Raw genomic sequence first — 288358 nt, 5'->3', positions numbered from 1 at the left:
ACTTCCCTTGAGGACAACAGGGTCATATATGACCCGGGGTTTTTCCGAGTTTTCACGCAATGGAATATTTTTTTCTCTCAGAACTATTATATTTGATCATAAAGCATTAGGAAAAACTCAATTTTACATGAATTCATCTGCTGAATAAAAGTGGGGCGCGAAAGAGTTAATAACTATTTCATCTTTAAATTATTTTACAAGCTTCTTATGCTTTATAGCACAATCATTTACAATTTCTTTAAACGATATCTGTGTAAATTTTGCTTTATCATTCATAATGATGATTTAATGAAACGTTTCACAAGAATAAGACTCTTATGATTTTACCTTTAACTTCTTCAACATAATATTAAAGAACAGTATAGAGATATTTCCATTCCCCTTTAAGAGTTGCGAAAGCGAAACAATTCGCGGTTCAAGTGGAAAATGTTCAATTTGGAATGAGAAGATGATGTACCAAAGAAGCAAACACAAATTCAATATAAGGGAGTATTATATCGTATTTCAAAATTACTTAATCCGATTATAAGTATGGATACAATTGAATTGAGTTTCGAGATGGGATGCGGTGGAAATTTCTTGAAGTCAATTGTGGTTAGACAAACAGCATTATTGTACGTACATATAGTTAGTTGCTGACCAAGCATAAGCTTTTGGATGTTGTCATCCACGCAATTCACCCTTCAACCACCGGAAGACCCTCATCCACGCGCTGACCAAAAACATCACCCTCACTGTTCCCATATTTATGTAATGAAAACAACGCCAGGAGCAGACACTGAACCGCACTAAATAATATCAACCCATCCTCAGTGGCCACGAAGCATATCCACCAGAGTTCACATCTCCATCACCTCTGCAGTTTCTCCTGGAGCTCGGATGCTCAGCACCGTGTGGAATAATCTTTGCTATCACCATTCCACTGGTGGTTGCACCCAAAATGACTACAGCATCCCCGGTCTGGCGTCTGTTGGTTTTACCATCATGCAAAACATTAATTTTATCGACTTGTTTGAAATTTCGACGGACATAATAACATTGTCATTGAGTGCCTCTTTAGCCCAACTATCAAAATATTCTACGTGCAATTTGCATCAATTTGGACATTATGTGCAAACTGCAAAGAACACCCAATTTCATCCTCAATATTTATTTCGAAGTCAAAACATTGAGGATTTTTAAAAAGCTCAGCAGTATGGAAATGCAACGTCAATAAAAGGTCGAAGTGTAACAAGAGGAAATTCCAAATAAATTTTTAATTGAAAGTGTAGAATTTTAAAATTAATCAAAAAGCTGTTGAAGATGAAAGAGCATAATATTGAATTTATTTATTAACAGTAAATAGTAATAAATACTGTTTAATAAACAATAAATAAACGCTCTTACCTATTTTGCAGTTATTAATATTAAAATGAATGTACTTGCATCAAAGTCAGCGATAAATGCAGAAAGTCGCTAAATAATTCGAAAATAACTCAATTGATTGTCCTCAAAAGCATTGAAAATTCAATGAAAATTGCCATTTTACATGAATAGTGCTTAAATCAAAATTCATGAGGCTTCACAGGGAATCGACTTTAGAGCCAGCAAGAGACCACAATATTCCACAGTTAAATCTAATATAATTTTATTCATGCAGAAAGGAAGTCAATGCATTTTAAATTAATTGGATGTTACACATAGGAAATCATGTGATTATCATAAGAAAATTATTAATTTATTTATGCAAAATTTAACAGTAAAAGTAACTCTGAGTGATATAACCTCATGTAAATTTTTTCTTATCAATTTAACAAGTTTATTATTCTTTTCAAATTTAAGTATTTTTATTTGAAATACATAAATTTTGAGAACAATTTTGGAAAATCAATACTCGTTATTGTAAAAGGTTTCATGATTTGAAGATAAGTGATAAGCTCAGATAAGCTTGGTAGTTGAGATCCTTTACAGACAACCTGCGAGCGCATGCAACTTAGGGTGCTAGCAATTCAGAACTCGGAATGCGTTAAAATTCGATTGTGAGTTGAATTTTGGGGTAAAGCAGTGAAGTATCGCGTAGGGGGCAGAAAGGGTTAAAATTGGCGATATAGCGATATCGATATGGCCATTTCAAAATTAAATTTTTGGCCCTTCTAGCTCGGATCAGGGGGATTGAGAAGGCTTAAGGCGCTTAAGGTTTTTAAATCGAGAGCTCTTTAACTTAGTTATAAAACATTCTAAAGGTTGAGATAGAACCATACCATAGGGGTTGAGTTATTAAAATATAAATCAAAAAACAAATTTGTGTTCCAAAATAGAGGAAGGGAATCTGACATAATAGATTTATAGCTGCCCATCGACATTTAATCCTTTAACGACGAAACACTTTTTACGGACTGAAAATGAACAAAAAATATTAAACTGGAAAACACAATCCGTGATAAGTCTTACATCTAACCTTGAAAAGTCGAACAGAATCTGATTCGGTGTATTTTGTGCTTCTATGAACGTTAGGGACAAAAACAGCCCAAAAATTTAAGTAATTTTTCTGACAATACTAATGCATAATATTTTTCGTTTTAATGAAAAATATTATGTATGAGTATTGTAGTTTTTATTGCCAAAAGGGGTTTGCTTAAAAAAATTGGAAGTATAAAAAATTAATAAAATCAGTTATGAATTTCAGAATTTAAAAATTCGCCATTTTTTAGCTTAAATATTTACTACATAGCAAATGGCTAGAGACTTGCAAAAAATATTCTAGATACCTTCATCCTTCTACTTTACAATTATGTACAAACATAAGAAAAAAATAACTTTAGGTAGTCAGGAGAAAATATTTTCTTTATGGGACACCGGTGTTCCAATCGTCCTTAAAGGGTTAATCTTTGCCGAAAACCGTTTTTAAATATCTCCATCTTATTTTTATACGACGTATATAGACGGACGGACGGGTGGGCCACGAAAATCGATTTTCGTTCGGTCGATTTTATGAGTGCCAAAACGCGTAAACAAAAATTTTGGGTCCGATCTAACGAAGTTGAATTTCACATTATAGACTACAAAATCTGAGATTGCAAATAATCTCAACATAAACTACATTTATGGATAAAATTTTCGAAATTCTAGTATTTCTATACAATGCTTTGTTTCTCATATTAGACTGATACAAATCAAAGTGTAATTAATTTACACAAAATCACTTTTCATGTCATAAAATCGAGATTTCCGCAGAGTATTTTTCACCTTGTTTCCCTTATAAAATTATCTAAATTCAAAAAAAATATATATATGCAAAAGTTCCCCTTTTAATCAGATTTTAGGGAAAATCCCATCCAAAAGGACAAATTTGAAAGTTAAATTTTCAACCTCTGCATAAATACATTTTCATATGTGTCTTCTTATGTCTCAAGGGGTTGACTTCTTATTTTTGGGAAGATGTAAAATATGTGGAAGATCCTAAAATGAATAGAAGCAAGGATGGAATTAAATTGAGAAGCTTTTACAATTTTGGTAGACCAAAATAGCACTTGGTTTTTGATACTTTCAACATGGTTTATTTTTCAGTAATGTCGGGAACGAGAATTTCAAAGAGTGTATTTGTCTTTTATGATGACATTTTGTAACTTTCAGCATCAAAATCAAAATAAAAACAGCGTATAAGGCGAATCAACAACATATAGCATATGTTGTACTCGCTGTATCATTCCTTTTATCTCATCGAGATTAAATTTAAAGTAAGGAGCCATACTTGGGACTGGAAAAATGAAGCAAAACAGGGAATGGCAGTGTTGGAATGTCCTGGTATGGAGGAAATGCCCAGAATATTCTCTAAGATGTGTCTAAATCTCTTCCCTTCTTGCAATGGTGTATGAAGAATGTGAAATAGCTTAAACGAAATTACACATTCCCAATCCCCAACCGTTACGTTTCGCCTTACAACCATGTATGAATGGAAATTGGGCATATTTGCATATTTATCCAGTGAAAAAGTATCGCATATATGAGAATGCGATTTGCCATTTCTTCCTCAGTGTTCCATTCCAACACAAGTGATTCCCATTTATGATTTCTACATGCTTTATCAATGAGATGCGGTCTTCGAACTTGTCTTATTTTCTATCCTTAGCTTAGGACCAATTTCACGAATGTAGTATGGAATAACATAATCAGCTGATATTTTTAAAACAATTTAGACTTCAAAAAATCTCATTTTTATTAGTATTATTTATATATTATTGTACCGATATTTACTTAAATTAATTTTTGGTTAAAAAGAAAACAAAGTTTCTTAAAAATAGGCTAAGAAACGTTTCAGTTAGAGAACGATTAATTCCTTTAATTAATAGTAAAGATTAATTAATGGTACATTTAGTATAACGTATGTAGTGATTTGAAGTGAGGAGGGATACGACCTGGACCTGTAGTCCAAAAGGTTTTTACTTGAAATACAAGATACTAAAAATTAATAGAAATTTCTTTATAAACATCCAGAGGTATCTATATTTCGGTCTTATTATTTTCAATTATATTTAGCTCAGATCAGGGTACATTAACAAAAGACCACGACTCATAACAATCAAACTGCATTCGAAAATCGAATTTTTTGATTAATCATATATTCGATTAAATTGTATAAAGTTATGAAATTCGAGCGAGACCTTTCCAAATCACCACCCAGAATCAAATTCTGGCAATTAGAAACGAAACTATAACCATCTTAAAAATATTTTTGAGTCTTTGTTGCACGGATTAAAAGAATCGGAGAAAGTTAACTGTTTTTCAATCGCAAATTCTAAGAACCAGCTATATTACAATAAAATTAAAATTTGAGACCGATCCATGTCATAAGGGCTGAGTTATTGAAAACATTGAAAAGAAAATTTGGGATGTCAAGAAATTGATTAAGAGGTTATTATTAATTGATTAAGAGATGATATATCCAGGAGAACGCGTAAAATTGCTGGTTTTTATGCTGATTTTTTACTGCTCGAACTCAAAGAGAAAACAGCTATATAATCGTCTTTTTCAACTTGTCAGCTTGGAGCTTAAACGGTAAGAGATATCGACTTCCAGTCTTCGATGACCCCCAATAAAAAACAATATCTCTCGACGTTTTTTCCCGCTTCCCACCCTCCCTCTATCCCCTCCAAAACCATGTTTTTTCGTTTTTTCTCAAAATTGGCCCAAGCTTTTTCAATGATTTTCGGATATGTTTTTAGAGGTATTCCAGGCGAACATTTCGCCCAAACATACTTATGACCGAAAAATTCGCCATTTTGAATTATTGAAGGTCAAAGGTTAACATTTTGGAGGGCCCATTTTCTAACCGATTTGGTTAAATTTGGATTTTTTGGAAAGGTATTGAAATTCTGAACCCGGCTAAATTGGTCTTCATCGATAATGAACCGGTTAAGTACCGATTTTGTATAATTTTTTTACTTGACCTTAAATTTGTTCTCGAGCGGTCAAACGGTAAGAGATATCGACTTCCGGTCTTTGATGACCCCAATAAAAAAAAAACAATATCTCTAAACGTTTTCGCCTTTTTCCCCTATTCCCCTCCGCTCCCCTAAAAACCATGTTTTATCCGTCTTTCTCAAAGTTGGTCCAAGCTTTGTCAATCATTTTCGGATATGTTTTAGAGGTAGTCCAGGTGATCATTTCGCCCAAATATACCTATGACCGAGAAATTCGCCATTTTGAATTATTAAAGGTCAAAAGGTCAACATCAGTTTGGAGGGCCAATTTTTCAACCAATTTGGTCAAATTTGGATTTTTTGAACAGGTATTGAAATTTTGAACCCGACTGCATCGGTCTTCATCGGTAATGAACCTGTTAAGTACCGATTTTTGACTAATTTTACACCCTCTATAAGTAAAATTCCCTAAAAACAATGTTTTTTCGGCTTTTCTCAAAATTGGTCCAAGCTTTTTTTTTGGTGATTTTGCTGTTCAATATGAAATTTTCAGGGATTATTAGCAAAGTCATAAAAAAAAACGCTAATTTTAGGCTTTCTCTTGGATATAACCCCTTAAGGTGGGTCTGGATATGATATTGCCATCTGCTGTCGTCCATCTAATATTTAACTTTCGCCAACCTTCATTGGAAACCGCTTGTCGATATCTCATACCGTTTTCTCTCTGACGGACGGACGGACGCATGGGATAGACGTACGGCTCACGAAAAACGGGTTTTGACGAGTATAATATTCGCGATTACGACAGTCAAAATGTGTATACATATAAAGTTTGTACACGATCTGACGAGATCACATTTCACCTAGAACCACACAAACTGCTTATTTATTTATTTATTTTAATTTACCGGGCTGTTTTTTGCCATTATGTTTGCATTATGGTTTACATTGCGTATGAGAAATGTGTCCCTTAAGTCGCTTCAATCATTTGCACCAGACAGGATTTCAACTCACAACGGTGACAGTTGACTCAGGGGTCAGGGGTCACACCACTCAAGAGCCGAAAGCTCTTACCAATAGCACAACGGCGCCTCTAAAATAAAAGCCTTCATTTTCACACAAGAAAAATAAAAAAGTTGTGCATATTTCTAAATTTATGTTACCAAACGTAATTCCTTAGGGTAAAGATCTGATATGCATCTTACAATTTAGTTACGCAATATAAATTTCTCAAATAGTATATCATATTCTTGATTTTCAATACTTCCATCAAGATTAATAATCAATTTCTTACCGTATCTCCTAGGTGATGGTGATACCTTTCAATAGCACCTTTGGTTATTATTTCGGGTTCGAAAGCAGGTCGCAATATGCTACATAAGAGACAATGTTATTGATTCAGGCAAATTTTCATTAATTTCTGAAGAGGTTCAAGCAGCCTCTTTGGGACTTAAATACCACGTGTGTTACCTATTCAATATTGAGACCTTCAAGTGTTAGAAACCACCAATTATTGGATATCGTGGTTTCTCGCTTAATGGCTAAATGGCTGGATGGTATTGAATCATAAGAGATGGGGTATCCTACTCACTTGCATTCTCCAGAATATCAGTACACTCTGGATGAAGCGCAGTATGGTGCACATTGTGTATTGACTTAATATAATTTCCGAGGGCAAGAACAAAGCTTCCTGGGTACTATCTTGTGTACATTCAATGGTGTCTGTCCGTTCAATAATCACCTGATTTCTAGCCCCAACAATATCGGGTATACCTTCCTATTGAGGGATAGGAGTTGACTTGTAAAGTTTGCGATGGAGAATGTGTTGGTGAATGATTGAGATTTCATGTTTTCATTTCCATGGCATGTGGAGACATGAGTACCAAATATGAATTCTTGGGCAAAACTGGGGTTTAGTGCATATATTCCCCTCACACCATTGATGCTCATCTCACTGGACCCATCAGTATCTCCAGCATCGGATGAAATATTATATTAATAACCAGAGCTATACAATATGCATTTCACCTATAAATTACCAGCGTGGCCTATTGTATTGCAACATGCACAATAGACCCATCACAGGCATTCAATTATTATGAACGAGGAATGATATTTGAGAACTCCGTATATGCATTCAACACAAATAATAAGATGGGCCTTTTGCACAAACGACAAATTGGTCCCCAATGGATGCACAAGGACCATAAGATACTTTGGTATATGACATATGGATAAATCCTTGCATATATCTTCAAAATGGATAAACTGAGTTATAAACCAGCTAGGGAATTTGCAAATTTGATTGAGGGTGATGGATTTCAATTAAAATAATCAAATTTCAGTATAAACGAACCTATGCCGAAGTGACTCGAACTATGAGAATAGATCCCTCCTATAGCATACGCGAATATCAATGACAAACTCATACTGTTTTGTACATAAATTGTACACTGTTTCACTCTTTCACAATTCCCCATCTCACCCTATGCCAAAAACATATTCCTAGTGCATTCCATATACACATTGTGTGTGTCTACCGGGGAAATTTACATATTTCACTGCACAATATGAATACAAAATTGGGAAAATTGTTTCTCGTGTTCAGGATATTAAACGGTTCAAGCACTAGATATTGCTACAATACACAGAGAATATCAATTGGGGGTGGTGGACAGTGGTACCGAGGAGAATGGAACCAATAAGCTCTCCCGACATAATCCGCTGTATTGTATATCTATTAACAAATTATCACATTTCAATTTGTTTTATTCTTTCACCATCATCAACGGTCGTCAACCACTCAGACGTGATGTTATTCTGATTAAAACAAAGGATAATTGCATCCTGCATCTGAATATGCTTCATGAAAACATTATTAGATTTTCGAAAGCTTCTACATATACTGATTTGGATCTATCAAGGGGCAGATATTATGAGAAAAAATAAGTACAGTAGAGTCTCGCTATAGTCCATATTTGGTTTCAAATTTGACACTTGGGTCGCACTATAGTCCATGTAATTTTTTAAAATTATCAACGATTTTGAGTATTGAAATTGCTCGACGGCTTCCACTTTCTTTGCGATTGTGGTACTTGTCCTTGCTCTCTTCATTGTGGATCACAATTATCACAACTACTTAATAAAGTTTGCCAAAAATATTAAAATAATTATGCATGTCGCATACTAAAAAACATAACCTAACTTAAAATCAGTCTTTTGAAATCAACGGTCGATAAATTGTGGACTATAGAGCGATGGCTTATAGCGAGACTGTACTGTACAATACTTTTGATACTTTCTTCTTTCTATGGAACTTGGGATAGGGGAAACTCGGGCACCACCGAACGCAGGGTAGTATCGAACATTGCAATTTTTGAATTAGATAATAGACTTCAGAGAAAGAAACCTCTATGAATTCATAGCTACTATAGGGATATTTGTTTACTGAAGTCTAAGTCCGTCTAAATTAGTGTTCCGTGCTACTTCATGTTCGGTGGTGCCCGACTTTCTCCTAAAAGAAAACGTTCAATGAAGAAAAGGAATTACGTTTTTTAAGAATGTTAACTCAATATTTCGTAAAAAATGAACGCATAAATATTTTGAACAGTGTAAACAAATGATCAGTAATATTTTGATAAGAAATTAATTAATTCTTAGATATCTACTAAATATTGCCAGACTAATGACAGTAATTAAAGTTTTTGGAAAATAGTAGTATAAACAATACAATGCCAAAAATGTCAGTTAGCTATGAAAACGAGAAAAAGACAAGTGTTTTTATAAAAAGTTTATTTTATTAATAAAAGATTGTGTATAATTTTCAAGAAGAAAGGAATTATCAGAAAGATGAATGTTACAAAGAACTACAGCTACAATTCTTTTATTCAATTTACCGGATGCTGGAAACCAGATCCATTTGCAGTCACTAATATTTTTTCGGATTTGACTGCAGCTACTTAATTAATAATAATAATAATAATAATAATAATAATAATAATAATAATAATAATAATAATAATAATAATAATGCTGGCACAACATTCCATGGAGGAACTAGGCCTTCCCACCAGGGGATTTCTAGACACGCAGTATTATTTTTTCTAGTACGAGATGAGGTTGTCAGTCCCATGCCCGTGGAATCAAGTGCAGTGAAGCTCACTGGGTGCAATCCGAACGCCTTTAACGCCAGAAAAATTCCTGGTGATCTAAAGGGGATTCGAACCCGGAACACTTGCATCATAGAGCGAGTGCTCTATCACTTAAACTTAATTAATATCATCTTATATTTTTTTATTATTGCTGCTCGAACTCAAAGAGAGATCAGTTATATAATCACCTGTTTTTCAACTTGTTACTGTCCTGGAGCTTAAACGATAAGAGTTATCGACTTTCGGTTTTTGATGACCCCCAATAAAAAACGATATCTCTAGACGTTTTGTTTTCTACCAACCATCCCCTTCCAGCGCCTCCAAAACCATGTTGTTTTTTGGTTTGTTCTCGAAAACTGCTCCTGCGATTACAAGCTAGAGGTCAAACGGTAAGAGATATCGACTTCCGGTCTTCGATGACCCCATAAGTGGACATGATCTTGGACGGTTTGTTTTTCCATTTTACCCTATCCTCTTCATTCCCTAAAAACCATGTTTTCTTGGTTTTTCTCAAAATAGACCCAAGCTTTTTTAATGACTTTCGGGCATGTTTTAGAGGTAGTCCAGGCGAACATATCGTTCAAACATACCTATAACCGGAAAATTCCCCATTTTGAATTATTGTAGGTCAAGGGTCAATCACTTCTGAGAGCTCATTTTTTGGTTAAATTTGGTTTATTTGGTTAAATATGGATTTTTTAAACAGATATTGAAATTTCGAACTCAGCTGCATTGGACGTCATCGGTAATGAATCGATCAAGTACCGGTTTTTTTGGTTTTCAAATGATTTTGTGATTTATGAATCAATTTGATCTCTAGTAAACAAGTATGCACCAAAAGATTATGCGAAAAACTAATCCACGGTGAGCTCTGTTTCGTGAGTTCGACCATTCTGTAAAGCTGGGACGCTTTACCATTTGTTTTCTTTTTCATATTTTTTATTTTTTTGATTAACTCTGAAGTAAAGGAGATTGGGCAAATCCGTTTGAATTCTCGCCATGAATGAGGTACATATCAGTAAATAGCTATTTAGATGCGAAGCAGTTGTTATTCCGGGATTGAAGTTCTAACCCATCATGAGGAAACTTTTCTAGAGTATAAAAAATGTTTTCTTTACATTATCAGCAGATCGAATACCTGAAATCATTTTCTCAAATTCGACATTTTTTATACACTAGAGGCGCTGCGTTCACTTAGTCACAGATTTACAGTGAACAGACTAGGCTTTTTACCTTTTTCATATTAAATTGAATTGCATTTTATTCATGCCCAAAAATACAATGTACTTACATAGGACTATATTATAAATTATATAATATAATGTATAATATATTATTTATTATATATTATAAATTCCTTTTCGAAGAAGCAATAGAATTGTCAATGATAAATGGCAATGAAAATAATTTCAGGTCTTCAAAAGCAATATACTTCACATTATTACTAAACTTTAACTTCACTAATGCTTTCCGTGTTATCACACTTGCACATTAAAATTTTAATATGATTCACATTAATTGTTGCTAGTGAGAGTCCAAATGTGTAGTTTGAATCATTTTATATTCAAAATTTGATCTATTTGTTGATAAAAAGGTAGACTTGACCCGCAAAATTTGATATAAATTAATTTATAGCATTAATACGAAAAATTAATGCGATTTTCTCTTTAATTTTTTAATGTGAAAAATATTTATGCTTTAGGTAAATTTAAACTTATTTTTGCAGGCCAAGTCCACTTCTTTATCAATAAATAGAAAAACCCCAAATATTAAGTGACTCAAAGACACAAATAACATATTTGGACGCTCACAAGCGACAATTAATATGAATCACATTAAAATTTTAATGTGCAAGTGTGATAACGCCGTAAGGCTCTTATGAGAAATCGGCGCCATTCCGAGAGACTTCTATGATGTTAATTCAAATACCAACGAGGGGTTTAACCCCCCCGTTAACGTTAGACTCATTCTAAATTAATTTCAATAGTTTTTGCAAAGCTTTATTTCGAATTTGGTTCTAACATTGAATTTAAATTTACATAATTTATTTGGAAATTGTGTATTAAATGGACATTATTAGAGTGGTGTCATCACTCATGGATGTTATGCATTTACGAGCAGTTTACAGGAATCTTAAATTTTTGCCTAAAATGGATTTAGAAAAAAACATAAAATTAGTAAGTTTGCGTGATTAAAAATTTTGTGATATTTCAAAATCCATTTTTGGTAAAAATTTAAGATTTCTGCCAGATTACTTCACTCTACATGTTTAATCATTTATTTACATCCCGATTTTTTTATTGCTTAAACTGTTTATAAATTGCTATTTTACTGATAGTAAATTTCAATGGTGTTTGAGAAATTATGATTAAAATAAATTAAAAATTCTCTACTTGAAAGGCGGTTCAATTATTTCAGCAAAATTACATGGAATTGTTGTTTTGTGAGCCCAAAAGAAAAGGTGAGGGAAGGGTGAAACATGGTGATGGAACTCTGTATGCCAAACTGTCTGGGGATCCATCCACTCTGTTGAACCCTCCGCAAGAGCGCAATCCAGCATCATTGGCAGGAGTCAGTTCTCCGGTTTTGAGGGCGATGAGAGATAGGAATTGGGGTCGTGTTGAACAACTTTAACATTTGATGGTACCATATGGCGAACATGACCGCGTGTGGTTTATTTAAATTAATTCTTTAATATAAATTCGCACACAAGAGTCTTACATGGTACGATTAAGGACGATAGTGGATGATTGAGAGTAGAAATTAACCTAAGATGGTTCAAGCTTCAACGAAGATAAAAAATGCAATTAGGAGCACAAATTGCACCAATTACACCAAATGCGCGGCCAATGATGCGAACTTTTATGCTTCCATGCCAAATAGAGTGAATGAAATTGGGACTTAACCCTAAGCTCTATTCAACTCATCAGTGAATAAGCTAACTGCTCTAGATGGTGATAAATTTCACCCAGAGTATTTAAAAGATTTTCTTTTAATCTGAAATCCATTGACCAAAATGTTCTTTTGATAATCCTCTCATCCGGGTATATTAGCATGAAAAATCAAAGCACATATTGCAATACAAACCCTCACTATAGGCTTCTTCCACAAGGACATTCTAATGGAAAACTACTAAGCGATTATTGATAGTCTACATGACAGTGTACTCATGTATACTGAAAACTTTTATCATTAATCATTTTTGTAGTGCAAAGGCTGAAAAATCAATAAAATACAATAGAAATATTTATTAATATAAATTTCATAACTATTGAAGTGGTTATTTTGTGGATGATAATGGCTGTTATATTAGGTGAGATTCTTAACAATCTCACCTACTATAATCCTAACAAAATTTCATGTCGTCCGATCGACCTCAAACTTGGCCAAAATGTGTTTCAGCACTTCCTGATCACGAATATATATGTGGCTATTTTACGTTCCCGGCCGGCCGCTCTTTGGAGCTTAATAGCTCCTAAACTAAAAAAGATATCGACTTGCGGTTTTCGGCAAAGGTTATATATCGGGTGAAAATTGCAACATGGTGCATTTACCCCCCACCCCCCACCCCTCCTTCCGCCATTTTGAAGACCCCCCTTTTTTGTTTTCTCAATAGCTCCGCTCCTATGGCATCGAGCAGGCTCAAATTTTAGTATGTTATAGCTGGGTCTTAGAGCTTTCCATCAATACCAAACTTAAGGTCCCCCGACCCCCCTGACCCGAGCTATAAGGGTCCAAAAAAAATTTCTTAAAATGGCCATAACTCCGGTTCTAATTGTCAGAATTTAAAAAGTGAGGGCTTTTTGGAAAGCTCTCGTGAAATGCCACTTCCCCTTCTAACATCGCAAGTTCATAAAACCACCGCTAGGGGCGCTATCATTAAAAAGAAAATTTTTAAATCTTATAAGTTAAATAACTCAAAAATTCCATTGTGCATCGGGCTGAAATTTTAGTATGTTGTAGCCGTTGATTATACCTATCAAACAAAAAAAACCTTAAGTCGATCCATAACCCCTGACCCGAGCTATAAGGGGTCAAAGTTCGAACATTGACCGGCCTCTATCTCCGGTTCTAATTAACATAGCGACATAAATTTTACCTTTTTAGTTTCGTCTCAATGAGCACTTTCAGATGGAAGTTCAAAAAGTCACCACAGGTGGCGCTGTGATAGCGTCAAAATTCATCGAAATTCAAAGTCACTTTTCTCAAAAACGGCATTGTGCAAGTTAATGAAATTTTAGTATGTTGTAGTCCAGTCTAGGACGTTTCCAAAATGGTGCGTATGTGCGCTGTGGTTTCAATAGAACCGGAGATATGAGGGGTCAAAGTTCACGAAATTCAAAAAATCATATCTCCGGTTCTATGTGACCGATTTTGATGAATGAGGGCTTAAACGAAAGATCTCACCAAATGCTACAACTTTCTAGAATATTTAAACTTCGTGGGACCAACACCAGGGGCGCCACAGTCGAAAAACCAATTTCAATATCACATAACCTCAATTATCTCGACTGTCGCTGAACCGATTTTGATGATTACTTCAACATAATTGTAGACCACATTTATCTCTACATTTCGTCCATACATCATTTTTCGATAAGACTACGCTATCACTCCGATTTTGCCGTTTAAGTGTGAAAAAATTGATTTTTCCAATAATAACGCTTTGAAATCACTCAGATGCCAATTTGACTGCCTCTACTCCACCAAGACACTTAAAATAGGGTTTTGAATGGAAAGTCCCACAAAATACAACAATTCTTTGATATAGTTGAAGCTCAACAAATGACTACTTGGGGCACTATGGATGAAAAAACGAGTTAAGAAACAAAAAACCTCGCTTATCTTGGCTTTTGAGTAATCGGTGAGATCATGTTCTATGGGAAAATTATAGAGAACATTCTGGTCTACATTTCACCCATATAAGACTTTTCTGTCAGTTCATCCAAATCCTTGATATTTTGGTTTAAATACAAAATTTGTATAATTTCACGAATTTGATTCAAGATAACTGAATGGCGTCTCCCAACTTCAGCTCCAAATCGAATTTCCATGCACTCCGAGTTAGCTCACGTTAAGAATCTCACCTACATAAGCCGGTTAGGATTATCTGTCCCTTTTAATCAGTATATTAGCAAATTTGACTACTAATTCTAAGATAAACAAAGCTGAAATATTTAAATAAATATATTTTATAGTAATTTCTTTTTCTAAGCCGACTTTTCGTTCATATACGAAATTGCTCTTGAATCACTCTTTAAAAAATTTTCAACGTCAAATCTATCTCCGATTCAGAGAGCCTCATTTCTCAATCGTTTGGGAAAGTATAGATGTATAGATTTATTCCAGGGTTCGTTTGAAAGATTTGGGATTCCCTGATAAGTCTGAACTTATTCTAAACTGTTTACATCTGATAATGAACTTAAAGGATAATTATTTTTCGGCCGAAATCCTATTGTGTGTTTTTCTATTCGACTTTTAGCAAATTTTCAAACGATTCTTGGTATCTATGAATGGGTTTGAAGGGTTTATTAAATTACAAGGCCAAAAAATCTATAGAAAAAATCAGAAGACAATCCTAAGTATTTTCGAAGTTAATAGAGAGGCAAATCAAGGTCCGCTGAGCAGGTTCGGACTAACTTTCAAAATTTTGCATCACGGTTGTGGTTGCAGGTTTGCCGGTCCTCTACCGATTAATTAATTTATCACTTAGAAAACCATCCATCAACAATTATTTAAGTGCGTATTTTGGAATTAAACAAAATATATATGTATATATATATTCGAAAAAGATAAATCATTACCGCTTAAAACATATGCAGCCAGGTTAGAAATTTAAAGGTCTTTCCAGAAAATCCAAATTGAAGCAAATCCGTTGAAAATTGAGCCTGCTAAAGTAGAAGAGGATACTGGGACAGTTGTAAACAAGGGTAGTTTTAAACACTGATGTTTATGTCTATATTACTCTGACCTATGCTGATCATTTATTCAGTGGACGTGGATCCCTATAGTGTCTAAGAAAATTAATTTAAATATAATCTTGAATTTCAATCGGTTATTCAATCGGTTATGAACCGTCAATGAACCCGTACATAACCGATAATCAACTTTTATCCGAAATATCCCTAAGGTATTTTGGAAAATGTTTTGAGTGATTTATCAATCAGCTAAAATCGGTTGAAAATCAGAAAACGGTAAAAGATTGAAAAGTATTTTTGAGGTATAGCATCTATGTAATGAGTTCGAGAACTTTGCAAAGCCAGAGGCGCATTGCCACCCCTTTGGATTTTAAATTGCACTTTTAGAGATATTTTCATATTTCTATAATACGTTCTTTTGATTTTAGAAACGTTTCCGTGCTTTTTAAATGCATTTCCTAGCGTTTCTAAACTTGTTTTTGTGCTTCTCGAATGCGATTCTAAACATCTTTAATGTAATTCTGCATTTAGAGAACATTCCAATGTATCTTTGATCTTGGATCCGCTTTAGATCTAGAAATATTTCCGTGTTCTATTAATGCACTTTTGTAAGTATTGGAGACGGTTCTGTGTTTATTTGAATGCGTTTCAACGTTCCTACACTGAGAAAAAAAGAGGGTGCGAACTTTTTTTCCTCATAACTTTAACACTTTTTAGGTGTAAAAATATATCAACATTTTTTAATGTTAATTTTACACATTTGTAAAGGTAAAATTAACATGAAAGAAGGGTAACTTTAACCCATAATACACCCAAAAAGGGTAATATTTACACCGATTTTGGATCAATACTGCAGGGTAAAATTAACATTTCCGGAATGTTATTTTAACTTTTTCGGATTTCTCTCAGTGTAGGCATGTTGAGTGAATAAAAGCCAATATGTATAATAAATAATTTATTTTTGTTTACGTGACAGCAGATTATGGTGTGACCGACTAATGTGAAATTACGTTATTGTTAACTATTAATTTTCACAATATTTTATCATAATTAGGTAACAGGTTTTCAATACTCAGCAAGCAAAATTTTACATAATTCAGAATTACGTATACATCATGTATCGTTTGTGGATTTAAAATAATTGAATTAACCTCCACATTATATTCTTATCCTGAATTTAACGTAATTACCTTATGTGCCAAATATTAAATATGTTAAAGTATCACATTTACTTTAGTTTCTAAACTGAGATTTAGATCAAAATTACACGATACCAAGCAAAATCAAAGCATTTTTCTTATTGACAGGTGTTGGGGTGTTGCCTTTTGAAAACTGAAAGAATTCGAAGATCTATTTAAAAATAGAAGGAAAAGACAGGTGATTTTCTTAGTTCGTTTTCTTGCAGAATGATGTAATTTCTTGTTTGCTGTGAAGGGTCATCAGTCATCATCCTTTTTTGTTATGAAGAAACCAAAACATTGAGAATGCTAACAGTAGCAGTATCAAAAATTTGTAAATTGATTTTAAAGTTCAAAGAAGATTTATTTTAAGTTCTTGATAATTCCATAAGATGGCTTGTGTAATTTCCTATGAGAATTTAGAAATGCAATATCAATACGTTAATCTTTACTCTGTTGTAAGAAAAGATAAGGGCATCAGCCTTAAAGTATTCCTGTCTCATTACAATTTCCTTATAATCACTAATTATTTCCTTTAGCAGTTTTATTATGGTGTTACATTAGTTTTTAAAAATTTCAACGAAATCCCGAAAGCCAGAATTCCGAATTCTAAAATTTCGAGAAGGCAAAAATCCTAAATGCCAAAATCTCAAAAGTCATAATCTTAAATGGATCGCAATCCCAAATAGCGAATATTCCGAATGGATTAAAATCCCGAATAACCGAAATTCTAAATGGGGCAAAATCTCGAACGCTAAAATTCCAAAAACCCAAATCCCAAACGGCCCAAAATCCCGAAAAGTCAAAATGCCTACAGACGAAATTCCGAAATTTAAAATCCCGAAAAGCGAAAATCATTTAAAATCAAAATCCCGAAAAGACAAAATCCAGAAAGCCAAAATCCCAAAAAACGATAATCGCGAAAGACAAAGTCCCTAACGCCAAAATCCCGGATTCTTAAAAGTATCATAGGTGCTCTCACGATTACACATCTTTTTTTTGAAGATAAAGGAAAATTTTTTTGTCTTTTGAAAAATTATTTTTACACTATCCTCCGTATAATATTATCCCTTTCAGGATTTTGACCATTCAAGATTTTGGTTTTCGGGATAATAATAATTTAACTTAATAATATTAATGAATTAATTTCTTTCTTCGAAACCGTATTCATCGGACAAGGCGGCAGACAATCCCGAATCCTTAGTTGTATAAGCCAAATATAAACTCATTCGCTGGACGTGATATTTAATTTTAAAAACCACAAAACTTAAAAATCATGATAATAATTATATAAAGATCAATAAACAGGGATAGAAACAGCTAGAAAATCTTTAAAAGTACAATTTTTACTAAATTTATAATAGCTTGTACTTAGGGATAGATGGGGCAGTTCACGTGGACCGATAACCGGATGCTTTTCACGTACTAAGATAGTCCTTTTACGTATTATCCCAAACATTGTTTATGAAGTCTACCATATGTGCAACCACCTTATCGTTCCCTAAGGTCCTTATTGCTAAATTCACTTTTTTTTTTGCAATGCTTAACAACTTAAACTTAGTAAAACTAACACAAGTAGACATAAATAATAGAATCACAGAGTTGAAATAAAGTTTCTGCAAGTAATAAAAGTATATTTCGCTTATACATATTTTTTCAGTAACACCCAACTTGTCCGCAGTGCATTTAAACCCTTAGGGTTGGCCAAAGTGAATAAACACAATAAAAATTGTGCTCCTCACGTCTCTGTGGCTTGGAGTTATTGCTGAGGTTGAACATATTCGACTTGTAAGACACTAATGGGAAAGTTTTCGATTGTGTAATGGAATTTGCTGAAAGAGGACGTCAATGGCCAGAGGGGTAAGAATTTTTTCTTCTCCATGATGCTTCTGGTTTAGCCTCTTGTGTACAACACTTTCTGTATGGCTCCTATCAATTCTCATCAGAAAGACTTTTTTTTCACCATTATATTAGGTCATGTTGTGGGCATAGGATGGGATGACATTCTCTGTGTTTTATTTTCTCCAAAGACGATTTTTCTTATGAAGTCAATTATTGATTTTCTTCCTCGAACAATGATGGTGTTTGACACCCTCGCGGAAATTGTCTTTTCTTTTTATACTGAAAAGAATTTCATTATTCACGTATGTGGGGAAGTAATGCAAGGCATCAAGGTAATTTGACGATACACATTTTCAATGTTATTCATTTGTTGTTCTGAAACTTTTATTTTCGTCTTGAAAAAGTTGAATAAATTTAATTCTTTAATTCTAAATCGAAATGAGAAAAATGCCGAAACACTGATTTTTATAACTTTTTACTATGGATGCAGTTACAATTTTTGGTTTTACAACGTCTTTTAAAAGAGAATTTCAGTTAAATTGAATAACAAATTATAAAATTTTCTGTAAATTGGAAGCAGTTTCTGTAAAAAAATACTTTTTTGAAGGAAATTGTTTTTACCACTATAGTTAAAAACGTTAAAACCATTCAAATTACATTAAAAACAAATTTGGCGGAAATTACATCTATGAGCGGATACTTTATTTCGTTTTCTTGTTCCTTAAAGTTCACGGAGAAAGACAGCAAAGGGATAAAATGTGGTAATTAGAAATTATTTCTAATTTGGAATTTTAAGATTACTTTGAAGGTAGCAAAGCGTCCCAGGCTTTGCAAAATGCTCAAACTCATGACTTAGATGCTATATACCTCAAAGACCTCACAAGTACTTTCGCATCATTTATCGGTTTTCAACCGATTTGAACCGATTCATAAATAATTCAAAAGATTCTCCAAAAATCTGTTATACACAGTTTACAAAGGTGCCGATCATGCCGATCAGCCAATAATGGACTACACGACACGTGACATGTGACTGATTGACGCCAATCAGCCGATCTGCCACTTATGTCCATTCGCTGATCATATTTATTCACCCCCTGATTACATAAGTTACTCCTGTTACCGTGTAAACAGACGGAATTCCCACGGGAATTCCCATGAGATTTTCCATTCCGGATGGGAATTCCGGATGGAAATTCCCATATTGAACTGTCAAATTTTTACCATTTGCTCTATGCGCCTCTGGTGGGCTTCAAGCGCAACACAAATATGCTCCGAAGATTTGAATTTCAAATTGTGTTTTTTCCGAATATAAATAACGGAATATATATCTGGAAGATATTTTAGGTACTTTATTTTATTAAAACGGCTCTATTATATTACGTGTTGTCTTTTATACTCAATTACTAATATGACAAAGTCTTTAGAATAATTGAAACAGCTTTTGGGATACTCTCAAATAGATTTAGGATAATTTGGGGGGAAATCGAAGTACAACCAGAGTTTTCTACTACTATTGTACAGGCTGTAATTCCTCTCCACAACTTTATAAGAAAGACCAGCGATAGTAAAGAATTTTTGAAAATGTTCTTAACGTTGATGTTTTAGAAGGAAATGATAGACATATCCCCGGCAGACCAAGCACCGAAGCAAATTTAAACAGAAATAAATATAAAGATTATTTGTGACATTGTTCGAAAGAAGATGTCTGTAAAAAATTTTAAAACTCTATTTTCAATAAATTGAACGATAAAAAGAATATTCTTCTTTTATTTCAAAGTAATATTTTATAGCCGAAAATTTAATTTCTAAGGTTTCCGGCTGTAACTCCTATTAGTGAACTTCGACAGCTCTTACTATTCTTTAAGTTCCTTCTCTAAATTATTATATTCTTTACATTTTTTAATAATGGAATCTAGTGAAAAAGATATGTTTTGAATCTGCCTTTCCACTTATTAAAACCACTTCTGAAATATTATTGATGAATATTTAATTCACTCCAGAAACACTAATATTTTCAAAATTATTATATTATTATTAATCGGTTTTAAATTTGCATTCAAAAAAAATTTTTTGATCACTATAGTAGATTTTACAAGTTTTTTCATATATTACTTGCTCAAAAACACCCCAAATAAAATTTTCGGAATTTTCCGGAAGCAAAAAGCTATCTCGAGGGAGATAGCTTTTTGCCATTTTAGAAAATTGAATATTTCACCCTCCAACGGAAAATTTCCATTTGAAATTCAAAATATTTCAAGACATTCGGGCAGTTTCGTGCACTTTTGCAGAGGGCGCTTGTATAGCAAATTTACCATTTGCTCGTGGGAATTCCCGTGGGAATTCCGTCTGTTTGCACGGTTAAGAAAATGCTCTTCCAAATTGATCATTTTACAAATGGTTGTATATTGTTGAATTACCTTGACGCAAGTCAACCTTCTTTTCTCTAAATATAATAGAATCTCCGTAGTGAGGGTTGAATGTTACCTGTTCTGTCGTTTAGACCCCCTACCCTTCTGTAATGCAAAATGCTGAGATTTTTTCCAGCTATACGTGAGATACAGTGTTAAATGAGATGTGAATACACGGATTTATTCTGTATGACATTTAAATTGAGTGGAAAATATTCCAAATGAATGGTACAGGAGAAATATTCACAGTTTCTTCATGCATTAAATGATGTTTGCTATTCGTTAAAATTCCGTGCTTTGGGGTAGAAAGAAAGGGCTATAAAATTCACACCAACCATTTTTATCCAGCTACCACTGGACTTCTTCCATGGGAACTGCCAATTCCATAATGAATCTCTTCTTTGGTTGAGCATCGTGGTGGAAGAAGATGGTGTCTGAAGGGAGAAAAAATGCTTAAAAATGAGTGAAATTGCGCCATTTATTTGCTATTAAAGTTGTTGACAGGTTCATAAAGTTAGATTAATTTTTCGTTCATGGCAACGAGTTTGCTTCTTCGTCACTTTTCCCATTCCCAATTTCTCACAGACGCAAAGTAACTATATACTTCCGCAATGGGGAATATCGACAAACTCTTTTGAGACTTCTTACGCCATCGCCGCAGTTCCATCAATTTATAAACCCTTGAATATACTTTTTCTTCCAACTCTGAATAAGTTGCGGACAGACTTCTCCCAACCATAGAAATCAACCAAAGTTGGAGGATGTGGATGCTGTATAGAAAAGTTGGTATTTTCTTGACCAAATTGAATGACCTATAGAAATTCTTTATTTCCATTGTACCAGCCAAAAAGAGGATCATCAATTCAAGTGTAGTTCTTCGGCAAAATTCCCTCATGTTTGTCATAATAAATTCCCATATTTTCCATTTTTCAATGAGGACCATTATCTCGTTATGTCCATGGGCAAACAAATATGTTATGTACACAAAAGGTTCACAACTGCCGAGTGTAGTGCATCCCATTGGAAAGGCATGATTCCATCGTGATTGCTATACATCAGTACACACTTCCACTTGTTCAGAACATTCTCCCTGCAGAAGAGAGGTATTTGTGAGGAGAAACTCACGAAGAAAGCTCCTAGTCTCACTCTGTCGGTCATTTATCTTGTTGGTAAGCTCTCTTCAAGGATGGTGGAAAACTCACCAGACAAAAGACTGACTGATAATAAAGTGATGTTCCCGCTTCATTTGCATTGAAGAGCATTATTTGCCATGTCTCTCATTGGGGCTTAGAACCATCTTCTCAACACTTCTTGCAATCATCGTACAAAAATTTACAATGAATGTTTCGGCTCCAAACAGCTGAAAAGCCGAAGCTAGAGGAAGAGAATAATCCGAATCCCGTCAGATTATTCCCTTGCTCTGGTGAGAACTTCCTGGGGAATTCTTCCACTGTTTGGACTGACTCTCGGCTGTTTTCACGGCCTCTAGTAACGGCTCTTTCGAGCCACCGGGCTTTAGGCAGTAATGCCCCCTTGTGTAGGCTACCCCCGGGGGTGCCTCGAGAGAGTTTAACCAAGGTTAGAAATAAATTTCCAACCTTGCAGTCCGGCAAATGAATGCCTCTAGGGAAAAATTCCTCCAGAAATATTCTCAAAGCCTGCCCTAGGTCTTAAGGCTTCTTGAAGAGAAGCCGCTGTTTCCTGGCAGTAGGGAGCCAATTGGCCGCTGGTAATCCTTAGGCAATAGGATGCCGCTGGTCTTGGGCCAAAAGGGAGATGCGATTTCTCTGGAACAAGCACTCTCGTGCTGCTAGAAGTGAAACTCAGGAATCTCTATCGCAATCTGATTTATTTAACAAAAATTAACCCTATTTATACAAAATCATTTTTACCCCACTTAATTACTAAGGTGAACTTTGTGAACCCATAATGCGTCATTGCAAAATTGCACATTCTTTATTTTGCTGACGAAAAAATGCTGATCAAGAAGTGAATGAACGGGTGTCATTAGCACTAAGCATAATGACCTACTTTCAATAAGAATTTGACAATTTTCAATCTCTAATATCATAGAAACTACTTGTTAGAATGGTAGCAAATTGATATCAGATAGAGTTAAGGACATAGAAAATAGGATGGTAAAAGTTTAGGATCGTTTAGCATCCTAGTTTCTTCAATATTTGCCGTTAAAGTGAGGCTTGTTTTGTATACTTCGTGAAATGACTCGATTTAACCAAAACTAAAATCCGTATATTAGTTAAACTATTCGTCTCTAATTGAAATGACAGGACATTCCTAGTAGTAAAAGTATCTAAAAATAGTTTAATAGTCCTTAAATCCTTTAAGGATAAGTCATTGACTTGAAAAGTAGGGGCAACGAAAACCCTTGTAAAGTCTTGGTGAAGCCAAAACTTTCCAACTTTTGTGTTAAATAATTCGTATCCTTTTTAGGATGTGAGGTAGGAGCAAAACTAAAATCCGTATATTAGTTAAACTATTCGTCTCTAATTGAAATGACAGGACATTCCTAGTAGTAAAAGTATCTAAAAATAGTTTAATAGTCCTTAAATCCTTTAAGGATAAGTCATTGACTTGAAAAGTAGGGGCAACGAAAACCCTTGTAAAGTCTTGGTGAAGCCAAAACTTTCCAACTTTTGTGTTAAATAATTCGTATCCTTTTTAGGATGTGAGGACTTATGATGAATATCCTGGCGATTTAACTATTCAAAAGTAGTTCGATATGAATTAGAACCCATTATTATCCCTTAAAAAATTTCTTTACTATCCAATGGTACTATCCAATGTTCATCTTGAACAATGAAGGTGCGAAAATTGATGTCTACACATCGATTTTTCCACCATCACCTACATTGTACTTGGTATATCTGCAAGAGACTTTTACGTTTGAAAGTTAAAAAATCTCTGCAAAATAATAGAAGTATTAAAATTACCCAGCGAGCACAGTTAGCTGAAAAAGGCAGTATTTTCAGCATATTTTTGCTGAATCGATTAGGGGGGATCTCTTTTCGCCACACCCACTTCTTTCGCACTAAAACCTTGTTAAGGTCTGTATCGAAAACAGGTCACACGATTTTTCTAATTTTTGGAGGGTCTCCGAAAATAGGAAATCAATATCACTTACCGTTTGGTTTCTAGTTCAGTAATAAGATTACGATAAAAAAAGAAAGAAATATTTGAGGAATATCAATCAGTGTCCAGTACCATCAATCTCGATTGGGACTAATACATCCGGGTTGGTAATTTCAAGATCTTTCAAAAAAAAGATCAAAATTTGAACAAACTGATTGAGAAATAAGGCCATCAGAGTGATTGACTTTCAAAAACGAAAAATGATAAATTTTCCGGTCATATGGCTGACATTTTAACTTGAACAATTCCAAAATATATTCGAAGATAAAGAAAAGACAATCACTGGTGTCGATTCTAAAGAAATCTAAAATCGTAATTTTAAAGACTAAGGTCGGATATGAGGAAAAATTATGAAATACTACTCTAAGAAATGTGTTCTTATCGCAAAGATCACCGAAGACCGAAAACTTGATAACAAGCCTTCACATGGAAATTTGAAAAATTCAAATAGGAGAAAGTGGGGCACCTTTGAAATTGAGATTTTTCTCCTATGTTTAAGTGGAACTGAGCCATATCATAATATAATTTAGCTTCTCAATCTGTCTGTGCATTTAAATTATATCAAGAAAACGCTCAATTTTATTTAAAAATAGGTGAAAAATCCCAATTTCAAAGGTGCCCCACTTTCAAAAGTGCTTAATTTCCCCTTGACACAAATGAATTCCAGGTACTCTATAGTGATTTGTTACTGGTTTAGATCCATGCAGTTAAGTAAGTTGGTTTTTTTAGTAGGGGAAAGCTAGCGAGCTTCGGACGACTCAAGCTTTAGACAACTCAATTTTTTTGTCTATGTTCTTGATGGATTTTCTTCTTAGCTGTTTTCTGGACATTTAAGGCATTGGACTAGCTATTAAAATATAATATTATAATGATCCAAAGAATAAAGAACAGCATATGTTCTTCAAACATATTTTCTAAAGAAAGTAAAAAATAAACACATAAAAAGTAGTATACAGTATTTAACTCTTTAAGGACGATTGGAACACCGGTGTCCCATAAAGAAAATAATTTTTCCTGACTACCTAAAGTTATTTTTTTCTTATATCTGTATACATAATTGTAAAGTAGAAGGTTTGAAGGAATCTAGAATTTTTTTGCAAGTCTGTAGCTATTTGCTATGTAGTAAATATTCAAGCTTCAAAATGGCGAATTTTTAAATTATAAAATTTGTAATTGATTTTATTTATTTTTTATAAGTAGTATATATCGAGCAAGTCGGCGCATATGACGTCACGCGCTGACGTCATAATCGAGCAAGTCGGCGTGACGTCATCTGGATGATGACGTCATATTTATGATGACGTCACCCATATATGATGACGTCACATATTTTCTGACGTCACACCCTGGAGGCATGACGCAATATTTTGGGATGACGTCACACCCCCACCCTCTGGGAGGCTGACGTCACTGGGCGGAAATTTAAATTTGAATTTTCCGTTGGTATACGAGCGCCATCTATGATTTGCAATTTTGAATTTCGAATGCCCATCCGCCATTTTGGATGCCCGTCCGCCATTTTGAATGCACATCCACTATTTTGATTTCTGTCCGCCATTTTTTATTTTCTGTCCGCCATTTTGAATGCCCATCCACCATTTTGATTTCTGTCCGCCATTTTTTATTTTCTGCCCGCCATTTTTAATGCCCATCCACCATTTTTATTTTTGTCCGCCATTTTTGTTACCGACCGCTGCTCTTATTTTTCTATGCGCGCCCTCTGTTATTCCTATTTATTAACTATCTCCCTAATTTTTTTTCGCGATATGAAAATTTTTTGGTCGAGACCTGGGATTGAACCGACAGATACTTAAAGTCTTAAACGTAATGTGTACAGCCACTTAGACCACACGGCCAAGAAGCTAGCTGATGGGCTGCCGTTGAATCGTGAACCGTTGCATCGCGCACAGGCTGACGTCACCCATGCAGATACCCCATACAGGCATTTCCCCATGCATTCATGCATTTTCATACACATACACACATACATGTCCCGTGGGAATAATTGCGCGCGTCACTTGGTGGGAAAAACAGCCAGAGAGTGAAGGCTTCAGATTTCGGCGCACGGTGTCTGGATATATGAGCCTTCCTGTGAACCACATTTAAAGAATGCATTCGATAGCAAAAAATTGGCACGGGCTGTGTCATATGGAATTGCAGATTAATTGTCGTGGGATTTTTTTAATTGCTGTGGGAATTTTTCAACGGATATGGGAATTTTTTCCTGTCCCTGCGATTACTATATAAGGCTTAAGTGAGGAAGATAATTGCTAATACAAAAATGAATACCCTAGATATTGCTAAAGTGCTTCAGAAAAATAAATTTACCCGGCAAATATTTAAAGGTGTTTTCCCAATTGACCGTCTCCCCAAAAGAAAATTATCATTACCAGCCTTCATTGTGATAAACACAGCAAAGGCAAACCACCCTGGGGAACATTGGATTGCCATTTTCATACCCAAATTTGGAAGAAATATCGAACTCTTTGATTCCTATGGTCGATTATTTTCAAACAGCTTTATTAGAAGTTATTTGAAAATCAACTCTAAGAAGAAGATAATGTTATTTAATGACATGCAATTACAAGGACCGTTGTCTAGTGTATGCGGTCAATACTGTTGTGTTTTTGGCTATTTCCGATCGAGAGGAAAAACCATGGATCAATTTCTTCGGAAATTTTCGGGAGACATTAACGAAAATGATCGAAAGATTAATATCTTATTTAAAAGATATTTCGCAGATGATTAATTGTCATTTAGTTAACAAGACTCTTCAGAGAAGGTTCTACAACTCAAGATGAAAGTGCAAGAAAGTGTTGAAAATCTCTGTGTGCCAAAACTGGCGTTAAAAAAGAAGTCTAAAGGAGTTCAAGGGGGGTTGAGAAAGAAAAATGGATATGCCGACCTGAATAGTAAGTCAATGCCGAAAAAGATGAAAAGTGAAAAGCTCCGGAAGATAAAGACTAAGATCGCATCTTCAGATCCTGATACTCGTCAAGATGCCGAAACGCAAACCCTAGACCTTCTGCAGGGAAAGATTCAATGCCCAAAGAAAAATGACAGGAACATAGAACTACTCGGAGGCTACACATATTTTTTGAATGCATCAAACACAACATATGTATCAATAGGATTTTCATCGGTGGATTTTACACCATCTGTAAAAATTTGTGTTGTAAACTACTGGCTAGGAGTTGACACGATTGTGTTTAATCAGAAGTTATGGTCGATTTTTTGTACTTGTGAATCAATTTTGAATACATGGCTTTCACTGCCAGAAGACAATGATCTTGAGAAAACCGCTTATATTCAACAGATTAATTCGTTTTTCAAAGAAGGTTTAGAAATTGATTTCGTTTGTGTAGACAAAAATAAGTCATTGCTCATGACACAGAATGATTGTACAGTTTTGCTGACACTACAAGAGTTCAGAAAATTAATATCAATGGCGGAATTTATTAATGTCTCTCTCATATACAATAATTCTGTTCAATTTTATGTTAAAGAATATTTTGAGAGATATATTCAGACATGTAAAAATTTTGGGATGACAAGGTTGAGCATGTGTCAGTTTACCGCTCATCTTGAAAATAAGTTACCTGTTAACTATTTTAGACTATTCCATGAATTCTCCTTGCTGTCCGATGATTTTCTCAAAACGCAGATACAAAGACAAAATCAACCACAAGATTTCCAGAATAGCAAATAAATACCCAAAAGAAGAAGAATAAAAACCAATCTATTTGTAAATGATAAGAATTTATTTTATCCAATATATTTTAAAGAAAAAAAATATGTACTACAATGTTTTATATACAAATAAATAAATATATAAAATATAACACAAGAGTTTTATTATTTACAAATATTAAAAGCCAAATGGAACTGTATTAAACTCCTCAATGCATCGTCTCTTGCTCAAAGTGAATTGTACCCTTTTTTGTGCTGGGCCGGACAGGACTTTAAATCTTTTCTGGCGGAATATTCTGGATTTATAATCAATGGTCAATGTCTCAATATCCCCAAAGACAATTGATTTCATGGCATTGAAATCGAGATCCCTCTCTACCTCATGATTCATACTTATTCCTTTCGCTACGATCTTGTAGGAGTATGAATTTGTAGATGGGGAAAATATTTTAAGACCATAGGTCTTGGGACCACAACTGACATACTCATCAATAAAAGATCCCTCACCGTAATCTACTAACTCATCGGTGAGCTCCCCCAAAAACTTTCCGCAACTTAAAGGGTTCTCCTCGCCAGCAGGGACCATAAAGATCATGGAATCTGTGTCGCAATAAAGAAGTTTTTGTCCTAATTTAGAAAGGACTGAATACAGTTTGATACGGGCGTTCGTAGTAGTACATATACCTACTCCGAGATTCACATACTTCGATGCAGACTCGGCTTCAGCAATGTACTTCCACGAAACAAAAATTTGTTTTTCCCCGACTGGATATAAATCCATCAAGTGAATATCTTCTGATCCAATTAATGCATTTAACTCCTCGGGAGAGTTGCAGATGCTAGTCTTTGTGAAATTTTCACGCATGATGAATCTTCCCCAAAGACTATTTAGCACCAGTTTGGTGAGCAAACGCAACCCTTTGTTGACGCAGATTTTTTCCCTATCTAACTGTATGCCCTCCATCTCTAAATATTCCCGGATATAACTCTCTTTTGCCTCATCAGATTCTGTTCCTGATGGCCACCCGCTTGATTCCTGTTTGATTTTGAGGAAATTATCCACAAAATCGGCAAAGAGACCCCTTTCGTTAGTGTCCCGGTTGTACTGTACTGTCTGGTAGGACCAAACCTCAAAAGCTTTGATAATTTGATAACCATGACGAACAGCCAACCGGATTTCATCTAACGACCAGAATCCGGTGAGAGATCTTTCATCGTCACTATGTGTGCACCGATCAGTGTTAACCATTTCTGTGCATGTTCTACAGAGAGGAAATATTAAACGATCGTTGCACCTATAGGGCAGACATGGCAAATACAAGTTTCTTGGGGGCAAAACTGTGCATTTAGCCACACCATCATGGTTTAATATATCCTCTGGACTTTCGAAGGTTTTGATGATGCAAGGGTGGCCAACAAAGTATTTAGAGTATTTATTGGCCCAGGGGTAGAGTGATGTAAAGTCATAATAGTAGATTTTGTCCCCTGGACCACATTTTTGATATAGTTTAAATACCTCTGTTCGGCCCCCATACACCGCACTTCTCAAATCAAACCCTGCATCGATAATTTCTTGATTTTTATTCAATGAATCTTCCAATTCAGGATCTGATTTGAGAAGTCTTCGAAAATCACACTCCCATTCCGATACCAGATTGTAGCCCATATCTTTAATACGCTGCAAACGAGCCAAAGTTGCCTCATAACGACTTTGTATAGTGTCGGATGAATTATCTGAACATACATAGTCCCTATTCAAGAAACATGTATGTCCATGATAATAACATCCTTCGAAACTATACACAGTGTTCGTGCTGTCGTCAAATCCATCGACTATGTAATGTGAATTTTTCAATCGAACTTCATAGCGAATATCCTTTCCTGTAGTCATTTTTTGATACACGAGCCATTTCAATCCAATCTTGCTCTGGAGCTTAATATAGCTCGAGCTGTAATTATTCTTAGGTGTGATAGAAAGAGTTTTCGGCTGAAGATAATTCTTTCTATACACCTTCATTACAGCATCGGCCAGAGTAATCGCCTGCAAGAAGGGATTGATTCCGGTGGTATCTAAAAATGAGTACATAAAGTTTAAACACCCGAGTTTAAGAATTTTGACGTCTTGGTTACAGTAATGAATCAGCTCTTTCCGATTATCAAATGTCTTGTCTTTATTGGCATCGTACCACGCGCGGAATTTCTCGTATCGATTTGACGACATTGACTCTATTGCATACATTTCTTGCGGGGGATATTTCCCAACATAATTCATATTAGCCGAAGTATTGAACTTATATGGGTATTCACCCTTTTCACAATCACGGAGCCCGAAACTGGCACTAAATTTAGACAGTGCAAAAGGGATGAAACTCAGAGAATCTAAGAATACAATATCTCTGATCTTCACGTATAAAATTTTACACCCCGTGAAGATAGGGTTAATCTGTTCCTCCCTCTTACATAATTCTTCCAGAATAAATTGCCCATCATAGCTTTTGGCATTGTGAGCAATTATTGCGGAAGGAAAAGGTCTAAATTTGAGCGCATGATCTACAAATTTCTTAACACACGACCCGGCGCTATCATTTTCAAAAATTTTGACTGATGGACTGCAATTTGGGCATTCGGGATCGGACTCTGCAGATTTTGCACATAAATGGCAAACCTCATGGGCTACACACAAATTGGGAATATGATCAGAGTAACCATTTTCCCTCTCTACAAGTTCACACTCGAGATCGTAGAAAATTATGGAAAATTCTTTAGGACCAGCCTTTTTCATGGGTTGAATGTAGCAGTAGTGCGGGGAGGTTACTTTTTTGTAACAAATGTTGCATTTTGATGTAAAACACTGATGCGGATCACAAGTTTTGTATGTTTGATCGCAATCTTTACAATTTTTCACCTCCCCGCACGTACCATTTGCGGTATGAAAATTGAGGCAGATTTCCCCAAGAAATCTGCGATTGCAATTTAAGCAATCAACCATCTCAGAGGTATTGAGACATGGTGGATTATTCCCACAACATCTACATTTTTCGGGGCATACGTGAGTATTATTATTATATAGATGACCACAAAATTTGCATTCATATTTAAAATTAAAAAATCCCTTTAAGTTTTTGATGCAAAAGAAATGTTTCTCAGTCTCGGAATAAAATAAATTTATAACTCTATTAATATTATCCTCGGTTTTTTTGGTTGACAAAATTACGCTCTTGAAATCATTTAATTTATTATAAACTTTTACTCTATAACGATATTCTTCTTTTTGGACAAATTTATGAATTAATTCGAAATTGTATTTTCCTTCGTTTGAAGGTTTCATCCCGAGACTGAGAACAAATTTCTCTGCATCTTGCTTAAGAGCATTGCTATAATTTTGATACCGATAAACTGTCCTGGCCGACTCAGCACTATTAGTTAAAAGGGACTTACCCACGATGAGCGATATTGGGAGACAATTATTGAGGCAGTTCTGGAAGTTCACGGCACTCTTATTTTTGAAACGGCGAATGTCCCCCAAAACCATTCCATCAGGATTGTAGTTCCTGCCACGTCCTTCGGTAGGGTGAAATAGATATGCCCTCACTTGCAGAACCTCTGATGAGTGGAACATTGATGTACTTTGATGGATCTGAAATTTGCATAAAAATAGTTTAGTTAATATTATTATCATATATAAAATATTAAAATGCCTCTAAGACATACCTTTTCCATAACATCCAGTATTATCTCTGCAGTGAGGACATTCAGTGGCCTTTTTCCGATATAAACCGCTTTTTCCGTGGGTTCTTCTGTTACAAAAATCTGTAAAGGAAAATAAATTTTTAGAATCTCAAAACTACATACATGATGAAATTCATATACGAAAGTTTCTAAAATTATAAATGTTTACCTTCAGAATCACGGAATCCGCATCAGATAGGGATTCTTTCTGTATTTCCCTAATGAGTGCTTGAAAACCTGCTTCCAGCCAATCTCCTTCCGCATAATTTTGAGGTCTATTCAACTTGAAGTTGATGATCAGCTGTGTCAACTTAAAAAACTCGCTATATTTTTTGGATTTATCGAGTATTTTAAGCGGAGACTGCTGATCATCTTCTTCATCTGCTTCAATGGGTTCATCCCTTGCAACGGCCGCAGTGTCTGGAAATCCTCCTCCACCCGTCTGCACAACTTCTCGCTGTTCGTTTACAGGATTTTCCTCTGGAATAGCATCCTCTGATTCACTCACACACAAATCAATTATTTCACAGAGGGTAGCTACACACGAAGGGGTTGTATTAACATTTCCAGTAGAATTCGGGATGATATTATCCACTTTTCTCTTTTTCAAAGAGGGTTCAGTGGATGCCGCAACTTTTCCATCTGATATGATGTTATACAACCGATCTGCCTGCGAAGATGAGGATTGTCCATGGGCCAAGGCACTTCTGAGAAGAATTCTCTTCTCATCTTCGCCAAGCACTGCACCGTTTTTAACACAATTTTCGATGCGGCAAATTATTTCACCCAGAAGGATGTTGCCTCCTTCCTCACTGAGTAAATTGAGGAGATCAGCAATCGATTTACCTTCTAAGGCATAATTAACAATTTCCGCCACAGATCTTGTTTTCACAAGAAGCGCGGTCACTTTTTCCAAATTAAAACCGTCAAAACCACTCATCTTGAACAGATTTTGCGAACTTTGAATACGCGGGTATTACAATCAACTTGACTTGCTGGGTACTTAAAAAGTGAGGACAAATAATTTTTCCTCCTATTTATAGTGTAATTTCGCCCATGAATCGTTGACCTGACAATTTTTGCAGCATTGCAATTTTCAATTTTCCCATCATATTCCAAATCACAAGAAATGCATATGAATCATACATTGCACTCTGATCGAGAGTCATAGAAAGAGGAAAAAGAGGATCAAATTCACCTCGCGCGCGTGTGAAATGCAGCGGATCAGTTTTCGTGGAATTTTTTTTTGTCCATTCTATTTTCCTCGATGATGATCTGCATAATTGCACTTTTTGGTGGGAAAAAAATCAATCGGCGGCAAAAAATAATTTCACAATATTTCTCGTTATGGTGAAATTATTGACCTCATCGTGGACTTTAGAATTTTTTCAGCTAAGATAGGCGAAATTTAATACTCGCTGAATTTTCGTGGGAAAGAAATTATTTTAGCAAATGTGCATAGAGACCGAGGTTTCTTGTAAAGTGAATTTGTGTTAAAAATCATTAATTCATCTGATCATCAAAGAGACAACATTGGCTCCCAGACAATCTCCAGATAAATTCCAGTTACATCTTCAACTTAACTTCAATTTAAAAAAAAAATGGTAAGTTTCGCCCAATAAATTTTTCATGTCTTTTTCTTTCTATATATTGATTTTGTTTAGACTTGATTTTAATTTTTGGATTATTTCTTTACAGGATCTCAAGGCAGCATTCACGAGGGCTAATTCAACCACCCCAACAAAGTCAGCCACTACATTGGAAGTGGGAAAATATTTCCCCATAGAAAGAATGGAGAAGAAGACAACAAAGTACGGGGACCAAGTCCTCGTCACTTTCACCACGGGGCAGAAGGTATGGCTACCTAACTCCTTTTCCCGGGAGCTGCGGGACGAAATCATCTCATACGTGCGTCCCGGCGAGTGGGAGTTGAGTTTCCAAGGGATGCAGCTGGTGAGCAACCGATACACCAAAGCCCAATTTAACGTAAGGGCTGTTCCTCCTGCACATCACTGGGGTGATGAAGGCGATTTCACTCCACCTCCAGAAGAGAAAAATAATGAGAGATCGCCCTCAATCTTGTAATACAAGAGACAAATAAAAGAAAAATTTTAAACACAATTCTTTTATTTTCACCTCCTTGCCTTTTGTCTTCTGCATTATACCCTATTATACCCCTTTTCATGGTCTATCTTCTTATCAGCGTTGCAATTCCACATTTTGCATTTGATTTGTTTTTCTCACAGCGTTTATTGAGAATGAGGGAAAAAAGTGTATATATAGGAGTTGATATTAAATCTCCCCAATATTACTGATGCTTCACCCAAATTGAAATGATTAAATTCAGAGTCCCCTTTTCAATTATTTTGGCGGGCCCTTCAGGATGTGGGAAATCTACATTTTCCACAGATATTTTAAGAAATCTAAAAGAGATAACCAACACTGATTTCGAGACAATTCTTTGGTGTTTCTCTGAACATGGAAGTGTAGGAGGTCTCCCAAAAATCCCTAATCTGAAAGTATGCCAAGGTATCCCGGACAAAATTGGTGCTAATGACAAATCTCCAAAATTAGTTGTTATCGACGATTTAATGACAGATAAGAAATATGAATCGCGCATCTGTGATCTCTTTATTAAAGAATCACACCACAAAAATATATCTATAATTTTTATTTGCCAAAATATTTTTTATCAATCTCGATTTTCTCGCACAATATCCCTGAATGCGAAATACATTGTGATATTTAAAAATGTGCGAGATAAATCTCAGTTTTTTCCTTTGGCCCGTCAGTTGCATCCAGAAAATCCAAATCATCTCCTGAGTGTATATAAGGAATGCACTAAACAACCTTTCGGCTATCTCATGATAGATTTAAATCAGGAAACACCTGATATATTCAGATACCGTACAAATATTTTCAACAAGGACTTTTGCGACTGTTTTAGCACTGAAGAGGATTTAAATAGTCATGACGCGTACAAAGACAGTAAAGAAGAAGAAGAAGAAGAGCTCCAAAAACCCTTTTCAGAAATTGAGGGAAAACAAATATATTTTATACACGCTTAAAGATGCCCCGAAAGAGATGAGAAAGGCAATTATTAAGCACTGTTCACCATCCACTATTAAAGCAATACAAGAAATTATCCATAATACTTTGAATGGCAATTTGAAAGTTCCATCAAAATCTTTTGGCAGGCTAAAAAGATATAAAAATGAGATGCGAAAGATTGTCTGTCCAAAAACCTCTCAGTGCTCCAAGAGGAAAATACTAATGCAGAAAGGGGAAGGTTTTTTGCCAATTTTAATCTCTACATTGCTATCAGGTGTTATTGGTAAACTAATATCGCCATAATGAACAAGAGCAAAAAGCCACTGGAAAGATTCATTATTATTACCCCTGAATTATTTAAAGAGTTAAAACCCTTTATTAATTTTGAAAGGAGCCTTACATCTCTAGACCGAGAAATTTATAAAATTTTATCCAACAAGAAGATTAATAATGTCGATAAATGGTATAGATATCGGCAGGCGCTAATAAAACAATCTGATTTGAGACGAAAAAAGCCAGCAATTCCCACGAGAAAAAGTGAGAAGGAAAAAGAAAGATTGAAAATGCCTACTTATTCAGTAGGCACCCAAACACGATATTTAGGACCTTCAAGTTTGAACAGGACTAATGTTACTTCAACAGGGGGTGAAATGTTTATCGATGACGAGATTCAAGACATTGCACCAGAGGGAATGCTTCCTGAGAATGATGAATCTAAAATCGATTTTGATAATAATACTTCCATGGCTGGAGAAGAAGAGTATTATGGATCAACGGATCTTGTGGATGAAGATATCTTTGAAGGATTACCAAGAGATGTTCAACAGCAGGTTTTAAAGAAAATTTCCAAATACGATCCCGATCCATCTCGCAGATCAGCAATCCCCGATTCATTTACAATTACCGGACTTGATGGAGTTGTCTACAGTATTCCTACTAAGAATTTAGCTGGAGATAAGACACCATCGCCCAAACCAATTGCTGTGCCAAAATCCAGGAAGAAACACCCCGCGCCAAAATTATCCCCAAAACGCACCCGTGGCTATATAAAGAAAAATGCAAAAGATTCATCTGGGCAAACACAAATTGATTTCCCATCAAGAAAGAAGATACAATGGTCACCACTCCAGTAGATAATGAATATCTAAATCTCAATAGCAATTATCTATATGCTAGACCAGAAAATTTGTACAAAAAATTGAAGCATGATAATTTCAGTAGACGTGAAATTCAGAATTATTTGCAAGAGCAAGATGTATATTCTTTGCATTATCCAATAAATAAGAATTTTCCAAAAAATAAATATTTTGTTTCAAACATTAATGAATTGTGGGAAATTGATTTGGTGGACATGAAACTGTACAAAAAATTTAACGACAATTACACTTTCATCTTAACAGTGATTGATGTGTTTTCTAAATTTGCATATGCACGCATATTAAAGAGTAAATCTGCTGAAGAGGTTACAAAGGCTTTTTCTCACATAATTGAAAAGAGTGGAAACATCCCCGAGAAAGTTCAATCAGATCATGGAAAAGAATTCAAGAATTCTGTGTTCAAAAAATATTTGGAGGAGAAGAATATTGCACAATATTTTTCTTACAACCCCATCGTAAAATGTGCAGTAGTTGAACGTTTTAACAGAACACTAAAGCAATTAATGTTCAGATATTTTACTCATAAGAAAACGAACAGGTATATTGATGTTCTCGATAAATTAATAAATGTGTACAATAGTTCTTATCATTCCACTATAAAAATGTCTCCCGCAGATGTTTCAGAAGAAGATATTCCTACATTGAATAGATTATACAGAGAAAAGAACAAAATTTTTGTACAAAAGTATGGCAATAAGCGCCATAAATTGCAAATTGATGATCTTGTACGTATTGCAAAGCCTAAGGCTAATTTTGATAGAGGATTTCACCCCCGTTGGACCGAGGAAAAATTTTACATTGATCGTATAATTAATAAATCTCCATTTCCCATGTACATTCTCCGTGACTATAAGAATACGCCAATTTCTGGTCGCTTTTATGAACAACAATTGCAGAAAGTAAGAATCAAGAATGGACACCCTCCAATTGAGAAAATTATAAAAACCCGGGGTTTGGGGAAAAAATTACAGTACTTTGTAAAATTTAAGGGTGATAACACCCCCCATTGGATCAATCAATCTGATCTATCGAAACAGCATGGCATCGCTTGAAATGAGAGACGAGTTTTATTTAACTCTTCTCAGCAATTCCTCACAGAAATATTTTCCAAGCAATACACTTGCACATTTCCGGACCAAACTGCCGACTAAGCTTTTCCTCGGTGACGACTGGGTCGTTGGACTCGCTGAAATTGCATTCAATGTCGCTGAAACAGCTGATGAACGTACAAAGCCCAAAGTAATAAAGCCAAGAACTATATTGATTCATAATGAAAACAGGGTTAGACCCACGAAAATACCAATTTATGCAACGATCACCCCTTTTCACAGTTTACTTTTTCTTTTGAGAAATGGATTCTCATTAGAAGAGCCTCCACGTGATGAAATAATTCTTGGGGTCAGTTTAGAGGAGAAAAATTTTGATAGTCGTGTGAAAAGTGTCATAGATGAATTTACAAAATGCTCTACAATTAAACCAGATTCTGTTAAAATAATTAATACTACAAAAGATGGTGGTCCGTCAGAACATATCATGGAAATTGAATGTGAACTGCCTGATTATTCAGTAGGGCAAACATTTGGATTTTATAATTCAGAAACCCCTCTAACTACAATAACAGTTCCTGTGGGTGATGGCGAGATTAATGTACCTCTGTACAAAGACAATTACGAATCAATCGAAGAAATTATGAAAATAATATTGCAAGAAATACCTTATAAAGAAATAAACAGAGAAAAGCTTTTGGATATTTTGCATAATTCTCAATCGCCTCCTATTGAGAGAAACATCAATGAAGATGAAATTGTAACATCAACTTTTCATCCCTCTATAACACCCCAAGCAGCTCCACCAAATCATACCCGCGATTTAATGTTTGTTTATTCAGACATTATAAAGCCGCAATTAGTGAGTAATACTTTTGCAAGATGTTTGAGGACAATCCTATTGATTCAAAATAGTGAAATTTATAAATCTTTTAATTCCATACAATATTTTCCTCTCGAAAAAAACAGTTTTGATACAATAGAAATACTTATAACATCTCAGAATGGAGAAACATACAATTTTCAACCAAGTTCTACGCCGACAATGTTAGTGCTTCATTTTAAGAGGAAGCTGAGATGAGATCTTGCAAGGGTATAAATACATCTGAAATTGCAAATTTCTACACTCTATCAAACATGGCTAGCCTTTACACGTCGTATTATATGAAACAAATTGGACACGGAGAAATTGGGAATGTATATGTTCCTGATTTTTTCGGTGTACAAAGAGGAAGAGGTCTTGGGTCAATCCTTGGAGGTCTGATGAGATTTCTAAGACCATTATTTATGAATGGATTGTCAGCTCTCAAGACACAAGCTGCGAAAACTGGTGCCCAAATTCTAACTGATCTTGGTACAAAACCAATCAAACAGATTTTGTTGCAGCGTGGTACAGAGGCCCGAGATGAGTTGAAGCAGAAAATTATTAAAAAAGTACGAAATATGACTGGGGAAGGTATAAATACCAGATCCCGACAGAGAAATCCTATTCTTTCTACATCATCCTTACCTTCAGGATCTGCAGGAACAAGTAAAAAGAATAATATTCTCCACAAGATTAAATCAGCCATTTCAAAAAGGAAGCGCAAATTGAAGAAAGTGAAATCGAATAAAAATCAAAAACCGCGAAATTTAGACATTTTCTCATAATGGCAGAGTACAAAGAGTGCATGAAGAGCGAGTTGGATATTTTTCTAACACCTCCTGTACAAACATCCATTCTACGCGCCGATGAAATCTCTTATCAACCATTGGCAAGTCTCGAGAATCCTAAAGTTATAGAATTTTACTCAGTGGCGCATGGAGATTGTTACCGAGATTTGTCTTCAATCTACATCAAATTTAAAATCCAACTCCTTAAGGAGAATGGCGAAAACTTCAACGAGGAGGATGTGGAGCAGCCAGGAGTTGTAAATAACATTCTTCATTCGATGATTCGTTCTGTCTCAGTTTCTCTAAATGGGAAAACAATTTCCCAAAATGAAGGAGACTATCATTATCGAAGCTACTTTGAGACTCTTCTAACCTATGGAAAGGGAGCAAAAGATACATTTCTACGCAATTCTGGATGGATTCGAGATACTGGGGGCATGGAAGATTTAAGTTTTACCAACACTGGGTTTACCGAGAGGAAGAATTTGTTTAAAAATAGCAAAGTAGTTGAAGTTTTAGGGAAACTGCATTGTGACCTGTTTAATCAACCCACATTTCTAATTAACAATGTAGATTTGCGAGTAATTATCACTCTTGAAAAACCATCATTCTTTATCTTATGCAATGAAAGTCTGAACCCCCAATTTCGCGTTCATGAAGCAACCATGTACATGAAGCAGGTGACTCTAAATCCTAATATATTGTTTGCACACAACAAGGTTTTGGAACATAAAAATGCCCAATATCATTATAAGAAAGTTGAAATTAAAACTGTTACAGTCCCATCAGCGTCAAACTCTATAAATCTGGATAACATTATTCACGGAGTTTTGCCCCGAAGAGTAATTTTTGCTATGGTAGATAATCTAGCATACAATGGTCAAAAATCTAAAAATCCATTTAACTTCCAACATTACAACATTTCAGATTTTGTTCTTCTTGTCAATGGTACACCTTATCCTATACAACCATTGCAAATGAACTTTGCTCAAGATCAATATGCAAAAGCTTATCAAACTCTCTTCACGGGTACGGGGATTCATTATGATGATAGAGGGCATGAGATCACTTATAAAGATTTCAAGAATGGCTATTTCATTCTTGCCTACGATCTAAATCCCGATGCTCATTCGCAAGGGTGTCTTTCTTTGTTAGATCAGGGCTCAATTCGTATAGAGGCACGTTTTTCGCAAACCTTACAGAACACAATTACTTGTATTGTATATGCAGAATATGATGCAAAGCTTGAAATAGATAAGAATAGGAACATCATCTTGTCATAAAAAAATCAGGAAAATGTTATAATAAAAATTTATTTAATATAAAAATGATTTGTTTCATTTAAAAAGAGAAAATTCCCACAGCAATTAAAAAAATCCCACGACAATTAATCTGCAATTCCATATGACACAGCCCGTGCCAATTTTTTGCTATCGAATGCATTCTTTAAATGTGGTTCACAGGAAGGCTCATATATCCAGACACCGTGCGCCGAAATCTGAAGCCTTCACTCTCTGGCTGTTTTTCCCACCAAGTGACGCGCGCAATTATTCCCACGGGACATGTATGTGTGTATGTGTATGAAAATGCATGAATGCATGGGGAAATGCCTGTATGGGGTATCTGCATGGGTGACGTCAGCCTGTGCGCGATGCAACGGTTCACGATTCAACGGCAGCCCATCAGCTAGCTTCTTGGCCGTGTGGTCTAAGTGGCTGTACACATTACGTTTAAGACTTTAAGTATCTGTCGGTTCAATCCCAGGTCTCGACCAAAAAATTTTCATATCGCGAAAAAAAATTAGGGAAATAGTTAATAAATAGGAATAACAGAGGGCGCGCATAGAAAAATAAGAGCAGCGGTCGGTAACAAAAATGGCGGACAAAAATAAAAATGGTGGATGGGCATTAAAAATGGCGGGCAGAAAATAAAAAATGGCGGACAGAAATCAAAATGGTGGATGGGCATTCAAAATGGCGGACAGAAAATAAAAAATGGCGGACAGAAATCAAAATAGTGGATGGGCATTCAAAATGGCGGACGGGCATCCAAAATGGCGGATGGGCATTCGAAATTCAAAATTGCAATCATAGATGGCGCTCGTATACCAACGGAAAATTCAAATTTAAATTTCCGCCCAGTGACGTCAGCCTCCCAGGGGGTGGGGGTGTGACGTCATCTCAAAATATTGCGTCATGCCTCCAGGGTGTGACGTCAGAAAATATGTGACGTCATCATATATGGGTGACGTCATCATAAATATGACGTCATCATCCAGATGACGTCACGCCGACTTGCTCGATTATGACGTCAGCGCGTGACGTCATATGCGCCGACTTGCTCGATATATACTACTTTTATATTTTTAATTTTTTTTAAGCAAAACCGTTTTTACAATACAAACTACAATACTCAAACGTAATATTTTTCATTAAAACGAAAAATATTATTCATTGGTATTGTCAGAAAAATTACTTAAATTTTTGGGCTCTTTTTGTCCCTATCGTTCATAGAAGCACAAAATACACCGAATTAGACTCTGTTGGACTTTCCAAGGTTAAATGTAAGATTTATGATTGATTATATTTCTCAGTTTAATTTTTATTGTTGATTTTCAGTCCGTAAAAAATGTCTCGTCGTTAAATTGTTAAACTATTATTTTCTGAAATGTTCGTTTATGAATTTTGAAAATCCAGCCGTTGGGGCGTGATTTTCGGAGACATTTTTTATTATAAAACTTATTTTGTGGTAGTGACATTGACTCAGAGGTGATTCATTCAAAAAGAAGTCAAAAACCCTAATATTTCCTATTAGTAGATGAGTTGAACTCGTACTTCGACAAAGGATTGTTTGTTTCTTTTATTACGACTTATTTTACAAAAAAAAAATGCTGTGTAAAATACGGCAAAACTCTTGGCAAAACTAGTATTTTTTATATAACATTCCCCTAAAAATTCTGATTTAATTTTTTTTTCAAGAATCTATACGAGTTTAACATATCTGCTAACAGGAAATATTTTGTTTTTGACTTCTAATTAATCAACTCTATGTAATCATTACTACCACCACAAAGTAAGTTTAAAAAAAAGATCAAAATATTTAAAAAGTTAAAAAGAAAACCAATATTTGGTTTATTGTAGTCTAAATGGCCTACGTAAACCTTTAAGGAGTTGAAATAATAGAATTGATGATAAACTAAGGATAAAACATTAAATACTTAATTATACTTAATATTTCCTTACGTTCATGCAATAAGAAATTATAATTGTACAATTTTAATAGTCTACTTACTTATTTATTTACTTACTTTATTAATTTACTTACTGATTTCCACAGAGCATTACCTAACCAGTCAGTGTGTATAGATTATTTCACGAAAATACTGCAAAAAAACAGTGCCTCTGAGTGGCATAAAGCTTATTCTGGAAGTGCCATGTGTGCTAAACAGCTAAACTTTACTAATCTGTAAAACAATTTAAAAAATTCAATTAAAACAATCATTTGTTAATTTATTTTAAAGCACTTCTATATATTTCCCTTGGTATATTTTTCTTTCTGTTCAATATATGTATATAAATTATTTGGTATTTTTCATATATTAGGCTAAAACATCCACGTACGTATATTTGAGTATTACTTCATTCTTTATAGTATATAATTTTCTTCTAAAAATCTTAAAATGAATAATTCTCCTACAAAATCAACAAGTGTCTCAGATTAAGCTCAAATTAAAGGTGCTTTTACAATTAGGATACTCTATGAGGCAGTTGAATTTATGCATATTGCATTACACCTTTTTTGGACACTTTGCTTTAATTTTTTTTTTAATTTTCTTTTTTTTAACGTTTCAAACACCAAACAATCCATCGTATTTTTAACAATCTCAAGTGTTTTTTCGACTTATCCATTCCAAATTCACACAATTTTCCAGATACCACGGCAAGCAAACAATTCATTAAATTAGGATTAATTAGACACAACTTTACATTGTTACATCTCTACCGCAATAATAATCATCGTCTTATACAATTTGTTAATGTAGTTTACGAAAAACCGCGCTTCTCATTTTCTTAGACACAAAACTTAATCAATTTGCAAATCAACATTTTCTGTGTGTATAGTAAAATATTATTTCTAGTATTGAGTTTACAAAGTTTTAATAAGACATATTTCCTATTTGATATATGTATAAGTTTATATGTGTTAAACCCTGCATTTGTCTTAAATTTCACTAGAGTAATATTTCAGTTTATATTCTGCTATAAATAATGCTTTCTACATCAAAAGTATGGCAAGTGCAATCCAAAATGTAGGTGAGACAGATTGTGAGGAGATTCCTATTTAGAGAAATATTACATTGTAAATTTTATTAGATTTACTGAAATTAATAATGAATATCTTACCTTTGTTGTTAAAATCTATGGGTAAATTGTTAAATCCTTTAGATTTGTCTGTAGACTTGTGCTCCGATTTCCCGATGTCATTCAAGTTTGATGTCATTCGAGAATCTTTAAAGTAATTTACAATATATTTATGTATTTTATATTTTGCAAAAAAAATTGTTCATTTTTTTTAATATTATATAATTTTAATTAGGTAAAATTTGACTCTATAAGATAGATTTCAGTCTGGGTATTTTGCTGATTTCCCCAAGCCTTACAATTCTCAATCTAAAATTCTAAAATTCTTTTAAAATCAAATGAATCATTCTCCATAAATACTGAATCCCAGTACCCTAGACACACTTACGATTTAAGCAGAGACTAACTTTTAATCAAAATAATAATTTGACTAAATTCCCATTAGTTTCCCACTAACTAAGCTATTTCTCGACATAACCCTTACGGCGTTATCACACTTGCACATTAAAATTTTAATGTGATTCACATTAATTGTCGCTTGTGAGTATCCAAATATGTTATTTGTGTCTTTAAGTCACTTAATATTTGGGGTTTTTCTATTTATTGATAAAGAAGTGGACTCGGCCTGCAAAAATAAGTTTAAATTTACCTAAAGCATAAATACTTTTCACATTAAAAAATTAAAGAGAAAATCGCATTAATTTTTCGCATTAATGCTATAAATCAATTTATATCAAATTTTGCGGGCCAAGTTTACCTTTGTATCAACAAATAGATCAAATTTTGAATATAAAATGATTCAAATACACATATTTAACATTTGGACTCTCACCAGCGACAATTAATGTGAATCATATTAAAATTTTAATGTGCAAGTGTGATAACACAGTTAAGGAGTGGAGTATCGGTGTCCCAATAAAAAAAAAAACTATTTTTTTAACTATAGAATTTTGTTTACCTTTTAAAAGTCAGAAAAAACGGTTTTTGTTTTTTTGGGCTCCGGTGTCTCACTCGTCCTTAAAGGGTTAAGCCGAGAAACTGATTAGTCAAAAACTGATGGAAATGGAGGGTTATCATTATTTTGAGTATAATTACGTTAAACCATCTTTCGGCTTAAGTTGTAAGTGTGTCTATGGCGTAAGGGTGAGCATAACGGCCTAAATAGACCTGGACTGATCCTAGAAAATACTTAGTCTGTAGAATTCTGCTGTAAAACTTTAGCTCAAAGTGTCATACACTACGGGCTTATGCCGAAAATAGACACAGGCTGATCCTCGAGAATACTCAGTTCGAAAATTTTGGCGGTAAAGGATCAGCCCAAACTATTATACACTGAGGATTTAGGATCAAGGATTAGCGTTTTCAGCGTAAATTTCTACATATTAAATCTCCACACTTTAATTGCTGAAAGGCTTCTTAAGCGCAATATCAATGGATTTTTCGTACAGTAAGGAGCACTCTGATATTCTCTTTACTCTAATCTTAAAGAATTTTAAGATTCTTTTAAAAGATCAGTCTGATCCTCCAAATTATGGGCTGATGGTGTATCGACACCAATCCTCATTTTTCGGTCTGATCCCTAAGTCGATCCCTGTGTCTATTTTGGGCTTTAAGATAATCGATGATCTTAGCATAAATTTTCTGTACTTAATCCTTTATGGCCTCTATACATTAGGGAAATTAATGTCCATATGGAAGCAAATTCCCTACGCTTATGTAGGAAAAACTCTTCAATACGGGCATAAATTTCTCTCGTGTGTACAAGACATTACAGGCAAATTTTCCCGAAGATCAGTCTGACTTTGGGGGGGGGGATCTTATGTTATAAACTTTTCCATAAATCTTCCTTGATCAAAATTAAAATAATTAAGCCAAATGGCTAGAACTTAAATCTGAAGAATATGTAAGATAAGAGCCGCCTTTAAATCTATCCTGATTGAACTATCATCAGGATCATGACAAAAAAGCAATAACCAATTTTCTTCAAAGAATTTGTTTTATCACTAATCGTAATGTATTTATAATTTGTTATATGATTAATGTTCAAGGCACTTGAATTAGCCACGTCTTTGTGAGGATCTTCATACAGTAAGACTCCGATAGAGTCAACCTCTTAAAATTTTAAATACCGCAAAAAAATGTGCAAAAGTTCAGATTTAATGTTTAACTTTTAAAATACTTTTGTTAAGTAAGAACCAGACACAATTTTTAACAAGTAAATCAGTAAGTACAACAAGTAATAACTTAGAATATTGCAGATATAAAAGAATCTAATGCGTTGACTCTAATGGAGTCGTACTGTAACTTCTCTTCAAAGTTGTAGAATATGTTAGATTGATAAGGAAATATAAATTGACAGAAATTTTGAGGAAAACGAAATAGGGTGGAGTCATCACTTATGAACGTTATATACTTATGGACAGCTGGCAGAAATCTTCAATCTTTAACTAAAACTGATTCCGAAAAAATTATAAAATTAGCAGCTTAAGATGTAATTAAAAAATTTGTTATTTTTCGAACTAGGTAAAAATGGAAGCTTTTTGTCAGCTATCCATAATGGCTTCTATACACTAAAGAAATTTATGTCCGTCCATATTGAAGCAAATTTCCTATGCTTATGTAGGAAAAACTCTTCAATATGGGCGTAAATTTCTCTAGTGTGTACAGACCATAAGTGTATAACATCCATAAGTGATGACCCCTATCCTATAGTTACATTACGTGTCCTCGAAATTACATTTGTAAAGCCTGATTATTCAGGGTAAATCCTCATTTTTAAATCCATGGCCTCTACATTTTTAAGAAGTTTTCTTCAATAAATATTTGAAATATTGTGAAGTGTGAATGAAGAGTGAATGAAGAGTGAATTTTTCACGTTCGTGGAAAAAAAAATTGTCAATACTCCTATAATATTTGAATTTGAAGTATGAGTGACAGACGTTTCTCAGAGTGTGTAAAGGCCAACAGACCAACAGATTAGGGGAGACTGGGGCAAAAAGTCACAAATCGAAAAATTCAAAATTCAATATCTTCCAAGGCAAAAAAGATAGCGGCTCAAATTTTTTCTATTTTATTCAATGTCGTAAGTTTCTTAGAATGCGAACAAGGAATTTAGAAAATAAAAAAATATCGAAATTTTTAGTCCTATTTTTGAAATATTTTCCTTGCAGAAGATAACAATTATTACCTACTTATTTTCCAAAATTGATGCACTTGTGATTATTTTCTAAAAAAATTGGATTTTTTGAATACGAATCCGCTATATATTTTAGAATTTCACAAAAGTTCTTTTCTCCAGAAATCCCTTTATTAAAAATGGCCACTTGGGGTAAAAAGTAACAAAAGGTATAGAGCAAAAAGTAACAATAAAGCGAAGCAATTTCTGATGTCTCACGGCGAAAAGAAACGTTATTATCATGTCTCGCCGCTTGTTGTTTACATTGGTCAAACGATTTGCAGTCTTTTGTGTGTTTTTTCTAAAATAGCTTGAAAAGCGGTTTTCTCGTTTTCTCTCTTCTCTCGCAGAGAACGGTATTTTACAAAGTTGTAGATGAACAAATTTTCTATGAAAATATGTCTTCTAGGTATTTTTTCAAATTTACGGAAGCTCGTAATGAAGCGAATCAAAATATGATAATACCCCATGTCTGGTACTATTTGCCCCAGCATTTTTGAGAATAGTCACAAAATTAGCTTTTAGAAATTGGCTCGATAAACGTATTTCCATACGAAATAGAGGAAAATTACTTTCACAAAGTTTTAGAGCAGTAAATTTCCTATAAAACTGCGCTAATTAGAAATTTTTGAAACACTCGAGTAGCTTGTAAAAAAATAAAATATCCGTTTTGTGACTTTTTGCCCCAGTCTCCCCTACAGTTGAAGTTAGATAGTAAAAAGAAGATAAATAAAGAAACAGTAAGGTAAAGTACCCTGTAAAGGTTCCTCAACTCGGCTAGAGTTAACATTATAAGGTCATAGTTAAAATTTAATAGAAATTGACTATAAAACGTTTAAAAAACATGATTAAATAATTCAACTGGCCGAGTTAAAGAACCGACCGACTCGAGGGTACTTTACTTTATTTCCATTTTTGATAAATTTTCCTAGTCCAAATTAAAAGAAAGTTCTGAGCGTGAACATTATAGTGAATTGATTGACAGTTGTTATGTTTGAATTTGGAAATGATGTTAATTTGATAGAATTAAATAGAATTAAAATATTTTAAAGATTATTTGACAAAATTTTAGAAACAGAAACAAGAGAAAAACACATAAATTGACGTTGTCCATGATGACATCAACTGTCAGAACTACGTAATACATAAAAAAAACTTAACAAGCATCATGCCGTTTTAAATTAAGTTCGAAAGTCTATAAAAAAATCAATAAAATTTTATAAGTCCTTTGAAAATATATATAATTGATAATATGGGAAATCTCAAATCATTCCGAAATTTAGAATTTGTATCATTTGACTTTAAAATAAAAAAAACAACGGTTTTAACGGTTTTAACTGTCAGTGAGATAACTAAAGTTAAACGAATAATACAGTAAGTTACAGAAAAGTGAATTATGTCAATGGGTATATAAATGCAATGTGAAAAAAATTTATTACTTTTGTCCAGAATGTAGACCGAAGGATGTCCATTTGCGCTGTTATTGATGCTGCCCTTCGTATCCCATGTATCTCTACGTTGAGTCTCCGTAGTGGTTGGTCCTGGTGAGAAGGTAGTTGGTAGTTGGACTGCAATTGAATGTGCAAAGAGTCTTCTTGAGATATAAATCCCATCGATGTGGTATTTGAGGAATAGCTCCTAGACGATTTTTTGATTTTCACTATATTTTAATTACCAAACTGCAGCTGCGATTCGAGAGAATTCAGTTTCATGGCACACAACCAAATTTTATCCCATAAGAGCCCAGGAGAGAGTAATTTATATTCCGGTCGTGGCTCGGCTCTTCTCTTCTCCTATGCCATCGAAAATGAATGTGGGGGTGTTTTTCGTCTGATCACAGGGGCTTGGCAAGTGAGGCGAATGCTCAAGTTGGGCTAAATTAAGGTTATAGGGGGGTATGAGTCCGGACACAGAGAAACACAACGTACATTTTCCCGCACTATTTGTGTGCGCCATAACTGATTTATTGGCAATTTTCTTTTGAAAAATGCATCAGTCGAGACGCGATGAGATTTTAATTATGACGAAAACGTAATCCGGATGAAAAGCTGAAGCGTCTGGTACGAGAGGCAAAAAGTACCACCCCAACTTTCCCCTCTGAAGTTTTCTGGATTGGGAGAAAAAGTCCAGCCGTGTGGGTGGCAATTCAAACACCATTGCTTACCCTGAAGTATTCACAATTTTTTTTTGGGTGGCGTACATTTCAGTAAATACGGAAAATTGTGTCGATTCGTAATATTTTCTTCATTTATGCATTGAAAAATAAATATTGAATTGGATGAAATGTTGGTAAGCATCAGGTGTATTCATTTAAAAATTAAAATATACCGCATAAAAATTATTTTTTTTTAAACTATTTGTCCAAGTTATAACGCTATACTTTTCATCATGCACCATATCTTTTATTTATGTGGAAAAATTGCCTCGTACTAATTAATAATTAACATGCATATGCACAATTTTTGCCATGATGTGCTTTTGGTCCAATCAAAATGGTCTCAGAAATCATTTCAGATCAATGAGCCCGAATTGAAATTTTTGGTTTCCACATTCAAATTAAATAAAGTAAGTTGAGCATGTATCAACACTGAAGGCCGGATCGTCTCTCCAAAATACAGTGTTTATTTGAAAAATATTCCCTGCTATTTTACTAATTATCTTTAACAAAATATAAATTAAGTAATTATAAAAAATACATTTTAATAAGTACAACTTCATATTTTTTCCATAACTATTTCGTGAATCTGACATATTTTTTCAGGAAATATTTGATTTAATACTAGTTATTAAAAGGGACAGATAATCCTAACCGGCTTATGTAGGTGAGATTCTTAACGTGAGCTAACTCGGAGTGCATGCAAATTCGATTTAGAGCTGAAGTTGGGAGACGCCATTCAGTTATCTTGAATCAAATTCGTGAAATTATACAAATTTTGTATTTAAACCAAAATATCAAGGATTTGGATGAACTGGCACAAAAGTAATATATGGGTGAAATGTAGACCAGAATGTTCTCTATAATTTTGCCATAGAACATAATCTCATTGATTACTCAGAAGCCAAGATAAGCGAGGTTTTTTGTTTCTTAACTCGTTTTTTCATCCAGAGTTCCCCAAGTAATCATTTGTTGAACTTCAACTATATCAAAGAATTGTTGTATTTTGTGGGACTTTCCATTTAAAACCATATTTTAAGTGTCTTTGTGGAGTAGAGGCAGTCAAATTGGCATCTGAGTGATTTCAAAGCGTTATTATGGGAAAAATCAATTTTTTCACACTTAAACGGCAAAATCGGAGTGATAGCGTGGTCTGAGTGGAAAATGATGTATGGACGAAATGTAGAGACAAATGTGCTCTACAATTATGTCGAAGTAATCATCAAAATCGGTTTAGCGACAGTCGAGATAATTGAGGTTATGTGATATTGAAATTGGTTTTTCGACTGTGGCGCCCCTGGTGTTGGTCCCACGAAGTTCAAATATTCTAGAAAGTTGTAGCATTTGGTGAGATCTTTCGTTTAAGCCCTCATTCATCAAAATCGGTCACATAGAACCGGAGATATGATTTTTTGAATTTTGTGAACTTTGACCCCTCATATCTCCGGTTCTATTGAAACCACAGCGCACATACGCACCATTTTGGAAACGTCCTAGACTGGACTACAACATACTAAAATTTCATTAACTTGCACAATGCCGTTTTTGAGAAAATTAGTTTGAATTTCGATGAATTTTGACGCTATCACAGCGCCACCTGTGGTGACTTTTTGAACTTCCATCTGAAAGTGCTCATTGAGACGAAACTAAAAAGGTAAAATTTATGTCGCTATGTTAATTAGAACCGGAGATAGAGGCCGGTCAATGTTCGAACTTTGACCCCTTATAGCTCGGGTCAGGGGTTATGGATCGACTTAAGGTTTTTTTTGTTTGATAGGTATAATCAACGGCTACAACATACTAAAATTTCAGCCCGATTGCATAAGGAATTTTTGAGTTATTTAACTTTAAAGATTTAAAAATTTTCTTTTTAATAATAGCGCCCCTAGCGGTGGTTTTATGAACTTGCGATGTTAGAAGGGGAAGTGGCATTTCATGAGAGCTTTCCAAAAAGCCCTCATTTTTTAAATTCTGACAATTAGAACCGGAGTTATGGCCATTTTAAGAAATTTTTTTTGGACCCTTATAGCTCGGGTCAGGGGGGTCGGGGGACCTTAAGTTTGGTACTGATGGAAAGCTCTAAGGCCCAGCTATAACATACTAAAATTTGAGCCCGCTCGATGCCATAGGGGCGGAGCTATTGAGAAAACAAAAAATGGGGGTCTTCAAAATGGCGGAAGGAGGGGTGGGGGGTGGGGGGTCAATGCACCATGTTGCAATTTTCATACGATATTTAACCTTTGCCGAAAACCGCAAGTCGATATCTTTTTTAGTTTAGGAGCTATTAAGCTCCAAAGAGCGGCCGGCCGGCCGGCCGGCCGGGAACGTAACTTAGCCCCCCATATATTCGTGATCAGGAAGTGGCGAAACACATTTTGGCCAAGTTTGAGCGCGATCGGACGACATGAAATTTTGTTAGGATTATAGTAGGTGAGATTGTTAAGAATCTCACCTAATATGCCATAGTTAGGTCAGATTTTATTTTATTTTTTATTTATTTCATATACTGCTTTAGAGCTAGAGCTTTAGAAAGCAAACATTTGACGGATTTTTGACAGGTTTTTAAAGAATTCAATATTTGTATGATAGTGGCCACCGCCATCTTAGCATTGATAACGAACCTCCAGAGAAAAACGGTTGATCTTTTTTATAGGTTAAATGAGCCACTTATGCATCATAAGATGAATATACCTAAGATTTACATATGATAAAAAAGAAAGAAAAATAGAAAGCAGAATAAGACGCCAAAAAGATTCATTAATAGAATGTGGGAAATATATGAAGTGTTCGAATCCAGAGTGTGTGCGACGCTTGCATACCCTCCCCTATGTGAGACAATTTGTCAAAAATATTGTGTTACAAAAAACTATTTTGTCTTTGTTATCAAGAATTTAATGACAGCTGTCATTACAATAAATTATTTACATTTTTAAAGAGCAAATTTCGAAGTGCTTCACATAATTTCTATGTTTTTAGCCATGTTATTGACATACTTCCATCATATTCTAAAATGCTTTTCAAGGTGTCTTGTAGAAATAGGAATATTGACATTTGTCAAAAAATATAAATTGTTAAATTTATAAAAATCCAATCCTTATTTAAATTTATATTTTCTTTCACAATTTTCGCAAAATCAATAATTTAAATGATTAGTATTACAAAATATATTTGAAATCTCCAGTTTGGTTTATAGATAGATGTCAAAGAAATTTGATGCCTTGTTTGATGTCTATGAAAGGATCACTGACAATTAATTTGTATCGTCATAAAATTTTAATTTACAATGAAAATTTTATTAAATAAAAATTCACATAACACTAATAAGCCGAATGACAGCTAATATAAGATTATCAAACTATTAGGATTAGCAAAAAAGAGAAATGACAATTTTTTTAATTGTACTTAATTTGTTACATGTTCATTTCTAGAACTTACAAAGAACTTGTAAGCGAAATGCAAATGATATGACAGATCGACTGATCGGCGCCGATCAGTTATCTTGATCTGGTGATCGGCAGCCGAGTGAACTGTGTCTAGCACACATTTCGATTTTGCAACTTCAAAATAATATTTCTGTGATTTTGGAAAAAAATCAAAATAATGACAGATATTAATTTTTAGTTTGACATCTGTTAAACTTCGCTTTAAAACCTTACTTTTGAAATACCACAAAGGCAATATAAGTCAAGTGATGTTAAAATCGCATCAATATTTCTGGGAATAGAAATTCCCAGTGGTGACAACACTTTCCAATGTTTTCCAAATCATCCTCTGCTCATTCCCCCTCTTGACTCTGACTTTTGCTTGAAACACCCCGGCATTTTGTACTTTTTATGGCTCCGCTAAAATTTAGAATGTTTCATCCTCGCTACGTAAAAACAATTTATCTTCCTGAACATCGTCGTCATCTTTATGTACCACTCCACGACTCCCCCGAGTCATGCCACGAAGTGTGGAGTAATGTGCAATACGCTCCGAGAGGGAGGAAAAGTTGTGTCTGCATGCTGAATCCGTCGTCCGTTGAATGGTTGTAAAAATCATAATGCGAATGAGTTCCTATTTGCAATGGTACGAGCGAGCGGCCTTATGTACCAAGAGGGTGGTAATGCTGGGGATGAATATGCGGGAAGGGTGCAAAATGCTCAAAAGCCACACATTGCCCCAAGGGAATGATAGTCTCCCAGCCCCTCTCCTCCTTTGTACAGCAATGTGCTCTCTGTATTGTTACTATTTGCTTGTTCACTTAAGACGGAAGTACTTGGCAAAATTGCCAAGGAAGCATCATACTGATTTCAAAAGTATTACGGAAATTTCCTTATTAACTTTTTTTCTGGTTACCCTCCCCATTCATAAAAAAATGAAACGGGGGGTTATCTGGCATTCAAGTGCTCAACAATAGCCCAGTGTTTTGATGCTTGTGCTTTTTATCATAGTCAGATTTTCAAATGTTTGTAGACTATAATCATGGGGACATGTTGAGCTGTAGATATTGAAATTTAATAGCTTTTATGTCAGATATGGCTAATAGTCGTGATAGGGATAATTGTAATGGGGATAAAGGGGATGAAAATGAATTAGGGTTGTCACCTTTAAGGACGACAGTGAGACATTATTGAAGTAGGGGAGGTTTTTGATTATACATTGAGTCATAAATATTTATAATTTTTGGATTAATTCCATATAGCCAAAATTTTGAAATGGATATAAGATATTACTTCATTATAGGGGAACCTGGGGAAAAATGTCTATGACAAGCCAAAAATTCCAAAAATAAAAATATTTTATAGAGGGTGTAAGATCAAAATAACAGAGGTTTTGGAAATCGGGCATAGTAGCACAACTTCGTGGTGGTTGCCCGACACGTTCTTGCTAAGGGTGTGTTAACGTACTACAGTAGAACCCCGCTATAGGCCATCGCTCTATAGTCCACAATTTATCGATCGTTGATTTCAAAACACTGATTTTAAGTTAGGTTATGTTTTTTAGTACGCGACATGCAATGTTGTCATAATAATTTAAATTTTCTTGGCAAATTTTATTGAGTAGTTGTGGTAATTGTGAACCATAATGAAGAGAGCGAGGACAAGTACCACAATCGCAAAGAAAGTGGAAGCCGTCGAGCAATTTCAATACTAAAAGTCGTTGATAATTTTAAAAAAAATGACATGGACTATAGTGCGAACCAAGTGTCAAATCTGGGACCAAATATGGCCTATAGCGGGGCTCTCTCAGGATCAACTGACGGTCGATTCAGAGCATTATACTATCGAAAGGCATAATCACTCTCTGCTCAAAGATGCACACCCTTCATCTCTTACTCAGATAGCTAATTCGAACCCCTAGGGACAAGGCAGTATGTGTACCCAATCAGTCTCTGAGAATTCATAATAACAGCAGGAACTTTAGCTGCGGAACCGGAATTGTCTTACAAGGAGGTTCTCTTAAGATCAAAAGTTAATATCTCATACCATTTGAAATATATGCCGAAAAACGATACGTCAAAAGATAAAAATACCTACAAAATAGAGGGATAGAATAAAACGCCTGAAGATAATGTTTTTTTTTTCATTGGTGGTCACCTAATATCTATAGGTGATATCTTTCACCGTTGCAGCTTAGGAATGGTGACAAATTTTGAAAAAAATGGATTACACATATACTACTCTCTTTTTAAGTTCGAGCAGTGATATATACATTAAATATGTATAATTCACCGATATATTACCGATTGCAGTCGATACAACCGACTTGAAAATTTCAATACCTTCAAAAGATCCAAATTTTGCCAAATCGTTTGAAAAATAGGCCCTCTAGAGTGGTTTAGCTTTGATTTTCAGAAATCTAAAATTATAAATTGGTTTCAGTCAGAACAAGTGAACAAACATCTAATCCTCAGTTTTCATCTGAGACTGAAAAATTTCTAACCTCTCTCGGACTAGAATTTAGGACCTTTCGCTGTCTAAGCGATTGCTTTATCGCTGTAATACGGGTGCATCCGCTGTGACTGAGTATTCAGCCTGACTTTTATCAAAATATCAAAATACTCTTGTGGTGGAAGCGGAAGCAAATTTTGGGAAGGATCAGAACTTCTGTGTAATGCCACCGATTTTCGCAACGATCGTTTCCACTCTGACCGGTCTCACAGAGGCTTCCGATTTTTAATAAATTACCATACTTCTAGAAAATAATTCTGTTTTTGAAATAAACCAAAAATTAAAGTTTTCGGGGCCTAGTTGCGGGGAGTAGTTAGAGAATTGCCTGGAGGAGATTGCGTTTACTAATGTTTGCAAGGGATCACTCAAAACTGGAAGTTGATATCTTTTACCATTTGGTCTACAAGCTGTGGATAATTTGAAAAATCCGGATTAAAAAAACTTTTCTTTGGTTTCGAGCAGTAAAAGCTATACTACGAGAAAGCGTATCATCAGCATCTTGGAAAATTGTATGATGCTGCTGGAGCTGCCCTAATTTCCCTAAATGAAATGTACTTGACCCATTTCGTTGCTTGTTCTTCTTTTTTGAAAAATAACTTCAAAAACACATTTCTCGGTAAGATAGTGAAAAATGGTCTATGACAAAGTTTGAGATGAATAAATATCCATTCAAACTATTTAAATGTAATGTTTCTTTGATTTTCTAATGCTTAAAATACTGCGAATAACAACAAAACAAATTACCCCATTCTTAGCGATATTTGCTTCAGAATTTTTGAAAATTTCTCAAAATTGAATTTAAAAAATGGTTCGAAAAACAAAATTTCTTTAGAAATAATTAAAATGATTTTCCACAGAGTTATAGAGCGGTAAATTTCCTAAGTGAATTTTCTTATTAGAAATTTCTCAGGTTTTCTGAGAGCTCGTAAAAAAAATGAAAAGATGGTTTTGATACTTTTTGGTTCAGCTTTCCCTTTATTTTTCATGAAATTTCGTGTTCATTTTACTTAAATTTAAATTCGAAAGTACTAAGGAATAATAAGAGAAAATCCTACGAGCTTATATCCCCAAGAGGTTTATTTCTTTTACAAAAAAATTACACTCAGTAGATTTTAAAATTAAACTATCCTATTTTTATATTACAGTATAATAATGAGGGTGGTCTATTAAAAAATGCTATACGTCTTTTTTTCTAACAGATAATCTAAAAAATTCTCATTAAAATCCTTCAACGCGAGATATAAGAGGATTTATTCTTCATAGTATAATGTCCTCAATCGTGAAAACTTTAATGACAGTGATGTTGTAAAAATTGCGGCTATAAAAAAATAAATACGAGTTTTTTATTTTATTTGGTAAATTTTGATTGTCTGTTTACAACCAATACTATCCATAATTTATATTTGTGGCACTTGTGTTTGTAGTCTATGATAAAGTTTGTGGTATGAGATAATTGCCACTTTTAAAGATACTTTTAATTTGATTTGAATAACAGGAATATGAAATACCTCCTTTACACCTCGCACCCCAACTTTTGAGACAATTAAGGCAAGATTGTGAGCAGCAACAGCCAACAATACGCTAAGATGATGATGATGATGTAATCTTAACGACTTTTACTTAATTACTTTGACACTGTCGTCTTCATTAGGGATCTACCCACCCATTTAACGGCGCATACAATACAGGGGTAAGACAAAATCCTGGGTTTCCACAATAAGAACTCCTCCCCATTTCATTGTATCAATCACCCATTGAAAGAAGAAAATAATATTTTTTTTGTTGATACATATTTTTGGTGAAGTAAAAAAAAGGATGATTAATTGGAAAACAGAGGAAAGGTGGTAAAAGTCAGGAGGAAACAAGGACTTTTTGCACTTCCATGAAGCCACAAAATAATAGGGAAGCTTAATGAATCGATTTTTCATTTTCTCGACTGATTTTTCCATGAATAATTATTTCACATCTTGAGGAAAATGTGTCGCTCACGAAGAAAAATTACCCCTGAAGATGATTTTGCATAAAAAGAGACGATCCCTGACACAGAATCATAATTCAGGGGGGATGGAAGCATATACTAGTTTCTTCCTGGTTTTCTGTGTCATAGAATTTGTGCCTCTTCCTTTTAAATTTCACCCGCCCTCTCCTCAGCCGAAGAATGGGAAAGTTTTACAATTTCAAAATGTATGCTATGTATTTCCGGAGGCGAGATTGAGGCGAGAGACACTCTTCATGTAATTTTTGAGGAGAGCTTTTGGTGAATGAGAAAGTTTTAACTTACCGTATAGACGAATTGAACCATCTGTCTCACCGCGTGGATTTTTAGCGACACATTTGTATGTATTTTCATCAGCCTGACTTATATTGAAAATTGCGAGGCGCATATGGGTCTTGTAAGATGGATTACCAAGAGTTGTCTCTGATCTGTAATGAAAGAGGGAAAAATTTGATGCCCATGAATACTAAAATAACCCTGGAATGGTTTTTGTGTAAACTAGGAATAGTTTTGCACAAGATACTCACTTGAATTTTTTCGAATCGTGAATCATTTGTCCTTCTCCTAAGGTCCAATAATTCAGGGATGTTCTAGAAAAAATATACAGGAAAAAGATTCAAATTTAAAGATCTAAGGTTTTTTTTTTATTGAAAAATAAATATTTAAGCTTTGTGATCTTTAAATTTTTCTATAAAAGCTGAAGTATGAAATTTCTTAGTCGCGAATATCTTTTAAGCCTAGACTGAATATTTTTTTGCGGTGGACTAGTGATGCATACAGGATCGTCATGAGTCTTTAGTTCTATTAAAAGTTTGATTATTACTATTTTTTAAACTATAAATAGCGTAATAGAATTGAACTATAATAGAATTGTTGTCAGCTTATTTTTCAGGCGTCTACAGAATGGAAGCAATTTTAGTGAAAAATTGCTTTCAAAAAAAAAGTTTCTATACACTGATAGAGTAAATTTTCTTTAAAGAAGCATTTTTTCAATTGCTCCTAGTGTGTAGATGCCTTTATGCAGCATGTTAAAGTCAAAATTTTGCTCCAAAAAAACATATTTTGATTTTAAAAACATTGAAAAAAGCAACGATTTCAAGATTTTCTTAAAGTTTTCTTAATTTTAATCTAATATAAAAAAGGGGTGGCAAGGCGTCCCAGGCTTTGCGAAATGCTCGAACTCGTGACTTAGATGCTATACCTCAAAAGTACTTTCACATCAGTTACCGATTACCGGTACTCAAACGATTAGAATCGATTCATAAATCACTCAATAGATTCCACAAAATAGTTTAGAGTAATAAAAATTATATTCCAACAAAAATTACTTATTAGTAAATAACTGATTAGAACCGACTTATAAATTACTCAAAATATTTCCCAAAATACACCTCAGGAGTAATTTAATTGAATTTCGTATAAAAATTATTTATCGGTTATGAACGGGTGCATTACCGATTCAAAATCGATTGGAACCGGCTCACTTTTGTCGAAAATTCCAAGACCTTACCAATGAGCCAAAATATGACCCCATTCGCTTGAAAACCTTGACCTTGAAAACCCGTTATTAGGAATGATTCAACGGTATTTTCATCTAAGAACGAAATGTCCGCCTGGGTAATTTCTAAAACATATCCAAAAATGAAAAAAAAATGCACGACGCGTTTTCGAGCAATCCCAAAAAACATGGTTTTGGAAGGGAAGGGAGGGGTGGGGGGAAAATGAGGGGCATGTTGACGATCCTTGGGTCGACTTATGGGGGGGGGGTCCCCCGAAGATCCCAAGTTGCTATCTCTAACCGTTTGGCTTCTAGAGCTGGCGACAGCCGGACGGACAGACGGACAAACAGCGTGACGCCAAAAAACTCGAAACTTCAGGTTTCCAAAATTCTACCAAAATATGACTCCTTGGGGGGTAAGGAGTGAAAAAAAAAAAATATATATATATATATATACATATATAATTCAAAATCGAGGGATTATATACAATACTGCTCTCTCTGTGGAGTTCGAGCAGTAATATGAGAATTGATTTTTTTTAATTGCCCTTTCTGAGACAAGATTTACCGTCCATTTATGGAGTGCTGCAACGAGGTGTTACAGTGGTTACAGTGAATTATTTACTAGTCTGTAAATTTTGTATTTTTTTTTCAAATAAAATTTATTTTAGCACTTTAAATGTGTGTAAACATGTACGGAGAATTTCAAGAACATTGCTTGTTTCTTTGTTCTTCAATAAAATCGCGTAAAACAGTTCGATTTTAGCTTTAGGGAAATCCCCATAACCGATAATCCAATATCGAAAATTAGTGAGCTTTCGTTATGAACGTAAAAAATATTAAATTGTACATTGAATTAGATAATAAGAATAAATGTTTCTAATTGTTTGGGCTTTAAATGCTATGGATCTTTCATAAAATGAACAGAAAAAAGCTTTATTATTTTTCAAAAAAAAAAAAAAACACCACACATTCTGAAAACAGAACCGATGAAAAGATGATAGTTTGAAAAGATTATTGAAATAAATTTCGCGTACAACACAAAAAGAATATAATCTATTTAATTGAAAGAAATATGGAGAAAAATATTTTCTAAGAGTTACATAATGATTGGCATATATTCAATGTTAACAGGTTAAACAGCTCATTTTAATTATATTAAGAACTAGGTTATGGTTCTCTTGAGGACTACAAACTTTCAGATTGAGTTCGCACATTCTCGAGGAAACTTTTTTGTGTATTAAATTAAAACTATTACTTGTACTTGCAGAAACGATACTGAAAGTGATATTGACAGTTGTAAAACTCAATTTAGTTCGTTCGTGCTTAAAACCTCTGAGAAATTATTCTGGGGCTCACAATATAAGTAAATTGATGAAATTCTCTTGCATTTGGAAACTTAACAATTGCAATATACTTACGGATGTGCCTCAGTGAAGCATTCAAGAGTGATGTTGTTACCGGCTGTAGCACCAATTAATTGGTGTGGAATCCACAGCATGGGCGGAACTGTTGGTGGTACAGAAGAAAAACAATTAAAATATCAATAGAGTTCTGTGTGGCATTTTTTTGTACAAATAGTGTTGCAAAGAGGGCGATAAATTGAAATTAATAGAGAAGGGCTGAAAATGGATATCCATCTCGATGATGCATTTGAAATCCCTTTCCATCCCATTAGTGAGTCGAAATGACAAATTAAAAGCAATTTATTCACATGGCGACGGGAAAACTATTGTCGTGCAAATTGGTAAAAATACGGAAAATGTCACCATGTGGAACCATTTTATTTGATGAATCACCCACAGAACTCACACCATTCCGACTCTCCTCTTTTTTTTTGCACCCATCATTAACCATTTTGAATGAGTATTTCCTGCTGGATAATTACTAAATACTGATTTTATTTTCCAACCCCTTGATCACGCGGAATTGTTCAACAATGCTCATATCCTGTTACTATTTCCGTATGTGTTAAGGGAAAAACATACTAACCGTTGAAGCCTTTACCTGTGTTTTCGAATTTATGCATGTTTTAGTGCTTTTCTCATTCATATTCAATATCAACTACTATTTTTTTTTAATGTATAGTCGCGGGCTCAGGGCATCTAGTTTAAGGACCTTCATGTTTCCTTATTCATACAACTTTAAGAAGGCATTCGTGGTCGATTTCGAGATGTTTCAATGGTAAAATTCTGAAAATTCTAAAGCCACCTTATCCTAGATCTGCTCCAAGAAGCTAATCATGAGCTAATCATGACCATACGATCAAAGTTGTAATTTTTTAACACAAAGAATCAACTTCTCTACCACTACCTTAAGATTTCCCATCGAAAATACAAAGGAAAGGGAGGATAGGGCATCTAAATAATTCATTTTTAGAAATGGGTAAAATTCAAGCCAGCAACAATGATGATGACTACTTTATATAACTTTAGGCTCATCAGAGGTAAATAGAATCTAACTCAGGAGTGGCCAGAGACTCGAGCTCAAGACTCGGCCTGAAGGACTACTACATTTCGCTCCATGAATTCGAGCTATTGCAATGAGTAATGCTTCTGATCACACAAATCGAAGATCTGTCATCCTAAAGCTCTGTGAAGTGTAGCTCTTGGCAATAATTTGACCTTCACTGGTTTGAGCAATCTGAGGCACAGTATAAGGGGCTTGATAGACCTGAGGATTAGCCGAGAGACGGCTTAGCCTAATTATATTCGAAATAATGGTCAAACTACATTTCCATCATTTTCCACTAAGTCGTCTCTCGGCTTAAGTCGTAAGTGTGTCTAGGGCATAAATCTCGACGATCTTAATTTCGCTCTATCTTGTTTTCTTTTAGGAAGATCGGTAATGCCTGCTTCAGACCTAAGGTTTAGCCCTGTTCCCGTTGATTTCGAAATTCAAAATAGTATATTGGTTTCTCAAAATTTATTGGATCGCTTGCTAATATTGTCCAATCTTAAGTGATTTCCAAAAAATCTTGATTGATAAAATGAGCCATATGGCTAAGCCTTAGGCCTGAATCCCGTTATAAGACTTTATGCCCTATACCCCCGGGTTTACTTCGTTTTCACTTTGTTGAGCCTCTCTCAACGTTGTACAGGTAATTCTCTAAGTAAGTATCTTGTTTTGCGGTCAGCAAGCGAACTTGCTAAAACGGAATCAGTTCTTCTCTTTAATTGTGAAACAGAAATCGTCCAGTTCAAGTAGGGGAGGCTTTGAACTTTCGCATACAAAAATGATGTTCAAGTTCAGTGATTTTTTCTGACTACCATGCAAACTGTATGGATTCTCCAACTATGCCAAAAAAATGTCTTACTTATAAGGTTTATAATCCCACCAAACAAAATTCCAGGAAATCCTTAGATTTTCCTCCAGAGGAAAATGAAAATTTAATGGCGATTTATCCGATAGATGAATCAAGTTTCTATTATCGCACACGATTCACGCCATCATTGAACACCCCATTTTCACCGTAAATTTTGCACCGGACACTAAAAGTTGCACATCATTGTTTAAAGGGAACTCTAATCTACTTGATTAAACCATTTTTATATAGAATAAAACATTTTAATATCACTTTTTTGGAACTTTTCTGAGAGATGTTTTATTGACATTAAAAACCATTTTTTTGATTGGTTCTACGAGAATTTCACTCCGGAAACGGTTAAATCTGATGAATACTTTCTTAAAAAGTCCAAATATCACCAAATTTACACGAATCAATAAGTTTTTAAAGCTAAAAATTGACTAAAACTCTGCAAGCGAGAAGACCACACAAGATTCCACCATTCCTCCACGGAGCCGGATATGCACAAAAACGTTTGAATGCGCATCATTGAAGATTTCTCTGTTCCTGCAGCTGCAGGAATCGGGATTTAGCACAGATATTGAACTTCAGCAGGTGAACAAGCTAAAATTTTCACAAAACAGCTTCTCACGGACAATTTCTTTTCTTTGTCATGCAAAACAACACAATAGTGAGGTTATGTCAAAGATTGTCAAAAAACCAGTTGTAAACTGTATGAGCTTATTGCAGATGTGATTCTTTCATTGCACATTCAGTTTGTGCAAGCTTGAAAAATATTTTTATATCAAAGAAATGCAAAATTGCTTAATAATTACTCAACTGCAGCCTATTTGAGTCAAATTACTTCTTGTTTATCAACTTTACGATTTTTAAGTTTTCCTTTTTAGTGGTGGATCAAATCGGTAGATTACAATAGATGTGAATATGAGGGATCGTATCTAAAATGAAGTTTCCTGGAAAATATCTGAAAGAAGCAGTCTTCTATGTGCGATCGATGAATCTGAGTCAAGTTTGTGAATTTTGTTCCACCCACAAAAAGTGCCTGTTCAGCCTAAAAGATTTTTACATAAATCTGATTCCTAATAACCCTTCTACCCTTTGTGATAGTAGTTTTTCAGAAAAGTGATATTAATTCTGCACAATCGTATGAAATATTGCACAGCAAAATTACAGTTTTGGACCTGTTTTTATTTTTTGTTTCCTGAAACTAGGAAAAAAGGATTAGACTCTCAATTTTTTCAGGAAAGATGGGATTTAAGGTTAGCTATTACAATATATAGCCATATGTGAGATTCATAAAGGAATATGGGAGAAATATGAAGTGTCCGAAGGTAGCGTATGTGCGAACGATCAAAGCCTCCCCCTACTAGGATATTAGCACTATAAGAGCTTCCTTCTGTTTCACATGTCGATTCTCATATTGTCATTATCAGGGGGTAAATAAGTCTGCCACCACACGGTTTACTTTGTAGAGCATATGGCCCATTCGATAGTTGTTAACCCAGTCGACGGCCAAACCCACCAATCCTAATCCTTCATTCCTATGACACACCCAACACATCATCCCTAGGCGGGTGCTGAAGGTTGTTATATGGTGCTCTTCTTGCTTATGGCAATTACCACTAGTACTTCAGTGAGTGAGCATCAGTCGCCGTGGACAGTTCACTCCGAGGAAGTTGAAAGATGGGTGGCACCTTCAGTTCCCCATTTTCCCTTAATAAGTTATAGTATTAGTTCAGTAAGCCCCATCAGGGCTTACAACTTGAATAAAAATTACGTGATCAGTGCGATCTTGTAGACAGAACGGCGCAATCTGCCGATCTTCCGCTCACGGCAATACTTTTTCACCAATTCATTGGCAATACTTTTTCACCATGATCTTTGGTTTGGGGCTGGTGTATCGTAATATTTATCTGCCCACGGAGCCCATATGCCCTGATGAATAAAAAGCTTTGCCACCTAGGCCACTACGGAATTTGACTTCGCATGTACTAGGACACTGAATCTAAATTAGTTCACTACCCATAAATGCTCATAAATTCAGTGATAAAGTAAATAAACAATGTAATTTACAATCAAAGCCTATACCTCGGTATTGTTCTTAGCCCGATCTTTGGTCTTTTCCTTCTACTACGAAGATTGCTAAAAGTCGCATAACAAAAATATTGCGCCTGAGCCAAACTGTACGTTCTTTATATTCATGTGAGTTTTTCATAATTTTGACTTAACTATTTATTATTTCCTTATTATAAATATTCTTCTAGTGTCTTAGAACTAAATCATCGTTATAATTGCGAGTTTCGAAAAAATGCAACACTGATGGACTCGATAAAGAGCATAGATGGTCAAGTGTGATTCAGCCCTAAGCCCTATTGCTAACTGCAGTACAAACAGTAATTAATTTCATCCCCATCAGTACATGAGAATGCAATCTAGAATGGAATATCTGGTTCTTTTCATTTTACAAAACCACTATGGAGAGGCAAAAGTGTGAATTGAATTATGTTGCGGAGATAGAAACGAAAATAACCAGCAACACCTCGTCTCGCCGTAATTTAAGGAAAATAAAATGAAAATTTGCTCTTTGTGCTCACCAGTGGATGGCTTTCTGCTATTTTTCACTTTTCTTTGACTCCACCAAAGCATTTATATGAATCCATTTACGGTGAGATCTCGCCCTGGAAACATTCTTTGAACACTTCCGTCACGTACAACGTGCCTCCCCCAACTCAACTGCCATACTCTAACACCCGGACTTATCTTCCACCCCCAGGGGTGACATCAACTCAAAGAGTGATATTTGCGGTGGCATCGGCTGACAGATAAATAAACAGAGACAGAGACTTTTTCTTGAATTTTCCCATGAAGCAGTATTTCCAGTTTGGAGACTTTAAGCACAAAATATAGTAATAAATTGTCCTTAGTCCACATAAATATGTATGGATATTGCGAGGATTTTGCAGATCCTGTTAGAGCATTTGTCAGTCGCAATAAATATTGTGTTATTCATGATTTAAAACCCCCTAAATGCTCTCACGGGGTATTCTTTTGGTGCTCGTAAAAGACACAGACATGCTGCAAATTCAACATTCAGCCGAAAGTCTAGGCTTTTCATAGAACTTTTAAGTCCAGGATGAAACATATTTGTTTTTTTTTTCAGAACATTGTACTTCATACTCTTAAAGTTTTTGGAAGAAGTGTTTCCTAACTTTGTTAATGAAACAGAAACTATGCAAGTTCATTTACAATGTTTTTTTCCATAAAAAATGTGTTAAATTTGCATAAAAAAAGCAAAATTGCAGTCCGTTATGGCCTCTATACACTAGGAGTAATTTCTTAAAAAAATCCCTTTTTAAAGAAAAGTTCCCTTACCCTTGTAGGCAGAAACGTTACAATTCTTTAAAAAAAATCTGATCGATTTCCGTTACCACGCCTAGAGCTCAAACGGTTTAACTCTTTCGCGTCCCACTTTTATTCAGCAGATGAATTCATGTAAAATTGAGTTTTTCCTAATGCTTTATGATCAAATATAATAATTCAGAGAGAAAAAAAATTTCCATTGCGTGAAAACTCGGAAAAACCCCGGGTCATATATGACCCTATTGTCCTCAAGGGAAGTGTACATACCATTTTCAAAATCTATATCACGAGCTTTCTGAAAGTTTTTTTGCTTGAAGTTGTTAATTTGGCCAAAACCATGGCAAACTGGATTGCTTTGATGAACACTGTACTCCTGGTGTTCAAGGAATCTTCCTGGTAATCCCTTGAACAGTCACTATCACAATATTTTGAGTGCTTTTTGGCAAAAATAAACTTATCTACATATTTATTCACACACAATACAATTGCACAATATGAGACGTTTGCAGAATACTCTAAAATATTGCAAAATATGTTATAATTCATCAGATGTAAGATGAAATGTCCAGGAGCAAGATGTCCCACCTGCATTTCACGAAGAAAAACAATGTCCCAACTACATTTCGCTATAAGTTTGGGACGAAAATACTGTTACCCTTGGGGACAATAGGGTCATATATGACCCGGAAAATTCTACACGCTTTTCTGGAAAATTGAGAGTAGTTTATTATATCAAAATATGCAATATACAATCTTTGGATATTCTATTTTGTGTTTCTAAAGAACTTTTTGTTGAAAAAAATAAATTAATATAAAAAATTTTGAAAAAGAAAAGTCATTTCACAAAGTTCGAAATTAGTGATTTTTGATCTCAAATATTTTCTTTTCCGGAATATCCGGAGTCTTGAGAAAATTAGCCAAGAATTTTACATCCTTCTATTATGATGTCGTGCACAAACCCAAACCGATAGATTTCAATTAATTTAAATAGTCAAAAAATATTGTTTTTTCCCCGGGTCATATATGACCCTAATGACGCGAAAGAGTTAAGATAGAGATTTAGGACTTTCAGAGGACTTCCCATAAGCCGATACTGGGATCATTAACATGCCCGTCACCTTCCCCACCACCACGCTTTCCCATCCAAAACCGTGTTTTTTGGGATTGCTCGAAAATGTGTCGTGCGATTTTTTTCTTCGTTTTTGGATACATTTTAGGGGAAACTGGGGCACCACCAAACACGGGGTACCACCAAACACTGCAATTTTTTAATCGGATATTGGATATCAGAGGATAAGTCCGATAGGAATTTATAGGCACTATATGGATGCTTGTCCACTGAAGGAATGGTCGAGATAGTGCAAGTAGTTTAGGAATAAAAATTACTGTTTGGTGGTGCCCCGTGTTTGGTGGTGCCCCAGTTTCCCCTAGAGGTTTTTCAGACGGACATTGTGCATATACACAAAAATACCTCTTAATCATTCCTCATAACGGGTTTTCGAGATCAAAGTTTCAAGAGACTCTATAGAGATAATATTTTGCAACCAAATGGTATAATATTTGGGATAGTTAGATTAGCCTTGGAATTTCTGAGAAGTCTGAACCGGTTCCAGTAGGTTCTGAACCGGTAATAAACTGGTTCATATCCGGTAACTAATTTTTATCCGGAAATCAATTTTGAGCACTTTGTAAATCGGTTCAAATCGATTGTAAATCGGTAAACGGTAAATTCTAAATCGGTAAACGGTAAAGTGCTTTTGAGGTATAGCATTTGAGTCACGTTCCACCATTTTGTAAAGCATAGGACGCTTTGCCACCCTTTTGTTTATTAAAAAAAAAAATTAAAACTTATAATAAAACAATGGAATTTTTCTGTATATATTTCACAAGATACAATATAATTATTAGTAACAATATTATAATAAGATTGTGAATGAAATTATATGTTCTAAATTTTGGCTTACTTTCAATCATTCGAGTAATTTTTCGCAGACCATGTCATTCGTTTTCCCTGTAAAATCTCTTGCCACTGAATATATGAGATTTTTTGTGATTTTTTTTTGCATAAATTACGCTTAGTATTCATGAACTGGGGTTACACTGGCAGCAATACCCTGTTACCACACATAAAAAACTGAGACGTGCTGAATGTAATTAAGAAAAAAATGAGCATTTCCCTAAGCGATTCCACGTATATTGCGCTTGAAAATTGAATGGGACTCCTGTTAAGCATTTCGTCAGTTGGATCAGCAATTGTCGTAACTTTCTCATAACCTCATCAGCATTTCGTCTAAAAACATGAAAGTACACTTACTATACAAGAACTGCTGATGAGGTGATGAGGAAGTTACGAAAATTGATGATCCAACTGACGATTTCTGAAAATGAATCAAAAAGCTTTCTAGAATTTCTGTATTTGTAGTCCTGAAAAATAGTTTTATTTACTGTTTGATTTGGAGTGTATGAATTGGAGCTTACTACTTTTAAAATAAATAAACTGATATATTAAACGTCAAAATTTACAAAATCGAATAGAAGTAAACAATCCAATAAAGTTTAAAAGTGATTTTTATTATGATAATTTACAATTTCATTTCCCAATAAAATCGATTAATACTTTTCCAAGGTTCCAAAAACTTTCAAATAAATCTATAATTGCCCTTGTTCTTATCTAGAGTCTTTTTGATATCACACAACGAAAACCCGTTAGAAGAATTGATTAAATAATCGTCATATGCGTTTTTGATTATACCAAAAAATAATATTTTCAATGAGAAGTAAAGGGTAAAATAAGGGTAAAAGGAAAATTAAAATCAAGTTAATTTTTCAAAGGTTGACTGGTGGTAGGATTCCCCATCGATATAAGTAGTTTGTCTCATACATCTGCTAACGACTAAACATACGAATAAACAAAACTCCATGATACCATTTTTTGAGAAATTTATTGATTCGGAAAGGTGCTAAGGTTAAAAAGGAATAATTTTTTTTTTCGAGGTAAGAAGGATGTAAATATGAAAACCGGGATACGCTTGACTTTGTGTGAAATGTTACCAATAACAATCAAGTACAACAATAGCTCTAATAAGAAAATTTCTATAGAAAAATTATTATTAAAATGATCTTCTAATATAATAATTCAAATACGTCTCTATTAAGTGATAGGGTAAGTGTGCCAAATTTCGGCATAGTTGCATGCAAGCGTCAAAGTCTCAAGTTTGAAATGTAATATTTTAAATACAAATTGATTTTTCTTAACTCTTTCTTTTGTAAGAGTGTTGCTTGGAACCTTGTAAAGAGTTTACCATCTTTATTTACTCTAAAGTCATTCTTAATACATTTTAAAATGAATAAAAATATAGACATAGCTGTGGTGCCCTATTTCGGCCACCTTCATTCTCTTAGTTCCTGCCCTTCAGGAATTCTTCCAATGCCTTTTTCACGTCATCTCGTTTGTCGAAGCTACATTTTTTGTTATTCTTTTGCTTTATATAATCTCTAGAGTATGTAAAATCTAAAAGTTCATGGAAATTCGAGGAACGAAAAAGGTGGCCGGAATTTGGCACACTTACCCTATCTTATAAAAATATTGTGTCAAGCTGACCGAAATATTTATCTACAAGATTTCTTGGTAATCACTTGCTTTTATTGACTTTCCCTAAAATTTTAAAACAAATATAACATCAATTTGGAGTCTTTTCTAAGAAAAAATAAGATAGCGTTAACCTAGCCTAGATAATGAATTGATATTTACACTTGAAATAAAATTTTGGGTGCTCTCAGTTTTGTCCAGACTTTGAATCTATAAAGTTGTACTTCCCTCTTTATGAGAAAAATAAATAAAACTCAAACTGTATCAATAGTGGATCAATACTTTGTTCTAACTAGTAATTTTATAAATTAGTTTTTCACTTTCGAAATTCCTGAAATTGTTTAAATTTACTTATAGCTCAATCATTATCGTATATTACAGATCCAAGATAATTCCATGCAGAAAAACTTAACTTAGCAAAAATGAGCGGAGAAGGACCATCGAGACAGAATGACAATGACCTTTCTGGTAGATTTGGGACTCAAATGACTTTGCAAGAGCCACCGGAAGAAAATATGCAGCGAGAAATAGAACGATTGAAGACTTTTTCCAACTGGCCTGTCGATGGTGTTAGTAAACATGAATTAGCTACTTTGGGACTTTATTTCTTACGTCCTCCTGATGTAGTAAAATGTGCTTTCTGTGAAGCGCACCTCACAAATTGGACATCTAATGATGATGTTTTCATAAAGCACTTGCTAAAGAACAAAAACTGTCCATTACTGACATTCAATGCTAGTGCAAATGTTCCTCTTGATCCTCTAGCACTCGATCGGGTTCTTCTCAGTGCTTCATATGGATTTGATACAACAATTGAAGAAACTGTTGCACCTCCTTTGCCTATTCATTCTGAGTATGAACAAGATGACGCACGCTATCAGACCTACAGCAATTGGCCATCGAATAAGAAGACTCCCGATGATTTGTGCGATGCTGGTTTTTTCTACAGTGGAAACAATGATGAAGTAATATGTTTTTCATGTGGAGGCAGTGTTCAAGATTGGAAAGAGGATGACTGCATTTGGGAGATCCATGCTGCTCGATTTAATGATTGTGACTACGTAAAATTTGTCAAAGGAGAAGCCTTTGTTAAAGGAGTGAAAGAAAAATACTCCAGAGACAATGATACTACGCTTGAAGAGCCTATTCCTTTGTCATCTTCACCTACTATAGCTAGGGTTTCGAGTGAATATCAGACTAACAGCACTTCAGGTCCAAGTGTACCATCTGAAGAAGCTTCATCAATTAATAGAACGGAAAGAACTGAGGATAGAACTTGTAAAGTTTGTCTAGATAAGGAATATTCCACAGCTTTTGTACCTTGTGGTCATGTTGTTACATGCTCAGATTGTGCAAAGGCCGTAACGACTTGCCCATTATGTCGTGAACCATTTACTGCAGTTACGAATATTACCTTAACATAAAATTTGTTTTTGTTCATTGGAATAAATTTAATAAAGTATCTTTATGAAGGCTATTGATCTCACGAAAATGATGATGAGGTCATCATTTGTAGTTTTGTAGTTTTGGACCCATGACATAAAGGTTAACATGCAACTCAAGCCTGATGATCCTCCGCCACTTTAAAAAGATGTCCGCGGTTGATCTAAGAAGGGCTCTCCAATGCAAGATCCTCAATTTGATTCGGCCACCTCATCCTGTCGAGCGTCTATGTCTCCTCACAATGGCTTGCATAGCTTTTCTGGGGAATCTTTCTTCATGCTGATGACGTATGTATATGATTTCATATCATTCTCAACTAATTCTAGTGGAGTCACAGGCTAGGTTCATACGTACAGTCTAGCATTCAACACCACTCAATCGTCCGTCGCCTCAGAAAGGATTTTGTAGTCGATTGTGAGATGTTTTTAGGGAAGTTTTTTTTTTATTTAATGGGCGGAATAAAAATATATTTTTAGCAGGTATCATATCTAGCGGACTATAGTCTCAAAACGTATACATACAAAATTTGGGCATGATCTAATAATAATAATAATATAATAATCGGATAGTCAGATTTCACTTTGGACCACAGAAGCTAACATCGTAAGAAATCTCTGCTAAAATCGACAACGAAAAACAGTGGTAATTATAATAATAAATTTGAGGAAATCTGAAGTCAGTTGCAGTAATGAGTGTCAAAAAGGCATTGCGGTTGGTCTGTCATTTTTAGTCAGTGTAACCTTATAAAGAAGCAAAATGTGTTTACGTGACGAGATAATTCTCAAGTTGCTCTAAATAAAAGCAATGACTAATATGTCTAATTTTTTCGCATAAGATTGAAATCTTTCTTATCATTATATAATTTTGAAGACTTAAAAATTTCTTGGCATTTTTATTACTAAAATAAAGATATTGTAATCAAAAGAAAAAATAATAAGGCGTAGAAATTTTCAAATAGGGGATATCTTTATAATATATGGCGTGGTTATTGTATCATTGTTCGATTACAAGAACTTTCTGGAACACAAAATTCAACCAAGCTGCAGTACAATGATACCAGTTAAAGTCGTTAAACGTACAAAGCATCACAATTAAGCTCAATTAGTAAAAGGCATCACAATGAATTTTACTAATATGTATTTTTCTCAAAATGTGACATTCGTTAGCATTCAGCAAGTACAACAGACACAATATGTAGCTGGAAGTTCGCGTCAGGTCAATTTGTATAGTGAATTAGATCGTTTGAATACTTTTGCTAATTGGACTAATACAAACGTTGATCGTCAGAAACTTGCAATGTTGGGATTTTACTTCACAAAAGCTCCAGATTGTGTGACATGTGTCTTCTGTGGTTTAACAGTATGGCAATGGTTGGCAACCGATGATGAACTCACTGAGCATTTAAAACACAGTCCAAATTGTCCATTACTGAATCTACGTGCTATCAACAATGTGCCTCTTAATCCTGCAAAACTCAATAGTACTCTTCTGAACTCAAGGAGACTGAACTCAACTAGACAAGGAGCGCAAAATAGTAATCTTGCTTTGAAACATTATAATCCTCGATCTAACGACTACCCTCAACCATCGAGTTCACGATCATCTAAGAGTTCGCGTTCTTCACAATATGATCACAAGACACATCACAAGAGTTATGATGATGATTTTCTTGATTTGGAAACTTTTAAATATCTACAATTTGAAGAAAAATCGAAAAAGCACACCAAAACTGTAGAGAAAGCAAGACCAGAAAAGCCTATAAACAATTCCAGTAAGTCATACCAGAAAAGTTCATCTTCAAAAGATTCCTACAAGTCATACGATTACCCAACTGTATCCAACCCTAGACATGGATCTAGTTCCAGTACTGCATCTTCAGCAAGCAAATCGTCAAACAAAGCTTGTAAGATTTGCTACGGTAGAGACTACAACGTAGCTTTTGTACACTCAGAAAAGAGCTCTGTAGAAACAGCTCTTAATTTAGCTCTTGAAATAAGAACGGGCATTTGTGTCTTGGGTTAAAGACTATTTTACTTGAACGAAAGCATTTTTTTTAAACATGCTTTGGCTCAAGAACGTACAGTGTTTGAATTTTCAAAGATTAAAAAAAATGTCTCTGAAGGAATTTTTAGCACCGAGCAGATCTTGGAGCAAAGCATACCGAGCTTTGATTCTAGTATCAGACTTTCTCTGCTGTATCGCAACAATATTGACGTACACTCACAAATAATAAACGCAATTGAATTTCACGTTTCTTTTTATTGAAGTATCACTGTATACATTTTTAATCTATTGTATTTCACATTCCCTATTTTTTTTATTAAAATCTAAACGAAATTCATCCCTTTTTGTCTAAATCAAAACTCACATTTAGGAAAATTTTTTTCCGTCCGACTATCGATGAGCGAGATGCCCGACATGTTTACATTTTCTTTTCATCGGAACCATCTCGCAAAAATCTTTTAAATTTTTCACTATATAACATTTTTAAATAAAAAATCACTGTTGCACAACACTCCAAAGGCTCGAGCGAGCTTGTGAGCTGTACAAGAGCTGTATTTTTGCAAATCCCATACAAAGTTAGAACTGCCATTTTCTGAGTGTACCCTGTGGACATGTTGTAGCATGTAAAAGTTGTGCATCCTCCGTCAAGAAATGCCCCATTTGTCGAGAATGCATTAAGAGTGTCACGAGGCTATACTTTTCCTAATAATACGGTGAGTATTGCATTATTTATCACCTTTCAATCTTGTTGAGGGAATAAGGAAATGATAGGATATCTGTTCGACGGGTTTCAAGTTTCCGCTGCGGTATATTGCTAAATAAAACGGTACGCTTTTGCATTACCGACCAAAATTTATATAATGATTGCTTTCGGCCTTCTATCTAAAGCATGAACTTCATAACAGACTACTGACTGGTACGCGAGAACTGGAAGTGAATTGAAGAAAGAACACCCGATGAAGTTGACCAATACAGTGAAGGTGGATAATGGCTACTCATTCTAAGATTATTCTCTAATCTAATCAAGTCTATGATTACTAATGGATTGTACTGACGATGAACAGTATACAACGATACAACAGTTATTTTTTTTTTAACTTCCAGTCACAAGATCAGATGTTGTTTGCCTATCCACATTGATTTTTTCTGATGAATCTACTATCAGATCTATATTATTGAAGTATACATGAATATTTTGAGCAATTTCTGATAATATTACGAAAGATAAAGATTTGATAAAGTACAACAGAGTTGCAAGAAAGATTCAATTTAGAATTGTATTCAGTTCCATAGAAGCAATCGACACCACAAAAGCACACTTATTAGCCGTTCACCCTATAGTATGTCTTATATTACTTTCGCAATTTAAAATATAATGATAAGATTTAATAGCGCACGATACTCATAATATAATCTCAAGATAACAGTGTAAAAGTATTGATAGTTAATTCTTGTTTGTTTTTACAGTTTTCTGGATGATAATTTTTCAAACGGATAACACTCAATATTTCAAGTCTATTAAACATAATTGAAACTCGGGTATAACTGCATTCTTGTTTAAACGCTACATCAAACCGAATATGAGTGATGAATTTGGTACATCAAACCAGTCTACTATTACTCCAAGTGAACTTTCAGAAATTCTTCAAGATAATATGACCTTAGAAAATTCAGGATCATCTCAGAGATATAAGAACATGCATCGAGAGGAAGAACGCCTAATGTCTTTCACCAACTGGACTGTCGATTGCGTCGATATTAACGAACTGGCCATGTTAGGTCTCTACTTCTTAAGACCTCCAGATGTTGTCAAATGTGCTTTCTGTGATGTTGAACTGAGATATTGGATATCAAATGAAGAAGTTTTTATGAAACACTTTTTAGGCAACAACGACTGTCCACTATTGACGCTAAAAGATAATAACAATGTCGCAATTAACCCAGAAGAGCTAGATAGTGTTCTTATTAGCGCTTCTTATTGTTCCAACATGACTCTGCCAGATTATTCGGACGAACCTGAAGCTATTGGAGATGAAACAACTTCGACTTTGGAAGTTGAATGTCCAGTTAGTTGCGCGTACGTTCAATACGAAACAAATGAAGATCGTTTAGCTACTTATGACAACTGGTCATCGTCATTCAAAAAGACACCTGATGAATTGAGTGAAGCTGGATTTTTCTATTCGGGAATAAAAGATGAGGTAACGTGCTTCTCATGTGGAGGATCAATTGCGAAATGGCAGGAAGACTACGATATTTGGGAGATTCATGCTTCTCAATTTAGTAACTGTGACTATGTACAATTTGTCCAATCAGAGGAATTCATACGAAATGCTAAAAGAAAGTATGCGAAGTGGAATAACATTCCAGAAGAGGCTGATTTGGACTTGCCTTCTACATCTAGCAATACAACTCAGAATACTCTTGAGATTACTTCTCAAACACAGGAATCATCTAACAGGAGTATATATTTAGATAAATCTTGTAAAGTTTGTTATATTAGGGAATATAATACGGCTTTCGTTCCATGCGGGCATGTTCTAGTATGTATGAACTGTGCAACTAAAATGACAATTTGCTCATTATGCAATACACCCATTACATCGATTGTAGAGATTCGACTTTCATAAACTTGGTAAACTTCTAATTATCATGTACATTAACATAAATTTTTCGATTTTTAATATTTAATGTAAAAATTTCCATCATCAACCATCAACATTATTTCTAATTCATTCGGCAGTGACCATACTTAATCGCCAAATAAAGAGAGGGTGTGATATGGAGTTCGGAGGAACCTCGGTAAGTTGGTTCAAAAACCGATAGCTTGACCTTAATTTTTCGCATTGTAACCCAAGTCAATCAATTTATCGTAATTGGTATGAATTTCCAAAGAAAAAATATTGAAAATTGATGAGAATTTGCACTTATTTACAACTGAAGAAATGAAGTGCAAAATGTATGTTATCTTTAAGTTCCAGATAAGATTACAAAAGTTTTTCAATGTTTTTGATAATGTGAGAATTGTTTGAGTTTATTTCGCTTTTCAGTTTGTTTCAGTTGAATAAATACCGTCAAACGGGATTGTATGTGTTTTTATATCGACCGTCAATCACGAAACGTAATTCAACAACAATGAGTTCATTGATAACATTGTTAGACGATTGTTTAGACGTTTTACTATACAATATTCAGAGGAATCTTCAGATTTCTGAAACTGATATACTCAAAGATTTGAATCACGAGGAAAATCGTCTAAAAACTTTCACAAATTGGAATGTTTCATTCGTTGATAAGCATGAGCTTGCCATGCATGGATTTTACTATACAGAATCATCGGATGCTGTTCAATGTGTTTTCTGTGGTGTAATTATCTCTGATTGGAAGTTTGGTGACGAAGTTTATACAAGACATACAACAGATAGTTCGCAATGTCCACTTTTAAATTTACGTGCTGAAAAAAATGTTGCTCTACATCCTGAAACCTTGGATTACGTTCTGCTGACAAATTTATACGGAAATCCGGAGGTCAATCAAGAGGCAGCAGAACAACTTTGTCCGGGAATTAATACACTACCATCGTCCAACAATGCTATTCAAAACTTTGACACTGGGCCTGGTGATGTTAAAACTTCTGCAAAGCCAGACAGCTGTTCTAAAGGCCATATACGATCTGAAAAAACATGTAAGATCTGCTATGATAAGACTTATAATGCGGCGTTTTTGCCCTGTGGACATGTCTTATCTTGCTGGGAATGTGCTTCTGCGTGTACAAAATGCCCAATGTGTCGGAAGAATATAACATCAGTGGCAAAGTTATACTTTTCCTAAATGTCATGAAAATACAATAAAATCCAAAAAATCAAAATTTGTTATCCCCGTAGTTGGATTAGATAAGAAATATAATCTTTTCTTCATTATTTCTTTGCTTGACATGAAAATATTATAAATTCCTATCATCCGATAAAGAATAGTTATGCCAACCTCTAAGTAAAGGCCTCTTCAGATCTTATTATGAGCCACATAGTTTAAATTTTATAATATCATAAAGGGGACGATTTTTGGAAAAATTTTGACTTTAGCACAATAGGATTAACCTTTTGACTACTAGAGGTTCCCCCAAGATTTTCTTATATACACTTTCAAGAGTAAAAGAGAAGATGAACTGAAAAAAATCTGGTTTTACTGAGCAGTGATGTACCAACGACTTTTAGACTTAAGGTCAAAAAATTATTTTCTCTATGGGTCCATAGGTAGTAGGATGGACGAAGACCTCTCACCCTGGATCGGTCATGCTTGTGTAGAAAGGAGAAAAGAGCTTAATAGAGGCATGGTGAGGAAAGCTGAGCTCAGTCGATCGATCTACTAAGTTATAGGTCGTCAAAGTCGTGTTCATTCCTTTTCTCACTTAGGGATCGAGTGATGACGCAGAGACAAACGGTAGAACACTCATCGAGATAGCGAAGTCTTCAGTTTGAGCTTGGTTGAAGGCAGAATTTTATTTCTGTTCCTATTTTGAAGAACATTTGGCCTGACATTTCGCATTATGGAAACTAAGTATATTAACATCCGTTGATCATAAATACCAAATTCGCTAAAAATTGATTTTGTAGCCGCCCGATCAATGCATCCATTTCCTTATGTTACGACTTCTTGAGAGATGATGCTAACAGACGGTTACATGCTTTATCATCACTACTTATATTGGTTGGTAACCAAAAATTTTAAAATCAACTCCTCATCCACAATCTTAGCTTTTAAAAAGAAAAAAAACATTGAAATACCGATTTCGAAAATTAAATAAAAGACATTTTTACTCCTCGTTTCATCGGTGTAGAGGTGTTGATGCATTTCAGTTTGAATTTTAAAAATGTCAAGAGTGGTAAGATGGTGTCAGTCTTCACTCTATAGGGAATATATAATAAAGGAACGAGATGCACAATAATCTGGTTCCATTTTACCCATTTTACAGGCTTATTCAGACCTAAGGCTTAGCCATATAGCTTAACATCTCTAAGTCATTATCAGTCAAGATTTTTGTTAAAATTTTGACTTATGATTGGATCCAAAGGAAAGTGATTTATCAAATTCTAGAAAAAAAAACAATAAAATTTGTTGCTATTTAAGATTTTGAGGCCTTTTTGGACTGGGATAAACCTTCAGTCTGACGTCCGAAATTCTGTTTGAATTTTTCTAGCAGCTTTTTTAGCTAAGACACTTTTGAAGAATCGAACTTCAGCTGTAAGCACACATATTGATTTTTTTTAAGAACTCGAACCGTATAGGATAGATCTTAGGAAGAAGTGGGGCATCTTTAAATTGGGGAGAAAAAGGTCCAATTTAAAAGCTAGTCCGACTCAAATGAGCCCCACTTTCCCCTACTAAAATTGAGAGATTGTAAATTAACAAAGTACCTTTTTTAGTTCATGAACTAATTGATATTAGCACAATGAAGGGGCCAAACGATTTCATGTATTCCTCATATTTTTTATTTCTTCACTTCTTTTATAAACTAATCCTATTAGTTTCTTACTTGGTTGCATTTGAAATTTCTCAAATAATATTTGTCTGAAGAGATTATGAAAATCACTTTGATGTTAAAAAATGATCGACTGATATACATATAATTCCACTTTTCAATACTCTTAAAAAAGCGTCTGAATGTTGAAAAAAGTGATGGTGTGTTGAAAAGGCACGTTTTCCAGCAAACATATTTCTAGTGTCGCCAAAGTTCACATTCACTGAATGCATCAATACAGAGTTCTCCTTTCAGCAACACGTAATAGAGGGGTGAGTACTGTGGGTGTCTACCGGTTGATACTCGAAGTGTATATAAAACTATTTATTTTTCATCATACGCGACATCCTATCCACCTCTTTGGTGAAAGTTTACGGGAAAGCCAGCAGGAATAGTGTTTATGGAATAAATCAGTGGTTCAGCAATATAAATTCACTCTTTGCAGCATCATCATCCCTCCACTGCGTGTTTGTATATTAAATGTCACTTTCTGTGTGGTACTCCTACGAAAATCCCATTCAGAATTATGATGGAAATGACTAAGAAGGATCCTCTACATTCACTTTTGCACCAATTTCTCACAGAATTCCCGTGTTTTCTCTTGAATTTTCAAACCACTTCAATCTACCACATTTTGCCCACAAATTTACCCTAACCATGCAAACAAGATTTCACAAGTGGGTGTTTGAATGGTTTCCTCCAAATTTGTGGGTGTCCTTTCGTGGTGCAGAAAGCACAACTTCTTGTCGTGATCGTAAGTGTGGGTTGTGATTAAAATTTTCTCAACTTGTTCACTAGAGATTGTCTCAATTATGCAAAGTCACAAAAATGTAGTCATATGTAGAATGTCAAATAAAACATACAGCGGCGGCCATAAAAATAGAATCACTCCTGAAATCTTGAGTTTTTTTTATAACTCTTCTAGTATTATTAAAAAATTTTACTTAAAAATGTTAAAGTAGGGTAAGTGCTCATAATTTTACCCAGTCTGCTTATAAGTATCGATGTTCCAAGTTTAAAGTGCGATATTTTCAATACTAATTGACTTTTATTGTTACTCTCTTTTCAGAAGGGTTGTTTAGAAACTTAGCAAGCTATTTATCGTCTTATTTTTACTAAAATTAGTTTTAATACGTTTAAAAATGAATCGATATGTAGAGGTGAATTTGACTCTTATTTTGGACAACTTGGTTATTAATTTGGACAATTTGGCTGTAAATTTGGACAGCTAATCTGCCTCAACAGGATGCCCATTGTTCTTCATTTCATAAACCAATCTTACCAAGTCCTCTTCCTGTTCATGTAAGGGAAACGTAGAATGTCACAACAAGCCCGGAAACTTTCCATATCATTCATTAAATTGGGTTGACTTCGGTACTCCAAGTACGTGCGGATTCGCTCATTCCCTGCCCTTTCCGGGAGCCTTTCAAGGCATTTCTCGCTGCATCTCTTTCGTAGAGATGATGCTCCTTTGTTTCTCCAGGCCAACTTAGTCATCACAAAAGCTAAAACTTCACGAAATTTCGTGAGAAAAACACCTGTGCAAAATAAGGAGTATCACCTCACTGATAAATGTCTTAAAAAATTTCCCATTTTCACACGAAAAATCTAATTCACAAGGCAAATCTCACCACAGATCAAATGTACAAATCACCATTAACGTGAATCAACACAATATTCAATGAATATTAAATAATATCATTCAAAAGAAGCGAAGAAATATTGTTAGTACTTCACCATTTCTAAATAATGCTTAGCGCACAATAACTTTTGTTTGTAAATATGTTTTCAAAATTTCCTATGAGAGTGAGCGAGATGACTAGATCTAGATCTCACTCACTCTGATTGAAATGTCACAAACATATTTACAAAATAATAATTATTGTGCGTTGGGTATAAGACTGAAGTAAACACGAAGTTCTGTCATATTTCTCGTAAGCAATTGCTCACACTGAATTTTCAACAGAGCAATTTCAACTCAAATCTTTTTCAAAATTTAACGTATTTAGTGTTAAAATCTTCCAAAAAGAACAAATATTTAGATAGAATTCATTATTCATCAAATATTGGAATAAAAATCCATCATTTTAATCAATTTATTTTTAGTGTCTAATTTTATCCTCAAAGTGTCCAAAATAAGAAACTGGACAAAATTATGAGCCTTTCCCCTAAGTGCCTTACGTCGAAAAAGTACAGTATTGGCCGCAAAAGGTCTGTATTTTTACTCAGAATGCGTCAATAATGATGTTCTGCTGGGACAAAAAAATAGAATCACTTTCATTTTATAGTCATAAACTGAAATTCATTTCCAGTATTTCAAAATAATAAAATTTTAGTGTAATGTCAGTAATTATTTAGTGTCTTGACAATAAATTTTTCGAACTTGGATAGAGAAAACTATGAGAAATTGGAGAAAATGTAGGACTTTCTTGTTAGAGGCTCTATTAGATTTTTGAGGCTACGAAAGCATGGAATGATAGTGAATATCATAGATGATCACAGTAAATTGCGAAAATCAGTAATCCATAACACAATATATTGTTTACGTAAACATAGCACTCGAAATTTTGCTTTCTATCGGTTCCACGTTCCAATGGTATTAAGGAAACAACAACAAATCAGGATTTTCAAATTGTTCAATGTGGGTAAACGTGTGGGATTACGTTGATTTTTCGCATATTTCTAAAGGAATCTAAAGGAACCTATGGTAAACTTCCGATTTGGTTAACCACGTACGAACGTTTCGTAGTTCGAAAATGTTAAATACCCTATAGACAGACTTATGGTTCTGGCCGAAAGACGACTTGGTGGGAAACTAATGGTAATGAAGTGTAATAATTTATAATTCCGTTAAGCCGTCTTTCGGCTTAACTGTAGGTGTTTCCAGCACATAACCGGTATTATGAGGTTTGACTGTAGAAACCAATATCTCCGGTTCGGAAGAAATGAAGTGTCCTCAATTCAGTCGGTGGAATTATTTAACCATCTTTATTATTATTTATTTAATTATTTATTTAATTTTTTCTATTGTTTTAAAGTCAATTTCTATGACATTTACACTGATTTGCATTATATACAATATAATGGACCTAATAATGTTAGACCAGTTAGACGATTATAGCAAATCTAAGTAAATTCAATAAATAACTCCACTGGCTGTGTTGAGAAATTCGCCAACTACTGGGCATGAGCACTTTACCTTACCTTACATTACAAGACTTTTAGTTCCGTTGCTTTTAAAAATTAGTTACAAACCGATTTAAAGCGTTTTCTTAGTGTATCTCAAAAATTGATTATGATAGTGTTATATTTCGATATACAACAAAGCCGATTGAGTAAGTTCAAAAGATAAAAATTCCTTAATTCTGCTATCAAGAACTTCTTGGAAATCTTCGGAAAATTATTAATAATAAAGTTGATTCTACGCCCTTCCTTAAAATTGGATTCCAAATTAAATACTGAGTTGGAAACATTCCAAGGTTTCTGTTAAGAATTTCATATGTCTTAAGCTCGTTTTCCATGTTTGCACATGAACCGGATCGGTGATGAAAATTAAACCTACCATAAGCAAATTTAGACTTATCACCGTTTATTTACTTTTATCTCTTATATTCAATTGAATTCTCAGCAATCAAACTGACAAAACCACTGTTATTATTGAAGTAGTGATATTGAAATAAATTAATAGTGAAATTTATCAGAAACTTATCTAATCTTGTATTTAATATTAAACAATACGGATTTTTTTTAAATGTATTTAGTAGCAATATATTTTGTAGAATACCAGTTTTAATGCTATACCAGATTTTTTTTTATAAAACTCTCCGTGATGGTACCAAAAAAATGTTAAACCATGGTTAAATGTTAAATTCTGGCACAATTACATTTTTATTTTTTTATTTTTATATGAAATTAGAATCATTCTGCGAGAATATTTTATAGAACCACATATTTTGAATCTTTCTGAAGGTTTTCGTAAATCTTATATTAACTTGTAGATTTACTGTAAGTAAAGTAAAATTAAAAATTTCTGAAAAAGGAGTTCGAAATTCCCTCTCCAAAGTTGAAAAAATAAATTAAAAAATATTCAAAGGTACTTTTGAATTGAATAATTAGTAAATTATTACTAAATTATTAAGTCAAAACTTCATAATTTAGATCATGCAAAGTGAGGGAGCTTCGAGAAAAATATGACACTTACAGAATTTCGAAATTCGAGGCTTCAAATTTTTACTATAAATAGCTTTAACTAATTTTCTAACACTTCCAAGTTTTTAACTGATTCGAGGAATAACTAAATTAAAAAAGAATGAAATTTTCAGACCTAGTTTTTTTTACAGAGAATAGGGAAAATGCGCTACTTATGGATCACTTTATCATCGAACAACTCAATTTCTTCCACGATTATAAAGAATTTAGTACATGTCTCTTTTTAGGAAATTTGAGGCATAAAAGTGGCTATTAAAAAAAACATATACTGCCATGATGAGTAAGTTCGAAGCTTCAGTTATCCGAAGGTACCACATTTTCTTATATAACTTTTCTTAAACTTATTTTGAAAAGTTCTAACCATCAATTAGTGACTTAAGAATAATAGAAATCTGCCAAATAGAAAGTCATTGCTCATTTTTGGTTTATCTGAAAAACTTTTCATCCAAAAATTGATTTTACAAATATTACCTCTTGTGGTAAAGGTGAAAAATATCTGGACTAGTTGACAACTTGTCTCCAATTCGGCTGCTAGCCCTTTTCTAAATCAGCTAATAGACATTTATTAGCTACAACCAGTAGGGGAATTCTTTAACGATATGACATTGTCATATGACAAACTTTCGTGGTTTATTCAGGAGCAGTACAGAATTGAAGCTCAATGACCATCGAAAGGCCATTGCAAGAAGTTCTATGAAGCTCTTTGTAACTGGTATGAATAGGATTTTCGATTAGGTTCTTCTGGCTTTACTACATAAAAAATTAAGTTTGGCATATGACATTGTCATACTGTTACAGAATTCCCCTTCAGCTTTAGGAATTATGTCCTGCACAGCGCTTAATTTTTCTTGGACGTAGCAAAAATGGCTTGCGTGCAAGTATTAAGTTTCCTGCAAGACTATCTTGCAGAAAAAGCCAAAAATTACAATAGCCTCAGAATTTTTAAATCAACTTTTAGAAAATGGTTCGAAAAGCACATTTACTTTAAAAATAGTCGAGATTGTCCAAGTAAGGGAAAAGCACCAGCAATTGGCAATGTTCCTCGGATCGTCACGTTATTATCAGATTGTCGCACCAATTCAATGGAATTTTTCAAAGTTATTATCTACTTTTTACAATTTAACTCTGACAAGAATGCAGTGCATTAGTTCAGATTTAATTTTTAAAATCAATTTTCCGTGAGACATCTGATTAAATTTGTGACAATCCGAGGTACAGAATACATAGTTGCAATTACATCTATTTTTTTATTAATTTATTGTAAAAATTTCAAATTTAAATGCGGAGATATAGTTAAATGAATCACTAATATACCGATTAACAGACACAAAAATACCAAATAGTATTTTGAGGCTCATATTTTCAACTAAAGATCGAGCATGTCTCTTAACATTCCGACCCGTGATACTCTTCCCTTAGTTTATAAATAACAATTGGTATTCAGTGCTACCCCATGTTCGGTGATGCCCTACTTTCCCCTATAGTAAAGAAAATTTCAAAACACTTTACGAAAATTTCATTTTGACAAACAGTAAGTTCAAATATAACGGTTTTCATCTAATATTCATCTTTCAAAGTTATCTGTGTAACTAAATTTCCCCAAAGAGATATATTTTCTGTACAATGTGTACAAGTGAGACAGCGGGTGAGTAAAGTGGTGTTTGTGGTAGGAAGTTTTGCCAAAAGGTGACGTTTATTTGTTGAAAAGCTCACCTAAATCCTTTGAGCTTTACCGCAGCAGCAAATTCCTGCGGTTGCCAGATTTAAACTCCATTTCTCACAATTGTTCCCCATCGAGACTCAATTTCGACACCTTCAGCATTAAACTTGACATGTATTTAAATGTTGCACTTACCGATATATTGTGCAACCATTTTCAAACCCCATTTACACTTTCATATTAGAAAAGTTTCGTTTTTGAGAGCACGTCGTTTATTTGTTCGATTTTGTAAAAAATTGACAGAAAGGCGACGAAAAGAATATGGAAAAGTGAAACTTATTTACACGATGAGTTAAAAGATTAAAGGTTTTTTTTGGGATTAGTAGATGCGTTTTGAACTTCAATTGATTTTCAATTAGAAATGCATTTAAGGAACTAATTGAATGTGGTCGAGTGGGCAGAATGGACGGGTATGTGAAATGGAAAATTTGTTGGTGGATTTCCCCATTTAGAATAGAATTTCTCCCATATTTCGAACGAATAAAAGGGTTAGAGAGTTGGTCGGGGCAAGAGACTATGGGTTAGTGATTGGTGCCATTTGCATACGAAATTGGCGTAATTTAAATAAAACTTTTAGCACTTACAGTCCACACTGACTTTAATCCTCTTCGACACTGTCGGTGGCACCCCGTTCGATGCTATACAGAGGTAGGCACCCATATCCAACCGGGAAATCCGTGATATTTCCAGGGAGTCACCATCCCATTCGTGCACTGGGTGGGAGGATGAACAAATATTGGTATTGCGAAAGTCAAATTTTAAACACCAAAGCTCTTAACTCCCCCCAGCCCGTCAATTTCACCCTATTTTCATTTTCAATAGAACACAAGTACATACCATTTAAGGATTTGTTGATGGCTATTTTGGAATTGTCATCTCGTTTCCATTTCACTGTTGGCGTTGGACTGCCCGTTGCTCGACACTTCAGCGTTACATTTGATCCTTCCCGCACAATTATATCACTCGAACTGAGAGAATCATCGATATTTGGTGGTACTGATAAAAAAACAGAAATACACAAAAAATTATTATTTTTTCAACATAAATCAATCATTGAATTTAAAGTGCACTGAATAATTTGAGTGGAATTTACCAAGTTCAAGTATAGGGGCTGAAATTCACATTCAGATCGAATATTTCAATTTACAGGCTGATGTATGCTCTGCAGTTTGTGTAAAGCAATAAGCCAAATAACAGATTATGTTTGAGAGCAAATGAAATGGATAATGTTTACGTAAAGTTGTGCGACATAAATTGACCAAGTTGTTTTCATTGCAGTTCCACGATAAAACTTTTACAGTTCTGATAGATGAGTTATTGCATTGTAGTTCATCAAAATGGTTAATATAATCCTAATAAGGTAAAGCACCCTAAAATCAACCGGTGGAATTATTTATTCCACCTAACAAATTATAGGAAATATAAATAGATAGTATAAAAACCTCTACCGATCGAGTTTAAGCCACTTTACCTTATTGGAAAATCATGGTAAAACCGAAAAAATGTAATGTTTAATTTATTAAAGCTATAGGGCAATGTGGGGCAATTATAATCATATGGTATTTGTAAATACTGATTTCTATGTTTACACTGCCTAGACTTTTGTTGACCATCTAAATTAAATCTAGTAACTAATTTAAAAAATCGTATTGTTTACAACTACCTCGTGTTTACTACTGCCCCAGTTTCCCTTAATTGTTTTGTATAAAACATTGCAGTAAGAGTTCTTTGACATTCTTAAAAACTTTTACTCAAAATTATTTTTACGATCTACTCGAAAATATGTTTTCTTTCTTCTTCATGTCCTTGTCGCAAACTCATTCATATCAAAGTCCAGTTCGCGAATATTTGATTAATAAGCAAATTCCTTTATATGGCACTTGCAGTTGGTGCAAAGGAATGCCGTGAAACTAAGCATTTCCTCCGCCACTGAGTCAGTTCCAGCTTGGCTCCTGTACTAATCAGTACAATTTTAAATAAAATATTTTAATTAGAAGGGCAATTTATGTGTAAGTTATTTGAGCCCCTACATCCTTTTAGCAAAGTTAAGAAAAATTATCGAAAAAGGAGTTTTGTATTATGAACAAGATGTTCTCAAAAGAATGTGGTTACAACAGAGACGGGGCTGCATTAAATTATGTGTTTCTTGTAATACAGTAGACTCTCTCTCAATTGGGCATTTGGGGCGAAATGTCATCCGGTTTATCGATAGATTTGGGCGTCACAGCATTTGTAAATTCCACAAAAAGCGCTCAATTATAAAGGATCTCGATAAAATAGGAAGAACTACAGCGAGTTTGAACAAATTTGCTTCACAATTAAACGTGAAAATTGTCAACAAAATTTTCCGCCAGATTGAAAAAGAGCCGATTGAGTGAGAGTCTACTGTAGAAGGAATCATGAACCATAGAATCAAAATTAGGGGTGTTTTAATGGGAAAAATTCACAAAAGTGAACATAAAACTTTTATTTTGACAAGCGCTTCTTCAATAAAAATTTCCGCGAGGGGCGTGGTCAATTTTTTGATGGGCAAGACTCTTCGGGTACCACATCCATTATCCTTAAGGTCAACAGCTTTTCACTGACTGTAATGTTCAATGCACAATAAATTTTGTTGGGAAATATATTTTCAAAATTTCCTATGAGAGTGAGCGAGATGATTAGATCTAGGTTTAATTCACTCTCATTGAAAAGTCAAAAAACATATTTACAAAACAAAAGGGGTGGCAAAGCGTCTCAGGCTTTGCGAAATGCTCGAACTTTTTGACTTAGATTCTATATACCGCAGAAGTACTTTCGCATCATTTACCATTTACCGGTTTTCAACCGATTTGAATCGATTCATATATCATTCAAAAGATCCTCCAAAACTGTTTTAAAAGTATCGATTTTCGGATAAAAATTAGTTATCGGCTGTGAACCGGTTCATTACCGGTTCAGAACCTATTGGAAGCAGTTCAGTTTTATAGAAAATTCCAAGACCTTTCCAACGAGCCCAAACATGACCTCGTTCTCTTGATAAATGCGCTCTCTAGTGTCTTTTTAACCTTTGATCTTGAAAAACCGTTATTAGGAATGATTCAACGCTATTTTCGTCTAATGACGAAATGTCTGCCTGAGTAATCTCTAAAACATACGACATTTCTCATTTGACATATGACGACATTTCTCAGAAATCGTCTGAAACGTGAAAATTTGTTGACAAAAGTGGTCTCCGGTGGGTGGAAGGCGGAAATTTTGGGGGTGAAAAAATCGAGGGATTATTTATACTGCTCTCACCGTGGACGTGGAGTTCGAGCAGTAAAATTATTGTGCGTTGGGCATAATTCAACAATAAACAAACACAATCAAACGTTTAATCTCAAAACTTAGAAAATTCAACAGAGGTGAGTTCGATGTTTTTTTTTATCTCTGTGTCGTCTTTAATGTGAATTAAGGAATATCGCCAAGGGAAAAGCAACAAAAAAGAACTCTAGAATGTAACTTTTTGTACTTCTTCGGGGGTTTCCCTTTCTCTTTTACCATCTCAAACAGTGAGAAAATCTCAAAATTCAAAAATAAACATAATTTCCAATTACCCCATCTTACCCTAGTAAGTCTAATAGGTTTACAATGTCAAAGATTACGTCTTTGAGCACAAGTTTAAGAAAATATAATTTTCGAGTAAATATCTAGCGAAAAAAATAATTTTCTTTAAAAATGCCTTTTTAAAGAAAATTTTCCCTATTCTTGTATGCGGAAACGTCAGAATTTTTTTAAAAAAAGGCAAATTTTTACGAAAATTGCTTCTAGTGTGTAGACACCATAAAGGGTTATGAATGTTAGAGTTGGTTTTCATTATGTATATTAACTTCCTATTATAAATTGAATTCAAAAATTTCAAGTTTTTGTACTCATCTTCAACTCGTATCTTTTGGAATGAGGTCTATTTAATTTTTTAGAAAAAATAATTAAAAAATCAAATAATACTTTTTAGCATATTTTCTTTTTGGACAACTGGTGGTTTTTGAAGATAAAGCTTTAATCTGCAATCCACACAAACCATAGTAATTTCTTCTTTTGTAACAAGACTCACCAACGCCGATTCCTAATTTTGTCTTTTTTCGATCTTGAGAGATTGCCTAGGCGGATATTTCGACCAAATTAAAAAAAAATCGGTAAATTATTTCATAAAACGATTATGCAAGATTGAAGATTAAGGCACTAGAAAGCAAATTTATCAACCAATTGGGATTGTGTTTGAGGCTGTTGGAAAAGTTTTGGAATCTTTGATAATTGTGAAAATGTATCAATAGGATATACACTTGTTATAAACTGATAACCAAAGGAAAGATTATCTATGAAGCTTTGGTACAGGTTGGTACAGGTCTTATAAAATTCAAATAGAAAGTACTTCAATATTTCTTGGAAAAAAGCTTATAGCGCTTTTGAGATCATCTGGGATTATCATAATTGTGGTCACAGGTGAAATTCGTTCCTAGCTGCGTTTTTGTGCAATTTTTTGAGTCCTTGATAATTGAAAACCGCAAAATTGAAAATTTTCGACTTTGTATTCTATCCAAGAACGTAATTCACATGTCTTTCTTTCTCAGCTTTCTCAAACGTTTTACATAATCAATGGTTCAATCAGCAACTGTGCTAACTGCATTTTTTCTGTCTACACTCGTCGCAAACAATACAGTTGGTAATCCAATCGATGATCTGTTAACCCTTTAAGGACGATTGGGTCACCTGTGATCCAAAATTGAAATTTTCCGTCAGCCTTCTAAAACTGTATTTTGCTCTAAAAATTTAGAAAAAAATGACTTTTTCTGACCCTCGATTTTTGATCTTCTCGTCCTTAAAGGGTTAAACTCCATTTCTAGGTGGTTATCTTCTTCGTATGACCATCACAAAAAATCGACTTAGTTTTCAATTCAGTTTTGAGCGCGAAAGAGTGGAATAAATATGCAAAACGTTTAAGTAAAAAAAAATGTGAATTTGGGTTTTATGACATTTTCCTGATCTTAAAGATTTGCCAAAGACAATAGGGGAAAGGCTCACAATTTTGTCCAGTTTCTTATTTTGGACACTTTGATGATAAAATTGGACACTAAAAATAAATTGATTAAAATGATGGATTTTTATTCCAATAATTGATGAATAATGAATTCTATCTAAATATTTGTTCTTAGCTTTTATGATGACTAGGTTAAACAAATGCCTGGGGAAACAAAGGAGCATCATAACTACGAAAAAGATTTAGCGAGAAATCCCTTGAAAGGCTCCCGGAAAAGCCAGGGAATGAGCGAATCTGCACGTACTTGGAGTACCGAAGCCAACTCAATTTAATGAATGATATGGAAAGTTTCCGGGCTTCTTGTGACATTCTACGTTTCCCTTACATGAACAGGAAGAGGACTTGGTAAGATTGGTTCATCAAATGAAGAACAATGAGCATCCTGTTGAGGGGGATTAGCTGTCCAAATTTATAGCCAAGTTGTCCAAATTAATAAGCAAGTTGTCCAAAATAAGAGTCAAATTCACCTCTACATATCAATTCATTTTTAAACGTATTAAAACTAATTTTAGTAAAAATAAGATGATAAATAGCTTGCCAAGTTTCTGAACAACCCTTCTGAAAAGAGAGTAACAAAAAAAGACAATTAGTATTGAAAATAACGCACTTTAAACTTGGAACATCGATTCTTATAAGCAGACTGGACAAAATTATGAGCCTTTACCCTAATACAAATCAAATATCAATCATTTCAAATCATTATCACTTACATTTTCAAAAATCAAACATTTAAAGAATTTTGTGAAAAGAAAGAATATCTCAAAAAGATATATTGAACACCTCGAATATATTTTAAATTCAATGTGAATTTTTCGCATAGTATACAACATGATATCTTGGCATTGAGCCCCAATGCTCCCACTTTCTTTTCCATTCCAATTTCCAACATTATAAATTCTTCTCTGATTCCGTTGACTGTTGACTTTGAAACTGACTTTACTCTAATAGGGAAGTCTGTGTTGTGCGATGCTGTCGCCAACACGGTGATATGGCACCAGGAATGAATTTAAGTTTTCGGTTTGATGCTAAAGGAATGGGAGTCAGGGGATTTAAGGGTGAGAGAAAAGGAAGTGAACTGAAAGGACTCTATAAGTATACGTGTTTGAAGAAGTGTACAGCATAAAGGAGTAGATCTTGAAGAGGAGATGCAGAGAATCCGTGATTTTCATCAAATATTAAGAGGTTTTCCTTCTCCAGCAAAACCCATCTGAACACTGGATGGCGGTAGTACAAGGAGTTGAAAAGGGAAACGACAAGATTTATTTAGTTTGTAATGAATACGATATGCGAATGGGAAGTCAACTGTTTCCCCAAGTTAAAATCCGCCGAGGTTTTACGCAGATTTCTCTATAGTCCTTTTTTTGTTGCTGTTGGTTCTCCTCTTTGGCTTTCTGTCTTGTGAACAAACCGGAAGGGAAAAACGTTTAATTTGATACACTTAAGCCACAAGGACCAGGCATATATCAATATTTGATGGGCTATAGGGGGAGACTATGGTAGGATTGTATAGGAATGAATAGCACTCACCAACTACATGGAGGTATCCAAACTGAGTTTTAGCCGTGACAGTGTTGATTTGACACATATAGCGACCCTTGTCTTCCTCTTGGACGTTGTTAATGTGCAAAAACCACGTGCGATGTTTGTCGTGCTTGTCGTGAGTGACACTAATCCGAGGATTTCGCGTTATCACATGATTATGGACTGTCAGGATTGCCGATTGCTCAAAATGCATCCACGCAACCTGAAAATACCACAAGACATTCGCTTCCATTAAAAAGTCGTCTCGGAGCAAAGCTACTCTCCTTCATCCTTGCAATATCTACTCAGACATCATGAAAAAGGTATACAAAAAAAACCACCTGCAATATTTCACACCCAAAAGCTTTCTCTCTCACCACCACTGAAATTGTCAGAAACAGTTGCAATGCTGTCCAAAAGGTGATTTTCATTAAATCCGGAAATAGAATTTGTTTTCAAATTTGGTAAAACATTTGGAAATAGTCAATGCATGAAATATCTATAATTACTATTTCAATTTACACTAATTTCACACGCATTATATACTGTTTTGGAGCATTTGGAAACCACACAATAAGCCAAAATACCATTCAACCATATGTTTACAGCCTGCAAATATTGTGTCCATCACGGTTGAATAATTTTTACATGTTCCGTCGTATCATTCAACTACAGTAGACTCTCTCTCAAATGGGCATTTGGGGCGAAATGTCATCCGGTTCATCGATAGATTTGGGCGTCAAAACCTTTGTAAATTCCACAAAAAGCGCTCAATTATACAGAATCACGATAAAATAGGAAGAACTACAGCGAATTTGAGCGAATTTGCTTCATAATTAAACGTGAAAATTGTCAACAAAATTTTTCGCCCGATTGAAAAACAGCCGATTCCCGGCGGGACCAAAATACACAGTTCACATGACATACAATGTATTTACGACTTATTCGTTGAGGAAAAATACATAGTTACACATGTATTATGTATTTGATGAGGACTTGTCATTCAAAAATACAAGTTCACTCACATACACAGTATAAACTACGTATTACTGTACTGAGAGTACATAGTTGTACGAAAACTCCGTATAAATTACGTACTTGTAACTGCAAAATAACTGTCAACACACACATACAGACACACACACGACCAAATGGCGACCAAACAAACTTGTCACATGCACCTGCCGTTTTTATTTCCAAATATTGACGAAATTATATAAGTCACAAGGATTTTAATATATTTTATTTAACCAGAGGCAACGATTGAACAATTTAGATAATCACAAAGTATCGTGTAAAAAAAATATTTTGCAAAAACACTCACAGAGTGGAATAAAAACACGCGTATTTTAGGTTTGCAATTTCTTTAATATTTTCACTTCACTATTTTCTACAGATAACACAGCGTCGCATAATTATTATATTATTATAATCACTGAAATTACTAATAATTGTAACACATAATTTGTAAACAGAATATTCCAATGGAAAATATTTCCCGTTGTCAAAATAGCTGACAACACGCCTGCCAACAGCATTTTCTGTCATACGGGGTTTTTATTATATTTACGATGTATGTAGTACTGCGTATTTACTCTGTAAGAGATAATACTTCACACGGACACACTCACACCAAAGCACACTTCGGGTCTCATTTGGTGCAAATAGTACTGAGTAAAATGTATGGGCGTACATGATGATACTGAGTATTCGTACAACGTATATACACAGTTTATACGTAGTTTGGTCCCGCCGGGTTGAGCGAGAGTCTACTGTACCTTTATACATTCATACATCACCATGTTATAGAATTTATTAGTAGTATTATTACAAAAAGGGTACCGTAATTGCAATAAAAAATTAATATCATACTTTTTATACACAAAGGATTTGGCTTCCTAATTAGGCTCCGCCCAAAGAACATTAAGGTCACGCCCAGAGCCATACTGTGTTATCACACTTACACATTAAAATTTTAATATGATTCACATTAATTGTCGCTGGTGAAAGTCCAAATGTGTAATTTGTCTGTTTGAATCATTTTATATTCAAAATTTGATCTATTTGTTGATAAAAAGGTAGACTTGGCCCGCAAAATTTGATATAAATTGATTTATAGCATTAATGTGAAAAATTAATGCGATTTTCTCTTTAATTTTTTAATGTAAAAAATATTGATGCTTTAGGTAAATTTAAACTTATTTTTGCAGGCCAAGTCCACTTTTTTATCAATAAATAGAAAAACCCCAAATATTAAGTGACTCAAAGACACAAATAACATATTTGGACGCTCACAAGCGACAATTAATGTGAATCACATTAAAATTTTAATGTGCAAGTGTGATAACGCCGATAGAGGCAGATTCCATGTGGATGGGGGAGAGATGTGAAAAAAATTGCGCATATTAGGCTATGCACCTGATCAACTGAATTACTTATAACACTCACTAAATTTCATAAACTCAGAATTTTCCAGTGTTCTTCGCAATTTCATGTTTACGAAAATGGGTGTGGCTTAAAAAATTCTCGATTAGTATTGTAAGCTCTGTAAGCTGAATAATCACTCAAAACTGTTAGACACTTATATTACTAATATAAGTACCTATATTACCACTATATTAGTAATTTGCAAAATCGGGTTCATTTTAAAACTATTTGCAACTCGATTGGAAATTTTTTAATTAATTTAAAATTTATCTCCAAAATTTATCAATTACTGCTCAAACTTCACAGAGATAGCAGTATATATAATATCCCTCGATTTTTTCACCACCCCCTTCAGATTTCCCCCTCCCACCATCCGACGATTATTCGGCGAGATAGATACTTATGAGCTTTGGTTTGTTGATCCCGGTATCCTTAATATGCCCCTTATTTTCATTTATACTTATGAAAATGTTTAATTCACTGAGAGAAATCCGAAAAAGTTAAAATAACATTCCGGAAATGTTAATTTTACCCTGAAGTATTGATCCGAAATCAGTGTAAATATTAACCTTTTTAGGTGTATTATGGGTTAAAGTTACCCTTTTTCATGTTGATTTTACCCTCAAAAGGTGTAAAATGAACATTAAAAAATGTTGATATATTTTTACACCCGAAAAGTGTTAAAGTTATGACGAAAAAAAGTTAATCGTAACCTTTTTCTTTTCTCAGTGTTTAAACTGAATTCTAAAAAGTTTTAGTGTCACGAAAATAAAACACACAAGTTTGCAATTTAAGACTTTTAATTAATTTTAAATAATTTCTCAGAAACTTTGAATAAAATTGCAGAACCATGTTATTCTTAAAAAAAATTACGAATATAAAGATTTTTGTTTTATTTTATCACGCAAAATTTTTTCATCCTTCCAAAGTATAAACTTTCACCTTATAAAAAAAAATTAAATAAAATAAAATTCACATAGGCTCGTTTTTAAAATAAGTTAAATAAATAGGGTAAGATGGAGTAATTTGGAATCATGTCTAGTTTGGAACTTTGAGATTTCTCAACATTTTTAGATCGGCAAGGGAAAAGCAACAAAAAAGTACTCTAGAATGCAACTTTTTGTACTTCTTCGTGGTTTTCCCTTTCTCTTTTACCATCTGAAATAGTGAGAAAATCTCAAAATTCAAAAATAAACATAATTCCGAATTACCCCATCTTACCTTAATAGGTCTAATAGGTTTGCAATGTCAAAGATTAAGTCTTTTGAGCACGAGTTTAAAAAATATAATTTTCGAGTAAATATCTAGCGAAAAAAATAATTATAGATTCTAAAAAAATATGTTTCTTTGATGATTGGCATCTCTCGCCATACTAAACGATAACTAGACAATTTTGTGAAATTTATTATCCGCATCGATATCCGTTTTGCAGCCGGGGAAGGAATTTCCGTTACTTTAATCATTTAATGGCGTAGAACAAGTAGCCCAACAGAGCTAGAAATACACTTTCAGTTTTTTTCTCGTTTCGAGAAAAGTTATGCACAGTTTTTGCACGAAGTTGCGCGCGAAAAGTTTGACATCGAGTCGATTTTGATAATATTTTCCTTCGTTATATTTCCTGGCAGGGACATGACATTTCCTATGTGTCCCATATGTTTCTAGCGAGCCGAAAAAACTTTTGAGTTTATTAACTGTTTTCTGTCATTGTAGAATGAATTAGCAAAAACTACTAATACAAAATAAAAGCCAATTTAATAACGAAGAGGCAACCAAAAATCCTAAATTGGCAAGTTACGTACTTTTGGAGATATCTCGTGAAATGTGTACGAAAACAGGGAAAGAATTACACTAAAACCGGTCGCATTTTTCAGAGCTAATGTGACCCCCTTGTTTCCTGGTTTCAATTTTGAGGGACGAATTCATTTCTTAGATATTAACATTATATATATAAATAAATTGAATTTGTAATGACTTAATGTAAAGAATTTTGTTTTAGTGTTCATTTCGACGCGTATTTGATAATAGTCTTCCTGCATCCCTTTAATATATAAGTGGTTAATTCTTTTTACTTTTACGTAAATCATTAATATGTGAGGAACAAATTTTAAAATATAAACAGAATCACCAGTATTTTGAATACATTAGGGTCATGGTTGCAATTATTGGAAAGGTCTTGGGATCTTTGACGAGTCTGAACCGGTTTCAACCGATTTGGAATCGATAGTAGGTTATGAACTGATAATAAATTTTTAACCCCAACTGATTTTTAGTATTTACAGAAAGGATACTAAATTTTTATAAATATTTTTGATTAGTTTTCATGTGACTTTTAAATAATTGCAGGGTACTCAATGGGTCATGGTAGAGCAGTCGCTGCATGATGTAACTGTCCCGAGTTCTGATCCCCTTTAGATCACCAGGAATTTTTCGGGAGTTAAAGGAGTACGAATTGCATCCAGTGAGCTTTTCTGCACTTAATTCAACGGGGCATGGACTGACAATCCCATCTCTGTGTAAGAAAAAAAATTAACGGTCTTTCCGAACTCTCCTTGTGGAAAGGCCTGAGTTCCTGTACGGAACGTTGTGGCACCATTATTATTATTATTATTTATATTATAAATAATTGCTGACGGTCGAATAGGTAACCCGGTAATTGGCGAAAACGACTCAATGCAGAAAAAATGAGAAGTCCTCGATGTCGTGAGTAATGAGCGTGAGCACTATAGGGGGAAGTGGGGCACCTTTGAATGTGGGGCAGCTTTGAAATTGGGATTTTTCACCTATTTTAAAATTAAATTGACCTTTATTCATTATATAATTTAACTGTATAAACTGATTGAGAAGCTAAATTACATTATGATACATTACCATTTAAACATAGAAGAAAAATCCCAATTTCAAAGCTGCCCCACATTCAAAGGTACCCCACTTTCCCCTACTATTTCCCATGAGTTGAACATTTGAAGAACTGTATTAATTTAGTATATGATGAGAAACTACTTTTGGACTTTTGCGATATAGTATCAAAGTCACAAATTGAAGTAATTCACAAATTTTGAACACTATGCCACCCCTTTTTGAATATGAAGTAAGTATTTTGCATTTTGATGGTTTTCCTTAATACACTCCAATACATTTCACATAAAACAGTATTAAATAAACTCCACTGACCCCATCTGACTTTTGGTTCGAATTGGTTCGATAAATAAATAAATCTTGCCTATGTTCTAAAATTTACAATTTCGCCCTGAATCACTGTCCAACACTCCCCCGCAACAGAACTTTCCATTTGTGGAATTTTCTTTATGTCAGTGCGGAGGCAGAAATGAGTTATGTTTCAACCTTATATCCCCAACTATGTATAATGCATTGAGTATTTCTCGTATTTCTTTTAATACACCATCATACAAAAATGCTCCCTTTTCTCCGCATAACCATCGAGTTCTTTTTCCTCAATTCACATTCTTATTCATAAAGTCAAGGTGAATTATCCACTCGGACGATTTTGGCAGAGAATCTCTATATTTTCTCTCCTGCATAGTCAACACAATGGGAGGTGTAGAAAATGGGATAACCGAATTAGAAATAGTAAGAGAGTGAGTCTACCATCTCAAATAAATGGATTTATTGTGGTTGATGCAACAAAAAAGCTCTCTTCCCATATGCTATTGAATTTGTCGATGAAGTTCTAGCAATATTTTTGGGGGAATGAACCCAAAACAAGGATGGTTTGTAGGAAAATATATTCAGGGTATGGGTACACTACGAAAAAAAAGTCAATGAAAATAGAAATAAGATAAACAATTTATGTTAACGTGGTATAAAATGCGGAAAATCGGTTTTCCTACTGATTATACAAATCCTTTTCGAATTATATCCAGCTATTTTCACTGATTAATTCACGGCATAAGCAATCCTACGGAACGTCTGGATGTAGTCCAATTCTCACAGTCTGGTACAATATTTCTGTCCCTTTAAATACGGCCGAAGCATTAACTTGACTACGATTATTATCAATTCTGTTTTGTTATTTAATTTGTTTTTGTAATTTCGAAAACGGTTTCAACGAATTCTTTTATTTTCAAATATGCTTTAAAAATTGCCTAAGCAAATATTTCGTGCATGAATGACATTCACTTTTTAAATCATTTCTTCTTACAATTTTTCAAATTTTAAAGACATTCAAAATGTCACAGCTAATATGAAAAAATTGCTTTTAATTTAAATTGTAAAGCATTCTAAAATTCTCAATTCTTTACCAACTTTAAGTTTCGGGATAGTTTCCTGATAATTTGATAATCAGATACAATTTAACCCTTTAAGGACGATTGGGTGACCGGTGACCCAAAAATGAAATTTTTCCTATAGTCTTCTAAAGTTGAGTTTTGCTCTAAAAAGTCATAAAAAGCGATATTTTGTGACCCCCGATTTTTGATCTTCTCATCTTTAAAGGGTTAAAGTGATCTTAAACCAGTATGAAATCTTAAACTATGTGAAAGATAATTTACAGAGTCTTTATAACTCGTAAATTCAAGCAATGAGCGTGATTTCTTCTTTCTGACTAATTTGATTTCACTGTTATCCCCTTTATCTCTTTAAGGACCATCAGTGGGACACCGGTGTCCTAAAAATAAAAAGTTTTTTTTCGACTATTTAGAAGACGAAACAATTTTCATAGTGGAAAAAAATCTCTTTTATTTTTAGAACACCGGGATCTCACTGGTTCTTATAATGTTAAAGATCAAAAGGGACACTGGTAACTCTAAAAATATTTTTCTTTTGGACTATAAAAAGCAGATTTCATGCAATGGGTTTCGCAGTGGAATTAGTAAGAGAGCTTCCAAAAAAGCATATTCTTTTCTATATTGTCTTATACATTTCATACAATTCTCTAATTAAGTAAATTATAGTCCTATCATTTTTTTATAATCTGCTTATAGCGCTCCTATACTTCCGTCTATGTGATTATTCGGGATTTTGACCCATTCGGTATTTTGGCCCATTCTGGATTTTGGCTCCTTAGGATTCTGGCTATTTAGGATTCTGACTATTCAGGATTTTGGCATTTTCAGGATTTTGGATTTTTGGGTCAATGACCAGGACCCAATGAAAGTGAAGTGACGCACTCTTAATGGGCTTAAGGGCGTTTACAGGAATTTAAACAAAAAATTCTTAATATAACTATGTTAAAGGCGCATTAACGTTTTTCACAATATAACGTAAAATAAATTTAAAAAAATTGCCAATTTTAGAAATATAGAAAATGGCTAAAACAGCCCGGTATATCCAAATAAATAGGCAATAATAACAAATAAAATTTAAGGTAGTCAAAAAAATTCTCGATGGTAAACGGTGACCGGATAAAGGGATAATCCTTTTAACGATCTTTCAATTATATTCCTATTTCATATAATATAATATTTACAATTTCCAAGATTAATTTTTATAGATAAATTAGTAATTACATGGGACATGTAGGCGTAAACATATTGTAAAAGTATCCAGAAAGAAATGATTCAACTGCCATTCAGTATCATTTCCCATTCGGCAAATTTGTGCTCAAGCTCCGGTGGATGAATGAGTTCTTTTGAAATTGTGGAATATTTTGCGAGGGTATTTCCTTCAATTTCACCCTATTGTCAGTTGCTCTTTCTCATCCTCCAGCACATCCCCCCATCCGCTCTGGCAGAAAAACGTGAAACAACACTCTTGTGGTTCCAGGTAAAGAAGGGAAAAAATTGTATGTTTCCACCCACAGGAATTGCTGATGTAGCTGATGATGATATGATGACGGAAGAAATACTGACAAAATCACTGTGCCATCAACACACCTCTCTGATCATTGGAATATTCAAGGGGGTGGAAGTGATGAATTCAAAATCCATCATGTGGAATAATATTACAGTAAAATTTTTGCGATTCCTCTCCCCTGAAAATTTTTTTTTATGGTTTTGCAACATGTATAAATATATAATAATGTATTTGACTGTAGGGAATTTTTTGGGGAGGAAAATGGACCATTTGTCTTGTAAATATCAAATTTTGATTTCAACTCGCAAATGGTATGCCATCATTTAAAATTCATAACTCGGAATATGAACAAGTGCTATGATTAACCCGTTTAAAATTGCATACTGAACATTTTCACTCAACGGATTTTACATAAAACATTTAGGTACGCATATTTTTTTTTGCATAAGGCTTTCGTACTCTTATGCTTTTCTTCTTCATGGAGTATTTGAAGTGGATAAATATTAAAGCAACATTTTTCCAGTAGCACGTGAATAAAATCTGCTGATGTAATTGAAAACGATAAGCGTCTTCGTGATAAAAGTGGCAAAATATTTTACCCTTTTTCCCATTTAGACGATAAATCTAATTGAAATGCATATAACAATAAAAAGAGCATAAATAAAATTGCTGAAAACTCTTTAATAACCAAAAAAGTTAATAGATAAAACTAGGATGGAAAGTACACCTAATTGGATAGAGAACACTTATCAGCAGTTTCATCAAAATATTGAAATTTATTTTAAGTATTGAAGTTTTCTCAACGATGAACTGGCGCAATTGACTTTAGAGGGATGTCTAACAATTAGAGACATAGAAACAAAGACCAACCGCCACAAAAGTTAGCTTTTCTCAGAGAAAATCACAAAAAAAGATCAAAAATAGTTGAGAAAAATTCTCCAGAAGGAAAGCCGCCCCACACTGACATCCTGCTGGTGATGATTTGGAACCCCATGAACCACACGATCCCTAAGAAAGACTCTGGAAACACAATTTAGTTGACCACTGAAGAAGATCCCCATCAGGATCGAAAGCTCTGGGCAAAACCAAAAAAGTGTTTTCATCTTAGGGTGACTAATATTTTCACTGGCAATCACCGGAGACATCCCTCTAAATATTGAATTAATATAAACTTCTGAATTATGGCCTTATACAAAGGTCTTAATGAAGTACTTAGTTTTAAGGCTGGGACATGACATATTATATTTTGAACATATTTTAGAGTTTTGTATTCCAAGCTATGAGGTTTTCAAAAAGTCACGGGTGTTCCCTGTGGTGAAAATAGAACCGGAAATATGATGATTTGAAGTTCACGAAATTAAAAACGGAATTTCACCGGTTCTATTTGACTAAATTTATTGGGGAAGATCGCAAATGAAAGGTCTTATATAAAACAATACAAATTTCTATAACATTTGAACTTTGTACGACCAACACTAGAGGTACAAGGTACAACAGTAAAAGACGTAAAACGCATAACCGAATTTGATGATTTTATGTCTATATTTCGTCCATAGGCGAACGTACTCTTCCTTTGAACGTTCATGCCTTCGAATAATGTGAATTTTCTTTTATGATAAGCTAAATAATATTGAATAAAACTGTGAGTCTCTTAGGAAAAATAAGGAAAAATTCACATTATTCGAAAGCATGAACATTCAAAGGCAGAGTAGGGGAAAGTACTCTCCCTTCGAACGTTCATGCCTTCGAATAATGTGAATTTTCTGTTATTTTTCCTAAGAGATTTACACATTTCTATTAAATATTAGTTAGCTTTTCATCAATTATTGATAATTACGTGGTAATTATATACAAGTCTCTTAGGAAAAATAACAGAATTTCACATTATTCGAAGGCATGAACGTTCCAAGGGTTCCAAACCTATGACTTTCCCCTACTTTCTCCTACATAATTTTTTGCTAAGATCATGCCTCACTCCAGACAATATTCTAGGTTTACGACTAATTATGAGCTTAATTCAAAACCAGTTTTTGCACGCTCTTACAAATTGAAAAAAAAAGACTGTTGGAATTTTGTCTTCTCATCTAAAATACACCTTTGCCAACATTGTAGCCAAAAATGTTTTGTTAATTTAACTATTGAATCGGAAGTTACGTTTATCGCATTAGTAACATAGTTTGCATGCTCACGAATCGTGAATCCTCTTAGGGCAAGCACTCAAAACTCAAAACACGGTACCACACAAATCTATCGCTTCCAGGCTTTCGCTTAATCCCTTTTCAATCTCTAAATCGAGCATTCTCCACCAATTGCATCTCACTTTCTCCGACTCTACACAATGAATGACCCCTGTTTTTTTCCCACTAACTGGTGCAGTTATATAATTTTCACACTTGAAACTGTTTGTGAAAGTGCTCCAAAAGAGTGGCGCGAAACACGAAGAAGAAGAGCATGGAAACGATTTTTAATTGCATCCCATGGTTTGTTGAAACTCTTTAAAAACTTCCCTGGGTTGTATTTTCGATATTAAACTGAATTGAATTGGGGAAAAAAATGGTTTGGTCTCTTTTCTGTTGATGCTCTGGGGGGACGGGGGTTGGTTGGTAAATTTTTGAACAAGTCCCGCTCAGTTTCTGAGATTATCCAGAGGGGTTTAATGAGTGATAATTACCAGTCATTTATATATGCATCCTTAATGACATGAAAGCTTGTTGTTCAACTTTAGCACCTTCTTATAAGGGATGGGTGGGCGAAACTTTCTTCCCCAAGACAGTCGAGGAAGACAATTTATGTGCCACCACACTTTCTCACTGAAAGAAGTTTTTGGGAGGAAAATGAGCTAAATGGGGAGATGTATTGTAGTGCGCTCAGGATTGTTCCTTTAGAGGGGATGTATGGAGGCATTTGAATCTGGTCGTCTACAGCATAAATTAATTAATTGTACCGTCGAAACAGGTCGTGTTCCTTGGTATTTTGAGATTGCGCTGCTACGGGCAATTTTTGATGGGTAATAAATTTTTATCGAGGGTTGATTTTCCAATTACCAAACTTAAATTAGCTGAAATGTAGGGTGGATTGGCACAAATGGAAACTTTTGCAGATTCTTCTGAAGAATCACTCAAGCGGAAGAATACGTGGTGGAATTTTTTTTCGTATTAAGAAAATTGGAATGGAAGAAATCAAAGCCAAAGAAAAAAAATGAACTTTAAATTCAGAGAATTTCTCTTATAGATATGCAAAATACTGTTTGTACAGAGATTCTTCTACGCAATATATAGGTAAGAAAAAAAAGGAAGTGTATGGGAAATATACTATTTCCTTCAAGGAAGTAAAGACATTCTTATAAATCATACATGGAGACAGATTCTATTTATATCCTCTTTACACACTCCGGGATTATCTTACTCTGGCAATAGGTGATAACATACCTTGTAACTCCCAAGATTCTTAACTGAACAGGCAAGCTTAACGTTCCTCCCAGCAGGTACAGTAATATTTTCTATGATGTCTGTAAATTCAGGCTCCTCCACAACAACTGCAAGAGATATACAAAATTTTATATCAACATTCATGCCATTTTGCTCAAGACCTTTCACATTGGTATATATAATATCTCAAGAATTTCCCAGTCAACACCATGTTTTCCATCAAAACATTCACGGTATGCTGGCTGACAATAAATTTCACACATCATTAATGTAGATAAATTGGCCCCTTCGCACAAACTCAATGACTTAACAGCTATTTGTTCAGCATGTTTTGCAGCTATTGCTGATCAATTTGCTCATCATTGTGTGAAAATGGCCCAAAATTTGGGGTAGAAGGGGACTCTGGGGTTATCTTAAACTCTGGCAAATGAAGACTAATGATTGCCTGTCGAGGGAAATGGTATTAATAATCAGGACCAAAGTTGTATAAATACTCCCTTTGCCACAAAAGGGAGCAATTAATATCTGAATTGACGAAATTATTCAATTAAAACCCCCTTCCTTGGCATGGGAAATTGGTTCAAATTTCTGCATAAAAGCTCAATTCATCGGGAATTGTGAGATTTTTAGTGGTGTTTTGTGGAAGACCTTTTGATAGAAGTGAACAACACTGAGAGAAAAATATTGTTTAACCAAGCAAAATTAAGAAATTTACCAAACACTGAGAGAAATCCGAAAAAGTCAAAATAACATTCCGGAAATGTTAATTTTACCCTGCAGTATTGATTCGAAATCGGTGTAAATATTACCCTTTTTAGGTGTATTATGGGTCAAAGTTACCCATTTTTCATGTTGATTTTACCCTCAAAAGGTGTAAAATGAACATTAAAAAATGTTGATATATTTTTACACTCGAAAAGTGTTAAAGTTAATCGCCTGTTTTTCTCAGTGAATACAGTATTATTTTCAAAAGATTACAAATCATACTCAAGATAAATTATTGTTTGTCTTCCTTGGTACTTTATTTAAAATATTTAATTTTATTTTTTTTATGTATCAACATCACGAGATTAAATATTAGTACAGCATGAATGTCTGAAGCACTTCACCCTCATCTGTTTACTAAAATTAATTCTAACAGTGATTGTGATTAATCTTAAAATTATCGTTAAAAATAAGAGCAAATGAATAAAATGCGGAAATACTGAATTATGGAGCTATTCGAATGAAAAAGTGACCATGTTTTTTAGCACACTACTGTTCTCAAGTACTAAAAAAGACCATGTCTGTTCCCATACGTCATTTCAAGGAAAATATCTAGTAGAGAATATTAATGCTGCTCGCCAACTTTTCAGCACTGAGAACTCACGGGAAAACTCATGGAAAACCTGGGAAAATCCGGGGTTGAGGCTAAAGTTGTCAACTCCCGGCCAGCCAATTGCATCACGCGACCAAGCTGACATGACGTTACTCCACACTGACTGAATGTCAGAAAGCTTGCTCGGAGGGAATAATCGAATTCGGATTTCGGTTAAACTTTGCTTTTGTGTCGGTTCCTGTCATGACTATTTGGTGATCTTGAAATTGAGGAAAATATGAAGTTTTTGTGTAAAGAGAAGATGTAAGGTTCTTCTCTCTACACAAAAACTTCATATTTTATATAAAGAAAATGTAGAAAATACTATGAAAGTGAAAACATTAAATTAATCTTGTCGATTTCCCAACCGACATTAATTGAAAGGGACAGATAATCCTAACCGGCTTATGTAGGTGAGATTCTTAACGTGAGCTAACTCGGAGTGCATGCAAATTCGATTTAGAGCTGAAGTTGGGAGACGCCATTCAGTTATCTTGAATAAAATTCGTGAAATTATACAAATTTTGTATTTAAACCAAAATATCAAGGATTTGGATGAACTGACAGAAAAGTGATATATGGGTGAAATGTAGACCAGAATGTTCTCTATAATTTTCCCATAGAACATGATCTCATCGATTACTCAGAAGCCAAGATAAGCGAGGTTTTTTGTTTCTTAACTCGTTTTTTCATCCAGAGTTCCCCAAGTAATCATTTGTTGAACTTCAACTATATCAAAGAATTGTTATATTTTGTGGGACTTTCCATTTAAAACCCTATTTTAAGTGTCTTGGTGGAGTAGAGGCAGTCAAATTGGCATCTGAGTGATTTCAAAGCGTTATTATGGGAAAAATCAATTTTTTCACACTTAAACGGCAAAATCGGAGTGATAGCGTGGTCTGAGTGGAAAATGATGTATGGACGAAATGTAGAGACAAATGTGCTCTACAATTATGTCGAAGTAATCATCAAAATCGGTTCAGCGACAGTCGAGATAATTGAGGTTATGTGATATTGAAATAGGTTTTTCGACTGTGGCGCCCCTGGTGTTGGTCCCACGAAGTTCAAATATTCTAGAAAGTTGTAGCATTTGGTGAGATCTTTCGTTTAAGCCCTCATTCATCAAAATCGGTCACATAGAACCGGAGATATGATTTTTTGAATTTTGTGAACTTTGACCCCTCATATCTCCGGTTCTATTGAAACCACAGCGCACATACGCACCATTTTGGAAACGTCCTAGACTGGACTACAACATACTAAAATTTCATTAACTTGCACAATGCCGTTCTTGAGAAAAATGTCTTTGAATTTCGATGAATTTTGACGCTATCACAGCGCCACCTGTGGTGACTTTTTGAACTTCCATCTGAAAGTGCTCATCGAGACGAAACCAAAAAGGTAAAATTTAGGTCGCTATGTTAATTAGAACCGGAGATAGAGGCCGGTCAATGTTCGAACTTTGACCCCTTATAGCTCGGGTCAGGGGTTATGGATCGACTTAAGGTTTTTTTTGTTTGATAGGTATAATCAACGGCTACAACATACTAAAATTTCAGCCCGATTGCATAAGGAATTTTTGAGTTATTTAACTTTTAAGATTTAAAAATTTTCTTTTTAATAATAGCGCCCCTAGCGGTGGTTTTATGAACTTGCGATGTTAGAAGGGGAAGTGGCATTTCACGAGAGCTTTCCAAAAAGCCCTCATTTTTTAAATTCTGACAATTAGAACCGGAGTTATGGCCATTTTAAGAAATTTTTTTTGGACCCTTATAGCTCGGGTCAGGGGGGTCGGGGAATCTTAAGTTTGGTACTGATGGAAAGCTCTAAGGCCCAGCTATAACATACTAAAATTTGAGCCCGCTCAATACCATAGGGGCGGAGCTATTGAGAAAACAAAAAAAGGGGGGTCTTCAAAATGGCGGAAGGAGGGGTGGGGGGTGGGGGGTCAATGCACCATGTTGCAATTTTCATACGATATTTAACCTTTGCCGAAAACCGCAAGTCGATATCTTTTTTAGTTTAGGAGCTATTAAGCTCCAAAGAGCGGCCGGACGGCCGGCCGGCCGGCCGGGAACGTAACTTAGCCCCCCATATATTCGTGATCAGGAAGTGGCGAAACACATTTTGGCCAAGTTTGAGCGCGATCGGACGACATGAAATTTTGTTAGGATTATAGTAGGTGAGATTGTTAAGAATCTCACCTAATAACATGTGGGAACAGTCATGGTGTTTTTAGTACTTGAGAACAGTAATGTGCTAAAAAAAACATGCTCATGGAATAGCACCATTACTCATAATTTCCCAATTAGATTACACAAGTAGAGAATGAAATTGTGAAAATTAAGAGGGGTTCACTGTTTCCGTACACCTCTTGTTTCCTAAATCCTAAATCCTAATTAAAATAAAATTAAAACATAGGGGAAGGCTTTCAGGCTTCAGTGCTATAGATAGGTCAAATTTATTCAAAGAATATGGGGCAAATAAGAAATGTTCGAACCAGACTGTGTACGAAGCTTGAAAGCCTTCTCCTAGTAAAGTTACATGTTTTTTGAAAATGGTATTTTTCAATTCACCACAATAACACTTTTTTAAATGTCTAATGTTAAGTCCAGACATAAAATTACAACAACACAAAATAATATAAAAACTGTTAAACGAATTTAAAAAAAAACATTCCGTTAACAAAATTAGCACATGTTATTTTCATTCCTAGTTATCCGAATGGACTAAAAAATGGAATGTTTAAAGATGGGCTCGAGACTAATTAATTTTGCAATTTAAATTCACTTTTCAACATTTTAAGGATAAGTCCGTCAGCGGTGATCCAAAAACATTTTTTTTTGGCTGAGGAAAGTTACTAATTTTATTTCCCAATTAATCAGAAAAAGTTATTATTTATGAATCACCAGTGACACACTAACTGGTATTTAATGGATTAAGTGCTATTTAAAAATAATCAGAAAACGAATATTACAAGATTTATGGGACGGTCTTCTTTAAGCATAGAGACGGAGACATCAAAAACGGTCCTTTAGTCTTAAATTATTTATAATAATTACTAATCACTCGATTCTGTTTCTTAATTCGGTACAGTAGACTCTCTCTCAATCGGGCATATGGGGCAAAATGTCATCCAAATTATCGAGATATTTGGGCATCAAAATCATTGTCAAATTTCACAAAAATCGCTCAAATATAAAGAATAACGATAAAACAAAGGGAACTACATCGAATTTGAACAAATTTGCTTTAAAATAGAATGCGGAAATTGTCAACAAAATTTTGCGCCCGATTGAAAAAGATCCGATTGAGCGAGAGTTCACTGTAGTTGTTTTGTTAGTAAATATAATTTACCACTGTTATAAAATTAATTATCTCATATAATATACCGTTCACCTTAATCTTAGACACATTCCTATTTTCTCAAGAGAGTTACGAGACTAACTTCATTTCACACAGTCAAAATTTTGTCTGAATGTCAGGAGTGTCATATGAGAAACAATTATGTTGAAAAATGAAGATTAATCATAATGGATATGTAATAATGGTAATAATCACTCTCAATAACTATTGGTTTGGATTTAAAACTCAAAACAAAATTAATAAATAGAATTACCAAACACTGTTAAATAATCCAAAATAAATAACCAATGGGTAATTATTGTTATTAATTATAAGTCAAGAGCCCATGGGTAATGATAAGTCAATATGCAATTTATTTAACTTAAAATCGAAGATTTGATTTATTTTATGAGAAAGCAAAAGCTTGTTTATTAATGACTAACGATTTTGAGATTATTGTTCTATTAATTTATCACTTTTATTCAATTAATTTTATCTAGGTAATAGTAGTCATTATTGGATATATTAGGCTTGGTCAAGGTTGTTATAACCAAACTGACCTTGCAAAGGAAGGAATTTTTTTCCAATGTACCAGGCTTTTATTGCAATTTTGTACATTGTTTAGTTTACAAATTTATTATTCAGATTACAATGTTTCGTGAAAAATGTCCATTCAGACGCTTCAATCATTTGCACCGGACCGGACTCGAGCTCACAACTGTGACAGTCAAGCCAGAGGTCATATCGCTCAAGAGTCGAACGCTCTTACCAATTGCACCATGGACCCCCGACCTTGTAAAGAATCTCAGACAATGTAGATGTAAACCCAAAAAATAGAACCAGTATCATTGATTAATAATAATTACTCCTGATGATATCACTCAAAAAGCATTATTTTTAATAGGTAATAATTTTGATAATTCTGATTTAAATTAAAAATCTTTGAATTAATAATGGTAAAGAGTAAAGAAAAAGAAAATTTTTGATGTCTCACAATATTTTTCTCTGAGTGCACTCTCATTTTCTGAATGTTTCCCATCCAGAATTGAATAGAACTTAAAGTGTGCACCACGCTGAATGTTTATCATATGGCTGCCCTTTTGTGGCAAGGGTGTTTGTGGAAAATGTGTAAAATTCTGTGCTTTTTGCCATGATTCTCAGGGAATCTCCACCACAGTTCTCTGACTCAATTTTGGGCTGTATTTTGGTTGAATGAGAATTCTTGAAATATCTGAAATGTCACACAGTGCAAAACATTCCACAGGGGATGAAAAGTGTTGATGCAAATTACCATTTGTTACAGGTATCACACCATTTTTTCCAGGATTTGAGGAGTCCCCCTCAATTGCCATACACAGCACAACGAGGGCCCCAAAATAGCACCAGGGGCCCATCAACTTTCCCTTTTAATGCAATTACGCATAGCACACAGATTCAATTTAGCAAGAGCATCCAATTCACTGGGATAAAATTCAATCAGAGAATCCTTGAAACTTTCTTTTGGACTTTACCGGTTGTACAAAGTTGTATGATCGGAAGTAGGGATAGGACCTTTGTTGGCCAGTCAGACCTATTTCCGTTTTTTCTTTTTATCGATGAAGGTACAGACTCAATCGTTCATATCCTGTCTTTCTTCCCTGTTTCTCAATTTACACCCTTATTTCGACGGATGAAATAGATAGTGTGGAGCCCGATAAGAAAATTTGAACGCGTACGGGCGCAACGAACCGCTTGGCAAGACAACTGAACGGATACTGAGTGTGCGAAAATCCGTCGTCGTCACATCCTTTCTCGGGGTAATTTCACACTCAATCGCTCTCTGTGCTTTCGCCAACCGTCATCCACAGAGTCTCTCCCGACTCTCATTTTCCGGTGCGCCGCGAACATAGCTACAAGCTCCAAAATATAACCACTTTCCTCGACCAATCATATGGTGCTCGCGCCGACACCCCAACCCGTCAAAAGGAGATTGGATAGGAGGACACCCAGGCAGGAGTGTGCGTGCTTGTCCCTGTATGGGTGACTCTCTCCTGTACAGTTGTGTTGGCGGATGGGGTTTCTTCGATGGGCGGGTGGGCATGTCGTCTTAGACTGCCTTTCGAGACGTCGTCCACAGATGGGGACACTATACTTCAAAGGACCTCATGGAATTCGGACGAGGACGACTTTCCCCTCTTTTGGGTTACTAGCAGTACCGAACGGACAGCTAAATTGAACAACACTATTGTTTGAAGCCCAGTCTACTAATTTCCTACAAACAGGAAATACATATTACAAGAGCTGTCCAATGTCAGAACCATACACGAAGCTCAAACGTACATCGGCTATTCCCAGAAAGGATCAATGAATTTCTTGCATGCTACTGAAGCATGCAGCATCGCAGGTGCAGACAAGATTCACGAAGATATTGACTGATGTTCAATTTTATAAAACAATGCCCTATTGTAAAGAGTTTCAATAGGAAATTTGAAGAAATGGAATAAAGTAGATCAAAGATAAATGGTGCATATTTTTCAAAATTACAAATTCAAATATATATCACTAATTTTATTATAAAATACTTTTCAAGAATAATCTTTCGTGTGCACAAAAATTTAAATAAATAAATACCAAGAGAAAGAAACGAAAAGACGAAATGAGAAGTTTTAAATAAACTTATAATAATATTTTAAAACTGACTTCAAAATTTAACTAAAAATTCACTTTGATGTTATTTAACAAAAATTTTGTGCTAATGCCTTTTGGAAAATAAATATAAATAAAAAACGTACAATAAATAAAAGTTTCAGCTAAAATTGTACATATACAGAGAACCCATTTTGTTCCAACTAAAAACCTAAACAAAACTGAATATTTCTTAACATATTTGAAATTTAGATTTAGAATACTTTTAGTCCACTTTAAATTTTGGTGCTTTTGTAATGTTAATCTTTATGGCGCTGGCACACCTTTTCAATTAAGTGAAATTCAATCGATTGAAATTCTACCTCTTACTCTTTCAAACTTAAATTTAGATGTGGCTGTCTCTTTCTGCCAAATGAAAATTGAAATTGAAATTTCATTTTCAATTTTCGTTTGACAAAAAATGACAACAATATCTTGTTTTAAGTTTGAAAGAGTAAGAGGTAAAATTTCAATCGATTGAATTTCACTCAATTGAAAAGGAGTGCCCAGCGCCATTATGATGTGAATTTGTGATGATGTTTCTAATCTCTAATTTTGTCGTTAAAATTAGAACAATTTGTAAAATTTTGCTTCAATTTATTTATTGCATTCATGGAATTGTGCGGTACTTTCAAGCAGATGAAGTCTTTTAAAGACTTATTTTACAAATATTTCTAATCATATATTCAAGTTAAATTCAGCTTGTTTCCCTTGAGGATTAGCATCTGAAATAATATACAGCACATTTTACAAAAATTGATCCTTATCCTTATTGTACTTTTCCAAAACTTCCCCAACAAATACTGACTTCTAGATCTCTAGTTTTTGTCTTATTTTTGTTTTAATTTTGCTTTTTGTTGTTATAAATCAAATATTAATCAATGCAATTTATGTCTTATTTTTTTTAACTTTAGGAAAGTCGCGAAAATTTCGGAATATCAAAAATTGTTAAATGGAATTCTTAAGAATAAAACAAATAAAATATTTTATTTCCAGATGCTGCAGATTTGTGTTATTTAATTATTTTTCGTAATTATAGTAGGTACTAAAATCTTTATTGCTGGTTGTTCTTTTAATTTTCTTAGCCTATAAAATCCTTATTATATTAAATTCATTATTTTTTAATTGGTAATGTTCATTGTGGTGAAAATTTCAAATGCTATCTTTTACAAACTTCTCCCACATATTTAATTGTGGGCGGGGCGTAAAGAATCCTAATTTTCAAGAATTAAGCTATATTTTTTTATTAATTATTTTCAGAAGAACTATAAATAAAAAAACAGATTCTAACAAATTCTTAGTAAAGTTACTATTATTGTATAATTACAAAAATTACACCCAAATTTGTATTATACTCGCCTAAAACCATTTTATTGTATCCGACTTTTTCCATAAAGATTAAACTATTGTAGAGCGAGAGAGAGATAAGAAATACGGCCGACACGCCATTTTGAAGTCTACGCTCTTCATAGATATTTTTAATAATTTAATTCTCTGTACAAATTCCACTATAGGTGTGGTCTATTTTTAAAGAAATCGGTAAAATACCCACAAATTACTTATATTTTTAAGTAGGGGAGACTGGGGCGAAAAGTCACAAATTGAAAATTTGAAAATTCCATATCGCACATTGAATATTACAATGGCGGATGTCAGATTTCAGCATTTTTCAGGAGACGGACTCAAAAACTAAATTTCATAATATTTTCTTATTTTCATTTACAAATTTTAAAGATTGTTTGTATATGATTCCACTGGATAGAGCACATATGTGGAACTCGAAATATTGGACTTTTATTACCCAAAAATATACTTATTTAAAAAATTAAAAAATGATCCGTCACTTTTACACTTATGCAGCAAAATTGCCAAAATTATACGTCACTGTAATACTAAAAATCCAGACAAGGATTTTCAGGTACGCCTCTTGTTTAGTAATTTAAATTTTAATAGAATTATTTTTTATTGGATTTCAACAATATTTCATTTGTTGTTCGACCATAAATTAATTTTAAAAATCATAGACGCATTGAAATTAAAGATAAATAATGAAAAGTTGTGTATTTTATTTATATTTCTTTTTATTTGTCCATGAATCCATTTCATTTCTTCAGATCTCTTTGTACTCTATATACAATTGACATTTTTTATATAAAAAAGTCAAGTTTCGAATATTTACTTTTACAATTTAGTCAAGATTTTGATAAAATGTGTGGTGCTTTTTTGGAATAAGATTTCCCTCACACAAAGAAATAAGATCACGTTTCTTTGTGTCTTTTAGAGGCAGTGGTCCATTGTAAACCTTTTCCATCTTGCAATTTCTTTCTAAAAAACAATCCACTGCACTGCACGAGTGAACTATGTAGGTTCTTGTCACTGTTTATTCCTCGAAATGTCAAAAAATGAATGCCGTTTAGTGATACAGTGGCGTAGGATTCATGGTCAGTGGAATAGTGGCGTATGATTCCTCAGATAACGCCATTGTAACACTGAAACACTCATAGAAAATATTATACGCCACTTTTATACTATTTTTGTTCTGCAAGCTTGACAAATACTCAAAATTATGAAAAATATTTCTAACAAAGTTGTTGAGATTATTAAATATAATGAATATCTAATAAATTTACTATCAGAATACAGCAATATCTCAAAATTGACAAAAACCGAGATCCGCCGTTGTAATATTCAATGTGCGATATCTTCCAAGATAAAAGAGATAGCGGCTGAAATTTTTTTCCATAGATGGCCTCCATAGACCTTCTTCAAAGTCGTAAGTTTCTTAAAATTCGAACAAGGATTTCTGAAAATAAAAAAATATTGAAATTTTTAGCCCTATTTTTAAAATGTTTTTTCTTACAGCAGATATCAATTTTGACCAACTTATTTTACAAAATTGATGCACTGGTAAATATTTCCTAAATGATTTAGACTCTTTGAATACGAAACCACTATCTATTTCAGAATTTTACAAAGATTCTTTTCTTCAGAAATCCTTTTATTAAAAATGACCACTTGGGGTAAAAAGTAACAAAGACCGAAGCAATTTCTGATGTCTCATGGCGAAAAGAAACGTCATTTCCATGTTTCGCCGCTTTTGTTTGCATTGGTCGAACGATTAGCAGTCTCTTGTGTGTTTTTTTTTTCTAAAATAGCTTGAAAAGCACTTTTCTCGTTCAGATAGAGAAAACTGTGTTTTAAAAAGGTGTAGAGGAATAAATTTTCTATAAAAATATGTCACCTAGCTACTTTTTTAAATTTACGAAAGCCCGTAATAAAGGAAATCAAAATATGATAATATTCCATACCTGGTACTATTTGCCCCAGCATTTTTCAGAATGGTCACAAAATTATCTTTTAGAAAACAGCTCGATAAATGTATTTCCTCACACAATAGAGGAAAATGACGTTCACAAAGTTGTAGGGCAGTGAATTTCCTATAAAACTGCAATAATTAGAAATTTCTGGGGCGCTAGGGTAGCTTGTAAAAAAAATGAAATATCTGTTTTGTGACTTTTTGCGTCAGTCTCCCCTACTATTTTTAATGTTCGTAAACATGTAACCCAATCAGTGGCCAAAAGGTGAGAGATATGTACTTCAGGTTTCTGGAGCCCGTCCCCCCATAAGTCAACCCAATGATTATTATTATTATCTTTTTTTCTTCTCATCCCCTCCAACCCTACCAAAACCATATTTTTTGGTTTTATTTCGAATACAGTTTCTACAACGTCCGGGTGAACATTTTATTTATAATTCCACTGACCTAAAAAAAATCGCTATCTAAAATTTTTGGAAATAAAAGCTTAACCACTTTGAACTTTAAAGGGTTGATTTTTAATCATTTTGGTAAAATTTAGAATTTTGGGAAGGCATTGAAAATCGGTAATAAATCGGTTAAGTATCGGTTAATGAGTTACCTTCCTCGTATTTTTTTTTGTTTGTCCATATGCTTGTAATTCATGCTAGAACATATTAAAAATTTGTCAAAAATTGCACTTCTCTACTAATTTTGAATTCTAAAATGCTTTTTTGATTATTGAATCAAATAAGTCGGTAGATAACTAGTACACATCAAAAAACCATTCGAAAAAATAATTCATAGAGAGCACCATCTCATGGGTTCGAGCATTCTGCAAAGCTGGGACGTTTTACTATCTCTTTTTTATAAGGAAAAGCTTAAAATTAAATTTGCAGAGGGAAGTGTCGCACCTTCGAAGTGAAGCAGCTTGAAAATTCGGCTTCTACTATTTTTAAATCGAATTAAGCCAAATTAAGCCCTATCATGATGTATTTTAGCTTCATAAATGTTTTGTGGAGCTATTATATCTTGGCAAGGTTTAGTTTCATTTAAAAATAGGGAAAAAGCTCTATTTAAGGGCTGCCCCAATTCAAAAATGCCCCACTTCTCCTTAATGGTGATTTCACTTAAATTAGCTCAATATAGCTCAGGAGGAGGGAGTGGCTTGAAATTATTTGTGGGCGGAGCTTTTTTTGAAAAGTCGGAAAACTCCCTATAAAATGGAATAAACAAAATTTTAGCATTTTATATATGTTACTGAATTGGGATTCTTAAATGACAGACTTTCTGTCGATAAACTTAATCTAAAGTCTAAATACAAATTCAACTCTATTGCCCCATGAGTTGATGCTCTCTATGCTGAAATTGGTTTGTGAGATCAAGTCACGATGATCCGTGACTGGGTTTGTTCTTGCAGAATTGCAGTTTGTATCATGCAGAAGGTGGATTGACGTTTTGTTATTCCAGCCCAAGAAATTCCTTCTATCCCATTGCACGATGGAATATAATTTCATTGACTGGGTTTTCTCATCCTTTTCCCTAATATTGAAAGGGAATCTATAGTAAATTGAATATCTGCTTCTGCCAGATACCGATAACGAGCTTCTGATTATTTTCCTTTTCAATTAGTTTACAATATTATTCAATCAATTTCCACGCAAGCTCTAGTTAATCCCGGACGCTCCGGCAATTGTATTCTGCACGCGCTTTTCATGAAAGTGGAATTATGCTGATGATAATGTTAACAGGTACAATTTAATCCTCTCATAGAAACGTGGGCTCTTTGATGCCTAGGACAAAACATGTTGGCATTTTCCTTTTGGTACATTATTCATCATGTTATGAATAAGTTGAGGCTATTGAAAAAGAACAAAAACCAGGTTGGATATATTCAGAATTTCTCTTGGAATAATTAAGAACGTTTTGCACCTTTGTCAGGGTTTTCACACTATATGCAAATGATGAAGTGGAGCGTCTCATTTTAATTACAAGTGTACATTTGCCAGACATTTCTCAACCGCATATCTTTTTATAGTTGGAACAAAAAGGCTGCTGGAAAATTCATATATAAAATTTTCATTTTTGCTATTGAAGGCCATAAAAAGACAGAACTCGCGCGCCTTTTTATTTTTGTCCTACCGCAAAATATTTTTTTCCCCACAGAAAAGCGAACTGAATTGAATTTTGCACATTTTTGTATTCTGGTCACACACAGTGTATGCATAAAATTTTATGTTGAGTCTCTTTTTTGATACTAGCCAAATTTTTTTTATAATACATTTTATTCGAATTTGAATGCAACGGTCATGAAATAATTTAAAAATAAAATTTTAGTAAAAGTTTTTTTTTATTGAAATAAAACCATGAAAGGTTTTCAATAAAGTATGAGTCAATAAAATATGCCATACCTGCAATAACTTTATTATCGAAAAAAATCATTTATAATACCATGTGGTTTGACAGAGATCTGTACTAAATATGCCGAATTTGAGAATTTAATACAAGGGAGGGCGGGGCAGTTACAGAGCGACATATATTTTTTTACCCAAAGCAGAAAATGGACTGAAACACTAGACCTTTCTCGATTTTCGCAGTTTTATTCTTTACGACGTTTCGAGGACTGATGTCCTCTTCAGCAGGTCTACAAAGTCATCTATAAATAATTTTATTTTTCGAATTTTGTTGTTAAAATCACATACATGCGCATAATGGTTACACTAGACTTATGCCCTAGACACACTTACGACTTAAGCCGAGAGACGACTTAGTGAAACATGATGGAAATGAAGTTTAACCATTATTTCAAATATAATTATGCTAAGCCGTCTCTCGGCTAATTCTCAGGTCTGTCAAGGCCCTTACACTCAGTCCCGGGATTATACACATTTTCGGGACCGAAAAAAACACGCGCGAAATGGCTTTATGCCTCGGGAAAATTTGCATACCCGCAGGCGATTTCTTTTGAATGAGTCTGCCGTAGAACGAATTTCGCGCGGAGTAACAGTAGTCAGAGCAAAAAGATTCAACTGTTTAAAAGAAATTCATGAACAAACGGTACTCTTTGGCCAGAGTTCTTCAATAAATGGTTAGAATATTTAAAATTTTTACATTAATAAAAGAAATTAAAGTTTTATACTGAAAAATAAGCATAGTGTCTTTAAATTTCCCGCGTTACAAAATAGTATACATTCAGGCTTATTTCAAAAATGCTTTAACTCTTAGAAATAGGCAAACCTGCACAATTGTATGTGCATAATCTCATCAGGTGCATAATCCCGATTTGCATAATGCCGGGACTGAGTGTAGACTTAAGATCACAGATGTTTGTTTGTTTGATCACAGATGTGTTTGACAGATGTCAAACACAAGAAATTTAAAAAATCCCTCTTAACATTTGGGTTTCTATCTGCCAGATTATATTAAATATTAGATATTTGAAAATAAATTGTAAATTTCTTTAACTGTTCAAAATTTTATGTTTTCAAAAGTCATGCCTATCTGTCCCCCTCTCCTAATGTTTAAAAATTAATATTTAAATTATCTGTTTCATTTGTTTCTGTAAATTTATTTTTAGTCATTTTAAATGAAAGTATAAAAGGGGAGGTTAAAGCAATTTCATGTAGGGGCTGGTTCTTCTTTCACAACTTCCTTCTGACCCCTTCGGGCTAAAATCTTCATGTTACTAAAGCAATATATGAGCTATATACACTAAGATCACAATAGATTTTCAGGTAATATTGTTTGTGTTCTGCAACTGATTTCGCAAAATTGCATGAAAACAAAACTTTTGAGGAATTTCGACTTTCAACAATTTCTGAACTTTCACTTATAATATATTGTACTGACATAAATGCATCTGTTTTCTAGTGGTTACATGAATAATGAGGATGTTTGTTTATGAAATATGAGTAAAACTTATTTTCTTAGTGTTCAAAGACTCAAACGTCGTAAAAAGCAGGCTCATGGGACAGTTTCCAATGTTCAATTAATATTTATTTAAAAATATTTCTAAATATAAAAAAAACAAATTACTTGTTTTTCGTGTAATTATCTTAATGGAATGTCACAAAAATAAAAACAAAATTTAATTTTTTTGAACACTTATAAACAATAAATATTATAATAGAAATTTTTTTAATGAATTAATTATTATATTTAATTTTTATGTATATTAATAAAATGCTTTTGAACTAGAGCTATTTATAGCAAAACTTTGACAGATACAGGTTTTCAAGGAATTCTGTGTTTGTGTAATAACGGACATCGCCATCTTAGCCTTGGTAACCAACCTCCACAGAAGTATAACAGGATATAACAGTATAATAGGAGTATAACAGTAGAGTCTTTCTTAGGTTGAATGCACCTTGTGAGGTTGTAATAGGGACGATTCTTTTTTTATATTTATTGAGTATCATTTAACTTATATACTATATATAAGTCCTGTATTCAACTTTATACGTAAAACTGTTTGTTTTCACGGCCTCTAGTAACGGCTCTTTCGAGCCACCGGGCTTAAGGGAGTAATGCCCCCTTGTGTAGGCTACCCCCGGGGGTGCCTCGAGAGAGTTTAACCAAGGTTAGAAATAAATTTCCAACCTTGCAGTCCGGCAAATGAATACCTCTAGGGAAAAATTCCTCCAGAAATATTCTCAAAGCCTGCCCTAGGTCTTAAGGCTTCTTGAAGAGAAGCCGCTGTTTCCTGGCAGTAGGGAGCCAATTGGCCGCTGGTAATCCTTAGGCAATAGGATGCCGCTGGTTTTGGGCCAAAAGGGAGGTGCGATTTCTCTGGAACAAGCACTCTCGTGCTGCTAGAAGTGAAACTCAGGAATCTCTATCGCAATCTGATTTATTTAACAAAAATTAACCCTATTTATACAAAATCATTTTTGCCCCACTTAATTACTAAGGTGAACTTCGTGAACCCATAAAGCGTCATTGCAAAATTGCACATTCTTTATTTTGCTGACGAAAAAATGCTGATCAAGAAGTGAATGAACGGGTGTCATTAGCACTAAGCATAATGACCTACTTTCAGTAAGAATTTGACAATCTTCAATCTCTAATATCATAGAAACTACTTGTTAGAATGGTAGCAAATTGATATCAGATACAGTTAAGGATATAGAAAATGGGATGGTAGAAGTTTAGGATCGTTTAGCATCCTAGTTTCTTCAATATTTGCCGTTAAAGTGAGGCTTGTTTTGTATACTTCGTGAAATGACTCGATTTAATCAAAACTAAAATCCGTATATTAGTTAAACTATTCGTCTCTAATTGAAATGACAGGACATCCCTAGTAGTAAAGGTATCTAAAAATAGTGTAGTAGTCCTTAAATCCTTTAAGGATAAGTCATTGACTTAAAAAGTAGGGGTAACGAAAACCCTTGTAAAGTCTTGGTGAAGCCAAAACTTTCCAACTTTTGTGTTGAATTATTCGTATCCTTTTTAGGATGTGAGGACTTATGATGAATATCCTGGCGATTTAACTATTCAAAAGTAGTCCGATATGAATTAAAACCCATTATTATCCCTCAAAGATTAAAAAATCCTAATTTGAAAATAATTTGTATGAACGTGCATGTTCATCTTGAACACTGTTATACTAAAGTTCTAAAGCAATGCAATGTTACTTATAATTAATTTTATTCCTTTTATAAATCGCAAATTTTAATGAGATTTTATAGTTCTTTTAGGTAATTAGTTTTATCATTTGTTAAGACCTTCCATGAACATAGAACAATTATCATATTCGAGCAGTTACTTGAGATTTGTGACAATGTAGCGTGTTTTGTAGCTGATGAAAAATATTAGTATATTTTGACTTTTAAAAATCTATAATAAAAATTATAATAATTTAAATTTATTATTCCAATTAAAGGTTACCTTGTTAATTTGAGAAAATACTATATTCTGTCCTGAAATATCCTAGTAGTAGGCAGAAAATTCTCAGTTAATTTGCCACTTAAGTGAAATCGATTTCTTTATCACAAACCAATAAAATTCATGAAATATTGTTACTTACATATTTTTATTATTAAGCCTAGGGGAAACTGGGGCAGTAGTAAACACAGGATAGTTGCAAACACTGCTTCTTATGACTACATTACTTGGATTTCTACCAACAATTTTTTCAGGGGACAAAGGATCCCTATATATCTTCCTTTTATATCTCTCAAAATCTAATTCGCAAATCGTACCTGAAGGTGCCCCACTTTCCCGTATTTCTAGTGCTGTTATGTGCATTAAATTGTCATAATATGAAGTGAATTTTTGGTTTAGGACCTGCAAATATATGGTAGGAACACCTGTTTTGAAACTTAAATGTGTTTATCATATCGCCACAGTGACAAGGCCACAAAACCCAAAGTACAGCTGAAATAAACATGCTTTCCCTCTTCGTACGCAGCATTAACAGCATAGATACATAGGTACACAATTTCATGCAAAATCACATGGAGATAGCACTATTCATATCGTATACCTCTGCTTATCGTGCCATCAACCGCCGTCAGCCTCCACATCCGAACGTCTGACACCCACGGAGTTTGGTCGACGGGGTATTTACCATCGAATTGTGCTCACATTTTCATGGCTTTTTAGTTTAAACCGTCCACAGGGGCTTTTACACGAACCGAACAATGGGGATTCTAACCATTTTGATAATGACATATATAATCCTCTCAATGGGCCAACTAATTAATAAGATATAGCTTACCATATTTATATGGTTACGTGGCTGTTGTGAAAATTATTTTCATGAGATAAAATCTCATGGACGTGGGTGCTTTCCAAAAAAAAAATCCTTACAAATGATTTTAATAGTAGAGCTTGTCGCTGTTTTGGAGAGTTTTTCAAATTGTCCAATGTGGGAGTTGTTTTTAACAGGCATAGCAGGAAAAGCGAAGTCAAATTCTCACAATAGGGGAGAGTACTCTCCCTTCGCAAGTTTATGCCTTCGAATAATGTGAATTTTATTTTATTTTTCCTCAGAGACTTAGATAAATTCTCACATAATTATGAATGATTGATAATAAGCCAAATAATATTTAATAGAAATGTGTAAGCCTCTTAGGAAAAATAAGAGAAAATTTATATTATTCGAAGGCATGAACGTTCGAAGGTAGGGTACTTTCCCCTACGCATGATTTTTGATAGTCAATAATAAGGGGAAAAAATAAATAAAGTTAAAAGTGGTTGCCAAAAATTAAATTCGATCAGCAAATAATTCAAAATGATCAGTAAAAATATTAAATTATGTCAGTAAAAAGTAAAATATGGTCAGTAAAAAGTTAAATTTGGCCAAAAAAACTTCGAATCGATCAGTAGCAATATTCGAGTTGATCAGTAAAAAATTAAGAAGTGATCACTAAAAAATTAAAAATCAGCAGCAAAATTAAAATTTTGGCAGTAAAAAATTAAAAGTAATACCAAAAAGTTAAAAATGAGCAATAGAAATATTCGAATCGATCAGCATGCTCATTTTAATTTTTTACTAACCACTTATTATTTTTTACTGATCGATTTTTATTTTGTTACTGCTGATTTTTAATATTTTACTGATCACTTTTTAATTTTACACTGATTAATTCGAATATTTCTACTGCTCTTTTTTAATTTCTTGCTGACCACTTTATTTTTTACTGCTCATTTTTAGATTTTACTGTCCACTTTTTATTTTTTATTGACCACTTTTCTCTTTTACTGATCATCTTTTACTTTTTAATTATAATGTTTTATTTTTTGCTGATCACTTTATTTTTTGCTGATCATGTTTCACTTTTTACTAACCGCTTTTCATTTTTTACTGATCGTTTTTAATAAAATACTGCCCTTTTTAATTTTTTACTGCCCTTTTACTTTTTCAATGCTAAAAATAAGCCAAGATCCACTTATTGTAGGTAAGACCCTTAACGTGAGTATGCTCGGAATCGAAATGTATCGAATTCGAATACATGTGAATTACATTTCAGGCTGTACATAATACTAAACCTAATGAAACGTACAGTCTTGCGTAACGTAACGTTTGTTAAATGTTTCCAAAAAATGTCAGGTGCCTGAACTGCCCCACTCGCCCTTCCAAATAGGGAGAAGTGGGGCACCTTTGAAAGTGGGGCAGCTTTGAAATTGCGATTTTTCTCCTATGTTTAAGTGGAACTGAGCCATATCATAATATAATTTAACCTCTCAATCTGTTTGTGCATCTAAATTATATCACAATAGGCTCAATTTTATTTAAAAATAGCTGAAAAATCCCAATTTCAAAGGTGCCCCACTTCCCCCTATATTTTAGAAACTAGACAATTTCCTCAAGTTTTTAAAATATGAGTTAAATAACTCACAGTTATTGAGAAACATAGGAAAACTTAGTCATTACGAAGCTCGGGATCGTACGAAGCATGGGCACTTTCCCCTAATAGTGCATGTATAGAAATCTTTTTTGCGATAACGTTTAGTTCTTGTACGTGATATTGCTACCAAATTGGGTTTCGTGATTTTAATTTCCGGGATTTTGGTTTTCGGGATTTTGGATTTTGGGAGTTTGAGCCATTCAAGATTTTGGCTTTTGAAATTTTGGCTTCGTGATTTCGGCCAGCATCGATATTATTCATTTTTAAGAAGATGTGACTAAGCTTTTATAAAGATAGAGGTTATTAAGTAAGTAAACTTTTAATTCTTAGCAATAAATGAGTATTAATTTAAGATGAATAAAAGTATTTTTGCCGAGCACACAAAGATTTCTAATAGTGTAACAGTTTTTAAAGTAGAACAAAATTCTTTGAAATTCAAAACTTCTGAATATTGTTCTATAGTGTCGTTCACAAAATTAACTGCCACTTGGAATGCAACTTCCCAGAATTCCTTTTTCATCCCGAACACCCTCTTGAAATCCTTAATAGTGTAAAAATCAGCACACACAGCAAACACAGTTGAAAACCATTTTATGCCTCTTCGAATTTTTTGGGAGTATGAGAATTTAAGCAAGAGGGGTCTGCCGATGGGGTGGATGTTTGAAAGAGAATGAAAACTCCACACCAAGAGCCTTACAAGTTTTCCACCAAAATGTTGTATGCGGAAAATGTTAAACTGTCCGTGGCAAATAAAATAAATGTGATTGCTAGTTGATAACGCGTAAAGTACATTTCTTTTGCACAATTTTTCTCTATTTCGCCTTTTTCTCCCACAATGCTACCGAAAAACCGGCAACTTCAAAAATTTTCCACGTCAAGATATGTCATTGAACTAAACGAGCAGTCTCCCCATCCGCCCAGACGCACACCCTCCATCTAGGATAGGCATCCATGGGGGATGAGAGGACCATAATCAAGATTTTCCTCCGACTCCACTGTTAGCAATTGTGCCGAAAAACATCCTGAAACTTGTGGCGGTGGCAACAGAAGGAAATTATTCCAATGGCAAACAACATGTTCAAGCATAAACGGATCGGAACATTGATTAACGAATTCCTTGGCTGATTTTGCTCTTTGGGGAAAACTTTCGCTACGCAATAAATGATAAATTGTCTTTGATTTGTAATTTCACATGGGAATACGCCAATAGCTTTGGCATCCAATTTTTATTGCGTTCATCTTTTCTCAGTTGTCTTTCCCCCAATTTAACCACTAAATTTATTTAATGTCTGAACTTTTGCAATATTCACAATTTTGTATTGAAAATTCAATAGCAAAATAGCGAAAGTGCATCCAAAATTGCATCAAATTTCTTCATTGCCCACTTCAAATGACTAGAGAGAAACTTTATTGTCCGTGATGTGAAAAGTAAATTGAATTACCACAAAAAGCACAACTTTGGCATATTTCTGGAAAATTTTCACAGTATAAAACTGAAATATAAATACAGGACTTTTGTCGCAATTGCTAACAATAAATTTAATAATATAGGAGAACTGTAACTTTTGAAAATACCACAAACGAGATTTATAGACGAATACTAGAAAGATATGATGTTTATGATGCTATTCATAATGCCTAGCTTCACGGTTTAAATAGGTTATGAAGAGCTTAAAGACAAAACCCTGAGAAAAATTACCTACTTTTAAAAAAAGGAATATAATACATAAACTATACAAACACAATAAATATAGGAATCTATCATTGAATAAAATGGCTGCAGGATATTGCATAGTTTTTATAAAATCATATTTTGTTAATTAGGTAAATTTAAATTGCAATCATAAAATTTCAATAAGCAAAAATAACAAAATATTCTTGACAAATTAAAAAAATTACAAAGTTAAACAAGGTCTTGGCAATTTGGTTTAAATTGATTATTTAATTAAGATTATTAAGATTAATTCAAATTAAAATGCATGAAATTGTTTATTGACTAGAAAATACACTATTGCAAATATTTCGATATTTAGTTTTTCCCATTATTTTTATTCTAAAAATTAGTCATCAACGCTAAGACGTCATTTAGTTCATTTATTTTAGTTTATTAATTAGAAAAATGTTGACATTATAAATTAAATTTGATTAGTGCAAGCAGTCTCTGTAGGGGAATGTAGGCATGGTTCGCACAGAGTGAACCTTCAAACGATGCGAATTTTCTCTTTGTTTGCAAAGAGCTGACCTACCATTTCTCATCTCGTTTCATGAACTTAATAATGATCTATCTTATGGCTAAGAAATGACGAACTAGTTCTTTGCAAACAAAAAAAAATTGCGTTGTTTGAAGGTTCACTCTGTGCCATGCCAACATTCCCCTAAATTTAAATTCCTCATCATTATCATCATCGTCATTTTCAACCGCTGATCCCTATTTTGGAGTCACGGAAACATGACATCCAGTTTAGCAACCCACGTCTGTCGATCTTCCGCCATTTCAGGATTTTAAATTTCCTAAAGCTAATATCTCAAATACAAAAAATCGTAAAAGCAGAAATTCTGAAAGAGACAAAATTATACGAAGGATAACTTATAGAATAATTTCGAAAAATACAGAAAGTATCATTTTGTCTCCAACAAGCGCGAGTGCAAGGAGTAGGAGGAAGTGGAGCACCTTTAAAAGTGGGGTACCTTTGAAATTTGGATTTTTCTCCTATGTTTAAGTGGAACTGAGCCATATCATAATATAATTTAGCTTCTCAATCTGTTTGTGCAAAAATTATATCATGATAAGGCTCAATTTTACTTAAAAATAGGTGAAAAATTCCATTTTCAAAGGTGCCCCTTTTTCTCCTAACTATGATACTTTTAAGAATTCGAGATTTGGCCCATTTGAAATTTTGGCATTAGGGATTTTGGAGATCGATATTTTGGCCCATTCGGAATTTTAGCTTTACAAGATTTTGATCCATTCCAGATTTTGCCTATTCGGGAGTTAAACCCGTTTGGGATTTTGGCTTACGGAACTTTGGCATTTCTAAATCTTGCATTTTCAGGATTTTGGCGAGCGAGATTTTGGTTTTCGAGTTTTCAGCGTTCGGGATTTCTGCCCATTAGGATATTTGGCTTTACGGGATTTTGATCCATTCCAGATTTTGCCTATTCGGGATTTTGGGTTTCGGAATTTTGGCATTTCTGGATCTTGGATTTTCAGTATTTTGGCGTTAGGGTTTTCGGCGTTCGAGACTTCTGTTCATTAGAAAATTTAGCTTTAAGGGATTTTGATATATTCCAGATTTTGCCTATTCGGGATTTTTGGCTTTTGGGAATTTAAGCTTTTCATGATCTTAGATTGTCAGTATTTTAGCGTTCGGGATTTTGCCTATTCGAAATTTTAGTCTTATAGGATTTTGACATATTCAAGATTTTGAGTTTCGGAATTCTGGCATTTCCGTATCTAGAATTTTCAGTATTTCTGTCGTTCAGGATTTGGCCCATTCGGAATTTTGGCTTCACAGAATTTTGGCCCATTAAAGATTTTGGATATTTAGAATTTAGACCCATTCGGGATTTTGGCTTTCGGGTTTTTAACAGGAACCCGTTTATTATAATTGAATCTCATATACATGCTATCTTTCTTCAAATGTTGAATTTATATACGAAATTTAGAATTTGAATTAGGGAATATTTTACAAAGAATATGAATTAGGCAAAAAGACTAGGGAGAATATTTTTTATGTAATCTTTGGGATCTATACATAACCCTGTAAAAAATACTTGAAATTCCAAAATTATTTACCCGATCTTTATGAACCTTCTAAATCGTAATAAAATGTTCTATCAGTACTAATTTTGAAAGTTCATTTGATAATATTTTTCTCCGTATGATTTATTATAATATTCATGGATTTTTTTGAAAAATTTTTGTCTACTAAACCACTATTCTGAGTAAATTGTTAGATATTTTTTGGCTAATATTCCAAGATTTTTGCATACTTGGCAACCTTAAAAGAAATTTTCTTATTTTTCACCCTCTTTACCAATAATGATGTCGTTGTCGTCTATACAAAATATCGAGGTAGAGTGTCAAAGGCCATAGAAATGATAGAAATTAAATTTATTAATTTCACTTTTCACTCAGTTGTCAAAGATTGGGTTGAGTCAATCACTTAAAGAATTAAAAGGGGTATTTTGTTAACCTTATATTTTTAAATTCGGTAAATTTTTTGAAGTATAGGTGAGATTGAAGAAGTTTCAAGCAAATCAAGGTTTTTTTTAGCCTTATATTTGAAAAGTTGATGAACTATATAATATTTTGTCTATCTATTTATCTGTCTGTCTATCTATCTATATATATATATATATATATATATATATATATATATATTTAAACTATCTCAGTTCAGTTAGTTTATTTTAGGTTTTGGCTATTTGAAAATATTGTTTATCGTTCTTTTTGGGGAGAGAGAGGATAGAATTTTTCAACCCCTCGCAATCACCCCACGTTACCTCTCAACCAAAAGAATGGACGAGATGAAGTCCTAGGTACTAAAAGTACACCAGAATTATTATAGGGTTTTGTTTTACTTCACTGCATATAACACATTATACTTTAATTCCAAAAGGCCAAAAAAGCAACTTCTGGCACCGAGGTAAGGTGTTAACCCTACTGGACCTTTCAGAGAACGCTTGTAGGGGCAAACTGAGATGGATCATGGATATCCAAAAACTCAAAACTCAAAACTGTGGCTTTCCAAAATCAAAAACTGGTATATAAAATCAAGATTAATACCGCACAACACATTTGCTAAATATTGATTAATTGTCTAAAAATTTTATGTTTTCGGTAATTATGTATGCCTGAAATTGCCTAACCCTCTCCTATCCAAAAAGACTATGGGCTTCAGGATAGATATAGGTATTTGATTATGAAAAAAATCACACTTTAAAAAGTTTGATTATAAAGTTTGTCAGAACAATCTTCAAAATCTCACGAGTTATCTTTTTACATTAATTTTTGGTTTTCATTTTCTATTGTTATTAATTTATTTTGACGAAAAATCTATTTTCTACGTCATTGAATTCACAAATATTGCAAAAAAAAACGGAAGTGGAAAATATATTCTGATTATTTGATTTCGAGGAAATTTTTGCGACTGAAGAACTTATAGAGATTCTCTGATAAAATGGATATATTTATATGTATATTGAAAATTATTTTCTTACTGGAATAAAATTCCACTGATGATAAACAAATAAACAACCTTCGGATATATAAACAAACATACAATATATCGCATTGGAATAATTTAAGCAATCTCCCCCGTACCAATGGAGAATCGTGACGCACAGACGGAAAGAAGAAAAGAAGAATGTTGGACATTTAATAGATTTTCCCCCCTCATTCTCAGCTCGATTTTAAAATCAAATTGAAAACCTTAAAAAAAATTTAGATTCTCTTCTTTCCTATTGACGACACTTAACATGCCGAATGGAGTGATTGTGGACGTGGCGTGCCGGAGAAAATATGTGAAAATAGAAAAACCATTTCACTTTTACGGTTATGACTCGACTGTTATGGCAAAAGATGGGAAATCAAATCACATTTTGCTACTGTTTTTCGTCTCTTTTATTGCCCATTGGAGAATCATATTGAATAGTGTTTCTCTCCTCCAGAACGATATATGACATTCTGCTATCTACACTTTCTTTTCGGTCATCATTCACCTTTATTCGTCTATCTTCTGGCGACATGCTTAATAAGATATCTTAAAAGGTTTGGATTTTTTTCTCTGAAGAAAAATATATAAAATTCTTCACCTTATTGTTTGACTTGCAAAATAAAATTTATAGGACTTTTATTTAAGCACCAAAAAACATTTCTTATATTGCACCATTAAGCCAGAGCTTTTCAATGCCAAATTGCTCTATGAATCAAAGTTCATGTCACCTCATTATCACCGTCATTTGGTGTGTATTCCATTGAAGGATCTTGCCTAATTATTTCATTAATACAAGGTAATACAATATAAGCTGCCACAAATAATTAAGACAATTAACGAGTGTGTTTTACGCCTACCCAAATAGAATTTACCTCGAAGCATCTTTATAGATATAGGGATGTCGTCATTAGAGATTCGTCACAAAAGGGGAGACTTTTTGGGGGGATGACTCTGAGACTTTGAATTAGTCTGCCACTGATTTGTCTCACGTCGTCGACGGTATCTTATGGGGTTTTCTGCTCACACAAACATAATGGTATAAGGACTGTACGGTGGAGGGAAATTATCTGACTCAGAGATTTTCTTGTGCTGTATCATTCACCCCAAAAGAAAGCTTTTCCTCCAGATTATAATTAATGTTTTATGTTTGGCAAGCGGTGACTCAAAAATCCCGCTTAACACCATGATTTTAGCAAGGCATGAGGAATCTTGATCTCCAAAATCGTCTTAATACATATTTAAACTCCTTAAGTGATGTACAAATACATTACATGTGTGTACTGATTAACCTACAAAATATTTAATTGCAACAAATAAATAAATACAACTAAAAATATATGTCAATCAATCAAACACAAGAATTCCAAACGAACGATTTATAAAGTTGAGGTTATAGTTATTTAAAAGAAATATTTTAATAATATGTGTAAGACTTCATACAAGAGAACTTATTAACTGACAAGAATTTTTAATAATTTGGAATATTTAATAGAATAATAGTTAATTTTTTGTAGATAGGCAAGACAGATTTAACAATATATAAAGACAGATAATGTAAAATTAATAGATAAAGAATAGTAATCATAAACCGATAAACATTTTAACTACAAATCCTTTATACTGAATTTAGTTAATTCCAAGAATTATTTCTTTATGAAAAATGTACAGAAAATTCAGTCATAACATACTCCGAGTATAACATACTCCATAAGTGCATAACTATATAACCTTCAAAACAAATAAATTTAAGGAGTTTTACTTTACCGCTATTCTACTGTTCCATAATATACTTTATATGTTTTTATCTTTTATCTTCCAAGATTATTCGAATGAATAATTTAAGAGGTTTCAAAGTGATCCAATTTTGCGGAATACACGACCTCCTGACTTTTGTAATTACTTCCGGACTAATTTTTTGAATAAAAAAATTGTTTAGTGGTCCAAAAAAAAAAGAATAAAATGCGGTACAGTGCTAATAGTAGCGACCTTTTTCTATATGTTTGCCGTTCTATAAATGATTTGTAATGAAACATGAATCATCTCAAAATCAGAATAAAATGGTGTAATAAGTGAAATGATCCAATTTCTATATAAAAATCTTTTTTTCGACTAATTATCCATTCATTCTTGGTAGGGTTGGTAGGTATCCATTTGTGAAGTATCAAGATTCATAAACCTTTCTGTTTACTTTTATCTCAAACATTTAGGAAAAACAATTCTCAGAATTCAGAACCTTTTAAATTTACGATCTTTGAAGACTCTTAGAAAAAGGGGGGTGGCAAGGCGTTCCAGCTTTTGCGATATGCATGAATTTGTGACATAAGATGCTGTACTTCAAATGTACTTTCATTTCCACATATATATCTGATCGAGCATGCAAACGCAGAGCTTGGGGGGAGGTGACTGACTAAGGATCTTTATTGCGCCAATTCTTTTATATTAGGCTTTAAAACGGGACCTCTTTAACATCTATAGAAATTACTTCAATATCTAATTAAAATACTTCTTTAGAACTTTCTTTTCGCAGAATTTTCGCAGACTACGCGTTTTCGAGCAATTCCAAAAAACATGATTTTGGAGAGGTAGAAGAAAAGGGTAGATAGATATTAGATGAATATAGCTTAATAAAATGGAAAAGTCGACTTATTGAGGTCCCCTGGCTTCAATACAAAACAGACGGATCAGACGGACAGATGAACGAATGGACGGACAACAACGTGACATAATTTCTTAGAAATTGTCTGATTCGGGAAGATATGCAAAAACTGTGTCCAGGGTCTCGGGAGTGGAAGTCTGAAGAAATAAAAAAAGCAAATAAACGATTGTACAAATTGGTCTCTTGGTAGAGGTTGAGCAATGCATTAAATGTGTCTGTTTTAAACAAAAGAAGTTCACAGTTAGACGGCCTACAAAACATTTAATAAATCTAAAATGTATTGGTTATATTGCAGACAGGGGCAAGTGAAAAGTTACTGTCATTACTGTTAGGTGTTATGATAAATTTATGAGGGGTCCTCTGAATACATCAAGTATCTATATCTTACCGTTTGACTTATAGTTCTGATCAGGGACATGTCATTTCCTATGTTTCTAGCGAGCCGAAAAAACTTTTGAGTTTATTAGCTATTTTCTGCCATTGTAGAATGAAATAGTAAATAATCCTAATGCAAAATAAAAGCCAATTTAATAACGAAGAGGCAACCGAAAACCCCAAATTGGCAACCTACGTTGTTTCGGAGATATCTCGTGAAATGTGTACGAAAACAGGGAAAACATTACACTAGAACTGGTCGCATTTTTCAGAGCTAATGTTACCCCCCCAGGTTCTGATGATGAACATGTAAGTGTGTCATCATATTTTCTGCAATTGTCATATATATAATATATATGTCATAAAATAAATAATTCGAATATCTCAAAAAATTCCTTAGGGAGTTCAATGCGAAAATTTTGCGATATCAAAAATTTGTTCTTTTACAAATTACTCTCTCTTGGAAGTTCGAGCAATAATTACCTCCGTTCAATTACTCTGCAGTAAATTACTGAAATAATTAATATTAATTTTCCCTAATAAATTACAGATTTTCTTCAGTGCAAGAATAATAAAATTTGGAAGATATTTTCATCCTTTGTACCATTAATGCCAAGTTTTGAGAGAAAATAGACCGGTAGCGGTGGAAAAAACCAGAGGAGAAGTGATTTAAAATTCATATTATAAATTGTGCTTAGAGGCAGTGATTTGCATAAATAAATATGGTATCCCCATTTTTGTGTAGAGCATGAGATTTTCATGATTGGGCAAATAAAATAAAAATTCATACTATATGCCACAAGTTTATAAATTTTTAATTTCATCCCCGCTAACAAATATCATCGCTTATGAGCAAACTGACTCTCCAAGTCCAGAGTACTTTTTTTTTCTTTTTTACAAAATGTGACCTCGACTCCGAGATACGCCATCCCTCATCATACAAACTAAATATTTACTGTGCGAAAATTTCACATTTAGCAAAATAGCAACAAATAACGACTCAAAATTGCTTTACCAAGTACTTAAATGCAAGAAAACGTAAAAAAAAGAACTGATTCCAAACCAACGAGAGACTTGTCCAGTAAAAAGCTCCATTAGAATTGCGATTTTTATCCTGTGGGATATCTTTTGTCTGGTGGAAAAAAGGAGAAAGTGTTTCTGAGTTTATGTGCCTTCAAGTACATAAATTGCTATTTATAGTGGTATACGTCCCTTTTGCCCTTTCTCACCCCTGCAAATTCTCTTTTTTTTAGTCCAGGCTGACATACAGCGTTAATGGTGATTGATGATGGCTTTTGTAGCTATCAATTAAAGGACACTAGACTCTATTGTAATGGAAATAAATAGAAGAGCTAAACACCAAATGCATTTAATGGTTGCTGAAGCGAGCAACGGCTGCGGTGAATGATTTCAGAAATTAAATTTGCAAAATGGTAAATATTCAACCTCAAGCGTTCCCTTCATCCTAAATGGCTTTGTTTGTTGCCTTTTTTTGACACAAAATTTAGAAAATTAAAATTGAAAAAAATAAAAAAAAAACAGTGCATTTTATGCTTAGTAGGATTTTCCCAAGGTGAAATTCAAGGATTTCATTCTGTATAAATGACTTGCGGTTTTTTTTGTTTTTTTTTCGTTTTGTTTCTTACATTTTTGTTTTTTCTCAGTTGGTCTTTAGAATCTTCGATAATTTTTTTAAAACACTTTTGTCTTTGGAAATCTCGCCTTTTATATAATTTTGCACAAGTATATTTTATTAAAATTAATAATGAAATTACGGCTTTATATTCGGAGCAAGAGGAAAACAACTCGCGAGTCTAGAACATCTACCAACGTGAATATTGCGAATATCGGAATTTTTTCGTGAATATTGCAAATATTTCATAAATATCGTGAATATCGCGAATAATTCCTGAATATTGCGAATATCACGAATAATTCCTGAATATTGCGAATATCGCGAATATTCCTGAATATTGCGAATATCACGAATATTTTCTGAATATTGTGAATATCGCGAATATTTAGTGAAATATTTGAATATTTTCTTCCTCTCATATAAAACTGTGAATATTGATTCTACGACATGAAGTTTTGGTCAGTTGTTTGCCCCTTGATTCGGAGACAGCTAAAATCCCGAACGCCAAAAACCCGAAAGCCAAAATATCGAAAGCCAGAATCCCGAATATTCAAACTCCTTGAAGGGATGAGATTATAATGTGTAAATTAATTTCCCAAGACACAGAAAACATCCATTTGCTTCCCGTAAGCGTGGGCTCAAGCGTCGAAATAGCTATGGCACTCTTAAGAATTCAGGATTTTGGCCTATTCGGGATTTTGGCTCATTCGGGATTTTGGCGTATTCGGGATTTTGGCCCATTCGGAATTTTGACCGGGACACCTTTGCATTAAATGAGGCTAAGGGCGCTTTGCAGCTGGAGTTTAAGGTTCTGGTAAAACAATCTGGTAAATTTTCTGTGTTTTGTGAAATTGTCAGTTTCACCTGTTGTGAAAAAAAAGATGTTTTCTGGGTAAAGGAAAATTTCCAAATTTAATGTTCACCGACCTTTATTATTTTCCTGCTCCCAATATTCACAATCAAAATTTGTCATATGACATTGTCATATCGTTACAGAATTTCCCAACAGGTTAATTTAAAATTGAAACCAAATAGGATTGTCCTAATATTTAACGGGTTTTCAAACAGGAATCCAAATTTATTTCAATCAATTGAGAAATGTTTATTGCAGAATATATTTTCTTTGGAAAAATAATTAAAAGAGAAGAATGGTGGCCATTGTCATATGTGGATAAACTATGTAATAAACTTACTTCTTAAACATATCAAATAAAAAGACCTCTGTCTTGACTGCTACAGTTTTGAGTTCGAGTTCCACGCGGTGCGAAGGATTGAAGATCCTGAATGAAATTAATCAACATAATATACAAAATGATTAAAATGGCACAGTGCAATAAAATAAATAAATAAATAACTATATTGAAAAAAAACAAGACTAAAACGTGCATGCTTGTATTATCGAGATAGCCTACAGAACATAATATTAAAAGATCATGAGGGATGAGTTCAAGGGGTAACTCATTTCCATTTTTTCCAACAAGGGTTTCAGGTTTCTCGGGTTTCGCGATGCAGAAATTTGGTTTCTCGGTTTTCGTGATACAAAAATTGGGTTTCTCAAACAGTTGACGAGGGTTTCTCAATATGAGTTACCCCTTGAATGAGTTAGTCATGACCCCAGGTTTGGCTTATCGAAAAATTCTCTTTGAGGACCAAAGCCTTTACCTCTACTAAACTTTTGTTCTCTAGATTATCTATAGGAAAGAGATAAATTAACCAGTGTGTTGGATTCGTAAAATACTTATTAAAATAAGACTATCTGGGGATTAAAGTCACATAAATATTTAATTTTTTCTGAAAAATATAATAAAGTTATTGTGGAGAATTACCTGTGGTAAACAATAATTTCTCTGTGATAGGATTCTGTGATATCTAATACCCTCTTCTTCCTGCCCAGTTTACCTATAAATATATTGTGGTGTTATAAATCTGTTAGGGACTGTGTGTTTCTTGGGCTTCCTTCTACCGTTTGTGATATTCACGTACCTGGAAATATATATTCCTTTATTAAATATCTTCAACAGTGATCCGGAACGTAGGCGGCTGGATTTTCCAGAAGACGTTTCCTCGATGACCGCCAAATGCCCTTTTCCAAATCCACTGAGGCAGTGAAACACACTTTTCACCTTCACCAATTATTTTATTTACAAATATTCTCCTCTTAGATTGAACTGAACACGTTTAACTCTACGTCACGTAAATTTTTCTGTAGTTTGAACTAATATTTAATTTATAATTCACAAATAAAGGAGAATGGTCAAAAGTATATGGGCGCTGGTCCCGGAATCGCCACAAACGAGAGTAAGCCCATTTTGTAGGTACTGATACAAGATTGAAAAATTGCCGGGACCCAGGACGATAAACGCTGGGAGTCCTTGTAAAAAAGCGATTATCCTTCTGAAATATCGCTGTTTCGACAACGAATTATTCAAGAACGACTAAAGCGATCTTGATGATATTCGGTATAGGGTCACTGTATAACTTAAAGTTTTTATCCATGCATACCACCCCCTCCCCCCACCCTCCATTCTGATAGCCCCCATACAAAATGAGGTCATTTTATCTTACGACTTCATTCTGAGAAGAGATACAATGCTGAAATGCGGCATGCGAACAAGGCTTAAAGAAAACTTTTTAACCATACATACCGAACCCTTCTTCCATCATCCCTTATGGTAGCCTCCATACAAAATGGGAGCATTTTACCTTATAATTCAATTCTGAGAGGAGGTAGATAGCTGAAATTCGACAAGGGAACAAAGCTTAGGGAAGACTTTTAAACCATGTATAATATCTCCCTCCTCTATCCCCCTTTATGGTAGCCCTCATACAAAATGAGAGCATTTCACCTTATAACTCCTTTCTGAGAAAAGATAGAAAGTTGAAATACAGCATGGGAACAAGGCTTAAAGAAGACTTTTTAACCATACTGACCAAACTCTTCGTACATCACCCCTTCTGGTAGCCCCCATACAAAATAGGACTATTTTACCTTATAACTCCTTTCCAAAAGGAGGCAGAAAGCTGTAATTCGACTAGATGTCTATAAATGCATATAAAATCTAGAAAATTATTGTTAACGTTATTAGTTATTCATTCTTTTTTCATTCTTTTACAAACCAACTACTTCTCCTCAGAAAGGAGGTCAAAATGCTCTCATTTTGGATAGGATTACTAGAAGGGGTGGTGGAGGAGCGGGTTACCATGCATGGTTGAAAAGTCATCCATAAGTTTAGTTCCCTTGTTGAATATCAGCTTTCTACATCGTCTTAGAAAGGAGTTATAAGGTAAAGTGCCCCCATTTTGTATGAGGGCTACCAGAACGGAGGGTGGAGGGAGAAGGTGGTATGCATAAATAAAAAGTTTAAAACATACACTGACCCTATACCGAATTTCATCAAGATTACTTTAGCAGTTCTTGTATAATTCGTAGTCAAAACAACGATTTTTCGGAAGGATAAAGGCCTTTTTTACAAGGACTCCCAGCGTTTACCGTTCTGGGTCCCGGCATTTTTCTCAACCTTATATCAATATCTTCAAAATACGTCCACTCTAATCCTTGTATGAAGATGAACCAACGCTCATATACTTTTGATCATTCTTCATCATTGTAAAAAATAGTTTTTATGCTCTAGAACTGTTCCTCCATGGTTTAGAACATTGATCCCAGAACAAAAGTTGTTACCTATACTAATGTCTATCCAATGACATAGGTCCCGTTCGTGGCGATTCCGGGACCGGATTTGACCATTCTCCTTTATACACTTTTCTCTCCTCACGTCTCTTTGCAAAATCAAGTCTTACGTAACTCTCTGACTAGTTCCCCCTCATTCCCCTACTTTCTTTCCAGCTGATCTTATTCACCACTTTTTCCTCCTTCTCTCTCCCTCCATGCATATTCAAAATCCAACCGTCTTTTGTCTCTTATTTTTAAGAGGTCTTATAGAATGGAAATTCTATACAGTTATTATACTGATATATTTGTGCATTCGAATAACAAAATTTTGTGTTAGAGTTTTTTTTACAATTAACTTTAATCTTAAGCAAATAAAATCAAGTTTAGTTAAAGTTGATTTAGATAAAGTTGCAACCAGCAGCTGTGTACACAGTAAAAAAATGAGTAAAATTTTACTACAATAATAGTGCAAAATCGACCATTTTAGTGGTTTAATTTAAAAATGTTTAAAAAATACACAATATCTGGATAATTTATTGTCACGTGATTGAAAATTACCACTATTATAGTTGAAAAATTTTCAACAACGTTGTTTAATTTGAATATGTGTAAAATTTTAACACAAAAATAGTGTGAAATCGGATAAATGAATTATTTAATTGCGATCTGTGTAAAATTTCTCACTATTATAGTCATAAAAAATTTTCAACAATGTTTTGTAATTTAGAACTGTTTGACAAATTCTAAAAACTACCACTATTATTATAGTATGATTACAGTTTTTCACATTATTATAGTATGAAAAAATACATAACTTTATTGTATTTTTTGTCACATTATCAAAAATTAACACTATTATAGTTCGATCATAATTTTTAACACTATTATAGTGCGAAGCCTTGTGTATTTCAACTAAAGTTGTTGACTTTTTAAACAAATGTTGTGTAAAAATTGTTGAGTTTCCATTTAAGACACATACTTCAGTCGAGATGCTTTTCATTGGGCAAAAGTCATATAGAACATCAAATATTTATAAGCATAATGAGTATATCGTGAAGATCCGAGCATCAAATGTAATTATCTCGCATTAGGGAGGATCCCGAGTACAGGAAAACACATTACAAATGTCTAAAAAGGTAAAAAAAGTAAAATAAACAAAATGAAATGAAAATTCAATAATTTTTGAGTTTACACACAAAAATTCAACAATTTTTAAATTCCACAACTCCAAATTCAACAAATTGAAATTCAACAACTTTAAATTAAACAATTTTAAAATAAACATTTTTTTCCAAATTTAACACTATAATAGTGGTGTGAAAGATTATACACTATAATAGTGTTAATTTTTTTTTACTGTGTAGTAATCCTAAGGCAAATTTTTCGAAAATTGTAAAACAAATTGGTGTATTTAGGTTTTACATAACAGCAATCACACCAAATTGTCAAATATCAACATGTCGATACATTAAACTATGTTTAACATTATACCCTTGTTGTGCTTGGGGAAAATGGTTTATCAAAGAGTATTTTATATGCTCCTATCTGGTGGATGAGAAAAAATTGATATATGCACCACCTGTTGTGCCACCGCATTTTATTTCCAGAATCGCGGTATTTCACTTCAACCCATCCATATTGGGGGGGAAACAAGTGGCAAAAGTATAACGATAAATCATAATCCATTTCGATTATGACTCAACTTGGTATTTCGAACTCCTTTTCTTCTCACGTGTAACTTTTAGAAGCGCCTACACCATTTTCCAGCCGGTGAGGCTGGGAAAAAAGAAATGATAAATGTTCTGAGGGTTCTTATCTCAAAGCAGTTACAGCAGCAAGAAAGGTATGTTAACCGCTGGTAAAAAAACCTATGATAGAAGAATTAACAAATTTATGTATTAATAATTCACTCTGCCTCGTCATTTATCACCACCCCAAAAATTTTAGCATATTAGAAATGAAGCAGTGATTTTTACGAGCATGAACAATTCTGGGAGGGTGGAAAAAAAAGAATGAAAAACAATAAAAATCAAGAGATTATTTACTGGTTTAAATTCGATGTTGGGAGTCAAATGATTTATTATGCGATTTCGCAATGGAGCTCGTTTAAAAAAAAAGTATCCACCCCATATGCGACAAGAATATTTATTTCAACATGCATGCATATGGAAGATTTCTACACGCTCGAATTACTACCAATCTTTTGAATCTCTGAATTGAGATCCATTCAACAGTACGAGAGTTATTCATTTAAGTAATCTCGCGAAATTTGTCAATCTGAATTTATTATCTTTGATTTAGTAAAAACAAAAAAAAATACATGTAATCGCTTGTATCTCAAATGCAAAATTACAAAATTATATGTAAAATACTTTGGCTGAGGTATAAATAAAAAAAGTTAATTTTTATGGATTTGTCAGGAACAGGAGTATTTCAGGAACAGAAATACTAACGTTTTAATGCTTTAGATGATTTTTTTTTAAATCCTTCGTGAATCTTTTATCAGAATATTAAATAATATTTTATCGATATTTTATATTAAACGAAAATATATAGTGAATTATTCAAGTTTTTTTTTTTCAAATTAATAAATCAATGAGTTTTCATATGCACATAATAAATTATTTTCCAAACACAGATTTTTTTCTATATGCTTCGCAGTATAATTAATATAAGCACATTGTATAAAATTTCAGTTAAATATGCTGATTGCATTTCTCAAACACATTAGGACTAATATTTGCACAGATGTAGAAATACGTAGAACTTCTAAATCGGTGCTCGATCTTCATAGATAGAAGAAAGTACTCTCCCTTCGAAAGTTCATGTCTTCGAATAATATAAATTTACTTTTAGTTTTCCTTAGACACTTACACATTTCTATTAAATATTGGCCAGCTTATAATCAATTATTATAGATAATTATGTGATAATCATGTGTAAATCTCTTAAGTAAAAGAAATTCACAATATTCGCAGGCATGAAGTTCGAAAGGAGAGTACTTTCTCTTACAGTGGAACAGTCTCTCTTTCTGAGAAAGTCAATTCTGATAAATAAAAATTTAAATATAAATTTCATTTTTCATTTCAAATTCAATTTCCATTTCACAGAAAGACACAGATATATCGGATTTCAGTTTGAAACAGTAAGAGGTAAATTTTCAAACCATTGAATTTCACTAAATTGCAAAGGTGTTCCAGCACCATAACAAAATTAAATAATTAAAACGGATGGCAGAGGGCGTTCATTTGACAGTCAATTGTGTCAGGGGTCAAACGGTTAAAGATAGCAACTTGTGGTCTTCAGAACACCCCTTATAATTCGAATTTCGCGACATTATAGTGAACTATATTTCTCCCACAACCCTCCACCTGCTGTTTTTAATATTCATTATATTTTAGAATATGTGGTAGAGCTTACCTAAAGCGACTATTCATTCAACTTAATAAACTTTCTTAAATCTTTCCTCATAAATATTCTTCTACATTAAAAGTTTAAAAAAAGTCTTTAAAGGGCATTTTTATTAACTTTTTGGAGCAAGATCAAATTAGTAGAAAAAGTTTTAAAAACTTTGAATTACTCCTACTAACAATTTACCAAATTAGAAATATTTTACATCACAGGGATTTCATAGCTTATTAACTGTTGGATTTGATATGTTTGAAACAATTAAATATTAAAATAGGTTTTATGGCTTGAATACAAAATCTAAAATAAATTCCAATTTCAAACGATAATGAATCAATGAATTCATAAATAAATTCAGTATAATTAAAAATATTTGTTGGACCTTTGAGATCTTTTAAACAATTCATTTTCTATTTGTACATTTAAGCAGATTGTTTGATAGAAAACTTAAAAATGGTTAGTTAAATATTCATTTTTTTTTCAAAAAATAACATTTAATTCATCAGAAATCATTTTAAACCATATCTTAAGATTTTTTATTTCGTAAAAAATATTCATTTTTTATTAATTAAAAATTTTATAACTTTTGATTTCATTCTCTACGTAAAGTAGTGAAAAGGGGTGGCAAAGCATACCAACTTTGTGAAATCCTCAAACTGCTAGCTTAGATACCAGGCCTCAAAATTATTTTCACATCATTTACTATTAACTGGTTCACAACTAATTTAAAGCTATTTACAAATTGCTCAAAAGATACTCCAAAATAGCTTAAAAAAAGCGCACCACCAAACACGGGGTACCACCAAACACTAATTTTTATTTCTAAACTACTTGGACTATCTCGACCATTCCTTCAGTGGACAAGCATCCCTATAGTGCGTATAAATTCCTAGGTCTTATCCTCTGAAGTCGAATATCCGATTAAAAAATCGCAGTGTTTGGTGGTACCCCGTGTTTGGTGCCCCAGTTTCCCCTAATATAGAATTGATTTTTGGGCAAAAATTATTTATCGGTTCATAACCAGGTTAACTACCGATTCATAACCGATTGGAACCGGTTCTGACTTCTCAGGAATTCCAAAACCTTTCCATCGAGCCCTAAATTGATTCTATTTAGTTATACGCCCTCTCAACTTTTGACCTTGAAAACATTTATTAGAAATACTTCAACGGTATTTTCGAATATGGACGAAATGCCCACCTAGGTCCACATAGGTCCGCCTCTTAAAAAAAATCACGCGACGCGTTTTCAAATTTCAAACAATCCCAAAAAATGGTTTTTGGAGAGGAAAGGGAGGGGATAAAGAAATATGAGTAGCAAGTTAATTGGGTCGACTTATAGGGGGTCTCCCGAAGGTTTCAAGTCGCTCTCTCTTATCGTTTGGTTTCTAAATCTGGCGAAAGCTGACAAATCTACGTTTAAACTGCATGCGGTCACAAATGGTGACAAAACTCGAAACTTCAGATTTCCAAATATGACCTCTTAAGGTGTAAGAGTCCAAAAATCCAAAAATATATAACTCAAAATCGGAAAAAATATATTCTACTCTGTAGAGTTCGAGCAGTAAAAAATTGCTTTGCATCGTTTAACTTCACGTGAGTGAATTAAAAAGATTCGCACAAATTCTCAGTATTCATAGAAAATTGTAAATTATACCTAAAACATTAATTATTACTGATAATATTAACTATAAATTAGTTAATACTTGGATTTAAAAACTTCCCCAATAACAATATTTGTTCTTAAATCTTTTTTTGTACTAATAATAATGCTCTCTGAATCTACTTATTTCTTAAAAGCATCTAAGCAACTAAAAAACTTTAAATTAAAATTATTTTTTTTATTATTAATGTCTAAAAGGAAAGTCCAAAATAACTCTCATGTCCCTAAGTCAAAATTCTCTCCAATCACAATCCTTCCCACAAAAGAATTTAATTTGCGCGACAATTGGGTGAGTATCAATTAAAATTTTATTTAATTAAACAGTTAGGCTAGAATGAACCAGTGAATGTCACCCCCAAATTTATGCTCTTGCCAGACAAATACCATCCTGGGAAGATTTTTCAGAGAAAGGGATTGTGTCCTCCCCAAAAATTGTCAAGAGGCTGTTAACTTTTATCGTACGGGGAACAAAGACCATAAAATGCCGTTTGTGGGAGGAATGATGGCTTACGGAAGGATTTCCAGTGGCTTTGTGTCCACAAATACGTTTTCTGTTTCATTTTCAGGGAGTGTGAAAAAGGGTGTGAAAGATAGTCTTTTATTGTTAGGGAGAGAGGAAAAAAAGGGAATTGTAAATAGCAAAGTGGGTGATCATTTAGCCTGATATTAGATTGAGTTGTCGTCTTGATTCCGTCAAGATCCTCAGGACATCTCCACAAGGCACTTTTATTTTATTCTTTTCACTCATATCTCAATTGCGTCTGCTCTGGATAAAAAAAAGAGAACAAGAGTATTGTGTGCAAATTTGTACGAGATTGGATTCACATGTTCTTGACTTCCATCTCTGCTGAGAACATAAAAAAAGGAATAGAAATAGCTTGAAATTTTTGGGGACAGAAGCTGTAGAAAGATATTCTATTCCACACTTAATGTATGATAATAAATATAAAACAACAAAACGGTATTTTCCGTTATTTTGAATTCTGATTTATTTAAATAAAATCTTACATTGTCGTCATGAAATAAATTCTATCAAGATCTTAAATATTGCCCTGAAATTATATGATAAGATTACTAAATTTAAGGTTCATCCTCGAGAAAATTTTGTCCTTCAAAATTCGTCGCGACAACCAAAATTGTTATTAACCAAAGTATTTGAATAAATATATTGCAGAGAACATAAACCCTTGACGAAAATTTGCTATCTCTGAGAACTGCCATGTATCCATGCCGAAAATGGTCGTGTCGCTATATTTTACTGGAAACGTGCGTTTCTCAAGTTAAATGACAAGCCATAGAATCGTCTTCATCATCTTAAATCGCTCGCGGCTACTCCACCCCCAACATTTATTTGGTCCCACAAAAGAGGCACAATTTCATGCGTGGCTAGAACACCAGAGATGTTAATATACATTACATCTGTATTTATACAGATGTATTTACACGTAGCAAATGACAATTGGATAATAAAATATTAAGAGGAAAATTAAATTATGAAATTTCATAATAAAAGAGCTGTTATACGTATGTGCACAAAATTAAAAAAATAATAATATAGTAGAGTAGAATAAGCAGAATTAGTACTTTTGAAACCATTGTGCAAAATTATATTTTAAAGTTTCATATCTTGAATTAAAGTAAAATAGATGATTAGACTGTATTCCCATCAGTTTCTTACTAAGCCGTCTCTTGGTTTAAATCATACATAAGTAAGGGCATTAGTGAAAATCAGGGTCAAATCTGCAAATCAAATGCTCCAAGGATGGAAGTCTTAGGGCGTCAAAATTAAATAATAACCCTTTTTAAATATTTTCCGGCAAAACAAAAGAGCTTGAACCTTTCAGACTATGTAATGTTTTAAAATAGATTATATACTAAATATAACATTCTATAATAAAATTTAGCATTGCTCAATTTAAGGACTAAAACATTAAAATTGACTTTAAAGTTTACAATAACTCATTCATACTCTAAAAAGACAACAAACAGAATTTAAGATTGTAATTTCAAAATTTTAAAAGGTTTTTCATAATACATAGAAAAATGTCTTGAAACTTGTTCGATGTTAGTCAATTTAATCATGGTTTTATAGCTCGAAATCTGCCAAGAGTCCAATACTTACAATAATCTCTCGATTTCCTGACCATCCAAAATTTCCTCCAACCCGCAAAAAACATTTCGATGACTCAGTATATAAGTCGAACAATTCGTTTTTTTTTATTTACAAAATTAGTTTTCTTCGCTTTTTGGATACTTCTTTATGCCCTCTACTTTCCCTGGAAATATCATACTTGAAAGATAATTATTTTCCAAGTTAAAGAGAATTTAAATCTGAAAAATTCTATACTCTGTTTGTAATATCTTAGCTTCAAATCGCTCTCCTGTAAATTTTCCCTTTGCTAGTTATTCATTTCTTATTCTGAGCGATCCATTTGTCGAGACATGCGCGAATCAAACAATTTTTGAGTTAATGACGTTACGTTCTGTTGTGGATGTGACTTTTCGACCTTTAGAGCGAGAGGAAGAGGCTAGGCTGGGAATAGCGGCATTAATAACGCATAGGGCTATCTTCAAACTTAACGATTTATTTGACGTAAAGCTTTGGTTCTAGAGTGCAAATTCGCTGGTCGGTATTCTCCTGTAGGGTAGAGCCGGCTTCTGGAGGCGGCATTCTTCGTCTTGGGGGTATAGCTTCTTTGCCGTAGGAGCCCGGACAGCAAGGCCCGCGATTCGTCGAACGGGCGTTCCCGTTATAACGGTACTGCAACCCAGGGATTCGGACGATGAGGGCGGCGTCAGGCGCGATCGAAAGACGCACATACAGTGCTAGATAAACCAGCGCACCTGTTTGGGACAACCGGTGGCCACATGAAAAGTGTGCAGCTTTGTCTACCAGGGAAGGGGGCAATGGTCTCGACACTTCCCAAGAATTAAGATGATAGCCCTTCCACCAGTCAGATGAGGCATAAGCCTCTTCCCGGAGGGAATTAACTAGACTTATCGTCCAGAAGAGGGGGCAAAAGCCTCGACACTCTAACTGGGGTGTAGCGGCTTCTCCCTAGTGGATTCGCTGACTGACCTCGACTACAAACTCGAAGATGGTCTACGTCGACTAAGTACTGGTATCCACCAGGAAAAACTCCAACTCTGAAGCACCCAATTACCAAGCCTGTAGCCATTGAAGAAGTTGTCCCTCTGCCGTGGTTCCGGAAGCTGAGGGAACTTTCCCGAGCAGCTCTTTTCCGCCCGGTCACTACAAACATACAGGAGGGCAAAAGAGTAGCGCTTCAGGGGCGTGCGCAACTGGCTAGCCCAGTCAACCAGCGAAGGGGGCAAATTGCCTCGGCGCTTCTCTGGAAAGGCTGTTGCTGCGCTCGACTCAGTTTCCCTCCCTTCCTGAAAAGTGGTACAGCATTCGGGATCCCAGTTCACTCCGGTGATCATGCCGATGGCAATAGCTGTGACCACGCTGCTCAGGGGGACGAGCACGGGGAACCGATGGCAATTAGGAAGGAGGCTAAAAGCCTCGTCTCTCCCTGGATGGTCCTAGCGCAATCCCGCAGCATTGCCAAATGCAATAGCTGTCTCTCACACAGCTGAAGGAGGCGAGATTGGGAACCAACGGTTCCCGCTCAATGAGCAGCCCATTCAAGCCGCCCATTGAGCATGAGTCGCTTGAAACTCCAGCCCAGCTTGTTTTTGCATTCAATATTGCCTCAATGTCTTTCACTGATGTATCAGTTGCTCGCATGAATTTTTACCTTAGATGTAAATGCGCTATTTACACGTCAAACCGTCTGATTTTCTTCAGGGAATTTAATGCATCACCTCTGGGGTTACTCCTCGAATATTTCGCGTCACAACAGTTCTTTGTCCGTCTTATCCGTCAGTTAGTCTGCTCGTCCGTTTGTCGCCATACCTGTAGTTTAAACGTTTAGAGATAGCGACTTGGGACTCTCAAAAGACTCCTTTCGCCATCAAAGTGAATTCAAACATTGTTAAAATAATCTACATTTTTCCCTCGCCTTTCTCCTTTCCAATAAAAACTATGTTTTTTATTTATTTAAAAAAAACTGATCACACAATCTTTTTATATTAAACATATCACCTACACTAGAAAAAAAGAGTCAGTGATTAACTTTTTTTCGTCATAACTTTAACACATTTTGGGTGTAAAAATATATCAAAATTTTTTAATGATAATTTTACACCTTTTAAGGGTAAAATCAACATGAAAGAAGGGTAAGTTTAACCCATAATACACCTAAAAAGGGTAATATTTACTTTTACATCGTTTTCGGATCAATACTGCAGGGTAAAATTAACATTTCCGGAATGTTATTTTGACTTTTTCGGATTTCTCTCAGTGTACACATATCAACTACAAACTTTATGATCTCGAATTTATTAATGTCAAAGTTAAACTCTATAGAGCCTACTTCTCAACCGATTTGGTAAAATGGTTTTATTTTTGAAAGATCCTAAAATTTTCAGCTCGTCTTACAATCCGTAATTGATCGTTCAAGTACAAGAAACCGGGGTAGAATTAGCCACCAAATGAGATTTTTAATTATGTATAATTTGTACAAAAAATGTTTGTATGAGGCTGATAAATATTAGGTGAGATTCTTAACAATCTCACCTACTATAATCCTAACAAAATTTCATGTCCTCCGATCGCGCTCAAACTTGGCCAAAATGTGTTTCGCCACTTCCTGATCACGAATATATGGGGGGCTAAGTTACGTTCCCGGCCGGCCGGCCGGCCGGCCGTCCGGCCGCTCTTTGGAGCTTAATAGCTCCTAAACTAAAAAAGATATCGACTTGCGGTTTTCGGCAAAGGTTATATATCGCATGAAAATTGCAACTTGGTGCATTGACCCCCCACCCCCCACCCCTCCTTCCGCCATTTTGAAGACCCCCCTTTTTTTGTTTTCTCAATAGCTCCGCCCCTATGGCATCGATCGGGCTTAAATTTTAGTATGTTATAGCTGGGCCTTAGAGCTTTCCATCAATACCAAACTTAAGGTCCCCCGACCCCCCTGACCCGAGCTATAAGGGTCCAAAAAAAATTTCTTAAAATGGCCATAACTCCGGTTCTAATTGTCAGAATTTAAAAAATGAGGGCTTTTTGGAAAGCTCTCGTGAAATGCCACTTCCTCTTCTAACATCGCAAGTTCATAAAACCACCGCTAGGGGCGCTATTATTAAAAAGAAAATTTTTAAATATTAAAAGTTAAATAACTCAAAAATTCCTTATGCAATCGGGCTGAAATTTTAGTATGTTGTAGCCGTTGATTATACCTATCAAACAAAAAAAACCTTAAGTCGATCCATAACCCCTGACCCGAGCTATAAGGGGTCAAAGTTCGAACATTGACCGGCCTCTATCTCCGGTTCTAATTAACATATCGACATAAATTTTACCTTTTTGGTTTCGTCTCGATGAGCACTTTCAGATGGAAGTTCAAAAACTCACCACAGGTGGCGCTGTGATAGCGTCAAAATTCATCGAAATTCAAAGACATTTTTCTCAAAAACGGCATTGTGCAAGTTAATGAAATTTTAGTATGTTGTAGTCCAGTCTAGGACGTTTCCAAAATGGTGCGTATGCGCGCTGTGGTTTCAATAGAACCGGAGATATGAGGGGTCAAAGTTCACGAAATTTAAAAAATCATATCTCCGGTTCTATGTGACGGATTTTGATGAATGAGGGCTTAAACGAAAGATCTTACCAAATGCTACAACTTTCTAGAATATTTGAACTTCGTGGGACCAACACCAGGGGCGCCACAGTCGAAAAACCAATTTCAATATCACATAACCTCAATTATCTCGACTGTCGCTGAACCGATTTTGATGATTACTTCGACATAATTGTAGAGCACATTTGTCTCTACATTTCGTCCATACATCATTTTCCGCTCAGACTGAGCTATCACTCCGATTTTGCCGTTTAAGTGTGAAAAAATTGATTTTTCCCATAATAACGCTTTGAAATCACTCAGATGCCAATTTGACTGCCTCTACTCCACCAAGACACCTAAAATAGGGTTTTAAATGGAAAGTCCCACAAAATACAACAATTCTTTGATATAGTTGAAGTTCAACAAATGACTACTTGGGGAACTCTGGATGAAAAAACGAGTTAACAAACAAAAAAACCTCGATTATCTTGGCTTCTGAGTAATCGATGAGATCATGTTCTATGGGAAAATTATAGAGAACATTCTGGTCTACATTTCACCCATATAAGACTTTTCTGTCAGTTCATCCAAATCCTTGATATTTTGGTTTAAATACAAAATTTGTATAATTTCACGAATTTGATTCAAGATAACTGAATGGCGTCTCCCAACATCAGCTCCAAATCGAATTTGCATGCACTCCGAGTTAGCTCACGTTAAGAATCTCACCTACATAAGCCGGTTAGGATTATCTGTCCCTTTCAATGAATAGGAAGGGAAGTAACTATATATTTAGAATAAAGAATGGTTTCCTCAATATTCCTTCGCAGGCAAACTATAAGATACCACTATCTAATACCATACGTGGCTAATTCTGCCCCGGTCTCCCCTACTGGCAATTGAATTTTGTTTTTCGAAAATTAGTTTTTGATTTAACCTTATGCGTGGTCCCAGGTCAAACGGCCAGAGATATCGACCTCCGGCCTTCAGCGGCCCCTCATATTTGTCGATATTTTCACCTTTCCCCACCACAACCCTCCATCTCTTACAAAACCAAAGTTTTTGGTTCATAGGAAACGGTTCTCTTTTTTTTTATTTTCGGATAGATTTGAAAGATATCTAGGCTCTTTATCCATTTATATATCTCAATTTTTTGTCGATTTTTCAACATCAAAAGTTCTCTATAATTATATCAGTGCTGATTCTAACACTTCTTAATTTTATTGATTTTGGAATGGTTTTCTGAAAATTTATTTAAAAAAAAATTCTAAATCGGTAATAAACCTGAACTAATAAAATTCTGGGACACTTTGTCACCTTTTTGTCTTAGACGTAACGGTCAGGAAGTCACCAAACTTACACAATTTTTTATTATATGAGTAGGGAGAACTTGGACTTTAGTAAACGTGGGGTTGTTCCAAACATTACGATATTTGTAATTAGTTATTTGTCTTCAGAGGACGAGATCTATATGAATTCATAAATACTATAAAGCGGTCTTAAGACTAGATGTTTAGCCCAATTCCCGTAAGTCTCAAAATCCTGAATAGCAACCAATTTTACTGGGTTTTCAGAATCTAATAGAACATTTGCCCTTAATAATTTAATCTTAAGTAAAATTTTTCCAAAAAATCTTTACTGATAAGAAATTATAGCAGTTAAGCCATATGGCTATGCCTTAGGTCTGAAACCCGTATAGGGATACTTGTTCACTGAAGAAATGGTCGACATGATTCCAAGTAGTGTATAGATACAAATTAGTGTTCACAACACCCCAGGTTTATTAGAGGAGACCGGGGCAGGATTACCCACGTATAGTATTAGATAGTTAGTTTGTCTCTTGTAGTTTGCCCTTTATTCTAACTAAATATATATATTTCCCTTACTACTACCCCTTGAAATATTTATCAGCCTCATACAAACATTTTTGGTACAAATTATACGCAATGAAAAATTTCATTTAGTGGCCAATTCTACCCCGGTCTCCCCTACTGCTCGAGTTTCCCCTATATTCAAAAATTTTATCAACATCAGCGTTAACTGCTATTACACACATGAAGCTGCGCTACTCCACAAAGTCAGCCTAAATTTATTTCTTTACGTAAAAAATGCCTTTTGTTAATCAAGTAATTTAACAACACAGAGAAAGCATCCAAAAACCTAGAGAGAACAAAGTTGAACTTACATTAATTATGATGATATCAAATATCTTAAAATAGCGCAATAATATATAAAATTGCCTAAACTAGAAAATGGCATTAATTTGGAAAATGCGCACAAGAGTCATGACGAGAAGAAGGGTAGCTCAGGGGCCCCGAAAAGATACTTTTGCAATGAGAGGTTACCGTACTTCTTCGTTGCGGCATTTTCGCCGGAGCAACACAAAAAACTTTTTATCGTTTTCGCCCAAGATAACCTGAGGCACTTATTAAGAGCTTTGAGTTTTATTCGGTAAATTGCCGAAGTTGTAAAATATATTTAAGTGGTGGATGCTCTTTTTTTCTTATTCATCTCAACATAATCTTGGGGTATGGACAAGTGCTTGGAAAAAAAGGGACGAGAAAGAAGATGAACATTCCCAGCATATTCTTGAATTTTCATTGAAATGTGAATAACTTTCATAAGCACTCATTTTTATGAAATGAATCTTTTCATGAAATGCCTATATTATGCCACCCAGTCCATTTCGCTAAACTATGTTTTGCAAAATTGTGTCCACTTCAATTCCCTAATTAAAGCTCACAGGAGAACTTGGAAGCAAAAAAAAAATTCCCATTGAAGTTTACATTTTCTGTACAGATATTCTTAATACATTTAGTTGCAGAACTTCAATTTTCATCTAAAATATACCATACCAAGTCAATTTTTTCCAATTCTGATGTAAAACTTTTAATGGTTGGATTATACTACACTAAAAGTTTTTATTTAATGTTGGAAATTCGGAATATTTTTCTCGTATTGCTAAATGATTTTGCCAAACAAATGTAATATTCATAGCGGGATGAAAAAATGCACAATTCCATTCTCTTTTTCCGCCGACAGTATTGATTCATCCACAATGTAACAACAGTTGAAGATAAACAATTCGCAATGATAAAACAATAAATAAATAAACACTTTTTAGTACTTTGCAATTTTCATAATTGCCTCTATCTCTGTGGGAAAACTTCCATTGCTAAATTAGTAAAACAAATTGGTTATCGATTTCAAAGAACCTTGAAGTAAAGTTTAATTGTTAAAATGATTAAAAACAGAAATATCATATGTAAATATCATAAAAGTGATATATGGGTCAGCTGAGTGTAGATGAAATTATTAATTTGAACCACCTCGGAATGCAAAAAAAATCGATTTGGAGCTAAATTTGTGGGAGGTACGGTGCACTTTGGGAAAGTGGACATTTAAGAAACAGTTGTATTTCTCAAGTACTAGTATGTTAAAACGGTTAAAACCGCCTTTCATTGTCCGACTTTGAGAGCCGTTCGCATTTTAATGGCTCCAATGGAGTTATTTCGAGTTAAATTCGTAAATTAATTCAAATTTTGAATTTAACTTAAAATATCTAGGAATCGGGTAGATTGGTAAAAAGATGATAAACGGTGAAATTTAGACCAAAATATCATCTGTGGCGTTCTAGTAAATCTTTCTTAAAGACTTACATGTGGCACAAAAACTAAAAAACTCTTTTCTCTCTGTTTCAAAAAATAAAAAAAAATTGAAGGAAATCGCGAGAATCAGTTTTGAGAAATACCAGAAAACACGTGATTTTGTGTGAGAAGAAGGGGTGGAGTGAGGGAAAAACATCTGAAGATAATGTGTTTTTTTTTTGGATTTAAGACGGGAAGTTGATAGCTTTTACCGATCAAGTTCCAAAAAAGTTAGATAAAAGCGGATTGTATATACTAGTATATACAGCCCTCGCTTTAAGTTCGAGCTATAAGATTATTTAATTCAAGGTTTCAAATATGTAAAAAATAGGGGAAGGTTTTACGGCTTCGTAAAAGTTGATTTTTTTTCCAAGTTACTAAATGAATTTTATTCATGGTCATATATTCTAATATCTAGTCCAACCTCATTTCCTGACAAGCTTGAAAGCCTAGGCCTTGGGTACACAGAGCTAAAATAAGAAATGGGCCTAAAATCGTATTTCTGACATGTAATATTTTATGCATTTATTCACACATTCAAGTGACTTTTCGAAAAAAAAAACAACTATTCAAAGTTATTGAGGGTTTATCAGGATTAATATTTACCGTGAAAATCTTTTGCTCAAAGGGGGTTTGGATGGAAGAAAATTCACAAAAATTATTACCTTTGCAGCTCAGGAAAATTGAGTTTTGCAGTTTCGTAAAAACATCAGTCAAAATTATTAACTGATGTGTTGATAATGCGATAAACGATGAGCAAAAAAAAACTGTACGAGTGATTAATAATCCAGTTTTTTTATCTCCGTTTATCGCATTTTCGTTTTATTTCTTGAATTTTCTTATATTATTTTCATCTAGTGTCACAGAGTATAAGTTAAAGGTAACACGGTAATCGAGAATTTGCGTAAGAATTGCAATGAAAATGCGTAAATTAAGGAAAAACGGTGAGCATTTGACTGTCAATGTGATCCTGCCCTAAATCTGCTTATAGTAAGTGTGATTCGCTCATTGACCATGCGGTGTATTTTGAGCATTTCTCATCCAATTTACTTTGTTTTCAAGCGGAGTTTTTCACATTTTACTTTAAATTGGTTACAGGTAATTTTCGGAATGAATGATGCTCAAAAGATGTTCTGTAAGACCAATTGGAGGTGTTAGAGAAAATATAAGGATTATATTAGGTGTGATTTATTAGAGAATCATACTTAACCAAGCACTTAAGTAACTGTCAGAATGCAGTGCAAAAATAGTATTCCAAGTGTCATATAAAAAAATGTGTTAGAAAAATAGCATAAAATCGATTTTTTAATGCGTGATACCTCCTACAAACGGTGAAAACAAGTAGATGAAAATTCCATCTAGGCAGTGGTACGCAAATTTCTGTGTCCAATGTAATGTTTCCTGGGAACATAGGCGGAGTTATGAAGCTAATAAATTTTGTCATAATGGTATAATTGATTTCGTTTGTATGGGATTCAGTAAAAAAAATCTTAAATCTTGGACAACATTTTCCGTACAAAGCTGGAAAACCTCTTCCCAACATTTAAACCATTTATTTAAACTATATTTTCTGAAATTTTCATTTAAAATTTTAAAAATTCGCCTTTTGAAACCTTATCTTTGACAATCTTTTCAAAAATAAACTTACTTTTCAGTTGACACTATTATTCAGAATAGAATAGAATTTTGCTAATAGAAAAAAATATTTTCTATTAGCAAAAATGTTAAATTCCTACTTAAACAAAGGTTTTTTTTTGTGCCTTTGAACTTATTTCACAAGACAAAACTTTATGTAAAATACATCGAAAACGGAATTTTTCATACTACCGAAAAGTAAGTTTTTTCAAAAACGGTCTTCAAAAACTAGGTTCAGCCGGCAGAATTTTTAAAATTTTTATATTATACGCTGTATATTATATATACACTTCAGATTAAATAAAATCTTTATTGATGAAAATTAATTTAATGAAAATGTGATGTTTTTTTTAGTCTCTGTGACCAACGTCAGCATTTATCAGGGGTCTCTCGACATTTCATTTTTCCATACGTCTTTGCATAGAGGCACTGAAGAGTATTGGCAAGTTTTTTTCTAAAGAGAATTGACTTATCAGTCTGATATATTTCGAAATCGTGCATTAAAAGCTATATGAAAATACATATTTCACAATGCTCGCCGAAATAATACAAGAACTACGAGGAAATTTGTTTAAGTCGCGGTGCAATATCTGCAAAATTTTTACAAGGAAAAGTGAAAAATATCTTCACTTTTTATTAGACTTGATGGGCCCCTGCATTTATGCACCTTTGATGATCAGTTCTGAGAATTAGAACCGGAGTTATACAGGCTTCAGACTTAAGGCTTAGCTATCTGGTTTAACTCCTCAAATTCCTCATCAAGCATGACTTTTTAGGAAATTGTTGTTTAGGTTTAAATATTAAGGGCAAATGATTCATTACATTTTGAAAAATCAATAAAATTGCTTGTTATTAAGATTTTTGAGACCTTTGGAAACTGGGCTGAACCTCCAGTCTGAAGCCGGCATTATGGCCATAATAAGAATTGTTTTGGAGACCTATAGCTCAGGTAAGGGTGGTTGGGGGTTTAAGTTGTCTTAATCGAAAGTTTTAAGGCTCAGCTGTAAAATACATTTTGGTTAATTTGTATATGTAAGCTTGATAAGAATCTTACTTAATCAATAAATTAGTCATTAATAGTTTTAATTAAAATTCTATCGACTACTTCTGTTAAAATGATTCACGATTTTATTATGAATTTAATTCAGGTTTTATGTAAAATCTCAGCACGAAAAGTAGATATTTCTGGTGATAAATGTAATTATCAAATGCTCAATAATAATTAATAATTCAACTGAGAAGGCAGATACACGTATGGGAAAATCGTATTAGCATATTAAGTACCGTCGTTGTGAGGTATCCTCAGAGTTGATTGCAGAGAAATCGGGCAAACTAGTATTTAAATTAATTGAATTTTCTCTCGGCAATGTGACATCCGAGCCATGGGGGGCTCAAACCCCAGAGTGCTTCTCCATGTATCGAGAATGGATTTTTTCCTATGATCTAGAATATGATGAAGGTTCCCAATTCCCACTTCACATGAACACTCCTGCTTGGTTATTGTATATTCACTCTCGTGGGGGTCACATCTTTCGGCTTTCATCGCTGAAGCGTACTGGAGGAAATTATGTGTCCAAATACTCAACATATGGGAAGAGGTAGGGAAAACTTACCTGGTTAACACCTAAATTATTCATCATTTTTTACCGGAAAGTTTCTTCACATAGATTTAATACTAATGTGACAACGTCTTCCTTGGGAAACTTCCATATTCACCCATTCCCTCACAAGGATACCCCGAAGACAATTTTTTTTTCACTGCCAGAAGGATGCTCACAATCCGAAACAGAGACACCGTATGTGACTGTATTGGAGGAAAATTGTGTAAAACACTGTGAATTGCTCATTTTGCTGATTTTTATCGCTGACTCCGTGATTTAACCACCATATCTCACGTGATCAGGTTACAAAAGTTGATAACTTCCGGAACTTTTCTTGTTTTGCCGGAGAAGAATAACCTCCTCAATTCACATGGTATATATAAGGGTTCCACTGCAGGCGGTTCCAGGAGCCAATATTCAACACACAAAGTCTGATTGCAAAATCGCCCACCTCGAAAAGTCATCTGCAGAATTCATAAGTGGTAGCCAAAGGGAAAAGAACTTTTAACATCCGAACTGCTGGTAATTTGACGCTATCTTACCCAGTTCTGAGTGAATTTTTATTATTCACGGTTATATTTCACATTCGACTCAAGTTCATACACTTACCGAATTCTCGGGGGGATATCGAAATTATTTCCAATTGTAATTGGAATAATTTCATCTACGCAGTTATGATGATACTTTCCCTACCTTACCAATGCTTGAACAATAACTAAAGGAAAGATGTTACCACCGACATCGAAGGAATATTAAATGTATTTCATCAGGACGACTGTAAAAGCAAGGGTTCATTTTATCATTGAAAAACTTTAATTAGAAAATTTGAGAGAAATATGTAATATTTAGACATACATTTGTAATTTTTAGCTAAATAATAAGTACATCATTTTAAAGAAAAAAAAGGAAAATTTAAGGGAAACCTTGATGGATTTTACATAAAAAATGGGATGACATAGCGCCCCAGCTTTGCGAAATTCTCAAACTCACGAGAAAGCCCTCTTCGTTAGCAAATTTTAACCTTTTAGTAATTTACTAATCTAACTAGAGAAAAATTGATTCATAAATCACAAAAGCAATTGAAAATCAAAAAATCGGTACTTAACCGATTAATTACCGATAAACACCGATGCAGCCGGGATCGAAATCTCAATACCTTTCCTAAAAATCCAAATTTAACAAAAACGGTTGAAAAATGGCCTTCCCAATGATTAACCATTGACCTTCAATAATTCAAAATGGGAATTTTCCAGTCATTGGTATGTTTGGACGGAGTGTTCGCCTGGACTACATCTAAAACATATCCGAAAATCATTGAAAAAGCATGGGCTAAATTGAGAAAAGTTGAAAAAAAACATGGTTTAGGTGAGGATAGAGGGGGTGGGGTGGGGAGGGGTGAAAAACGTCTAGAGATATTTTTTATTGGGGGTCATCGCAGACTGGAAGTAGATATCTCTTACCGTTTAAGCTCCAGAACAGTGACAAGTTGAAAAAAAGACGATTATATGACTGCTCTCTCTTTGAGTTCGAGTAGTAAAATCAAAAAAAAACATAGTTTTAGAGGGGTTGGAGGGGGATGGATAAAAAGGAAAAAATATAGTTCGACATAATGTCCTCTTATGGGGAGGTCATCGAAAATCGCAAGTTGATATCTCTTACCGTTTAATCTCTAGCTCGGGAACAAACAGGTGAAGTAAAAAATAATTTCCGAAAAAATTATTCAAAAATCGAGATTTCGACGCATTTAGGATTGAGATGCTTTCGGGATTTTGATTTTTAGGGATAGCTCTGGGATTTAGACCCACCAAGGGATTTAGGGCTCTAGAAGGCATTCAAAGGATCAAGTAGTGGTGCACTCGCTCTATACGATGCAAGAGTCCCAGATTCGAATCGCCTTTTTTCCGGCATTAAAGGTTGTCCAATTGCATCTCAAGCTTCACTCCACCATTCCACGGGTCATCCACTAACAACCTCATCCCTGTATAAAAAAAATAATAATAGATGTCACGCACTCCTCTAGCGAGATGGCCTAGTTTTCCTTTGTGGAATGTTGTGCCAATTTTATTTAAAAAAAAAATATCTCCATCAATGTTAGATACTTTACGGACGGAGTTAACTTCCATATTCAAATTTTCAATTTAAATTTTAAAATATCTTTGAACTGTACAGAGAGCAGGAATATGATCCAAAAATCTTATTCCTTAAGGTGTCTACACATTGGGAGCAATTTTCGTCAAAAATTGCGTTTTTGACAGAAATTTGACGTTTCCCCCTACAACGCTGCAGGGAATTTCCTTCAAAAAAGCAATTTTTGACAAAAATTGCTCCCAATGTATAGAGGCCATTATGTACATTAGTAATGCTTTTGAAAAATTTGACTAACGCAACTAACTTTACAATATGATTGGTCTAATGGCTATGTAAAACTTCTTTAAGTAGCTTGAATTAAAGCACTTTAATTTTTGTTTCAGTTCAAAGGCTGGTTTTTAACTTTACATTTTTATAATGCGAAAAACTTTGAGGTAGGCTAGTAATACCTCAAGCATTTTTTTAGTCTTCAATTCATAATAATTTCTGGAATTTTAACAACATTAATCCTTATGCTTTTTTACTGCTTAAATCAGAATGAGAGTCTCTCAAAATGAATAGACAATGGTCGAGACGAAAATATTCGGCGTAACTAAAAATCGAAACGGTATTTGAATTCAAATTTCGTATGTAATAAAATCGTTTCCTGACAAATTTGCTACATCAAACCAATTGATTGAATGCCATCGAAATGGGTCGTTAAGTGCAATAGAATCTCATTTGATTAGGACTAGATAAGAAAAAGCCATAAAATACTTGAATGAATTGATACAGACCTATTTCTTTGGTGCTCAATCCACCTTCTTGGGACTTCTTGCCCATGTTATTTACCGAAAATGTATTTCACTCAACCCACACCGCTGAAGATGGTCCAAATGACTCAGTTGTTGGCAAGGCATCGGCAGGAAGATGATGACGGTAGCTGAGAGGGAAAGACATTTGACCTGCGGTTCTGCCATCAATTCACCCAGCGAGTTATTTGGCCCCAAAATAAAATATCCCTATGCCTTTCATTTGCTACAATTTTCATCCATGTACATTGTAATTGTCTTGTTCTCGACATCTATATTAAATTTATCGGCAAAGTCAATGGCTTGAGGTATGAGGGGGAAAAAACTTGGCAAGGATGTCCTTTCACTCGCCGGAGATTTGTAGATTGTGGTGGAAATGAAAAGTCGGGGTCATCATTGATTCTCTTAGGTTTCTGTCTTGTTCTACAACACCCCCAAACTACCCCAGTGCTATATAGCCCCAACTCTGCTGCACATCTCGAGAAAACTTTCCACCACGTCCGATGACGCATTTTTGTCGGTTGCAGAAAATCCATTGGCAATTGGTGCTTCAGCATCCACATTCGGGTATAATTGTTGTGAGTGAGAGAATTCTTTGCAACTTTTACCCCATGAAGGATGAAAATCATATAAAAGTCTGCAACTGGACAAGTTTTTGGGTGTGTGAAAAGCTGATTGGATCCATTCAGTTGTTGGACAAACATAAATAATCTCTTGATTACGATTTAATCTTTTTTCCTCTTACCCGTCAAGTTATTGCCAAAAGAAAGAAAAAAAAATTCCCAAATCAGTTTACGACTGATGGTGAAAATGCCCAATAAAGCGGCAAGATCTTTTGATGGAGGGAGATGTAATTCATGGAAGTGAAAGTAGAAGACGAAGATGGATCAAGATGGGAGGATTAAATTCCTATCACTTATCGTAATTTACAATTCATAAACTTTGCCAAGAAGTTTTTTCCACACCGCACAATATTTAATATCTGGCAAAATGAGAGAGAGAACACGTGAAAGGTCATAAGGGTTCTCCAGGGGGTGTGTTACTTACTATGTTCTAATACTAGTGGATTTTGAGGTTCACAGACGTGTTTGATTATAACATCTTAATACGTATAAAGAGATATACGATTTAACGAGATTTAGATTAAAGATCAAACCGAGATGAAATATTGTGTTGTAATTTGGCTGTAGTATAAATTTATAAAAAAAAACAAACTTTTGAAAACTTTTCGTATCACTGTGAGTTTTCAATTTTCCGATTCAAAAACTTTAAGGAAATTATTGTGGTAAAAAAGATGGTATAAGAATAAAATAAAACTAATCGAAACTTGAATAACATGAAACACGTCAAACCAAAATGTTTTATGTTCATCTCCATATTAAGCGACCGTCACGTCGTCTCCATCACCTAATGTCGTATGAGTATTTTTATGAGTCGTTTTATTAATTTAATTTTTCTTTTTTAGATTATTCTTCATATTTAAGATTCATAACTTACATTTCATTGTTTAAAATCAAAAATAGAGCAATATATGAAATCTGAAGATCTTTCAACTTGTTATCGGGCAGGAGTTCAAATTGTTATAAATAATATCGACTTTCAGTTTTTGGTGACCACCCCTATAAATCAACATTATCTGCAGGTTACTATTGTTATATTATTTTCAAATCATTGTAAATTTATCTAATTTTCCTTAAGTTCTAAGATTTATAGATAATTCAAGCACAACCCAAATTTTTTAGGAGTATGAATGAGTTCTTTTTATCAGTTTTTCGTCATTTTAAGTCTAACTATGATGCACCATTTTAGTAGGAGAAACTAAGGAAAAACTTTTGAAAGTTTAAGAGTTTAAGTGATAAACTCTTTTCTGATTTCAGGACAGAAAAATACAAAATTCTTTGCCAAAGCTTTCGACACTTCAACGTGCTTTCTTCAGTGGTCAAATCTGTGATTTGTCTCTGAAATTTCGTCCACACTATCTATCCACTACTCAAGGTGTGCCAGAGGCATCATCTTGACATCTACGAGACGGCAGTTTTCACAATTCACTTTTTTTTTAACATCTCACCATAGGATAAGAGATATCGACTTCCGGTTTTCGGTGAGCCCCCCACAAGTCCTAGAGCATGTTGACTGTGTTCGGTTGAATCCAACCGAACATTTCGTACTTAGACACCTTTCATCGGAAAAATCGCCATCTTGAATTATTCAAGGTCATTTTTAATGAGACACTCACCTGGTCGGATCATGTGGCTGAGGTCTGCCATAAGGTCTTATTTTCGTTGCATACTTTGCGACGCTTTCAGACCTTTACTCCCGGGGAGACTAAACTCCTCCTTGTCAGGGCCTTGATAATTCCATTTTTCACTTATGGGGCGGAGTTGTTTTTAGTGCTAATGTCGAAGAGCAGAATCGGTTGAAGCTGGTTTTCAATTCCTGTTTGCGTTATGCCCTAGACACACTTACGATTAAAGTCCAGAGACTACTAAGCTCGTTCATAGCCAAGTCAGTTCCTGACACAGTACAAACGAGGCTTAACGTTTATTGGCACTAACAAAACATAACTTTCGTGAGTTTTTATGCAGATATTTCTACTGAAATGCACTAGTACACCTTTGAAAATGAAACTACTTTTAAATTTATTTCACAATTTACGCATAACAACAAGAATTATTCACTAGAATAGCGAAAATTGGCTTAAGTCGCAAGATAGCTTCCACCTCACAAATAATAGTAATTAACAATGATTATTGCACGTGAACTGAGATACAAATTTACAAACAGTTTCATTTTAAATAGAGTACATGTACATTACAATAAAAATATCTGAATAAAAACCCACAAATTCTATGTTTTGTGGATACCAATGAATGCTAAGCCTTGTTTGTAATGTGTCAGGAACTCGCCTGGCTATGAACGAGCTTAGTCGTCACTGGACTTTAGTCGTAAGTGTGCCTAGGGCATTACGTCTTCGGACTTCGTAAATATGATCATGTTTCTGCTTTTTCAAACTCCATTCTCGGTCTACCACTGATCTCCTATCTTGAAGTTCATGTGGTGGACTTTATTTCCCGACTTCTTTGCACCGGTAGGCCCCGGTCGGTACCTTGCGGATCTCGTAGTTCCTGGATCTTCTGCTAGGTCTTCGTGTCTCCGTGTGCCCAGTTCAGTGAGTTGCAATTTTCGCAATTCTTTCTTTGTGCAAGGTGTCATTTTTTGGAATTCCCTTCCTATAGGGAGCGTAAGAGGGGGCTTATCTTGAATCATGTGGCTTCCACTCATTCTTCAAGTCCAACATCACAATCATAATGTTTAGGGATAACTTTTGTATAGAGGACATACTGTCCTATTTCTTCTAAATAAATTGAAATTAAAAAATTAAAAAAAAGTTGAAAATAAAAAAAAAATATATGCACCAGAAAGAGTTGCGAAAAGGAATACAAGGCATAGCTCCTTCTCGGGAGTTCGAGCAGCTCTCAAATCCTCTGACAGTCTCTGACGCTTTCCCTCCCTTTTTTCAATAATTCATGGAATTTTTATATTTTTGTCTTCTAACTTCTAATTTAAATTCCTCGATATATTCTTTAATATGAACACTTTCGTTTGGGAAGATTTTTGCTGTTGGACCATTGCTTAGCGAACCGCTAGACAAGTTCCAATTTTTTCCACTGAAGACTCCTTTCACAAAAAAATATTTCGGGTAAGTGTGCCAAATTCCGTCCAGCTTGCAATTCCGGCCACCTTTTTTGTTCCTCGAATTTTCATGAATTTTAGTTTTTACATACTCCAGAGATTATACAATGCAAAAGAATAACAAAAAATGTAGCTTCGACAAACGAGATGACGTGAAAAAGACATTTGAAGAATTCCCGAAGGGCAAGGAACTATGAGAATGAAGGTGGCCGAAATAGGGCACCAAAACTATATCTACATTTTTATTCGTTTTGAAATATATTAAGACTAATTTTAAAGTAAATAAAGACGATAAACTGTCTATAAAGTTCTAAGCAACACTTCTTAAATAGAAAGAATGAAAAAAATCAATTTCTATTAAATATATTACATTTCAAACTTCAGACTTTGGCACTTGCATGCAACTATGCCGAAATTTGGCACACTTACCCTCAATACTTTGGGGATTTTTTCATCACAAAATTATTATCCCAATTCTTTCTAAGTAAATTTGCACTATGCATATATTATTTCGAAAATACGCGAAAACAACCACGACTTTACGAATTCACTGTACTGAAATATTTTCTAAAAAAAAAAAAAACTGTAAAAAAAAATAAATGTTTTTACCCAGAATCTTGTTAAAATTCTTTAGTCACGGTACCTTTACAACTCTATGAACTTCAGCAATCCTAGCTCCTTTTTTAAGGAGAATATTTCCCTAAAGACGCCAAAAGGATGCAATCGGGGCAATACATTTAACGATTTAACGGAATTAAGGAATATTCGAGGATACCTATGGGAGATAAATCTGGATACAAGAAAAATGGAGGGAAGGAATACGGTTTCTTTTAGGAAAATGTTCCTTGAGTTCAGTTCTCTTTTAGAAAACGTTCTTTGGCACCAACAACTTATGACATACCGTTATTTAATAAAGCAAGTTTCACAAAAATAGTTCTAGGGGGAAGTGGGGCACCTTTGAAATTGGAATTTTTCACATATTTTTAAATAATATTGAGCCTTATCGTGATAAAATTAAGCTTCTCAATCTCTCTGTGCACCTAAATTACATCACGATAAGGCTCAATTTTGTTTAAAGATAGGTAAAATATCCCAATTTCAAAAGTACCCCATTTTCAAAGGTGCTCCACTTCACCCTACTCTTTTCTTAAAAACTCTTTCTTTAAGATATCTGAAAAAAAAGTTGACGTGATAAACTAAAAGTTTTTTGGGGGATATGTTCAAGATACACCAAGGACTCCGAAAATACCCGTGATTTGCCATTAAACGAAAAAAGTTTTCGTTTCGTTGCCCTGTAGGGTGGAGTCTACACTTATGGATGTTATACACTTATGGACAGCGTGCAAAAATCTTAAGTTCTTACGTAAAACAGATTTCGAAAAGATATAATATTATTAGTTTATGATGTAATTAACAATTTTTTTGACTTTTAGAAATCTGTTTAATGTAATAACTTAAGTCCATAAGAGTGTATAACATCCATAAGTGTAGATCCCACCCTAATGTGCGATGGCTTTAAAACATGACTAGTTTTTATGGTAGCTACCAGTTAGAGCAGTCAGAGGGAAAATCTAAAAATATTTATTTCAAACCGAAGTCATACATCGACTTTGATCCGAGTTTCATTAAGATCGGTTAAGCCGTTTTCGATAAATAAAATGTCAAAGTTGTGAATTTTTAGAAGGATGTTATTAATTTGCCAAGGATTTACAGTCGTTTTTGACTTGGGTCTCGGTAATTTTTAAGTCATATACCAATACCTATAAAGTGGGCCTAGTCCCATCTCTGGCAAAGGGTTGGACCAGTTCTCATACATTTCTGCCCATTCCCCTTAGTGGAATGAATCCTTATCTGGCCGATGCGACATTCTCCCTGAGTATGCATACGTTCCCGAAAAGTCATAGTGAGATAGAATCACCGTATATATTAGAGTACTTTTGCTTTAACTAGACCTCCAAAACGTAGGTCAACAAAATTTTTGCAAACTGGAACTCTGAAAATTATCAGGGGATTCACATTTAGATCGAGAACATGAAATCTAGAGAATCCAGAATGCTTGAGTATCTTATTTGCAATTAAGCTTTTATTATTTTTCTTAGAAAAAAAATTAAAGATTTTCAGAGCAATTTTTACTATTTTTAATTTATAATAAAATATTAAAAAAATATGAAAACTTGGAATTATGAAGAATATCAGTCATTGAATTCAAACCCTCTCGTCCGGAAAAGCTGAGAGAATTGTAAGAATGTTTACACGACACTTGGCATTAACAGATATGAAATCTATACCTACCTTGAGAGTTGAATTCACCTTTAATTATCAAAAGCAGAATTCTCCGCAAATTCCTTTGCCAGTGAATTGTAGAATTAGTTTCCATATCGAATAATTATACACTAATTAACTTTGTATTATGATTTCAGCATTAAAAATTGGGGGCAACGGGGGCAACTTTTTATCTTGAAATCAAGATAAGACACCCCTTGGGCTGCGCTTTAGAGAATATTTGGAAATGGAGGGCAAAAGGTGGAACAATTTTAGGGGAGAAATCTCTTAACAATTTTAAGCTTTTAAGTCTTTTGAAGCACTATGTGCAAAGTTCCCATAAGTTTCCTCTTTCAGTCTTGTTTCGAGTAATTTACGACAAAAGTACGTTCCCCGAGCCAATTTGTACCTTCATTTGGGTTAATTGGTGGTTCTTTCGTGGTTGGTAAGGATGGCAATCAGTGAAAACTTTTTAGGCGAATGGAAAGATCACCCGAGTCAATTTTAAATTAAATTGATAATATTTTTTTCTCAACTGAATGCATACTCTGCTGTGGAAGAAAGTTTTCTAACTCAAAAAGTACTTGTGCGAAAAGGCGAAAAATCACTTTGAAAATGTCCTTGATGAAGAACTTCTCCAAATTCGATTGGAAGAAGAAATTGAAGAAAAACATCCTGAGAAAGAAAATGAGGGGCACTGATGACAAAAGAAGGAATTAGCATAATAAAGGCTGTGAATCAAGAATGTTGTATCAATTACCAATCATGTGTATTTATAATTATCTTTTATTCAAATAAATGTATCAATAATTGTTGCATTGAGCTGGGAGTAAACTCAATTAAATTTTTCATTTATAACATATACATACACTTTTTTTTATCCATAACCACTTTGGCATATTTTCGCTTAAGTGACAATATTTTATTTTACCTATACTACCCATGCAATGTAGTAAAATTTCATGAGTGTAATTAATTAATTAAAATACATTTGATTATTTTTAATTTACAATTTATATGCTGTTTGCAATTTATTTATTTTTTATTACATATATAAATACGTAATATTCAATATTTACATTCCAATAAATCTAACGTTTTTTTTGTGATGTTATGAAATATTTAATTCAGCGACAAAAAAGTACACAAAATCAATTTTTGTAACTATATTTGGGTTTTTAGCATTTATTTATATTATATTTTTTGTATAGTGTTTTACATTTTTTCACTCATAACCACTTCCTTTTATTTTAATTTTAGTGTAGTCATAAATATTCTTCAAAAGCTCTCTGTGTTACTTCTTTAACTAACGTTTTTTGTGTTCAATGGAGCTCAAAATCGTTGCTCAGTTGTATTTTTTTACTCTTTTTTCACGGTTTTTTAAGTGCTATATTTTCTTGAGTTCCTCATTTTTTATAAAATACAATTGTTGATTAAAAATATTTCAGTCATCTATTTTTTATCATATGCCTACGCTCTACGTAACTTCTTACAAATAATTGATGATGTGCACGAAGCGTTCTTTTTTATGTCTCAAGTTGAAGGGCGTAAGATCAAAAATGCCTGGTTAGTTGGAGGATAAAGTATGCCTGCATGATAACAAGCAATAGTCCTGAATACACTTTTGTACCTGTTAAAGAAAAAGATAATAAAAAATATAAATTTGCTATTTGGTTTTAAAGGTTTTAAACCTATATAATATTATGGCTCAAACTCAGTCAGACAGTAGTGTATACAATCTATCGCTTATAAGTTATTTATGGATTTTGTTTTCCCACGCTCCTAGGTATCATACCCAAGTAGCAAAATTTTCTTACACTGCAGAATTTAAGTCATGATGAAAACATTATACGCACGTTATTGAAATGACTTGGAGTAGCCCGGAGCTCTAGCCACTCTCTTACCCCAATATTACTTTAATTTGACCTGTAATAATTCCGTCAAAAGTGACAAAAAATAACGTCACTTTATAGGAAGCTTTTACAAGAGGACTTACTTTTCTGGAGGTAAGATTTGCGTTAGTAACACGTAATATTTTTTGCAATTCAATTATGAATATGTTTTAGAGAAAAATATAAATGGTCCCAGGGTCAACTTATGGGGGGTCCCCTGAAGTTCCCAAGTTCTTATCTCTCACAATTTTGCATCCAGATATTCGAATACATAAAAAAGGGTGTTCTTTTTATTGCTCATTCTGCAAAATTTGAGATATAAAAAATGTCATATCAGTAAAAACTTTTGGGTTCTACTTGTGCATACTAAAAATTGCGAACAAATTCTAGCCTGTAATGTTAATCACAGTTCATTTTTTAATAATTAACTATCTACCGGAGCTGTTTGAAAAAAGGCGAAAAATGGATAACTTCAACATATCGATTCCTCAAGTTACCATCGTGATAGGATCCCCATATTATCCCTGAACATGGAGGATAGTTCATACACATAATACTTACAAATAACAAAAACATTCTCTGAAACCATTCCTTAATCCCCAATTTTTCGCCAAACATACGACTTATTTCGGAACGGAGGGAGTATTATTTTTTTGTAGTTTTAATTAGCTTTGCTTAAACGTAAAGTTTTTTCCCAGTTCGAAGGTATGACGAACAAGAATGTGCCCAAATAGTTACAATGATCGTACGATAAACACAACGTTATGCTGCCTTCATTTTTCTACTTGGGTATTTTGGATATTAAGTATCACCCAAGCAGCAATTTTTTCTTAAAATAGTCTTGTAGAATTCCTTAAGTAAGGCACTATAGAAACAAAAATGAATTTATTTACTTATAACTCTCTTGCTTCCATCATTGAGATTACTATAAGTAAAGTGGCGCACTCTTAAGGATCTTAAGAGCTGCTATAGGAATTTCAACAGAAAATTTTCATTTTAAGTCTTTTAAAAGTGCACTAAAAAGCTTGTCTAACTGTGTTATCACACTTGCACATTAAAATTTTAATATAATTCACATTAGTTGTCGCTGGTGAGAGTCCAAATGTGTAATTTGTGTGTTTGAATCATTTTATATTCAAAATTTGATCTATTTGTTGATAAAAAGATAGACTTGGCCCGCAAAATTTGATATAAATTGATTTATAGCATTAATGCGATTTTCTCTTTAATTTTTTAATGTGAAAAATATTTATGCTTTAGGTAAATTTAAACTTATTTTTGCAGGCCAAGTCCACTTCTTTATCAATAAATAGAAAAACCCTAAATATTAAGTGACTCAAAGACACAAATAACATATTTGGACGCTCACAAGCGACAATTAATGTAATTCACATTAAAATTTTAATGTGCAAGTGTGATAACGCCGTAATACTTGGTTTCATAAGGCAGCTATTTTGCTTCTTGGGCAGGGAACGTTTTGCCATGATTTTTCTGTTGCCATCCTAGAGATCACATAACCAGATATATCCACACGTATAATTTCTTCTCAGAAAACTTACTGCACTTGTAATTAATTACTCATTTAACCCTTTAAGGGCTATTGGGTCACCGGTGACCCAAAAATGAAAATTTTCCTACTGCCTTCAAAAGTTATATTTTGTTATAAAAAGTCAGAAAAGGTTATTTTTTCAGAACCCCAATTTTTGACCCTCTCGTCCTTAAAGGTTTAAGAGGGAACCTTAATAAGAATGGTAAAAACAGCCACATTTTTGAATTTGCGTCTCGCTCGGAAGGGACATTTTTCACGATGTATTGGCCAAGATAACCCGTGCAACAAAATAATTATATAATAGGGGTGACACATTTTTGTGTAACATTACAACGATAATCGGTATGTGGAAAATAAGGAACGCTGATTGTACTGCATACTTTTACGTATGAGGCTTGGCTTTAAGGTTTTCTGTTAGAAAATTCTATGGGCCTCACGATATTAATTTTTCCATATGTTTTTGCATAGAGACACTTAAAACTAATGGCAAGTTTTTTTTCCTAAAGAGTTATTGATTTATCAGTCTGATATATTTCGAAATTGTGCGTTAAAATCTATCTAAAAATACACATTTCATAATGTTCGCCGGAAAGATGTACGAGCAAATTTGATTAAGTCGTGGTGCAATATCTGCAAAATGTTTATAACAGTGAGAGAAATCCGAAAAAGTTAAAATAACGTTCCGGAAATGCTAATTTTACCCTGTATTATTGATCGAAAATCGGTGTAAATATTACCCTTTTTAGGTGTATTGAGGGTTCAAGTTAACCTTTTTCATGTTAATTGTACCTATAAAAAGGTGTAAAATTAACATTAAAAAATGTTGATATATTTTTACACCTAAAAAGTGTTAAAGTTATGAGGAAAAAAAGTTAATCGAACTCTCTTTTTTTCTCAGTGAAGGACTAATGAAGAATAGCTTCACTTTTTATTAAGCTTGACGGGCCCCTAGAAAATTCACTCCTGGTTAACGAATGTACTTAATTAGGAATTAGGATTACATCCTTTGCTTCTTTAAATTGAGAGGTGAGAAAATCCAGGGATTAATATATACTGCTCTCTCCGTGGAGTTCTAGCAGTAAAAATTCTTAAATTCGAAATCAGAGAGAGAGTCTTTTTGTAAATCGACTTTTTTTATGAATAAGTATACCAATTCTGAATATTAAATGATTCAAACTAGATTTTTAAATCAAGCAATATTTTTTGTGGAATATGGAAATAAAAATTAGTTATTTCAATTTATAATAATCGCAATATTTGCCTCAAAATATTGCTCATATTCAAAATTTTTTTTGTAATTGTTTTTATGTGATATAAAACCTCAAATACCCTTAAGCGATTATCTTTTATGTATTTCCTATGAAATTTGCACAAAATATTGGTTGAAAAACTGCTGATTCACATTTAATGTGTGGTGATGGGAAACATTTGCATTGCGTTTAGTCTCTCAGATCACACCAAAATTTTTCTTCATGCAAATATTGATTGTGCAAATAACAACAGAGGGTTATTTGCAAATATGCAGAGGGCGGCAGTCATTCATGGGCCTTATGATGCTTTAAACTTTCCATACTAAACTATATAATGTAGAGAGTTTCGTGAATTTCCACTAATTTCATCAACAGCTGTTTGTACAATTGATACGGCTAAAGACTGAAAATCGCCAATAGTCATTAAGTGTAATGTTTGTAGTCAGCAAAAGTGATTTTACGAGTAGCCTAATTTGTCCTTTTTTTGATGCAAAACACGTTTTACTGTCATTTTCATTGGTTTTAATAGCAAATTTCCCCAAAATTTTCATTGTTTTAACAATACTTTTTGCAAAGGAAATTAAATAATTTTCAATATCTTTGATAAGAGTGATAAATCTTGTTAGAAGGTCCTTTCAGGATCCCAAATTTGAAATGCATTCGTCGTGTGTTTATCTGGATTTTATTCCTAAATGTATTTCTAAAATTCAAAGATTTAAAACACCGGTTTTAGTTCTCTAATTTTAAATATTTCGGGTCCAAGGCATATTCATACTTTATAATCTATATAAACGCCAAAAGTACCTGAGAAAATTAAATGATACTTTCTAAAACATCGATTATAATAGACTAAAATGTCTTAATTATTAGAACTGTTCCAAGCGGTTAGAGTTACCGTAACTATTTATTTTATTAATTTATTTTAATTCATGTCCCTGGTACATAAGTTCATTACAAGTATGGAATTTTAGTTTCGTATTTGATTTTCAAACTTACATTCTTTAATTTACGCTAGATTGTAGTGACAAATAATTATTGAATTATTCCTTCATCATCTATTTTAATCGTATTTTAACTGAAGTCTGTATTCAATACGGACTATAGATCAAATACTTATGCAGATTTCAGACATAAGACTTAGCCATATGGACTAACTGCTTTATATCTAAAATAAGTAATATTTTCGAGAAAATTTTGTAATTAACATCTTAAAAAATCGCTGGAATTAATTGTGTTTAGAAAATCCAAACCTTCGAAGACTACTACCTGTAGTCTGAAAACCATTTCGATCATACGGCATAAGTTCTCTAATTTCTTATTATCTAAGGTTTTTTGGAAAATTTTAATTAACGATTGGATGTTAAGAAAAAGTGATCCATTAGATTCACGAAAATCAATAAAATTACTTATTATTATTTAGTATTTTGATGCATTTAAGAACTTGGTTAATATTTAGCTCGTAAAATTTAGCGGTAATGTATCAGGCAAAGGAAATTAAAGCAAAGCACTTATAATTCCTGATCCTAAACTCTCAGTACAGTATAAAGTGATCTTTTACAGTCCTTTTTTATAGGATAAATATTCTCGATGATCAGTTTAAATCAGAGGTGTGCAAGAACCGTTGAAACCGAATAAACGTCAAAATAAGTTTGCTCAGGTAGCGTTTTGACCATAGACGAACAAGCTTTATTTGACATTTTTTTGGTTTCAAACGGTTTTTGCACACCTCTGGTTTAAATATATTTTACCCTTTAGGACGATTGGGTCACCGATGACCCAATATTTTTTTTCCTATGACTATCCAATACGGGCTTTAGAGTTAAGGTTTAGGCTTAACTACTCTAATTTCTTATCAGTCAAGGTTTTTTGGAAAAATTTAACATAGAATTGGGTTATTAAATATAAATAAAATCTATTAGATTCTAGAGAATTTATAAAATTGCTTGCAATATGGGATTTTGGAACCTTCAGGAATCTAACTAAACCTCTAGTCTGAAAACCACTTAAAGTTTTGTTTGCCACTAAAATAATATTTTTTTCTGATTCCAATTTTTGACCCTCTCTTCCTTAATCGGTTAAGACTAAAGGGGATCTTCTTGATGAGACCTCAATCTATTTTGAAGATCAATATTATTGGGCCATCGGTAACCTAAAAACGAAAACCATTTTATGTTTATAGAAAGTTATTCTGTCCCCTATAGTCACAAAAAACTACTTTTTTCGGCTCTGATTCTTAAAATGTTAATTGTAAAATCCGAATGGAAAGGTATTAATGAAGAAATGAAAATAATCCTTGTTCTTATCCTTTTGATATTGAGCATTTTATTTACACATTATGTTACTGATTTCTTTTTTTCTCTTCCTTATTTTGGTCTTTCATGTAAAACTTAAAAAAAAATCTTTCGTCTTTTACTTACTAATAATTATAAAAGCATAATTTTTCCTAAAGCAATTACTAATCTGTAAGTTACTGTCGTGCGAACCATAAGAAATGGCGGAATATGATTAACCCAAATTTGAATTTCAACTGTTTCTTTAACCCAATTTCTTGAGTGAAAAAAGTAATATATGTAGTCTTGGAGGGAGTTAAAAAGAGGATTTACATAATCTAAAGAATATTCCAAAGTATAGGAAGGGATTTTGTGGGTGGAAATAGTCTGAAGTTGAATTTATTGAATAAAGTGATTCTGTTGACTTACATCCGCTCGTTTTGTCATCTTCCGGTATATGATCAAAACCTTTGGAGCTCTCCTCTGACGATTTCTGCTCAGATTTGTCTATCTCATTCAGATTTGATTGATACCTGGAGTCTGAAAATGAAATAAATCAGTTACATTGATGAAGCTTTGTATTTTTTGCAAACCCCCTCAAACTTTATCCTTCCACTTGAACGGTGGGGTGAACATCCATTGGGATGATTTTGGGTGGATGTACAGTATGAAATGTTGTACATGGTGGGTGGTTAGGATACACAAAAGGCATGGGACTGAGAAGTATGGATACTCACTTTTGTCCGCCAAATGCGAAGTGAACGTGGTGGATTGGCCATAGAGTGAGATATTGACATTGGGTCTGAGTTCCCAAATCTCCTTTTGTACTGCTTCTGTTGTTGGTGGTGGAATCGTTGTCGGCGGACTAGATACTGCAATTCAATTTAATATTTTTTTTTGAGTCAAATATAGAAAGAGAGTGGAAAAGAGAGAGAAACTTAGAGAAATTGGAGACAAACATCCAAATAGTGCAAATAAAAAGCATCCTTCACCGCAACCCCTCTCAACATTCATGCCCCAGACAATTGCTTCAAGTGCCTTTTGAGGACGCACACGAGGTGAGACAAGTGGACGTGAGACTCCTGAGTATTTGTAGCAAATTGAATGACCGGATATCCCCGCAGGACAATTCCTATGAATGGTCCTACCATCATACCAAATGGTCTCAATGTGCACAACATAGGGTGTCCCTTCCATAGTCGTGTCTCTGCCAAGCATCCCCCTCGGCATACGTTATTATGAGGGCTATAAATAGCCCAAGACGTGTTACCGGAGTTGATTACTCAATTTCACAACTTTTTGCCTCCTCGAGCACATTGTCTCCTGCTCTTTGATCCACAAAAACATACTTCTTTCAGAATACCAGACAAGGGACCTAAGCAGAAGATATCTAAAATTGCTGGTATCTTTTTAAAATATGCAAATTGTGTGATATCTTTAGGAATTTATTGAGAAAACAACCGTAAAAATATCTTATATTTTAATTTAAAATTTTCCACACATTTACAGGAAATTGAATTGGCAACAGAAACTCCATGTAGAACATCATAATTAAGTTTGTCAAAAATTAAATTGCTATACATAAAATACCCTATAGTATATTGTTTAAACTTACTAGCAGAACTATGTGCGTATTCTTATCGCAATCAGTGCCAATAAAGAAATTTAAAATATATTAACACTTTAAGGATATGAAGAGTTCATCGCATGCTCATCACTGAAAAACATTCCATTTTTATATATTTTTCACTAATACCCAGAGATAAATTTAATTTTTTTCATAAGGCTTGAGTTAACTGTAACCTCTAGTACACCTAAAAGGGTATTTACAAAGATTTCGGATTATTGGCGTAAGGTTAAAATAAAGATTACCGAAATATCATTTAGATATTATCGGATTCCCCAACTGTAAAGTCATCAGTATTAATGATTTGTTTTTTACACATGAAAGACGCTAATCCAGGTTTCAGACCTAAAGTTCAGCCAAACGGCTTGACTTCTCTAACTAACAAGATTTTTGGTAAAATTTTGACTGAAAATCGATTATAAAAGACAAAGAATTGACATTTTGAGAAATAAAAATGTTGTTTTTTTTTAAGAATTTGAAACGTTTAAAAAGTGGTTTAAACTTTCAGTCTGAAAGTCATGTAATGACGCATATGTAATGGACTTACATGTCTGAAGAAGTAAATTAATTTTAGAGATTAATGATCTTCATCTATAGATTCAACTTTTTTTTTTTAAGAATTTTGGACTTCTGGTAACTGTGGCAGCAGTGGACTGAAAAACTTAGGCCTTTCTTGAATTTTAATGTTTTATTATTTTACAACCTGTCGAAGATTATTGTCCTCCTTATAAGGTATCGAATTCGCAGGCACCTCAGTTCAACCCGGGTCACTGATCAAGAGCATTGAGATCAATGATCCAGTCCAAGTGTAGTGTAAACATTTCCCACCTGTACGTGATTAGTCCTGCGAATTCGATACCTGATGAAGAGGACAACAAATCTCGAAAAATTGTAGAAAAATAAAAGTTTAAATAAAACAGAAAAAAACAAGAAACGTTTTTCCGTTCAATACCAGTTACTCTACATTACCACTTTAACTTTAGACAAAAGTTAACTTTGCACTTCATTTACCTATTGACTCATACAGCAAACACTCAGTATCGAAAATCATATGGGCAACTGACTAGTCCTATGCCTTAACTTTTTAAAATTATCATTTAGGATTTTTTGGAAAATTTTGACTTACGATGACTTGGTTGATGACGGTAAATGATCCAATGTTGTCAAAAAGTGATAAATAATTCAATATTTGGGTGTCTCTGATCTAAAACATCGTAGGTTTCACCTAGTGAAATATGAAACTCGATAGTTTGGCAAAATTACTTCGAGAAATGCAGCGCCTTTGCCAAAAATATCCAGAAGCACGAAAAAAGCATTCAAATTAAGGACAGGCGCTCCTGCATGATCAACAGATTGTTCCAACGCGAGTAGGGTAAAGTGATATAAGTTGGACATAGTGTTACAAGTTGGACAATTCGCCGGTATAAGTTAGACATGGCTTTTTTCTCGATAAATACAGTACAAAATTTGTTTTTAAGCACAAGGAACCAAATTATAAAACTAAAGCATTAAAAATATACAAATAAAAATGAAGTACTAAATTTATCAAGAAAAAAAGCACTGTTCAATTTGTACCACTTTACCCTATATTGTAGTATGATTGAATTGTAATACAGAGAAATGTCTCGATTCGATTAATACACTTCGAGGAGAAGTCAAGTAACGGTATAGTTACAACAAGTGATCAATTTAGACCATTCATAGGTGAAAAATGGCCAGAATGAGTCAAGAAACACAAAAAAGTTATAGTATAACGCGATAATGCTCTAGGCAGATATTACACTTATCCGTGAGAACAGGGGCATAGAAATCGCTCAGTCTGTGTCGAAGAACATAGAGTTGCACTAAAAAATTTGAAAACATTTTTTTTATATTAGGAAATAGAGCCTGTGTTTCGTAATGCATTTTTTGAACGCCTGAAGAGCATTCTCTATTCCCTCAAAATGTTCAGAAATGCGAAACATTGCGCATTCAATTCCGAATACCAAACTTTGAAACAGGATCTGCTATTGCTTTAGGAGTAATATCCAGATCTCCCTTCTTTTGATATTACTCGTTTCAGTCGATGGCGTATGGCAGGGTATGCAAGAACCGTTTGAAACAGAGTAAACTTCAAAATAAGTTTGTTCAGGTAGCGTTTTGACCATCAACGTACAAGTTTCACTTGACGTTTGTTCAGTTTTAAACGGTTCTTGCACACCTCTGGCGTATGGCATAGATGGTATACCTTAAAATACCGGACTAACAGTAGAGCGTACTATATATTCCATAATTGCTAAACCAGTCGATGGTCGACTCTACCATTCTTTATTTATTATTCCTATGACAATTTTCAAGTAATATTAGCGTACTTGAGTGAATGAAAATATTATTTTATATGCATTTCAGTCTATCAAAACAATCCATCGCTGATACTCACGAACTACTCTTTCAAATTACCAGTTAATACCTCGGAATAAATTTGCGTAGCATAGGAAGAAAAAGAATATCCAAAAATCAAGGCACCATTAGGGATGGCCACAGGTATTGAAACAGACCTAGTATGAGGCAATAGAAAAATTTTAATTGAATTCATGAATGTCATTGTAATCTCTGTTTTCAATTCCATCCTCCATGCGGCTATTGCTGTCTTAATTTTAATGTCAATATCCAAAATAATTGAAAAAAAAAACCTTCTAGCATTCTTGAAAACGTTTACGTATATCATGCAGATTAAGCTCAAACACCTTCATGAAATAGTGAAGGATCAAAAAGAGTGCAATATTAATCTTGGATGTCCTGAACCCGCGACATCTTTTCAGGTAAACTGTTAGAAAATTAATGGATATTTGCATGAATATCCGAGTAATTTGCGGTAATGAACAAACTATACCAGTCTTATGGAAAAAATTGGTATATTCACTCTAACGAAATTTCCACAAAAAAAATCTAATTTCTGATAAAAATCTGCTGTAAACACATTGTAGGCAGATTGAACTGATGACGAAAGACTAGCAATATATCATCCCATCCCAGGATACCTCCCAACCTGACGCCAGGTCATTCCTGCCAAACAGTCAAAATATGCATAGAATAGGGGAGAAAACCAGCATAAAAAAATCCCGTGCCACGATGCGGCTTCTGCTGGTTGAGGCTATATAAAATTCTTGATTTGATATTAAACCCCTTGAAAAGGTCCTCTGCACATAATACCATGCATATACAATGGAAAAATTATAGGGAGATGAGCTGTTTGTCCCCAGCGAATTTAAACTGGATCCGGTCGGATGTTGTGTTTCTGATCCACCATCCATACGGCCACTGGAGAGAAAATGTAGATGTGGGACAAAATTGAATAAAAATAAACTCGTTTCCTCTTCCTGTTCTACATTTTGCCTGGCCCGGCCCCCCTTTTTGAAAAAAAAAATATACGTAATAATATGCGTAACACATGTTATACAAAAGGATGGTGAGTGTGTTGATGGCATAAAAATTTCACACTCTGTGTCGAAATCCAATCATGGGAGATTCCCCGAAGAGGCGCCAGAATCATGAGATATAATCGTGATTCCAGATCCACTGCTCATGGGATGACATATTTTATTCATTCATTTGTGCTGTAGCTATGTGAGCGGGGAATTGAGCTGGTGGATCGGAGAAGAAAAGAGATGAAAATGGAATAAAAACAGTGATACAGAAGCAAGGACGAGAATGTAGGGGAAGGGATGGATAACATCCCTGGCTGGGTGTTGAAGTAATTCGTGTAAGGTGAAATTTCCCGATAAATTAGTTTACCTCAGGAGGTGGATGAATTCACCGTTGTCGATACACCCACCCGCGCCGTTGTCATCCCACTACTGATCGAAAAGCGCACATTCTTATACACATTGTACTTAAAGATGAAACGACATCTCCAGCCCAGGCGAGGGAGGATGGATTTCCCTTCCTAAAAAATGACTGTACATTGTAATCTGGGGAGACGATAAGCACAAACTAAAAAAAAAAGGATGAGTGCAGAAAAGCTGAGAAAAAAAGAGGAGAATGAAAGTCATTTTTTATTCACCATCTTGATTTCTTTACACATCACACCGCCCTTAGTCGTGTTTTGCGATAAACACCTTTTCGGATCACGAGAAATGTGGATGGAAGCTGTGTCTGAAATCGTGTCTCATGGAAATTAGAAAATAACAAAACTCCTTTGAGATTGCCAAAATGTTTGGAGAAACTCTCTTGTGTATATCCAAAGGTACAAGAGAGTGTCAGGAAAATGCTTTCGGATGGAATAATTCAGCAGAGATTGTGGTTGAAGCATGTGAAAGGCCTAAGCTTGAAAGGCAATTTGTGGGATATTTGTATTAGAAAAGGATTTCAATCTAACGAAACAAAATTTTCGAAACATGCACACTTCAGTTCGAAACATTGCGTATACTTGAACGTCCTAAATAACTGTGAAGACTTTTTAATTAAAGTAATTGTCAAAACAACTCAAGCTTGAAATACATTGCGTTTGGGTCTACGAGCCTCTTAATTCCACGTCACGGCGGGAAATCTCGGTCTGCAGAATAATGAAGAAAAAAGAAGATCAATAGTCAAAGAAGCTTCTCAATAATACTGCAACCTCGACATTATGGACTGCTTCGTATGTTTTACGTCAACTATCGCTACAGATAACAACACCTCAACAGAAGTCCGCTCCAGGACTAGTGATGGGCTATAGCAAGCAGTCTATCATGAGTGTTTCGGTCCAAGAAGTTAATTATTTTTACTGTGCAAGACTTTGATCCTGATAATCTCATGGACTGAAATGTAACCCCTTCATCATCATCATCTAGGTAAGTGAAAGACCTGAAAAAAACAAATTTTGATCCAAAGGACAACAGCGACTATAGTAGTCTATAGGCTCAGAATAGAACCATCTATAGAACCATCTTCCAATGACAACGTGGACCAGAACGCCAATATATATATAAATATCCCAAAGCTGTACAAGAGGCCTTCATCCAGATTGAACACGCGGCACGATATCTGGAGCTACAGAAAAACGAAGGCAAAACAAAGTAAATGGTGGCCTCGTCAGCAGCAACTCCAGCAAGATCCACGGAGAGCATCGGTCAAACAGGGTTCCTGATGGGGGACTACAACTTTGAAGTTGTCAACTCCTTCGTGTACCTTGGGTCAACAATCACAGCCGACAACAACATCTCAACAGAAGTACGCACACGGCTGTTGAAAGCCAACAAGGCTTATTTCAGTCTATGAAGAGTTTTCCGATCCAGAAACTTAAGCATAAAGTCTAAGCTACTGCTGTATAGGACCATGATCCTGTCAGTCCTTACGTATTCGTCTGAGACGTGGGTCCTCAGCCAATAGAATTACGAACTCTTAGCCGCGTTTGAGAGGAGGATACTACAACGGATTTTTGACCCCATATGTGAGGAGGGACGATTCCGGAGCCTATACAATAGGGCGTTTCAACTAGGAAAAAAATTTTTTGGCACTATTCTCACGGTGCTGTATTTGATGAGACAAAAAAATTTTTCTTCTACGACCATATGATCAGACGCTGTTTAGAGGTGGCTGAACGACCCTCTCTGTAGAACAAATTTCTGATTTTACCGGATTTTACACTACAGAGAGGGTCGTTCATCCACCTCTAAACAGCGTCTGATCATATGGTCGTAGAAGAAAAACTTTCTTGTTTCATCAAATACAGCACCGTGAGAATAGTACCAAAATTTTTTTTTCCTAATTGAAACGCCCTACTATACAACCATGAGGTATATGAGCGCTACCGAGAGGTAACTGTCGTCAAGCAAATACGCCTCAACAGGCTCCGGTGGGCTGGTCATCAGGTTCGCAAGGATGAGGATGACCCAGCCTGGAAAGTCTTTAGAGGCGGACTCTATGCTTCGAGGAGACAAGGCCGACCCAGCCTCAGATGGACCGACGGAGTGACCAGGACGCCAGATCATTAGGGGTGCGGAATTGGAGAACAGTGGCGTGTAACAGGCTCAAGTGGCGACGGGTCCTGACTCATGAGTCAGGCCAAGACCAGTAATTGATTGTAGCGCCGGTTAAGTAATTAAGTATATATAGAATGGGAGGACAGTACTACGTAACAGACTATTGCGGCGACTAGTCCAATCTGAAGTCAGACCAAGACTAGCAATTGATCATAACGCATGTTAATTAATAGCATCGATGTTACTTCGTTTTTTTTCTACAACATCCATCCATACACCATACCATAACTTCACAACAACTTTTATCGATACAATTCATTTCGATCTTTTACCACAATTACAAAAATTGTCAAACTTAGTCCAATGTTGAATTACTCGTAAGTTTAAGATTTCATCTGTAAGTTTTAATTTCGGGAAAAAACATCAATCTACTAAGAAACCTCAGAAAGCTTCCTGTAAAATGTGTTTGCGACCTTAAGCTCTTTGAATACAACAATCAGCGTCCAAATGAGAAATCTAGAATTGTAGGAGGGAAAACCCACAAGTAATATTGATGTAGTTGACGTTTAAAAATATACTTGTATTAATTAAGCTAGGTTTTTCAAAACAATCTGTCTTTTCGGTGAGCATCGGAATTTGTTGAACAAATCCTATGAATCAAACACACAATTTCACCAGAGCTTTCGACACTTATCGTGTTTTTCTCAGTCGTTCTTGGTTAGTCTTTTCTTGACGATTTTTGTCATTAATTCCTCTACTTTCTTATGCATCAGGTTTGAATTTGGTTAGGAGCTAATTTTCGTCTTTCTTTTTTTGACACAGCGAACGGACTGGTACCGACGCTCAACGGAAGGACAGATTGTCCTGAAAAACCTAGCTCAGTTACACCACCATCGGCTAACCCTTTATACAACAATGTATTAATTAAAGTAGTAAATAATATCCAAAAAATAGTACTATGAAAAACCAAAAGATAAGACATTTTAATACAGCTCAGTAATCGAATCTTGCCTAATCGTGGAGGTCTAAAAATATCAAACGAATATTTCTAAGAACATTAAGTAAGGCTCTCGGAGTAATACAAATGATTTGCTTTCCAACACATTGTATTTCATATACAGTTCACAAATGAAACTTGTTTGCAAAAAAATTAGTATTTCCAAGATTCAATATCAAGTCTTTCCATAGTTGCTATTAAACCCTGCTTATTAATAAGCCTTAAGCATCTATACAACGCGTCACCCACTTTGCATCCTTTTTTTTCTCTCGCCTTATCTCTGCAATCGTTAATTTGTTTATCTGTGATACCAGCAATATCCAATTTCCTAAAGTATATTGGTTGATAGTCTTCGTCAACAAAACGGTAATAGTAAAGACTACATGCACGTCTGCAATTCTTAGTTTCTCCTTTTTCTTTTTCGGCAGTACAAAATTCCGAAACCCTTGTTCGCTTTGGTTTAACTTCAGGCTGTAAAAGAAACAGAATTTAACTCACCTATTTATGATTATTTAAAACAGAAAGACTTACATGTTTCGCGAACCACTTATCTGATTCTTCTCTTGTTCCATAGAAGGCAATCCTCAAATTTTGAAAATTGTTTTTGAAGAATGGTATAGTCTTTTCATACAACGCTTTGCAAGATCCATCTGTTCGACCAGACAAACTTTTTATATCCTTAGGAATTTCTAAGCCACGACTCTTAAATTGTTTTTTGACCGCGTCAATGTTAATAGCTTTCTCCTGTTCATTATAGAATCCCAGATGAATAAAAACACATTTGATGTAACAATGTGTTGCGGCATTGTTTGGTAATAACCATTGATCCCACAATTTAACAGACTCAATGTCCGTAGTTTGTCTTTGACAAGTATTAAAAGCCCAATAAGTTTGGTCTCCATTCCTAGGAAATTGCCAAGAATACTAAGAAAAAATATGTTTTTTTACAAAAATAAACTTGCATATTATCACTTACTCCTATTCCAAGGATACTGAAGAAAACCAAACATTGAACCACTCTGTTCATTTTGCAAGATGAAACTGATTTATTTTATTCTGCATGTAACTAATTTATATGCAACATGGAAATGAGAGAAAATTTTTTGAACTTTATGTTAGACAGCCACAGTCTAATATTTGAACAACTGTTTCTAGAAAAAAAAATACTTCGAATAAAAAAAAGAAATTTATAGTGTTTTAAATAAATATAACTATAAATGCAATGAAATTGTGTAATTTTCATTTTTAGAAAGAAAGTATAAAACAATTGAGTCTACTAATATCTTTATAAATAAATATAATGATTCCACTACAGAAACCGTTTAATCGGCAATCAATGAGAATTTCTGGAAACATGTGGTGGATCTTCCCAAAGACGATTTTTTAGGTTTGTACATGAAAAGTACAGAACATACTCCGATATGTACGTCCAATTCGCAGAAAATGATAATCATCGTAGTGGATCTAGTCCGACTAAGAATAAAAAACTAACTTGCCAGACAGCATGGAATCCTTAACATTTTAAGGATAGGAACAACCTTGTCCCATTTTTTTTCCTATGGATTTCTAAAGTTATATTGTGCTCCAAGATTTTTGACCCTCTCGTTCTTAATGGGTTAAGAGGGACGACAATCCCTCACAAGATTCCTGATCGAATAAGACTCTAGTACTTTTACCTCTTTTATTAGTACTTACAGTAGGTGTCAAAAGTTTGTTGCCTAACGTATGATCGGGAAACCAGGTGCAAAAATGATAGAAAAAATTAATTTTCGAATTTTTCTTTTTGCAAATTAGTTGCCTGTAATCCGTAGATCTTATTTATATATTTAAAAAAAAAAAAACTTTTATTTCATATAAAAAATTATTGTTTTCCAATAGTTGGTCATTTTTGAAAAATCAAAAGTTTGATGCCTCATTTAAAGAACTAATTTAAAATTATCAAAACATGCAACCAACTTAATGTAAACCGGTTACATTTTAAGTTTATGTCATTTGAAAGGCAAATGGTGGGTTTGTACGTTACTAAAGTTGTCTATGGTAAATACATGTGTATAAAAGTATTGATAAATAACAAGAAACAATCTATTTTTTGATAATTTATAATTTAGGTTAAAAATTGCAAATTACAAAAAGTTAAAAAGAGGGAAATTGTCCAGATATACTGTCGGAATAAATCTTCGTCGTCAATTGTTTAATTTTATAGAAAATCTCTACAAAATATACATAAAATCGCCAAAATATATGGTGATGATAAGGTACGACCACATCTAAAAAAACGTTACTGGCAGACCTAAGGTTTCGACTCAGAAGGTCGATAACAGCATTATAAGTATCACTCATAGTGACTCTATGATGTCTGCTTCAAAAATTCACAGTCAGTTGGTTACTGAAAGGACACAGGTCCTTACTGTTATAAAAATCAACTACAAATGGTCAGAATATTTGGGAGACAAGCAATATTCCCAATATTCCATTGGTTAGCTAGTCTAATCTGGATAAATGGTTGTAGTTTTACTTGTTTAACATGTTTAAAGTAAATCTACAACCTTTTATTCAGATTCTTGTTTACCAATGGAATAATGCGAGCCACCCACACATTCTTATCATTTTATTTCAATATGGGCTTGTTTTTGTAACAGTAAGGACCTGTGTTCCTTCAGTAACCAACTGTTTTTAAATTTATGAAGCAGACATCATTGGGTCACTATCAGAGATACTTACAATGCTGTTATGAACCCTCTGAGTCGATACCCTAGGTCTGCCAGTAGCGTTTTTCAGATGTACTCGTACCTCATTACTATAATATTCGAATATTTTATGTATAATCTTTCGTGTTTTTAGCATCTAACGACGCAAATTCATTCCGGCAGTATCTCTGGACGATTTTATACCATTTAACTCCTTTTAACTTGCCATTTTAAACTAAATTATGAATTATCGAAAAACAGATTATTTCTTGTTATTTGTCATTACTCTTATACACATGTAAATATTTACCATAGACGACTTTAGAAATGTCCAAACCCACCATTGGCCTCTCAACTGATATAAACTCAAAATATAGCTGGTTAATTTTAAGTTAGTTGCATGTTTTTGACCATTTTGAGTAACTTTTCAAATGAGGCAACAAACTTTTGAATTTTCAAAAATGACCAACTTTTGGAAAACAATATTGTTTTATATGAAATAAAATTAAATATTTTTTCCGAAATACATAAATAAGATCTACGAATTACAGGTAACTAATTTGCGAAAAGAAAAAATTTAAAAAGTTTTTTTTCTATCGTTTTTGCACTGGTTTCTCGAACATACACGAGGCAACAAACTTTTGACACCTACTGTATACTAGTACCTCTTGTTTCTTGTTAAAAATATGTTTTAATTAATATTTTACATAAAAAAGAACTTCTGGTTCTTCTCTTTTCCCAAAAATATTATCGTATTTTCACTTTTTATGAGTACTAGTGAAATATTCTAGTGTTCCGTGAAAAGTTTCATATGTTTATTTTTAGAATTTCGTAAAACATTTCACGAAATTCGAAAGTTAATCTCTCGTGTAGTTGGGGTACCCATCGGGCACGTCTCAGAATGATTGTAGTTGATTCTAGAACTGGTTGAAATTTGTTTGTTTGGAAATAGTTACAGGCACGTATCGGCATATTGGCATCTACGAGAAGTCCTTAGTGAATTACTAAACAGCAGACCATCCCAAAACCCGCGTCTACTATGTAAGGAGGCCTATGACCTCAGGTTTGCACCCTGTTTCATAGTATTCTGCTTACAATAAACACAACAAAGACCCTCGGATGATGGATGAGAACCAGAACGGTAAAATGTTTCTGGACTTCTGTGAAATCAAAGGTTATTCAATCAAGAATTTCCAGCACGAGGATGTTCACAAATACTTTGGGAAAATGTAGAACTAGGACGTAAGTCAATAATTGACTTTGTTCTTGTTCCCGGTGTTGATAGAAGAATTCTCCAAGATGTTCGAGTTTTTAACAGTGCTTAACTGACAACTGATTACTACATACTCTTCGCAAAATTTAACTTGAACGAAAACACTCCCGTTCTACCTAAGGGTAAGAGCAAAGAGCTGAAATGCATTAGTTGGAGAGTCTTAAGAAGATGTCGAGGAAAAATTTGTGAAGGGCATACAGAAAAAGTTTGAAAAAAAAATCCACAATCTCCTTCTGACATTGAAGCTGAATAGGACTGCTTTCAAACAGCCATTTTGGCCTCGGCTACAGAAAGCCTTTGGCGCTAAGTGAGTTAATGTGACGAACAATGTAAAATGGTCATCTTGGTGGAACTCATCTATAGTAAAAGAAGCCGTTGCAGAGAAGAAGAAGGCTTACAAGTTGTATCTACTAAGTAAGGATTCTGATTCTCGTGATCGTTACGTTGAAGCGCGAAAAGCTGCAAAGCTCCGCAGTTAAAGCCGCTTGAGAGGAGTCGTAGAAAAAGTTGCGTAAAAACTGCAGCTTGACTACAGGATGACAAACAAAACTTTCTGGCAAATAGTCCGACGACTCTGAGGGAAGAAGGGCAATACTATCCAAGGAGTAACATCCAAGGAAGAAAATCTTCTGACCAAAGAGGAAGAAGTCTTAAGTCGCTGGAAAGAATACTTTTCAGAATTGCACAATCCTCAGCAACTTCAAAGGTACTCTACTTTTATCTATAATATAAAAAATCAGCATAACATTACTAAATAACTTTAGCAATTCAACTAAACTACAAGTTGAAACAGACAGTTGCTTCACCATCACTTTAAAATTCTTTATTTTCGAAGCAAGACATCAAAAAATTATGGTATAAATACAAATACAAGGGTATTTTTCCTAGTACGTTTTTGCGGATTGGTCATCGAGAATCTGTAAAGCTTCTTCTAAAGCTGCTGAATTTTTATTTTTCAGGCAATCATACAACGCATCAGACCTTTGGCATCCTTGACCTCCACTTGTCTGCTTTATGCATTCGTCAATGTCTTCATTTGTAAAACCCTTTATTTCCAATAGTCTAAAATATATAGGTTCGAAGTCCTCGTCAACCAAACGATAATAATAAGCACTACATGCGTGCTTGCAATTGTTTTTTCCTTGTTCTCTATTGTTAGCTTTACAGAAGTTCGAAATCTTGGTTCCTTTCGGTTTGGCATCAGGCTATAATAAAAATATAATTTAGTCCTGGGGAATCTTATGAAGATTATAAAACACAGAAGACCTTACGTTTTCCGAATACCACTTATTCGATTCCTCTATTGTACCATAGAATGCAATGCGTAAGTCTGCCACATTATTATTAAAAAAGCTGATGGTTTTATCGTATATAGCTTTACACGATCCATCTGTTTCACCTTCCATACTTTTTAAATCCGAAGGAATCGCAACCCCACGACTGGTGAATTGCTTCTCAATCTTGTCAACTCTGAGTGACTTCTTACTTTTACTGTAAAGTCCCAGATGAATCCAGACACATTTGACGTAGCAGTGGGTTTCCTTATTATTTGGTAATTCCCATGTATACCATTTTTTAAGTATATTAATATCAGATTCCCGCCTTTGACAAGTTCTAAAAGCCCAAAGAGTTTGATCGGCATTCCTAGGGTACTTCCAAGAATACTGGAAAGAAGTATAACATTTTGGTCTTTAGTTGAACTTCTACTTGATTTGTCTTACTAACCCCTAGTCCAACAAGGCTTAGAAAAACCAAACTTGTAATCACAGCATTCATTTTCACAATCGCACTGCAAAATTCCATTCATCCGCCTCACTTTTATATGCAGAACTAAGTCAGAAAAAAGCTGAGATTATAAAGAATCTCACCTAACACTTTGTGATAATCAATTAAAATCTAATATTTGTACAACTGTTTCTATTCAAAGTTTAGTCCGAAAAATCTAAACGTATTTATTTGAATTTACACATACTGTAACAGAGTATTATAGTATTCCCAACAAACTTAAGTAATGAATAAGAATTGCGAAAGTGAAACACTGCTTGACAATAATTAGAAATTTCTAAGGAACAACTTAGAATACAAAATTTATGGAAAAGCTTATCAGTTTGGCAGAATTCTTGAATTTATTACATTGATACACTTGACGCATCAAGGGAAATGTCTCTCAACGATGATGAGTGTGTCCAGGGTGCACAACTCGAAATCAAAACTGGTGATAAATGCAGAAAAGCTTATGGTAGCTGAGATTCTTTTACAGGTGACCTCGAAATGCATGCAACTTGGAATGCGTGAAAATTCGATTTTCATTCTTTTTCGAAATGGATAAAATTGGCTCTACGCGATTCTTTACCCCCTAAATTCAACTCACAGTCAAATTTTCACGAATTCCGAGTTGCAAGCACCTCGAGGACCCCGAGTTTCACGCAGACTGGAGACAGAGTGGAGTCCAAGAAATTAATCACATCCTGGTGGAAAAGCTTTTATGATTTACGGAAGAAAAAAACACAAATAAGGAATTTTCAGATGATTTCCGTCAGTCCGAGTACCTATTCGAAAAAATGATGATTTAGAATGTTCTGGCATTGATGAACAAACGACGGATAAACAAAATCTATTTGAATCTATTTCATCTATTCATTTTGTGAGAAAGCATTAGTAGAGTTTTTAGTCTACGAAGTTTATCTTGAAAAAGGAAAATATAGTTTGGATTAGAAATCATCTGGCATTTCATTTTGAAGCTTCAGGGAGCTTTTCAAAAAGTCAACATAGCATAAAGAAGTCCGGTCAATCGACCCGGATTTAATCACTTTCCATCTCTTCAACAAATATCTATTCTGGGCTCACATGGAATTCTAGGAAGTAAATCAAACTAATCTAATGCCCTAGACACACTTATGACTGAAGCCAAGAGACTTAGTGAAAAATAATGGAATTTTAGTTTGACCATTATTTCTAATAAAATTACGCCAAGCCGTCTCGAGGCTATTCCTCAGGTCTGTCGAGGCCCTAACATTATCTTTGATTTGTGCAGATATTGCAGGACGTGAGTTAAAGCAATAGATCAGGAATTAATCAGGCTATCATTGTGATTCACTTAGGTAAATCCTCCACACTCGGATATTTAACCGATTGGCCATTTACGGGTACTTAACCGATTCATTACCGATTGCCACCGATACAATCAGGTTGAAAATTTCAAAACCTCTCCAAAAAAGAGATGGTAAAGCGTCCCAACTCTGCGGAGTGCTCGAACTCACGAGAAAGAGCTATTCGTGTATTATCTTTTCGCATGCTTTTTGGGTTGATACTTGACACCGCTTTAATATACCCAATACATTGATTGATAAATAAAAAAAAACATTCCAAAATAAGAAATTCCTTACGGGGCGTTATCACACTTGCACATTAAAATTTTAATGTGATTCACATTAATTGTCGCTTGTGAGCGTCCAAATATGTTATTTGTGTCTTTCAGTCACTTAATATTTGGGGTTTTTTCTATTTATTGATAAAGAAGTGGACTTGGCCTGCAAAAATAAGTTTAAATTTACCTAAAGCATAAATATTTTTCACATTAAAAAATTAAAGAGAAAATCGAATTAATTTTTCGCATTAATGCTATAAATCAATTTATATCAAATTTTGCGGGGCAAGTCTACCTTTTTATCAACAAATAGATAAAATTTTGAGTATAAAATGATTCAAACACACAAATTACACATTTGGACTCTCACCAGCAACAATTAATGTGAATCATATTAAAATTTTAATGTGCAAGTGTGATAACACAGTTAAAAAAAGTAGGTTCTAGAACAAATAGAAAATAAATCAGAGAAAGGTACCAATTTAGGGATATATTACCGTTCCATACTGATTAAGTCCGATGCAGTCGGGTTGGAAATTTCAAGACCTTTTAAAAAAAATCAAATTTAGGCAAGTCGGTTCAAAAATAGGCCCTCTAAAGTGGTTAAACCTTTATGTTCGAAAATTCGATATCAAAATGGTTTTCGAATATAGGTGAGCAAGGACGAAATATTCGCCTTGACTACCTCTAAAACATGTTTGAAAATGAAAGAAATCGTAGGAACCGTTTTCGAAATAAACCAAAAAACATTATTTTGGAGATGCAGGAGGAGGGAAGGGTGAAACAGAAAAAAAAGACTGTCCTAGATAATATTACTTATGAAGGGGTCGTCGAAAACCGGAAGTTGATATCTTTTACCGTTTGACCTCTAGCAGTGTCACAAACTTTCAAAAAAATAAAAAAATATTTTTGAAAAACCTTTATTAGGAATTATTCTACGGTATTTTCGTATAAGGACGAAATTTTCGACCTAGTAGTCTCTAAAACATATCCAAAAATGAAAAAAATCACATAACACATTTTCCAGCTATCTTACAAACATGGTTTTTAAGGGGAACGGGAGGAGTAGGGAGAAATGAGGTACATGTTAATGGTTCCAGGGTCGACTTATGGAAGGGTCCCCGACTTGGCTCAATTCTCTATATCTAACCGGGTCTCGGTCAAAATCCCGAAAGCCAAAATCCCGAATGGGCCAAAATCCCGAATTCTTAAAAGTGTCACAGCTACTCCCACGATTGTACGCGCGCTTGTTGGAGGCAAAGGGAAATCTTTTGTGTCTTAGGAAATTATTCTAAACATTTTCCTCCATGTAATTTCATCCCTTTCAGGATTTTGAAAATTCGGGATTTTGGCTTTCGGGATTTTGGCATTCGGGATTTTGACTTTCGGCATTTTGGCTTTCGTGATTTTGGCTGCCACCGGTCTAACCGTTGGGGCTCTAGGCGTGGTAACAGCCGGATGGATAGACGCATAGACGGACAAACAGCGTGATGCCAAAAAAAAAAATTAAAATTCAGATTTCCATAATTCTACCAAAATACTTCCCCTTGGGGGTTAAGAAGAAGTCGAATGATATATAGTTAAAAATTGAGAGATTATATACTGCCTATACTGCTCTCTCTGTGGAGTTCGAGCAGTAACAAATCTTTACTAATATTTGGAATACTTCATCCAAATTTCAGCAACGTGGTAGTCTTTAAATCAGGTACTGTAAGAGGAACATTTAAATCGCTTCCGGCAGGAAGAATTTTCCATTTGACAAAAACTGAAGCCCTTGTGATGCAAACTTTAGCAAACAATAAAAGTTAAGCTGATTTTTATATCCCTCCAATGTGATATGAGTATTTGGGAAGCTGGAAAAAAAAGTGTCTGCAAAGTGAATGGTTGACCTATAATCTGTCTTAGGCCTAAATGGAAAAGTGTGTATTTTCCGAGAGATTAAAATCTCCCAACATTTTTTTCTCCCTCGGAAAACCCCATTGCACTCCCACGTATGCTTTTGTCGTGTGTAAAAGTGCGAATGTACTTCCAAACACCCAAAATGGTACTAAATTTCAAAAGCACATCACACATATCCTGTTTACGGTAGAATGAGGATCTTAGTACCGCAGAAGAGAAACAAGGAAGAATTGTACAATGCATCAAGGGAAAAATGCCAGAGATAATCTGTAGAAAAACACGTTCACTTTTTACCTGTCTCAGGGAATTACCAACTTTTTCTTCTGGTTCTTTATTATTTTTTTTTGTCTTCCTCAGGATGTCCCAGAAGAGAGGGTGGTTTTGGGAGTGTGAATGTGTGAGATCCCCATTCTTTTCCTCCTTGACATCCTGCTTGACTCTCTCTAGTACAGTGTGTGCAACACCCATCTCGTTTCCAGACCAGACACCACCGAGACTTGTCACCAACCGCTTGAATTAATGGCACTCTTCGGGAGCTTTCGAGCTTTATATAATTTTCACACTTTAACAAAGTGCTGTTTCCACTTTTTTATTGCCATCTCAACACATGTAAGAGTATCATTCTATTCTTCTGCATTAGTTGTCCCTCATTCAAATGTCATTTAATAATGTTATCGAGATAAAAGAACTTCCCAAAGATTTCAAAATTTCTTTTACAATGTATTCAAATAAAAAAAATGTAAAAAATATAAAAATGAGTATTGATGGTTTAATTTTTTTATAGGGTACAATAGAAAATTTTAATTTCGCATCAAATTTTAATTTTTGAGATTTTCTCATTATTTTTTTGAAATGTGCAAAAATGCCATGAAAAAGTGCTTTTGAGTATAGAGCTTGTATTACTTCGTGGTCTGCCGTACATTTCACCTTAACTTAAAATATTAGCAAAAAATATTTCTAAATTATTACGCTATGTGTCTCAAAAAGAAATTACGTAAAATATTACATGGTACCTGTATCAAATTCAATTGTTGTAACATCCTCGTTTTAGGTTTAAACAAATACAGAATTATAGTAATTTTCAAAAATTAATTGTAATATGATCCACTAGTATTTAAAATTTATTTTATATTAGAATTAAAAACTTTCTCTTCAGAATGGATAATGCATCAGTCCAATTACATTCTTACTAGCCCTTCAAAAAGAAATAATTTTCATCTTACAACACATTTCTGATTTACAAGTGATAAAACGGTCAAAGATTTTTTTTCATTTACAAAACCTACAAACCTCCCTGAATTAAAAAATATAGGAGTGCTCTATTTTGAAAATTTTGATTTAAAATTTCTAATTAATATAAAAAAAATATAAAAACATAAAGTTTATTTGAATACAAATTGTTAACTCACGGATCATAAAATATCCTGCAAACGAATATCATTCAATCTATAAAATCTTTTAAGCTTCAGGTCCTTAATGATTAATGTATGGAAAGAAGTAATTTTTCCAATACAATACAGCTTAGGGGGAGGTGGGGCTACTTTGAGCTGTGGGGCTAGATTGTTATACGACCTTTTTGCCTATTTCTAAATCAAGCTGGTCCTTACAATTATTTTATTTAGATCCACAATTGTTTTATCTATTCAAATTACATCATGTTAAAACCCAGTTTCCTTTAGAAGTATGCGAAAAAATTGTATAACAATGTAGCCCCACAGCTCAAAGTAGCCCCACTTCCCCCTAGCCTTCAAAAATATTGCATGGTTCTGAGAGGATCACAAATAAATACATCTACGTTTGGGTTACAAAGGTCTGCATATCTAATTTTGTTCCTAAAAAGTAATCAAAGTAATATAGTGAAAAAAAAATAAACTTGGAAATTTTGATGAATTGTGATAGATTCTATTGAGACTGAAAAAATCTGCTTCTCCAGAAAAAAAACGTTGTAAAAAATATTGCAAGATTTAACTGGGTTCTCGTAAAAAATATTTTCGATGTGCTTCTACTTTACAAAAATATTCGCAATAAAACATTTTTATAAATTATCAATAATTTACAAAATATTTCTTAAGAAAGATGACAAAAACGAAAATCATTCTTGCTTTAAAGTACTCGGAGGATTAAATATTATACTCCCTCCGTTCCGAAATATAAGTCGTACCTTTGGGAAAAATTCTTGTTCCGAAATAAGTCATACGTTTGGGAAAAATTGGGATTAAGGGAAAGTTTGTTGGTAAATGTTTTATCTATCAACAATTATCTCTTGTGAGGAACTATTGCTAATGTCCAGAACTAAAATTGAGGTCCAGTCTTGATGGTATGTTGAGGAACGAATGTCTTAAAGATATCTAATTTTTGGCGTTTTATATTTAATCTGAAATAGGTGCAGAATGGTGAGAGATACAGACTTGGGACCTTCGGAGGATCCCCCATAAGTTGACCCTGGGACCATTAATATGTCTTTTATTTTGCCCCCACTCCTTCCCTTCCCCTCCTAAATCATGGTTTTTGGGATTGCTCGAAAACACGTCGTGCGATTTATTTCTTCAATTCTGGATATGTTTTAGAGAAACATATAAATTGTCCCAGGGTCAACTTATGGGGGGTCCGCTGAAGGTCCCAAGTCCCTATCTCTCACCATTTTGCATCCAGATATTCGAACACATAAAAAAAGGATGTTCTTTTTATTGCTCATTCTGCAAAATTTGAGATATAAAAAATATCATATCGGTAATAACTGTTGAGTTCTACTTATGCATACTAAAAATTTAGAACAAATTCTAGCCTGTAATGTTAATCACAGTCCACCTTGTAGTGACTAACTATCTACCGGAGCTCTTTTAAAAAAAAACCGCGAAAAATGGACAATTTCAACATATCGATTCCTCAACTTACCATCGTGATAGGATCCCCATATTATCCCTGAACATGGAGGATAGTTCATACACAAGATATTTGCAAATAACAAAAACATTCTCTGAAACCATTCCTTAATCCCTAATTTTTCGCCAAACGTACGACTTATTTCGGAACGGAGGGAGTATTATTTATCTTATAAAAAAAGGCAGTTGAACTATCGCAGAAAATATTTAAAATATTCTGAGGCATTTGTAACGTACATTTAGAAAGTCATTCTCAATCCTACTTAATGTTCAAACAGAGGGGCGAATTAAGGCAAAATGTGTCATTCATGTTTTCCTAAGATGATCCATTGGGACATTGTAAAGAAAATATCTTTCGCATATTTGAATATTTCGCATGTTATACATTTGGCAAACATTCTTGCGCAGATGTTCATTATACCATTTCCACAAGGAGACAAACAGTAGGTAAATTTCTTATTCAAATCTCAATTTGAAGAGATATTCAATATTAAAATCACATTCTAATTTAGCATATTGTAAGGTTTAGGACTTTTTGTCGAGACGATTTTAAAGTGGGAAGAGTTTACGAAAGAGGTGCAAAATTCAACAGGTTTTACCTCGTATATTTCTTGAGTTTTTAGCACTTGAAGGAAATTATGAAGTTAATATAGCTGAGAGTTCTCCTCTTATTGTTTTGTTCTTAAAATGTGATTCCTAATTGAAAATTCAATCACAATGCAACCTCTCCCCCTTTCACTTGCAAAAGTCACACCACAAGTGCCTCAAAAGCCCTTTTAAAATGGCAATAAAGCTTAAATCATTAATTTTATCGCTGGAAGAAAATTTCTCTAACGATCGCTTTTGCGTGAATGAAAATTGCACTCCAAAGTCGATTTCCATCAGAAGATTTTCCCTTTCTATTAAATAGGTTCTTCTTTGGGTACTGTTTTGTCGCCGTATTGCCGAGAGATGTAATCTTAATGACTTTTGTTTAATTACTGACACTGCCAAAGTCTTTAGGTCGTTATTAAGGAAAATGTGAGTGTTTGTGTATAGCAGAAGGTTTATGTTACGGAGCCTTTTTTCCCATCGTCCAAAATCCCCATAGTCCAACCATTTAGATAAGATCTCAAACATTCTTTTCTTCACATCCAACCCCATCACACTAGACCAAGTTTCTCGAAATAACCGCCCCAAGGAAAGATTTTTACGAGAAAATTAGACCAAGAGGAAAATATGAAGGAGTTTAGAGCATCTCTAAATTATTAACTATTATTATCAAGATTATTATTCTACCTTTTCTTTGCCCCTCTTTGGAGCCAATTCAAGTGTCCCACCGAAAATCCTCATACAATTAATGACGGCACATTCAAAAAAGTTCTTCGGATAATTTTATGGGCATGAACATTGAGGGGCATTTGTGAAAGAAAGGATGTCCTAATATTCCTCATTACCCATTGTCCAAAACTTTGCTTCAAACTTTTTTCTAGCTGGAAAGTAGACGACTTTCTCTCGACACTCAAATTTTTACACCCAAAATTAGTACTTACAATAAATCCTAATATTGCCGTCTGTTTCGCCTCGAGGATTCTTCGCAACACACTTGTAATTTCCGCTATCGCTGCCTTGAAAGTTGAAGATTGTAAGCTTCATGACGGACTTATAAGATGGTGAAGTGGATACAGATTCCGTTCTACATGAAAAAAAAAATAAGAAAGTACAATTATAATTATGAAAGATTTGATAAAGAAGTTAAAGAGTAACTTTCAGAAGAAAACTTTAACAGTTCTGGAAAATTATTACTGATAGTCTTGAAACATACTTTTTAGAGTACTGTTGAAAAAGAAAAACGAATTCAAATATAACTATTTATTTCTTATCGATGAAACAATTTCTGAGAAGCGAAGGATTACTGTAATTTTAAATACTAAATTGGTAAAACTGGGATAATTTTCTATATGACTTATGCCCAACGCACAATAACTTTTGTTTTGTAAACATGTTTTTGACATTTCAATGAGAGTGAGTGAGATCTAGATCTAGTCATCTCGCTTATTCTCATGGAAAATTTTGAAAACATGTTTACAAACAAAAGTTATTGTGCGCTGGTCATTAGATTACATATTTTATTTTCATTTCTACATTGATTTTGCAAAATAATAACAATCTGACAAATAAAAATAAAAAACCAGATTGAAATCACAGCTTTTACAGGTTATTAGACAGTATAGTTCCATTAAATTAATTTATAAATTGCATTTAAAATTCACTTGTACTATTGTAATTCATTGTTATTTGATTATTTTATCACCAAAATTATTTGCATTTATTTATTATTATATAATAAAATTAAATTAATCTAGTCGCATAACCCTTATTAATTTAGCAATAAGTTTCAATGAAAAATTAATTTTATATTTTAAAGATAGTGTTATAAGGCTTATTTATAACTAAGGTTATAGTCATCAAAAATAATTTCTTTTAACTTCTAAAGTCGATTAAATTACCTATCTTTTCACTTTGCAAGGTTTGCAATTTGTCCTAGCGCGTGCTAATCTTTGTATTTAATTTTTCTCATCTTGTCAATCGCGAATTCAGTAGGGTGGAGTAACCACTTATCGCCATATTTAGGAAAAACGGGAATTAACTTTACTATAACTTTTGAACTCTTATTACAACATAACTCAAATTTGACACAAGATTACTTAAATGTATTGGCTACAGATTCAATAAAACAATAATCCTCCAATTTAACCTTGGACTATTCAAAAAACTGATTTTTATTAACAATGTAAAAATAACCACTTCGCTTACCACCTTATCTGGGTAATCATAAATGATATCTGAAGTTTTTTAGTGCTTCTCTTCTACGGGCTTCAGACCTAAGGCTTCACCAAATGACTTAACTGCTTTAATTTCTTATCAATTATGATTTTTTGGGAAAATTTAAATCAGGATTGGGTTACTAAATATAAACAACCTCTATTAGACTCTCAAAAAGCAATTAAATTACACGCTATTTAGGATTTTGAGACCTACGGGAACTGGGCTAATAAACCTCTAGTCTTAAGACCGCTTCACATTTAAATAGTTCTAAAATAATTTTAAACTGTAATTTCTATTCTAATGTTATTTGCACACCTTTTCAATTTAATAAATTTTAATTTAAACTCACTCACTCACTCACTCAGTGAAATTCATTTATGAATTCGTATAGATGAATGTTAATTTCATCCTGTCGAGCCTTGTCGTTCAGAAATTCATTTGATAGCAGACCAAACTTTAGTTTTTACTTACTTTATGATAAATTCTTGACTTTGTTTGTCAGCTACCTAAGCACGATTCACCCATTAGGGCTGACATAGAATATCTGCAAAATCTTACCGACTTAAACTTTCCACAAGAAAATTGAATTTTTAATTCGATTAGGAGATAGAAAAAGACAAAAAATCTAACATTGAAATGATGGAGCAGAAAACACATTTTCAATTAAATGAATTTCATTGAATTCAAAACACATTCAAAGTTCAAATGGCATAAGATTTAAATTTTAATTTAGGGTACACTGAACGAACTGATTTATTTGCAATATCACTGACTGCACCGACCAAATTCAATGTTTTGCTATCGAAAATTATAATTTTTTACTATTTTAAGTCATTCTGATTTTAATGGATACTAAGTACTAAAGAAATATTATAATCCCATCCAAAAAAAAAGACTTACATCAAAAAAGTTTTTAAAAAATTAACCACGCCACAATAACGCTAGAAAATGACCATATTTATACGTTTTTGCATTCTCCCTTAACTTCAGCAATTTTTAAAGTAGATGGATTAAAAATAAAAGATTCTGTTTTGTAACAATTTATCCAAGTTGGTGTGGCTTTTTAAAAAGAGTGCAGCATGATTTTTGGCCATCCTTCCACAGAATTTTTTTTTTTTTGAAAGTCACAACTGCTTTATAAATACTTTATAATTAACAAACAAATTTAATATAGGGCGTGGCTAATTCACCAAGGGGAAAGATCACTTAAATCAAGTCCAAAATTCAATTTGCAAACACAATCAGTCCAAAGACACTCATATGTCTTCATACTACACAGACAATTCAGTAACTTCAACTTGATAATAGTGTTCGAAGTTTCGTCTACTGGAATGGGCGTGGCTTAAAATTGCTCCTTCGGTGGAGCTTATACTAAAATTTTTATAAAATGTTTCTGAAACATGGTTTAATATTATGCAACTTCAAGGTGTATTAAAATATAAATTATTTTTTCTATTAATAAATTAATAGGGTGAAAGAAACACATATTAAAACTTTAAGAATTTGCCCCACGAGAATTTGTGTCAATTGACCAAGCCCTTGCCAAGTTGGAGCTCTTTGGAGTTAACTCATAAATTGATCTCGGACTCAGCTTACAGTGCTCAGAGGGAAAATGTATTTAAAGAGAAATCAAGTTTAGTTCCTTCATACCAAGGGCCCATCAAGCCTAATAAAAAGTGAAGCTATTTTTCACTTTTCCTTGTAAAAATTTTGCAGATATTGCACCGCGACTTATACAAATTTGCTTGTAGTTCTTGTATTATTTTGACGAACATTATGAAATATGTATTTTAGATAGCTTTTAATGCACGATTTCGAAATATATCAGACTGATAAGTCAAATCTCTTTAGGAAAAAACTTGCCAATAGTCTTCAGTGTATCTATGCAAAAACGTATGGAAAAATGAAATGTCGAGAGGCCCCTGCGCTCATATAAATTGAAGTATTAAATTTTATAAAATTCCCATATAAATTTAAGTAGAATTATTATGAGAAGGTGGCTTCAACTCCATAGGATACTTGCTAAGGGCTTGCTATTGCCAATTTTTAGTGACAATTGGGAAATTAATTTTGAACATCACTCTTTATAGGAAAAGGTAGATTAAATAAAATACATCATCTTATATTTGGATAATTAATTTATCTAATTAAAATTTTAATATTTAACGAATTTATAATTCTTTTCAGCTCTTCATTATATATAAAATTATTTTATTAAGTGATACTAAGGGAAACTTACTTGTATTTCACAGAATCATGAATCATTGTGTCATTGTCCCGTGTCCAATAATTAAGTGATGTAGGATAGGCTTCCACGAGACACTCAATTGTGATGTTGTAGAATGGTGGCACTCCAACTAATTGATGTGCAATTGAAAGCATCGGCGGAACTGTCGAGGGTGAAACGAATATATACAGAGTATTAGAATAAATATGATGAGAAATTCGATATTCGAAGGAAAAGCTATCGTCTTTGTGGTTTCCCATTGACTTCCCATGCAATTCAGTGGCAGCCAACTTCACAAGCAGCATCTTTCTGATGGAAACTTCATCTCCATATGAATGAACAAATATTTTGAATTTTCCAAATCAATGGGTCGAATGATTTAATCAAGGAGCAAAAGGGACGCACGTCTTGGGTGCGAGATATGGAGTTGAGTTAATTTTCACTGGTGAGTGATATTGCACAAAATGTTGGTAAAATTTTCTAAAACATGATCTCATTTCTATCATAACATTTTCCAACACTTAATTATTATAAATTTTATCTTGTGTGACAAATGAGTGGAAAAGCACATAAATTGCCACAGGATAAATAATAGTTTTCCGGATGTGCAGAGAAGGAAATATGAAAATTCAAGTGTCATTGTGTTAAATTGTCTGGAACAATTGTCTCTGAATTAACTTTTCCCATGGATTGTGCCCCCTATCATACCACCCTCCCCCCCTCTCCCCTGGACACCCGAATTTTGCTGCACAGCACAAAATAATATATCTCTCAGTGAAAATTATGGCTTTCTTCACTAATTATTTTGCACTCATTCTTATACCAAGTTCACACAGAAATGAGATTTTGGCCAGTGCACTATTTCACACTGTGTTGGAGCCCCGGAAAATGCTTAAGAAGACGTCATAACAGATTGTTACAATCCGATAACAGTATAGAATACATCCGGAACCACATTTTCCCTTTCACATTGTCATCCGCAACGAAATACCACATACTCTATATAATGTAATATACATATATATGTAAATTTATTCTCCACATAATTGATAGTGGTAAGATTAAAGTTTTCGCATCTGTGTAATGAATTGTTCAATTTATCGCTGAATTACGGGATGTATTGTATATTTATCAAACAATTTTTCAACAAATAGATATTCCCTTTTGTATTGTGATTCTTTTTCATTTGTCACACATAAAATTGGCGATTGGTTGGAAATAAACCAACAAAAAAAATAACCATTGAGCTTCTGATAAAAGCTCTATGAAGTGGATGGATTTAGAGAAGCTTTTCATGGCAGCTTGATTTTAAATCACTCTGAAATTTGTGAATGGTGATAACTTTTCAATTGGCACTACAGCTAAAGTGAAACGTTAAGTGTTCCAATTAATTCCTGATATTGTGTTATTTTAAAACTAATTTATAAAACCAAAAAACTGGGTTATTAGTCTGAGCATAAAAATTTTTTTTTTTTTGTATGGAAAATAAGCATTTTATCACTCTTATCACTCTCCTATGGTTTATGGGTGATATGAACAAACAAAAACTTGACGTAAAAATATTTGAAAATTTGTCGAATTTACACAACAAAAACTTTATCTATCCTGTTCACTGTAGGGAAAAGTACTCTCCCTTCGAGCGTTTATGCCTTCGAATAATGTGAATTTTCTTTTATTTTTCCTAAGACACTTACACATTTATATTAAATATTTGTTAGCTTATTATCAATTATTGATAATTATGTGATAATTATGTGCAAGTCTCTTAGGAAAAGTAAAAGAAATTGCCATTATTCGAAGGAACACTGAGAGAAATCCGAAAAAGTTAAAATAACATTCCGGAAATGTTAATTTTACCCTGCAATATTCATCCAAAATTGGTGTAAATATTACCCTTTTTAGGTGTATTAGGGGATAAAGTTACCCTTTTTCATGTAAATTTTACTTTTAAAAGGGTGTAAAATTAACATTAAAAAATGGTGATATATTTTTACACCTAAAAAGTGTTAAATTTCAGAGGAAAAAATGTTAATCGCACCCTCTTTTTTTCCTCAGTGTATGAACGTTCGAAGTAAGAGTACTTTCCCCTATAATGCTTTGTATTTGGCTTAACAAAAAATATATAAATTGCTCCATTTTTTTAATCGATAAAAACTTTCTTTTGCATAATTTTATTTAACATATTTTTAAGGGATTGCATTTATACGATTAATTTAATGGGAACTTTCTAAAGATTTGTTAATTTTTTACTAAAAATTTGATAAATGGTCTGTAGGATGACTTAGAAGAACTTTTTTTGGAAAATTCGACTTTATTAAACAAGAGAAAGCCGATAAAAGTTGATATACCGTTTTCAACGAGTATCCAAGTTTTTTATTCCATTCAAAAAGGAGTCTTTCAAAAATCATCCAAAATAGATTATAATTTCATATTTTATTTCGTCATTTAAGTAAATTGCTAATCGATGATCGATCTCTTCGATTAAAACTGTCTTGTGTCCTCTTTCGAATGTAGCGACTGAAGGACCAGTTCAGTTCAAACCCAATTTCACGCAATTTTGTTTCACTTTTGGATTTTCGGTTTTAGTCCAAAATGAACAAATACAGCAGCCATCTTGCCAAGATCTTTTTCATGCCCAAAATATTGAATAAATTATCATCCTTATATGGGCTTCAGACCTAAGCCTTGGCCATATGGCTCAATTTTTCTAATTTCTTATAAATCAAGATTTGACAATATGGACAAGTGATCCATTAAATTTTGAAAAACCAAAAAAAATTTTTGCTATTTTGAATTTCGAGATCATTGGAAACTGAACTAAACTTAATCATAATGAAGCCGACATTATGATCTTAGCTAACTTCTTTAATTTCACTTTGGCACAAATAAATTTTTTGAAGGTTTCTTTTTGCGAGGTATTACAAAATCCATTTATAAAACGTTAGAAGAATTAAAATTGAAAACTTATTTAGACGAACTTTTTAGAAACAGACGAAAATAAATTTATGTCTGATCGGAATTTAAATAAATATTAAATTGAAAAGAAAATAGTAACACAATTGTTAAGCAATCCAAAATAAATTAATTCTAATAACCAGAAATTAGATCAAATGTGATACAAACTTTTGTAGTTTCCTGGAATCTTAAAAAAAAAACATAATCATTATTGGAATCTCTTTTTCATGAGTGTGCTTAAGACATTTGTATTCATATAAGCTCTTTCTGTGAAGGTTATTTGTACAATATACAAGAATTTGTTAAAAAATAAATTTGAATAATTGATAAATTAGTGAATAAAACTAAACTTTTGTAAGTTCTAAAAACGTCTAATTAAATCAATTAGTTTCACAAATCCCAAAATTAAATAACAACCAATTTTGCCATTAACCTAACTCTTATAGATTGAATTTCATTATATAATACAAATATATTTTTCCAAGCAAAAATTTAATCTTATCCATTGCATGAGGGTATAATCATCAATTGTAACTCAAATTGATTTTGGAATGAGGATTCAGAAAGTAAAATGGAAAATAGAGAATATTTTGTTCCTTTTCGTATCTGACTTTCTCAATTTTTCTGCTGAAAGAAGTAAATTTCCATTTCACAAGCACTGCCAACAATCGATAGTCTAATTGAAAATGCAAATTATGGATTTACGAAATTGGTTTTGACGCTCAATACAGTGTAGGATTGAGAAATTAAAACCAAATATAAGCAGTGTCATGAAAATTGATGCTTGCTCGACTCGACCGACACTGATGGGAGATGTCGAATTATTGGATCCTTTTCAAACTATAGTTTCAACGCTTAATACTCACAGTCAACACTGACTTTAATCCTTTTGCTGACACTTGGGGGCACGCCATTGGATGCGATGCATAAATAAGCTCCCATGTCGAGACGGGAAATCCTCGTCAGCTCTAAGGTTTCACCCTCCCACTCCAGAACTGCAAAAATAAAGAAATTGTTGTTTTAATTAAAGAAAATGTTACGATTTCTTGCATAAAAATTAAAAAGAAGAAAAAAACGGAAATATATCTGCAAACAGAATTAAAGCAAATTGTGATGACTTTTGCTAGAGAGCAATTAATATGTCCTAGTGTGAGAACAAAAAGTCATGAAGGGAGATAGAGCCGAAGAGTGGCAACAAGTGGTTGCCCCATCCTCATCCACTTTCCACTTGAGTACGCTTACCCAAAAGCTTTATGATGTGTGAATGCTCTTCAAGGAGGAGATTTTGACTTTAGAAGCTCAGAGCAGGAAATGACTCGAAATACGATACAAGTCTATATGGAAACTTATATGTAAGCAAGAAAATACAAACATCACTGTCCAGTGGAAAATCTTTCGTATATGGACAATTAACCACAACAATATCTGGGGCCAGTACAAGTGCTAGAATTTTGGTTAACTCCCAGTTCTCATAGCCTCGAGGACACTTGTGCACCTCATCTCATACACTGAAAATCAACAAAATATGCAAACAAAGTGCCACCTCTAACTACAAAGTGGACAAAAGCTTCATCAATAATTCATTATGGACGTAAAACTGACACCTATAAGCTTAGTGGATCATGAGAAGAGCTCTAAATTGTTTAAGTTTGGGACAGCTTAACGAAATCCAATGGCATATGACAAAGAACTATCAAAAAAACTTCAGAAAATAAAGCGTAAATTACAAAAAAAATAATTAATATACCTTCCCTATATCTTTAATATTGTCAACACAATAATAATAATACAAAAAGTCACAAGAGTTTCAATTCAATTTTGAGTATGAAAAGCATAAACATATGCAAAACCTTTGAGAAAAAAAAAAGATGTGAAATTTGATTTCACAAAATCTTCCTGATCTAAAAGCTACGCCGGAGGCAGAAATCTTCAGAACACTATAAGTTCATTACAAAAAAAGAGTGGCAAAGCTTTCCATGGTTTATGAAACCCCGGAATTCGTGACTTCGAAGCTAAATATACCTAAAAATTATTTTTACAACACTCACTGTTTACCGGTTCACAACTGATTTATAAAATAAATAACTCAAAAAATCATCCAAAATAGCTTAGGAGTTACACAATTAACTTTCGGATAAAAAATGCTTGTAGGTTCGTAACTGATTCATTGCCCTTTTATAACTGACTGAAATCGGTTCAGTTCAGATTTGTTCGAAATTCCAAGACCTTTCCATAAAGTTCAAACACAATCCCATTAGATTGAGAAATATGCTCAATAGAATCTTTTTACGTTTGACCTTGAAAACTCGTGTTACCTTTGGATAATCTCTACAATATAACCAGAAATCAAAGAATCGCACGATATACACTAACGGCCAAAACATTAAATACACCCTTCGTAAGCTTAAATACACGTGATTTGGACCGGGAAAACGCTTTAATATTCAGTTCTATTGACTGAAATAGTTTCATATATAAACCTAAGAACAATATTTAAACAAGATTTGAGAAAATACATGAGCTACAAAATTTATAATTTGAGGATCAGTCAAAAATTAGCTTTTTGGAAAAAAAAATGAAAAAATAGCTCCACATTCTAAAACTGATCTAATCTTTTAATAATCATTTAATATAAGCTAAATACTATTAGTAAATATTATTAAGAGTCAGAAAAACTGAAAATAATACCGAGGGAATATTTTTGGTACGGATTGTGGTCGGTTTCCGGTGTGATGTGTTCTGAAAGGGGTTTCTTCTTTGAATATTGAAATTTTCAGCCCAAATTCTACTTTTTCATATATTTTTTTATTATTTTTCAAATTTCTTCTTATTATTGTTGCAATTTCGTTTCTTTTACTTCATTATTTTATTTAAATAAACATGAATAAAATCATCAAATTTAGTTTTCCTCGAAGAATCCTCCTTTAACTTTGATAAGCGCCTCACATATTCGAGGCATCCTGTTGATCAATTTCTCCAAAATGTCTTAAGGAACTTTACCCACACATCCTGAAGTGTTTCCACCAAGATTGGAACTGATGTCGCGCCTAATCTCGAACCTTGTGGTCGAGAAAATCCAAGAGAATTGCAATGAGGCTACAATCGGGTGACTGGCGTGGCTAATGCATTCGGTTTATTGGGCGTGGGTTTTTTTTTCAAGAGGATAACGATCCCAAGCATTCCTCAAAGCTTTGTAGAGGTTTCCTTCTTGAGAAAGAGAAACGCAGGATCCTAAACTACATGCATTAGCCACCCCAATCACCCAATTGTACCCACATCGAAATTTTCTGGAATTTTCTAGACCAGATGGTTCGAGAGAAGGTGTCAACATCAGTTCCAATCTTGGTGGAAACACTTCAGGATGTGTGGGCAAAGTTCCTTAAGACATTTTGGAGAAATTAATCAACAGGATGCCCCGAATTTGTGAGGCGCTTATCAAACCTAAAGGAAAATTCTTCGAGGAAAACTGAATCTGATGATTTTATTCATGTTTATTTAAATAAAATAATGAAGTAAAAGAAATGAAATTGCAACAATAATAAATAGTAATTTGAAAAATAATAAAAAAAATATATGAAAAAGTAGAATTTGGGCTGAAAATTTCAACATTCAAAGAAGAAACCCCTTTCAGAACACATCACACCGGAAACCGACCACAATCCGTACCAAAAATATTCCCTCGGTATTATTTTCAGTTTTTCTGACTCTTAATAATATTTACTAATAGTATTTAGCTTATATTAAATGATTATTAAAAGATTAGATCAGTTTTAGAATGTGGAGCTATTTTTTCATTTTTTTTCCAAAAAGCTAATTTTTGACTGATCCTCAAATTATAAATTTTGTAGCTCATGTATTTTCTCAAATCTTGTTTAAATATTGTTCTCAGGTTTATATATGAAACTATTTCAGTCAATAGAACTGGATATTACAGCGTTTTCCCGGTCCAAATCACGTGTATTTAAGCTTACGAAGGGTGTATTTAATGTTTTGGCCGTTAGTGTATTTGTTGCATCATCTCACTCCTCCTACAGCTAAATAGCGGGTTAGGAGCGAGCTACCGGGTCATAGGGGAGGCTATGGATGTGCGCCTATGGTTGTCTCGAGTTGGTATAAGGGGAGGGTTGAGTCAGTCTGGCGAAACTCTCTCGAGAGCGCTTGGACGTGGCCGGTAGCTGCGCCATGAAGCCGCTTGACAGGTAAATTCGCGGATGCAACTCAGATTGCATCATGTTTTTGAGTAATCCGAAAAATTGGTGACAAAATGTTCGAGGCTTTGCGAGCTTCTCGAATTCTGAAGAAGGAGCTCTGCCTTGAATATCCTTTTTTTAGCAAGTTTTTTGGGTGCCTATAAGTTTAATGTCGATTTAAATTTCTCTATAAATCATTATTAAAACATTTTGAAGTTGAAAATTGATCCGATATTTGAATATCGGATCGGATATTTGTATATCGGAAAGAAAAGGGAGAACTTGCATGTTTCAGACGCGGGTAAGTTTGAGGCGCAGTGAATTATATTCTTTAATTATTTAAATAAATGTGTCAAAAACACTTATCTTTATTTTAACAAAGTCTATACTATAGTGAGTAACTAACTAAACGCTATACAAAATTTCAAGATAATTTTCTGAGTTTTTAAAATAATGCCTTGAAGTTAAAACTTAAAAAAAATGTCTCAAACACGCGGACTCTCCCCAAACATTTCAATTAATTTTAGAAAATTATACCAAATATTTTACCGATTCATTACCGATTGGTATCAAAATTGCTTGAAAAATAGACCCTTCAGGTTGGTTGAACTTTGAGCTTGAATAAAAAGTAAATAGCGATTTTTCCAGTGAAAGGTGTTTATGAACAAAATGTTTAGCTGGACTTCTTCCAAACCATAATCTAAATTAAACGAAATTTTCTGGGCAAATTTTCAGACACTTAAAAAATATTACTGAAAAATATTGACTAGTGGGAGAGTGACCAAAGACCGAAAGTCGATATCTCTTACCGTTTAGAAGACATAATGGTGAAAATTTGAAAAAAAACCAGTTAGGGTAAGTGAGCCAAATTTCGGCATAGTTGAATGCAAGCGTCCAAGTCCATCAAAGTCTCAAGTTTGAAATGTAATATTTTAAATTCAAATTGATTTTTTTTATACTTTCTTCCTAAAGAGTGCTGCTTGGAACCTTGTAAAGAGTTTACCGTCTTTATTTACTCTAAAATCATTCTTAATACATTTCAAAATGAATAAAAATATAGACATAGCTTTGGTGCCCTATTTCGGCCACCTTCATTCTCATAGTTCCTTGCCCTTCGAGAATTCTTCCAATGCCTTTTTCACGTCATCTCGTTTGTTGAATCTACATTTTTTGCTATTCTTTTACATTGTATAATCTCTAGAGTACGTAAAATCTAAAAATTCATGGAAATTCGAGAAACCAAAAAGGTGGCCGAAATTGCAAGCTGGCCGGAATTTGGCACACTTATCCTATAAGCCCAGATAAGCTTATGGTAGCTGAGATAGTTTACAGGTGACCTCGAAAAGCGTGCAACTCGTGCTTGTATCGATGTATCGATCCCTCTGATTGCCTTATCGTCACCGATTAGTATCCATGATCGGCTAATGGTGTCGGTTATGCCCTGGACACACTTGCGACTTAAGCCGAGAGACGACTTAATGGAAAATGATGGAAATGTAGTTTAACCATTATTTCTAATATATTTACGCTAAGCCGTCTCTCGGCTAATTCTATTCTAAGGTCTGTCAAGGCCCTTAGGCTGTATGATCGGCTGATCTATAAGACAAAGTGAGAGGCAGACCGGTTTACTCCCCATTCCGAGCACGGTAATATTACCTTAATATTTCATTAACCTCACAAATTCATATAAATATTTTGTGTGAACTATGGAGCTCAATATTAACAATTTTAGTATCAATTTAACTCTTGAAAAGCCATAGGGGAATGTAGGTATAGTTCGCACAGAGTGAACCTTCAAACGATGCGAATTTCTCTTTGTTTGCAAAGAACTGACCAACCATTTCTTGTCTCGTTTCATGAGCTTAATAAAGATCTATCTTATGACTAAGAAATGACGAACTAGCTCTTAGCAAACAAAGAGAAAATTTGCGTTGTTTTAAGGTTCACTCTGTGCGAACCATGCCAACATTCCCCTAGTTCTATTTTTTTCCAATCCGATAACCTTTTGCGATTAATTAAGTCGTTACTGAAACCAAAAATTCTTACGGATCTATCTGAAATCTATCTGAGTAGTCGCTCTAAGATGCAAGTGTCCCGGGTTCGAATCCCCTTTAGGTCATCAGGAATTTTTCTGGCGTTAAAGGTGTTCGGATTGCATCCAGTGAGCTTCACTGCACTTGATTCCACGGGCATGGGACTGACAACCTTATCCCGTAAAAGAAAAATTAATAATGCATGTCTAGAAATCCCCTTGCGGGAAGGCCTTGTTCCTTCATGGAATGTTGTGCCAGCATTATTATTATTATTATTATCTGAAATCTTGATTACGAAAAGGTCCCTTGCCTGTATTACATATTGGACAGTATTAAATATTATAACAAATTATTATCTAAAAACTAATTCCTCTTAAAGACCTCTAAGACCTTAAATCTTCAATAAGAAGCTTTTAGGTTAATTTACAATGAATATTAATTCAATTTGTCGTTTCAACATACCATTAAGACTCTTGGTTATTGAGATTCGAGTGTTGTCATCTCTCCTCCACTTTATGGATGGTGCTGGACTTCCAGTGGCCCGACACCTCAATGTCACATTGGCACCTTCTCGCACAATGACATCACTCGACGTTATCGAATCATCAATGTTCGGTGGCACTGCAAGGAGAAGATGAAATGGCTCTTAGTATTCAAAGAAATAAAGTTCATTTTTTTTCGGTGGTAAAATTCATTTAACAACAAGGGGTTTCATCACGTATGGTTGCAATTCAATGGGGAAGCATAAATTCTAGGGCCAATTTCCTTAATTTGGTGTGTTGAAGAGGATACTCTGGGGATGGCAAAAAGAAAAACTGCCAATGGTATCGATTAAATCTTTCGTATAGAAGTTGTGGCACCATCATAACTCAATGTGAATAGGTATGATCCTGCAACAATACGACAAAAGTTGCAAAAAATGGTATTTTTCAGTGCGATTCGATTGTACTAATGTATTTTTGAGTTGTCACAACATGTCCGGAGACTTTTCCAAGCAGCTTCTGGAGCACCCAAACAGTGGCCAAACCAATGATAAATGCCACTGGAGTTGTGGTATACAATGTTTTCCCTTGTCCTTTAAATCACACCCCTATCCACTAGATTTCTACTCTCTTCAGCCCAGGGGAGGATTTTTCCGTTTACCTCCAGTTATTTACCATTTTGGAACATAGGAAATTGAATTATGTGAATGTGCGAAAAGAACTTACATCACAAGTGGATTTTTCAAACTTTTCTCGCTTCGTTTATCTCTTTCATACATTTTTTTCTCTTCAGTTTTCCAATTAAAATTATTGAAAAATTGATATGATTTGGTTATGATATATGTGATACTAAAGCCAAAAGGTAAAATATAGGTCAGTTTCTTCTAGTTCATTCTCAGTGTTTAATTATTTTCTCTCATATCCGTAGAGACAAATTTTGCTCTCAACAAACAAATGCATATTTAGAAGCACAAGTCATTACCAACGAATTTTGGGATAATTTTCTTTTGTCCTCTGGGAACTATTTCAGATGTGTTTCTGTGATACCTCACACAGTATTTTGAATAGAAATTGTCCCTCGAATGTTCAGTACTATCAACAGAGGAATAATTAAATTAGCTGTAGCAGAAAACAAGAGGTCACTTTGTACTACGAGGAAATATTCCATTTGTGAATTACCCATGCAGAGATTCAAATCAAATCTCGATGTGCTTTGAGGGAATTATATTAATTTCTATACAATTTATATTTGTCCAACAAATATATTCACATTCTTTGGAAGTATCATTACGATATTGTGTAAAATTAACAATTCAATTTGTAGATTATATTGATGTTTGATCACAATGTTGGCCATCACAGGAATATTACCAATAAACGAAATTGTTAATATATTAATCTTGTAACCATTCTCTTTCTGAGAAGTGTATGTGATATAAAATGAAAATTGTTTTCATAAATTTCATCCAAACTTGATTGACTATAGGAACGAAACGCAAAAACATTTTAGAATAAATCTTTTCAGTATAAATTATTTAATTTAATGAATAAAAGAAAATTATTATAAAAACTTGATTGAATAAAAAAATCTAAATGGTAATTAATTTATTGTATTTAATCATGATTAATACGGTTTTAAACTTCACTTATATTCTTAAAGCTTGCATTGAGGTGTATTTGTCTTTTAAGCAATAAAAAAGAAAATTGTTTTTCAAATACTTTAAATTTACGGGGTTGACACGTTTGGCAAACACGCCTTGAAAATGCATCAAATAATTAAAAGTGTGTTATCTTTGCTACTTATATATTACTTCCAATCAATATCCAAGCTTATTCTTATGCTCTGAGCATATTTTTTAAAGCCCAAATTTTCACAGAGAACAATATTACTTTTTTTTTTAATTAAATATTGCTTATTATTTTTTTTTAATAAAAATATGCATTTATCTTTAATCTCTTCTGTAATTTTTAAGGAAATTTAAATTACTAGCAATGGAAAAAAATTTAAGCAATATTGATGTAAATATTATGTAAATAAAACAATTTATCATTAAGAATGGCTATTAGTCTAGACACGAAATGAAAAAGTTCCCACTTATGGCCATGACTTATTACAGCTTAAACTTAAAGAGAGCAGTTATATATAATCCACTCAATATTCAACTTGTGAGACAGCTAGAGATCAAACGGTAAAAAATATTGACTTCCGGTCCTCGATGACCGCCCAAGTCAATATTGTCTAGCACAGTTGCTTTTTCTCTTTTCCTTCACCTTTCACATTCTTTCCCCCCAAAACCATGTTTTTTCCTTATATCGAAAACAGCTGCTAGAAGTTTTTTCACAGTTTTTTTTTCATTAATTATGTCAGGTAATTTCTGTGGCTTAAATCGCTGGAACCATATCACTAATTTTTAAGTGTCATGAATACCAGTCAAGTCTTCTGGTGAGGGGGGAAGGGTTCGAGGACTCATAGTGCCTAAGGTCAGCAGTGATTGTCTGTACCGGTCACTGTTTGTAAAAGGCATTGTGGTATTCATCGTAATTCCCAGTGATATTTGTATAGGTCCGCGGATGGGATTCGTCGGTTTTTTCAGGTTCAAGCTGAACGAATCATAAAGAAGCACATTGTCATATTTTTTTTTATCGCCTCTTGTTTTTTTCGTTTTAACTCTTTATTTTCTTTTGTTATTTTTCTTTTTAATTTTTTTCTTTTATCACAATTGTAAGAGGGATAAATCCTATTTGTGATTAGATAAGTAGGGGAAACTGGGGCACCACCAAACACGGGGTACCACCAAATACTGCGATTTTTTAATCGGATATTCGACATCAGATGATAAGACCAATAGGAATTTATAGGCACTATAGGGATGCTTGTCCACTGAAAGAATGGTCGAGATAGTCCAAGTAGTTTAGAAATAAAAATTAGTATTTAGTGGTACCCCGTGTTTGGTGGTGCCCCAATTTCCTCTATTCTATTCTATTCTAATATGTTGCGGAGCTAATCAAGACGAATATTTCGTTCTTAGACACTTATGTTCGAAAAACATTTCGACATATAATTTTCGAAGACCAAAATTTAATCACTTGGGAGGGCCTATTTTTCAAACGATTTGCTTAAATCTGGATTTTTTGAAAGATATTTTAATTTTCAACCCGGATGGATCGAACTTAATCGGTGATGTACCCGTAAATAATAAATCTGTCTAAGATTTTTTTTCGTCCGTATGCTTGTTTCTAATATTTTCTAAAATCTGCTTTTCTTAAACAGGACCCAGTCAAAATCCCAAAAGCCAAAGTCCCGAAAGCCAAAATCCCGAATTCTTAAAAATGTCATAGCTACTCCCACGATTGCACCTGCGCTTACTGGAGAGAAAGGGAAATGTTCTGTGTCTTGGGAAATTATTCTAAAGATTTTCCTCCAATGTCATCTCTTTCAGGATTTTGAACATTCGGGATTTGGCTTTCGAGATTTTGACCTTTTCGGGATTTTGGCCTTTTCGAGACTTTGGCTTTCGGGATTTTGGCTTTCGGAATTTTGGCTGCCATCCTGATGATAATAACTTATTTTACAAAGAACTACTATCAAAAAGTATTACATTTTTACAATTAGGAGAATCTACAATGTGTAATCGTGTTCACCGTAAAGATAGTTATTTTCAAAGGTGTCTCTGAAAATTTATAAATGAAACAAGATTTTTATAAAAAGTATAAGAAACGCACATTTTTTAGTCCATTAAAATTCATGTTACCTTTCAAAATCTTTCGACTGACGTGTTTAGAAACTGACTATCTTCCTCAAATTGTATGATTTTTCAAAATATTTTTTTTTATGTAACACATTTAAAATTACTTCTACTCACAGTGAAGAAAGTACTGATCACCTAAAAATTATATCACTGGCCGTAGGTCTTGCCATCATCTTACTTTGCAAAATGCAGTTTTACTTGAAGAATTCTAAGATTCGTTTTCTCAAAATTTGTTTCCAAAATTTAAAATTTCCGAGGGTATATAGAAATTGAAATAAATATATGTACATATAATCTGGAAAAGGGATTCTTAGATCCAAATAAATCCACAATCCATGAAAACATGATTTTAGGCCATTCAATTGAGTTTCGCAGTTTAGAGCAATATAATGAAATTACCCTTTAAAATCTAAACAAATTATCAAAGCGAATACCGCATTATTGACCTTATATGTTAAGTTCATTACCCTAAATTTATTACACAAAGATTTAAAAATTCATGTAAAGCCGGAAATTCATTATTGAACCACCTAATCACTTTAATTATATTATTTTTTTTGGAAATGAATCTTAACATTGTGAGGGGACCTCGACCTCGAGGCAGGCCTAGGAAAAGGTGGCTGAATCAAATTCAGGATCTTGCATGGGAGCGCCTTGGGATCGAACTCGAACATCTTCCTGAAGTGGCGGAGGACCGACAGGCGTGGGCTGTTAACCTTGGTGTCATGGGCCCGCGACCCCAATAGGGATAAGCGGTTGAAAATGAATGAATGAATGAATCTCGACATTAAACCTATATCATGACCTTTTCCCCTTTAATCTAATGCCCTTTTGGAAATTGAATTGGAAATTCTGCTAGGATCCAAATAGGAATTTATAGCCATTGTTTTGTCCTTCTGTAAAATACAAAACTATGTACATATATCTGTGTTTTGGTATGAGATTAAATTTTCGGATGATGGCCCAAGTTGACCAAAAATTAATTATGAAAATCACCCTCTCTGAAACTTATTTATCTCGCTGAAACTATCAGTCCACTCCCTGTGGGTAGTTGCGGAGATTGGGTATACAAGAGTCCAGTTCTATTCGAAATTGTTGGGGGTTGGCGGAGTTGGTTTTGGCGTAAAGCTGAAGGAAGTTCTTCAGATTCAATTATACACTTATAGCTATTTTGTGTGTGAACGTATGCTTGAAAGTTTAGTAAAATTTTATGTTTAATTAATTAAATTATGGCACTAAAAGTCTATCTCTTTCTCTGTGGCCATCATCATAATATAATTTCTGTTTGGAGAGTTTCCATTCCTATGTGTGCTTTTGTACAACTGTGTGAGTTATCTGAATGGGTGTGCAAGTGGCTGAAGGTATGCTTATTTTGAGGATGAGGTGACAGGCAGTGGGTGGGGACACCCTCTCCTCGGCAGTGCAAAACTAAAAACAAAGATGAGTGTTGGGTTGAAGAGTTTTCCTTTAAATTTTGGGGTAGATTTGGAACAAAATGGTAAAGGGAAGAGATGAAAATGTAGAAATGATGAATATGAAAAGCCAGACGTTGGGAGTATTTGAATAGCAGTACTCTTGAGATTCGACTCCCCTACAAGTCAGTTGGAGTCCTTCAATAATCACGACGAACGGCAACTAAGGATGATCTCGAGTGCCACTCAAGTGAGATGTTCTTAAGGAAGTCAAGCGAGAATTCGCCTTTTCCATCTAATTGGATATGTAGATTCCATGTGTTTTCTCTCCATCAATGCAAAATTTCCATCCCTTCCACTCAACAGGACCAACCAACCCTTAAGGTCGCACGACAAAAAAAAACCTTGCTTTCTCTCCAAGCCAAATTGTCAGTCAAAACTTTGCCATATACGAAAATGTTTTTTTTTTTTTGTAAATATGAATGCAGTGAGATATTTAATTGGAAAAATATAAGAGTCTATACATAAACTGACTGCATGTCTATAGATAACACGTAATTGAAGCTGTTTCGGCATACACCCCATACATTTAGCCATCCCATAATATTTTCAATAGAAATTACTTGTGGTATGGCAAGTTGTAAAACTTTCACCATACTTTGTCGTCAGCGCCGATTTTTTCACTCTGGCCTAACTTTACGACATAAAAGTTGAGTTTGTAAGTTTCATCTAGCATTTATTGAATTTTATTTTTCATTTCCGAAGTCACTTTCAATGGTAATGCTCTAGTCGTTGTGCCAAGAGAACGATAGGTATCACCTATTGCGGTTCGGTTTCTTCAACTGCCTCTAAAGTTAAATGAAGGGTGTATGAAAGTCTATAGTTAGAAAAATCTATTTTATTCGATTGATAGAATTTTGTACGAAATACTGGTTTAAATAATGAATTATAATAAAAAAAGAGATGGAAAACCGTCACGTGTTTGTGAAAAACTCGAACTGACGAGATATTTCTCTCTGAGAAATATACTTTCACATGGATTTTGAGTGTATAGGGGGAAGTAAGGTACCTTAGTAGGAAGTAGGGTTTTCTGAGCTATATTATATCATAATAAGGTCCAGTTTCATTTAAAAATAGGAGAAGCCCATTTTTAAAGCCGCCTCAATTCAAAGGGGCCCCACTTTCTCCTACCGATTTACTACCGATTAAACACATTCACTAGTTATCATAGAACCATTCCGAATTCGAAAATTAGTTAAGAAGTGAGTAGGTACTTTTGAATACTCTACCTTTTCACATTTAATTTAGTCTCCAGTGTTTCGGTTCTGTAAACAGTACGGTTTTCTGTTTATCGATTAAATAAAGAGCATTATTAAAATTAAAAAAAAAACACTTATTAACATTTTATTGATTTCTTACAGATTGAGACTCATGCAGCAGAGTAGTAAATTTAAAGCCCTTAAAAAAATACCAAATTAAACAATTCCCTTAACCCTTTAACGACAAGAAACATTTTTCGGACCGAAAATCAACAATAAAAATTTAACCGATAAACAAAATCAAAGAAACGTCTTACATCTGACTTTGGAAAATCCAAAAGATATTCTGGTTCGATGCATTTTTACATCTACGAGCGATAGGGACAATAGCCCAAAAATTTATGTAATTTTTCTGACAATACCAATGAATAATAATTTTCAGTCTAATGAAAAATACTACGTATAAGTATTGGAGTTTCTTTTTCCAAAACGGTTTGGCTTAAAAAAAATTGGAAGTATAAAAAATAATTAAAATTATTTTTCAATATGAGAATTTAAAAATTCGTCACTTTTAAGGTTAAATATTTACTCTATATCAAATAGTTGGAGACTTGCAGAAAATATCCTAGATCCCTTCAAACTTATATTTTGTAATTACGTACAAACATAAGAAAAAAATAATTTCAGATAGTCAGGAAAAATTATTTTCTTTATGGGACACCGGTGTTCCAATCGTCCTTAAAGGGTTAAAGACTGAACCCGCTAGAGTCCTTTAGCTCTGACCTGCAAAAATTCAAAATGGCGAATTTTACAGTCCCAGATGTTTATGAATTAAAATTCACATAACTTAGTCAGATAACCTATCCGAAATTGAATGAAATTGCGAACTACGAGTAGTAAATTACAATATGCTTTTTTAACGTGTTACCGACTTTGAGGTCAAAAGGTAGGAATTTTTAGATCTTCAGTGTATAAACACATTATCCCTTTACACGCTCCTTCCCCTCCAACCATCCAAAATAATGTTTTTTATTTATTTCGAAAACAGTTCTAACGATTGCTTTCTTGTTTGGATGCGTTTCGAGCTTCGAGAATAGCCCATGTGAAAATTTCCCCTAAATATTAATTTAACTCTTCTAACTGGTAAAATTTGGCTTCAGATGAACCTACTCCAAATAATATTACCCACCGCTAAGGGTGAGTTTTTTTTCCAAAAAATTTTCCGAAAATCGAGATCAAAGGGCCTTGACAGACATGAGGATTACCCGAGAGACGGCTTAGCGTAATTATATTAGAAAGGGACAGATAATTCTAACCGGCTTATGTAGGTTAGATTCTTAACGTGAGCTAACTCGGAGTGCATGCAAATTCGATTTGGAGCTGAAGTTGGGAGACGCCATTCAGTTATCTTGAATCAAATTCGTGAAATTATACAAATTTTGTATTTAAACCAAAATATCAAGGATTTGGATGAACTGACAGAAAAGTGATATATGGGTGAAATGTAGACCAGAATGTTCTCTATAATTTTCCAATAGAACATGATCTCATCGATTACTTAGAAGCCAAGATAAGCGAGGTTTTTTGTTTCTTAACTCGTTTTTTCATCCAGAGTGCCCCAAGTAGTCATTTGTTGAACTTCAACTATATCAAAGAATTGTTGTATTTTGTGGGACTTTCCATTTAAAACCATATTTTAAGTGTCTTTGTGGAGTAGAGGCAGTCAAATTGGCATCTGAGTGATTTCAAAGCGTTATTATGGGAAAAATCAATTTTTTCACACTTAAACGGTAAAATCGGACAGATCGCATTATCTGATGGAAAAATGATTTATGGACGAAATGTAGACACGAAAGTTCACTACAATTATGTCGAAGTAATCATCAAAATCGGTTAAGCACGTGTCGAGATAATTGAGGTTATGTGATATTGAAATTGGTTTTTCGACTGTGGCGCCCCTGGTGTTGGTCCCACGAAGTTCAAATATTTTAGAAAGTTGTAGCATTTGGTGAGACCTTTCGCATAAGCCCTCATTCATCAAAATCGGTCACATAGAACCGGAGATATGATTTTTTGAATTTTGTGAACTTTGACCCCTCATATCTCCAATTCTGTTTTAACCACAGCACACAATTGCACCATTTTGGAAACGTCCTAGACTGGACTACAACATACTAAAATTTCATTAACTTGCACAATGCCGTTTTTGAGAATAATGTCTTTGAATTTCGATGAATTTTGACGCTATCACAGCGCCACCTGTGGTGACTTTTTGAACTTCCATCTGAAAGTGCTCATCGAGACGAAACCAAAAAGGTAAAATTTAGGTCGCTATGTTAATTAGAACCGGAGATAGAGGCCGGTCAATGTTCGAACTTTGACCCCTTATAACTCGGGTCAGGGGTTATGGATCGACTTAAGGTTTTTTTGTTTGATAGATATAATCAACGGCTACAACATACTAAAATTTCAGCCCGATTGCATAAGGAATTTTTGAGTTATTTAACTTTTAAGATTTAAAAATTTTCTTTTTAATAATAGCGCCCCTAGCGGTGGTTTTATGAACTTGCATTGTTAGAAGGTGAAGTGGCATTTCACGAGAACTTTCCAAAAAGCCCTCATTTTTTTAAATTCTGACAATTAGAACAGGAGTTATGGCCATTTTCAGAAATTTTTTTTGGACCCTTATAGCTCGGGTCAGGGGGGTCGGGGGACCTTAAGTTTGGTATTGGTGGAAAGCTCTAAGGCCCAGCTATAACATACTAAAATTTGAGCCCGCTCGATGCCATAGGGGCGGAGCTATTGAGAAAACAAAAAAGGGGGGTCTTCAAAATGGCGGAAAGAGGGGTGGGGGGTGGGGGGTCAATGCACCAAGTTGCAATTTTTGTACGATATTTAACCTTTGCCGAAAACCGCAAGTCGATATCTTTTCTAGTTTTGGAGCTATTAAGCTCCAAAGAGCGGCCGGACGGCCGGCCGGCCGGGAACGTAACTTAGCCCCCCATATATTCGTGATCAGGAAGTGGCGAAACACATTTGGCCAAGTTTGAGCGCGATCGGAGGACATGAAATTTTGTTAGGATTATAGTAGGTGAGATTGTTAAGAATCTCACCTAATAATGGTTAAAGTGCATTTCCATCATTTTCCACTAAGTCGTCTCTCGGCTTAAGCCGTAAGTGTGTCTAGGGCATAACGCCTGAATTGTTAAAATTTCAAAATTTTTCCAGAAAATAAATTTGAATTGTTTATCAGGAACTAGACTTAAACAAATTTTTTAGTTCTTTAAAAAAAAAGTTAGAGAAAATGTAGAATTATTATTATTATAGTGACCGACCTAGCCCCTTAAAATATCACAATTTTGAATTTTTAAAACTCAAAATTATACCATTCTGGAGGGTTTATTTCTCAACCAATTTGCTTAGATTACAGGCTCTTTTTTTTAATTTCCAACTTCATCTCATCTATCTGTAATGGATCGGTAAAGTACCGGTAGTTGGTTTATTTTGTTCGAATATTGTGCAATATTACTTTTTAATTTGTTCCAAAACTTGATATCCAACTACTACCAAAGTGTTTGGAATATTAACCAAATATTTAATTTTAATAAATAGATTTCGCCTAAACTTAAACATAACTTTCATGTTATTAAAATTCCGGTATTTGAATTCAAATGAATGAAAAACAAGCCTTTTACTTCCGAACAAGTCTGAAACCGGTCAAAGCCAAAGTTCTAATAGAGGCTATCAAAAGACTTTGTTCTCAATAACAAACTAATTTATTTGATTTTTTGATTTGCAAGATATTAATGTATTCAATCAAATCTATAGTAAAGAAAATAAGTATCAAAGTTAAAAGAAAACCTTTTTCACTGTACTTCAGCTTGATAGTTAGATAATAATGGCGTTGTATAAAATTTAATTCATGTATAATATTACTCGTAAATCTGAGTATATTACTTTTTCTTTTAACGAACTCTCAACTATTATTTTAAATATCTTTAATATTCAATTAAACTTCAATTCCGAATTTATCTTTGTTTTGTCAACATTTGTTAGCTGTGTAAATCAAATGAAAAATGTTATTGTAAAGAACTTGAATGGGATTGAGAGGGAACAAAACATTAAGTAAATTAAATGGTTATTGTCCAATAACTGCGAGACTTGTAGAGCCATCAGAAAGCAATAAAGTATCTAAATGTCTATAAATTCTTGTTTATAAATCATATTTATGTGATAATGTGGAGGGAAAACTATAGCCAATTTGACATGCTTATTTGGGCTATGTTGCGGAAGAGAACGTGTTGATACAGGAAATACCAACACTTCCTATGGGCAACATCTTCTGTTCACAGTGCTGCCTTGCAGATGGAGAATTCCGCTCGTCTGCATAAATTTACATTAAACAGAACGACTGAAGACAATAGAGAGGGAAACAAGGAAAGTTACACGTTCTCTGCGTCCAAACTACATCAAGGGTACAATTGAGAACAGACCAGGATACCTGGTTGAAAAACTTTGTAATTACATAATCAGAAAATTGTCTTTTCCTTGCACATAACACTGAAAATTTTGAGAATGTAAATTATTCACAAACACTTTTACATTATTTTCATAATAATACTTCATTTTCTTTTTTTTTCACATTTGACTTCTTTGGCCGTAAGGGTGAGGCTTAAAAACAACTTTTACCCCCTTATAAACTTCTTTTCTGTATCTCACTGATTTTTTCATGGGAATGATGAGGAATCCCTTTTAGCCTAATCCCACCCTCAAACATTTATTTTTGGCACAGAAATTTTCTGCACACATGTTGAGACAAAAATGTTTTTCTGCTTTAATCACATTATTTCACGAATCATTTCCTGCACTCGCAATAAATCATCACATTACAATCATGTTATAGTAGTTATAGACAAGATAGATGAAAATTTCCAAAGTTATACCATCATATCTCCTCTCAAACTTGCTATATAATCTCTTTTCTTTATTTGATTTAGATATTTTTTTCCATGCTTTTGCAATCGAAAGAGGAAAAGAAATATAAAGTATTGAGTCAAAACTTTATCCGAAACCACCAAGAATCAAATGTTTTCTTAAAATGAGAAAATTTTATTTTTAACTCTGATATTTCAAATTCAAATATAGGTATTTGTTACTGTAACTGTTAAAGAAATAAAAAACTAAAATTAAAAAATGAAATAAAGAGATAAAGATTGAATTAAAGCAAATTTTTTCTTAGAATTCAGAACGATTTTTTAGATATAAGATTCTTCACAATCGCAGCTTTTCTGGTCCTAGGTGAAATCCTACCTCGTCAGATCGGGCCCAAATTTTGCATCCTAGTCCCCGGCGAGTGGCCTTCAAAGTTGAAGCCAATTTCTTACTTTCGCATACAAATGCGTATGGGAATTTTTCTGCACTCGTGATCGTTATGCTAAATATTTAATAAGTGAGAAGTTTTTCCGTATTATAAGATACCTTTCCGTATGGAGGGATATATATACTAAATTTTTGTTTAAATAAATTTTTTCCTTGGAGCACTGTGAGCTGAGTCCCAGATTAATTTAGGAATTGGCTTCAAAAAGCTCCATACAAAAAAGGCCAACTTGCCAGGCGTTTGTTTGCATATATACACGTTTTGACACTCATAATAGATCACGAATATCATATGCGATAAAAATCGATTTTCGTGGATGTCCCGTCCCGTTTGTCTGCCCTTCCGTCTGTTGTCTAAATACTTCTGAAGAGAGAACGGCGAGAGATATCTACAAGCGATTTTCAGCCAAGGTTAAATGTCGATAAGTGGCTACGAGTAGGTGGTATCAGACCCACCATCTCACCCCCCTACCGCCATTTTGGAACACCCTCAAATTTTGTTTCCTCAATAAGTCAACCCCTATGTCATTGATCGATCTCAAATTTTTTAGTACGTTATAGCTCGGCCTAAGCGCTTTCGATTAAAAAAAAATTTAAGCCCCTTCGACCCCTCTGATCCGAGCTAGAAGGGATCAAAAATTAAATTTTAAAATGGCCATATCTCCGGAATGGCCAGAACTTGAAAAATTTTAGTGTTTTGGAAATCTCTCGAGGAACATTACAATTTTTAACATCCCATCTGTATACGATTTAATCGAAGGTCCGATTAATCGAAAAATTAATTTTCGGAATTTCGATGTCGAATATTTCGAAAACTATATAATGCTTTTTCTTTAAATTTTAGTATGTTGTACCTGAGGTCGAGACCTTTTCAACCGTAGGTCGCACTCATGAGAAAAGTACGCCAGAAAACGTCGAAAAATCTATATTATTGTGCTAAATGACCTGAAAATAAAATTGATTGAACTATAACTATGATTTCAAAGAGATCGTCTGGTCATGTGTTAACTATAATAATTGAATTTTGTGTATAAAAAGGCGATAGATGTCGCGATTTGTTCAAAGTTTACCAAAAACCGAATTCATGTTACGACTTTTCCGCCGAATTTGTCAATGTTTACACTAAGTAATGAAGTTTTTACGCCAATTGATAACCATGGATGATACATTGATCCATTTTGACACACCAATCATCATGCATCAATTAAAATAATTCATTTCTACGAGTAAAAGTGACCAAAAATATCCAGAAACGCAATTCTGAACCGTAAACGTTATGGTATCCGTATTTCGAGATGTGTATGAAATAATCTTGGAAAAGATAAAACATAACTAGTAACACAATATTCTCATCATTCTCGTCATCTATAATCAAGATAATATGTCTGCTAATTCATCATTAGTCACGCAAGCAAAATTGCAAGAAATCAGGTTTAATTTAAACTGATCCCTCAAACACAATATTCACCAGGCCTGATCCCTAGTGACTTCTACCATTTTCCAAACCAGAACCTTTATCGAATTAAACCTTTACCGATTTTTTGCAGATTGAATCCGGTGAAGTCGGGTTGGAAATTGCAAAACCTTTCTAAAAAATCCAAATTGCAGCAAATCGGTTGAGAAATAGGCTTTCCAAAATGGTTTAACTTTGTGTTTCAAAAATTCTATGTTGAAAATTTTTTAGTGCCTACTGATGAAATATTCGAATGGACTACCTCTAAAGCATATCCGAAAGTTATAAAAAAAAATCATAAGGAGCCGTTTACGAAAAAAACAAAAAAATGGTTTTGGTGGAGATAGAAGGGTGGAGGAAGAAGAAAAAATTTTTTTGACATACATTGTTATAATAAAGAACAATAGTGGTACGGGACCAGACTTCCCAACCAGTATTGCATATAAGCCTATAGCATGAATAAATCAGTTTAGTCTACCCCGAAACCTCGTCTTATACATTACAGTCTTTAGATAATGTTTTCATACACTGAGAGAAAAACGGGGATGCGATTAACATCTTTTCCTCATAACTTTAACACTTTTAAGGTATAAAAATATATCAACATTTTTTAATGTTAATTTTACATATTCTTAAAGGTAAAATTAATATGAAAAAGGGTAACTTTAACCCCTAGTTTACCTAAAAAGCATAATATTTACACCGATTTCGGATCAATATTGCGGGGTAAAATAAACATTTCCGGAATGTTATTTTAACTTTTTCGGATTTCTCTCAGTTTTTAGGAGGGTTACCGAAGACCTGAATTTGTAATCTCATATTGTTTAAGCTCCAGATCAGTAACAAGTTGAATGAAGTTGATTACTTTAAGTTTGAGCAGTAAAATAAAACGAATTTGATTTTGGAAAACAATCAATGGGTTAGGGGTAAAGAGAAACAAAAGTGAGAGACAAAAGTGTCCATAGTCAGTCGCTGACCATAAAAGCCGTTCGAGCAATAAAACGTCAGCAAACTTTGGTGTTCTATTTTGATCCTGAACAACAGCGAAAGAGATCGTCTTTTGATTAATTTATCAACCTAGATTTATTGTAAAAGGTTCTAAGATACCTTTTAACAGTTATCGTTCTTGTGGATTAACATTCCTGTTGAAGTATGAGGCAACCATAAAAATCTCTGTCACCAGGATATCTGCAACTCCTACATTTATCTCTGAATTTCCCCCTCAGCCCATACAACATAGAAAAGTTCTAGGGACGCACTATACTGAAAACATCCGCCTTTTGTATATATAAAATATATACATAGTTGTGTACCTATTCTCCGAGAGTATCCCTTTTACTCAGTATTGTAAAAGCCACAGTTTGGTGAAACTAAAGAAGCGTGAAAATAACACAAGAGTTTATCAGTTTGTTGTTTGTGAATAAATAAAACAATAATTTTTCCCGACAAGTACCTTCACATTTCAACAACAAGAAAAGACTCCAGGATGAAAGTAGTTCAACATCATTCACAAAATACACGGGTTTATATATATATATATATATATTTATATTGTTGTATGAGACAGAAAAGAATAACAATTCTCATCTTGTAAAAACATCTCAAGGAGATTTGTGAGCCAAGAAAAGGATTCCAATTCACGCCAAGATTCATTGTCAACAATTTCAATGAGATTAATATATCTGACTCTTTTGCTCTTCCTGCACCCTTATACAGTTGGCAAATGTTCTTCTCCAGTCCGAGAGAACTTCATCAGGGACATTAGATAGAGGAAGGATGTGCTTGGGAGTAAAAAAAAAAGTGACACCAGTGCAGTTTCTCAAGTGAAATATTCTACCATTTATACCTTGAGCCATGGCACAGAAAAGGATCTGGAAGAATTTAATTACTACATCGCATTGCCAGAATGTCATCTGCAATACCAGAGCACGAAGCTCTTGCTGTGCTGAAAAGAAGTTACCACCTAATTTTCACTTCGTTCAGTTTCCGCTTTCTTTCCTACAAAGTTGCAAAAAAGATGCAAAAAAAAACAGCTTTGACCTTCTTTTATAAAACTCATTATCGATCAGTATACAGAAGTCTTGAAATGTTTGACCAAAAAAAAATGTCGCACAAAGATCCAATTTTTCCAAAGGAAGAGGAAAATATTATGACACATTTTATCAGGAGATCTTCTACTTTAGGAGAAAATGGTTTATTTGCTTCTCGTAAAATTTCCGGATGTTCTGGTAGTAAAAAAAGTTTTTTAAATTCACTTACCAACAACGTGCAAGTATCCAAATTGTGTTTTCGCTGTCACAGTGTTAATTTGGCACATATATCGTCCTTTATCTTCCTCTTGGACGTTGTTAATATGCAGAAACCATGTTTTGTGCTTATCGTGCTTATCATGAGTCACACTTATACGTGGATTTCGTGTTATGACATGATTGTGGACTGTTAATATAGCTGATTGTTCAAAATGCATCCATGCAACCTGCAAAGATAAAGCAAAATGGCACTTCAATTCACTGGAGAAAAAGCTATGTTGTGACTTCTTTTTCCGCGTCTGGCCATTTGTGACTTGAGACAATTTATAACTTTGTTTACAGACAATTCTGCCTCTTTCAGACATCTTCCTTAAAGGGAAGGGGGATCGTCAACTTGCCTTTTCATTTTTCACAGAAAATTTGCTACTCAACCCTTCTCAAAAGAGCGAATGTTCGTCTTTACTTGTAAAAATTTTTTATTGAAACAATAAAGCGATGGATTATATGTTTAAGGGAGGATTTAGTGCCAATTATGTGGAATCATAAAGGATGGCATGGACAGTATGGGAGACAATTTCCAGTAAGAGGCAATTCTTCAGCAATTAAATAAAATGAATATTTCTGTAATAGAAATTTAAACACAGATTCGCATTAAAACGTTATAGGAGAAAGCGTACTACCTCCGGACTACTCAAGCTTCGGGCAATTCAATTTTTCTCTATGTTCCTTATGGATTTTTTAACCATAGCTATTTTCTGAAAATAGGAGGCATTGAACTAGCTATTAAAATATAATACTTTAACTTATTTATTTATTAATTATTTTAATTTTACTCAAAGACAGCCAGTGGCACACTGGAAATCAGCTGACCGCTCCAACCCCCGGGAGGACAAAGATAAGGGGGATACCCAGCATATCTGGGTTTTTTAATTTCGGCGAAGGGGGATTTGCAAATAGTCCATGTGTCTCACTGAAGGCACTAAATAAAGGCCACAGCCGTCCCCCCCAGCCATCAGTACCACTTAAAGGTCACCGGGCCACAAGTAACCGGAAATTCCGGCCTTCATTTTAGTGGCCGCAATATATAATGGGCCAAATTCATTTACAGGGTAAGTGTTCCGAATTTCGGCATAGTTGCATGCAACCGCCAAAGTCTCAAGTTTTGAAATGTGTTTATAATAAAAATTGAATTTTTTTGTTACTTTTTAATAAGAAGTGTTTCTTGGAACCTTGTAGACAATTTAACGTCTTTATTTTCACTAAATTCATTCTTAGTCATTTTTAAAGGGAATAAAAATGTAGACATAACATTGGTGCCCTATTTCGGCCACCTTCATTCTCATATTTCTCATAGTTCCGTACCCTCCCGGAATTCTTTCAATGTCTTTTTCAGATCATCGTGCTCGTTGAAGCGACATTTTCTTGTTATCTTTTGCCTTGTATATTCTCTAGAATATGCAAAACCTAAAAATTCATGGATATTCGAAGAACAAAAAATGTGGCCGAAATTGCAAGCTGGCCGGAATTTGGCACACTTACCCTAAAATACATTGAAAAAAAAATAAATATTCGAAGCATAAATTGTCCGAAGGTGGCGCGCTTTCCCCTAATTGAATTTAAAGTGAATACTGCGGAACAGCGAACTGAACGCCCCTAGTGTTTATCTAATGAACTTAAAATAATTTTGAAAATTGTTGCATTTTATATTTTAATTAATCTGATCAATTTCGAAGATTTTTCGACTTCCTTTAATTTCAACTCCTTTTCCCCAAGACTCATCAGATTTTTAGTAAAATTTTGGAAATAATTTCGAGAAAACAGACAACATACTCTGTTTGTCCGTCCGTCCTTTCTTAGCCTCTCTAGTCCACTACCTAAGGAACTTAGAAGCTAAAACCCTAGAGATACATATTAGCCGATTTTGTATAATTAGCATAACCCTATATCCGTATCTAGGGTGAGAGGAACGTCTATTGACACTTTAAGAACTCGTGTCAGCACCTATTGACACCCTACTCTGTACCATTTGGGATATGAAATTTGAACATCTGTGTTTATAGTAAATGGTATATTACAGAAAAAACGTTATATTACTTATATTTTACTAGATACATTAAATAATTTTCAACATTTTGACAAAAGTGTCAATAGGGGTTCCCTGTCGAACAGACGTTCCTCCGACCCTACTACAAATTAATAATTTTTGGAACATTCAAATTGAAAAAAAAATTGGTTTGTTCGAGTTTATTGAAATTTCTTTGGTTTTTCTTTGCAAATTGCAGTAAATATAAGTGTTATCTGTTTTATTTGGATAGATAATGATATCAACTTCCGGTCTTCAGTGACCCCCTGTAAGAAAAAAAAAAAAACAAAATCTTCAGACTTTTAACTGCTCGAACTCCAAGAGAAAGCAGTTTTCACAATCTAATTTTTTTTGCCTTTCTCCCAGCCCCTCTAACTCCTCCAAAACCATGTTTTTGGGTTTATTTCGAAAACTGGTCCTACGCTCCTACGATTTCTTTTATTTTTGGACATGATTTGGAAGTGGTCAAGAGGAACGTTTCGTCCGAACATACCTATGACCTAAGAAATGACATACTTGAATTTTTGAAGGTCAAGGTTTTTACTACTTTAAAGGGCATATTTTTCAACCGATTTGTTTTAATTTCAATTTTTTGGAAATGTCATGAAATCAGTACTAAAACGGTTATATACAGTGCCCGCTTTGTAATCCGGATGATTGGGAGACAATACGACAGATGTCCGCTTCGTAATCCGGATGGATTTTTTGAATTTGTTCAACGTCTCGAAAATATAATACAATATTTTTTGTATAATTAGAATAAAAGTTTTAAAGAAGTTTAAAAAAACATAATTAGAGGATTCTGTGCTATTATACTTCATTTATTAAACAAAAACATCACAGGATAATTCATTTTCATTGCTGAACAGACATGCATACATAACCTCAAAATTATTTTATATGTAACCGTCGATAACTCGTCCGGATTACGCCGATCCGAATTAGAGAGCGGGCACTGTATATCCGTAATTGACTACCTTTCATGTATTTACATTTTTTATTTGTCCGTATCATTGCAACTCATGCCAGAACATTCAAGACTGATCATTTCTTTACAAATTTCCGATTTTGATATTCTTTCATGTTTTATGAATCTATTTAAATAGTAGTAGACCAGTAGGGAAAAGCACGCTTCCTTCGGATGACTTAAGTTTCGGACAACTCATTTTACTACTCGAACTCAAAGAGAGAGCAGATATTATAATCGTCTTTTTTCAACTTGTCACCGTTCTGGAGTTTAAACGGTAAGAGATAATGATTTCCAGTCTTCGATGAACCACAATAAAAAAACAATATCTCTAGACGTCGTTTTTCCCTCCCCCTCTATCCCCCCAAAATCATGTTTTCTTTGGTTTTTCTCAAAATTGGACCAAGTTTTTTCAATGATTTTTGGATATGTTTTAGAGGTAGGTCAGACAAACATTTCGACCAAACATACCGATTACTGGAAAAATCACCTTTTTGATTTATTGAAGGTCAAAAGTCAACCACTTTGAAGGGACCATTTTTTAACTGATTTGGTTAAATTTGGATTTTTTGGAAAGGCATTGAAATTCTGAACTCGACTGTATTGGTTTTCATCGGTAATGAACCGGTTAAGTATCGATTTTGAATAATTTTTTAAGCATTTTTTTTTACTTGACCTAAAGTTTGATCTCGACCAAGAGGTCCAACGGTAAGAGATATCGACTTCCGGTCTTCGATGATGAATTTTGATGAATGATGATTTTTGAAAATATAGAGCAATGTTGTAATTTTTTATGCTTAAGAGATTGAATAAAATATTTTTATTATGTTGAAAAATATCTAGAAATAATTAATATAATTTAGCCTTGGTAACCCACCTAATCTCTTGTCTTTTGATTTTTTCTTATAAAGGAGTTCATCTGAGAAATTATTGACCAGAAGTCTTTAGAAAGAATTCCAAATTACCCCAATCTACCCGATGTAGTGTCAATTACTGATTATTATATATTTCTTAAAAAATATCTTTCTAAATATTTTCTTTTATAACTCGAAGGTTCAATAATCCAATTTTAAATAATTTCAGTAAAAATTAGACACGTTTTACTTGACATGCCTAACACGAGAAGACCACGAAAAATCAATATAAATGTATAGATGTTTATGACAGAGCAAATATGCCTTTGAAAACCAATTTAAATAATCCTTTAATATTTATTGCAGATACGAGGGACATAATAACAAACTGGTCTTTACCCATAGCTCGAAATTTTAAAATAGAAGTTGAAGGGACGACTTTCATCCTAAAGTTGTGGACAACAGATTTTCTTATTATTAAGTTTGTTGTTTTTAAAGAGAGCAAAATGAAAAAAATAGCATGGCCTAATCTGCATATTAATTGGCAATTTTTGAATTTGCTTTGGGACATATTTTGAGAGTGAACGATATGCCTATTGCAGTATGCAGAAAACATATATACGAATACGATATTCGAAAGGGGAAACCAATATTTCTCACTGATACTTCAGTTTCAGTCATAATAAATTAAAAGACAGGATAAGTGGACAGAAGTTCAGAAAATTCTCGAATTCCAGAATTTGATACATCGTCCGAAAATACGCTTTAATGAATAAAAGTATTAGGGTATTAAGTAATATTACATAATCAACTAAGGTAGCATACTACAAGAGTTCGAAATGAAAATATATTTGTTTTAAAAGCCAAACTCTTAAACTTAAAAGCCAGAATCGCTTTAGACTGACTTATTGAAAACATTCTCGAAAATCGGAAATCTCTATCTCATAGTGAGACACATACGGTTCAAAGAATAAACGAACTTACCGGACTTACCCCTTTAACGGTGGATTTAAATATAGGGTATATAAAACAATAATTTACGACTTTAGCTCATTATCAAATTAATCCAATTAGGGTATTTAAGTAATGCGATAACAACTCAATAAAGGCATGGGAAGACACTTAGCGTGATTAAATCTACACCCTTAATGTAAATATTGGTTGATGTTTTCCTCAATACATGCGTGCTTGTTTACATATAAATTTTAAATTGGCACGATTAAATTTTAATAACCACCCTCTTGATAGCCCTCTTCATTTCAGTCGACCCACATATGCCCAAAATCCTTATGTGATATTGTCGTTGAAGCCTCATCCTGAGGGATGATTCTGTTAAATCATTGTCATTACACTTTTAGTGATTGATGACCAACACTGGGGAGTAGACTTTCATCCTTCGTTCCAAATGTCACTTTTAGTCTTTTGGAATATAATTTTATGGCCAGTGGAGCAACTCAAATTGGAAAATAATGGCTCAAGTCATGGAATGACAAATTTATTTTTGCTTGAGACAAACTTTATCCAAAGTTCGGCCTCTCTCTTCACAACCATGTGAGATATTGATGGCATCGAAATATCACCACTCTATTTCCAACAAATGATGCCTTGTACTGTCTATAATAATGCTCTGGATGTTCTAAACATGCATTAAAATTATCTAAGGGAAAGTACTCTCCCTTCGAACATTCATGTCTTCGAATAATCTGATTTTTTTTACATTTCTTAAGAGATTTACACGTGATTATCACATAATTATCAATAATTAATGATAAGCTAACCAATATTTAATAGAAATGTGTAAATTTCTTAGGAAAACTAAAAGTAAATTCATATTATTCGAAGGCATAAACGTTCGAAGGGAGAGTACTTTCCCCTACTCAAATGCTGAAAGTTAATATTTTTACACAAAAAATTGTTTGATTACTGAATTAATTTTTTAATTATTAAATATTGCCGATAAAAGTCTGTGGTAAGGATAAAAGAAATCAACTATCGAAATGTTAGACAAAAAAACGTTTTGATGTCAAAAAATTGGAAAAATACGGTAAGGGAAAGTACTCTCCCTTCGAACGTTCAAGCCTTCGAATAATGTGGATTTCTTTTACCTTTCTTAAGAGATTTACACATAATTATCACGTAATTATCAATAATTGATGATAAGCTAACTAATATTCAATAGAAATGTGTAAGTTTCTTTGGAAAAATAAAAGAAAATTCACATTATTCGAAGGCATGAACGTTCGAAGGGAGAGTACTTTCCCCTATATGACCATCAGAAGTATAATGAAAACAGGGAGGTGATATTAGCTCTGAAAAATGCGACCAGTTTTAGTGTAAACTTTTTCCTGTTTTCATACACATTTCACGAGATATCTGCGAAAGTACGTAGGTTGCCAATTTGGGGTGTTCGGTTGCCAATTCTATATTAAATTGGCTTGTATTTTGTATTTAGGGGAAAGTCGTCTGCCTTTAAATGCAGCAGCCTTCAAATGTTGCGATTTTTTCGTTGTTCTCAAAAGTATAAATTATATTCTATTAACTATTAGGTAGCTATCCATCATCCTCACAAATCATCAAAAAATGGAGAGCCTAGCTCCTATTTCCTAGATGCTAGATCAAAAAAATAAAAATGAGCTCTAAACTGTAATTTTGATGTTCCACAAATCATGTGATTTTTCATAGTAAAAATCATTTTACAAATAAATCTTCCATTGTGACACATAGAAGGTTAATCAGGCTTACATTTTGGTTCAGATGACACAATTTTTGTGGGTGGCAAAAATTTGCAAATATCACCCTGCAGCAGCCTTTAAATGCTAATGTCGTGTGCCTTTAAATCCTATCTTTCCATACATCAAAACGTGTGAAATCGAACTCCTACTTTTCTCTGACGAACACAAATACTTATAACCTGCTATCTTGCTCCGGCCGGGATGTTTCAAGTGTCAACTTCAATGGCTTTTTCTTCCAAATTTTCAAGTGCAAAACAGTGCTTCAGAAAAATGTGAAGAAAAGTTATTGTTTAATGTCTTTTGACTGCAGTGATGATTTTAGTGAGTGCGTTAGGCTTCAATCTAATCATTTATAGCCCATTTAGTTTTATTGATTCAATATTCTCAGTGAAAAAAAAAAACATTTAAAGGCAGCTGCCTCGCGTTTAAAGGCAAACTATGCCAGCTGCCTTCATACAAATCGACATCACTTTTTTAATTTCCTCAGAAGGAAAAACTGAGGACTTGCAAGTGCTAAATGAGGTAAGCATATACGCCGAATGAACAAGAGAAGTTTTTGGTGTAGTAGAAAATAAAATCCATTTTGTGGATTCTTCAGAAAAAAATCTTAAATTTAGAACTCCATTTTTCGTTTGAAGGCAGACGACTTTCCCCTATATTTTTTGCTAATTCATTCCACAATGATATAAAACACCGATTAAACTCCAAAGTTTTTTCGGCACGCTAAAAACATATGAGAAACAGGAAACGTCATGCCCCTGAATGAAACCATATTAAGGCAAGAATTTGTTAAGTAGTATATTTTTTTTTAACTTTACCATTTTGTAATAGAGCTTATAGGCCGCAGATGAAGAGGAACACTTGCATGTGGCTGACATAAAACACCAATATTTGGGCATACTCAATGAGCTTTACAACATATCAAAAGTAATACTGTTGATCGTAAGCATTACTTCAGATTAAAAGAAATAAATCGGTTTAAAACATTCAAAACGAGTTTGCGACCAGGTTATAAAAAAAGTTTGGAATAAAAAAAACATGGAATGTCATGGAATGTTGTGCCAGCATTATTATTATTCTTATTTATATAAATCAATAAGCTTAAGACAATAACGAATTCGACAATAATCTTTTTTCTAAAAAAAAAAAAATAAATAAACCTATTGAATCGATATGAAACTTTCCAGAAAAACTTTCATCCATAAAATCAATTTAGAAATCGGTTTATATTGAATAATACTAAAATGGAATCTTTATCCTCTACCACTCGTTGCCAAATTATTGCAGACTTGTACCGTGAAAAGGACAGATTTTATCGTATATAGATCACATGGGACACTTCACGAAATTTACGGTGAAATTGCGGAAGCGTCTAGTGGCGGGAAAAGCCAATTTTATAGCTGAATGCAGTCCTTTTTTATAATTAATGTCCGATAAGGATCAGAACGCAAAATGTGACCAACAGCGACCCTTTTTGCCGGCACAGCAAAGTAAAAATAAAAAGAGAGAGAGTGATGTAGAGGGTGCAGATCACAAGGAAAAAAAAACTACGAGAAGAGGCAAAACGAAATTAACAGAGTGATATTCTTTATTAAACTGAAGCGTATGACTCCCTCCTTGGATTTTCATTCCCCAACATATAAACCCAAAGAGGAATTCTGAGAATGAAGATTTTTCCTGCCATGGGTTCGTGTGCACATTGGAGAGAAAATGAATGGGAAAAAAATTCCGTGAAGGATATTGCAAGGCTCCGAGTGGCAGTCTCTCTGTCTCTCATGCTGGAACTTTTCAGCTAAACTGTCCGACAGAATAAAATAAATGTGATTCTGAGTTGATAACGCGTGAAGCTGAATGTGTTGCAGATAACGCTATCACCATCGTTTTCTCCATGCTGCATCCCTCTCGCTTTCAATGTGATTTTCTCACAGGATTCACCAAGTTCGACACACCCATCGTCAAAACCATAGAAGTCTAATTCATTGATCAGTAACCTCGAGAAACAAACTAAATTTAAGATAAAATTTTCTTCAGAACTATTTTAAAGACATAACTTCTTCAACTCAAATTTGCACACTAAATCTTAAGATTAATTTTGACTTTTAATCAAATTTAAGCATCAAATTCTTTTTCACTACGACTTCTCCATGAATTACAAACTCTAAAGAGACAAAACTTACCACCCCTACATAATGTGCTGATAGAGAAATGCGAAATGTGTTCATCGCCCTTTGGTCCTTGTCTTCTTTCACTGTGAATGTGTCCTTTTTTTCCTAGCACTTCTATTCGGAATTTTTAAGTAGAGTTATAGCATTGCCACCCCTTCGGGACTAAATATCTATACGACTGACACGTTTTGTTGCAAATTTCTCAGTGAATACTGCATTGGGGTGAAGTTTGTCGTCTTTCACTTCTCCAGAGACGAAAATGTACCAAGATATACTTTCAATTTGTAAAGAATTTGCAATAGTGGTCCTTTTCACAAGATTTTTGTACTATTTTCACTTTTCACTTGATGACAAGCTACACCATGGGATTGAAATTCCCAAAATAAGGAACCTTATCCAGTTCAATTATGTTCCTGTTAGTGCTCACTAACACTGACTGTCCCTCAACTGGAGATTGACTTCATCGATAAAATTAACAACATCCCATATATAGGTCTCACCTTAATTCCCCAAGTCCTGCATCTCGTTACAAATTTAATTAGTTAAATGAAATTATGATATATACATACATATATCAACTGCAAGTCCCTTCCGGAGAGGCATTTAGCTGGTTTAGAAAACCACTTTCAGCAGAGGTTCCATTTGCAAAAGACCTGCCTTATCTTGCCATCACACTTCAATCTTTTTTCCTCAAGCGTGTTCTTGAATTTCATTATAGGGAGAAAATCACAAGTCTGGTTCTCTCTCTGCTCATCTCTAGGGTGTTCTTTTCATTGTATATTAGTCTACATTCATTATATATATCATTCGCTCAGTTGTAATCATAAAATCATACACTTATGCTTTAATACAAAATTTATATCAGCCCCAGTTTGCGCTACTTTGTCTCGAATTTCCCCCACAAGGTATTATATTAATTTTATTTAGGTGCCTTTTGGCACAAACATTTATTTAGAGACAATTCTTTTACGCGGAAAAAGTGAAAGTTAAAGGAACGTTAATATAATACTGTAAAAAATGTTAAAATAATACTTTTAATAAAAGATAAATATTAAGGGGTGTCATGGATCAAGAAGGCATAATTATATTTTTCTTTATTTTTTATTTCAAAAGAATAAAAAATATTTGAAGGCAGGACACGAATGTCCCTTCCGGAAGCGTCAGTGGAAAAATGATTTTCAACTCAGAGAAAAAATCTTCTCAGTTTCCCATAGCTTTCGGCGTACTGCACGCCTTCCTCAGTGGTCGCTGAATACAATTTAGATCTCTGAATTACGTTAAAGATGGAAAAAGAACACCAAAAATGAATAGGGGGTGAGAGAGCTGATATACATGGATCTATCATAGCAGAGATACAAAGAACTAACTGTTAATTAAATTAAATTAAATTTAATTAAATTATTAAATTAAATTTAATTAAATTATTAAATTAAATTTAATTAAATTAAAATAAAAAAAATTAAATTAAAACTAGTTAACAACTAGTTAGTTCTTTGTCTCTCTGCTATGATAGATCCATGTGTAACAGCTCTCTCACCCCCTATTCATTTTTGGTGTTCTTTTCCATCTTTAACGTAATTCAGAGATCTTAATTGTATGCAGCGACCACTGAGGAAGGCGTGCAGTACGCCGAAAGCTATGGGAAACTGAGAAGATTTTTCTCTGAGTTGAAAATCATTTTTCCACTGACGCTTCCGGAAGGGACATTCGTGTCCTGCCTTCATATTATCTTCACATCAGTTTAACCACTTCGTTAATAAAAAAATTATTTAATTCAAACTCTAGGGCATATAAAAGTAAAATATTAAAACAATATTATCTAAAATATAATTTAAAAATTTTAAAACGCCAACCATTGAGGACTGATTTTTGGATTTTTTTTTTGGAAAAACCATATTTTTCGGAGGACAAGTTTTCAAGAAAAAAATTTTTTTTTTTTAAAACGTCTCCAAAAATCAAGTCTTTTTTAAAAGCTGAATTTTTATAGTTGTTTTTATAAAACTTTCAGAAATGTTGCACTTTTATATGCCTAAGAGCTTGAAAATAATTTTTTTCGTGTTGGCAAAAAATAGAGAAAATAATGGTGTTTTTTGGCTTTTTTGACGCACATAACCCCTTAAAGTTTAAGATGTTACTTCTGATAAAATAATTTTACCAATTTATGAATACTTTGATGTTCTTAAGAATTTTAAAAATTGCAACGCAGTTAGAAACAAGAATTAGAACGAGATATTAACTCTATAGGGGCCAAACAATAAGAGCTATCACCATCTCAACCACATGCATGCCTCCCATAAGACGAAATAATTTAAGAGGATTTTTTTTTTCTTTTTCCCACACTCGATCTACCAAAGCAAGGATTTTGGTTGCTTTCGAAAATGTCTCAAATGACTTTTTTTTCGTTTTTGGATACATTTCGAAAATAGTCCAGGCGGACGTCTCCCAATTTCCTCAACAGATATAAATATACTCGTACGTCTTACGCATATATGGAAAAAAATCCATATCCATATCAAGATCTCCCAAGAAGTTTATTTCTTCAACCATTTAACTAAAATTAAATTTAGTAAATTTCCAATATCAATAGCAGTTAGCTCTAACCGATAATGTATTCTTGTAATATTTACACTCAGAAAAAAAGTGAAGCTTACTCAAATTGATATAAAAGCAACTAATTTTCGTTGCCAAATCCGATTAACTCTTCCTTGGAGTTATTTTGTTTTCCATTTCGATGTAATATAGAAGAGTTGTGTCAACTCTTTTCAAAGTCACTCTGACTTTTTTCGTCGATAAATTGACATGAAAAAAGAGCTCAAAATACATTTCTTTTATTTTCCTTTTTTTACTTTGCTTTTTTAAATAGTGCATGCGTTTTCAAAAATAATCTCAATTGCATCATATTCTTAAATCGAAAACATTTAAGAATATAGAAGTGTTTTTGGAGAGGGGAACTCTGTCCGGATGCAGCAATACCATTTATGGAGTTTTAGATCAAAAACTACCACTACTCCAGAGCTTCCGACTCGCTCCGTATCTTCCTCAGTGGTCGAGTGTTGTCAGAGATCTGTGGGTTTCGTTGGGTAGGGGACATTTTGCATTGGCGGAAAGGTTCCAGAATTTTTACAAAAGATCTCAACGAATGCACCAGAACTCTTCGATCATTCGGGGACAACTCTATCTGTAATCTTACACGGCAATTTTATACAGTATTCAAGAATATACATCAGTCGTGATGAAAATTTACATAAAAAAACAGTGGTAGTTACATCGATAAAATTTACCTCAACCGTAAAGTTGATTTAACTCTTTGAATTTTCTCTGAGTGGGTAATTTATTTATTTTTCTCGAATATTGCTTTTTTATTTGATTTTATGCTTGTTAAAAAGTTAGAGGATACACTATAGAAGATTATCGAATATAGATCTTCAGTGACCCCTCCTCCTATAAATGAATATGCCTTATGGCCTCTACACACTAGAGAAATATATGTCCATATTGAAGAGTTTTTCCTACACAAGCATAAGGAATTTGCTTCAATATGGACATAAATTTCTCTAGTGTGTAGAGACCATTAGGGAACTTTTCTTTACTTACATCCATATTTTGGATTTTTTCAAAAATACCTCCAAATCCCTTCTTTATGAAAAGAAACCATTTACTGAAAATTCATTGACACCAAGAAATTTTTTTCTCCACGTGAGGACAGTAATTTCTCCCGTTAATGGCACTGGCAACATTTGCCAGTGCTTTATTATTAAGAACGAACAGTTCAATAATGGTCAAGCATTTAAAAAAAAAGGCTAATTAAAGCTTTATTGTACAAAAAATTTACAATTTCAAATTATTATTTATCTTTCCACAATGTTAATTTATAAACTTCATTAACATATACTACTTTGCACTCTGAACTAACCAATTAACAATAATAATCACAAGGTAAAAACTACAAAAAAAAACTTTTTCCCTATTCAGATATTATTCTCGTATTTTTTTTGCTCATCTCTTTTTGTGAATTAAAAGTCTGAGTTGAAATATTTCACATTTTTTTCTCATCGGTAACAAAGATTAAAATTAAAACGTGATTTGACTCATTTCTCTAAGAAAACAGCAACTGACGGAAAAGTTCATATTATTTTTCATTTCCGCATTTTCTTTTGTGCTCTAACGAATTCTTATACCGGTGAAAGGGGTTTGAGTTTATAGAGGTAGAAAGTTTTCATCAGAATTTTCACAATTTCAAATAAAATGGAAGAAAATTGTATTTGTCAATGAAGCGAAAAGTTACGAATGGAAAAAAAAATTAAGCATTGCATGTATATCAATGTTGTCGAAAAGTTAAAGTATTTACGAAGAACGAGGACTATTAACATGGCAAAAGCTAAATTCGAGTGTTTTTCTGGTACAAATTGGTCGCTTGAATTAGCAATTGTCCTATCTACTACGGTTTTCATAACAGATGGAACAATTGTTGATAGAAATGATGACTTGTAGCAGATGTTTCTTGGATTTCCACGTTTCTTCAACTTTCAACGAAATACTCTCTAAAATGGACTTATTAAATATAGCAAGACTCTTCGCACCCCAAAAAGAAGACAAAGTACAGTGGTAGAGGAAAAGGAAAATATATATACTTGTGTATTGCAGTTCACCTTCCACTCCAACTCAAACACCCCATTCGAACCCCATGAAACACTGCATATCCTCCATTGTTGGCTGCAAAGTTGAATCAACAAATGTTAATAAGAAAGAACAATTCACTCTCTGCCCATCCTCCTCTGTGACGTGCTAAAGTTTATCCCCCAAGCTTCACGGTAAGCTGCTACTGCAATAACAGAACCGCAAGGCAACAACAACTTAACTTGAAAAATACTTAAAACATCGTAAACGGGGATCTCAACGTGATAAAACAATGGTACACTGTTTCCTTCAACTTAGAACACACGAAGCCACTTTGAAAGAGTTAAGAAGGTGCATCACAATTCCCTTCTATCGCTCTCTTGGGAAGAAAAATGTTCAAGTTCAAGAGCCGGATATCCGACAGCATAACTCAATTTCACATACCACTGGGGAACAAACATCCTTCTTTTCCCCCACAATTAAATTATTAAATAGATTCGAGTTGGGAAAATGTTGATGCAAGTAGCATATGCTATTCCAGAGATGTTTTCATGTCACGCGGATTTTCCCTCTCTTGCTTATCCTGCATCCCAAAAAGTCTTAAAGATAACTGTGCCATGAGTAAGCCTCGAAAACCTAAACTCTGTTCTTATCAAAAAGAAAGATGACTCCGCTATTTTGCTAATCTTTCTATTTGTCGATGATGAAGCATTTTGAAACGAGAAGGCGGAAAATCCCAAGAAATGAGAACGATTGAGGGGTCTCCGTAAATACGGTTACTATTTGAAATTTATTATTGGATAAATCTTACTTTCATTTATTTAGATATTTTTCTTAGGATTAAAAGTTCAAAGTAAAAGTCTTTTACATTTTTCTTTGACAACAGAACTATAAATTAATAATTTATGCCAAATTTTCCATGTTATTTAATGTTATTTCACATAAAAGGAAATCAAATAAACAATCCTAATACTTGATATAACCGGGGATAAAATATTGGTGGCAAGTCCAACATTTCGTTTCCAGTTCGCCTTTTCTACTTCTTCCAAACCAATAGAAGTTAGAGTCAAAAACAGCCTTTTTAAAAGTACATTAAAAACCACATTTTCTCGTTATTTTTTCGTTTTCGTTTCTTAAATTTTTTTAAATTTCTTTTTTAATTATTAATTCAGTTACAATTTTAATAAAATAAAGATAGCTTAGTACCTCAGCATAAAACATTTAAATAAATGTCAAAATAAACAATAATATAAAAAGTTGTCCTAAATTTAGAACGAAACGATCTACTACTAACGACCTACATTGAGCGATCTATTTTAATCAAATTCGAGCATTCTGCAGAATTCTTTTCAATTTCATTACTTTTCAAAATTTGCAAAAATTACCAAGATTTAGTATACATTTGAATTTTAAATCGAAATTAATTATCAGTTCAAAACCGGTCAAAGTTCGTCAAAACTTCCAGTACAGAAGAATTCATCAATTGACGAGTGATACCTAGTAACCTATTTATACTAGAGAAGAGACAGGAAAATTTCATGTCCCAGCATTGAACTAGGGATCTTTCGCTAACTATAGGTAAGATTTCTACTACTTGAGCAATAGGATCACACGCTCTGATAGACTCTTTATATATTAAATATGTACAACAAGTTGAATCCATATTTATATCAAAATAAGTTGATACATACAACTCTTTCTATAACAATATAACAACCTTAAGAAATAGTGAGAGAGGTATTCAAACAAATAATTCAAGTTTAATATCGTTTTAGCTTCGAAAGAGTTATTTGAGAAAAGAAGAACGGAATAAAGCTAGTTTTCCAAAGTGTCCAAGGACGAAATATTCGCCTTGACTACCTTTAAAACATATTCGAAAAAGAAAAAAAAATAGGAGCTGTTTTCAAAAGAAACCAAGAAATATTGTTGTGGTGGAGAACGAAGAGGATAGGGGGGGGGGGAGAAGAAAAAAGACTGTCCTAGATAATGATGACTTATCTAGAGGATCTAAGAGTCGTCGAAGATCGGAAGTCGATATTTCCCACCGTTTGAACTCTAGCTGTGTCACAAGTTATAAAAAAGCGGATTTGATAACTACTCTCTCTTTGAGTTCGAACAATAAAATACCACATTTCGAACTTGTGACTTTGGAAATTGCATGTCACTATGCCGAAATTTGGTACACTTAGCCTAACCTAAACATTAAGCCTATTAGACGGAGAAACAAAATATGTGATTGGAATTTTTGTCTACGGTCGAACAGCCTAATCCAACCGTACAGCCTAATTCCCTACCATCTAATCTAAAGTACCGTAAGTGCGGTTGACTTTGACACCCCCTGTACGTAAGCTTTTTCTTTATTTTCTAGAACTGAAGGATGGTCTTTACGGATCCGATCTACCATGGCTGATCGGTAAAGACCATCCTTGAGTTCTAGAAATAAAGAAAAGCTTTAGACGAAAAAAAGACGAACAGGGGGCTGTCGAAGTCATCCCCACCTACGGTACCCTAAAACCTAATAATCTAATTGAGCTTCAAATATGAATTTCTCACAACTTTGAATGGGACTAGAGTGCAGTAATCATTTATGGACGCTATACACTTACGGGCAGCTTGCAAAAATTTTATTTTTTTCTTAAAACAGATTTCGAAAAATCATGAAATCAACATCTTATAATGTGATTAACAATTTCGTGATTTTCAAAATAAGTATGTTTCAAGTAAAAATTGAAGATTACTGAACATAAGTCTATAACGTCCATAAGTGATGACTTCCCTCTACAGAAATTTTCCTTAATAAACACAGTATTAAATTTTTATTTAAATGTCACAATTTTATTATTTCATTTCTTTGTACTCCCAGATAAATCGAAAATCCTTTCATGTTCGTATTGATTTTTAATAAATAAATTTGTTCTCAAAAATTGAGAACAAAACTTTTCACCATCGTAACCAATGTATTTCGAGCATTCATCGAGTTTATTTTCGAAATTCTATTTTCCTGATCTACTACAAATTCTCATAATGGTCGTAAGATACGAGTATAAGCATAAGAATAGAGAAAACTTTGTTTCGCTATTTTATTCAATTGCTGCAAAATTATGTGAAAAGTAATAAGCTGTAGATATTGATTAAAGAAAACTGCGTGAAATTACTTCTTTTGCATTTGTTGTTACAACCAATATTTTTCCTCTCTATCAGTTAATAAATTACAATTTTTCGTATTATTATTTTCGATCCCGAATTCCATCACAGAGACTTATGTAGAAGTTATGAAATGGATGTCAATGAGCGAAACATCTTGAATTTAAATGCATAATTGGACTGAAAAATTGTGGGATGAGGTGGGTACATGGTAAAAATGACGTAGGATCTGGGTAATATTTCATTGCGATGGATGCTAGGTGGCTGAGAATAAGAATTCACAATTTTATCCGAATTCAAGTCATGACTTTCCTCTAACGAGACCATCCCCAGACAAGTTTGTTTATTTCATCCCAATGTGCTCAACCATGGAGAGCTTTTGTATCACTGTGTATAAGCCCTCTTCGCGACATTCGACTATATACCACTCGTCCATTTATTACGGTCGTACTCTCATCCCATTTTATAAATTGCCTTCGACAGTAGCATCCTGCAGCAAGAGGCTCAATTTCTGCACCAAAATTGCAGTTAAGTAATATATTACAAATTGATAAGGATTTTTGGAATTTTACCATGAAAATTTAACTCTAAACTTTTCCAATATTATTTTGAATTTTTGAAATATTGGCTGAATTATGAGATGTCAGCTAAAGCTTAATGTCGGATACACAGTCCTCAAGATGTGCGATTGAATTTCGATTTTTGCCAAAGTACTCAATGGTCATTTTGGGTGAATGTGTGTCCGTGTGCCAAATTTGATAAATTTCCTCAATGGTTTTTAAGGCAAAAATGGCAAGTCAACTGTATACCGTGTTCACTAGGGCATATTTGGCCAAGGATGTTTGGTCTTCTAATGTACAACAGGGAAATATGTGTTATTTACAAAAGAAAACTGTACAAGACCGAAAAAGTTTCCTAACATGATCCTGATGGGAATATGTTATGAGCTCCCAAAACTTTTATTTTGCCATCGTGATGCTCATTTTCGGAAAGTCATGGACAATTTTTGAGATAGAAAACTATTAGGAAATTTCATTTAAAAAGTTGAAAGTTTTATACCGCAGAATAAGTTCTTTGGATAGATGGGGAGGGGGGAGGAAGGATATGGAACACGATGGACGAAACGATGTAGAAGTTGGGTAAAGGAATAAAAGGGCGATTTGTGGCCAGTCCATTGGTATTATGTTATCTTTTAGCCAACACAACAAGATAGTCACGTACCTTATAAGATCCGAGATTTTTGACAGAGCATGCCAGTTTCACATTTCTACCAGCTGGAACAGTGATATTTTCAATAACGTCCGTAAATTCCGGATCCTCCGAGACAGCTGCAAAAAAAAAACAATATTGAAAAAAATAAGAAAACACATGAAATTCACATTTACTGCCATTCTCATCAATGCCTCAGAGGGAGAATTTGATAGGAAATTGCACATTTTTATTCACAATTCATTGTTCAAATCAATACAGCATCTTTCAACGAACTTTCTTTACACATTTCTTTTCATTTTACATCAATGACACATAAAGAATGAAGCAATTTCCCAACTACATATTGATCTTCTCTATAGCGCTATTGAAGAAATTATTTCCCATTGAGAAAAGCAAATTTTCACATGCATCTCCCTACAAGTATTTCCTCTTTACTATGAATCTTTTATTAAGTCAGTGGCAATCAAATAGAAAATGCTGAATCGTAAAGTGTTGAAAAATCTAAGAGCTGTGAATTTTTCAATTTATTACGTGAAAGACGAGATAAATGAATGCAGCAATTTGTGATGGGAAAAAGGAAGAAAATTATTCTGATAATCATCCCATTTTCCCGTGAAGGTGTGAAATACCCCTTATAAAGAAATAATAATTTCTCAAAGAGAATTTCTGAAATATTAATATATTTTATTATCATAGAAATATGATTATAACTTTAATTTACTATAGAAATCATAGAAATTCGGTATTAGCAAAAGAATTCAATGAAGATTGAAATATTTAAAATATTTTTATGATTCACATTCAATGTTTTTATTGTGATTTTTTATTTAATATTCAGTGTTTAAGTTAATTCTCATTACCGTTTATAATTCAATAATTCCATTTCAAAGCTCTAGATCGGAAAAATTGGAGCAATTAATTAATAGAAAAAAATAATTATTTTACGAATACCTATTAATTTTGCTGCCTATTTTCTACGATGACCAAATTTGTCATAGAAATTCTCTATTTTATTTCAGTTAGTATTTTATGCAAAACGACAGAAATGATAATTTCTGTATATAACTACAATTTTATATGTATTGTGTTAATTTTTCAACATATTTGACATATCGATTTATATGCTTCCAGGAATATATAGAATAAAAAGGGGAAGGGGCAAAGCGTCCCAGCTTTGCGGAATGCTCGAACTCGTGACTTATGCCCTAGTCACACTAACCATGATTTCGAATTGAATGTCTAACCATGATTTCGAATATAATACGCTAAGCCGTCTCTCGGCTAATCCTCAGGTCTGTCAAGGCCCTTAGATGCTATACCTCAAAATTACTTTCGCATCATTTACTGTTTATCGGTTCTCAACCGATTTATTGAACAGATTGAATTATTCAAAACATTGCGCAAAATAGCTTAGGAGTAATGCTACTGATTTTCGAATAAAAATTGTTTATCGGTTATGAATCGGTTTATTATTGGTTCATAACCGATTGGAACTGATTCAGTGTTGTCAAAAAATCCAAGACCTTTCCAACGAGCCCAAACAGGATACCATTCGGTTGATAAATGCGCTCTCAGGAGCCTTTTTAGCCTTTAATCTTGAAAAACTGTTATTAGGAATGATTCAACTGGATTTTCGTATAAAGATGAAATGTCTACCTAAGTAACCTCTAAAACATATTTAAAAATGAAAAAAAAATTGTACGACGCGTTTTCGAACAATTCCCAAAAAATACGGTTTTGGAGGTGAAAGAAAACGGTGGTGGGGGGAATATGAGGGGAATATTAACGATCCTTGGGTCAATGTATGAGGAGTCCCTCTTAGGTCCTAAGTCGTTATCTCTAACCGTTTGACCTCTAGAGCTGGCGACAGCCGAATGGACAGATGGACAGATGGACAAAAAGCGTGACGACATTTCTCAGAAATCTTCCTTATGCCTTACACACACTTGTGACTTAAGCTGAGAGACGACTTTACGTAATTATGATGAGAATAATAATCAGATTACATTTCCATAGGTTTCTTATTAATTCGTCTCTCGACTTAAGCCAAGAAACAGTTTAAAGTCGTAAGTGTGTCAAGGGCGTTAGACAAATTTTGAAAGAAATGAGTATCAAAAAAATCCCCTGTTTATTTAGATAGTGGTCTTATTCTCTGGAAGATTTCGGAAGGATAATTTCACATTTTATCTATGCAAATGATAATAAAGACCGACTAGACCTTTTGTGAAACAACTAGACCCAACTTTTCCACGTAAGACAATTAATGCTATATAATGTACTTTCTGCCTTTCACAGTACAATACCCGTCTTCAGTTTAGAAAAAAAATATTCAGTAATTTAATAAACATTGACTAGAGTTGGTAAATTTAAAGAAATTTCATGAATTTCCGCCTAAAGTAGGTGGCGACTGCTGTGAAATTTCTGAAATTTCACCATCTCTACCATTGACGATGTGTGAATTTGAGAAATATCAAGTTAGTTGCCTTTCTCGGATGTAGTCCAGGCCTTACCCCATATAGGGTCCATCCCTCTGACTTATATTCTGGCCACGTATCATGAGTAATTTGACGTACTCAGTGAAAATTTTTTGGCAGATGACACGTGTTATAAAATGAGTCTTTTAAAACCTTATAAAATAATGAGATTCTCGTTTCACTTTGCGATCTTTTTCCAGCTTTATTGCATTCCTCACACATTCTCCACAGTTCAGATTCTCTTTGTCCTGTCTTTTGGCTTTTTCACCCAAACCCCAAATAAAACCACCCTGATTATTCATCTCAACAATGTGTTGTATAATTTTTTTTTGCTCAGCCATTTCTTAAATATTTTCCACCTACATTTTTCGTCTTTGGCACACAATTTCCATCCGAAAGAATAAAGAATCGATGGGTAGCAGACGTTGGCTAGCCCGGAAGGTATTACACTTTTTCTTGCTTGTATTTATCTCCCCTCCCAACTTTTCCCACATAGGTATTCTTCCTTAGCTTATTTCCATCTTTACTTCTCTCCCTATTGGCATACCAAAGTAGAAAATATTAAAAAAAAAAAGGTATTATTATTCTTTCATTTCAATGTTTGGCTTGAGCTTTTTAAGCCAAGAAGGTTTCATAAAATAAAATGAGCAATCAAGATAGTGATCGAATAATTTCATTCAATTCTTAATTGTAAATCTTGGAATGCAGGTATCGGGTATTTTATACCAAGACCTTATGTGCTACTGATGGAAAATGGTACTTTTTGGAAGAAGTTAATTTACAAATGTATTCATCCACTGGATTAGTAAATAAACGAAATCTTGTATAAATAGACAGTTGCTTGTATTTTAGCTGAGACGGTTTTGAAGAATCAAATTCGAATTTGAGCCCTCAGAATGTCTGGGATTTTATAATGTCTCAGGGCTATTCTGAGTCTCCTGACTTTGAATTTCACCGCACAAAGCCCGACACTTCGAAATTCGAACAGGAAACACTTCAGCCACTACGTGAATGAAACTATGTAGAAGCATTAATTTTTTCTACTTTAAATTTCGAATGCCTTTTCGATTGAGGAAACTTCGGCTATGAGAGCATAATAAACTCAAAACATAAGAAGCGGCGATGTGAAAACTTCGTGCAATGCTCAAATCAGACAGTTTGATGCTATGCTCCGTAATTTGTTGGAAACGCTTACGGATTAACTCTAAACACTAACTAAAGTAACTGAGAATCAAAAGGCGTGAAAGGTTCTCCTGGTTACTTTAACGTTACCCCAAGATCTTATTAGGAAGGAGCGGTTGAAAATAAATTATTATCTCTAGTCTTTAATTATGATCACTCATTATCATTCATTAAAGTTTAACTAAAGTTGGCTAAACTCTGCAGCTCAGGTACGATGAATCCTTTGTTTCATCATCTTGGAGAGGTGTGAAAAAAAAACCATCCCAGTCTCTGCAAATTTCCAAAAGCTCGCAAAATAGAATCATTTTGAGGAGCAAAGCACGTTTTGTGTGAAAACATCTGACAGTCGATCGTCGTGAAGGTGATGAATACCAAACAGAATCCCCAAAATGAGTCTCGCGTGCCTAGTATCATTCTCCTTATGCTCACATCATCGTATGGATGACGGCTTAAAAGAACCACCGACATAATACATTTCTTAAAGCATAGCTGATAGCTTTGGTTACATTACACACACACACCCAGTGTTTGTATATAAATTTATGGCAATTATTAAGAAGGAATCCCTAATGTCGTGGGTGGTATTTCGCGCAATGCTGCAACTAAAAGCAGCAGAAAGGGGAAGAGATGTGTCAGAAGCCAATAATAGATGAGAAGATGTTATGAGAATTTAGTTGACGATCAATCTCTGAGCGTGGCTGCGCACAGCCTAATAAAAGCATATTTAACTTCAAAAGTGCATTTGGCAAACTTTTCATCCTAACCACCAACACATCATAGAAACTATTCAAATTGCCCGCCCAAAACTTCTCAAAAGAGCTTGGATGATTATCATTTGGAAGCACTATGTTTATTAATGCACGTGTTGCCTCTGTTGTTGCACTCTGTATGCATGAAAAGTCACACAATATTCCTCATTTTCACCATTGAACATCGCTATCCAAACCAGAAATTCATAATATTGAACTAAGATGGGTGGAAGAGGGGCTTATAGAATCAAGAGGCTATAAAAGGACTAAGCACTTTGCGGAGGAATATAAAAGACAAAAACATGCCGTAAAACATGAGTTTTATTGACCATTAAATTTTAGCTACGGAAAATCACCCTGTCATTTTATCCTGTGATTTCCGTCATGCGATGGTGATGACGGGTTAACCACTAAACATTGGTTGACGAAGCCAAATAAGCACACCTCATCCCTATCCATCAGAATTCTGCCAGTGAGCTCAATCTACGGTCAACAAATTGGGCGATTGACGGACATTTGTGGATATACACACATTATGTTGCCAATGTTATGTTTGAATGAAATACTCTTGCACAAAATTCAATCCTCATATCGTGCTTTCAAAATATTTTAAAACTTTATAGTTCTACTACATAGAAAGCTATTGTGATAGAAAAATCGAAATTTTCGCTTGTGTCGTACGGTCCTGTTATCTAAAAATATTGAAATTAATGCCTTTGCCCAGGGGGATGACATTAGCTCTAACAAAAAATGTGACCAGTTCTAGTGTAAATTTTTTCCTATTTTCGAACACATTTCACGAGATATCTCCAAAACTACGTAGGTAGCCTATTTGGGGTTTTCGGTTGCGTATTCAATATTAAGTAAGATTTTATTTTGTATTTGTATTCTTTGCTAATTCATTCCACAATGACAGAAAACAGCTAATAAACTCCAAAGTTTTTTTGGCACGCTAGAAACATATGGGAAACATAGGAAACGTCATGCCCCTGCCCTTGCCATACTTTTTACAACGGTAAAATTTCATAAAATCAAAATTCGCATTCCTTTCATTATGGCTTCGGCACACCTTTTAGATCAGGAAAATTTCATGAAGTCGAAATTCGAATTGCTTTCTTTCTCACATGCTTTGGATATGTCTATCTCATTCTATTGTACTCTTCTTCTTCTTTTAAACATCATTCCAAATTCAATTTAGCTCAATCGAATTTGCTGTGCGAAAGAATGAGATAGTCATATGTAAAACATGTGAGAAAGAAAGGGATTCGAATTTCGACTTCATGAAATTTTCCTGATCTAAAAGGTGTGCCGGAGTCAATAGAAAGATTTACATAGCCTATATCGTACTCTTTCGGACTCAAAATTAAAGTGAACTAAATTTAATTTGGTGTGATGTTCAAAAGAAGAAGAATAGTGCGAAAGAGTAGGATATACATATGCAAAACTTTTAAGAAAGAGAGGGATGTAAATTTCATGAATTCGAAATTCGCATCCCTTTCCATTTCAAAATTATTACATGTGTCTATCTCAACCTTTCTCGCTCTTCTTCTTATTTCAAACATCACAACAAATTCAATTTAGCTCAATCGAATTTGGAGTGTGAAAGAATGAGATAGAGATATGCAAACAATGTTTTAGGAAAGTTCAGGTTTTAGTGCGTTTTAGTAAGTTTTTTCTACACAAACGTAAGCAAGTTGCTTCAATATGGACATAAATTTCTCTAGTATAGGCTATTAGAGTCATTCCAACAATTATTTCAAGGTCTCTAAAGAGCGTCTAAAGTTTAAAAAACCTTTAATTTATTTTTTTATTTTCCCAACCAATCATCCACTATTCTTTCCCTCTGTATCTGTGTCCTATTTCCTCATTAACTTCGTAAAAATTCTACGCTCGATTGTATGAGTTAACATATACGACCTACTGATTCAGAATTTCTGCCGTTTAGAAGTTTAGTCCGGTATTTGTAAAGCCGGCTTCAGACCTAAGATTTAGCCCAGTTTCCGATGGTCTCGAAATTCAAAATAGCAACCAATTTTATTGGTTTGTCAAAATTGAATGGATAACTTGCCCATGTTGTTCAATCTTAAATGATAATTTTACAAAAAATCTTGAATGATAAGAAATTAGAAAAGTTAAGCCATATAGCTAAGCCTTAGGTCTGAAGCCCATATAAGTCAGCGGCAGTCGTAACTACAAAAGATATTTTTGGGAATATTTTGATTTTATCTTCTCTTATTAAGGCAAATTCGTTTTCAGTAAAAAGGTCTTAGAATCCCTAACACAAGTGAACTTGAGAAAAAACTTTTCCTGACATTCTTGAATAAATTTAATCACTTCATTTTTTTACAATTTTAATTTTCGCAAGAAACAACTCACACGTACGAATGCCACGTGATGAAATTGACACATGTCCCTAATGTGACAGTATTTGTGGGAAAACAGTGGTCATGTTACATGATGTGACGAGGTGTGAAAAATCATTGAACAAACACCAAAGGCATGACAATGATTAATTTGCTGCCTGTTTTTATTTCTCACCAATTAAGTTCAATTAGATGAAACAAGACGATATAATTAATCATTCTATCTCGTGGACTTTTTGCGTGATATATTTCTCTATATAAGAATCATTATTATTCTGCAATATTGCTACACATTATGTGTACAACACATTGTTTATCCCTGTGGCATCCCACCAGCCGGATATTAGAGGGCCTCCCCATTTTTTTTCCAACTTCCAACATGATAGGGGCGAAAAACCCTAGTATATGTGGTTTTTCCTCATTCGCAATAAAGTAACATGTCTCATGTACATTTTCTTCTGCCTCTTTGACTGCCTTCCCACAGCCTCCAATACTCTTCTCATCTTGGCCCATCTCCGCCCATCCATTTTCCACTGAAATATTCTTCGACGGATGTCAGACTGGTTGACTGACTGACAGCTGTGTGACTCGCTATATCTTCCCACTTCACAGTACCTCTTCACACAATTTTCCCCATGAGAAAGCCAAAGAAAAGGGGCAGGCAAGTTCCCAAATGGATGAAATAAAAGACTAAGGGAATCTATACATTCTGAGAAATTTTCGCCAACAGGGAGCATTTTTGATATAAAATGTTTACACCTAAGTATATGCGTAAATCCGATTAGATTAATTTTGATAAGATTCTTATGGTTCTGTATACCTTTTTAGATCAGGAAAATTGAATGGAATCAAAATTTTCATCCCTTTCTCTCTCAAAAGTTTTATATGTGTTTATCTTATGGCCTCTACACACTAGACAAATTTATATGTCCATTTTGAAGAGTTTATCTTATGGCCTCTACACACTAGAGAAATTTATGTCCATATTGAAGAGTTTTTCTTGTGACCTCTACACACTAGAAAAATTTATGTCCATATTGAAAAAAAATCCGTACGCTTGTGTAGGAAAAACTCATCAATATGGACATAAATTTCTCTAGTATGTAGAGGCCATTACACAAGCGTAGGGACTTTGCTTCAATATGGACATAAATTTCTCTAGTGTGTTGAACCCATTAGTTTTTGGTACTAAAACTGAAGTGAACTAATTCTCAATTTGCTGTGATGTCCAAAGGAAGAAGAAGATTGCAAAAGAGTGAGTCAGTCATATGCAAGACATTTGAGCATAAAGGGATGCGAATTTTGATGTCATGAAAATTTCCTTATATAAATGGTGTGCCAAAGCTATTATAATGTTTAGAGGTTATAAAACATACAACATTTACTTGCAATGTGTTTTTTTTCCTAAATTGAACAGAATGGCACTGTACTTCATGTAAGAACTACATTTGTTATTTCATGTATGGTTCGAGTTACGTTCATTTGCTAGTTTTCGATCGAATTACTTCATTCGAATTACATCAGCATCATCATTTTCAACCGCTTATCCCTATTGGGGTCGCTATTGGAAGAAACAGCCAGTCAATTAATGGACTGTATAGGAGCGCCATCTTTAACGGGGATGCTTCTTTCGTGTTTTTTTATTTAATAAGTTTCGTTATGTTCAGTAACAGTGGTTAACTAGATGACCCTGGAATTGTTTTACCAGTAGAATAATTATTTTTCTGACCTCTGTTCGTGGTTAGACCGACGCAGCGTCAGTTGCTTGATCCAGGGACCTTTGTGGCATAAACCCAGAAATGATTTTGTGGCATAATTCCACGAGATACATAATTTCTCAGAAATTATGTCAAACTGTTTAGGAATTATTATTATTAGTCGTATCGAGATATTGTATTACAAGGTAATCATTTTTACAATGTTGTATTGGAAAAATCCACTAAGTCCATTTGTAGACCGTCAAGGAGAGCCTTCCCATGATGTGGATGTTTTTTCCATGCTCCCGGAGTTATTGGGCGAAGGCGGTGCCTTATATTACGTTATTATTACATGTGAAAATTTTTTACATCAAACATTCAGATTTTTGCACTGGCCGGAACTCGAACTCACAACACTGTGAGAGTCAAATTAGAGATCTCACCCGTCAAAAAGCCAACGGTCTTGTCTATTGTGCCACAGAGATCCCCTCTGTGTGTAGAAATAATTCGACGTGAAAATGCAATCAACAATATGGGATTTCTGTTGAAGGCTTGGATACCGAGCCGAAAGTTCTGGATATCGTTGATTTGTTTCTCTGAGAGATTGTTATATCTTGACGACTTCCGCAATCCTTTATTGTTGATGTCACACTACTTTGTACATCTGTTCGTTCAAATAAAAGCGAAACGGTTAGAGATAGCGACTTGGGGTCTTCTATGAACCGCTCCGTAAGTCAACTCGAGGACAATTGACATGACCCTAGTCTTACTCTAAACCATGCCATTCTCCATCAAAACAGAATCATGCAATCATACGAAGAAAGTAATAAAAAAAAATGGTTGAACATACAATATCTTACTGTCACTGGTTAAAGCTGTGTTTTGTTGAATTAAAGTTCCGGGTTCAATATCCAAGAACTTTTTCAATAACATAAATCTGTCATTTAACGCCTAAATGTATCATTTAAACAAGAAGTTAGAAACAAAGAATTTTCACGATAAGAACTATATACTTCGGTCGAGGAATTTCAATACTAGATATAGGAGAAACTGGGGTACCACCAAACACGGGGTAGCACCAAACACTAATTTTTATTTCTTAACTACTTGGACTATCTCAACCATTTCTTCAGTAGACAAGCATCCCTATAGTGCCTATAAATTCCTATAGGTCTTGTCCTTAGAAGTCGATTGTCTGATTAAAAATCGCAGTGTTTGGTACTACCCCGTGTTTGGTAGTGCCCCAGTTTCCCCTAAGTGACATATAAACTAGAACTTAAATGCCCTTTCGAAAGTGAAAAGGATGGCGCTAGAAAACGAACACTTCGAAATGGTTAGAACCTCTAAAAGAATTTTTCCTCTGATATAGATTAAATTGAAGCCTTTAATCAAAATTACTACTCTCATTTCTCTTGCGCGGATGCACGCCTCAAGCATCCCAAAAACTTAAGTCCTTGTGCTGTCTGAAACGGGCTGTTTTTTTTTTTGTTATAAAATAAGGAGCGAGGGCTTCCAGTGTGAAGCACATGTGATGACTCTGTCATATTGAAGCAATTTTTTTCATGATGATATTTTTTTTATATTGATGATGAAATAAGTTCGTTGTAAGCTTAGTCATTTACCCTAGAAAACCCTCTCTAAATTGCGGCCAGGGTGAATCCCCCAAACTTTGCACTTTAGAAGACATGGAGAAAAAAGGGTATTATGAAAATCATCAATAAAAGATACCCCTCGTCATTCGTCTTCACTGTGATTTATTAATGGGAAATCGTCCATTGGGGGGTAGGTCTTTTTTTACCCAGTATTTTGTTGGAAAAAATAGCCACAAGAGAGGGAAGGACGGATAGCCCTATTTTGGAAGGGAAGAATGAAAAAAGAGATATATTGCTGAAAATGAAGTAACACCTAGTCGAAATTAAATTCGCGATACGTTTATTAAAGTTGTCATGCCCACAAATCATTTGTATTGTTGTTTCGCGCTGCAGAGAATTTGTTACATGCCGCGTATTATGTGAGGGTGACAAAACCACCCACTGATGCTATATATTTTCTATCAACTTGTGTTTACTACACCCTCACTTTTCGCGCGCACAAATCCGAGTAAGACAAGCAATTGCCACCTCTGTGCACGAAACTTGGAGCAATTTCAGTGCCAGAAGGAGAAAGATGATGCTGAACTCTATGTATTCTGCTACATATGTTAGTGGTGAGGATGATGGGAAACCCTCAGCAACAGTGGAATGGTGAATTGCCGTTGGAGAGGTACTCGACAAAACGAATTAGCGAGTCAACACCTTTTTCACACAAAAGCTCCCCTTGCAACTGAATAACTCACTCCTTCAAATTGTGGAAACTACTAAATTTAAGGTGAGACCTATTGGTAAGTGTTTTGGGAGGTGCTTTTGAATCAAAGAAACCCCACTTGGTTAAGTGTTGTTTTTACTAAAAAAAAAAATAAAACATTGATATTGTCCATTTACTAACGATTCAATGATGTAGATAAAATTTGTAATTATTGCGAATGAAAAGCTACGGTTTATCGGATTCAGACAACCCACAAAACATTTCTGTTTTTACATCAACATTTCTGAAATTCTATCAACATGCTATAGAAAAGAGGAGACCGAAGCACAATATAAAAAATCTAAAATTTCAAGATTCGTAAAATAAATAATAAAAATATTTCGTAAAACCCGAAAAACCCAAAAACGTTTTTGCAAAAAAAAAAAAGAGAATTCCAATAACGTTTCGTGAATCCTACGAAATCCAAAAATAACAAGTTTTTCGAAATTCGAAAAACTCAAAAATGTTTCTCTAAATCCGAGAAAGAAAACAACCCAAGTAATCAACAAAAAAAAGTTTTGCCCTACCCAAGAAATGTTTCGTAAAATCTTAGAAACCAGAAACCCTTGTCACTAAAGTTAGAAATGAATTACTCTTTCGAAATATTATCTTCTATTAGAAAAAGTCAATTGGTTTACTGTCAGATCGTATAAAAATGTGTAAATGCCATACAGTTGTTAAAAATATGTGATTATAATCTATTAAAATTGAATGATTTTTTTTTAAATATTATTCATTATTATTATTATATTTCATAAAACTGTTTTTTATTTTCTTATTGATCTTATTACTCGTAAAACATTCTATAAAAATTAAAACATTCTTAAAGAAAAATGTATTTTGGATAATTTGCAGTGTTTCCAAGTTTTCGTTCTAAATCCCACAAATGGTCACGTACCATAATAAAGATATTGAACCAATTTTTCTTATTATAGAAATGAAACTAAACTAAGGCTATGTATGAAGATAGAAGAAAAAATAAAAATAATTGATTTACTTTAAAAATTTGTGATGCTCCACATACAATTAATTCTTTTTTTCTAAGTTTAAAAATACTTAAAACGTTCCAAATCTATTTTTATTTATTGATTAAGTTTTGAATAAAGTTTTCAGAAATAATAGATATTACGACAAATTTTTATTTTTAAAATAATTTCCATATATTTTTTTAAATATAAAGTGCATGTATAACAGATTATGCTTAACTAAATTACAGTGTTAATTTACACTTTATAATAGAATTTAAACACTGATCTCATTATTACACCAAACCTCGCAATAAAAACAATCGGTTAGAAATCAATTAAAACCAATTTACAAATGATTGAATCTTCCGAGATAATAAATTAAATATCAAAACAGTTTTCCAAAGAGTAATATGGTATATTATTGATTAAAGTGAAGGTGTCGGTGTCAATGTCCCTTTAATTAAGGTAGAAAAAAGTTTACCTTTGAGTTTACGAGGAATCTGTTCCCATATGCTTTCAAGTAAAAAGCGAAAATTGAAATCGAAATCAGTGCTTGAGAAACTTGTTCAGCAGATTTTATTCAAGGCAAATGCTCATCGAATGGAAGTTGAATGGAGAGTTCTGGGGAGTACTTGTGAAAGTTCTGAGTGAAAGGTTCAGGAGAGATTCAAAATATGCATCACAAATGAGCGCAAATGTCTATAGAACAGCTATAGAAATGCATCCCACATTTAAAATTTCATCTTCTTTTTTTTCGCTTTTCTCAATTCATCTTCATTGAAAAGCACCAATGCAGAAATTTCCTCAAAAGGAGAGCATCATAAATGAGCAAGAAGACCACTTTTCTTTTATATTAAGAATAGTCTTCCTTAAGAACAAAAAGGAATTCCAGAGTGTCTTAGCTTTGCAGAATGCTCGAAAACTTATGACTTTGATGCTTATTATGTCCTTAGTATTAATTGTATAGTAAGACTTTCGGAAAAGAATATTTTTGCCGTCTGTAAAAAGTATCGTGATTGTGAGTCAGAATTTTTCCAATCAGTGACTTTTTTTTATATTGCCTGAAACATAATTTGTATATAAACAAATTCACAAATAACTGCAAAATTTAATTGATATTTGAAAATTTCTTAGATAGAATTAAATCTCAAATAGAATTGAACAGCCAGGTCTAATTTTCTCGATATTTCAAAAATCCAATGCTCTGCCAAAATTTGTTCCATGTGTAATAAGGAGTTATCAATCAAAATCAGAAGATTATACATATTTCTCTCTACGTAGGGTTCGATTTTGAACGTAGTCTAGACAAACATTTCGTTGAATTACGTGAGGTTAATGCCCCTGGAAGGCCTTTGTCTCGATCGGTTTAGTCAAATTTGGATTTATTTTAAAGGCCTTGAGATTCTAAACCCGACTCTATATCAATCCCAATTAGCAATAAAGGTATTTTACCGGTAATTGATTGATTTTCGAAAAATTATTCCCAATAGATATTTAGATTTTTTATCGACCTAGAAGATAAACAGTAAGATAAGAAATATATCGACTTCCAGTCAGTAAAGTAATAGTTTTTGATATTTAGAATTCAAAAAAATATTTTTATCCTTGCTCTTATCCGTTTATGGAGTTGTAGGACCCAGGACATCCAGGTTAACAGCTCACGCTTGTTGAACGTGGCTATTGCGAGGTTACCATTATCTCTGATTTAACCTCGTTCATCTTCATTCCTGTTATAACACGAACCAAATCATCTACGTAAAGAGGAGATGGCTCACCCTGAAATATCCAAAATGAATCACATTTTGCCCTCAACTGCACTCCATCATCTTATCCATATATATAATATGAACGATAATGGTAATAGATCACACCCCTGAAGCAGCCCTACACTTCTTATACGAAAGCTTTCCGACTTGGATCTGTTTACACGATCACAGCTACTAGGAGGAAGCTTTTAGTCTTTGCAAAAACTCTGGCTCATATTTTTTTACAATATTTCTTTAATTCATCTAAAAGAAATATTTTCAGAAAATTTGTGACTTAGAACTATAGCTATACATTGCCATAGGTAGGTTAGATTCATTAAAGTTATGGGAAAAATATGAAATGTTTGAAGCCAGAGTGTTTGCGAAACCTGAAAGTTTCCCCTACAGTGTCTGTGCAATAACTGGATGGTTCCCAATAATTCCTTATCCTGTCCGTACTCGTGCAGTACAACTAGATATAGCAGATTTCATGAAATTTCACCGTAGGCGCCATATACATTAGGCGGAAAAATGTGAAATTTTTTTGCTTTTTTGATAATTTTTTGCTTTTTTTTATTTTGTTTGTTTTGAAGGTAGCCTAAATATTAATCACTGCAAAAGGCTTAATTTGAAACTGAATTTTTCAAATTTAATTTTTTTTTAATTATCTTGAAATATGACTTAAACACTATTTAGGGGAATATTTCGTCCATGTAAATTAATGAATTCAATTCAGTACTTTTATAGCTTGAAGGTTGCTTGAATGTAGCAAACATATATCTATAAGGCATGATGCAAAAGGATAATTTACCGAGAACGCTATCTCGCAAGTTCGAGCATTTCGCAAAGCTGGGATGCTTTGCCATCCCTTTCCATCAAGTAACATATCTTAAATTACTTTTTCCTCTTGAAATGATTTTGCATTTTGTAAAGCATTGCGGCTTAATTATGAAACTGTTCATATTTAAGAATTAAGCCTAAAATTTGAACATACGATTTTATATCTTTTCAATTGATATTACAAGAGAATGTTTCTGTTCATAAAACTTACTTTGAGTAACAACTTTAAAATTGATAATTTTTTTCTGTATTTAAAAGAAAGAGCAACTAAAATAAAACTAATTAAATAAATAATGTACTTAAGGAGAGAGGAATTAAATCCTTTCCATATTAAAAATAAATTTGTGGCTAGAGTTGTGCCCCTGTTATATCAAATAAGCAATATAGAAGTAATCTGAATTTTGTTATAGGAATAAAGATACAGATGTAAAGTATCTCAAAATGAGAGATATTGTGTATTTTGTGGAAAATATATTTCATCATCTATATATTTACAATATATACACATGCTACATACATTATATGTGACTGTGGTGAACAATACTTGGTAACTTTTGTTGTTTAATTCCGCATTTTCGATTTCCTCGTGTCAAAAATGTCACACAAGTTACTTCCGCCAAATGTGGATATTTGGAAAGCAGAAAATAGTGTTGAGTTTCTCTCCAGAACATATTGATATTCGACATATTCTACAGATAACGAGAAAAACTCAATGATGCCACAGATGATTGGATTCACAAACACACCAAAAAAGAAACAGATATTAAAAGATCTTTTTTAGGTCATCCTTGATTAAAAGAAAATATTTTTCCTATTTGCAATTGCGAAACTTTTCAAGTAAATAGAAAAAGCACTCTAAATACCCTAAATATTTTTTTTGTGAAAATAAGGATTTTAAAAGAAAACTACGCAAATACGTCTCATAAATTATGAAAACATTCAAGAAACTTCTCATGTTTCTAGAGAAAATTCTGAAGAAAATGTTGTGAATTAATATCACCCAGCTTTTCCAAAAGCTTCTATACAATTCAAAAATAAATGATGCCATATTTTTCGAATATATCACCTAATTTTTCACGTCAATACCTTTGAATTGTAGCATTTATATGGAAGTTCATTTACAAAAGATTAACAATTACATTAATTTCAATAAGACACTTTTACGTATTCCATACTGCAAAATATTCCATTTTACATCAACTGTATTTTCATTGTGGTTAGAATTCATTTATTTCTCTGGAAAATCTCACTCAAAATTTCCATTTTCAATTTTATCCATTTTCAATTTCAATACCAATATGTTGTACCTTGGCTATTAAACATGATTGAGGTAAATTTGTACAAAAAATCATTATTATTCAGCATTCACAAAATACATACGACTGTTAATAATTAACATTGATCAATTCAAGGATAGAAAATTTCATACTGGGATGATAAAAACTAAATTTAGTTATTTCATTAACATTTTTTAATCATTGGACCTTTCAGGACTCGTACCTTTTGGCAGGAATGACATTATATATAGAATTGTGGAGCAATGCTCAACGTGTCAAAAATATGACCACATTTTAATGTGATGTCATACAGAGCTATTGCGCAGTTTCTGGATTATAATACAAAGTAGAGCTACTTAATTTCTCCACATTTTACCTTAGTATTGATATGTTTTCTTATATTTTGTGACTTGAAATGTTTTCAAATCATTAAGATTCTTTCAAAAACCATAAATATTTTATTTTAATTAATAGTGGATAATATTGAAAACAACCACTTTTCTATTTTGAATTATTATAGAGAGAAAACCTAAAATAAATATTTGAATCATTGCATTGCTTTCACTGACTGTGTATTTAGTGGTAATTTTTCATATTCCTTTCCACGAGTAAAATACACCAGCAATAATTTATTTTTCTGCATTAATTCTTAATTCAACTTTAACGTTATCACAAGCAGCTAAAAAAAATCTCTTAAAAGATTCCATCTAGGCCAAAACAGATGTGCAAGTGTAGGCAGAGTGAGATTGAGAATGTAAATTAATGTAAATAGTAGGAATTAACAGAAGTAGAATTTTATATCTCCTCCCACGATTTACAGTCGTCATCTTATAACCTGAGGGGCAGAACTCTTGTAGGCAAGCTGCAATTTATTGTGGGGGAGAACTTGAATGAAAATCAAGGCCGGAAAATCGTGTTTAGCCCTCCTCATTCTTCACACAGTCTCACCCCCTAGTCATTTCGGTTACGGGATGTCACGGTAGAAATTCACTGTGAAAGTAGATTTAAGGGTGGTGAAATGAGTAAATTTTGGGGTAGCTTTGTGGTGCAATTTTGGGCACAATCCTTGGGATCCAAACGTAATGACGAACATTTTCACAATTTTCCAAATAAATTTAATTGAGAAATTTATTTCTCTCACGAAACTGTCACACGTACAACTCATACAATAATCCACTTAAGTTGTAGCACGAAACAGATTTTATTATGAATTGCAATAAACTCGAAAAATATGCATGGAAAAGACAATTTGAATTTGATTAGCAGAAAATATGTTGTATTTTGTTGAAAATGATCAGTTTTGCCAATGTAACACTTTTCAGATAAAAAAAATCATGAAAGCAGAGTTTTCATCCTTTCCATCGCAATTTTTTCATCTTGAAGATCACGTGATGGGTCACATCACCATTAAGATAAATCGAATTTAGATTTGAGTGCTAGAAAATGGGATAGAAATATACATTATGGCTTCGACACACCTTTTAGATTCAGAAAGTTTCACGAAGTCAAAATTCGCATCCCTTTCTTTCTCAAAGATTCGGCATATGTCTATCCTACTCTTTCGCACTCTTCTTCTTCTTCTTCTTCTTTTGAACATCACACCAAATTAAATTTAGTTTAGCCCAATTTTGAGTCTGAAAGAATTGAACACATTTATGCAAATCTCTCCCGAATTTTGGTTTCATGAAATTTTTCTGGTCTAAAAGCTGTGCCTAATTCATTACGTTTGAAAAAAGAGTAGAAATCTTTAGTTAAATATTCTCAATCTAAATGGTTTGACGGACAGAAAATATTATTGTCAAATTTAGCTAGAAAAATGTGTTTAATGGCTCCGGTACACTTTTTAGATCAGGAAAATTTCATAAAATCAAAATTCGAATTGCTTTCTTTCTCACATGCTTTGCATATGTCCATCTCATTTTTTTGCACTCTTCTTCTTCTTTTAAGCCTCACAACAAATTCCATCTAGCTCAATCAAATGTGGAGTGTGAAAGAAAAAGATAGGCATATGCAATACGATGAGAAATAAAGGAATGTGAATTTTGATTTCATGAAATTTTCCTGATCTAAAGGGCGAGCCAGAGCCATAATAACTAAAAACATGTCAAATTCATTAGTAAAATCTAAACTATTTAGCGTTTAATAAAGAGCAGTACAAATTTAATTTGGTAGGTAAAATTTCGATTTTTGTGGGCATAAAAAATAATTTTTGTTTTCTAAAAGAATCAAATTTTACATACAATTAAAAGATTGAGCTTTTATTAGTAACATTTTCAATTTTGGTTAGTAAATAAATCAACTCTGGTCAGTAAAATATCACAGTTAGTCCGTATAAAAACATATTTGAGTAGTTCTTTACTTATAATTTTCAAAAGAGTGAAAGATGTGCAAGTTCTTGTGCAGTGAAAATTAGGTTTTGTAAAAATTTTGATGATTACCAATCAATTAAAATAATTAAAAAAAAAACACCAAATTTTCCTTTAAAACAGTCAACTTTTCTCAAACTCTAACCATTTTTCAGAGATTTAAAATGAATTCAACCTTAAGGAGCCCCTTGAAAAAAAAACACGCATCCTCCCCATCTTGTTGATGCAATACATAACGATATTCATCCCAACCCTCGCCCTATTATGTGCTTTGTTGCTTTTTATTGTAAAGTGAAGCGAAGCATGATTTTATGAAAAATTGTAATTTTAATTTATGGAATGGAGTTCTTGCCTTCATGCTGTGTGAAAATCTGCTTTTTATTATGATGAAGATGCAAAAAACGGTAAATGATTAATTACGCCGGAAAAACAATAAGACGAAGTTTTTTTTTTTGGTTCAGAGACAGAGAAAGATAGGAAAAGTTCCTTGAAGATTTTTTAACACTATTATACAATAATTAACCCCTTGACTTCCCCATCATGGAAAGTTAATTAGAAATATTTATGAAAAATTAAACGTGATACATAAATAAGATTGGTTACAAAGAAGGTATGACTTTTATAAACAAAAGCCTTAAAGTCTTTTTAAAGTATTTTGCTAGAGTTAGCTGAGATTCGTTACTTATCTCAGCTTCTGTGATCCGGGGTGAAATCTAACTTTGTCAGATTAGGCTCAAACTTTGCATTTGCGCGTTTTTATACTCCACTGGTAATAATAAAAGGGTCAAATTGATCCTTTTCAGAAAAAATGGATCATATTTGATCCTTTGAAAAGTTCACTTTAAACTCTTGAAATTTTGTAAGCACATTTATCACGATAAATTATGTTTTATTCTAAACTTATTACTAATATCATATTTCTCTCATCTGAGCGAATACCAAAGATGACTTTTGATCGAAACAAATTTGCTTGATAAGATTTTTTACTGCCAAAATTCAATTCACAATTTCACGTAATTCCGATTGCGATGCATTTCGAAGTCACATATACAGACTCTCACGATTATCTGTACATATGATTATTATTTTTTTCTGTAGCACTTTTAGTTTCAAAATATTTAAAATAAACAAATTAACAATACAGCCAAATAAAGTTATGGCAGCTGAAATTCTTTACCGAAGAATTCGAAATCCTTACAACTCACGATCGAATTTCTACGTTTTCCGAGTGGTAAGGATTCCGATGTCTCCCGTAATGAATATCGGCTGGCATATAAGCTTATTTTAAGCTTCACTGGTCATTTTTTATATTCTTCCATGATATTGATGTATGAAAATCTTCAAAACACTCTTAAATAATATTTCCGTTCATTTATAATATTTTTTCATCAAATTCTTCAAGAAACAATTCAAATTTACCTGATATATCACATAGATGTAAATTTGCCACACATACAATAAAAAATATTGAAATAATTAAATTCATATTGACTTTTCTTAAACACTTTCTTCCTATTATACAGATAGCAATCTCATGATCTATTATAATCTTAAGAAATTCCAATACGATTCGTACTAGAAAATCAATTTTATTTGAACTTAGATCAATTTCTTGTTTTTTGTTAAAACACTGTTAGAGATTCACTTGTTTAATACGACTAACTTTTTTGAACTGAACTGCAAATGATGAAGCATCACTTTTAAAGATTTAAGTTTTGTCATTTACGAAGAGCCATTTCGTCATTAAAAATCCAGTGATAACCTTTGAAAAGTTTGTGACTTCTGAAATTCCTACCACGCGAATGATCGTCACGGTAGCACGGCACATACAAAAAACATGTAAATCAGAAAAATCTGAACTCCGAGAATGGTAAAAAATAGCAAGTGTTTAATCTTGCCTCAGTCTCTCATTTGAAAATTAAAAACACTTACGTACAATGTTGGCAAGAATGAAATCTAGTCGAAGATTGTGCGAAATACATTTGGCATATAACATGACAAATTTAAATAATTCAGAAAACAATCTCAGTCCTTTTACTGTTCGAAGCCCACAGATAGCGTATTTCTCAACTGAAGAAGTTTATGCGAAAATACGATTGAATTATTCCTAATAACGGTTTACAAGGGAAAAGATTGAATCGTCTGTATAAAGGATATTTCACAACCGAATGTAGTTATGTTGGCGCTCGTTAAAAAGTTCTTGAAATTTATGATAATGGTTTAGACAGACTTAGGGCTTAAGTCGAGAGATGGCTTAGTGGGAAATTAATAGGAATATAGTCTAATCATTATTTTGATTATAATTACGTTAAACTGTCTCTCAGCTTAAGTCGTAGATACACTGAGAAAAAAACGGGGCTGCGATTAACTTTTTGTCCTCATAACTTTAACACTTTATAGGTGTAAAAATATATCAATATTTTATTATGTTAATTTTACACCTTTTTAATGGTAAAATTAACATGAAAAGGCTATCTTTAACCCCTAATACGCCTAAAACGCATAATATTTACACAGATTTCGGATCAATACAGCAGGGTAAAATAAACATTTCCGGAATATTATTTTAACTTTTTCGGATTTCTCTCACTCAGTGTGTAAATGAAAATCTAGTCTAGCCTGGATTATCTATATTTAAAAAGTTTACATTAAGTATCTCAACACGTGACTAGAATTTTCACGCAATCCGAGTTGAAGTTCAGAATCTTAGTTGCCAAAAACTTATTTAGATTTATCACAGTTTTTTTTTCACTGGATAGAAATTCAACTTGGACTGGTGTAAGGGCAAAAATTCTCTTGTTGCTGCACAAAATTTGAGGTTTGGAGCTTGATTGTACTTTTCCTTCCCTTTCTGCATCATACGGGGAAGAAAAAGCGGCCACAAGTTATAAGGAATATGTTGGAAGTCAAGCACTAGGAATAATGAAATTCTGAACACATGCTCTTCCATCAAACCGCCTGTAGCTATAACCACCCCTTATTTCACCCAAACTGTCTGTCCATGGGAGAGACGTTTGCAATACTAGTGGAATAGCTTCGGATGAAGTTAGTATCACTGCTCCTGCCCATGTGATTATTTGCGAAAGTCTTCCAGGAGTTTTTGGACGGGCACATTTGCCATTTTGTCTAACCTGACCAAATCCCAAACAATCTCTTCCCCCTCTGCATTCGATCACCATTCTAGAAGAAAATCAATCCAAACCCCACCCATACCACAACTTCAGGACTCTTTTTCATTGCGTCACATGTGCTAAATGAAGGCAGCATATCTAAATATGTAAGCAACACCCCAGCTCCCGAAGTCCCGAATCGAACCCTAAGATATGTTAGAAGAACATCGTGTCAGTATCATATAATTGAACAACGACTTCTTCACAGTTCGATATAACCAATATTGTTATACATTATATACTATACAGACTTGACATGACATTATCATCTGTGATCACTGTTATTTAGGATTAGAAGCACCATCACGTTTACGGATGTGACATACTGTATCCCAGTGAAATGTAAGCTACTCACAGAGACACTAAATAAATTCCCATTTTGTGAGTAAAACATTCAAGCTGACCAGTTGTTAATTCAAAATGTGCAATTACAGTAAAAAAACGAATATGGTCAGTTGCACAATGCATTTTTTCAGTAGAAAATCATATTCAACCAGTTTTCAGTTTAGAATTCCAAAAGTAAAATAGACTTTTTTACGCTGAATTTCTTAAATTCGTGTTTATAGTGGTTAAATAATATTTTTTTTACAGTGATCTATATTTTCTTTTCTGGAAGAATATGATTCAGTGCCTTAAACCCTGGAATGATATTTGTTGTAAATATATTTACTGCACCTAAGCATCAGTAGTAATAATATTCCTACTAAAAATATTGGTCAAATGAATTCCCCAACCACCGTTGCTTTATTTTAAAATCGAAAAATAAAAATTTAGAAAAAAATTCATCAAATACATTCTATCGAATAATAGAATAATTTTAAGCAATGACTTTATTAAAGAGTTGAAAAAGGAAATGGATTTTTGACCGAAGTTTTGCAATAAAGTGTCTGAAATTAAAAGTAAACTTAATTAATTCTAGCAGTAATTTATTTAGTGGCGCCATCTAGGTTATAACGATCACTAATAACAATAGTTATTTGTCCACAATTCAAGAGTGTTATTTTCAGTTTTCAATTATGATGGTGGATCATTTAAAAATTCTCAATTGCTTCAAAACACCATCAAAGTTCCATTAAATTGTTTTGAAGAAAATGGTCTAATGCACAGAATCTTAAATCACAGTCTGAATTTCCATGAATCACACTAAATGTCTAGTGAAGACTGTATCCAATTGTTTCAAGCACAATGAGTGATTTACGGGCTAGTTATTGCAATAACTCATCCTGCAGTGAAAAATAGTCTAAATTGCGCGGATGTTGAAATGCAAATGAACTGCAGAAAGAATTTGCTACAATCGATATCGGTACATCTTGCGACGGGACCTTTTGATCCCCTGCAGCATCTCATGATCCCTGAGAGAATTCAAAATGCTAAATGGTTGATTTAAGGGAGAATTAAACCACAGTATTCTTTATTCCACTCTAGCTGTAGTTATTTCTCAAGGGGATTGCATTCACCACTTTATATTGCATTATAAATATTTATGAGGTGGGCAGGAGGCACCACGACGTTAAAGCGCTACGACGATTGTCACACTATTTATTTGTTTGTTGCAGTTCCCGCATGTTTAATGGATTTTGGTTTGCTTGTTGGGAGGTTAACTACCACGAGAGTACAGCATTACAATTATATGGCATCGCAACTAGTGTTGTGCCTAGACTGAGTAGGGGTGAAATGTTGGTGGATTTAGTTTTTAAACACTATGTAGTTTCAACACCATCCTGAATTGTAGTTAACACGCTTTTACATAAATCGCTTCGTTTTACAAATCGTGCGAAATCTTTTCATGGGGGATATGTATGTATTCGAAAATTTTCCCACTGCAAATAACTCCCTAAACATTTTACCCTATGGCTTGTTACAAAGGTTATTTTTGGAACTTTTTTTTTGCACAATTCGTCCTGTTGTATTATTTACCCTCCATAAAATGTCACAATGCTAAATTTACTCGTGAAGACTTACAAATATTACACTGAAATTAAATTTGATTTTTTTTGAATCAGTAAACATTTGTTTGTGCGCTATTTAGGGTAAAATTTGTTAATGTGGGATTTTGAGACTTCTTCACTGGTTCAGATGGGCAAGAGTACGTCTTCGTGGTTTTTTGTCCCTCTAAAACTGCGAGGAAATCTCAAAATTCTGAATTAGATATGACTCCAAATTACTCCAATTACTCCATTTTGCCCTAGTAGGGTAAAGTGGTACAAGTTGGACAATGATACAAGTTGGACAGGGTTTTTTTCTTGATAAATTTAGTACTTTATTTTTATTTGTATATTTTTAATGTTTTAGTTTTATAATTTGGTTCCTTGTGCTTAAAAAAATTAGTACTGTATTTATCAAGAAAAAAACCCTGTTCAACTTGTACCGGCAAATTATCCAACTTGTAACACTATGTCCAACTTATATCACTTTACCCTAGTATATAGATAAAATTTACTTTTACTTGAACGTAAAAGGAGACTAGGGGAGAGCGGGCATGTTTAAGACACTTTTTTTTTGTTTTGACTTTAAGATAATATTTCTAAAATTCATAAAATTATCTTGACATTTTGTATACCGCTTACTTACTAGTATAAACTTAATTAAAAGTTAAGTAGCAAAAGCTATAGTGATGCAAAGACTAACAAAATGTGTGTTGCAACAAATCTGCACAGAGTTAAACCATATAATACACTCAAACCCTACCTTAAGAATTAAACCGTTTTTTAAGACCTATTGGCTTGACTGAACGTTTATCATGTCATTTGACAATATCTTATATCCAGCGCACAATAAGTTTTATTTGTAAACATGTTTTGAAAATTTCCAATGAGAGTGAGAAGGATGACTAGATCTAGATGTCACTCACTCGCATTTAAATGTTAAAAAGATGTTTACAAAACAAATGTTATTGTGCGCTAGGCATAATATTAAGTAAATAAGATAAAATCTTGAAAAATAATCAAAAATAAAACAAACTGATTCATTTTCGATTTATGCACGTGTAAAAACAAATAATTTTGACTTTACTTGTCATGTAAATCACATTAACTAAAAGATAATAAAGAAAACTACAAAAGAAAGTATTTTAACGAAAAGGGCTTCTCATAATACTTCTTAAGAGTTGAAGCAAGTTTCTTACTCATCCTCACACTCGATGAGGCTTGTCAATGACCACAATGAGTGTTGGGTCTCTAACCTAACCCCTCTAACCTAATCTTATGCCGGCTTCGGGAACTGGGCTAAACCTCCAGTCTGAAGGTCTCAAAAATCTAAATAACAAGCAATTTTATTGATTTTTCAAAATTTATTGGATCATTTGTCCTTAATATACAATTGTAAACAACAATTTCCTAAAAAATCGTGCCTGATAAGGAATTACAAGAGTTAAGCCAGATAGATAAGCCTTAGGTCTGAAGCCCATATTACCCCTTTATTTTAAGATTGGTTTATTCGAGTGCTAGATTTGCATTATAGCAACATTTGTTTCATATTTTCAGTGTAATTGCACGACGTAATGCACTGATCTCTTCGATCTTCGATATTTGGCTGATTAAATCCAAAAATGACAGACAAAAACCAATGCGAGAAGGGGATTCTTTTTGACTTACTCGTTTGACAAAACTATCACTTGGTAGCCTAGTATCGGAGAACTGATCATAGTGAGTCTGACGTATTGACTTTATCGAGGGAGTTTTAGAAAACAAATTACTGAAAGCGGACGAGAGCGAAATATTCAATAATCTAAAATTTTCAGCTGAATTCTGCTAACCTTAAAACGACACCCGCGAGGTAGTGCCATTTCCATATATTTGATTAGCACTTTTTGTTCAAGAACTGCTGATCGGTCAGCATAATTTTTCTGATCAATTCAGCAAAAATATGCTGAAAATTCTGCTTTTTTCAGCCAATTGTGCTCGGTCGGCAGTGTTGTTCTTAAGTAGCAAAACACGTTTGACAATTTTGTCAAAAATTATGTCAAGTATAGATTGTGTGAGTGGCAATATTTCATGTAAATTAATTTAATTTATGAGTTTTGTTGTTTTTCCTGAAGAACTAATTTAAATTTAAGTGTAAATGAAATTTTGGAATATTTATTTTAACATTCTTTTCAAATTTGTCTTAAGCATTTGCTTTACAGAATCTAAGAGGAGTTATTTCCCTGTGCAAAGATCGCCGTAACTAACATAATCAAAGGTCACCGTAATGTCAGCTCTATGACATCAATTTATATTCGTTTTTTGATTGCTATAAACTTAGTAATATTTTAGTAATACGGAATTCGGATAACGTCGTCGTACCGCTAATTACGCGATGCTATTTATAGCCATGACTCAGACAACAGAAACAGGAGCTGTGTAAATAAAATAACATCTAAAATAACTTTACAAAATTTAATATCTTAATTTAAAAATATTCAGTCAAAATATGAATGGTGCTATAACAATATTTTCTTCGAAAATTAAAAAAAAATGTATATTAAAAAAAAATGATTTATTTATTTCAATGAGAGAGTCAACAAACATTTTTTTGTTTATCAATTCTCAAATAAACTAAAACGCTTATATCCTACAGTAATTTAAGTCAGATTCCAAAGTAACCAGCATTAAGATGTTTCGCTATATGTAATTTGCATTATTCCAAACACTCTAAATTCTCACATCAAGCATTTTCCAACAAAACATTCTTGTTTATGAGCTATCCGGAACATCAGGGAACAAGGGAACAAATTCCCAGAACATTTTGGTTGCTGGGGCATGTCAGCATTTAAAATTTAATAGCGTAAATGGGAATTTATTCAATTTGCTGAAATGGTGTATGTGTGCTAAATCTCAAATAAATTGTCTCGTGAGATTTCTCACATCTAAAAAACTATTTTCACAAAATGTAATTTTCATGAGAAAATACGCGCTGGTCCCTCTCTCCAAATTTACCAAATAGAATTTGCACGGGGGATAATAAAATTAGTTGAAAATATTCCTAACATGTGTTCACCCCAAATATCCTGCCCATAATTCGGTCACAATAATGTAATTGTCCGAAAATAAATTTATTTTGGGCGTGTGCTCCCTGTATTCCAGTCTTGTGACGCCTCTTCCTCTCTGACATGCCATCTGTTTACCAACAAATTTAGAATGAATTTGTTGACAATGAGTGGTGCCAAGAATTTTTTTTTCTTTTGTACTTTGAATATTCTCTCTTGGTCGTTTTTGAAATTTACACAAATCATGCCCCAACCGCAGTTGTTAGGTCTCTCCAATCTTGTACTTTGGGCATCCAGTTACATAAGACCATGCACTAAACCCTTGATGCATATGAAAATGCATAGTGGTGGCAATAAGAGAACCGTTCAAGTTGCACTGTATGGTTTTGAGGATGCTGAGGAACGCTCTGCAAATTGTGTACCATGGTACTGTGTAAATTCAAAAATTCCCCCGAGATATTGAGTCATATTGAGTTTGCAAATTACAAATATGCGACTTCCATGTTACGTTTATGGATATCAAATGCTGCAGTTAATATGGTTACCCAGAGAATGTGGAAATGCACAATCGCTATATCCGTTACAATCGCCTCGTGTATGGGGGGGGCTAGGGTACAGTAAAATCTCAATATGATTGCACAGTGAAACTTTGGGGTGCAAGGAATTGAAATACCTGACGACGATGTTACGGACCAAAAGTGTTGGCACTAGAGGATGAGGGTGAAATTTTCCCTATGACGAAGTAGTTATGGCACGGTCAAGATTTTGCATCTGAAAGTCATTCAAAATGCAAACCTCTGCATTTGCACAACTTGGTGTACATGGCACAATGCCTCAAAGGCTTTGCTTTACAACGCCCATGCAAGACAAGGTACACATTTTGTTAATTCTTACAGAGAATTCTTGTTCATTTTATAAAATTTTACAACATGAAAATATCATATTCTTTAAATTTTAAAATTATTATTTTTAATTTTTCTTCTTTATTCCAAAAATACAAAATTTTAGGAAAATCTGAAAAAAATTGATTTCATAAACTTTATAATATTTAAAAGGAATTTATTAAATGTCTACAGGTCTTTGAGAATTATTTTAGTAAGATTAAACAATCAAGTGTTTTCGTATCATTAATAGTATTAGTAAAGTTTTTTATTGGTTCAATTCATGAATAAAAGAGCAAAGTTCACGATTGAAAGGATTTAACAGAGTTTTTCCCACTCGGGAAATTTCTTCTTAAGTTTACCGATTCACAACTGATTTGAATCCTTTTGAACCGATTCATAAATAAAATAAACTTAAGGGAAATATAATAGAAGTTTGGATATAAGAGTGGGAAAACGTCCAGGAGCTTTGCGGAATGCTCGAAATCGTGACTGAGATTTTATTTACCAGTTCACAACCGATTTATTTAAACGCTTGAATCACACAAAAGATCGCCAAAAATAGCTTAGGATCAATACAAGTGATTTTCTGATTTAAAACAATCTCATCGGTTAGGAATTGGTTTATTACTGGTTCATAACCGATTAGAACCGGTTGAGTCTTGTTAGAAATTCCGAGACGTTTCTAACGACCCAAACATGACCCCATTCGGGTGAGAAATACACTCTCAACAGTCTTTTTAAACTTTTACATTGAAACCCCGTTATTAGGAATAATTCAACGGTATTTTCGTTTATGGACACAAGGTCGGCTTAGGCAACTTCTAAACATACACAAAAGTGAAAAAAAAATCGTACGACGTGTTTTCGAGTAATCCCAAAAAACATGGTTTTGAAGGGGTAGCAGAAGAGTAGAGGGAAAATATGTGGCATGTGAATGGTCTTTTAGAGTCGACTTATGGGGGATAAATCTCTATCTCTAACCGTTTGACCTCTAGGCGTGGTAATGGCGGGACAGACAGACAGACAAACAGCGTAACATGATTTCTCAGAAATCGTCTGAAACGTGAAGATTTGTTGACAAAAGTGGTCTCCGGGGGGTGGAAGGTGGAAAATTTAGGGATTGAAAAGATCGAGGAATTATAATACTGCTCGCTCGCTGACTTTTCATTACCAAATGTGCTGTAGGGGAGGGTGGGGCAGTTTATCGACGGGGCAGTTTCAAATTTTGCATATTCTTCTTATCCCTTTGAAAGGAATGGGATAGAACCGTTATGTTATTGAAGAGTTAACTGAGATCCATATTCATAAAAATAATTAATTTCGTGACGCTTCGCGTTTGAATTCTGTAATTGATTTTATAAAACTGCATCAAAATGAAACTTTTTGTAATGTTTTATTTTCAACAATTTCTGAACTATTGAACTTATCTATCGAAGTAACATAATTGTATTAAATTACCAGTGGTTTTATGATTATTATAAGGCACTTAGCGTTGAATGTAATCTAAGACGGTTCTGACAATTTTTATTTGAGTTTCGAAAGTGCGTGAGGGGCAGTTTCATGCAAGCACACTGAGAAGTTTCCAGTGTCTAACAATTTACTTTTTAAATTAAAATTACTTAAAATGATCATTGAAAACGTTTTGTAGCTGTTTTGTCAATAAAGTTCGAAATTATGGAAAGTAGTATTTCCTAAAAGTTCATAATAAAAATTTAAAAAAATAATCTTTCAGTGTTTTTTAAGTGCTTAAAAATGATGAATTTAATTGTTTTAATATATTTTCAGAATGTTTTCAACAAGATATTGTAAATTTTGTTTAATATTATAAAAATTCAAGACTTTAAAATACTATTATAAAACTGTTATACTAAAAAGGACATGTTCTAAAGAGATATAATGACCCAACAATGTACAGAATTAGCTTAGCACTACAAAAGACATTTCATTCGTATAAAAATTCAAAGAAAACTGCTTAATTAATGAGAAATAGGCTTGGAAATCTCTAGCGATATTTTATTTTCTCTGTATGATCAATTAGTGTTCAAATTCTGTTATAAAGTTCTTGTTTGATTATATTTTTAGGTTTTAGAGTCTTAAAAGACTTAAAAATAGTAATTTTAATCAATTCTGGTATCGCAAGTTTCCTATAAACACGTTTTATTTTTCTCAAAAATTGCCTCATATTTATCTTGAAAGTGTCCCGCAATGGGGGACTTTCACACATTCTGCCTTTCAAGAGAAATGAATTTCCCCACAATAAACTAATGAAATTAAAGGATTATTGTTATTATTTTTATTAACCCTAAACACAACTGTAATTCACAGAATATACAAAGTTTTACTTCTGTTTATCATCTTTTTGCAAAATGGTCCCAAAATCCATTTTGCAATTTAGGGGTGAAACTGCCCCACCCTCCCCTATTATACAGTACAGTGCTTCATTTTTAGAACGCCTTATTCTTCGGGAAAAGGTCCGTAATTTTGAATCTTTTTTTTTTTGTAACTCAATGGCAAAGTAAATTTTCACACCATAATATTACGAATATATTATTTCTGAACAAAGGACAATAGGTAAAATGGTTCAACCTTTCGCCGCGAATGAGACCTATACCATCGAATATGTATTGGCAAAGGTAACAACTTTTGATACGGAACGAACCGTACAAGTACATAGGAAAAACACTAGAGCATAAAACATATGCTTAAGAAATATGACGACTTTTTTTACAAAACTCTTTTATATAATAACGGATTATATTCTGTTGATCATTTTAAAGAACAATTTGTAAAGGAAGACACAATGAAGATTTTTCTAAAACAAAACTTATATTTATCTCTTTATTTTCCAGATTTAAATTCCGCTGTTTTTTTTTGAAAATACCGTCCGAATTTGAGATGTGAGAAACAGCATTTGCGTCTCCCCCCAAGCGTTCGAATTTAGAAAACGCTACCGTCAATGCCAAATTTTCGTTTCTTAAACTACTACCTAAATAAAATTGGTTCGGTTTAATAAAACTCATTTAAAATATTTATCTATTATTCTGATAAACTTTTCATCTTTCTAAGCACATATAGGGTAACCTGTGGTATTTCTGGACAAGGTGCTTTTCGGGACATAATATGAGCATTTTGGGACACATCAAAAATGCTATAAATATTTGTTTTCTAATTATTTTTAAGTTCTATATGAAATATTAAGCTCTTTACGTATCAGATAAACATAAAACTTCTGAAATTTTATTTAATTTAATGCGTGAAATACGCGTGAATTGTGTGGTCAATTTTGCAAATGTCAACACAAACATTGCTTAGTTTTTTTTTCGATTTAAGTCACTTTACAAGTGAAATTTAAACAAAATTCTTATGAAAAAGTGAAGTTTAGACCTTCTACTTAAAGGTAAAAAATCAGGCTCGGTGAAATTTATTTGCATAATAGCGACTTTTGTCTGTCCCGAAATACCCAACTGTCCCGAAATATACCACTCTTACTTCTTTACATTTTTTGCTATTTTTTATAAAAAATGACGCATTTTTCAACATTTTTCGATAAGAATCTTATTCTCGATAGCATAAGGAAAATAAATATTTGTATCAACAAAGAAATAAATTATTTGAGAAGTCGTTAAGCTGTTTGAAACTTGAAAGTGCTAAAAAGTGTCCCGAAATACCATACGTTACCGTGAGGGCTGAAAACGCTAAGTATTCCCTTAGTGTCTACAGTGAAATAAGTTGCAGTCATTTTGTTGTTTCCCTCACTCACTCAGTAGCATCCTGGGAGAATTTATTGCACTTGAGACATATGAAAGCGAGAACATTGATATGATTAACAATTTCCCTTGAATTTATATCACCTTTCCCACCCACTTTTGCCTTCAGTTGTATGTGTTTGTAATAAAATTGTATTTATTTCACCTGCTGGCTGTGCAAACCCTCCAGATGCAAGCAACTGGAAGATATGTTTTGTTGGCGCAGCCACATGAAAATGGGAATGTGCAAAAAGGACCGGTGAATTGTCTAGTGAATTTTAATTAGATATACATATAGATAGGGAAATGGGCTAAAATGAAATCAATAGATTGTCTTCCAATTTTGCAGAACAATTCTACAGCCAGATTCACACCATATCGATTTGTCGTATTAAAGTTTGTCTGCGCGAAAAGTTTTTAGACGCGCCACCATCCACCCAAAAATTAGACACCATTTCAATGATTTATCGCCTCGGCTTTATTATGGAAAATCTCATTTTGCCACACATATAAACCCCCCAACATACATACAACCCAAACTGAAATTTTCATCCCTTCCGGCAAAATTACTGATTTGCATTCGCATTTTGATTTAAGGTAACATCTGTTCAATTCCAGGCAGTCTTTAGTGTGGGGCGAATCTCGATTATAAACATTATGTGGTTCGTTTGGTGTTGGAATAATGGATGATTTTGGGCATCCGTGGCTTTTGGAAGGAATCGTGGGGGGATACTGTCTATCTTATACCCTGTCAAGGACCTCATATGCCCTGAAGCCATCAAATGTGTTGTTCTTGCACTGCTCTTATAACACAATGTAACCCCTTCACATTTTTCGCTCTGATCCACTTTTAGTATATACAAATTTACAATCACAAAAAATCAAAAAATCCTCAATAAAAATTTACAAAATCGAGTATATTTAATTTCATTTCACTATTATTGCTCAAACTCCACAGAGGAAATAAAGCATCCTGAAAAGCTCAAACGTTTTGCCTTATCTTTATTAGACAAGATAAACAAAAAATTATTATAGTAAATGTGCAAAACAGTGATTTTACAAAATGTAACGACCAGAGAATTTTATTGTAGTTGTCCTACCATTAAATATTTATTTAATTATGATATAATTATAGATTTTATGGTGAATATCTCTTTTATGTTCAAATTAAAAGCCAAGGATATATAATATCAATATGCATAATGGGATAATGGGCTTTCAAAAATTAATTCAATGATATAGTTAATTTATATACTGTTCAAAAATAAAATCATTATACCTTTATTGATTATTCTGGATTAACCCATGGAAACTAAAATCTTTTGTTAATTTTATCTGAATGTGAACTCTAACATTAACTACAATAATATAGTGCTTGCATTTTATAATGCACTGATGCACTTGTGTAACTAACACATAAAGCACTATATAGCATTAAGTACTCATCAATAAAATTTAATGTTTTTAACAAAAGGAATAATATTTGATAAACAATCAATATTATAAACTTAACAAATTATTTTGCAATTTGGTAATTAGCATACCACTCAAAATTCACTGCAATACATACTATTCTATATTGCTCGAACTCAAAAAGCGAGCCGTATACCTGTAAATTTCTTCGATTTTTCAGTAGGGTAAAGTGGTACAAGTTGGACAATGGTTCATTTTGGACAGGGCTTTTTGTCTTGATAAATTTAGTACTTCATTTTTATTTATATGTTTTTAATGCTTTAGTTTTATAATTTGGTTCCTTGTGCTTAAAAACAAATTTTGTACTGTATTTATCAAGAAAAAAGCCATGTTCAACTTGTACAGGCGAATTGTCCAACTTGTAACACTAATTCCTAAAATATCACTTTACCCTATGCCTATATCAAAAATTACACTTTCCTCTTCTTTTTATTTTATTTTGCCAGATTTATCCAAAAAAAAAGATTTTGGAAGAATTACGTCACTATTTCTTCGTGCGTCATCTAGAAGAAATTGAGACCAAACGCTTAGTGATAGAGTCTTGATGTCTTCTGTAGACCCTCATATGAATCGGTCTATACGCTTTTTTATATTACACAAAAAAAAGCGTATTTGAATAGAGTTTGGTGGTTGGGTGAAAAGATTAAAGAAGGTTAAAGATTACAAGGAAAATGGTTTTTACAAAAGTTAAAAAACGCGTTTCTAACCCGGTTGTGACAAGTGCAATTCGGATCGGTTATTATAGTTTTTGATCTGTATCAAGCAATTAAACATTAAACAAATCGTATCTAAAGATGATATAGATAATAAAATACATTCTTTCATTCAATTTGTTCACTATAGGGTAAATGTGCAAATTTTCGGCCAGCTTCGAATTTCGGCCACTTTGAGTGTAACTTCGACCACACAATTAAATAAATTATAATTATGGATTTAATCTTTGAATAGTCTATGAACTTTTTTTCCTTTAAATATTTAATCTTTAATTGTGACACAGCTAAAGGCCAAACGGTAAGAGATTTCGACTTCCAGTTTTCGACGACAAATTCCCCCCCCCCCCCATAAGACAATATAATCTAGGACAATCTCAAGCAAGTGCCTTGTACTTTTTTTTTTAATCTTTTTTTTAATCTTCCCCCCATCCGCTTCTTCCCTTCCCAAAACGTATTTTTGGTTTTTTTTCGAAAACAGCTCCTAAATTTTTTTTTCATTTTCAGATATGTTTTAGAGGTAGTCAAGGCGAATATTTCATCCTTGGACACCTATATTCCAAAACTATTTCGATATCGAATTTTCGAAGATCAAAGTTTAACCATTTTGGTGGGACTATTTCTCAAAAGATTTGCTTAAATTTGGATTTTTTAAAAGACCTTGAAATTATTAACGTGTATGTATCGGACTTAAACAGTAGTGAATCGGTAATATCGGTAATATATTCGTAAATGGTTTACTTTTCAAGTATCACTTTTTCATTTGTTCGAATACTTATTACTCGTGCTTATATATTTTAAAATCTACTTTTCTTAAGCAGTTTCTTATTTCAGAATGTTTTTTTTTTAATTTATCAATTAATTTAATCGGTAGTAAAGCGGTATATATCCAAAAAAAAACATATGGATAGCTCCTTCTCGTGAGCTCGAGCACTCCGAGGGAAGCTGGGACGCTTTGTCATCTCTTTCGGAATGTAACGACATAAAAATCGTTGAATTTTTGTGAACAGAACATCTCAGGACTCGCGGATCATATAAAATGGGTTAAATTAACATTCCGTATGACGCTTTGAAATTTTCTATCTGTTGTTTCACACATGGTAGCGAAAAACAAAGCTGCCGAAATTCCACTCACAGTGGCCGAAATATTACCCAAGCAATTTTCATATTGCACTCAATGGGTCAAGTTGTAGAGCACTTGCTCTATGATGCAAGGGATGCAAGTGTCCCAGGTTCGAATCCCCTTTCGGTCAACAGGAATTTTTCTGGCGTTAAAGGTGGTCGAATTGCATCGAGTGAGCTTCACTGCACTTTGTTATACAGGATATAAGACAAACATTGTCATCCCGTCTAAGAAAAAATAATAATACGTGTCTAGAAATCCCCTTACGAGAAGACCTAGTTCCTTCATAGAATGTTGTGCCAGCATTATTATTATTAATGACAATAATACTATTCATTTTTTATATTTTAAAAATTGATATAAAGTAAACATAGATAATAAACAACTTTTACTTTTATTACAGACATTATGTACAGTTAATAAAATGGTCTAAAATCATTCCTAATAAAGATTTTTCATGGTCAAATATTAAAAAGACTCTAGTGAGCGTATTTCTCATCCAATTTAGGAAAATTTGGCGTAGTTGGAAAGGTACTAGAATCCCTGATAAATTCAAAGCTGTTGCAATTCCAATAAATTATAAACAAATAATTTTTGCTACTTTGAACGATCTTTTGTGAAATTTATAAATCGGTTGGGATTTGTGTTAATCGCATATTATAAAGCAAATACGAAGTGCCTCGACACGAAAGCACAATGGTTTCCTTAAATAATTGAATCAGTAGGGTGAAGTCATCACTTACAGATGTTATACACTTATGAACAGCGTGCAAAAATCTTAAGTTCTTACATAAAACAGATTTCGAAAAATCATTAAATTAAATAACAATTTTATGAATTTTCGAAATCGGTTTTATAGGTAAGAACCGTAAAAACTCTAGATTTTTGCAAGCCGTTCATAACTGTGTGACTTCCACCACTGATGACCCCACCCTACATAATTTTATTAATTTAGGCAAAGACAAAACTTTTAAGGTAGAGGGTAGTGTCTATGCTTCGCAGTGTCCCGAGCTTCGTAATAACTAAATTTGTTATATGTTTCTGAATAAACACGACTCCGCAATATATTTTAAAAAATGAGTACTTTCCCGAGTTCGATAACTCACATAATTTTAGGGGATCGTACAAAGCATGGGCACTTTCCCCTATAGCACATAAGTCATGAGTTCGAGCATTCTGCAAAACTGGCATGCTTTGTCATGCCTTTTTACAAACGTTATCGTGATATTTACATTTTATGCATTTCGCACCCTGACAATGAAGTATGTTTCATATCATTTTAGTGTACGGTTCATTGATTAATTTGTAAACTAATTAAATGTTTTTGTGCTATTGACGGGGTTCTTTTAACACAGCATATTTTCAAAATATTTAGTACTGTTGATATGCCACTGATTTTGCTATTACCGGAAATGGGCCAATAACTAAAAGTTAATTAGGGAAATAGGACACTCTCTAGTGAATGTATGATACAGGATTTTCTCATTATTTTGTATTCAAGTGATAAAGCCCAATTGAGTTAAGTTTCTATTAAATACAATTAAAACTTGGACATTTCGTATATCAAAGTGATTCAACTGGGGTTAGTTTTGGAGATATAACGTGTGTGTATGTGAATTTACCCAAAGGGTTGAAAATTATCTATATTCACACTCAGCATGAATAGCAATGTTCATTGAGACTTTCAGACAAATAAATTATAATATTCACCTTGTGTATTTCAGACCATATGAGAATTTGTTAATATTAAATGGCATAGACAAAAATATTCATAAATGCATGTGAAAAGTTATAGAATTTCTTGTTTGAATCGTGAGAAAAGTGCATTTTCCGTCAAATAAATTTTCTTTAATCATTAGATTATTTAGGAAATTGCTAGACTATTCCACATTTCAACAGTGGAGTTACATAAAGCCAAACAAACAAATAAGAATTGAAAATAAGAACGAGGATGTTATAAATAAAGCATAATGTGAGCGTACGCAGAATCCATCCAAACACATAATTAGACTGGTCTACCTCAAAGAGAGTTTGAAGTCTTGTTTATTTTCATGAGAATGTTTAACAAACAAGTAAATCGTTTTATAAAACATCCTTAGTGCATACAAAATTATAATACAATATTTTGATAATCCATTGAATTTTCCACCAAAGTTGAGTGGGTGTGGACGATAAGAGACAAAACTTCCGGGGGAATTTATTCTTCCAAGGCATAGCCATATATTGGATGTTGGTGTGTATAGTAAATTCTAAATTTAAACAACAAAGGGTTGATACATCTTCCATGTCCCTATATTTAAAATACTTTTTCAAATATATTATTAGGCTTTTTGAAAAGTTTCACATGTATCTCAATGTTTTCTTTTCCCCATTCCACCCATCGTTCATTTTGGAAATGCTACACCTGTCATCTTTGTTACGATCTCCGAACAGTTTTGAAAATCTGTATATTTTTACATCTATTTGTTTTCCTTATGCCATATTTCAGGATGTGCTTCTTTCGTCACCTCACTGTCGTTTGAGCACCAATGTTGGCATCCCCAAAGGTCAGAGGTGGAGGAATTTTTGAAATAAAGACCATTTCAGCGCGATAGATTTATGATAGTCTCAGCTCTAACGCCTTATTTTTGGATGTTGCGCTTCAATCTGTGTAATTTTGGATAATAAATTAATCAGACGGATGTGTTTAAGTATGTTTAAATGCCTGTTAAACCCTCTTAAACTAATAATATTTATCTATTAAAAAAAATCAACGTTGACTTGAGATAAATATTATTTTGAATTTTAATTTCAAGCGTGTATTTTAGGGCTATAAACTTATTTCTTTCTTTATAACACTGTTTAGCATTCATAAAATTTCGTATTTGATTTCAAAAGTATTCTAAAATAAAGCTCCATTTATAATTTTAAAAAAAAAATTGAAACGTCTTACTATTCTAGAAATATTTTTGTAAAAATTAAATAAATTTATTCAAAAAATAACTAAAAGTATATAATCGGAAATTTTATAATAATACAAATATCAACAGTATTCTTCTCAATTAAAACCAACATAATAAAATTTATTTAATCTTACTTATAATAATTGTTCAACAATGATTTTTTAAGCTTAAAAAAAATCGTTAAAACGCTACAACACTGAGAAAAAATGGGGTGCGATTAACTTTTTTTTCCTCGTAACTTTAATAATTTTTAGGTGTAAAAATATATCAACATTTTTTAATGTTAATTTTACACCTTTTTAAGGGTAAAATTAACATGGAAAAGGGTAACTTTAACCCATAATACACCCAAAAAGCGTAATATTTACACCGATTTCGGATCAAGACTGCAGGGTAAAATTAACATTTCCGGAATGTTATTTTAACTTTCTCGGATTTCTCTTAGTGAAGGTAATTAGAAATGACAACCTGGGAAGAAGTATGCCCGTCATATAATATGTTTATTTTAAACAAAAAACTGATTCCCTGCCTAATGTTCCAATTTCTTATTCATATTTTTTTTAACAATTACTATTTTTTACTGACTTAAATATCAAAAAAAGATTGCCTAGTAGCACTATGTTCCTAGTAGCCTAGTCGCACAAATCAGCTGCCACTAGCAAATTTTTAAAGATTTTTTACTGCGATGGAATTGAACTCCAATTGGGATATTTTATTTCAACGTTTTGACGTATAAAAATATTCTTCAAATAAACTTAAAACATCATATAATTGAAATTCAATATTTTTGAAAAATTTTCACTTTCCATAAATTGTTATTTTATGCCTCTAGGGGAAAGTGCGCTATATTTTGACGATGATGACTTAAAATTCGAACAACTCATTTTTTTTTTTAAATATGTTTTATTTTGTTGACAAATTATAATATTATATTTCATTATCTGATCCAAATCTTCAAATTTCCTGTAAAGAGCCATGAGCCAAATCCATTAAAAACAAAAGAACGAGTTGTTCGAAGCTTGAATCGCCCGAAGGCACCCCCTAATTACTGGCAACATGTCTTTCAAAATTTGATTTTTTTTAATGTAATCTACTATGGAAAGAAAAGTGTCAAAATTCCCTTAAAAATATATTTTTTAACGAAAATTGCTCACAATATGTAGAATCCAATTTAACAAATTCTAAATATAAATGGTGGATAGGGGAGGTCCTGCATGTTTGAGACACTTTTTTGTGTTTTGACTTTAAGTATTATTTCCAAAACCCGGAAAGTTATCTTGAAATTTTGTATAACACTTAACTGTACCAACTAATATAGACTTTATTGAAATAACTCGATTAGTTTTTTTGTCAGATTTGTTTAAATAATCAAAGATTTAATCAAACGTATAAGTATAATAAGTTCAAACGTATTTAACGTTTATGTTGCTGTATTTTTTAATCTGTGGTTTTTGTATTGACTAATTTAATTATTTATTGTAAGTAAATTAAATTTTGGCTTTAACCCTTGGATCACCGGTAACCCAAAAATATTTTTTTTTCTACGGCGCGGCGATTTAAAGTTGCGTTTAGCTATAAAAAGTAATAAAAGAAATATTTTTTTCGACCTCTAATTTCTGAACTTCTCGTCCTTAAAGGGTGTACCCTTGCATTTTTACATTTTTTTAATACACATTTAAATTGATATGAATTTACACAATTTAAATTGCAGTATATTAAATATGAACCGATAGTATCAATGCTAATGAGATCTGTTATATTGTATAACAACCAGTTCTCTAAGCAATATAAAGCAAAACAGACTAAGAATTTTTACCACGAATACCATGAATACCTATTTCATATCATTCTTTCATAATCTCGGTCCCTAGCCTCTCAAAATTCATGACGAATTATGTTGAATTATGCTGGTACATTGATAAATTTTACTGTTAATATTTTGGGTACGTGCTGTACAAATTTACCAACTCATCACATAGACCGCAATATTTTACATTATTTAATTTTTCACACCATCTTCCTTAGTGATAATTTCCCATGGCACAATATTGTGGGTAGGGTATGTTTTTTGGCTCCTGATTCGGCAAATTCAACTGGATGGATATAATTTTTCAGATGAAAACGGCAGGCATATTTCATAAAATTATACGGTGAAGAGCATAGGGGTTCGGAAGTTAATAATATCATGTGTCACAGCTCATATACCATGTGTCATAGCAATGATACCGACTAATTGCACAATTTACGACCTTGTTGATTTACAGTGATTTTAATAACTATTGTATGCTTATTGAGTGTTTGACAGAGATATTGTGTTTCAAAACATTTGTGATAAAAGATCCACTTCTTGGCACTTCCCAGGGAAAAGGTTCCATTCACGCCCTGTAAATCACACTGAGAGAGTGAGTAAGTCAATGGATATTTTTGTCTTTAGAGATCTTGGGCTGGTTTTTTTTTTTTGTTAGAGAACCTTTTTTCTCCGCGACCTATTATAATATCCAGCTGTTCAGGCTTTTGGACACATAATGTGAATTTTAAATATCAATTACACTTCAAATAGATGTACATAAGATTAAAGGAGCGAGACGATTCTATCTACATGGATGTTGGCTAAAACTTCAGAGGTTGAGTTACATCCTAAAATAGCTAAGAGACTACACAGTAAAAAATTGTTGAGAATTATACAAATTAAGTAATGAATGTATTAAGTAATTAATTCATTAATTGCTGTAGAGTTCACATGTGTAATTTTTGTGTATTTTACTTTATGGCGTCTACACACTCTAAAAGCAATTTTTGTAAAAAATTACGCTTTTAAAAAAAATTTGACCCTACAATGATAAGGAAAATTTTCTTTAAAAAAGATTTTTTCATTGTTCTTAGTGTGTAGACGGCTTTACACATTTCAAGTCACATATTACACATTTAGTTAACAATATAAATTGTGTACAAAAAATGTACAAAACGTACTTTTATAAAAATTACACATTTTAATAAATATACTCTATTTTTTTAAACAATATGTCATTATTCTGAATGGATTACACATTTTTAATTTAAACACATATTTGTAAAACCAGTCTTTAATAAATTATTCAATTAATAAAAAGATATTTATTTATACCCATTTAACTGTGTTATCACACTTGCACATTGAAATTTAAATATGATTCACATTAATTGTTGCTGATGAGAGTCCAAATGTGTAATTTGTGCGTTTGAATCATTTTATATTCAAAATTTGATCTATTTGTTGATAAAAGGTAGACTTGGCCCGCAAAATTTGATATAAATTGATTTATAGCATTAATGCGAAAAATTAATGCGATTTTCTCTTTAATTTTTTAATGTGAAAAATATTTATGCTTTAGGTAAATTTAAACTAATTTTTGCAGGCCAAGTCCACTTCTTTAGCAATAAATAGAAAAAAACCCCAAATATTAAGTGACTCAAAGACACAAAATAACATATTTGGACGCTCACAAGCGACAATTAATTTGAATCACATTAAAATTTTAATGTGCAAGTGTGATAACGCCGTAATGATAACTAATTTTATTTACCTTAATTGTAAAAACAGAGCATACAAATTAATGCAAGATTATTAGTTTAAATTTACAAACATGTGTAATTTCTGTGGACTATTACACTAATATCAAATGTATGAATCATGTTAAAATATATATATAAAAATTACACATGTTGGTAGATATACACACAATTTTTACACAAAAAAACATTACACTTCATAGTTTACACATTATAATTTGAAACATATTTTTGAGTAACATTGCAGCGTTCATTGAACTCAATGCAAAAATGAATCAACTATTTTCACGGGACATTTTTTTACTGTGTATATCTTGCTATCGTATCAAAGCCAGTTGCGGCATTTTATTCTTGTTCTTTTTCTTGGCAATTTTAAATTCAAGCTAAATTCCACCCTTTTTGGAATGTCTTGGGACAAAAGTGCAATTTGTTGGGAGGAGCTGTTGATGATTTTCGTGGCAATTATGTGGTATTTTTGGGGATAGGATTCTCAAAATGTTGATGCCTGACTTTGATTCTAAAAGTCTGCAATCTCAGCCATTTCCATCAAGAAACCTCAATTAAATTAATTAACTCCAAATTGGAGTTCGCTATTAAGATCAATTCCCATAAATCCTGTTGGGGTGTTGGACCATTTTGACCCCCTCCTGTATTGGATATTCAATGGTACTTCGCTTGAATTAAGCCCAAGCACTAGTGATAACAAAATCACCTGACCATGACACAATAATAAGTCTGATGGGGACTGTATTTTCCTGCCATTGGCATTCATGTGGAAAATCATGTCCCAGGGGTCAGATAAATTTAATACATCGATATCTAACGAGACACTTACCATTGGGCGATAGGACACTTGATGAGGATGGTGCACAGGTTGCAGATGCTATCAGGAGCAGAATGAGGAGGGCCCCCGTGACACCAAAGGGGGCCATCCCGCAATACTTTTCAAAGCAATCTCGAACTATACAACAGCAATCCTTTCGGATTTTGTCGTCCTTACACTTCCTGAGCACAGCACACCACTTATAGTCACACAATCACGCACGTGGTTATGAGTTTTTGGGGAACTAGAAGTCTCTCTCTCAGAATACTTTAGTCCCTATTGTGAGCCTAATTCTTCGTGGTTGTATATAAACAATATCCGGTGGGTATTACACAATCCACGTGAACCGGAGGGAAGTTAGAATTTTGAACAAGTGTCTATTCTGCAAAGGTTGATGATTTTCAAATCCATTCACTAGGGATTGAGCCCTATTCTCTCCCCCTTTAGTGTGTGACAACGATTGATGTACGCACTCACGCTTACACACCAAAAACACTTCCTTCCTTCCTGCAATTTACACCAACCCACCCACAGTTGCAAATTTCCAAAATTGCTCGGTTATTTATGTGGTATGCGATAGAGCAGGAAAATAGCATTAATGCTTCCTCAATATCGCCCAATGATGGCAACAAAAAAAATTAAACACGTTGTCTCATTTGAAAATGGAAATCACAACTTCCGGATGCAGATGCACGTTGACATCGAACACTGGTTATATTGGAGAATGTGATCTAACCAACCAGTATTTACAGATTTTGCCGAGATGCGAGACCCTCCGCCAAAATGACTAAATCACGCCGCAGCCAGAACGGCACTGAGATGTATTTTCCACCGTTTCATCTCAGGACCACACGGTGAGTGGGAAATGTGCCTTGGTAGTTCAACAGAGGAACTTGCACTTGCTTCAGCCATGTATTTGTGGGGAGGAAAAGGCGCCCCTTTTGGGATAGCCTGACTTTGGCCAGTAGACACCAGTAAAAAGATTAAAATGATGAGTATTGCCCGTACTTTGTAGTATTTTATACACATTTATAAATCTCCAATATCTCTCTCTCTTTGGATTTGGAGATGAACGCATGGAAAATTCTTCTCAAAATACTCTCTCTCTCGATGTCTCTCTAAAAAAAAATTTTTCCCAAATACCTTCTCTCTCATTTTCACACACTCTCTTACCGTGTGTGTTTTCTTTTTTTTTTTTTTGTTAAATATATATTGTTGGGAAAAACATCTCTCCGGAATACTCCTGCGCGATTCTTTGGCCAAAAAGGAGGGCTTCATGAGACACTCTCGGTGAGACTATTTCCCCACCCTCAACTTCTAGTCTTCTATTGTTTCCTTTTTTCTTGGACGCCGTGGGAATTTTCTCTCTCAATGCCGTTGCCTTTTCAGCCAATCCCAACCATACGGTTCTTGTATGGGAAGTGGGTGGTGGGAGCATATTCATATACGAAGGACCTTGCCTATATGTATTTGTTAGTAGTTATATGACTATTTGAGGATCCGACTACCAGATGGCGTAAGAAACAACTGGTATATTGTTTCAAGATGTCCTTACTACTAACCGTTAATCTACCCGTTATACCCCCTAAATATTTTTACATCCCCCTACTTGTTCAGGAGTCAAATGGTATCCAAAATTCCGGATTCATTTGGGATCTTGTAAATCCTAAATGAAACAATTAAATTTTAACCCCTATATCGCATTTAACTAAATCTTATGAGAAGCCCTACTATATATACCCCTATGTAAAGGTCAAACTGCGCATGTGCTTCCACCCCTTCTTTTACATGTTGTACCCTTCGTGTAGAGTCCTGGCATCAGCTGATTTTTGTCAAAACTCTGAAATTTTTATTATCTCATGGCCTTTTGTTAATCCGCAATATCATCACTGCTCCCTGTATTTGTAATCCTTCATAAACAACAACCATGTTTAAAAGAGCAAACCGCTAGTTCGCTCACAATACCCAGTGTCTTCTATATCAATTGGCCCAAATGTTGTACTTTTCCGGAAGTGAATCACACAATGAGTGAATTAGTCACCTCACAAAATCGACAATAATCTTCCTCAAGTGATGGGTTCATGTTTTGGACGATGCCGCTTTAGCTATAGGGGGTGAGTATTTTATCACTTACAATGCAAAAAAAAATTAGATTTTACATTTTCAACACCGCACCTTTCTCTTCCAGTCGAAATGTCAATGAAAATGGATTGGAGGAGAATCTAGTGGAGGAGAATAAATCTAAAGATGGGCATATTTTCAATATATTAAAATTCAAACAGAGGAAGCACTCAAAATTCATGGAAAAATTCATGAAGCAACAGCAGCAGCAGGGAGATACGTCCAATAACTACAAGTTACTCAATCGAGAGGATGGGCCAAGCAATCAACCAAAAAACTTCACAAATATTCAACTTCAGTGTCTCGATGCCCATTCTCTGCTTTTATCATCTCGATCTGGAGTACCTGGATTTCGTCCAGATCTCTATGTCAGCCTAAATTCATCCCCTGGTGGGTCATCTTTGGACCTCGAATGGGAACATGAATATGCGACAAACAATCGTCACAATCCATGGACAAGTCTTCCAGAAAATGGCGCAATGGAGGAATTGTCCAGTGACGAAGAACACACTTCGTCATCCGGGAATTCCAATAGAAAGCAACCAAATCAAAAATCATGCAAAAACATTAGGGTATCATCGAGATTTAATGGTTCCAAGAACCGTAGCATTCATTCTGCCACAAATACATGGTCCCATATATCAACTCCAGAATCCTTAGAATGGGATCAGGATGATGACCAAGACCTAAAGTCAGAGGACTCTTTGGACCAGGAAACTAGGGATTTGCTCTTCCAGATTGAACAACTCAAGAACCGAGTGCTCAATGAAACTGGCCACTTTGAATACGGTTCCAATGATGTCGAAAGCTGACTGTAACTTTAAAATCCCATCCAACATCATCCAGCCTCATATCGATCATCGAGAATAAGGGTAGATTCATACATTATTTTGAAGCTTTATGTCTCCTAAGACATTATTTTTAACTTACTATCGAATTTACGCTACTACCCCAAACACTACCCTTATCATGTTGAAAACGATCGATCGAAAGCCTCTCCATCCATAGCAATGAGAGTGAAGTGCCTGCCTGATGACTTATGTGAATTTACTTGGGCTAACATCCATCATTCATTGTAAAATCGTAACATCTATAAAACTCCTGTTTTAAGTTTGCCTTAAGACATATCCCTGTATCAGATACATCATTAGAATTTAAGGGGCCTTTAGTTTACTCCGTAAAAATGGTATAAGCATTATGTTTTTAGTTCAATTTGTAATGATAAAATAATTCCTCATATCAGTAGTAAAATTCTCTATATAGAAATATGTATATTTATTAAGTGTTTAAAACGTAATAAAAAAGTATATGGTAAGAAAGTGTGTTTTAAATACACGAAATAATTCTCATCGCTGTTTCCTGAAGAAAGTGAAATTTTCTATGTTTTCCATAATATTTCTTTCTGATAGAAAATAACAGTGACTTTAAAGTCAGAATTTTTCAACAAAATTTAAAAGTATTAAAATTTTAAAATAAAAGCGAGTGCTAATGTTGCAAAATTCTTTTCATTGAGCAAACTGTTTATAAGCTTAATAGTCCGCAACCTATTCGAACCGATTTATTAATTATACGAAAAATTATCCAAAATAGCATAAGTAATTTAAATCAGTTTAAAACGGGATTCACGCTTTTCATGAATTCTAACACCTTTGCAATCAAGCCTAACTTGCCGCAAACGGTTGTAAAATACGTTGTCAAGAGCTTTTATTTAGGAATGATTCAACGGTATTTTAATTACAGACGAAATGGTCGCCAAACTTTACCAAAATAAAAGAAAACGATGAATGGCGCGTTTCAAGCAATCCCAAAAAATATCTTTTTCAAAGAAAATGGAGAGGAGGGCGAAGAAAATGTAAGTCTTATTAAATTGCTCTTTCTTGAGTCAAATTATAAAATTCCAAGATCCTAAGGGGGGTCCCAAGTCTTTATTTCTAACCGTATAGTCTTTACTTTACATATATATATTTTAAAGTAATTTATTAATTTAAATTTTTGTTTTCTTTTATTTACTCTTTACTATAGTATGAAAAGCATTTTTTTAATTTGATTTAAAAATTCTTAATTTTTATTTCTTTAGTTCATTTTGAAATGATTTTGTAATGGAATTAGAAGCCAGATAGGGATAGCAACTTCGATTCTTCTGTAATCCTTCCCCTTACAATTTAACAATAGAGGAACAAAGCTCACGAAAAGAGATTATATTGCTTTCGGAAGTATGTATAGTGTGTAAATTGTGAATTAATAGAACTCTTATAGCAAGTGGTTCCAAGAATGGTTCTTGGATCTTGATCTGAAGGGTCCTTGAATATGAATATAACAATTTTCGAACCCAGACAGACACACTTTTACTTTCTTAACCCTTTAAGGACGATACACTTTTTACCCTTTTTACTGACCGACAATTAACAATAAAAATGAAACTGATAAACATCAAAACATCCAGAGTCTGATTCAGTGAATATTTTGTCTCTATGAACGATAAGGACAAAAATAGCCCAAAAATTTAACCCTCTAACAGTATTTTCTTAATATGCGCAAAAAAATTGTTAGAAAACTTGTTAGAAAATGTTTCCTAGGATAATTTTGATCCAAAAAGTCGAAAAACCATCCATTCTTCATTATCTCTTTTAGTTTAAGCGATAGGTGAGAAAATACAAAACTCTTTTGAAACTCTTTTTGCATCTAAAATTTACATATTAACTTTTTCCAAAATTTTTAGATAAAACACACAAAGTAGAACGACATATTTTTCAGTAAAAATTAAATTTATTTTAGTCAGATAACTTTAAATCCTATCAAACAAAATTAGGGATAGCAACTAAACGAAGAGTCAAAATGAGTTCAAACTTTCAAAAGAAGTTAGTAAGACTATTACCGAAGACACTATAGCACTTTTAAACCTTTTAAATAAATAAAAACCTTGTAATCGTAGTAAATGTGAATTTTGTGAAGACCGTCTTAAGACGGTCATACCTGATAGATAGAGGATTAAGTCATTTTTCTGACAATACTAATGAATGATAATTTTCACTCTACTTAAAAATATTAGGTATGAGTATTGCAATTTCTATCCCCAAAAGAAGGGGTGGCAAAGCGTCCCAGGCTTTGCGAAATGCTCGAACTCGTAACTTAGATGCTATACCTCAAAAGTACTTTCGCATCATTTACCATTTACCGGTTCTCACCGATTTGAATCAATTTATAAATCTCTCAAAAGATCCCCCAAAATTGTTTTAAAAGCAATAGAATTGATTTTCAGATAAAAATTAGTTATCGACTATGAACCGGTTCATTACCGATTCAAAATCGATTGAAACCAGTTCAGTTTTATAGGAAATTCCAAGACCTTTCCAACGAGTGCAAACATGACCCTATTCGCTTGATAAATGCGTTTTCTAATGTCTTTTATTTATTTTTTTTTCAAAAACAATATGTGAGCATAACAAATCACTTCTAATGTGTTATTTTGAATAAGGACGACCGCATATAAAAAATATATATTTTTAAATTTTCATTAGGTTTTTATTAAAAAATTAGTGGTGAACTTCATTAATTATCGCTCCAGTTTTGACCAAATTTCGTCGGTTCCAAAGAAGACTATTGTAAGTCTAAAATGCAACTTTTCAGGAGAGAGGTTTAAAGTTTGAGATACAATATTAAGCTATAAAAATTTTAGTGCAATTAGTATACCTCTACTTTTTGCATTATATCGTAGAAAAATGTAAGTGCTTCTACATGAAACATGTTCCACGATTGTAGTTTTAGTGGAAAACGTAAAAAAAATGTCCATTTATTAGTGTCTTTGGGAAATTTAACAAAGTCTGAAAAATCTGTAATGTATCTCGACTTATCATAATATAGCGCGAAATTTTTAACAAGATGCATGTGATAAGTCTACATCGTCAACATACCATACTAATTTGGTAAAACATCAGAACTCGGTAATTTAAAATGACTTACAATAGAAATTATTTATATTGAATTTGATCACAGTCTAGAAAGAGATAGTCATCCCATGGTATAACTCGAGACGCCACCACCTGTCGGCGTATCGACCTTCGAGATTTGACAATTCTTTTCCCGTGCAAAATTGCCTTTCCGCCGTTTCCCGCTTCTCCCTACTTGTTTCATTTTTCCTTAGTTGCCTCTCGGCAGTTGCATGGAATGGGTGGATACCCGTCAAATAATATCTGCAGATATCTTTAAGATTTCTGTAGAGAAAATCTACACCTCTACAGAATATCTGCAGATAAATTCTGTAGATATTCTTACGAATTTTATTTGGGCTTGGGACAAAATTCGTCAGAATATTTCGGCAGATTTATGACGAATCTCTGATGAATTTCTGTAGATATTCTGTAGATTTTTTCTACATTCCAGACTTTCCAGACAAGATGTGTCAGAAGAGATGGAAAAATTTTTCACTGAAGTTTGCAAAATTCTATAGAGTTATTCTTAGTGATATCACGGTGTTTATATAAAATAAAGAATTCTGCGACGCCGTGTTACAAGTAGAGAAAAGTGAAGTGAAAACTTTAAACAGAGTGTCGACCAAAATTTCGTGTTTTTGTATCATTCGATTGGTGATTTTTAAGAAATTAGTATTTTTGCTCGCAGTTTTTTTACTTATCTAAAATGTGTACTCGGTAATACTTGTTAAGCAGAGCATACAATTTTCTTTATAACTTCTACAGTTTCTTCATAAATCAACAATATTTTTGTGAAGTAATGGAGGTTATGCAGATTTTCTAGGGAGAAATTCTGCCGAGAATCTGCAGATTTTCTCTGAATGTACTAGAATATACCGTTAAAATTCAAAAAACCTCCGAGTAAAATCGGCAGGTAGAGCAATGATTTGACGGGTATTGCTGCGTGCACTGCCGACGGCAATACACACACCTCACAATGCACACAATGCGCACACTAAGCCACCTCGCACTGAGCGATCAGGCGAGAGGAAGCGTGTGAATGTATGAATAAAAGGGACAGATAATCCTAACCGGCTTATGTAGGTGAGATTCTTAACGTGAGCTAACTCGGAGTGCATGCAAATTCGATTTGGAGCTGAAGTTGGGAGACGCCATTCAGTTATCTTGAATCAAATTCGTGAAATTATACAAATTTTGTATTTAAACCAAAATATCAAGGATTTGGATGAACTGGCACAAAAGTAATATATGGGTGAAATGTAGACCAGAATGTTCTCTATAATTTTCCCATAGAACATGATCTCATCGATTACTCAGAAGTCAAGATAAGCGAAGTTTTTTGTTTCTTAACTCGTTTTTTCATCCAGAGTGCCCCAAGTAGTCATTTGTTGAACTTCAACTAAATCAAAGAATTGTTGCATTTTGCGGGACTTTCCATTTAAACCCCTATTTTAAGTGCCTTGGTGGAGTAGAGGCAGTCAAATTGGCATCTGAGTGATTTCAAAGCGTTATTATTGGAAAAATCAATTTTTTCACACTTAAACGGCAAAATCGGAGTGATAGCGTAGTCTGAGTGGAAAATGATGTATGGACGAAATGTAGACACAAATGTCCTCTACAATTATGTTGAAGTAATCATCAAAATCGGTTCAGCGACAGTCGAGATAATTGAGGTTATGTGATATTGAAATTGGTTTTCGACTGTGGCGCTCCTGGTGTTGGTCCCACGAAGTTCAAACATTTTAGAAAGTTGTAGCATTTGGTGAGATCTTTCGTTTAAGCCCTCATTCATCAAAATCGGTCACATAGAACCGGAGATATGATTTTTTGAATTTCGTGAACTTTGACCCCTCATATCTCCGGTTCTATTGAAACCACAGCGCGCATACGCACCATTTTGGAAACGTCCTAGACTGGACTACAACATACTAAAATTTCATTAACTTGCACAATGCCGTTTTTGAGAAAAGTGACTTTGAATTTCGATGAATTTTGAAGCTATCACAGCGCCACCTATGGTAACTTTTTGAACTTCCATCTGAAAGTGCTCATCGAGACGAAACCAAAAAGGTAAAATTTAGGTCACTATGTTAATTAGAACCGGAGATAGAGGCCGGTCAATGTTCGAACTTTGACCCCTTATAGTTCGGGTCAGGGGTTATGGATCGACTTAAGGTTTTTTTTGTTTGATAGGTATAATCAACGGCTACAACATACTAAATTTTCAGCCCGATGCACAATGGAATTTTTGAGTTATTTAACTTTTAAGATTTAAAAATTTTCTTTTTAAAAAAAGCGCCCCTAGCGGTGGTTTTATGAACTTACGATGTTAGAAGGGGAAGTGGCATTTCACGAGAGCTTTCCAAAAAGCCCTCACTTTTTAAATTCTGACAATTAGAACCGGAGTTATGGCCATTTTAAGAAATTTTTTTTGGACCCTTATAGCTCGGGTCAGGGGGGTCGGGGGACCTTAAGTTTGGTATTGATGGAAAGCTCTAAGACCCAGCTATAACATACTAAAATTTGAGTCCGCTGAATGCCATAGGGGCGGAGCTATTGAGAAAACAAAAAAAGGGGGTCTTCAAAATGGCGGAAGGAGGGGTGGGGGGTGGGGGGTCTATGCACCAAGTTGCAATTTTCACCCGATATATAACCTTTGCCGAAAACCGCAAGTCGATATCTTTTTTAGTTTAGGAGCTATTAAGCTCCAAAGAGCGGCCGGCCGGCCGGGAACGTAAAATAGCCACATATATATTCGTGATCAGGAAGTGGCGAAACACATTTTGGCCAAGTTTGAGGTCGATCGGACGACATGAAATTTTGTTAGGATTATAGTAGGTGAGATTGTTAAGAATCTCACCTAATATTTTCTGTGAGAAGGATTTCATTGTTTCTCACTCATTTAGTGTCTCATGAGATTATTGATTTTTCTATGTGAAGATGTAACATTCATCATCCTATGCGGATTTCATTTGATTCTTTTTCCGTATGAGAATTAAAAGAAAATAGTAATTTTTATCGTAAGAAATGTTTTACTCTCAGCAAATAAAAAAAATTAACCACTCTCTCAGGAGATAAACCAATATTGCAGCTAGAAAACACATCATATTTATCAATAAAAACGCACCATATTAATTAATCAATGAAATATTTTATTTCGTTAAGTAAAATACCTGACGTTGAAAAGAAGTCGTTTTTTTTTATAAAACTACATTGATTTACATACCCTTGTGCTTATATTTCCTTTAACGACAATATTTCATTATTTCTCTGCAATAATATTTTCTGATTTCTCGAAATATCTATCGACACTTCTAAAAATCTTCGCTGAATAAATTCTTAAAAAAAAAATAGAAAAAAACATAACATAGGTATAGAGCTAGTGGGGCTATTGAAAGGCTGCAACAAATTCGGACAATATTTATTTAAAAAGTACTGAAATATGGGAAAAATGCAACTAAAGACAGGAAGTAGATATCTCTCACCGTTAAGCCTCTGTAACCATAAGAAACAATTTAAAAAAATAAATATTTCCGGCAGAACTAAGTTTCTGGGATTGAAAAAAAAATGATTTTTTTTTTGACGGTGTAAGGGAAAGTTTATGGGAAAAACTAATTTTTTGTGATATAAAATTTCTTTTTCAATCACTAAAATTTAGTTTTTTTCTACAGATTTTCTCTCAAACCATTTTGCGTGCTCACCTAAAAGACAAGAAATAATTTTCGAGATTAAGGAAATAATTCGAGATTAAGAAATAATTTTCTTGAATTATTCAAGATGGCAATTTTTGTGGCGATTAGTGTCGACGTCGACATGTTCAGCTGGACTATACATCCAAAACATATACAAAAATGAACAAAGTCACCACGGCCAATTTTGAGAAAAATTAGAAAAAAGTTCATTTTTGGCATATTTCAGTAGGATAGGGCACACATGAAAGGGAAATAAGAAAAAGAATAACATTATTTTCGAGATTATGTCATTTGGGGAAGGTCATGGAAGACCGAGAGGTCGATATCTCTTACAATTTGAATTTTATATGGGTTAGAAAACTGAAAAAATGCCAAAAAACATCATTTTTAAAATAAAGCTATTCGTTACTCTACAGATCCATCCCAGATTGTGACCGATGTAATTTAGAAGCAAGATATTTAAAAAAAAAAACAGTAAATTTGACGAAATCCGTTAAAAAAGCCCTGCAGGGTGGTTGACCTTGACCTTGAATAATCCAAAATGGTGATGTAACCGGTATGTGTTGATGGATTAATGTTCTGCTGGATTAAGTACAAAACATATCCAAAAATGAACGAAATCTTCAGGGCCAATTTTGAGATAGGTTGAATAAACCTATCTCAAAATTGGCCTATGGAGGGGATAGAAGGGATGACAGGGTGATTTAGATAAGTTGGTTCGCTAGAGAATATTGACTTGTGGGAGTTGAGGGCTGTGATCGAAGATCGGAAGTCGATATCTCTTCACGTTTGGAAGCTAAGACGGTGAGCAATTCCAAAAAAAAAAAAAATTGAATTGTGGAAAATGCTCTCTCGTGAAGCCCGAGCAGTTTAAAATAAAAGTTCACCTGAAATCAACTTGTTAAGTTTCCCTTTTCAAGAGTGTTTAATTATCATAAAGAAAATGAATTTTCCTAACTACCAAAAGCTATTTTTTTCTTATGTTTGTAAGTAATTGCAAAGTAGAAGGTTGAATGAATCTAGGATATTTTTTACAAGTCTCCAGCAATTTTCTATAAAATAAGTATTTAAGCTCAAAAATGGCGAATTTTTAAATTCTCATACTGAAAATTGATTTCAATTATTTTTTATACTTCCAATTTTTTTTAAGCAAAACCCTTTTGGAAAAAAACTACAATACTCAAACATAATATTTTTCATTAGACTGAAAATTATTATTCATTGGTATTGTCAGAAAATTGATTTAAGTTTTTGGGCTATTTTTGTTCCTATCGCTCGTAGAGGCAAAAAATACACCGAATCAGACTCTGAAACTTTTACATCTAACCTTGTAAGGTCTAACATTTTCATTGTTGATTTTCTGTTCGTAAAAAGTGTCTCGTCCTTAAAGGGTTAAGGCTAATAGTGATATAAGAGGTTGCCTAATAAATTATTATTAATAATAATAAATTATCTTTAGATAATTATCTAAAGATAATTTATTAGGCAACCTCTTATATCACTATTATTAATCACTATTATATATTATTAATAATAATAAATTATCTTTAGATAATTATCTAAAGATAATTTATTAGGCAACCTCTTATATCACTATTAGCCTTAACCCTTTAAGGACGAGACACTTTTTTACGAACAGAAAATCAACAATGAAAATGAAACTTTTACATCTAACCTTGTAAGGTCTAACAGAGTCTGATTCGGTGTATTTTTTGCCTCTACGAGCGATAGGAACAAAAATAGCCCAAAA

The 288358-nt window shown here is 33.7% G+C and overlaps 6 protein-coding genes across 6 annotated transcripts; 2 read left to right on the top strand and 4 right to left on the bottom strand.

Moving 5' to 3' along the window:
* Positions 1–41881: 41881 nt before the first annotated feature.
* LOC129805429 (lachesin-like) lies at positions 41882–107380 on the bottom strand. The gene is made up of 11 exons (XM_055853317.1): positions 106823–107380; positions 100830–100936; positions 89230–89446; positions 83481–83639; positions 83228–83356; positions 58915–59002; positions 56523–56585; positions 56281–56423; positions 47351–47479; positions 42779–42883; positions 41882–42712 (listed from the first exon to the last, which is right to left on the bottom strand). Exons 1-11 carry the CDS (start codon positions 106923–106925, stop codon positions 42651–42653), a joined length of 1305 nt encoding a protein of 434 aa, XP_055709292.1. The 5' UTR covers positions 106926–107380; the 3' UTR covers positions 41882–42650.
* Positions 72489–74280, top strand: LOC129805430 (death-associated inhibitor of apoptosis 1-like). The gene is made up of 2 exons (XM_055853318.1): positions 72489–72536; positions 72664–74280. The coding sequence occupies exon 2, from the start codon at positions 72777–72779 to the stop codon at positions 73824–73826; it is 1050 nt and encodes a 349-aa protein (XP_055709293.1). The 5' UTR covers positions 72489–72536; positions 72664–72776; the 3' UTR covers positions 73827–74280.
* Positions 107381–160634: 53254 nt separating the features above from the next.
* On the bottom strand, positions 160635–277854 carry LOC129805426 (lachesin-like). Its single transcript, XM_055853314.1, has 10 exons — positions 276879–277854; positions 235486–235592; positions 217713–217929; positions 202185–202343; positions 196366–196494; positions 192557–192707; positions 189042–189184; positions 167573–167707; positions 167265–167375; positions 160635–161504 (listed from the first exon to the last, which is right to left on the bottom strand). Exons 1-10 carry the CDS (start codon positions 276973–276975, stop codon positions 161428–161430), a joined length of 1326 nt encoding a protein of 441 aa, XP_055709289.1. The 5' UTR covers positions 276976–277854; the 3' UTR covers positions 160635–161427.
* Positions 175493–176457, bottom strand: LOC129805428 (uncharacterized). The gene is made up of 3 exons (XM_055853316.1): positions 176378–176457; positions 175933–176325; positions 175493–175872 (listed from the first exon to the last, which is right to left on the bottom strand). Exons 1-3 carry the CDS (start codon positions 176426–176428, stop codon positions 175555–175557), a joined length of 762 nt encoding a protein of 253 aa, XP_055709291.1. The 5' UTR covers positions 176429–176457; the 3' UTR covers positions 175493–175554.
* LOC129805427 (uncharacterized) lies at positions 180159–181158 on the bottom strand. Its single transcript, XM_055853315.1, has 3 exons — positions 181087–181158; positions 180633–181025; positions 180159–180566 (listed from the first exon to the last, which is right to left on the bottom strand). Exons 1-3 carry the CDS (start codon positions 181135–181137, stop codon positions 180246–180248), a joined length of 765 nt encoding a protein of 254 aa, XP_055709290.1. The 5' UTR covers positions 181138–181158; the 3' UTR covers positions 180159–180245.
* Positions 277855–278676: 822 nt separating the features above from the next.
* On the top strand, positions 278677–280293 carry LOC129805425 (uncharacterized). The gene is made up of 2 exons (XM_055853312.1): positions 278677–278980; positions 279055–280293. The coding sequence occupies exons 1-2, from the start codon at positions 278940–278942 to the stop codon at positions 279797–279799; spliced, it is 786 nt and encodes a 261-aa protein (XP_055709287.1). The 5' UTR covers positions 278677–278939; the 3' UTR covers positions 279800–280293.
* Positions 280294–288358: the final 8065 nt, after the last annotated feature.

This window comes from Phlebotomus papatasi, chromosome 3 (assembly GCF_024763615.1).
Source record: "Phlebotomus papatasi isolate M1 chromosome 3, Ppap_2.1, whole genome shotgun sequence".
Lineage (NCBI taxonomy): Eukaryota > Metazoa > Arthropoda > Insecta > Diptera > Psychodidae > Phlebotomus > Phlebotomus papatasi.
Note: the sequence above shows the minus strand (reverse complement) of the source record. Positions and strands in the feature narration are given on the sequence as shown.

Coding starts and splice junctions, on each gene's coding strand:
- LOC129805430 (XM_055853318.1), top strand. CDS start 72,777: ATGAGTGATGAATTTGGTACATCAAACCAGTCTACTATTACTCCAAGT.
- LOC129805429 (XM_055853317.1), bottom strand. CDS start 106,925: ATGGGCCCCTGGTGCTATTTTGGGGCCCTCGTTGTGCTGTGTATGGCA. Junction 59,003..83,227: donor GATTAAAGTCAGTGTGGACT/GTAAGTGCTAAA, acceptor TACCACCAACAG/TTCCGCCCATGCTGTGGATT. Junction 42,713..42,778: donor CATAGATTTTAACAACAAAG/GTAAGATATTCA, acceptor TTCTCTAAATAG/GAATCTCCTCACAATCTGTC.
- LOC129805428 (XM_055853316.1), bottom strand. CDS start 176,428: ATGAACAGAGTGGTTCAATGTTTGGTTTTCTTCAGTATCCTTGGAATA. Junction 176,326..176,377: donor TCAGTATCCTTGGAATAGGA/GTAAGTGATAAT, acceptor ATTTTTTCTTAG/TATTCTTGGCAATTTCCTAG. Junction 175,873..175,932: donor ATAAGTGGTTCGCGAAACAT/GTAAGTCTTTCT, acceptor TTTCTTTTACAG/CCTGAAGTTAAACCAAAGCG.
- LOC129805427 (XM_055853315.1), bottom strand. CDS start 181,137: ATGAATGCTGTGATTACAAGTTTGGTTTTTCTAAGCCTTGTTGGACTA. Junction 181,026..181,086: donor TAAGCCTTGTTGGACTAGGG/GTTAGTAAGACA, acceptor ACTTCTTTCCAG/TATTCTTGGAAGTACCCTAG. Junction 180,567..180,632: donor ATAAGTGGTATTCGGAAAAC/GTAAGGTCTTCT, acceptor TTTTTATTATAG/CCTGATGCCAAACCGAAAGG.
- LOC129805426 (XM_055853314.1), bottom strand. CDS start 276,975: ATGGCCCCCTTTGGTGTCACGGGGGCCCTCCTCATTCTGCTCCTGATA. Junction 167,376..167,572: donor TTCGCATTTGGCGGACAAAA/GTGAGTATCCAT, acceptor TTTCATTTTCAG/ACTCCAGGTATCAATCAAAT. Junction 161,505..167,264: donor AGATGACAAAACGAGCGGAT/GTAAGTCAACAG, acceptor TTTCTTTAACAG/GTACAAAAGTGTATTCAGGA.
- LOC129805425 (XM_055853312.1), top strand. CDS start 278,940: ATGGGTTCATGTTTTGGACGATGCCGCTTTAGCTATAGGGG. Junction 278,981..279,054: donor TGCCGCTTTAGCTATAGGGG/GTGAGTATTTTA, acceptor TTTCTCTTCCAG/TCGAAATGTCAATGAAAATG.